This window comes from Erithacus rubecula, assembly GCF_903797595.1.
Source record: "Erithacus rubecula genome assembly, chromosome: 20".
Taxonomy (NCBI): Eukaryota; Metazoa; Chordata; class Aves; order Passeriformes; family Muscicapidae; genus Erithacus; species Erithacus rubecula.
In genome coordinates, this window is record NC_136672.1 from 9304683 (window position 1) to 9547354 (window position 242672).

The 242672-nt window shown below is 49.6% G+C and overlaps 7 protein-coding genes, 1 long non-coding RNA gene and 1 pseudogene across 16 annotated transcripts; 3 read left to right on the forward strand and 6 right to left on the reverse strand.

Moving 5' to 3' along the window:
• Positions 1-33523: 33523 nt before the first annotated feature.
• LOC306810843 lies at positions 33524-40407 on the reverse strand. Its single transcript, XR_013776559.1, has 4 exons — positions 40349-40407; positions 35141-35206; positions 34295-34651; positions 33524-34193 (listed from the first exon to the last, which is right to left on the reverse strand). It is a non-coding gene; the product is annotated as an uncharacterized lncRNA (long non-coding RNA).
• A 5601-nt stretch (positions 40408-46008) lies between these two features.
• On the reverse strand, positions 46009-73904 carry RGS9 (regulator of G protein signaling 9). 3 transcript variants are annotated; one of them, XM_079323492.1, is made up of 17 exons: positions 73727-73904; positions 68191-68287; positions 65619-65669; positions 65364-65470; positions 64846-64897; positions 63777-63835; positions 63306-63382; positions 61835-61916; positions 61447-61509; positions 56000-56029; positions 55332-55393; positions 53223-53336; positions 52281-52396; positions 51649-51736; positions 51000-51138; positions 49829-49914; positions 46009-48518 (listed from the first exon to the last, which is right to left on the reverse strand). In XM_079323492.1, the coding sequence occupies exons 1-17, from the start codon at positions 73787-73789 to the stop codon at positions 48347-48349; spliced, it is 1458 nt and encodes a 485-aa protein (XP_079179618.1). In that variant the 5' UTR covers positions 73790-73904; the 3' UTR covers positions 46009-48346. The 3 variants fall into 3 exon arrangements, with proteins under 3 accessions (XP_079179618.1, XP_079179617.1, XP_079179619.1); XM_079323491.1 differs by having other exon boundaries at positions 48129-48518; positions 61438-61509; XM_079323493.1 differs by lacking the exon at positions 46009-48518 and having other exon boundaries at positions 49829-49917; positions 61438-61509.
• Positions 73905-79725: 5821 nt separating this feature from the next.
• Positions 79726-107981, forward strand: GNA13 (G protein subunit alpha 13). The gene is made up of 4 exons (XM_079323498.1): positions 79726-80112; positions 82267-82493; positions 99182-99232; positions 103409-107981. Exons 1-4 carry the CDS (start codon positions 79830-79832, stop codon positions 103979-103981), a joined length of 1134 nt encoding a protein of 377 aa, XP_079179624.1. The 5' UTR covers positions 79726-79829; the 3' UTR covers positions 103982-107981.
• A 9963-nt stretch (positions 107982-117944) lies between these two features.
• ARSG (arylsulfatase G) lies at positions 117945-157218 on the forward strand. 4 transcript variants are annotated; one of them, XM_079323486.1, is made up of 12 exons: positions 117945-117967; positions 138495-139177; positions 139474-139661; positions 140436-140483; positions 140561-140666; positions 140897-141037; positions 143638-143828; positions 144431-144511; positions 147849-147957; positions 152007-152127; positions 156228-156318; positions 156600-157218. In XM_079323486.1, exons 2-12 carry the CDS (start codon positions 138975-138977, stop codon positions 156917-156919), a joined length of 1599 nt encoding a protein of 532 aa, XP_079179612.1. In that variant the 5' UTR covers positions 117945-117967; positions 138495-138974; the 3' UTR covers positions 156920-157218. The 4 variants fall into 4 exon arrangements, with proteins under 4 accessions (XP_079179612.1, XP_079179613.1, XP_079179611.1 ...); XM_079323487.1 differs by lacking the exon at positions 117945-117967 and adding an exon at positions 135350-135370; XM_079323485.1 differs by lacking the exon at positions 117945-117967 and adding an exon at positions 135764-136079.
• Positions 124244-131949, reverse strand: SLC16A6 (solute carrier family 16 member 6). Of its 2 annotated transcripts, XM_079323489.1 has the most exons (6): positions 131706-131949; positions 129116-129357; positions 128382-128525; positions 127589-127717; positions 125942-126763; positions 124244-125376 (listed from the first exon to the last, which is right to left on the reverse strand). In XM_079323489.1, the coding sequence occupies exons 2-6, from the start codon at positions 129348-129350 to the stop codon at positions 125126-125128; spliced, it is 1581 nt and encodes a 526-aa protein (XP_079179615.1). In that variant the 5' UTR covers positions 129351-129357; positions 131706-131949; the 3' UTR covers positions 124244-125125. The 2 variants fall into 2 exon arrangements, with proteins under 2 accessions (XP_079179615.1, XP_079179616.1); XM_079323490.1 differs by lacking the exons at positions 129116-129357; positions 131706-131949 and having other exon boundaries at positions 127589-127845; positions 128382-128519.
• Positions 157219-157998: 780 nt separating the features above from the next.
• WIPI1 (WD repeat domain, phosphoinositide interacting 1) lies at positions 157999-178318 on the reverse strand. Its single transcript, XM_079323360.1, has 13 exons — positions 178161-178318; positions 176454-176536; positions 175048-175217; positions 171401-171497; positions 168274-168371; positions 167136-167228; positions 166819-166889; positions 166048-166155; positions 165742-165906; positions 165496-165603; positions 164033-164154; positions 163233-163333; positions 157999-158536 (listed from the first exon to the last, which is right to left on the reverse strand). Exons 1-13 carry the CDS (start codon positions 178229-178231, stop codon positions 158489-158491), a joined length of 1335 nt encoding a protein of 444 aa, XP_079179486.1. The 5' UTR covers positions 178232-178318; the 3' UTR covers positions 157999-158488.
• LOC306810606 lies at positions 159556-163190 on the reverse strand (annotated as a pseudogene). The gene has a single exon. The product of its transcript is annotated as an uncharacterized misc_RNA (transcript).
• Positions 178319-187214: 8896 nt separating the features above from the next.
• PRKAR1A (protein kinase cAMP-dependent type I regulatory subunit alpha) lies at positions 187215-203705 on the forward strand. 2 transcript variants are annotated; one of them, XM_079323496.1, is made up of 12 exons: positions 187215-187344; positions 188195-188258; positions 190377-190555; positions 195581-195754; positions 196387-196478; positions 196657-196718; positions 197213-197259; positions 197778-197936; positions 198360-198420; positions 198686-198807; positions 199366-199447; positions 201192-203705. In XM_079323496.1, exons 3-12 carry the CDS (start codon positions 190379-190381, stop codon positions 201362-201364), a joined length of 1149 nt encoding a protein of 382 aa, XP_079179622.1. In that variant the 5' UTR covers positions 187215-187344; positions 188195-188258; positions 190377-190378; the 3' UTR covers positions 201365-203705. The 2 variants fall into 2 exon arrangements, with proteins under 2 accessions (XP_079179622.1, XP_079179623.1); XM_079323497.1 differs by lacking the exon at positions 188195-188258 and having other exon boundaries at positions 187265-187344.
• A 2360-nt stretch (positions 203706-206065) lies between these two features.
• On the reverse strand, positions 206066-219940 carry FAM20A (FAM20A golgi associated secretory pathway pseudokinase). The gene is made up of 11 exons (XM_079323502.1): positions 219519-219940; positions 214457-214629; positions 213287-213337; positions 212751-212829; positions 212422-212514; positions 210988-211103; positions 210285-210465; positions 209895-210004; positions 209464-209545; positions 209337-209396; positions 206066-206671 (listed from the first exon to the last, which is right to left on the reverse strand). Exons 1-11 carry the CDS (start codon positions 219803-219805, stop codon positions 206407-206409), a joined length of 1497 nt encoding a protein of 498 aa, XP_079179628.1. The 5' UTR covers positions 219806-219940; the 3' UTR covers positions 206066-206406.
• Positions 219941-242672: the final 22732 nt, after the last annotated feature.

The following is a 242672-nucleotide window of genomic DNA, read 5'->3' on the forward strand; positions in this document are numbered from 1 at the left end:
CCTCAAAGGGACAGTGAACTAGAACAAAGAACAAAAACATTTACAGAAGTGCTACGCTGAAAAAAAGGGAAAGGGAAAAACTGTACTAACAACAGTAACAAGGTCAGCTATAAAACCAGAATTAAAAGGCACTGCTGGGGAAAAGACGACGACTCAAAAAAGCACCAAGAACTAAGAACACAGCTTGCCAATCAGATCTACACAGATTCCCCTTGATATCTTCCCACTAACAGGCTTTCCTGCAGGACAAGTAAAAAGTTTAAGCGGCCGGCTCTGTGAAGGTGGGCTGGAAGCAGGAAAGCAGATTCAGAGCTTTTAACACAGATTCAGGCTCTCCATCAATGGGATGGCTCAGAGGCTCGGGGGCTTGGCAAGCAGAGCTGTGCAGCGGCCAGGAACGGGAGCAGCCCTCCAGCAAAGCCCATTTAGGGCAGCTGGACAATTTGAATAATTATTAATGAGGGTTGACACCTGAATGGATTGGCTGGTGCTGCCTCTTGCAGCCTGGGGGGGACACTGATGCAAATCAGTGAAAATAAAGGTCCAGCCATGAGCTCCACTAAACTGGAACTAAAATTAGGATGAGTTGAGGTTTTGCAAAAAAAAGCACTTACTGTAGAAATGGGAGTTTTCTACTCCCCAGCAAAATAATTTAATTTCTTTTTTATAATTCAGCCTCTGGTAATAGGAAGGTTTTTGGGATTCAAGGAAAATATCCAGAGGCCTTTCTACACAGAAAGGTCTCTGCACAGCTCCTCTCTCTGCCTCCTGTCCAGATGCACTCATGCCACCTTCTGTGCATCCATCCAAAGGGAGAGCATTTCTCTTCCTCCCACCCTTATCCAAACCACAGAGAATCTCTGGTTCCCTATTGGGCATTCCCAGTTATGCCCCAATGAAAACCAGTGAAAGAAAATCAACTTGAGATTTCAGACCTGAATTTTCCCATTCCCTCACTGCTGAAGGGATCAAAAAAGGTTAGTGGCCAACACAGGCACCAAATTGTGAATATTGTGGGTTCAGATAACAGAGAAACTTTGAGAGCCAGATCAGCTCCTCAGCTTGGACCTGTCCTCTGGGCTCCTAAATGCTGCCTACAGAAACTTCAACAAAACTGAGTCACCCTCCCTCAGAAACAAGATATTTTCAATCTTCCAAGTCCTGAAGTGACCCCATCACATCCTGCCAGCACATCCCAGCTGGGGTGGAGCTGTGCTTGCACAAGGATGAGCAGATGGAGCCCTGACCTTGTCCCACCAGCTGCTCTTGTACCCACCAGCCTGGGCAGATCTCCTGGGTGACCTGAGGAGTCCAGAATGGCACAAAACATCTACACTGAGGTCACTGAACAGCTCAGATGTCACAGAGCTTGAGGGATATTCATCTGCCCAGTCAGGGGAGCTGGTCACCCTGGCTGATCAGTGGGGATGGACAGGTTCCTCTGGAGGAGAACAGAGCAGGAGTTGACCTCCACTGCTCCTAAAGGAGCTGCTGTCTCCCTGGGAAGCTCTGAACACCAGGACTGAACATCAGGCACTCTAATCATATGCCTCCCACCAAGAGCTCTCCAAAATCAGGACGGCTTCTATGGGCTGGGCACTAATATTCCATTTTTAAAGCAGGTCCTGGCTGCTTTTTTCCCAGTCCCTTCCCTGCGAAGCCGTGCTTGTTAGTGAAAGTGAAGAGACTTTTGATTTCTAAAGCCAATGTTAGAATGAGCATTTCCCCGTGAGAGCACCTGGTTCTCGTGTTTAATGAGTAAACACAAGGAAACAGAGGCTTGAAGAATGATTGTTCCCAGCATCATTACTTCTGAACCCGACATTAAAGCAAAGTAAAAGACAACAGCACAGCAGTTCTTTGTTTTTCCACCACTCTCCCTAAAAAATATCTTTAATGAGCCGCATTTGAAGTCTAACACGGGGCCGTTCTCCTAGATTATAATTGATAAATCTTCCAAATTGGTGTGGGGGGGAAAGCATTGTGTAATAATTACTCGTTCCTTTTGAGGAAATAAATAAAATATGAAAAATGCAATTACCAACGCGAGCGAGCGGGTTTCCCGCGGCTCCGCCGACCGCAGAGCGCGGAGCTGGGATTTCAGAAACCTCTCTGCCAGTGCAGCATGACACACGAGGCTGTTGCTGCTGCTCCTGTTTGTTTTCCAAGTGCCAGCTTCTCCAGTTGGAGTCACTGGATTGTTTGAAGTCGTTGCATTTGCTCCCGCGCCGCAATTAATTTCGGTTTAAGAGGGGACAAATTGCCGCTGTGGGTGTGGGATTCTCCTCTCTGCCCAGGAGGGGCAGGGATGGTGTTCCTGGGGTCCCTGGGCATGTGGGGGTGTCAGGGCCCTGCAGTGATTCTCACTGTGCTCAACAGATTTTATCAGCACACCAGCTCCTCCTTCCTCCACTCCCCGCACTCCCATAGCTCGTTATTTCAAATTTTGTATAAAACCACACTAACCTCACCTAAAATCACCTTCAGCACGTCTTATCCTGCTGTGTTTTGGGGGTTTAATTTCTGATCTAGCCTTGGGAGAGATGTGCACACCCACCCTAAGCCCATAACAGCAGCTGGCAGAAAATGGTTTTTCAGGTTTTTGTGCCTCCCCATCAGGCAGCAGAGACCTGCTGGCCTTGGCAGGGTCACCACCTCCCTCGCCTTTCCCTGGAGCATAATTCTTGCTCCAGCTGCTTAGAGAGAGGCACAACTTACAGCAAAGGTGCCCAAAAACTCCCAGACCTGAGAAATTCACTATTTCAAGATTTTCCCTGAACTTTCTGCAAAGTGGTTTCACTGCCCTGTCTGACTCAGCTGTGTCCAGTATCCTCTGGGAATGACCCTCTTCTTCCCTCTGTAGCCTGGGAAGTTCATGCTCTGCTGCAGTCATTAATAATTCAGAAATTCTCAGCCAACCCACAGATAAAAGTTTAGTTCAGCCCTAAATTAGTTCAAGTTCCAGACTTCTGATTCTCAGATAAAGCTGTCAAATATATATTCAAATATCTATATTCATGCCTTCTAGACCTTTTTCTTTTCTTGCTTTTTTAACCATTACTTTGAACAACAACATGAAAATTTAATGGATTTAGAAGATTTCAAGCCAATTCTCCCCTTTCCTAATTTTGTAAAATGTTATCATAAATGTTTTATGGTGTTTTAAAAAAAAATAAATCACTCCTTAAAGTAACAATTTGAATTTTTCATGCACAATGAAGACCTTTATCTTATTCACAGTTGTCATTTTCTGTTTAGCATCACAACACAATATTAATAAAAAAATGCATTTGGATTGCCTTAAGCAGTTTTGCTGGTTTTAATGTATGGTACAGCTTTGTTCATGTTATTCCTTTCTATGGAGCATCCTTAGATCTTTGTTCTCCAAGAACATAATTTATTGGTTTTTAGGGAGGGCAGGTTACCTACAGAGCATGCTTTCCCTACAAAAAAAAAAAGAGGTGACTTTTTGATTCAAATACTGAGTGGTAAAATTCTAGAAAAGACAGCCATCAGCACATTACTGTAGTTTTCTGAATTATAATCATTCAGTTCTGACCCTGCAAACTCCAGCCTGATTAATACCCAAGAGCAATTTTCAGCAAAGTAGGTAAAAAGTAATGCACTAAAAACCCTAAATATTTCACTATAAACCCAAAATATTCCACTAAAACCACAAAATATTCCACTGTTAACATAATGCTGGCCTGGTATGCTGTCAACAAAGCAAACCTGTCTTGGTTGATGTCCCTCCTCATCCATTGCTCAAGAGTGTTTGTCCATGAATAAAAGTGGAAACGCCCTGAAAACTCCTAATTTCAGCCTAAACTGCAGGTGAATTAATCCTGGAGTGACCTGGACAGGGGGCAGGGTGAGCAGCACACCTGGGACCAGCCTCAGCATCCCAAATTCCTGGGACAGAGCCCGTTCCCTGTGGGGCTGGAGAGAAGGAACAGATCTGTTGGGTCTCCCCACTGAATAGATTTGCAGTTTCCCAGCTCTGGCCTCAAAAGTGCAGCTCTTTCAAGTTCCCAGGCAGCAGATTTTTCTCTCCATCTCTTGCTTTTGAGAATTCTAGGAGCATCTTCCATTAAACAGGAAGATGTTTAGCCTTTTAACCCTCTAAATGTGATACCACAGGCTCGAGTGATCTATTGTCAGTTAAATTCACCCTCTACACTCTCTACTCCAGCCTCTCTCTTGTATTTTCCTCCCTGCTGTGTGCACTTATCCCTGCATTGAAAATATGCTTTTAAACTAACACACACTATTAGTTATTTTTAGGTATCAAAGACATTTTTCTCAAGATCTTTCTTCATTAATTCGCTAATTCACTTTTTTTTTTGTCTTGATCCCATTTGCCCCATGTTCTTTATTGTCTCTTAACCCTGATGCTCAAAAGGCATCAGCACAGATTAACAGGGAGCCTGAGAGCTTCTGGAGAGCAGCATTTCATGTTCTCCTGCATCCTTTTAATCAGGTTTAAACTGTTGTGGCCTTCTCTTTAAGTTCAGTTTGAAAACAGCTAGAGAGCCTCAAATGAAAGACCAAATAAAACACATCAGCATCCCTTTTCTTTCTATTTTGACACACATTCCAAATATACAGCAATGTAATAGGAGCCAGGAAAAAAAATATAATGAGAAAGTTTTGCCCTTTCTATTAGATCTGCAAATAATTTTGCTTGAGTTGGTCAGTAAGAGGGAGGCATCATAATGGTATGAGAGAGAAAATCCTCCTGTCTCTCCTCCTGAATGGTAAAATAAATATTGAGGGTAAGAGCCAAGTGCTGCAGAAGATGTGCTGTAGACCTCTGGAGCAGACATCTCTGGGAATCCACGGAAATAGATCCCAAACCTCAAACTCAGATGTTTCTCTGCTCAAATGCTTCTCCACTCTGGGGTTTTCAGTATTCAATCCCAGCAGTGCCTCTGAATTTGCAGCCTGAGTCCATCTCAAATGGCAACCCAGTGCTAAATAATACATTATTGCAAAAACTGTAACTCTATCCCCCACAGACTGCCTGCCCCAGTAATAGCTTCTTATTCCCAATTACTTTTCCCATACCAGAATGAGCAAAGGCTGAGCTGGCAGTTAAAGCAAGGGATTGTGAGCTGGGGGTCTGGGGTCTAATCCCTGCTCAGCTCCTCATATATTTTGGGAAAACACTTTTCTGACCTGAAAAATAAGGTGGCACTTCTTTATGCTGGGACTTAGTTCACCAAACTTTGCAAATGGATTTGAAATCCATAACTGGAAAATACTCTAAAAGGTCAGAGTATAATTAGAAAAGAGCTAATAACCTCTTCTTATTTTCTATTGCTGGGCCTATCATAAGAAAAATAATTTTGACTAAAACCTCAGGGATCTCAGAAGACTCATGAGAAGCCTAAACTGGCACAAATCTTTTCCCTATGGATGTCCCAGTGATTGATTTGGATGGGCCCAGCCCTGATATCGTGACCTCCTTTGAGAGTTCCAGGATGTTTCCCAAGGCAGGGAGAATGAAGAGGCTGAGAGGGATGTGAAATCCCTCTGCCTTTAGGAAAGGGACCAGCAATGGAAGAGCTGTGCAGCCTTGGGAAGGAGAGGAAATTTCAAAGGGAACTTCTGCCATTATTGCTGTTTTGGGCAAGGCCTTGGCAGTGATGGTGACAGATCTGAGCAGAGACACTGAGGCAGAAGGAGGCAGGAGGAACTCAGGTCTGTGACCTGGCTGCCAGTGCACAGAGCCAAGCACACAGCAGAGCTGCAGGGAAAACGTGTCCTCAGACAGCACCAGCAGCTGATCTGAGCAGTGGAGACCAGGAGAGCCTTCACCCTCCAGCTGAGGGCTGAGCACTTTGGGCAGAGCTCTGTGCAGGGGGAGTGAGCACAGACCTGCTGAGCCCTAATCCACCACTCCCAGTGCCCACCTGACACCCTCTGCTCCCAAAACACTGAGGAGAAACTCCCAGATTATGCTAAGCAGCAGATCCTTGTCACCCCAGCTCTGCCAACCAGCAGATAAAAGGAGTCATTATTTGAAGAGCCCTGCAGATGTGTGTGTGTCTCTGGTGATGAGCCCACGGGCAGCGCTGGTTAATTGGAGTGCCACGGTGCCGGCTGCTGGTTGTGCCACACCAATGATTCCTGCTCCAGCAGCTCTGCTTTGGGCAGGCAGACACACATCTGCTCACATCTGGCTCCAGAAAGCCAGGCCAGGCTCTTTTGGGAGGGCAATGTCTTGCAGAAACCTGCTCTGTCTGCTGTGGTAGACGAGGTGTCCTGTTGGCTTTATGGACAGCAGTGCAAGTGGCCACCCAAGCACTGCAGCCCTGCCTGCCACCTGCAGCAATCAGCTCCATCAGCTAATTAATACCAGCCTTTACTACCTGCACTACTAGAACTGCTACAGAGAAGACAGTTTTGTTGCTTTTTAAAGAGCTTTCATGTGGTTACTGGGGTTTGTGGTAAAAAAAAAAAAAAAAATCCTCATTCCTCTCCCCCAACAGCAGTCTGTACAAGTTGCTTTGTGTTTTCCTCCTCCCATACCCCCTTCCATGACTTTGGGGCTTTCAAGTCATGTAATGTTTCAACGTGGCACTGGGAGAACAGCAAAAGAACAGAATCATCACAAAGATGTTTGAAAACCCTACAAAACTCTTCAGCAGCAGGGCAAGGTTAGTTAGCAGCTTTATTTTGTTCAGTTTCATCATGGAATTTATTTACTAGACAAAATTCAGCTCCAAGGTGCCACATCTGGTTTTCCAGTGAGGGTGTTCCAGTATTTTTTTTTTCTTTTCCAAGAAGCAAGGAAAAGCAAAAACCCCAAACCTATGCTTGTCCAGAGGGGGTTTTACACAGCAGCTGGCCCAAGTTACACATCCAGCCAGTGGCTCAATATTAAATCAGAAAAATAAGATATTTCTTCTCCCCATTTCCATCTCTACTTAGTTCTTTCTTCCACCTCAATCCCTGGGCTGTCCCTGTGTCCTGCTGTGCTTGTCACAGCTCCAGGACACCTGGATCCCCTGTGGGACAGGGGCTGGGGGAATTTCTCCTTCACCCATGCACCAGGCCAGGAAAAACAAATGGAAAGTCCCTGCTGCTGGCTCTCTGCATCCCACACACTCTGAGCAGGGGCTCTAAACCCAGCCTGGCCCCCAGGACACTGTGCTGGGATCTCCCTCCAATTGCAGGACCTCAGAGTCTGGGAAAGACACCCCTGTGACAGAGCTGAGATTCTGAACTAGGATATCCTCATTAATTATGACTTTTCAGGGAGGTTGCCAATGGGAAAGAATTTCACAGATGCAAGAGCTGTATCTTACTCCATCCTTTCCTTTTATGCTTCAAAAGATAGGCCAAATGATCTGGTAGCATATGAGGCTTCTAATTATTCCCAAAGCCCTTGGCTCTTCCTGCACTGAGGGCCAGAGTTAAATTCTCCCTGGAAAGGTAACAGAGCATGGAACCCAACATGAAAACAGCCAAGAATGCAGGATATTTGCAGTCTGGGAGAAAGGTCTGAGACCCTGTGTGCCAATATTTAAAAGTCCATCCAAAATCCCCAGTTCTAAACTTAGCTCCAAACATAGCACATCCAGATCTGAATCTGTTTTGTCTCTGGCAAAATACATGTCCTGCAAATGTTATTATTTATTCATCTCATTTGTTTTCTTTGGTTATCCTAGACACAGGATGGGAATTATTTTTCAGACAGGATTCAGGGTAGATGCAATTAGGTTTTTATCATTACAGGAAAAGGGTGTTCTGCAAAAGTGAAGTTTGAAGGGAGGATCTGGAGGCTTCCCAGGAGAGCTGTGGCATTTGACACTGGCTGAGCAGCAGCTGCTCAGGTGAGGGGACAAAGCTCAGAGCCTGCCCAGTGCAGTGAGTATAGGGATTTCTGAGGTGAGACAGGATTTTTTGGAGCTGCTGGAATTGGGTCCTTCCCAACACAGCTGCTGGACAGTCCACACAGAGCACAGTCTACTTCTCTAACCTGTGATTCTCACAGGAATTGCTGCCTCAGCTCTGCTTTGCAGGAGGTTCTGTGGGTCTATCCCATGATTTGATCACTGCCCACTGGACTGATGTCTCCCAGGATGTTTGGGAAGCCTTGTCAAATACCAGCTCAAGACATCACTTCCCTTCCCAGTTATCCTTTGATTTCTTCAGCACCAGAATCAAGCCAGCTTTGACCCCTGAGAGCAAAGAATGAGCTCAAAGCTTCACTAAAGCTTCCCAAAGAGGGGCTGGGCTGCTCCAAGGGCTTGCTGGAGAAGGGGAGAGGACTAACCCTGAGTGTTGGTGGCTGCTTGCCCAGGTGCATCCAGAAGAGCCCTGGGTGGATGCTGGGCTCAGGGGTGTGATGGAATTACAGGAATGGCCACACCAGTCAGAGCACAACCCAAAACAGGCAAGGAAAAATCATCTGGGCTCTGGTGGCAGAGAAAACCAGCAGAGATCCCAGGGCACAGCCCAAATAGCGACACTAAGGGATAAAATGTCAACATATATTTGTGTCAGGAATAAGTTTGCAAACAACATAAAATGGATGAGATTCATTCAACAGCCACACTTTCAGCATGGAAAATGTGGCTCTTTGAGGAGCTGCTGGTTAAAGCAAGTGGCCCATCCCATCAGATTGCAAGGGGAGCTCTCCCAGCCCTTTGGCTCAGGGGGAATGGCCACAGCTGATGGAAGGTTGTTGTGCTAATATTTGTGATTCCTTTGGGAGTCTCAGATCATGAGTACCACTAGAGGAGGGCAAAACATTATATTAGCAAGAGCCAGTTGTTATCCCCCTCTCTTGTGCTCTCTTGCAGGTGGTGGCTGCTCCATGGATGGGCTGTTCAGTATTTTGTTTCCTTTTACTTTTACCCTGACTGAAATCTGGAGGCTGGAAATGCCAAATTCTTGCATTCAGAGGGATCCACTTCCCTGCTCAGCAGAGGAAGCCTCAGTATTCCCCTTATCTCCTCCCTGCTCCCTTATCAGTGAGCTCTACCTACTTTAATACAGGCACAAGAAAAGGAAGAGCTTTGAGCTGGAACATGGGTTCAGTCCAACACTTAAATCCTGAGAATGGAAAACTCACAGTCCCTCAAGAGGAGAGAGGCTGGGTTGTGGTTTCTGGAGGCAGAAATTTAATACAAGCTTGTAGAGTAAATAAACTGCAACCTCATCCCTGTGTCTGGTGTGTGAGAACCTTTGGGCCAGGCAGAGGGAAAGAAATCCTGTCCCTAATGGTGCTGGAGTGAGGAGCAAAGTGAAACCAGATGGGCCAGGGCTGGGATGGGCCCAGGACTGGGCATGGGAGGGCACAGTCCTGCACAGGGACTCAGTGTGCTCTGGTGCCCACTGCTGACCTTGGGATAGGGATGGGATGGGGAATAGGATGGGCAATGGAATAGTGGATGGGATGGGGAATGGGATATTGAATAAAATATTGAATGGGATGGGCAATGGGATAGGGAATGGGATGGGCAATGGAGTACTGAATGGGATGGGCAATGGGATGGGGAATGGGATGGGCAATGGGATGGGCAATGGAATATTGGATGGGATGGGGAATGGGATGGGCAATGGAATATTGGATGGGATGAGCAATGGGATGGGGAATGGGATAGGAAATGGGATAGGGAATGGGGAATGGGATGGGCAATGGAATATTGGATGGGATGGGGAATGGGATGGGCAATGGAATATTGGATGGGATGGGGAATGGGATGGGCAATGGAATATTGGATGGGATGAGCAATGGGATGGGGAATGGGATAGGAAATGGGATAGGGAATGGGGAATGGGATGGGCAATGGAATATTGGATGGGATGGGGAATGGGATATTGAATAAAATATTGAATGGGATGGGCAATGGGATAGGGAATGGGATGGGCAATGGGATGGGGAATGGAATATTGAATGAGATGAGCAATGGGATGGCAATAGAAGGGCAATGGGATGGGGCAATGGGATGGGCAGTGGGATGGGCAATGGATGGGGATGACTCTTCCCTTCCTGTCCCCAGCCAGTGACCTGACCCTGGTGATCACTGTGGGTGGGGCAGGAGGCAATTCTGGGGGGAAGGGACAGGAAATTTCCCAAGCCCTCTTTTATCCACAATGACACTCAAGTGTCACCAAGTGAGAATCAGCCTGCAGAGCATCATTGTTAAAAAACACCACCACAAACTTCCCCAGCTATAAAGCACTGAGCTGAAGCCATCCCAGAAGATCAGAGTTTTAAGTTGGTGGCCAGCTCTGTCAACCACTGGTCCTGGGTTTTAATTTCCTGAAGTGTCTTATTTCTCTCCCTCACCAAAGGAAGCTAGAAAAAAAAATCCTCTTTCTCCCTTTCTTTCTCCCCTCCTCACAGTTGCTCTTTGAGTAAGGCCATACCTAACAATTATTCAGGAAAACATTATGTTGACATTACTGTTTAGAAAATAAAAAAGGGTTTTTAAAGCTAGAGAGTAACATCATGACCATATAGCACTAGTGAATGATTAAAAATTTAGATGACTGCCTTTGAAACAATAAAAAGCTTTCGAAGCTTCTTAATGAGCAGCTATCAGAAATAAAGCATTTAAAACTTCAGAAAGTGCCTCTGTGGAAATTTCATTGTCTTTGATGCTGTAAAATAACTGCAGGGTGGATTCATTTCAAGTTCTTTTTAGCATACTGGTCGTTTAGAAATATTGGGAGATATCTTTCTTAGCAATATGTGGGGAAAACAATGTCTTGGTCGCTTTCATTTATCTGCAATTTGACAGGAGTGCAGTTTATTAACTTGAAAAGAGACAGATACATTATCTGAAACACAGAGAGTATAGTGGGTATTGCCTCCTTTTTATACCAGTGGGAGTCCATGACACTTTGAACTTGCTCACCATTAAACGCCTTCCTGAGTTGTTGAAGAGGCCTTTAAAAAGGGAGCCTGTGCATTTATGATGTAAATTCGTTATTTTGACAGTCTTTGAAATCTGTCATATTCACGTCCAATTTAATGCACCGCAAAAATTCTTTTCTTTTAAAATACTTTTCTTTTAAGATTTCAAAGCCATTTTCATGTAGAAAACTATTGTTATACCTAATATATCCTGAAAGTGTTTTAGCAAAGGAACTTATATGATTCTGTTTTAAGTCATGTCAGGTTTTAAAACATGTCATTTCTTCAAATAAGCTTTGACCACACCATCTTTTTTTTTTTTTATTTCATTAGTTAAAGTGCACTTGATTTCCATGGATACAATTAGTCAGAATATCTGCTATAGGATCATCATTGGATCAAACAGGGTCTTTTCAGGCTGTATTCCACAGAGCAATTGCCCACATATCTGAGATCAATACAGCCCAGCACACGGGTAGGGAGAGGCAGGGAGCTGAGGGCTGCTTGGGAAAGTGGAGGATTGTACTGAAGCACAGCACATTTAACGAGAACCTGGGCCAGTGGGAAAATTAAACAGCTCCTTTTAAAATGATGAGCTCTGAGTATTTACTCTGAAGGTGGAGTGGGGCGAGGAGGAGCAGGACGGGAGGGGGTCGGGAGGCATCTGATGAAATCCAAGTTCAGTTTATTTCTGGTCAAACCCAAGCCTCACACATTTCAACTCCATCTTCAATCCAAACAAACCTCCTTAGGCTTGCTAATCCTCATTACACAGTGGATTTTAGCTGTACCTGCACTTCTTTATCAGTTTGCAAGATATTTTCAGCCGGTACAGAGGTCTTCATGCAGCTCTGCTTCAAAGCCATGTACAGAGGAGGTTCTGTGCAGACTTTCAGAGAGTATTTTCATTTACAGATGCCTTATCACTTGGGGAGAGGGGGCTGGTGGGCAGGGGGAACACATTCCTCCAAAGCAGCCCAGAATCATCCTAATCTAGGGAAACGATCAAATAAGAGTTTCAAAGATCTCCTGCTACAAAGGAAGGCATTAAGCTCACTCCTTGCCTGCCCAGACTCCAGGGCTGTTTTGGAATACATGGAAATATCTCTGTAGCACGAAGGAACCTTCCACTGATGGTTTAAGCACCATTTCACATGTCCCCAGTGGCTGGGTTTAAAATGCAGTGCACCATGAGTGAGATAAACCAGGAGAATCATTACTTCAGTGGCATTTAACCCTATAATTGGGTGGGTTTTTTTGGGCCCTGATTTTATAAGGTCACCCTGTTATTTCCTTTGCTGGCTGGCTTGTGATGGTGCTCTCACATGTTATTACTCTCTTCCATCACAAGGAATGATATTTCGGGACTGAAAGGGCGAAAGATTTGTAAGGACTGTCCTTTCCCACACTGTGATTGTCTGAAAGCTTCAAACAGCCAAAGGCTGAGTGGAAATGTGCTTTAGATGGTGTCTCTGGGGCAGAAATCCCACCTGGTCTAGGGGGTAGAAAAGAACTGTAAGGATCTGATTATTTCATGGTTAGATCCCCTCGTCCCCCTGCAAAGGGAGGATATACTTTCCTGATAGAGCTTGTATCAGATATTAAACCAATACTGCTCTTGATCTCAGCAAAAAGGCCATTAAATCTCACAACTTGAAACAGGCATCTTGCTCCTTGAAGCAGGGAATCCTGCAGTGCCTGCTGCCTGCTAACCCCACGGCCCGGCTGTGCTCGCTGGCAGAATTCACTGTGCTGTCATTCCCCAGTCTCAGCTTTCACTGGCACGGGCAGAACCCTGGGCTGCAGGAGAAAATACTTTGAAATGGTGCCTAATTGACTTGGGCCTGGTTCAGGATATAGTACACCACACAAACCACCATAACATCAATCAGAGGCACTGAGGATGTCCCCATGTTTGGCTTAAACTGCAGGGTATTTCCTTTGCCCAAAGCATTTTAATCACACTTAAGTATAGGTTTGCTGTGGCAAAAAAGACAGACCTATTCCAGTCGTTGATTTTTTCCCACAGAAGGGAACTTCTGTCAGGCATCCCAGGAAACAGCCCTGGGTTCATTGCACCAACTGCACTGACTTCACCAGCCTTATCGTGCCTCTCCTCTCCTCACTCCCACAAAAACTCGTGTTTCTGTGCTCTGCAAGAGGAATATTTCCATCCTAGTCTGGTGGCATTAAGCTTAGCCTCTGGGATCTGCTCTCCCCCATTTTCCTCCTGGGTTTGGTGCCCTTTCCCCTCACTCCCCCTCTCCAATTAGTGCTCTGATAGTGCCTCTCTGGTAGAGGAGAAACAGGAGCCACTTGTTAAGGATATAAAAAATGTTATTTCAAGGAGGCTACTGGAAACAGGCAAAACCTGTGGTTTTCTTGGGCCTGACAGCCCTGTTCAAAAGAGCTGGTTTGCACCCCAAATTATGGCATTTTCATGCCTCACCACTGGCACAGATGAACTAATCACTTACTTAATGACTATCATTCTCAGACAGAACTATTGGGTTTAAATAACTCAATTTTCGGTCATGCAAATGTCCACACTGAACATTTTCACTAAGCTTTGAGTAACCTCTGTGAAAACCAAATCTAAGGAATCAGAAACTGAGTTTGGAATCCAAACTGATGGGCTAGAAACCAACCAAAGGCTTGATCCCCTTTAGTGCAACAGCTCAGGGACAGCACTGCCTGTTTTTGGGCTGGTTCCAGAAGAAGTGAGGCTGTGGACTGTGCTACCAGTGTGCACTGCCAGAGCTGGAATTAGCAAGAAATTAAAGTCATGCCTGGGCATGCCTGGAACAATCACCAATAGTCATTTCAGTCATCATCTCCATTGCTCAGTGCACACAGCAACCTCATTCTTGATCTTTCGCTTCATATAAAATGGGTGATTTGCTTACAAATATCAGCAAGAGACAGAGGAGGAGAAAGGGGAACAAGGCCATGTTAAATACTCTGGTAAATCAGGCATACAGGGGAAGGGATGAGACAGTGGGTGAGAATGAAAGCACCACTCTCTAAAAACAAACCCTCTGAAACTCAGTCATGACAAGTTGTAACTCATTGTCTTGCACTGGTGTGCAGGGAGCAGAACAAACACACAAATGACAATTAACATCCCAGCTGACACCAGCCTCAATGTCTGACCCTCTGAGATGCCACCTCTGGGAATAGTCTGGGAATCAGTATTTTATTAGAAAGAGGGTTCAGGGGTAATTCCAGTTGGACAAAGCTGTGAATCACAGACACATGTCAAAGGAGGGGAAGGGCATTCCCCTGGCAGCTTCAGCCATCATTCCTGCCCTGTTCCTGCTCTGTTCCTATTCTGTCCCTGCTCTATTCCTGCCCTGTTCCTGCTCTATTCCTGCTCTATTCCAGTTCTGTTCCTGCTCTGTTCCTGTTCTGTTCCTGCTCTGTTCCTGTCCTATTCCTGCTCTATTCCTGCTCTATTCCAGTTCTGTTCCTGCTCTGTTCCTGTTCTGTTCCTGCTCTATTCCTGCTCTGTTTCTGCTATATTGCAGTTCTGTTCCTGCCCTATTCCTGCTCTATTCCTGTTCTGTTCCTGCTCTGTTCCTGCCCTGTTCCTGCCCTATTCCTGCTCAATTCCTGCTCTGTTCCTGCCCTATTCCTGCTCTATTCCTGCTCTGTTCCTGCCCTATTCCTGTCCTATTCCTGCTCTATTCCTGCTCTGTTCCTGCCCTATTCCTGCTCTATTCCTGCTCTGTTCCTGCCCTATTCCTGTCCTATTCCTGCTCTATTCCTGCTCTGTTCCTGCCCTATTCCTGCTCTATTCCTGCTCTGTTCCTGCCCTATTCCTGTCCTATTCCTGCTCTATTCCTGCTCTATCCCTGTTCTATCCCTGCTCTATTCCTGCTCTATCCCTGCTCTATTCCTGCTCTATCCCTGTTCTATTCCTGCTCTATCCCTGTTCTATCCCTGCTCTATTCCTGCTCTATCCCTGCTCTGTTCTTGCTCTCTTCCTGTCCTATTCCTCTCTGTTCCTGCCCTGTTGTCACCAGGGGCTGTGCTGACATGTTTGGACTCCCCAGGAGCTGATCCTCCCGTGCCCAGCTCCAAACTGGCTTGGATTGAGGAGCTGAATCCACTGCCCTGAGTGCCACACGAGGCTGCCAGTGCAGAGCCCTGCAGAGTTTTGCAGCCACTGAATCCTGCCCTCCACCCAAATGACCTTCAGGCACAGCCAGTGCCTGTCCTGCAGGGAAAACCAGGGGAAAACACAGGGAACAAACACTCTCCTGTGTCCCTCTGTCCCAGACTCACAGCCATGTGTCCCCAGCCAGGGCTCTGGACTGACAGCAGCACTCCTGGGAATGGCAGAACCCTCATCTGGGAAAGAACAGCTCAGCTGAATGCAAATATTGCCCAATTATGTCAAAGGGCTCAGCTCCTCAGACACATGGCTCCCCCAATATCCCTTCTGTTAAAATTCACTTGATATTTTTGCTGTTTATTTCTCATCTGGGGGTTTGCTAATGTCCCCTGAAACAGTCTGCCAATGCAAATCCTGCTGTTAGGACTGTGGAAAGAAATCAAAATTTAAACCCAAAAAATAATAGTAAAGAAAAATCAGAAGGAAAACATAAAAAAGTAAGAGGCAATGAAATATCTCCCAGACGGAAAGGGAAAGAGTAAAACTGCAACAGTGGGTTGCAAAAGCATAATCCATTGAACTTCAAAATCCTAGCAACACATCCCTTTGTTTATGAACCATCTGAAGCAAGTTCTACCCTGCAAACTCCATGGGGAACCTTGATTTCTCTAGCCAAATTAACTAATTTTCCTAACACACACTAAAATCTGGCCATTTGATCTGTGGCTCAAAGCCTGTCCTCCAAGGAAATGAAAACACCCCGGAGTTTTGGTTCCAGAGCAGCCCAGAGGAGAGTGACAGCATCCCCTGGGATGTGCAGGGTGTGATGCCCACCTCTCATCCAGGAGGGGCACCAGGAGCTCCACTGTGCAGGAAAAAATAATTAAAATGACAGAAATAAACTCGTTTTTATATATAAAATAGGCTTTATCTTTATATAAAATAATTGTCATTTTAAGTCTTGAGTAGATTGAGGGGAAAATAGTGGGATTTCACTTCCTTCACTTTGGAACCCCCATAACATCCAGGTGCTGTTTCTTCCTCTGCCCCCAGGTACTGAACAGCTCCAGCTGGAAAAACCCACACAGATGGCCATGAGCACAGGGATTTACATGGAGCAAAATCTGGCTGTAAATATAATGGAATCACAGACTCCTTTAGGCTGGAAAAGACCTTCCAGGTCATCAAGTCCAACTGCAAACCCAACACTGCCAGGTGAAAGGAGCTTTAGAGGCACAGCAACCCCACAGGTGTCACTGGATAAGATCAACTCCAAGATCTTTTTTTCCCCCCATTTTTCCTGCCCAATGTCTATTTATTAACCTTGGAGAATTTCACTTCTTTGATTCCAGCTAAGTACTGGGAACAATTCCAATTGTGCATCCCTGAGGCAAACTGCCTAAAATAGCCCATGGAATCACACTGGGGCTGTTATGGGAAGGAGAAAACCTCCATCCTCTGCCTCCAGGAGGCAAACCCTCTGCTATTCCTGCTCCACAGATTTGGAATAGTCTTTATCCAGCTCCTTCCTGGAGGTACAGGGGTGTCTTGTATCCCTCACTCATGAGAGATCCAGAATTTCAATTTGATACCCTACTGGGTAGATTCCATCCCATTGCTTCACAAAAAAATTAAGAGAAAAAAAGCTGGAGAAAGAAGAAATGATGCTCTGAGTGGTCCAATGACTTAGTGGCATGAAAATGATGGTCCAGTTTGTGTTTTATGGGATGTGAAATCCAACAGGTTCAGAGCTGCTTTCCCATCTTCACATGAGACTCCCAACAGCTTTGAAGCTTCTGCTGGAGCTGTTTGCTTTCTCCAATAAAGCTTTTGTCCTCCAGGGCCAGATGGAGATCTCAGACCTTATTTGCAGTGAAAATAAAATGCCAATGAAGCAATAACCTAAATGGAAATGCTGATGATGGCTTAGGCTTTAAATATTCACAATACCACTGCTGTCACTTCAGTGTCAAAATCCAGACAGACAGACAGGGAGTACACACAGCTGTAAGAGAACCTGGCACTTTTTCTTTAATAATTTCAAATTGGGTTTATAATTTTCTGATTGTTCATGAATTATTTTTATACCAGTGTTTCCCCATCTCCCAAAGCATAACTACAGAAGAGACCTGATAAAAAGTGGATTGTATTGGAAATTCTTGTGCTGTAGGTAAATGTGGCTGGGCAGTTCAGGCCCACTGTGGCTCAGTCCCTGGTTTGCAGTACCCAGAGCTGGATGTGGTTGTCCATCTTTGGGTGCTCTTTCTGCTATGTTCATTTAATTTTTAAAAAATGCACAAAAAGTTCTGCCTGCAGGATCTGCTGGTCCCATCCCATGCATTTCACCTTGCCCTGGAGCAGGGACAAGCTGAGGTTCTATCAAAGGTGGGTCCCCATTGTTCTCCCCAGCTTTCCTCAGGGACCAGGCACATGATGCTTCTCCTTCCCATGGGCATGGATTTGGGAATTTTGCAGCAGGAATGAAGGTAAACAGAAAAACAAAAAAAAAAAAGTGGATTTCCCTTTGCAGAGTCTCACTCTCATCCCCGTCAGGATCTGCCTGATTCAGCCTCTGAGTTTTTCTTGGGGAAGGCAGGGGGGGAAGAATTTGTTTCCCAGTTCCAGATTTTCTCCTGTGCTTGCATGTTTGTCCATGAAAAAAAAAAAAAAAAAAAAAAAAAAGCCCTCTATTGTAAAACTTGTCAAATGAGACCACCCAAGTGGCCAGAGGGAGGGAATTGGGAAGGAGGAAGAAATGCCTTGAAAACCATTTTCTTTTTGATGGTTTAGAAAGGGAATTGAATGTTATTGTCTCACTTTAAATATGTTCTTTATGAGGAGGTCATGTAGCAGGCACATAATTTTCTAATTACAACCATGCAGATAACATGGAAACTAAATATATGGAGATTTTCCAAAACAGAGGACGCCTTTTCAAACAATATACTGTACAGTTCATCTTCCAAGGCCCAAAATAAAGCAGTGAGCTTTGCTCAGGAGGAACTAGATACAGTTGTAAGCTGCTAATCACTTCCTTTTACCCACTGTTTTATTGTCAGCAGAAAACCTAAACTCAGTCAGCCACTAGATAATAACTGGAAGATGCTGTCTGAGCTTTGATGGAGGTTTCTCAGGATGTGCTGGTGCCATCCCTGAAGAGTTTCCCTTAAACCTATTCATGGCAAAGGAGGAATTCAGCCCCACTGGAACCTCTCCAAGACCCAGAGAGTTTTCCCAACAAAACTTGCTCCCTGCATGAAGGGAATTGCATGATCACATCCTATAACATCAACAGGAATGGGGTTTAAGTGAAAGCTACTGCTCCTTTTCTATCATTTCAGGGAAAGGGGGGACCTGGGGCGAGGTGGATCCAGGTGGAATCACCAGCTCCTGCCCAGTTCCCCCAGTCCAGCTTCAGGACACTCCCAGTTTGGCACTGGCAGAGGCAGGATTCTCCCAGGGCTGCTGAGATTTCTGTCCCTGCCTTGGGACAGCATCTTCCAGCTGAAGCATCCCAGCACCTTCCCAGCTGGAACAAGGCATGGCTGAGGAGGGGTCACTGCAGGGAAATCCTGCACTGCACCTGCCCCACACCTGGGGGATGCAGGGGATGCAGCAGCAGCCACAGGGTTCTGATTTCTCACCAGGGTTCTGATTTCTCACCAGGGTTCTGATTTCCCACCACAGTTCTGATTTCCCACCACGGTTCTGCTGGGATTGATCCCTCCTGTCTCTCTGGTGTTCCAGCTGCCCAGACTGGGGTCACTGGGTCAGAGAGGTGTCCCCCTGCCCTGGGACACCTGCAGGGTCACAGCCACCAGCCTGGCTGGCAGGACCTGCACAGGATACCCTGGGCATGGCCCCATTGCCAATTCCTTCCTGGAGATGGAAAACTCAGGGGAAAAGGTGGGAATGTGTCCCCAGGGTGCCCTTCTTGGTCTTCTCCACCTGCTGAGGATGAAGGAGGGGATGCATTTGGGTGTAAAATGGGCTCTTAAATTATCTCTGGGGTTTTATCCCTTCCCAGAGCTGTCTCCACCAGAAAAAGCACCCTGGGAGTGCAGTGCTGATAATCCTGGTGTGCCAAGCTCCATCTCTGGGGGGAACAGGCAGAGTCAGCTCAGCAGGAGCCCCTGGAAGCCAGGAGGGAGCAGGAGAGCAGCCCAGGAGTGCAGCATCCTCAGGCCATGGCACGGTGACAGTGGGTTTGTCACTCACAGCTCTCCAGCACACATCCTCCCAGCAGACAAAAACCTTCAAGTGCCACTCTGGCTCCATCCAGCTGGATTTGACCATAATGAGTGGTCAGGGTTTTGCACAGAGGGTAATTTCAATGTGTTTACAGTGCCACCAACCCCCTGCTCTGCCTGCCCAAGCTGCTGGGATGAGGGGATGTGTCTCTGCTCTCTCTGGAGCTGCAGTAACACAGTGGCTGATAATTGAGTGGATCACTTCTGGGCTGGACTGTCCTGCTTGCAATCCTGGATTGCAATAAATCAGCAAGGAGTCAATGGTGGCCTGCATTTCCAGCTGCCCACACTGGCAGAAATCTCATTTTGGGAGATGCCTCTCAGTTTCTTTACTCAAATCCCTCTCTGTAAAAAGCAAATCCATCCTTCTCCTTCCCCACATCTGTTCCTGATGCTCAGGACTGCAAATTTAATATACACAACAGTTTAAGCAGCTGGGGACTTCTGACCAAGTACAAATTAACCCTTTATGGCCTGCAGTAACCAACCTACCTGGTGCAACCAAAACACTCACTGCTTCTTGATTCCAGTTACACTCCTGAATGAAATCTTGAATAAAGCAACCTGAGTTTCCTTGTGGCCTTTTCGTTAGAAATTTAGATCAGGAATACGATTTCATTGGTTTGCTCCAGGATGAAACAAACAAACAAATGAATAAACAAACAAATAAAAAAAGGGGAAAAAAAAACCTCCACACTGAATGAAGTAAAAGGAACCCACGTGGAACAAGGAAATAAAAAGAGCAGCAAAGGACAGAGGGGGAAAGGCAGGAGTGACCCCAAAGCAAACCACTCCTTTTGTTTAATTGTTTTCTGTCCCAGCAAGAAATGCTCCTTTTGGGAGGGGGCAGGGCAGGAATTCACACCTGGGAGCTGCTGCTGAGAGGGGACAGGCACAAAGCCCCGAGTCAGCTCGGATCAGGGTCAGTGCAGGGGGACGGGGGGACCTGAGCCCTTCCCTTTCCACTGCACTGCTCCAGAAGAAAGCTCTGTTTGTTCGAGGTGGGCTGGATGGGATTTGGGGGGAGTGGTTTCTTTGTTTTGGGGTTTTGGGTTCTTTTGTGGCTTTTTTATGTTTTGGGGGATTTTGTTTCTGTTGTGGTTTTTGTTTGTTTTTGTTTTGGGTTTTTTTTTTTTTTTTTTTTTTTTTTAAGTATCCACTTTGTATCTATTTCTATCCCCAAAAGGGGGAGGAATTCTGCAAATCCACATGAAAGCTTCTCTGGGAAGCTGAGAGGAGCTGTGCTGTGGAGGGGCTCAGCCCCATGGGGAAGGAGCACAACCCACCACCATGCTCCAGCAAACCATCCCCAAAAATCAGCTTTAATCAGCTGCTGCTGACCCAATCCCTCACAGACACACCAAACCTGCTGGAATATTTCTAACCTGATGCCACAGAAAAGCTGCTGCTTTTTAAGTTTTTAACATTAAGCCCCCTTTGGGTTCAATCCTGGTTCCTATCCTGGCTGGGCACACAGAGAAAATAGAGGATTTTCAGGGATCCACAAACCTGGAACCCCTCAAGGGCAAATTATCAGGTGCACCCCATGCCAGGATGTGTCTCAGGATCCTTTACAGAAAACAAGAACCCCCAAATCCCATTCAGAGGCACTTTGAGTGGAGTCATTCCCTAATCAGCTGCAGGAATTAATGACCCATGGATGCTGGAATCCCAGCCCTTAACTTGGGACCACCTGAAGCCCAGCATCTTCCTCATTCTGCACATTTCCTTCCACCACGAGCAATCCTAATGAGGTCAAAAATTATTTTCCTTCCTTTGCTCTAATCTCCTCGAAGAACAAAAAGAACTATGAAAAGAAAACACAATATTTATTGTAAATCAGTGACTTCTGCATTAAAATGATCAAAGTGTGTTTGCTGCACACTTGAAGTTCAGATGCAAAGGGATTTCCAACTTAAATAAATAAAAGATTGTTTTTCTGTAATGCAAATTGTGAGGCACAGAGTCGTCAGACACGCTCTGCACCAGGCCTGGCCCATCCTGCACCCCACATTTTTTGCATGGATGATGCTCTTCATCTTTTCAAAAGCACCACCACCCCAGCAGGGCATGCTAATGCCAGCCAAGGGGGGAACTGGCCTCTACTTGATGCCTGATTACAATGTGCAGCTTAATAATCTAATTTCCCTGTTCAGATATTGATCCTTGGGAGCGAAGCAGTGCTGGGAATAGAGCAGAGCAGGGGGTGGAGAAATCTCTGCTGCCTGTTTTCTCATCTAACAACTCCCCAAAGAGCCAGAGCCTTACCCATCCCACGTAGGCAGGCATGACAGGAGATCAAAACCCGCTGGGGACACGCTCTGTGCCTTTCAGGTGAGTTACACTATTATTAATGATCATAAAAGAAGCTATCAGGGTATTTTACATTTCTTTCATCTGGCAAGCCTGTGAGCACGTTTATTAATTGAGGAAGGCTCCCTTTCCTGCAAGGTAGACTTTAATATTTCTTTACCAGGAGCAGGAAGCAGCAGCACAGGGGTGGCTGTGATGCCAGGCAGAGCCAGCACAGGGTGACACCAGCCACAGCATCCAGTGGTTTCCACATGGCACTGGCACTCCAGCCCCAAGCTGATGTTTTCCCCATTTGTGTGTTTCCAGGAGTTGTTCTGGTTTAACCCCATGACCAGCACAGTGTGTGTCAGGAGCACTCACTCATCTGGACCTGGAATCACTGGGAAAAATCCCCACTGGAGATTAGGGACATTCACAAATCCATGTCTGAAGGGCAGGAAGGGGATTAGAGCATCAAAGTGACTAATTAGGGCAGTTTCTGGAAGAAGACCAGCTCCAATTCAAAGGGTGTGAAAATGGAAGTTGAACCTGAAATATCTGTGGCAGGCTCCTGGATGCTGTGAAAAGCAGCACATGTGTTTGGCTGTGTGTGAGTGAGCACTCCTGGTAAGTATGGGAAGCAAAACATGTGCTTAAGTGTCTGCAGAATGCAGAACTAAATCTAAAACTGGTGGTTAACAAGGGGATCAAAACCTGAGGGGAGTAAGTTCACTCACCCAGCACAGCTTCAAGTAAACCAATTCCCAAGATCCACCAAGAAAAGGCAAAGTTCAGCCACAAAACAGCTCCAGCTCACTTGAACAAGCCCAAACTTTGTCAGAACTACACCAGGCTGTTAATTCCTTGCCAAAACCAGGAGAAGCCCAGCACAGCTCCAGGCCCTGGCCAAGGAACACTGTGCAGAGCTTGGATCCAGACTGAAACTCCTCCAGATTTCAGGGTTCCTCTGTGGTTCACAGCCCCCAACAGCCTTGCACAGTCTCTGTGTGCTCCCCTCTTAGGTGACCACCTCCAACTGAACATTTCTAGGTCAGCTACAGCATCACCTGCTGTGTTCCAGCTGGCAGGATCAGCATGGGTTCAGCTCAGCAGGATGCTGTTTGTTTAGCTGCAAGTCCAGAAGAATCTTCTACTTATGCATCTGGGTAAATGACTGGATTAAAGTTTAATTTATTTTTTTTTCAAACAGAACAAAAATAGACACTCATATACAAATTAGCCATTGCTTTATGTACATTGTGTACCCCGTAATTAGCAGGTAATATTCACTCTTTAATTTATGAAAAAAAAAAAAATTGTTATGCTAAATAGGAGGATTTTTGCTTAATTACAGGCTAATCCTATTTCCTCAGAACATGTGATATTTTCTTATCTCCCCAAATGGAAAAGGCACATTTGAATGGGAGGTATGCTTGTGTTCCATCCTATGCCATACACATTCCAAGGGGTCTCCATTTTCTGTGGAGCTGGAAAACAGCTCCAAATCCTTACAGCCCCTGGGGATAAAAAGGCACCTTGGTTTGGAGAATTGTGTCCCTCAAAGTCCCCTCTGTCCAGGCACAGCCCAGGCAGCTAAATAGGATTTTATGGACACTTCCAGAACATGTTAAATCTACATTTCAAGACCAGGTGCTGGTTAAATAAGACATCCTACTCAACATCCTTTATTTCTCCAAAGGCACTGGGAATTATAACTAAACCTGACAAAGTGGCTGTGAGTGTTGTGGTGCCAAATAATCGATTAGAGAAAGAAACCAAGGCCCAGAGAAGCAAAGCAGCAAACCCAGAGCAGGAGCAGCAGTGGGGCTGAAAACAGGCTTGGACTCAGTGGCTTTTGTGTTTCTCTTTCCATTATGCATACCCTTCCCTTTTCCCTTAATGATTTAGTGATGTTTGTTCCCTCACACTGCGTGCAGACCTTGCAGATCAAAATAGCCAGTCATCTAAAAAAAATTCTTTATCCTTTGTTCTTCAAAGAAACCAAATAATCTCAATCCTTTGAGAGAACTCAAAGGGTGAAGGCAAAGCATCAGGGCTGATGAGAACAATAGCAGTGCATCCCCCGATGGATGAGCATCTCCAGTGCTGTGTGGTTATTAAAAAAATAAAAAAATATATAAAAATTCCTTGTAGTGAAAATTCTTGGGTCAATTACTTGTTGCCACAGGGAGATTTCCTAGGAATTGTATTGTTCTTCTCACTGTTTGGTGATTATCTGTAGCAAAACAAAGGTGAATTTTGATGTGAGGAGATGCAACGTTTGGTAAATCTTAAACAACAGAAAGTAGAAGGGGGTGGAGTGATGGGAGATCAAAGTCCCTGTGATTCCTGGAAGGTTTTGGAGCCAATGCTGGACATTCACTGCTGTTTTCAGGGGTCTGAAGTGTTATTTCATCACTTTGGAAGGTTAAACAGTGGGAAAAGAGCAATTGGCCATATAACCACAATGTTTTTGTGAGCTCTGACAGTGCCAGGGTCTCACTGTCCATTTCCCACTCCTGGAGGGGGTGAAGGAAAACCCTTCATTCCCCATGGGATACAAAAATCAGAGTTTTCCAAAGCACTCACCAGACTCATTCTGAGAAGGACACAGATCTCTCTGGGCTGAGGATCCCATTTCAAACCATCACTTCCCTCCAGTTTGGCTTCCCCACCACATTTTGGACCCATTCACAGAGAGGTTGTGCCCAGACCCCAGACCTCAGCTCCAGCCCCCAGAAAAACAGGAACAAAAGCAAAATGAAGTGGGAGATGCTCCTACAGATTGATTCCCCCTCAACAGAAAGAATCTTTTGGATCCAAATATAAATCACCCACAATTAATTCCCTTTTCCTACAGGTTTGCACACAGGGAGCAGCTTCCTGCAGGATGTGGCAGGGGCAGAGGCTGATTTGCTTTTTCTTTGTGACCAAAGGCAAAAGGAAATATCAGAGAGGGACAAGGCTGGAGCATTTCCCACACACTGGACTGGTGCCTTCCTTTGACAAAAGTAGAACAGCAATTCCAGCTGTCTTTTTAAAAAGGAATAATAATATAAAATACAGTATTTTCCACCCTCTGGTGTAATTGCTGTGGATTTTCTGGATTGCTGTGAGTTTTCCAACAAGCTGCACAGAAGTGCTCCAGTTCCCACCTGAAACCTGCACAGAGGGCAATGCCTTGACTCAAGGCACTTCCTCAGGCTCTGACAACCCCACTGAAGGATTTGATTCCCAACCCCACTGGTCTGATGGAGACCCATGTGGACACTGCTGAAGGCTCCTGGAGAAACCCAGATTTTTCCATGTTGTTGGCTTTCTCAGCTCCAGTTCAGACCTTTCCCAGGCTGGGGATTTTTCTCAGAGACAAACAAGAGAAGGAAGAATGAATAACACAGATTAACACCTGGTGTTGATCACAGAGCCATGAGTGTCTTGTGATAACTTGCAAAAAGCATGTTTTCAAAAAGATGTTGCCTTCTTGGACCAATGGGTCTTTTCTATTTTGTTTTGCACCATCTATCTTATATAAATGTGATGGTTTTTCAATAAATGTCCTTGTCCTGCTGCTTTGAAGAAGTTGTGTGTGCTGCTGCATTATTCTCCATTCCTACTCAGACAGTCCCAGGCCTGTAGAGCTCCTCAGCTGGGGCAGGAGGCTCCATCACACAGAGATGGGATGGACAATCCTCTTCTCCACGTGGCAGGAGGTTGGGATTTTGCTCTGCTCTTGCTACCACCACACAGAACTAACACTCTTCCCAATAACTCCATCCTAATCTCCCCCCACTCCTGCTCAGAACAGAATTTGCACATCTGAATCACATCCCAGGGGATGCTGAGGTGCCTGCAGTCACTCACAGGAGGAAGGAATGGCTCCCACTGAACTGGAGAGAATTAATGTTCTGGGGAAGGTGCACTGGGAGAGGAGGGCAGGTAGGAAATGCCACCCAGGTATCAAGCTGGAAGCTGAACTGTGCCCACCAGGGCAGGGCTCTTTGATCAGCAGCAGTCACTTGTCATTTGCACATCACAGGAGGATGCTCAGCTCCACGAGCTGCACTCAGCCAAAAAGGAAGGAGGATCAGCTGATCAGTATTTGTGTTTTAAAGATGGGCACTGATTAAATTAATACCAAAAAATAGCCCAGTCAGGCTCCCAAGGGCAGCAGCACCTTACACTCAAACAATTTACAGATTTTACACAACTTTCAGTCCCACTGCTCACCAGAGCTGTTCTCATTCCCCATCCCAGAGCAATCTCAGTTCCTCTTCCAGACCCATCCTGCAGGATCTCCCCTGTGCTATTTACAGCTGTGGAGACACTTTTAGGGTCTAGGGATGGTATTCCCACCATTCAGCCCATATTTCAGCATCACAGACCCAGGGCCCAAACTGGGGGCTGTGGGGGGGAGAAGTTCTCCTGCACCTCCCCAGTGCCAGCACAGCCAGGGAAGGGTGTGAAACACAGATCTGCTTTGCTTACACAACCAGAACTCAGTGCCATGGCAGAGAATTTTAGACTCTGTGGTTAAAACCACCCTCAGAGGAATATAATTTAGGGTTAAATCAAAGAGAAGGTGACTCAGAGGAGGGCAGAGCCTTGGGGCTGCTCTTACACCAGTGCCTGGACCCAGCACCTGCTCTGGGCACAGAACCATGGAATAGGAAGGGAATTTTAAAGGTCATTTAGTCCAGGTGAGCAGGGACACCTCCCACTGTCCCAGACTGCTCCCAGCCCTGTTTTTGGACACTCCCAGGGATCCATGGGCAGCCACAGCTTCCCTGGGCATCCTCTGCAGGGCTGCCACCCTCACAGGGAAGATTTCTCCCCAGAATCCCATCCAGCCCTGCCCTCTGTCATTTTGAATCCATGCCCCTCATCCTGTCACCCCAGGCCCTTGTCCAAAATCCCTCTCCAGCTCTCTCAGAGCCCCTTTAGGGGTGGGAAATGCCCAGTACAAAATCCTGGGCTCTTCTGGATCCTTGCAAGTCCAGAGCTCAGCTGAGCCATCCCCAAAACCTTTTGCTCAAGTTTTCAACCTGGTCCCAATTTTGAGCTGATTTGAACTCCATTTGAGCTGATTTATGGTTCAGCATTAAAACACAACAACAACAACAACAACAACAACAACAACAACAACAACAACAACTCTCCTTTAAAATGGCAACTTTGGCCATAATTTATGTGAGGCCAGATGGAACTTGTTGTTTTCAATTAAGTTTCAGCTGGATTTTGTAATTTTAGGGGTTTTTGTTGTTCAGAGCAGAACATGAAAGAAGGAATGGAAAGCATCAATTAATTCACATCAAACTAAATTTGAGGGTGGTTATATAAATGTCTGGGAGCAGGGCAGTGTCCTTCCAGGTACATCCAGCTGCAAATGAAGCCAACAGTCCCTGGATTTCTTTCCCAACACCAGACCTGACTCTGTGGTCCCTTAGATCAAGTGCACTATACACAATTCTTTTTCCAAGATATTTTGACACCATCTCGTAGCTTCTTTCCTTGAGATCCTGGTATTTTAATAGCCAGGATTAGCTCACAGCAAAAGCTGAACCTTTGACATTTCTTCCTTGCAAGCAACTCACAAATTGCTGCTAATATTTGGCTGTGCTCAGCAGAGACCAAGTCAATACTGACAAAACTCACTCCTCCCTGAGGTTCCAAGGCTGGGTATTTTGTTTTGCTTTTTTTTTTTTTTTCCTAATTTTTTTTTTTTTTTTTTTTTTTTTTTTTTTTTTTTTTTTTTTTTTTTTTACAGGGGGGAATATCTGGAGCCTTTTAATGGATTAAAAATAAGTTGCAGTTGATCATTTGTTTGTGAGACAGAAAAGGCTTCAAAGATGCACAAGCGGATTAAGGGGAGCGCTGGGGATGATTCACAAGCTGATACAGGCCACCAGGCAGGAAGGCTCAAATGGATTCTTCCTTTGTGCCCACTTCAAAGCCCCCCAGAATGACTGGCAGCCCCTCTCTGGGGACACTGAGGTGGCAGCAGTGACAGTGCCAGCAGCCAGGTGTGCCTGGGTTGGGCATTTATGGGGGAATTTGGCTCCCTGCTCACCCCCCTGCCTTGTGCCTGCAGTTTATGGGGAAGCCAAAATGTGTTTTATAACCAGAACCTTCTCCTTGTGTTGTTTTCCTGCCTTGTTTTTCTTTCTTTGTCTTCTCATCCCTTCTTTATATTTTTTTTTTTTTTTTGTGTATGCCATTCTGCAGTCTGACCGAGTGTCCCCTCCTGTCCCTGCCTTGTGCCAAGGCTCCTGAGCCAAGGAATACCATCCCAGAGGGGACAGGGGGTGCCTGCTGCTGAGGGACAGGGCACTTTGGGGTCACCTGAAGGATTTATGGCCCACTAAAAACAATGGGAAGAACAGAACTGGGCTGTGCATGAAGCCTTGGGCTGATCCATGCAGCAAAATCTGAGTAAAGGGCTGGAGGAGACAATTATGAGTTGTAAAATTGTCCCTTTCCTTTCAGGAAAGGCTCCTGCCACCCCAAGGGAACCTCCTGGCTCAGTCCCCTGAGTCTCTGGGAGCTGGCATTTCAAAAACTGAAGGGAGGTCAAACTTCCCATCACTAGAATTTTCCCAAACACATCCCATCCCTGGAAATGCTCAAAGCCAGGCTGGATGGAACTCTGGGCAATCTGTTCTAGTGGAAGATGTCCCTGCCCATGGCATGGGGGGTGGAACAAATGATCTTTAAGGTGCATCCCAAGCCAAACCAGCCTGTAATTCTATGAAACTTTTACTCAAAGGCTGCCAAGGAAAAGTTGGACCACAGGACAAGAGGCAGAGAGCTCAACAGATCCTGGAGGCCAAGGATTAAGCCCATTGATCTTTGCAGAAAGGCTGCAGGAGATGAAGGCTGCCCACATTAATTCCAGGCAGATACACAAGCAGCAGCCACATGCACCATGTGGCAGCAAAACCTTCAGAGTTCGTGGCAAAGGATGGCAAGGATTTAATGGAGTAAACTGTGAAATTAGCTGGGAAAACTCTGCATAAAGGGAGGAGAGATATTGCATATGCACGTGTGGGATCATTATGTTACAGACTTTCAACACCATCTCATAAGGAATGCTGAAAAAGACCTTACAAGAGACTAAAAAAAAAATCCTGCACCTCTTAACATCCTGCACTTTTAACCAAAGGCTTAACTTGCACTGAGAGCATTGCTTTTCATATTTAAATCCCATCACCACATTTGCAGGCCAGGAGGAAATATATCCAGGCTTTGGAGCCCAGCTCTGAAGAGGGAGGTATGAAAATGGGGTCAGCTGGGAAAAGAGGCTGACACATGCCAGGGTGGCCCCAGAACAGGGTCTGGCTGTGAAAGGAAAACCCAGCACAGGACCTGAGCCTGCTCCCCCTGGATCCTGCTCCCAGTGCTCTCTCCTGGGCTTTACCTCTCTTAGATCCTTATCCCAGTGCTCTCCTGTGTTTTGCCCCTTCTTGGATCCTGCTCCAAGTGCTCTCTCCTGTATTTTGGCACTCCAGGATCTTTATCCCAGTGATCTCCTGTGTTTTGCCCCTTCTTGGATGCTTATCCCAGTGCTCTCTCCTGGGTTTTGGCACTCCATCTCTGTTCCCAGTGTTCTCTCTTGTGTTTTGCCCCTCTTAGATCCTTATCTCAGTGCTCTCTCCTGGGTTTTACCCCTATTGGATCCTGCTCCAAGTGCTCTCTCCTGTATTTTGGCACTCCAGGATCTTTATCCCAGTGCTCTCTCCTGTATTTTGGCACTCTAGGATCTTTATCCCAGTGCTCTCTCCTGGGTTTTGCCCCTCTTAGATCCTTATCCCTGTGCTCTCCTGTATTTTTCTCCTTCTTGGATCCCTATCCCAGTGCTCTCTCCTGTGTTTTGGCATTCCATCCCTGCTCCTCTTGGATCCCTGCTCCCACTGCTCTCTCCTGTGTTTTGGCACTCCAGCACACAGGCAGCTTCCAGCTACTGGAGCTGTGGCTGCTTTCATTTGCTGCCAGAGAAAACTCTGAGCCTGCAGCCCTGACCAACCATCAGGCCTGCAGCTCCCAGCCCTCAGAGGTCTTTCAAAGCAGCTCTTTCTTTTGAGGTTGGGGGAAACCACTGGCTTTGGTGAGATCTGCTGCTTCTCTTTGCATCTGGGGTGTTTCTTCACGTGTGCAGACAGACTCATGGGTTTGCAGGGGCTGGGAAAGGGCTGTGCCACCCCCAGCCCTGCTTTGGGACCCTCCTGAGCACCTTTACCTGCGCTCACAGGGAGCAGGATGGATATGGACACAGCTCACAGGGAGCAGGATGGACACAGCTCAGAGGGAGGATGGACAGGATGAAGATGGACACAGCTCAGAGTGAGGATGGAGATGGACATAGCTCAGAGTGAGGATGGAGATGGACACAGCTCACAGGGAGGATGGACAGGCTGGAGATGGACACAGCTCAGAGTGAGGATGGACAGGCTGGAGATAGACACAGTTCACAGGGAGGATGGAGATGGACACAGATCTGGTCACATCCTGCTCAGCTCTCACACACAGACTGGTACTCATCTCCCTCAGCTCCCAGCCAGGAGGGGACCTGTCTCTAACATGTCTCAAAATTTACCTTTCCTAGCAAGGCTAAAAGGATGGCATCTTAATTAGATGGGAAAAGTACATCAAGCTCATTAACTAATTACAAGGGAAAGTCCCTGCAGCAGATGCCTGGATTGCCTAAAGTGCTGCTTACTCTTAACTGCTAACTTTGAAAGGGATTCTGCTATTAAAGCATTATTTTGTTCCAAAAGCACAACAAAGTCATTTATTTTTTATCTTGCCTCTCCAAACTAATCCCTCACAGCTTTTCCAAAGCCTTGTGTGAGAGGCAGAGGCTGGGGGCACTGGAAATCATCCTCAGAGATTGCTGGGACCCTCCCCAGCTGCTTTGGGGGGACAATCCAGTGCCTGACAGCTTCAACTGCCTTCAACTGGTGCCTCTACAGCCCTGTCAGGAGCAAATTATTAAGCAACCTGAGGGATGAAGTGTGGACTTACCAAGCAGCCAAGAATAAGCTCATCAATAACCTCCCCATGACCACAGCAGAGTGCCCTCCTGTCCCTTCTAGTGGGAGCTGGTCAAGCAGCAGGAGGAGATGAATCTTGTGGCTCCTTGCACCAGATAAGGATATTAACTAGAAATGCTGTTTATACCTCTGAGCACCCATCCCTGCTCCTGCACCAGCTGGGGAGGCACAGGCTGCACTGAGATGGGATTTTGGAAGGAATCCTCCCCTGGGAGGGTGGGCAGCCCTGGCACAGGTGCTCAGAGCAGCTGTGGCTGAGCCTGGCAGTGCCCAAGGCCAGCCTGGATGGGGCTTGGGGCAGCCTGGGACAGTGGGAGATGCCCATGGATTTTTAAGATCCCCTCCAACCCAAACCCTTCACCCCAAAAACATTTCCTCTCCACCAATGAGAACCAAAGAAATTTCATAGAACTGCAAAAAGGGACACAAACCTTGCAACAACCCATCCCAAGCTTCCCAAAGCCTGAGGAGCCCCAAATTCTCCCTGAGGAGCACAGCTGGAGTCAGCAGAACCCCTTGGGAAGGGGGCAGTGCTCTCCAGGTGTCTGCTCCCCAAACTGCAGACAGCAAACCCTAAACATCTTCCCTCCTCCTCTCTCACTGAAGGAATTCCTCAAAACATTCCTAATTTTGTAATCTCAGCTGTCATACAACCTCAACAGAAAATGGCCAGATTCAGAGGAATTCTTTGCCTAAACCTACCATTAACTGTTCCCCCCACACCCCCTGACCCATTTACACAAACAAACAAACAAATGAAAGACCCCACAGCCCTGCAGGGGTGTTGTTGCTGTTTTCCTTTCCCTGGAAAGCCTGAGGATTGCCTGGGCAGGGGATCCCAGCTGTCTGGGGTGCCTCAGCCACCCATCCCTGCTCACGGGAGCATTGTCAGCCAGCAGAGCCATAAATCTCCCTCAGGACAGGAACCTGGAGAGCAAAGCCATGTAACCCAAACAGGCTCAAAGCAAAAGAGTCCCTTTAGTGTGAGGGTGGTCTGTGTAAAGTTAGGAGACACCTGCTAGCAGGCCCTGAGACACAAGCATCTGTGTAAACTTGCCCCCTCCCTGCAGCCCTTAGAAGGTGTTGAATGAAGCAGTTTTCATGAAAAAGGCTCTGTTGGGGCAGCTCTGAGGCTCCCATGCAGCTCAGCCAAACAGAGGCAGGGCTGTGCAGCCCTGGGATGGATTACCAGGAGCACAGGGAGCCCCATTAATTGGGGTGTCACGCTGATGTGCAGCTCACTGGAGGCTGGGGTTGGGTGTTGGGGTGATAAGAGCAGGGGCTGGGGGAGCACAGCAAAACCCAGGGGAGCTGGGGGAACCAGAGGGTCAGGGGGGAGCCCCACAAGCAGATCCTGAGGGCTCAGAGCCTGGGGGGATCAGCTCAGCCCCCTGCACACCCTGGGCCAGCAGTGGGTTGGCAGCACAGATTTTGGGCTGGTCCTCCAGGCAGCAGGATTTGAGCACTGATTTCTTTTTAATTGGGAAGCAAAAGCTAAACAGTGAACCCTCTATACACAAGGCCATCACACCTTCTTATGAATTAAACAGTGGAAATGCTTGAGCTCTGGCAAAGCTGAAATCTGGAAATACCAATATTTCACCAAAGAGGTTTTTAATATGCAGAAGTGTCATACACATTGCTCTGAAGTTCCTGGCTGTGGGTGAAATCTTCTCATCATCAACTCTCAATATAATATGTGCTTATCTTAAAGGACATTTACTTTCCTGTGCTTACGGCCTGTATTTGAATTGTCAAATGACACTTTGCTGAAATTATTAAAACCTAGAGGTCACAGGGAGCCTGGCTTGAAAGCAGGAACACACATTCTTTCGTCTGAGCAAAAGTGCATATTTGGAATTTTAAATGCAAATTTTTTTTTTTTTTTTTGGAGGAAGAATCGCTTTTCTGGCAGCCAAGTACAGATGGAACATTTGAAAGAAGGTTCTGCTTTAATTTTTGACAAGTGCTGTGAATAGACATCCTGCTCTGCTGGGAGAGGGGAGGGATGAGGCAGAGCCCCAAGCCTGGTGGGTGAGTGGGGGTCTCACCCTCAGCCCTCCCTGGTGGGTGTTTGAGGCAGCTCAGAGCTCACAGACTGCAGCAGAGCTGGCAGCTTTGGGCAGCTTTGGGCAGCTTTGGGCAGCTTTGGGCAGCTTTGGACAGCACAGGGAGGGCTCTGGGGGTGCTGGTGCTGTCCCCCACCAGCCTCTGGCTCTGGTCCCAGCCCCAGTGGAGAGCAAGGCTCTGGATTTTGGGATATCCAAGTTTTCCTACCTAGATAAAACCTGAGATTTTAGACACCAAGGTGCCTTCTTTCCACTGGATTCCAGAGTAAAACCAGACCCTTCCACATCATCCCTGCACCTTCAGAGGAAACTGCACCTTCTCCAGGAGCACTGCTCCAGCTGAGCCACATCTGCCCCTGCAGGAGGATGCAGCACCATGGAATGGGACTGTGCCACCACCCTGAGTGACTGACTGTGTCAGCTTGGATTCTGACTCTGGCAGGGTTTGGGATTGTTCTGTGTAATACTGCAATTCTATTTTAATTTTCCTAGTGAAGAACTGTTATTCCTAATTCCCATCTCTTTGCCTGAGAGCCCCTTAATTTCAAAATAATAATATTAATTTGGAGAAATGGAGTTTACATTCTCCATTTCCAGGAGAAGCTTCTGCCTCTTTTGGCAGACACCTGTCCTTAAACCAGGACACCCTGTGAATCCAAACCCTTCTCCTCTAGCATGATGTGACCTGACTGTGCCATGCTCCATCCTGGTGCCTGCCCAGACAGGGGGACACTGCCTGCCAGCTCCTCACCCCCCTCTCCATCAGCACAGCTCCTCTGCCCCTTCCCTTCCCTCCTGGAGAGCTCCTCGGTGCTGATCTGAAGTTTGGATGCTGTGTTGTTTTTATATATAAATGACATTATGACAAATGATGAAGGATTAAATTACACTTCAATCAAATCATGCCAAACCAGTAGGGATTGAGGTCCCAGTGGAAAGTATACATGGAGTTCCTCAGCTTCCTGATTTGAATGACTTTGTTCTTCTTCCAGAGAAAAGGGGAGGGGGGGGGGACGAAGGAGAAGAGAGGGAAAAGGGAGAGGAAGGGGGGATTTGGCCTAAAATGAAACATTTTCCTTTTAAGTTGAACATTTGAAAATGGCTGGGAGGAAAGAGCTGAAACACTGTAATGGCTGATACTGAAGAACAGCCTGGGACTTTTGCTTTTTGAGAACAGAAGCCAGGGCGAGAGCTGTGGTGTGAAAAAGGCAGCGCTGTGTGCCTTGAAGGGGAAGGTGTTTGCAGATCCCACCTCCTGCAGGCACTGAGAGCCCCCTGCGAGGCACTAACCCAATTAGCTTTGCTAGAGCTGTGCCTTGCAAAGGCAGAGCACTGACAGTGGTTTTGGTAAAGGCTAAAGAAGCTTCCTTGTGCCTTGCACTCCATCGGAGGCATTTATTATCTTTGTGCTGCCACATCTTGCAGGGGTTGGCTCCAGAGCCTCCAGCTCTGCAGCTCTGGCCAGCCCAGAACCTCTCTGCTCACTCTCAGCCCTGTTGGGAATGAATCCTGCAGAAACAGCCACTCCAGGGGTGAGTTTGCCTGCAGACAGACAGACAGACAGATGGACAGCCAGGCAGACACTGCACTCTAGGATTTGCCTTAAGCACTTTGCCCTGAAAGTTGTATTCAGTACAACCCACCTGGAGCTGATTTGTGAGTGCAGATCTCAGCTGTTGTGTCCAACAGAGCCTGTCAGTGGTCAGGCACTGGTGAGATGCCCAGGGAGGTGGTGGAGTCACCATGTAAGTGTTCAAGAGGCACCTGGATGCACCTGGGTTGTGGTTTAGGTGCTGGGTGATGGTGGCACTGGATGATCCTGAAGGTCTCTTCCCACCCTGGTGGTTCTGTGATCAGTGGAAGCCCAAATAAGTCAAGCAGGAGACACCAGGATCCCATTTGGCTCAAAGGTTGCCACTGAGGAGCAGCTGGGTTGATTTGGGGGTGGCCCAGCCCAGGATGGCATCAACCTGATGAGCTCAGAGCAGCTCAAAGCCTCCCTGGCAGATGAGAACAACATTTCAGTGAGTTCTGAGAGCTGTGGCTCCAGTCTGTGTGTGAACCACAGAGCCAGAGGGGGTTCAAGACCCTTTCCCACCTCCCCATTTGATTATTCCTGTCCTCACACAACAACCACCACCTGCATATGGTATCTGTGATGGACAAACTCCTCTCTGGTCCCATTATTACATTATTGTAATAATCTAATCTTGCCAAAAGGCAAAGAGAGCACTCTAGCAAGTCTAAATCACCAGTCTTAAGGAAGGACAAGGCCAATTCAACTGAGAAAAGAGCCAAGCCTACATAAGCACACATGTGCACATGTCTACAAGTGTGCTCAGGCACATACTCCTGCACCTGAACAGGATAAAATCAGATCATCCCCTTCCCAAAGTCCTTCTACTATGATTTTTCTCCTCATAGTAACAGGCTTTGCAAAGTATGTTAAAGAACAATTCAGCAATAATTCCCAGGAAACCATTTGTTACCTGTGCTTAACGTCCGTTCTGCTCACGTGGCAGCTCAACTTTCTGACACAGAAATCCAGGAGAACTCTTGGAGAAATCAAGACCCAAATTGGTTCAGCCTCTGAGGATAATAACGACTTAGAAATATGTATAAATTTAAGTGATTTTGAATAAGGACAGCATTTCAAAAAGCACTCGAATTGTTACTTTGAAATAAGCCATTATTTTCTGCTTTTTTAAATTCCAGTCTTTAATAGGGGATGAGACCCAGACTGCCAAGAACCAAGGAGAGTTTTTGATGCAAATGAAAAGCAGCATTTAAGAAGTGCAAGTATCCCATAATAGAGCCCACAGCACATTGCCAGCTCCCAGGCACATCCAGGGATCCATCCAGGCTGGGACACCAGGGCAGGGGGTTTAGAGAAACCCTGAGCTCCTGGCTGACCTGGTTTGTGCTGCTGGGACCTCAGGGCTCAGAGCACAGCCCCACATCCCACTGTTCCCAGTCAAAAAACACAGAAATCCCATTATGGGGTCAGATCCAGACACACATGGGGAGATGTGGCCATGCAGGGAAGGGGTGGGTGACAGGAGAGCTCTTGGGACTAGTTTTACTGATCCTGCCCCTGCCCAGTGTCCCAGGAAAAGCTCAGTGGGGTTGATAAGGACACTTGGAGGGAAAAAGCTCTGGCATCCATCACTGGGATGGATCACTGGGAGTGATTCACACATTCACCAAGGAGTTCAGGATCTCCACACTCAAACCCTCCATGGACTCCTGGCAGTGCCAGAGCTCCCAAAACACTGCCTGGTGGGTGAGGGGGAAGAAGCAGCTCATGGAGAAGGCAGCAGCAAGAACCAGGAACTGCCAGTCCTCCCCACACAGAGAGAAAAAGGAGCAGGACATGGAGAAAAAGGAGCAGAACATGGAGGGAAAGGAGCAGGACATGGAGAAAAAGGAGAAGGACATGGAGGGAAAGGAGCAGGACATGAAGGGAAAGGAGCAAAGCATTGAGAGAAAGGAGCAGGACCCAGAGGAAGGAGCAGGACATGGAGGAAAAGGAGCAGGACATGGAGAAAAAGGAGAAGGACATGGAGGGAAAGGAGCAGGACATGAAGGGAAAGGAGCAGGACGCAGAGAAAGGAGCAGGACATGGAGAAAAAGGAGAAGGACATGGAGGGAAAGGAGCAGGACATGAAGAAAAAGGAGCAGGACACAGAGGAAGGAGCAGGACACAAAGAAAGTAGCAGGACACAAGGAGAAAGGAGCAGGACATGAAGAGTAAGGAGAAGAACACAGGAAAAGGAACAGGACATGGAGAGAAAGGAACAGGACACAGGGAGAAAGGAGCATCACACAAGGAGAAAGGAGCAGGACACAGAGGAAGGAGCAGGACACAGAGAAAGGAGCAGGACACAGAGGAAGGAGCAGCACTCAGAGAAGGGAGCAGGACACAGAGAAAGGAGCAGCCCCAGCTCAGCCCCAGCTGTGCCATGGCTCCTTCCAGCTGGCCAGGACAAAGTTCTGCCCAGGAGAGCAGAGCCAGCAATCAGGGACAGGCTGGGGTGGTGGGGAGGAGATGGCAGCAGGGAGTGAACCATGGAATCATTGAGGCTGGGGAAGAGCTTTGGGATCAGCACCCAGAGCCACCACTATCCCAGGTGCCACATCCACAGGGATGCTGAACACTTCCAGGGGTGGTGACCCCACCAGTGACTCTGTGGTGACTCTGCCTCCAGGGGTGGTCACTGTCTACCTTGGGCAGGCTGTTCCTTGCTTTACAACCCTTCCCACGGAAAACTGTTGTTAATATCCAACCAAATCCCACCCTGGTGCATCCCCAGAGGATCCCTCATGCCAGGGGCGAGTGGGAGGAGGGAAGGTGGGAGCCTGGCACAACAGGGGAGTGACAGAACAGGAGCTGGCCCTGGACAAAAGGCCCAATTAAAGTGTCCTCCTGCAAACAAACATCCCCACAGCCCAACTTTTACAAAGGAAAGAAAAGGGCCACGGGATCGGCGGGATCAGCCTAAGTCATGTACATCTATTTAACAAGAAAACTCATTGATAAGCAAACCACCTGATGCTTGCACAGCAGAAAAGAAAACACCTGGTTCTGCCTGTGGGTTGATAAGCCAATATCTTTAATCTTTTTTTTTTCTCTTGATGACTGAAGTACACACTCTGTGCGGCCCTATGCTCCAGCCACATTGGTAATAGTAACAAAGCTTTGATGTCCCCCTCATTCAACAGAATGTTGTTTAGTTCAAAGCAAAGAACAGAGGCAATTCTTTGCTTTTAAATTATTAGCTCCCTAAGTCTTCTGTAATGATATAGTTTGACTGAAGTGTGCAGTTTATTAACTACATAAAGACGATATTATTAGAGCGGAGAAAGGCAGCCGAAAGTTTTGCCTTTCAGCTCAGCAGCAGGGGTTTTTGATACTTTGATCTCAATCAATGCTAAATGTCTTTGTGAGATAGAGGGAGCAGCAGAAATTACCTTTGGCACCATGACTACATCAATTATTTAGTTCTTTTTCTTATAAATTAAAGTGTTCTTCAACTTTTACCCCAATTTTTTCTTCCTCTTCCTCTTCTTTTTTTTTTTTTTTTTTTTTTCCTTTTACTCTTCAGTTATTGGGGGGGGGGGGGAAAGCTGACTGGAAGAAGTCTGGCTGTGAGTATTAATAAAAATTCCACTGACCTTTCCCAGCCCTGGTCTGGGAGGGTCTTCTCTGTGTGAGGAGGTGGATTCATGGGAACAACAACAGCAGAAGGGGGCTTGGGGTAATGTGCTGTTTAATCAAATGACTGTGTAGGCTCTTATTCCAAAATTGTCTGTATAGCCTAATTTATTTATTTTTTTCTGTTTTCCCTTGTTCTTTTCCAGTATTGCTACTATGAAAAATGGGACACCTGACAAGAAAGGTGGAGGGAGACTGTTTAGAAGAGCAAGTAGTAACAGGACAAAGGGGAATGGCTTCCCACTGCCAGAGGGCAGGGTTAGATGGAATATTGGGAAATATCCTTCCCTGGGAGGGTGGGGAGGGCCTGGCACAGGTTTTCCAGAAAAGCTGTGGCTGCCCCATCCCTGGCAGTGTCCAAGGCCAGGCTGGAGCACCCTGGGGTGCTGGAAGGTGTCCCTGTGGGACTGGATGGGCTGTAAGGGTGTTTCCAACCCCAAAGATTTGATGATTGCAGGACTCCTGAGGCTGGAGGCAGAGCCTGCCCCGGGGCTGCAGCAGCTGATGCTGCATGCAGAAACTCTCATTACAGCCACTGGTGTCAGCTGATCCCACCCAGAGCTGTCACCAAACCCTGCCCACACACAGCTCTGCTCCAGCCTGGAGTTCATCCCCTAAAGCCAATAACAAACCATTCCCTGAGCTGATTGATCCCATCCCAGGAGGGGGGACAGCTCCTTCCCTGGGTGAGTGAGGATAACACAGCTCAGGCAAACGAGTGGATATTTCAGTGGGGTTTGTGCTCTTTTGGTGCTTCAGGGGAGAGGCTGGAGCAGAGCCAGGGGAGGATTGTCCCTGCAATCTTGGGGACAGCAGCTGTGGCTGGGCTCAGTGCTGTGGTGCACCAGAGTGTGCCAGAAACCACTGGCAGCAGAACCTTGAACACGAGCAGCAGGACCACAGAGGTGCTGAGGAGGAGCCTTTAAACCAAGATTTAAAACGCTGACCTCTGGCCAGAGAAATTCTCTGTGAGCAAGAAATAAAAGAGGTCTTTGCAGAGGTGTTGAGGCATGAACTATGAGAACTTCAATATATTTATGTGTAGAATGTGTTGGAGAACAACATAATTCCGTTTTCATGCTGATCAAAGTTTTGCAAGAAGGAGGACTTGAGACAGTGTGCTGAGCTGCTATGGCAACATGAATTTTAAAAAGTAAACTGACTTGCAAGAGCTTATCTTTTCCTCTTTAGTGTGGTGCAGAACAGATCAGGGAACCTCTACCTGAAATGGATCCTGTGAGGTGCTCACCTCTGCTTCTGGTGCAAAATGCATTAGGCATATCCCTGGTGGCAAGGGGACAGCAATTCTGTGAGTGGGTTTGTGTTGATCCCCAAAGAGCCAAGTCATGCTCATGCTGTCCCTGGGTGTTTATCTCAGCTCAGGGACTCACATGGCTGCAGCAGGGAGCACCTGGGCAGTGCTGGCACCTGTTCTGGGAGCAGGGGCTGCCAGGCTGGCTCGGGGTCAGTTCCACCCACGGGCAGGTGTGCCCAGGGCACCAGGGCTGGCTTTGCAGCTTGCCTTTCCAGCCAGCAGAGCCAGCAGCCTCCTGCTCCCTGCCAGCTCCTTCAGGAGGGGATGTGAGAGGAGCTGTCACGCTCTGAGTCAGCTGTTCTTCCAGGGCTGGCATTCCAGGCAGGAAGAGGAGCCATCCCAACCCTGCTGCCTGCCAAAACCGCCCTGGGAATCCCATGGGAACCAGCCCTGGCCCGGGCCAGCTGGTCCTTCCTGCTCCCCAGGCCTGATCCTGCTGGATGCTGAGCATTCTTTGTTCCATTTTTAAATTAATGAGCCTTGAGCAATGCACGGGCCCAGAGCAAGGAACAGCCCTCGGTGTTTTGGCCAAGCTGGAGAGGAGAGGGAAATGTCAGGATGTGAATGAAGGGAGAGATGCCTGGAGAATTAATCCCTAACCTGGAGGATTTAAGCAGAGATTTTAACCTTGCTGCCACACACAGCTCTCCTCCCAGCACAGGCTGTGACCCAGCACTGGCAGCCCCATCTCTGCAGAGAAGGATGAGCATCTCCAGCGTGGGACGAGCTCCCATCCTATCCCAACAGTGTCCCCTTGAGGCTGGTGGCTGAGCCAGCCCTCGTGGAGGTGCAGAAGCTGCTCTTGTATTCCAGGCTGCTCCAAAAAACAAATCCTGAGTGGAGGATCCCAGAGGAGCCCACCCCACTGTGAGTGTGGGATCTCCACGCTTGGGAGTGGAGCTGGGGAAGAATCTCCTTCCAAGATCATTGTGAATACCCAAATTGGAGCAGGCAGCACCTGGAGGGTGGGGGCTCCTGGGAGGGTCTGTGCAGCCATGGGAGGTTGGAGATGCAGAGGGCACAGGGCTCCCTCACTGCTGCTGCTGCTGTTGGAATCTCCTTTCTTCTGGCAGCCAAGCAGCAGGGAGTTTGCTGAGAAACTGCCCACAGGGAGAGATCACTTTTTCCAGTCATTAACCTCACACATCCCTCACATTACAGGAATACCTCGGGTGTCTGAGCTGCTGCAGGCAGCTAATTCCTCCAGGTGACTGCAGGCAGATCAGTGGGCTCTACACAGCCAGGGGGTTTGAAGTGCCAGAGCTGAAAGCTCTCTCCAGCAGGGGACACAGCCTCAGATGTCACAGCAGGCTGGCAGGAGGGGCTGGGGGCTGCCACTGCCAACCTGCAGGCAGCAGGCACCCAGGGGAGCCAGGGCAAAGGGAGGAGATGCACTGTGCCAGGGAAAAGGGCTGGAGGGGAAGGGTGTTGGGGAAAAAGTATATGGAGGATACTGGGGAATAAAAACCAGTGCCCTGGAGGGATAAATGTTGGGTAGTGGCAGTGCTGGCCTCTGGGATAGGTGTGTACCTGGCTGGATGTCGCTGCACAGGGTGTCCCAGCCCTGGCAGAGCAGCAGATTTGCATCTGAACTCCTTCCTCTGCTGTGGAAAATGAGCAGGAGGAGTATTCAAAGGCAGGGAGGTGCCCAAGGGGAGCCCAAAACCAATGAGAGAAGTGTTTACAGCAGGATGGCTTTTATCATGTGTACATAATACTAAATAAAATATTATTTTCTCTGAAAGATTACAATGTCCCCTTGTTGTGTTTCCTGGATTATACACCACCAGCATCCTGCCAGGACTGGCTGTAACAATAATATAGTAACAACATTCACACAAAAAAATTGCAGAAGACACCACTTTTGTCTCTCATCAATAACAGATGTCCCTGTCAGGGACAGCAGAGCAGGACCAGGTCCCTCTGACAGAAGCAGCCTTCTTATTTTCCCAAATTTCCCTGTGATGGGAAGTGTCAGTCCAGACCTGGGGGAAACAAGGAGCACTGAGTGTGTGTGAGGAGAGATTTAAATCCCACAGCAGGATTGAGAGTGTGGGACCACATCAGCCACACAGGAAAAACTCCGTTTATAACCAGAAATTACAAAATATCAACATCAGAAGTCACAGGTCATGGCCAAGGTACAGAACAGGGACCCACAGCACACACACATATTGAGGAAATTCCTCCAGGGAATAAAACCACCTTCAACCACTGACACAAGGAAGGCAACAGTCCAACACTCAGTATCAGCTCAGCCTGTGGCAATGCATCAATCCCAGCCTGGAGGGGCCCAAAACACCAGCAGGGGTTTGGCCTGGATCTCCCATGCCCTGGGAAGCTGGAGCTAAAGCAGGAGGGCTCTGCACTCCCTGATGCTCTGGGATCACGTTTGGTTTGGATGAAGGAATGATGCCCACTCAGCACACAGCTGCCCATGAGGGACACTCCACTTTGCCCAGTCTCTTATTCAGCATGCTTTAAAATTAAAATATTGTGATTAATAGGAGGTGGGCACACAAACACGCCCCAGTTTTGGCAGGGGAGCCTGAGCCCTGCTCTGACAGCTCTGCTCCAGCTGTGCTCAGTGTGCTGACACCTCATGGCCAAGGCAGGAACCAGGTAAGAACTGCTTCCCAGGACATCAGCCACCATCCTCCATCTGCCCCTAGGATGCAACCACGCTCCTTGATCCACAGGATTGTCACGAGCAGAGCTGAACACACCAAAGACAGGGAAGAAAACCAGTCCAGAAAGGCTTGGAGCTGTGGGATCAGAGCAGCTGGGCACTGCAGGGCTGTTCTCTGGAGCTGTGGTGGTCTCAGTGCCCCTGTGCTGGCTCTCTCACCCTTCTGCATGTGCTGAGCCATGCACAGCAAGCACTGGGCTCCGTGCGGGGTCACCCCGCTCTGCCCTCCTCCCTGGGGCTGTCCCAGGGGCAGATCAGCTCCTTTGCTGAGTCCTTCTGAGTTTTGGGGTGTCTGGAGCCCCCGGGGCAGGCTGGGCTCTCCAGAGGCGTTTTCACTTGGAAGAAGCTGCGTTGGGAAACAGAAACTCATCACACACTCGGCGCTTTTTGATGTGCTGCGAGGTGCAGAACAAGCTCTGCTTTGAGATCTGCCCCGTTCCAGCCCCAAATCCCAAATCCCAAAAAACCCACGGAGAGGAAGGACGAGGGGAATGTGTGCTGCCACCCCTTTGAAGCTGCAAGGCCGTGTGGCAGAGCTCAGAGCCAGGTGGAGCAGCAGCCCTCAGGTTTGGAATTTTTAATGTGGATTCATCCACTCGGGCAGCAGCAGAGGTGGGTTAAACCAGATCAGGGACATGCTGCTCCTGGGGAGGGACATGGCCAGGGTTTGCTTCCTGCAGGGACAGCCTTTGCAGGCAAAAATTCCCCATCTCTGCCCTGGAACAACAAACACTTAGCCACTCTGTCTCAACATTTCCCCTCCCTTGTCACTTCTGGTTCTCCTCTGATTTGGAATCACTAAAGCAAACCTGAGTCAGCACTCAAGAACAGAGGTTTTCCAAATTCAGGGAATGAAAGTACAACCTGGGGGGTTGTACCCTGAACAGGGGGTGTGAGAATAGCAGAGGCACTGCCAGCATGGGCTCCTGGCCTGTTCCCATGGGAAAACTGCAGGAATGGAGTCAGGGAAAAGGCTTTTCCAGAGCCTGGGGTTGGGGGCAGGTGTGGCAAAGGTGACTGTCAGGGACCTCTCCCTCTGGGTAACGCCAAACTGAAGCTGTGCCCGTGTCCAGGTGCCCATGCACTGCTCACCTGCTGCTGTCCCTGCACTGCTCACCTGCTGTCCCTGCAGTGTCACCAGCTGTGCATTCTGCTGTCCCTGCAGTCTCACCTGCTGCTGTCCCTGCACCTGCTGTCCCTGCAGTGTCACCTGCTGCTGTCCCTGCAGTGTCACCTGCTGTGCATTCTGCTGTCCCTGCAGTGTCACCTGCTGCTGTCTCTGCACTGCTCACCCGCTGTCCCCGCAGTGTCACCCGCTGTCCCCGCAGTCTCACCTGCTGTCCATTCTGCTGTCCCCGCAGTGTCACCCGCAGTGTCACCCGCTGTCCCCGCAGTCTCACCTGCTGTCCATTTTGCTGTCCCCGCAGTCTCACCTGCTGTCCATTCTGCTGTCCCCGCAGTGTCACCCGCAGTGTCCCCGCAGCCTCACCTGCTGTCCATTCCGCTGTCCCCGCAGTGTCACCCGCTGTCCCCGCAGTCTCACCTGCTGTCCATTCTGCTGTCCCCGCAGTGTCACCCGCAGTGTCCCCGCAGTCTCACCTGCTGTCCATTCCGCTGTCCCCGCAGTGTCACCCGCTGTCCCCGTAGTCTCCCCTGCTGTCCATTCCGCTGTCCCCGCAGTGTCACCCGCAGTGTCCCCGCAGTCTCACCTGCTGTCCATTCCGCTGTCCCCGCAGTGTCACCCGCTGTCCCCGCAGTCTCACCTGCTGTCCATTCCGCTGTCCCCGCAGTGTCACCCGCAGTGTCCCCGCAGTCTCACCTGCTGTCCATTCCGCTGTCCCGCCGCCGCTCCCGCCCGCCCAGGGGCTGCACCTTGCCGTGGGGCAGGGCCGGGCAGTGGCGCCCCCGCGCGGCCGAGGCCCAGCAGCGCCTCCGCAGCAGGCGGCCCCAGCATGTCCGCGCCCCGGCGGGGAAGGGGCCGGCGCTGGGAGCCCGCGGGCCGGGCTGCGAGCCCAGGGCTGGGCTGGGGGGCCAGGGGCACGCAGGAGCCCGGGGCACGGCTGCCGGGGTGCTGGGGCCGGGGGAGCAGGAGGCCAGGTGGCCTGGCTGTGGGGAGGAAAAGGAGAGAGGCTCGGTGTAAGAGTCGGTCTGAAGTGTCTCTGATCTGCCTCACGACCATCGGCAGAGACTGAGACCCTGGACCCACCACTGGCTCTGGAGCTGAGCTCTGGCCTGGCCCAGGTGGGTGCTGGCCCAGGGTGTCTGTATCCGTGCCCGGTGCTGCCATGGTGCTGCTCTCAGCAGGGTGCTGGTTATAGCACCCCTGTTCCAGCACCTCTTTCTTGGGGCAATGATCTCCCCACCTTTTGGCCAGAGGCCACTCACTTCGGAAAAGGACTATAAAAAGTGACTTTCCTAAAGAGACTCTGAGATCTCTTTCTCCCCAACAGATTGAAGATGTGTCTGTCAGCGGATGAACACGAGGATGCTCCTGTCTGTTGGTAGCTACATCCCATCCTTCCTCTCTCTCTCTCCCCCTTTCACTTTGTTCCTTTACCTCTCTCTCTCTCTCACAAAACTGAATTGTTACACCCAATAAACTGCATTGCCGCTTTCTGCTGAACAAACCTGAGTCTCTTGCCTTTTGTACCCTGGGGTCGAACGAACCATCACGACTCCCGCTGGGGTTGAGGGGATCGTGACACTCAGTCAGGTCTGGGGTGACACCCAGGGCTCCCCAGGCTTCTTCAGGAGGGCAATCCCTCTCCTTCTTTGGTGCTGCCAGGAGAGAAGGGCTCGGCTGGCTGGCAGCTACTGTGCCAGTGTCCCCTCTCCTGCAGCTCTGTCCCCTTGCCTGCCAGAGCACTGAGGTGTCACAGCTTGCCTGAGGGTCAGTGCTGCCACAGCCCCAGTGGGTGCTGACAGCCCCAGCCCCACACCCACTGGGATGCTGGAGGAGACAGCAGCTTGTCTCATTCCTCACAATGATCAGCTCCAGGCACAGAGGAGGCTGTCATCCCAGGAATGTGATCTTGGTTATGAACAGCACAGCCATGTCACACCCACACGCCAACAGACCCCCAGTCCCTGCCCTGATGGCTCACATCTCCTGCTGGAGCCCCCAGTGTCCCTGGCTGGGGCTGGGGAGGCTCCAGCACAGCTCAGCCAGCCCTCAGGACAAGCCCAAGCACAGACTGGACAGGACAAGGACAGCACATGCTGCATGCCAGGTCCCCTCCCATTTCTCAAGGACTTGCTCCCAGCAGAAATGAAATGCAGCTCGAGTGTCCAAGGAGAGGAGCTGAGAGCACAGGCACACACAGGACATGTACACAAACAGGCAGAGATGGCACAGAGAAGGATGAACACACTGAGACAGAGAAGGATGAACTTGGTTCTTTTTCTGTTTTCTACATTTATTTTTATTAGACAGATGAATGCATGGAAGCCACGGCCAAAAAAATGAAACACATGGAAACAAACAATTTCTCAGCTGGCACAAAGTAAAGTTCAGCTTGTACCAGGCAGCTTTCCTCTTTGGGGACTGAGCAGCAGAGGATGAGGAGCAGAAGGCTGGGCTGTGACAGCTCCATCAGCCTGTGGCAGGGCAAAGACAGCTCCTGCCTGTGTGTGAAGGGTGGATGTTTGTTCCACATGCACTAACTGCTGTTCCACAATAGTGCTTGGTGTTCTACAAGCACTAACTGGTGTTCTACAAGCACTGACTGGTGTTCCACATACAGTAACTGGTATTCCACATGCACTAACTGGTGTTCCACAATAGTGCTTGGTGTTCTACAAGCACTAACTGGTGTTATACAAGCACTAACTGGTGTTCCACACACAATAACTGGTGTTCCACATACAGTAACTGGTGTTCCACATGCACTAACTGGTGCTCCACACACAATAACTGGTGTTCCACATACAGTAACTGGTGTTCCACATGCACTAACTGGTGCTCCACACACATTAACTGGTGCTCCACATGCACAGTGACTCCCAAACGTGCAGCACGAACCCAGGGCAGGAGAGCAGTGATGCCAAGCAGAGATGATAAAAAAATCAGAGAAAGGAATGGATACAGAGAACATAACAAGCAAAGTAGCAGACAAAATAGAAGTAGAATCAGAGGGACTGACGGGAACACACAGATTTGTTATTTATTATTTATACCCTGACTTGATCTTCCACATGTTACTACATACTGGCAATCCCAACATGCTCAGTGCTCCATGTTACACAAACCCTGCAGAGACTGTAGAGCTCATCACAGCCAAAAGCTTTGGGCCAACCCTGCCAGGTTCTGGAGTCTTCCAGTGCTCTGAAGCCAAGGCAGGCTGAGGGTGCTCAAAAGCCTTGGGGTTTTAAGCAGAATTTTTAAAAGGCAGCCTGAGCCTGCTCCCCTGCACAGCAGTGCAGAGTGTGCCTCTGCTTCCAGCAGGAGAACAGACTCAGCACAGACATCAGGGGGAAAATCTGGGGTGACTCAGTTTGAATTCCTCTAAGGAAGTTTATCACCAGTGGGATAAGGAAGGGCAGGACAAATCTCCCTGGCTTGGCCACAAGTGACACCAGACCAGAGTGTCCAGCCCTGCCTCTGATGTCACACAAGGGGAGGGCCAGAGTCACTGCTGGAGCTGTTGGGGACACAGTGGCATCATGACTGTCCCCTGTTCACAGGGAGTTGCCCTGCAAGGGCTCCAGGAGCCTGCAGGCACCCCACTATCCAAGGGCTCCCACTCCCTGCCAGCTTTCTCCAGAAGCTGGAAGTGCCCAAGGCCAGGCTGGATGTGGCTCTGAGCAGCCTGGGACAGTGGAAGGTGTCCCTGCCCTTGGCAGGGGTGGAATTAGATGAGCTTTAAGGTCCTTTCCAATCCAAACCATTCTGAGATTCTATCATCTCCCATTTTCCCTAAAACCCTCAGTATTAAAAAAGGATGAACAACATGTTCTGGAGAAAGACAGCTTCCCTCAGTGCTTCCACCCAGTTCCTCTGCTTCCCCAAAATTTTAACAAACAAGGGAGATTTTCTGCCCCTTCAATTCCCTTTACTCAGTTTTGTAGGAATCTTCACACTTCTGGTAATCACTGGCCTGCTCCAGGCATGCTGAGCTTTCCCAGCAAGGCCTGGAATCTCCCTGAGCTCTTTAGCACTAATGTAGCATTTTAGCTTGCATTATTCTACAGAGCAAATGAAAAAGAAAACACTACTTAAAGTTGAAATCAGCTCTTAACACTTCTACCCTGTTCTCCTTTGCCTCTGGGCTACAAGCCAGTGACAACTGCAGCTACCTCCTGTTGGATTTTTAACAACAGAAAATAGAAGAGGAGGAAAAAGACAAGACAAGAGGTGGAAAGATTGGATAAAATCTCTCCTGGCCTTGTGCAGGCTCTGGCAAGGGGCAGCTCTGCACCTGCACACCCAGCTGATGGCACAGGAGAGCAGAGCAGAGCTCCCTGCTGATCACCTGCAACAGGCCAGGGGTGTGGGAGTGTCACTGAAATCCAGCAGGTCAGGAGGGATGGATGTGGGGCAGCAGGAGGGAGGGATCTGGGGGCAGCAGGAGGGATGTGGGGGCAGAAGGAGGGATGAATTTGGGGGCAGAAGGAGGGAGGGATGTGGGGGCAGCAGGAGGGATGAATTCGGGGACAGCAGGAAGGATCTATTTGGGGGCAGCAGGAAGGATGGATCTGGGGGCAGCAGGGGGGATGGATCTGGGGGCAGCAGGAGGGATGGATCTGGGGGCAGCAGGAAGGATCTATTTGGGGGCAGCAGGAAGGATGGATCTGGGGGCAGCAGGAGGGATGGATCTGGGGGCAGCAGGAAGGATAGATCTGGGGGCAGCAGGAAGGATAGATCTGGGGGCAGCAGGAAGGATCTATTTGGGGGCAGCAGGAAGGATGGATCTGGGGGCAGCAGGAGGGATGGATCTGGGGGCAGCAGGAAGGATCTATTTGGGGGCAGCAGGAAGGATGGATCTGGGGGCAGCAGGGGGGATGGATCTGGGGGCAGCAGGAAGGATAGATCTGGGGGCAGCAGGAAGGATAGATCTGGGGGCAGCAGGGGGGATGGATCTGGGGGCAGCAGGGGGGATGGATCTGGGGGCAGCAGGAAGGATCTATTTGGGGGCAGCAGGGGGGATGGATCTGGGGGCAGCAGGAAGGATGGATCTGGGGGCAGCAGGGGGGATGGATCTGGGGGCAGCAGGAAGGATCTATTTGGGGGCAGCAGGAAGGATGGATCTATCTCCCCTGAGGTGTGCAGGGTGCTGCACCCCAGCCTGGCCCAGCAGCAGCCCGGTGTGCCAGCCCTCCCTGCCCTGCCTGGGCAGCCTCATCTGCTCCGCAGCAGCCACGGCAACCAGCAGGAAGCTGCAGAGGGCAGAGCCGGCCGGGGAAAGCTAAAGCAGCACTGACACCTTCAGGAAGGGAGACGAAGCTCCGCACAGCCTCGCCCTGCCCTTCCCCCGGCCCTACTTGGGAGCAGCTTCCTTCTGCAGCTGGTTCCTGCGGTCCAGCTTGCTCATGACCTGCGTGATGTCCACGGTGGTGGCAGCTTCCCTGGCCTTGGCCTCCTCCTCCTGCTGCCTCAGGACGATGGGGCTGGGGCTGGAGCGCAGGTGGCGGCGGCCGAACAAACCCGTGCTGGGCGGAGAGAGGAGGAGAGGGGGTTAGTGAGGAGAAGCACCAAAACCTCCCCCGTGCAGCAAAGGAGGACAAGCTCGGACACAGAGGGGGCTAAAGGAGAGCAAAGTGCTTTAAACAGCGCTGGGGGGATCAGTGCCACACACAGAACTGCTGGGAGTGTGGGAGTCCTGCTCCCCAGAGCTCACCCAATGGCAGTATTGAGTTTTGATTTTTCTACAGTTAATGCTTTAAAAAAAACCAACTAGCTTCTAAGCCTTTGCCATGCTCTCATTATTGTTCTGTTTGGACATACACTCACTGTGAGTTGAACTAAACAACTCCCACCCGTGGGATTTTCTGCAGTGCCCTCAGGAAGATCAAGGCAAGGACCTGTATGGGTGTTTCTGGTGGCTGAAACAGCAAAGCCACTTCCCCAGCTGTGAGAAGGGGTGCTAACCCACCTCTGGATGAGGAACCAGCTCCAGGTTAATGGGATGCTGAGGTTTGGGGGGTCCAGAACAAGCACTGACAAACACAAAGGCAGGATCACTGGCATCAGCCAGCATCTGCCAGTGTCCTCCTGATGTGTGGCTCAAAAAACTGCCCAAACCTCAGACCAGCAGCAGCAGGGCTTTCTCCCTGACTCCAAACAACACTGTGAAAGTCCACAATTCCCTTTTCTTGCTGCTAGGTTGATGAGTGGAAGAGGAACAGAGAAAGAAACACCACCCAGTCTGGCACTGCACTCTCAGCTTTAGGAGCAGCTAAATGCAGCCCAAATGGCCTGGATTTGCTGTATAACCTTCATCCTGCTGGGAAAAAGCCATTTCCAAGGCCATCCACCTTGTGCCAGCTGTCACTCACAGGGTGCTGTTTGTTCCCTGTCACCTTCCCTCACACCAGGGGTGAGCAGCTTTGTCCAGGAAGAGCTGAGCAGATCCTGAGGATTATCCCAAACCTTGGGTTTGTCTCTGCTCTGGCAGCCAAGGTTTCATGGGCAGCAGTTTTCCCATGCTCAGGACACCAGTGCTCTCTCCTTCCAGGAAAGGAACCATGAATTAATTTAAGAATCCCAGCCCTTCTCAGCAGACCCACCAGAGAAGGCAGCTGAGCAATCAGCAGCTCCATTCTGACTGTTCACAAGCCACTTCCAAAGGGCTCATGAATAAACAGCACCATCAGTCTCAAAGCAAAGCATCTTCTCAGTGCAAAATTTTATTTAATTAAGAGAACATCTAAATCATAGTAATTTTGCTGCAACTTGGGCTTTTTCTACCCTTGCTACAACAAGAAAAACAAACCCCACAATTACAGCCAGTTTCACTTGCCTTTTTTTGACACCCTCTTGTGGCACAACAGCCTTGGCCAGCATTTCCTTGTATATTGGAGACTTTAAATAGCGACCATAGGAGTCCTACTAGGAGAAAAAAGAGAAACTGGTAGTTATGGGCTGCAAACACCCTTATTAAAACTACCACCAAATACAGCTGCTCAGGAGCCAGGGAGGCTGGGAACTGGATAATCTCCCTCAGCAGCCCAAAAGACTTTGCATCTTTCAGGCAAATGTAGCTATTTAAACCAATATCCTTTCATCTTGCTGTAAAATTCCCAGGATTTTCCATCTCACAATAAATCTTCACCGGTAAGACCCAGATCAAAAGATCTGAATGAAGCTTAGCCAGGGCCAGCAGAGTCTCAGAGTCACTGCAAGGTGAGGAGCTTGTATTCCAGGAGCCAAACTTTTATTGGATGGGTGAAAATCAGTCCAGTTCTGCTGCTTCCAGTGCATGAGCTGGAGCCCAAGCTGGAACTTTTTCTTTGACCTTGGATTGGTCTCCATACTTGAGATCCTCACAGGCTTCCCAAAAACCCAGATTCTCTCCTGCATGACAAGCACACAACTGGCAGAGAGTGAGGCTGAGGAAAACACAATCCCATTTATTCACTCCTGGATTTGTTTGCCACAATTTGTTGGCCCCAAACCAATCTCTCCAATTCTTCAGTGACAGAAAGAAGAAAACAGCTTTCCCCTGTTCTCTGCCCACTGACACCTCTGTGAGCTCAGCTTCTCTGGGAGCAGTCATGGAATCATGGAATGTTTTGGGGTGGAAGGGACCTGAAAGTCCATCTCATTTCCAGGGGCAGAGACACCTTCCACTCTCCCAGGATGCTCCAAGCCCCCTCTGACCTGGCCTTGGGCACTTCCAGGGATCCAGAGGCAGCCACAGCTTCTCTGGGCACCCTGTGCCAGTGCCTCCTCACCCTCCCAGGGAAGAATGAATTCCTAAAATCAGCAGCCACCTGACCCCCTCCACCTTGGGGACAGGCTGCCTTGGAGGGGAGAAGCAGCAGCAAAACACAAAAGCCTGAAGCAGCACTTGCTTAACTCAGCAAATTTGAGAGATTTTCAAACAAGGGCCCCTTGAAAGGCACAGCTGATAGCACACAAAGGCACTGAAGGGCTGGAATCCCCCTCGGGCTGTGCAGCAAACAACAAACCTTTTTCATCAGCATGTAAATGTGTGTCTGAGCAGCATCCAGAACGTATCGATGGGGGTGCTGCAGGCCTTTGACTGTGATGCCCATGGTTTTGCCATCGATGTTAATCCAGCGCCGTGCCCCCGGGGCCAGGAACAGCCTGCCAGGAGGAGGGACAGCACTGCCATTAGCAGCTGGAGAATTCACAGATTCCTGCCTATGCATGAAAGGGAAAGTCCTTTCAGCTCCCCCACCCCAGCTGAAATTTGCTGTCCTGATCTTGGGCAATCAATGTTCTCTTCATCAGAGACTGCACTCACTTCCTCTTGCACAAAATACAAGCCAAATTTTAGCTCACTGGAAGCAAAAAGCCTCCCCAACGAGGCTTGTGGTAGCCTCAAAAACTTTGTTATTCCACACTGATATTTAAATTACATCCTAAGACTGAAATGTAACAGAGAACAGAGAGGAAAAGTAAATATATATATATAAACCACTTCTACTTTCACATCCAAAAACTTCTTTCCTATGTGAGGACAAAACACAGCCACATCTGGTAACAGCCCACAGGTCAAAATCTTAGGAATAAATTACTTGGAGAATGAGAACCTGTGGAAGGTGATGGGACTCATGCACAAGGAGTTTAAGAGTGGAAAATTTTCACACTCACTTGTAGATTTCTTCTGCTTTTTCTTTGACCTTGGATTGGTCTCCATACTTGAGATCCTCACAGGCTTCCCAAAAACCCAGATTCTCTCCTGCATGACAAGCACACAACTGGCAGAGAGTGAGGCTGAGGAAAACACAATCCCATTTATTCACTCCTGGATTTGTTTGCCACAATTTGTTGGCCCCAAACCAATCTCTCCAATTCTTCAGTGACTGAAAGAGGAAAACAGCTTTCCCCTGTTCTCTGCCCACTGACACCTCTGTGAGCTCAGCCAGTTCCAGCTTCTCTGGGAGCAGTCATGGAATCATGGAATGTTTTGGGGTGGAAGGGACCTGAAAGTCCATCTCATTTCCAGGGGCAGGGACACCTTCCACTCTCCCAGGATGCTCCAAGCCCCCTCTGACCTGGCCTTGGGCACTTCCAGGGATCCAGAGGCAGCCACAGCTTCTCTGGGCACCCTGTGCCAGTGCCTCCTCACCCTCCCAGGGAAGAATTAATTCCTAAAACGCAATTTAAACCCTCCCAGCCAGTTCCCTGTAGGGCCCTTCCCTGGCTGTAGAGTGTGTCTGTGCCACTAGATGGTACCAGTGCCACCTCAGCTGGGACAGAGGCACGCACACACTGCCACCCACCGCTGAACTCCTTCTTCAGGAAGAGCTGGAAGTTCTGCCTGCCCTTGGGGTCCCGGATCAGCTCGCTGAAGTTGAAGGCCCATCGCTCCACTCTCATCCTGGTGGGCACCTCCACCCTGAGGGCAGAACACCGATTAGCACTCACTGAAACCAAAATGCCAAGGGACTGCTCTGCATTCTCTTGTTTTTCCTGAGTGGTGTAATGAGCTGCTGAAGTCAACCCACTAAGTAAATTGTGATTAAACAGCTCTGGTCCCAGCGGGATGAGGACTGAACTGGGATTTGTGCAGCTCTGACAGTGACAGCCCAGCCTTGCCCCGAGGTTTGACTCGGTCCCATCCTGGAGGAGGCACTGGCTGCTGCCCAGAGCTCTGCCTCTCATGCAGGCATTGAGTGCAGGCATCCCCTGGGGATGTCTAATGGGACACAATCAGTCCATAACAGGATTGCTGCTCTCAGAACCACTGAGATGTTGGATGCTCCAAGAGATGACACTGTGTAATTAGCAAATCCTGTCCAAAGGGGAGATCTCAGAGAAGGGATGGACCACCAGTGTGTGCCTCCAAGCCAAAGGAATCAGCCTGAGGGGTGAGCAAAGCCCCAGGGGAGCAGCTGAAGCCTGCTCTGGTCCCATTCCATTCCTGTGCTGGTTAAGGTGGGCTTCACTCATCCAAGAGCAGGATCAGACACTCAGCAGGGGCTGGGTGCACACTCCCATCATCAGCTCAGGAATTTCTGTGATGTTAAGGAAGGCTCCACTTGAAGAAGGCAGTGCTGAAAGTTCAGCATGGAGAATTCCAAATTTCAACATAAATCTGAAAGGGAGTGCTTCTCTGAGCATCACTGATCAGATACCATGATAATCAGTGGTTCCCTTTCCTGATTTCTATCAGTATAAAGGTCACTGTAAACCACAGGCTGGCAAAAAGCATAAATACATACAACTTTGCATTGAGATCCCAAAAGTCAGGGTCATCTGATATCCAAGGGTTGCTGGGGAGACATCCAGACAGGATAGGATCACTGGAGAGGAACTGCTCACAGTACTTGACAATCCTGCAACAAATCCAAAATCAAAATATGAATTTGGAAGCCAGAATTACAGCCAGCCCCATTACAGCCAAATAACAGACTCCAGATACCCTCAGAGGTGCAGGACTCTCAGCACAGGGATCTGGAACATGGCCCCTGCCTTCTCAGAAAAATCAATTCATTAGCTCAGTTAATCTCTTCCATTTCCCAAGTCTCCTGGTTGTCTTTCAAAGCAGTGAATTTGTCAATACAAATGCAAGGAGATCCAAGACTCTCCTCCATCACCTCCCTTTCCCTTTTCATTTTAAGGAAGTGGGACTAAGCTCCCCCTAAGATCCTGCACTGTTCTAGGAGGGAGTGTCAGGGACAGGAACACAAGGGCTGTGTTCACTCTCTGCAGCCTTCCCACGAGCCATGGAGAACTCAGGGAGCTCTGGGAAAGTCAGGGAATGCTGAGGGCTCATCCCAGCTTCTCCTTTCCTCCATCACCTACCACAGGGCTCACTGCCCTGTGAGTGGCTCTGAGGGCTTGGCACAAGGCAGAACTGTCTCTCTCCCACCAGGAACCAGACAAACACTTCTCCCACCTTCTAAATTGGCCAGACTACTAATTACAACCCATTTCACTAATGTCCTGGAATTTTAGCACCCGCCTCCCTTTTTCATTCTTGAAAAAAAAAAAAAACAAAAAAAAAACCCAGAACAACCCTCTGGTTTCTGCACTTAAAATTCCTCCCAGGCCAAAGTGCTTTCATGTGCTCAGAGCTGGGAGTGCAGTGTCCAGGGCCCTGTTGCTAGCAGGCACCTTGGCACAGATCCTGCACAGAGCAAACCACAGGGCTGGCACATTCCCACTGGGAATGCCAAGGCATCCAGCACCTGCATCAGGCACCCCAGCCCATGTTCTGACCAAGCAAATCTAAACCTGCCAGCTCACAGGGCTGTGTGCTCTTGAAGTGCCTTGCAGCTTGTCCTGAATCACTGCAGTGCTCTGAAGCATGCACACTGCCCAGCTGCTGCTCATGCCCTCATTAATAATAACTTGATTTGGACACAACCCTGCAGCTGACACAGAGTTCCAAAGTTCCTGAGATTTTTCATCTAGTGATAGGCCTTATCCCACCAGAACTATGGAGAGAAAAGCCCCACTGCCAAACAGGTAAGCACCACAAAATTCCTGGAAAGCAGCCAGGTGTCCCCAGCTCACAGTTTGGAGAATTGAGGCAGCAGAGTTGTAAGTGACCTGGGAGTCAGTGACAGACAAAATGAGCAGAGCTGCTGGTGCCCTGCAAGTTGTGGCTCTCAGAAGATTCTCTCTTCCACCCATTTCATTCATCCATTCTCCAAGGAGCACCTTGTTTATCTCAGCTGTGACAGGAATCTCTGGTGGCAGTGAGAGTGCAATGCAGGCAGGTGCTCTGGGCTGCTCCTCAAGGTGCCTGCTCAGCACAGGAGGCTCCAGGCAGGAATGCCTCTGGCAAACACAGCAATGCCTCATGCCTGGGCTGGATGCTTCATCAACAACCTCATCAGGAAACACTCCCACTGGGAAGGGGAATTGCTAATTAATTGCTTGGATGTTCATGAGAGGCTGTTTCCTTTTCCAGTACAGAATAACCTGCATTACACAACCAGAGGTGAGGAGCATCACCACGGGGCAGGGACACTCATGGGGGTGAATCCAGCCCAGGAGGGTCAGTCTGTCCTGCTGAAGGACAGACACACTGCTGGATCCTCCCCCAGCTGCAGGGCTGTGCCCAGGCATCACAGCCTGGCCCAGAGCAGTGTCAGCACCTCCTGGCCTCAGTGGGATTCTCATCCCAAAGCTCCCAGAGAGCCTCTCCATCCTGCTGGGACTGACTCCTCCACAGCCTCCTGCTCCTGCCCAGACAGCACTGGGCCAGCACATGGACTCCCTGGCTGAGTCACCAGCTGCCAGAGCAGACAGCTCCATCAGCTCATCAGGAGATAAGCACTGAAGACTAATTAATGTGTGGACAGAAGGAAATCAGGACTTACCCTCCAAGAGAGACAGAAGATTTCACTCTGGTCTTCAAGATGGCCTGCTGATAGTACATGATCTGAGGGACCAGACATGGCCATGGTTAGGAGCACTGAGGTTTGAAGATAAGGCCTATCTAAACCTCAAACAGGTTCTCTCCCTGGTAGTGGGGCTAATTACAGCAGGGACTGCTTCTTCCCTAATTACTGGATGTCCAAGGAACCAGAGAATCCTTGAATTGTCTCAGTAAAATGTCTGTTTTCACTGAGCTTACTGCAAACATCAGAAGCACACTTTGCAATGTGCAAGTAATTAAAAAGCACTCCCCATGTTCTATAGAAATTGAATAATAGCTACCATCCCCAGCACCTACAAATGCTCTGGATGATTTAGCATGTAATTATCATTGATTCTTGGCTGTCTCTGCGCTGGCGCCACTGTGATTTCCCCACCACTAATTCTGATCTATTGGATTCCAGCCCTGGTGTCTGTCCCTGCCTGAGCCTTCCCGTCACTGGGAGAGCTGCAGTGGGAGGGGATGGCCTGAAATTACATTGAGAAAAGCTCCATGAGGCAGGGATTCTGCTTCTCTAAGAGCCCATCCCTGCACAGAGGGCTGTGAGCCACACTGGTGTAAGCAACTCACACAGCACGAGCACCAAGAAGTGAGGGAAGCACCACTTACCTCTCTCCTATAGAACTCCATAGTATTTTTCTGTAAAACAAACAAATAATCATTAAATTGGGATGGATGCTTCAGTTTTTTTGGGTTTTTTTTAAGACAAGGAAACACCGTTGCAGGGCTGCCGTTGTGCAGTGCTCTCCAATTAATTCTGATGACAATTAAAATCAAACAGCAGCTGAGCTAATCAGGGTATCATCAAAGCTAAAAGCATCCCCACATGGTAAATTGTCCCATTAGCTGTATTTACTGTTTAGCATTACTTCTCCCATCACAGGCTGCCTGTATGCCTTCAATTAAGGGGTTATTCTAATGGAGCTAAAATAGATTCATTTACGAGACACAGATTAGATCATTCAATATTAGCTAAAGGAGACAGGAACCAACACATTGCAAAATATAAACACCACAATTAAAAGCCTCAGAAGCAGTATCTGCTGTGCAAAGGGTGTTCACGTTGTGATTTGAGTAACTCAGACTATGTTACATGTCATCCACAAATGAGCAGGCAATGAAGGCAAGAAATTAACTGCAGGGTGTTTATTCACACAGCTTCCTTTGAAGCACAGTTACTTTGTGTGGAATAAACTGGAGAAGGAAAGACAGGCTGAGTCAGGGATGCTCCCAGCAAGCCTTTAAAGGCTCAGGCAGGGTTTCAGTTCCTCAGCTCCCTTTTCAGTCAAGACCTGCATCCCAAAATTATTCTATCAAACAAAGCCTGTTTGGGGTCTGCAGAGTGCCTTGGTGAAGTGCAGCTTGTGAGGAATGAAGATCCTGGTTCTGAATGTCACAGGCAGCTCTGCTCTCCCCTCACCTCCCCAGAGACCCTGCACCCCAAACTGCCCCTGTTTTGGGAAAGGCAAGATGCTCTCCCAGGGCTGACTTGTGGGGACACTGATCTGCTTTTGCACTTTAGCCATTGTCACCTGCTCAGGAGGGAGAAACTCATCTCCACATGGCAGAAACACACGTGAATTTTGCTGACACCTGGCTCTGAGGAGCCCACTCACCATCTCAGCAGCAGGAACCAGATATGCAGCAGATGAGCCCCATCCTACAGCACCACCACAGAGCCAGCCCTGACCCTGACCAATGAGGCACCAAAATAAAATCCTCACAGTGGTATTGTGAGGGGAGGAAGCTTTTCCTGCTGGGAATCCCATGAGCAGCTCAGCAGGGACAAACAGGGCAGCAAAAACCAGCAGAGATGCTCTGCTGGCTCCTGTGTGAGTGGGGAAAAGGACTGACACATCAAGGGAGAGAAAAAGCTCTGGGACAGCAGATCATTGCTCACAGGGCTGTACAACCTCCCCTGCTGGTTCACAAGCTCCTGGGACACCCTTAGGAATGATGGAGGAACTGAGGAACAGCTTTCCACCCTTCTCTGCTCTTAGCTGCACCCCTGATTCCAGGCCACCACACAGACACCATTTCTTCCCCTCATTTCTACAGTGTCATTGTTTCAGACAGACAGCAGAAACAGAAGGGAAAAATCACCTGCTTGTACAGATAAATTTATTGTATTTACTGCCCCAAAGTGTCCTGTTTAGAGACCTGTGTTTCTGCTCCAGGCCAGCTGCCTCCTGCACAACAGGAGTTCACTGTCTCCTTGGGGAATCTGAGATACAAACCAGATAAACCACATCTGATTTACAAGTACCAGCTGAAAGGTTCCTTTTGATGGGACTAGTGGCTAGAGCATTGATTTCAACACATTAAAAGAATTTTTAAAACCCTATTTTCTTCCACTTTTTTTCTCAACTGGGGCCTCAGACAGGCCTGGTGCAGCGGGGGAGGAGAAGTGGGTGCTGGCACAGTGGCTTGATGGCAGCTCACGTGGCAGGAAAGTGGAGTTATCTTCTAGAGGGGTCTGAGAGGCTGGCAGCACACCACACACACATGAGACAAACAGCTGTGGGAAAGAGAAAGAGAACAGGGAGTTAAATGTTACACAGACAGGGATCCATTAAAATGCCATCACAACAGAAAAAATAATATGTGGGTGAGGAAAAAATCTGTAAACAAGGGAAGATTTTATTTTAAGTGCCCCACACACCAAGGATCCCCTCCTGCCACAGTCTGTGTGGAGGTCAGTGTGGTGGGCAGCTGCTCCTGGGAAAACAAGGGGGTTTTGCTGGGATGCTCCAGGTGGGGAGGCTCCCCCAGAAAAGGTGCTGAGCATCCCCAAGCAGTGGCACAACCTGAACTGCAGCCAGATCCAAGGGGAGCCCACTGCTGAGCCCTGGGAGGCTGCAGGTGCTGGCTGTGCTCAGCCCCTTCCAGTTCTCAAACCAGCACTAACTGGGAGGATCTCAGCTATTCCACCCCAGAGCTGTTACCATTTCATTTCCCTTTCTCCCAATTCAGGGCTGCTGAGCACCCCCTGTGTGCCACTGAGCACTGCCAGCTGTCCCCACCATCCACCCACCCTGACCCCACCAGTGACTGCAGCAGTGCCAAAGTGCCCTGCACCACCCACCCAGCCTGCCTCATTTGCAAGGAAATCATATTTGGAACAAAAGAGTCGTTTCTCATAATGAGATTAATTTTGCAATGCCCTTAACGAGTGACTTATCCCAATTACCAGGGATCAGCTCCCCAGCCCTGAGGGCTTCAAATGGAGATGGCAATTAGTGCAAGGCCTCAGTCTGGCTCAAGAGAGTGCCATGAGCTGCTCCACATCCTCTGACACCCCTGAGTGTCCCGTGGCGCTGGGACATTGCCTGCCCTGGTCACACCCTGCTGCCACCAGCTGGGTGCTGCCCTGGCACTGGGGCTGCAGAGCCCAGCTGGGAGCAGCCAGGACCTGACCCACATGGCTGAGGCCACCAGCTCCTGCAAGAGCTGGGATCTCTGCTAATTCCAGCTACCTGTTGGCTCCTCTGCTCAGTGTGAGACTTCCTGACCACACTGGGAGATGATAGTCACGGTGTTTCTGCCTGCCTGGCCACTGCTCCCTGTTTACAGAGCTCATAAACACCTGGAAACAGCACTGGGTGGATGCCTGGAAGGAGCTGGGAGTGAAGAACAAGCACAAGGTTGTGCAGAGCTTGTTTGGGACCAGGACAGTGCAGATGCCACCCTCACTCTGCCCTGAGTGCTCCATGCACAGAGCTTGGCAGGCTGAGGCTGATCCCTGTGCAGGGACTGGCACTGAGCACAGGGCAGAGCCAGCCCAGCCTCCCTCCAGAACTCTGGGCAAGGAAGATCTGCCTCTCCAACCCTGCAATGTGCACCCCAGCACACACCCAGCTGCCTCTGCACACCCCAACACCCCTGCCCAGTGCACAGCCAGCCTTTCCCTACACTCAGCCTGCAGAGGCAAATCCTGACTCTGGCATTAGATCATCTCAACACTCATCTCCACTGTGCTGGTGCATCCAGCCCTGCAGCTGGAAATCAAATCTGCCACAGGCCATGCACCCAGCTTTGTTCAGATGTTCATTTTTTCCCCTGTCTTGTTTATCTGCCCCTGACCCTGTGCTCTCCAAACCTGTGATGATGCAGCAGAAAACTGACTTATGAAATTAAAGGCCAGCAATGACTCGATCTGTGGCTGATTTGCTGTGCACAACAAACCAGGGCATTTCATTCAGCAGCCCCTGAATCCAGCACAGTGATTTTTGGGGGAGCTAAAGCACCTTTCAGGAAGATTCTGGAGGCAGAGGCTGTGCAGGTACCTGCAGGCACTCTGGTAATTCTGAAGCTGTGAGGTTTGATATGACCCTGAAATCCAGGCAACAAAAGGCTAAAGCATCTCTTAATTAGCTGCTCAATGGTGGCTACTTCTGCCTGACTCCTCCTGCCCATCCACAGCCCCTAACTCATTATAACCACAGGGATGCCCATGGATCAGTAATAAACATCCTTCAAAGGAGTCTGAGCACCTGCTTATCCCCAGAGGACTCTGCCTGTGAGGAAGGGAACAGCCCACCAAAGGGTCTGAGCAAGAGGAGAGATGTTCATGCTAATGTCAGCTTCAAAGAAATCAGAAATTCATTATTTTCTTTCCTTTGTCAACTGCCAATATAAAAATCTCCATAATTTGGCCAAAAAGTGAAGGTGGATTGAACAGGGACACAAATCAGAGCTTGGCCCATTCTTTCTGCTGAGCCAGAGGTGCTGGTGAGAGCAGCCTGCAGAGGACAGAACTAAAGCTGCTCATCCAAAGGTGGCTCCAGGAGGGCTCTTGCCTGTCTCATGTATTCTCTATCACTCTCTCAAAAGCAAAAGAAGGAGCAAGGAGAACCTTCTCTCTACAGCTCAGAGCCCAGCTCAAAGGAGAAGAGCAGGGAGGTGACCCCAAAGCTGGTGTCCTTTGGCTCTGCCCTCCTTGGAGCCTCCCCTGATGGGGGAACTGACCATGGCAGGGGGGAACTGGGCAGAGACCCCTCAGCTCCCTTCCCCTGTGCTACCAGGCAGATGGGTGCAGCTCCTCAGGCTGTCTGCAAACCTAAAATCCTTCCCATGTCACCTGAAAAACACTGGGCAAGAAGTTGGCTTACTTCTCTTTCTATCCCTCTCCCTTTTCCACTACTTTACTCTTAAAAGAAAAACGAAAAAAAGGCTTTCAGCAGCTGTTACTTACAGCAAGAAAAAAATAAAATACATCCCAACCCTACACTTTGCTCCTTTTCAGTTTCTATAGCAACAGAACACAGCTGGCCAAAGCAATTATCCTGCCTCTGGCTGCTGAGATGTTTAAAGGCTGCTACAAAAATGGGAAGTTGTGGGAATACTGTGAGTGTGATGGCAGCAGCATTTGCATTGAATTGCTGAGAGATGCTTGGACTTTGCTTCCAAATGAACACTATTAAGGGCAAAAATACAGGAGAAGGAAAAGCAGCTCCAGCTCCTCATCCAGGGACTGGATCTGTGTGATTTCACACCTGAACCAGTTCACCCAGTCACAGCCCTCCTCAGCTCATTGATTCTGTTTCTTCATGGTCTACAGTAAGCATTTCTGGGCAACATTCTGTCTCCTACCCACCACACCAATTTCTTCATCTTCTTACCACACATTAATTACCCTTTGGGAGGTATTCTGTAATTTTATTTTAAACCTGGATCTTTGCACTGACCCTTTACACCCCACCAAGTTTATTCAGCACTAATACAAAGGCTGCAACGAGCACCTGGAGATAGAGGATTCCTTAATTCAGTTTCCCCAGCAAAGAAAACATGTCCTGCAGCCAAGCACTCACACTAACTGGTATGGCAAGAAAGCTGACAAAGTCTTTTCAAGTCAGAAGAAGCTGCCAAAGCTTATTTTGAGGGATTCACCTCCTGGGTGAAACAGCTTCAACCTCTGGCCTGTTAAGCTGTTAGAGCTGGGCTGACTCACTCAGCCTCCAGTGTCCAAAAAATGACAACCCCAGGGACATTTTCTGGGTCCTCCCAGACAAATTCAGTAGGTGAAAAAAACCCCAACCCTGTCTCACCTGGTTTACCTTACTTTCATTGGGATCTGTGACACGGTCTAATCCATACTCGAGGGCATCCAGCATGCCTGGCTGTGGTGAACAACAAAGCTTTGTAAATAATTTAAAGGCTGTGGATCACACAAATGCAGGAGGAGACCCACAGGCCTCCTCTGCCAGCAGCTGCCAGCCAGCAGTGCCTTGGGAACCCCCAGATTTGGGAATGCCCCTCTCCAAGCATGGGTGCTGCAGCTGGAGCTGTGCCCCTGGCGCCCCTGAGAGCACCAAGGGAAGGTGGTGGGCACCCAGGGCAGCTCTGCCCCTGCCTGGCACACAGCCATGTGCCCTTTCCACATGGGAGCTGGTCCCAGGCTGCAGGGAGGGCACCACTGCAGTCAGCCTGGCAGGATCTACTCACAGGAGTTCTGTTCACAAGCCAGTAGGCTCTCTCCTGGCAGTCCAGGGCATACCTGTCCTCCTTCTTCCGCTCCTTCCCTGCCCTGCAAAGCCAAAAACAGCAGAATTCAGGAATTTTTTCCCACCTAAAACCAGTGGGATGAGAAGCAGGGCACACCCCCTGCCTCCCCTGCCCGTGGGTCCCACCCTGACTGCCCCATGGATGCTCTGATGCTGCCTCCTGACCACATCCTGCCCTGGCTAATTCTGGGCTGCAGATCATGTTCACACGGCCACACATGACTCTGGCTTGTGAGAAATCATCTTCCTGAGCTGAGCTGGCAGCAGGCACATCCCCTTTTGATAGGCACACAGCCCTCTGGTAGCTTTCTGCTGACTTGCCCTCAGTCCTGCTGCTTCATGTTCATCCCTGCCCCATGTCCTCAGGCAGAATCCAAGGACTGCCCCCCCAGAGATACATCCTGGACATGTCTCATCCCTGCCTCTCAGTAAAGCAGGGGCATTTCTCACAGAAACGACTTGGAAATGGTTCTGAGGAGTTTTCCCAGGCACTAAAACCCAAATCACCTCCACAACTAAATAGAAGGGGCATGGTTTGGGCTCGGACCAACTAATTCTTTCCCAGAAAAGTCCTGAGCACAATCTGGGGCTGAGCATGGGGAAGGGAGCATTCCCAGCAGGCTGTTTGCATGTGGCCTCCCTGCTGTGGTTATCAGGGTGGGTGCTCTGCACCAGTCTGCCCCAGCAGCACCATCAAACAGCCTCAGACAAGTTTAATCTACTGGGCCAGACACAGGCTGGGTATCTAACTTTGAAACTGCATTTGGCATCTCTTAGCCCAAGTCTGACCTCAATTTACAAGAACAACAGTCTGGTGTTTAATGAGGCAGTTATCTGATGAGCTGCACTCCCAGCACTTGGCTGCCATCCCAGGGAAGACACAGAGCTGTGAGCAGCACAGGCACTGCCTGCTGTGCCAGCAGGTAAAGCAAGGGAAGAGTCCACAGAAGGAGAAAGATCTATAAAAGAGCAATCCCATGTTATGTTCACTAAGTTTGCTGGGAATATGATGGTTTCAGCTCCTAAAATCAAGCCATTTTAGCTGGGTGCCTAAGTATGCACTTGAGTTTTCTCCACAAGTCCCTGCTGGGAACATTTAGTGTTTCTTGATTCACCCCATTCAGCTGAGAGATGTGCAAGTAACTCCTGACCCAGACCAACAACAAGCCCAAAGTCCAGTGCCTGACCCACAAATACTCATGGAGAGCACTGAGCTAGATGAAGTTAATTCTAGTGAGAGCTTGCATCTGAACAGAACCACATCAAGTGCAAAACCTAAACCTCCCCTCCAAGCCATTTCAGAGCTGCAGTTGGTGTTTTTAATGTGTGATTTAACTGTGCACTAAGACAGCCAAGCTCTGCTCCTCACACCCTCCCCAGTGATGCAAACAAGGGAATGCAAGTCAACTCACTTATACTGCTCCTTGGCCTGCATAATAACAAAATCCCACTTGTAGTTTATTTTTTGATTGAGCATGTTGTAATGTTCCTGGAATAAAAATAAAAAAGCAGTTAGTGTGAAAATTCTGACCAGGGCACTCCCATGCTGGGGTTTTCTTGACTCTCCACAGTTCAACGAGGCCAGGCTGGTGACTGAGCCAAGAAATCTGGATTGTTCTGCACATAATTACAAGAATTGCAACAGTTCAAAAATACCATTGCAAGGAGAGCAATTACCCCTGCTAAAATTATAATTGACTTCACAGTAGTTTTCTGCACTGGTCATTTTTTTACTTGCAAAATGTTGGTTTTTGATATTGCTGGATTAACACCTCATGCAATTGAAGGGGTGATTTTTTGCCTTGCTCCACTCATTAGCAACAAAGGGCTAAAGTTGTAGCAAATTAGGGTCTTGTAATGGAACAAGTGCAGTGTCTCCTCACCTTTTCATATTCTTCCAAAATCCCTTTCCTTTTAATGTTCTTCTTTGCTAGATAAATTGCTGTGGAGGTAGAAGCAAATTAGCAGTCAGTTATACTTAGACCAGCAAGTCCAAGAATAATTATAAATTTACCACATTACAAACACAAGAGCCTTTGTCTGCTACAATATCTTCCCAGGCATGAGCTCCAAGCTCACAAAAGTTCAGTGAACAAAAAAGAACTTGGTGATTTTGGTCTGTCATTTTGGCATGTGCCTTCTGCCAGCAGCCACCCTTCCCTTGGGAACTCAGCCAGGCTTCCATGGCTCAAGGGACACTGGAATAATCCTTTCAGGTGCTGACATTCCTCAAAGTTTGACCTCCAAGTTTTCTGAGCACAGGCTGGTGTTTTTTTGCTCAAGTTCTAATAAAAGCATTCCAGTCTAAAATGGAATTTTATTTCCTTTTTTATTTCCTCGGAAGGCCTAAAGCATAATGAAGATAAAAGTCACAGAGGACAAGGCTGGTATGGACAAATCAGTCTGTGAACTGCACAGCCCATAGGAGGAAATCCAGCTGATCACCAAGATTCATGATCAGATCTACAACAAAAAGCACCTTAAAGGCAACAAGAGGTTCATATGGAAAGGGCCAGCAGGAGATATTGGAAGTCACTGTGCTTTCTATAAAGCAAGAACCATCTCTGAATGCAGGGCTTGATCCAAATCTACAGGAAGACAGCCTTGGGCTCAGATCCAGGAACACACTTAACTACTCAGGGAAATCCAATCTTGTGTTTAAAGTCTTCCCTCCCCAACAAGGTAATTCAGATGTGTTCCTGTGGGATGCACCTTAGTGAAACAGAGGAGCTTAAGCACTTTCTCTCACCAAGGTCACCACAAGATGGTCACACCCTCAATTCACCATTTCTGAGAATTACTCACAAAACAGCATAGAAAAAAAAAAAAAAAAAAAAAAAGCCAGGGCTGGTGCTTGCGAGCAGAGATGCTGCACAAGAACATGAAGAGCAGGTGTGGAACAGTTCTGAGTGACAAACCACAGCCCTGAACACGAGCAGTGCCACCACTCACCATAGTCTGTGTCATCAGCAGCCCAGCTCTGCACTGGCCAGAAATAGGGGGTCTGCAAGGAAAGGAGTCCCCTGTTAGTGTACAAAGGCCCTGAACTCATGGACTCCTCATGCCAAGTAGCAGGAATATCCCAATTTCCCATAGCAGTGGAAATAATCCAAGCAGGAACCTCGTTACCATCCTGTTATTACTGTGCTTTTTGTATATTCATTATTCAGTGCCCCCACATCAGCAATTCCAACTAGCAATTCCATTTGCTACTTTAAGACCTGGAAGGGAACACTCTTTGGAGGAAAGCACAGCTATTCTTAGGCTGAACAAGTACACCAATTTAATTGAAGAAACTATCACAGTTTCCCTGTAAGTTGCAATCTCAGTCTTCTCTGTGCAGATTTCTCTGAGTCTTCTCCTTCCTCCTGCACAGCTACACAGCTCCTGAAAACTGCCCCAGCTTCCTGTTTTTAATAAAAAACTAGTGCTGAACTCCCTCTCAGCAGCTTAGAGGAGCTGCAACTCACTTGAAACCTGTAGAGGCTGCCATCTGCCTTGAGGGTGAGGTTCTTTGGCTCCTGAAGAGGGTAGATATACCCATATTTGACAAACAGGTCTCCCAGGTGGAGTGCCTCTGGAAATGGAGAATGCAGATGTTTTCATTGCACAGAAACACTTCACTGGAATTAAAGAGAGCTCTTATGCAGGGGAGATTCAACTAAGATGTTAAGGTTTTATAAGTGAAAGCTGAGAAAGCCTCAATTTTCCCATTTTTTACCCACCTTCTGCAGTGATCTGCAAGCGCTGGAGAATCCACTGCATTATATCATTACCTGCAAAGCAAGGAAAAGGTCAGGGTCTGAAATCAGGAGAGTGCCCAAATCCATGGGTGGAAAGAAGATCTCTCCAGCCCTCACCCCTCACTGTGCTGTGCATCCCACCAGGGGCACAGCCCCCTTTTCTGTAAATGTGCTTTCCAATGCAAGGGGGCACAGACAAAATGCACTGCTGGGCTCCCTCTGGCCATGCTGGCACCCCCAAAAACATCCAGCCCTGGCAGAGGGAGCCTGAGGCAGGCAGTGACCTTGGGATGGCACAGGCAGAGAGTGCACCAGCTCACATGGCCTGAGCAACATCCAAACCCTCATCAGAGGCTTAGGAAGGGCTTAAGGAGGCAACAGCTCTCACACCCAGGGAAGGGCAGGTTTTGCTCCACCTTGCCTGGAAAGATGCACTGCAAAGAAACTCCAGATTCACAGAGCACAGTCCTGTCTCAGTTTTGTAGAAGACCAGTGACTGATCCTCTGAGAGTCCTTTAATGGGCAGAAGGGATATCCAAATCTCAGATGCAAGCTGCACTGTTAGAGGTTTTATCAAAAGGAAACAAGATTTCTGCATTCACACCCGTTTTATCTCTCCCAGCTCTTTTGCTGGACTGTGAGCAGTTGTACCCATAGGCAGCATAAACCACCAGCAGTTTTATATTCTGGGGGGCAAATTTCATGAAACTCCTTCCATTTAAAGAGGGCAAAAAGGTACTTGTTCCCTGATCAGTTACTGTCCCTCTCCTCCAAACCTCCCCTAGGACTGCAGACTGAGGTGTTGACCTTTCTTGACATTGCAGTGATGACTTAACTTTCTAATAGGGGCTCAGAGCTCTTATCCCACTGCCTGCTTCCTGAAATAGATGAAATTAAAGGATTATCTCATCACTCATTTCTAGACAGCTCCCTCAGTAAGCACTTTCCCCCAAAGGTGCACATTTAACATCGAGGTTTATTTGTGAGCCATTTTCCTGACTTTCACTGAGTTTAACTAGTTAGCTTCCTGCACAGGCAGAGCCAGGCTCTCTCCAATGGATCTGTGTTCCCTGCTCCAGTATCTTCACCACACCCTCATCAAACATGAATCAGTCTCTTTTGCAACACCCAGAGGCCAGTCAATATCCATGCAGCACTAAAAATACCAATTTAGAGAGGGATGACCAGCTCACAGGGGGAATGGAAGTCACTTGCCTGTCAGAGGTGAATTTATGAATTTATGACTTGTGCAAGAGGGAACTTGCAGCAATTCTAGTTAGGAACAGAGTAAAGCAGACAGCACACAATGAAGGTGAGTGCTAACACATCAGACACCAGGGGACTTTTAGGAAGTGGGATTTTACATTGGGCAGACATCAAGAGAAGTTCTCGTTCCCCTGCACTGCATCTGAGTGGGATGGCATCCTCAGCACAGGGAATCTCCCCTTTGTGCTGCCTTAACTATTCCCTGACAGCTCTGGGAAGCTCCTTTGTACAGGCAAAGCCTCCACCCAGCTCAGCTGCAGAATAGCTGTGGGAGCCAGGATGTGGTTTGCACTGCAGTGCATGGAGGGTGCTGCTGACAGCAGCTTCAGATGAGTCCAAGTTCTGCTGACCCTTCCACTGACTGGCTCTTCTCATAGGCAAGTGACTTCAGTGCCTCTGCAGCCTCATTAAAAAAAAAAAAAATGGAGCAAACAACACACTGGGCTCTGCAAACACAGTGGAAAAAAGTCTCTAGACTTGCCTGGAGCAAACAAACTCACTGGTTTCAGTGGGAGTTTTTGTTCTGAAATTCAAAGTGCTGAAGAAAGATGGAAGCAGGGGGAGGAAACTTGGGTATGGAGTATGTGTGAATATTTATAGCAGAGGATTCCTCACAAGAGCTTTTGTGGAGGCTTGGAGAACAGGGAGGCAGAGGTACTGACAGTGCCTGGTGAAAGGAGGAGCAGGGACAAGGAGGCTGTGACAAGAGTGCCTGTAACACCACACATGACACAGCACAGCTCCTGGTGCTGCTCCTCAGCCTCCTCCAGGGAGCAAAGCTGTCATTTACAGGCACAGAAGTGGGTTGAATATTTTGTTCTTTTCCTGCCTACTTAAGAAAAATGATTACTAGTATTAAGCATTAAAAGGGAGACTAATTGTTTACTGCTCATTTCTGAAGTACCATTTTTCAGGCTGCCTCCAGGCTGCTTGTTTTAGTTGGATTTTAATATTTATCTGTAATCCAGCCTCACTGGGAGCATGAGCATGGAGGCTGCAGCACATCCTCACCTCTGTGCTAAGAGAAGACAAGGTCACTTGAGTTAACCCCCATGAGACAGCTGAAAGTGCCTGGGGATCAACCTCTGTGCCTGATTCAAAGAGTAGGAATGAAATGAGACACAGTGAGAACAAGATAAAGGGAGCAGGTACATTTCAAATGATGTGCAGCTGATATTTATTGGGGACAGAGCAGCAGCACACAGCCAGGCACTGGCAGCCCTGGGTGCCACATGCAGATTTTCTGTGCTGAACTCAGCCCAGCCCCTTCCCTCGGGGCAGCTCTTACCTGTCACAGCGTGGGGAATGCTGGCAACCATCACAGTCTGTGTCTGTGTCTTGATTCCTGTGTCTGGGCTCTGCATCTCCATCATGAGTGTTTCAATCTGCAAAGCAGGGGATGGGATGGATTTCAGGATGGGCAGGAGGCAGCATTGCAGAGGGGTGGGCACTGCTGTGTCACAGCCCTCTCTGAAGCTCCCCTTGGCACCAGAGGTGGCACCTCCAGCCATGGCAGCTCACACTGTCACTGGACACACACAGAGCACAGGAGGGACAGGATGGAACCACTCCATGAGAGCTAAGGAAAAAAAAAAAAACTAAATAAAATCTCTGCTACCCATAAGGGTTCCTCTCCGGCTCACTGGGCACTTAAAAAGAAAAATGGGGAGGGAATAAAATCTATTATTAATCTGAATAAAATCTGTGCTTCTGTTAGGAGGTGCAAAGGAGGTGTGTGAGGGGCTCTCTGACCATGCCTGTGCAGGGCTGCACTCACCCACCCACCCTCAGCTAGCAAAGCTCAGCCCTGCAGGGATGGGGCAGGGACATCCTCCTGGCCCCATCTGGCATCTCCTGCCTGGGGTTCCTCAGGGATCCTGGTGACTCATTTTTAACAGAGGATGAGTCTCACACTCGGGGCCAGACAACTTCTATTTCTCATTCCAAATTATCTTGATTTCTTTTTAAAAGAAAATGATTTTCAAAGGTGTTTTCCTTCTCTTTGACTCCCTACCAGCACCATTCCAAAAGCACAAAGCTTCTACTTTCACTTGGGATCTGTGCTCAGATGGATGGAGTTGGGGCACACTCCTCATCTCCTCATTTTTGATTATCTGAGTGCTATGAGAGCTTTGGGGAAGATGCTCTGCTTTCTGCCTTCAGCTTCCAGGGATATTAAATCAAAACTGGTCCAACAGGACCAATTTGGTCTCTCCACACATTTGTTTTGGGTGAGGCTGTAGCTTTTAAACTGAGAGTAGAGGATTTAACGAGAGTGACTTGATGACACGAACACATAATGAGGGTATTGTCTTCACAGGCACCACAGTGACTTTGGTCCCAAGACTTGCCAAGTTCTGTGAGGATTTAAGCTGTAGTGACAGGATACACTCTGGGCTTGTCAGTAAAACTGGATTTTCAACTGCTTTTAAAGGCAGTGACAAATTAATGCTAAAATGGAGAAGCGTGGTAAAGTTTAACATACATATTTGAATAAAATATTTTAAAAGAGCAAAATCTGACCTGAAGTGATAGAATATAAAGACATTTTTAGGTCTTTTAACAGAACCCACAATTTCAGCCTCACAAACTTCAGCTGTGTGGGATGAGGTGAGGCAGGATGGTCCAGCAGGCAGGGTACTCATCCCAGTTTAGGAAACTGGGATTTCAGGCAAACCCAGTACCTTGGGGAGTCCCTCTCTGTGGCTGCACAGTCCCTTCACAGAGAACAGAGATCCTGGAGGCAAACACAGCCCTGCTCACCCCCCTGTCCCAGTGCTGTGAGCAGCCAGCAGATGCCAGCAGGATCCCCCAGGCTCAGGCAGGATTTGTTCCAGGCAGGCAGCACAGCACATCCTGCTCCAGCACACAGCTGCTGCTCTCCAGGTGAGCTCCAGAGACATCTTCAACCAGCTGAGAGCAGAGAACTGGCTGAGAAACCCCCAGAGCCCTGCAGCACAGCACATTCCCTTCCTTTAACCAGCCACTCCTAACTCTGGTCGAGTTCATACTCTGCCACACTCCCTCTTGTCACTGGAGAAATGACAAATATATTAAAAAGCAAGGAGCTGCTCTTGGGGGTGCCCAGCTCTGGCTGCAAACCATCCACCTTGCTGATCAAAACTCAGCTTGTCTGTGCCTCTCCTCCCAAGGGAACAGAGGATTGCAGCCATCAGGAGCTGCTATCAGAGCCAGCCTGCCAGAGGGAGCCCAGCAGGGCTGCTTCACACACAGCAGGAACACTTCCTTGCTTTGCTAAGGGCTCTAGCACATTTTGTCATGCTTTCAGCCAGGAAAGAGCTGTCTGGTTTGAATTTTGCAGAGGCAGAAGCCACTTCCTGACTGGTTGATGGGTGGAGATGCACACAGAGGTAAATGTCAGGACTGCCAAAGGAGCCAGGCTCAGGGTGAGCTCACATCACACACACAGACACACCACAAGGCACCAGCCTCATGGAGATCTCCCTGCAGATCAGCTGGAATCTCTGCCTGGAGGTGAACTCACCCTGAAAGCCACAGAGGAGACAACAGGAAAACTGTCTGTCCCCTCTCTGATTGCACAGTCACAGGGTCCAGTTCACCGAGTGCAAAGCAGAACTCAAAGTGCCACAAAGAAAGAAAAACCATCACTGGATTTTAGGAGCCTTGGGAAGCCCCAGGGAGAGGCAAATGGGCAGCAACTGATGAAGTATCCAAGGTTCTGGAGAAGGAGGATGGAGCAGTGGGGCAGATGACACTGATGGATTGCTTGGTTGGGTTAACCAAGTCCCTGTTTGCCTGAGCTTTACCCTTTGGGGACCCACCAGCTCCCCCAGATGAGGACATCCACAGTGCAGGAAAAACAGACTCCAGGTGCTGAGACTCAGAAATGCAACAGCAAAACACTGCCAAGGTGAGGAGTTCAGCTCTCCTCAGCATCAACCCAGACAGAGGCATCCTTGCTTCAGACATATGAAAGATCAATTTTCCCAGCAGGAACTTCCAGATGCCAGCTGAGAGCACAGTCCTGGTGCTGTAATTAAACATCTGCTGCTTTCTCCATCATATTTGCCTGGTTCCAGCCCCCCTCACTGCCTGCTTGCAATGATCAGCCCTACCTGCTCTGATTTCCAAGGTAACAACACAGCCCCTTATCCCCACTCTGGCCTCTGAAGGCTCATTCAATTGTTTACTAGATCTACAGCTACCAACCTTGATTTGCACACTGATGGATGACCTGAAAAAAAGAAGAAATGAAAAAAATCCATTGTTAACCACCTAAAGCTTCCTGCTTTTTCTTAATTAAAGCTGAGGGGAAGTGGCTTGTTCCCACTGAGTGATGGCTTGGCTAAAGGAAGTAAATCTGAGTGGGGAGGGCAGGGCTGTAGCTGGCTCTTCCTAGTCTGGAGGGGAAAGAAAGGGAAAGAAAGATGCAGCACTGGCATCTCCCAGCCTGGAACAGGGGAAAGGAGGATGAGATGAGGCTGAGCTTGGCCTAAGACTCAGCTTTAGCCATATCCAGGGGTTCATTCATAGAGCAGGAACCTGCTAATTCAGGTGCTTTCTGGAAGATGAGGGCCAGCAGCTGCTGGAAAGTCTAAGCCTGAAAAAGCAAACCCAGGCTGGAAAAACCCCTAGCCATGCTGCAGACCCTGGAACAGTCCCTCCCTGGTTGCTGCACAGCTTGGGAGAAGCCACCAGGGACCAGAGTGAGGAGGAGGCAGAGGAAGAAGGCATCCATCAGCCCTACCCACAAGGTGTGAGTCATGGTGCAGCTCCTGTAGCACAGCAAGGAAAAACACCCAGCCCAGCAGCTCCTGGAGAGCACAGCCCAGCTCTGCCAGCTGATGCCCAGCAGAGCCACATCTGGCAGCAAGAGCCTGGGCTCATTCAAGCCCTCACAGCATCCACATAAAAATGCATTTCACAGGTTTGCTTGCTATCCCGACAGACTTTGGGATCATTCTTCTTCCAGGCAAGAGGGTTTAGAAGGGGGAAAAAACAGAATAAAATAATCTAAGTGCTAGCATGATGAGCAGGTGTTACAGGGCTCTGATCCCCTCTTAACTCAGCCATAAAGACCATGTCCAGCCTGTTCAGAGCAGCCTCACAGCAAGAGCAGGGCACTGCCCACCACCCCTACAGCACCCCCCTGTCCTCTCCCCATGCCCCATGGCAGGGCTGCTGCTCTGGTCACCACTTCATGCTGGAGAGGCAGCACAGGGAGCAGGTGCTGGGAGAGCACAGCCCCCAGGGGCTGAGAGCACTGCAGGAATCCCTCCCTGCAGCTGCAGCAGCCCAGGCACAGCGAGTGTCAGCTGGCAGCAAAGCGTGAGCACAGGCTTAAGCAATTAACAAAGCTTCTTTCTAGGATTTTAGCTCCTCATGGGTCTAAGCCTGTAAGGTGCTCGCTGGGAGCATCCTCAGCTCCTGTAAAGGTGTTTCCAGCAGCTCTGAGGACGTCTGCACACAGACCACACTGCCATGGAACAGCCAAGGCTCCCAGCACAGCTTCTCCAAGGCCAGGAAGAAACAGCAGGAATGAAAGTGGAGACGAGAGCCAAGGGCTTTCACTGACCACCAGGAGATTCCCTTCCTGCTGCTAACAGGACTTGCAAGGCTCTGGCAGTGCTGAGCCCCCCTGGCTGCTCACAGTGTGAGCTGAGCACGCTCTGGAACAGCAATTCACTGTGTTTTGACTGATCTTCCCACCTGAGGAACTCGGAGCGCTTTGCAGAGACTGCTGCACTCCCACGGAGCAGCTGAAGCACAGCTGCAGGCAGTTGTTTTCTCAAAGCACACAGCTTCTCCTCTGCACCCCCGCACACAACTCCACCGAGCATTACTCACTACAGAATCTGGCCTGGACTATTTCCCTTGGCAGGGCTCCCCAGCCAAATTTACCCTGCAAGACACAGCACCAAAGAAAATACCCTCTGTACTTCCTCTGGTGTAGTAAGTACAGTGCTTGTACTGCCAGGCTCATACCTTAGCACTGAATATCCCCAGATTTCCCTCCCTTTATCCCTGAAATCCTCTTTACTTGTGGGTGTTGAGGAAAGCTAACTACAATTCGAACAGCAACTTGCTGCTTGTACTTGTCACTGGAAATTCAGTTCCATTCAACAGGAGAGGTGGGTGGGAGAAAAGCTAGCTTAACACTTTGCTTTTTAAAATCTGCAGATACCAGCTACACTACAACTGGCTACACTTTGAATGAATGCTACAGAAAAAACCCACCTAAAATTACACATTACACCCAAAAGCGTGGGCATACACCATCCTACCTCTTCTACTGCTTCTGGCCACAAACACACTCATGTCTGAAAAACTGGAAGGAGGCAGAGAGCAGGCAGAGTCTGTAATACACCCCCTGATTGTGGACATCAGCTGAAAGCACTGGGAACACACACTGGACTGACTGGACCAGAGCTACAGAGTGGCCTGGCTCTGCAGAGGATGGGTTTGGGAATGGAAGAAGGTTTGAGGGACTCTAAAAAAAAATAATGGAAGAGGGGGAAAACGTGTCAGGGGAGCCATTCAGATGAGATAAGCTACAAAAGACAAACAACATTACAGTCCCATTTTCTCCAGCCAGCCCGTCCCCCGAGCCAGCTGGGATGCACAGCCCCTGCAACAGGTCACGGCCCCAAACTCCCGGGGAGGGGCTGCCACCCTCGGACCCCACAGGTGCCCCGGGGAGCCGCGGCCGAGAAGATGCTGCGAACGCACATCACCCCAAGCACCGGCAGCGCTGCCCTGGGCACCGCATCGCATCGCATCGCCGGAACGCCGCCGGTGCGCCCAGAACGGTGCGGCTGCCCCCGGCGCTGCCGAGCGCTCACCTTTTTCAGGAAGGCCATCCGCGGGCGGTAGCGCTGGCCCTGGTCGAGCCGTGTGACGGTCATGGTGGCGGTGCGGAGCGGGGCACGGCGGAGAGGAGCCGAGAGGAGCAAAGCAGAGCCCGGCGGCGGAGCAGCCCCGGCCCGGCGCACCTGCCTGCGGACACCGACACCCGCCGGGGGCGGCGCCACCGCCGCGCGCCGCAGCCAATCAGCGCCCGCCGTCCCGAGCGCATTTGCATGAAGGGCTGGGGCGGCCGCATGGGGGCGCTCGAGGGAGAGCGCGGAGGGAATGGAATGGAATGGAATGGAATGGAATGGAATGGAATGGAATGGAATGGAATGGAATGGAATGGAATGAAGTGGAATGGAATGGAATGGAATGGAATGGAATGGAATGGAATGGAATGGAATGGAATGGAATGGAATTGAATGGAATGGAATGGAATGGAATGGAATGGAATGGAATGGAATGGAATGGAATGGAATGGAATGGAATGGAATGGAATGGAATGGAATGGAATGGAATGGAATGGAATGGAATGGAATGGGATGGGATGGGATGGGATGGGATGGGATGGAATGGAATGGAATGGAATGGAATGGAATGGAATGGAGAATGGAATAGAATGGAATGGAATGGGATGGAATGGAATGGGATGGAATGGGATGGAATGGAATGGAATGGAATGGAATGGAATGGAATGGAATGGAATGGAATGGAATGGGGAATGGAATGGGATGGGATGGGATGGGATGGGATGGGATGGGATGGGATGGGATGGGATGGGATGGGATGGGATGGGGAATGGAATGGAATGGAATGGAATGGAATGGAATGGAATGGAATGGAATGGAATGGAATGGAATGGAGAATGGAATGGGATGGAATGGAATGGAATGGAATGGGATGGAATGGAATGGAATGGAATGGAATGGAATGGAATGGAATGGAATGGAATGGAATGGAATGGAATGGAATGGGATGGAATGGGATGGAATGGAATGGAATGGAAAATGGAATGGAATGCAGAATGGAATGGAGAATGGAATGGGATGGAATGGAGAATGGAATGGAGAATGGAATGGGATGGAATGGAGAATGAAATGGAGAATGGAATGGAATGGAGAATGGAATGGAATGGAATGGAATGGAATGGAATGGAATGGAATGGAATGGAATGGAATGGAATGGAATGGGATGGAATGGGATGGAATGGGATGGAATGGGATGGAATGGAATGGAATGGAATGGAATGGAATGGAATGGAATGGAATGGAATGGAATGGAACAGCAATGCCCTGAAGGCACAGGCTGCTTTCCCAATTGCTTAGCTGCCCTCGTGGAAGTGTTTTATCTTTAGCTCTGCTCTTTCATAGCACCCAGACAAGCCAGTGCTTTGGAAAGCCTTTCCCCTGTGCCTGCTCAGTCATTCCCATGTGGAATTCCCCTGTAAGTCACAGCAGCTGCTGGATCTGACACTCTGCTCCGTGCAGATGATGAGCAACCTCTGTCATTCCACACTGGTATCCAAGTTATCCTGCCTCATGCTTCAAGGCATCAGCTGATAGCCAAAAGGAGCAGGAGGGGAGTTCCTCGTGTTTGCAGTGTCTCATAATTCAGGGTCTGAGGTGCTGTTTGGTTCTGCCAAACCAAACTTAGATCCTGGTGCTCCTCTGAAAGGCTAAGGGTGACAAATTCCAGTAGCACAGATAGTCCTGGAGGTAAAATTTAGGAGAAAGGGAGTTCAGAGGGGAGTTAGGAAGCAAGAGAAAGGACAGCAAAGGCATGAAGGTTTTTTGATGATGCTAGTGCTCCATCTCTTAGAGAGACAGATACTGGCAGGAGTACATGCAAGGAATTGTTTGGGAACATAATATCAGAGTAAGGAGCACGTAAAAAGATGTAGCTCACTTTCTGGGTATGATAGGCAAAATTGGAAAACTTGTTACAATCTACATTGATTCCTCTGAACAATTTGCAGTTTAAAACCAAACAACCTGGTCTGTTACACAAGTGCTGCTAACAAGACTCAGAAATATGCCAGGTGTGGTGCTAACACTGGCCTAAGTAAAGGATCAACTGCCAGCAACTTCCTGTTCCCCATGTCCTTAAAAGAATAAAAAATAAAATAAAATTCTATCCCCAAATACTAACTTTAACAGTTCTATTGAGGAATATAGGTGTCTTATTCACAAGAAACATTTAAAATCTGGATCTTCGAGTGAGTTCAGAAATAAACTGGCCTTGCAGGAGATCCAGGAGAAATAGGTCTGAGAAGCTCATGCTGAGGTGTGAGCTCTTCAGCCTTGCTGAGCTCCAAAGATTCCGATAATTTTAAATCCTTCCGATCCCCCAGACACCCCCTCACAGGTCAGGTGTGAGGTTTTTTTTCTATTTCTAGTCTTCTCTGACAAGCTATGATAAAGCTTATAGATATTCCTTTGTTATAAAGCTACTTTGAGTAATTTCCACAAGGTGTCCAAGGTAAATTCAGCTTTGTTAACATCTGTGAGTGACCCACAGCACCAAACACACGGTCAGAGACGAGCTGAGATTTCACCTGTGCCCAGGTGAACCACCCCTGCACTTAATGCTCTTTGGCAGATCTGCCACATGAAGCACGAGGCATTTAAATCAGATTATAGAGGCTTGTCTAGGGCAGACACTCCTGGGCCTCTAATCACGAAACCCACACTTGTGGAAAGCAAAGAATTCTCCAGTCCTTGACACAGCCTGGCTGGCTGATGTGTGAATTTGTTGGCCAAGGAAACAAGGGACTTGAAGAGCAGGAAGGCAGCAGCTGTTCTCCCTCCAAATTTTGGACTCCCCATGTTCATCCTGGCTTTTCTGCCCCCCAGATAATGCAGAAAGATGTTCTCTGGGGAGTCCCCTTCCCCTCCTGTTTTGTATGGTAAATGCAGTGGGATTTATGTAGCTGCAAGTTTCCATGTACCACACACAGGAGTTAAATGAAAAACACTCGTGGTCATCAAATCACATCACAGGGCAATGGTGAGTGTCCATGAGCTTCCAGAGCCCAGAGATCCCTGCCAGCCTCTCACAGAGTGTGTCCAGGCTGAGGAAAGGTCTGCTGAAAGCTGGGTTTTATCCCTCTGGTCTCCTTGTGAAGCACCACAAGCTGTGATTGTTCTCAACAGAGCCACTCTCAGTTCCCCAGAGTTTCTCCTGTGGAAAGCACTGCCAAGGGAGTCCCCCCTTTGTTTAAAAGGTCACATTTCCTACGTGGTTGCCCCTTCTTCACACATCAGAAAGTTGAATCATCCAACACAAAAGGCATGTGGTGAGTAAGCTACCTTTCTATGTAAGGAAGCTGGGGACAGCCCTGAGGGGAAGGAAGGGGTAATGTAAGTGAAGCAAGTGGAGGCTCAGTTTCAGCACGTTCCTTCCAGGAAGATTTCAAAGCAGTGTACAAAAAAAAAAAAAAAAAAAAATAGTGCAAACTGCAGCATCGAGAGAGGCATGATTTAAGCTCAGCTCTGCCAGCAAGGCAATGGTTAAAGGAGTATCTGCAGAGTCCATTGTCCTGCCTGGTGGGGCACAAGCACTCCAAATGAGAAGCTTCCTCAGCTGCCTCATGGGAAGAGCTGCGAGCACAAACGGGCAGCATTTGCTTCCCGTCATCCCTGGGCTTTCCAGGAAAGCTAAGGAAAGAAGTGGCAAAGAGGAAGGAAAAAAAGGCAAGCACAGCAAGACCTTACGCACCCTGCCTTAGAGATGAAGCCAGGATGCAGCTGGCTTCACACCTGACCTGGATGATGCTGAGCCCTCTCCAGGGAGCACGGCCACGCAGGGCAGGAACAGCCCCTGCCTGTGCCAGGGCATGGAATGGAGCACCCGGGGATTTGGAGAGCCCCCCACGGCAGGGGAGAGCAGTGGGGAGCTCAAGGACCCCCAGCAGTTAATGCACTCAGGAGTCCTCTGCAGCTAGGGAGGTGAGATGAGAGCTGAGTCAAATATCTTAACACTTAGAGCAGAGCTCAGGAATGACTGGCTTCCACATCTGTACCAAGAGCACCGGGATGTGCTCCTTGTATTAATTTTATACCACATCCTGTTCTCCTACGAAAAATGCTTTTTTTTTTTTTTTTTTTTTCTTTTGGTAAGTCCCTGTGAAATAATTCCCATGCGGTTTATCTCCATGTGGGAACGAATGATACCCATCTCAGATTTTGAAGGTCCTTCCAGTAGGGGCCAAGTGACATTTCCTTGTTCTAAACTCACCTCGTAGTCTCCACATTTATTTCTTTCATTTTCTAAGTTATGATTGATTTTGGAAAAAAAAAAAAACAAACAGAAAAAAAAATGATTGAGAGGAAAACTCAGCAGGTATCAAAGACTAGGAGACACAAGGAGAGACAAATGTTTAATGCAATCTTTGCACTATGATTATTAAACAAATGACTAAAAGAACAGCTGTGCTTAGGGCTGGGTTGAATGAAGTGTGGGATTTTCAGTTTTTGGGATTTTCAGTCCTTGCAGATTCCTCAGCCTATGAATTGCTCTACCCCTCACATGAAGGGTTGCCACTGACAATAATGTCTTTGCTCTTTTTAACTCAGTATCAGAGAGAGTCCCACTCTCTTTTGCTCACTGTACAGCCCCATGAGAGGTCAGACCCAGGGTGTTTGCTCAGCTTGGTGCTGCAGCCCTGCAGTACAGGGAAACTCTTCTCAGTCAGGCAGAGAGGAAGGACGTGCCAATTCTTCAAAGTGTTTTAACAAAATGACTCTTTCTGCACCGAGAACAAAACCTGCTTAGGTGGCATTTATATGCATTAATGAGATCTCCTCTCAATCTTCTCTACTTAAGGGACAGGGACAGGGACAGGAGTGGCAGTGTCAATTCCTGTGTCCAGTCCTGTGCCCCTCAGTTCAGGGAGAAGATTGAAGGGCTGGAGCAGGGAATGGAGCAGCAGGAGCTGAAAGGAAGGTTCAGGGGGAACCTTCTCACTCTATAACCCCGACAGGAGGGTGCAGCCAGGCAGAGATCAGGTTCTGCTCCAGGGAACAAGGGACAGGACAACAGGGAACGACCTCAAGCTGCTCCAGGAGAGGTTTGGATTGGATATTATAGGAAATTCCTTCATAGAAAGGGTAATTAGACATTGGAATGGACTACCCAGAGGTGTGGTACCTGGAGGTGTTTAAGGAAAGACTGGATGTGGCAATTGGTGCCACGGTCCAGTTGACAAGATCAGTCACAGATTGGGCTGCATCATCTCAGAGATCTTTTCCAACCTAATTGATTCTGTGTTTCTATGATTTAGTCTCTTCTGCCATGCCTACAGTGAGAGCATCGGCTGAGATGGCTTCAAGACCAGATATGGGACATTCAGATTAGAGATTAGAAAAAAAAGAAAAAATCACTTAGGGTGGTGTGGCATTGGAAGGAGCTGCCCTGGAAGGTGGTGGAGAAACATCTGGCCCTGGGGCTGGGTGATGTGGTTTTATATTTACAGCGGCAGTTCTGGGTGAAAGGTTGGATTTGATCTTAAAGGTCTCTTCCAAACGTTAATGACTCCAGGAAGTCATTCTCCACCTTATTTCCCATCACAAAGCACGTTAAAATTATGATCATGTGCATCTATAAACCTTTATCTCCATTACACAGCAGCACCCTGCGCCTGAATGTTCTTTCACGGCGTTTCCTCGTGAGCAGCCTGGCACCTGCCAGGAGGTACAGCCTGGATCTCCTCCAGGAACGCTGCTGAAAAATCGCAATTTCAAGCTCAAGTTCAAAGGGCGTCGGGGGATTTCTTGAGGAAAAGGCAGTTTTACAAGTAAACTGTCAGTCTGGTTAAAAGGAGCTCAAGGAGCGCCCGGACAAGGCTCAGAAGCAGCTGGTGGGAAGGCTGGGTGCGCTGTGCGGGGCGGGGGTCGGGCTGGGCGCTCCACAAGGTCCCTGTGGGTGACTCGGCTCCCGCCATTTCCTGTGAGGGGCCGCGGGGCGGGCGGGGCTCGCGCTGTGGGCGGGGCACGCGCCCGTCACGCGCCGGGCGTGGCGGGGCGCGCAGGCGCGGTGCGGGGCGCGCGCGGCGCGGGCGGCGGGCGGGCGCTCCCCTCGCTGGCAGCGCTCGCTAAGATGGCGGATTTCCTGCCGTCCCGCTCCGCGCTGTCCGGCTGCTTCCCCGGCTGCCTCCTCACCAGCGGCGAGGCCGAGCAGCAGCGCAAGTCCAAGGAGATCGACAAGTGCCTCAACCGCGAGAAAACCTACGTGAAGCGCCTCGTCAAGATCCTGCTGCTGGGCGCGGGCGAGAGCGGCAAGTCCACCTTCCTCAAGCAGATGCGGATCATCCACGGGCAGGACTGGGACCGCGCGGCCCGCGAGGAGTTCCGCGCCACCATCTACAGCAACGTGATCAAGGGTGGGTGAGGGCGGCGGGGACGGGCCGCGCTGCGCTGCGGGCGCCGGGCCCGGCCGGGGCGGGGAGGGGAGAGGCGGCTCGGCTCGGGCGGGTCCCGCGGGCCGGGGGAGCCGCGGGGCCGCCGCCGCCTCCTGGTCCCGCGCTGTCCCGGCGCCTCGTCCTTCCCCCGGGGCCCGAGCGCGGCCCCGCCGGGGATGTCAGCGCTCCGCCCGGGTGCGGCCCGCGGGGCGGCTCCGGCGTCTGACCGGGTTTGAGATCGCGGGCTTTGCCTCTTGGTGCTGCGCTGGAGCGAGGCCAGAGAAGGGCAGCAGAGATGGGGAAGGGGCTGGAGCACAAGGGGTGGCTGGGGGGGCTCAGCATGAAGAGCAGGACGCTTAGGGGGGATCTTATCGCTCACTAGAAGCGCTGAAAGGACGCTGTACAGGTGGGGGTCGGGCTCTGCTCCCAGGGAACTAGAGACAGGATGAGGGGACAGTGTTAAGCTGCATCAGGGGAAGAATATGCTTGACATTGGGAAGAGTTTCTTCACTTCAGACACGGGCATGGGCTGCCCAGGGAGCTGGTGGAGTCACTGTCGCTGGAGGTGGCACTTGATGGCAAGTCTGGTTTACAAGGTGGTGTTCGGTCATAGGTTGGACTGAATGATCTCAGCCGACTTTTCCAATCTAATTGATTCCGTGATTCTGTGATTTCCTGGTAATGCGAGTGCAGTAATGAGCGGTAATGGATTGGGGGCAAGATGCACCTGGAAGTGCGTGAGGAGGAGCCCAGCCCTGTGCTCTCAACATTTTGCTGCAGTTGAAGAATTGCTGCCGTTGTGTTGGAAACTCGGCTGACACATCAATTAACAGCAACCCGCAGGCAGAGCCTCTCTGCATAGATGTTTGCCAAAAGCTCCACACATGGCTTAGGGGAGTAGTGGATGCTTGATTTCACTGCTGTCATCCTGACTTCATTGGTCATCCTCGCTCATTTTCTCTCTTATCTAAATCACTCGTTGGATTTTCAGTTTGGACTGTGTAATAGTTGGACCAAATCTTAACGAAGTTTCTCAAAACAGCAAAGTGTTGCCAGACTCAGCCCCTGAAAATCCACAATTCTCAAAGAGAAACCTGCTTACGAATCAAGCCTGGAAAAACTTGATAGCAGGGCAGTAGAAACCATGAGCGTATATGTCAAGCAGGTTAAAGTTTATTGTTAAAGCTGCTTCGTGCTCTGTGACATGCACGTAGGAGCTGCACATCGGTTTTCCTGCAGTCACAGATTTGACAGATACCTGCCTTTGACACAGAGAGGAATCATGGAAAGGGAGTGAACCTTGACAAAACACTGGCACTGAATGAGTCTTTTACTGTACAGTCATTTGTTGCCACATCTTAATTTCCTTATAGCTGTTCCCGTGCCTTCACAGTTGCTTATTCTTTCTGGTAATTTCTTTTTATTTTTTCATCAGTAAGTTTAGTACTAGAAATCATTTCCTTGCATTTACCTTATAAATATGAGCACTGTAGGTTTATATCCTTTAAGAAGAAGTTTAAAGTACTCTCTTTCTTCTAGAGAATATTTACCATAATGATGAAAACTACAGGAGTGCAGGGAAGCCTTTAGGTGATACGACTCCTAATGCACTTAAGCTATAGAAACATATTTTTAGCAAATTTTAGTACATATCTTAGTCTCTCTGAAAATATTAAAGGCAATGACAGAAATACTCTCAGTGATGTTCTTTGTATAATTTGGTATAACTGGATACCAAGTTGATAAGAACACAAAAGCTGGAAAGCAAGACATCAGGTGGTTTAACATATTTTGAAATAAACTTTTAAGCATACTTTGTCTTGTACTCACGCCAAGTGGAAGTGTTTGGTGGCACAGATTGGATAAACTTAGTAATTAAAAGTAACACTTTTTCAAGAGTTAAACTGGCACTGTGGGTATAATCCTGTTGGTCATGGTCACATTCTTAAGATTGCAAACCTGTGGTTTGACAGTACCTGTAAATTGTATGGTTTGAGTCAGTTTTTTGGGCACCCCCTGCTTCCCTGCGGGTGGCTGTTCCTGTTGAGCTGCGGGCGCATTGTTTGCCTCTGCGCAGCTCTGCTGAAGCTGTAGATACTGATAAACTCCTCACAGTGCCCTTCCTTATCATGGCAGGTGTGCGAGTGCTGGTGGACGCCAGAGAGAAGCTCCACATCCCTTGGGGGAACCCTGCCAACCAGAGCAACGGGGACAAGGTGATGGCTTTCGACACGCGCGCGGTCACCGTGGTGCAGGGCATGGTGGAGACGGCGGTTTTCTTGGACTACCTGCCTGCCATCCGAGCCCTGTGGGCAGACAGTGGCATCCAGCACGCCTACGACAGGCGCAGGGAGTTCCAGCTGGTAAGATTTGCCCTTCAGTGTCTTCACTCTGTGATTTTGTTCCTGTGTTGCTTCTCTGTGAGAAGTGACCCATCTCCTTCCTTACGCCTTGTTGTGTTACTCTGTGGTGTTGCACGCAGCTGCATTTAGCTACTTCCTCCCTCTTTTTTTTAAAATAATAATAATAAAAGAGATTCTGATGTAATCGTCCTTATTTCGTATGTGGGAAAGCTGAGGTATTGAGGGCTTTTAAGTTTTGTAACAAAGCTGGTACCTGCACAGTATTTTTAGCATATGATTATTACCACCCTTTTGTTAACTGGTGCATCAACTTAAAAAAACCAAGAAAAAAAAATTGCAATAAAGACAGGCTTAATAGTAATTTGATTTTTTAAGAAAAGATATGCATGGGTTAATGAGAAGAATTTAAAAACCACTCCCTTCTCTATTCCAGTTTGAGCAATCTAGCAAACATTCCCTCTGTATACTTCCTGTTTAATTTTGAATGTCTGTGTTAATACTCATGTAATGAGATTTTTGTTACATTGAAGTTCTCAGCTGAAGATGGAATACACAATTTAATAGTGGGGTAGAGACAAGAGTACACAATTCAGTAGTGGGGTTGGAAAGGAAAATGAAACCTCTTGATTCTTGAGCTGCAGCTCAAACTGTCTGTGACAGCTGAACTCCTTTTTCTCCATTCCCATGCAAATGCTGCAAAAAGAAATGAAAAAATTGAATTAAATTTGATTGTTGGTTCACAGACTTGTGTATGCCTGTGGCACAGGGTATTGCGGGGGTGGGGGTTGAAAACCTTAAAATAGATTAAATCTGTTCTTGTAGGTCTCTCAAACATAAGTGGCTTTATATTTTTATATCTTAAAAATAACCTTTGTGTTAGTGTGAATCCAGACAATAGCCCATGGTGTCTCCTGTTGAGCTATTATGAATGGTTGTGCAATCATAGCCTGACTTAAAGAGGTTGTGTAAATATTCTATAAATATGTATTGCCCTGATCATGGAATGTCTTCTGGAGATTGCAGAATGGGCAGGTGCTGCAGTGCCTATCACCTGCCCAGCCCTGGGCTGAGCTCTGTAAATAAGTTCCTAAGGAGACCTGTTGCTCCTTGAGTTTCACCTTCAGCTGATCATAAAAGAGTAATTGCTCTTCTATAGTCAAGATCCTGGTGCAGATGTGACTTGTAGTGGTGTAATTGCTGTGCTGGAGGGATCTGCTTTAAAGTCTGTTCAATAAAACAGTTTTGTCTTCAATTAAACATGTTTAGTGACTTGAGGCCTGTGTAGCAAAGGGAAAGGAGCAATTACTGTCTGTCATCATGAGGCTCTAGAAAGTGGGTTTTTTCCATAACTGAAACATGTGCAGTTTCACTTTGAGTAGGTTGTGAAGAATTTGTTCTGAGACTTACAGAAAAAAAAGCTGTTGCTTTCTTCTCTAAGTCCCTAAATCTGTATCATTATCTGCAAAAATATATGTTTATCTGCTTTAGGCAGAACTCAGGAATATTATTAAGTGATCTTAATAGTTGACTACCATCCTAACAATTTTTGAAAGCAAGGTAACTGCTTTATTTATACTTATATTACTTTATTTCCTAAATCCTTTCAAAATCTCAGCTGGACATATTTATGCCGTTATAAACATGAAGAAGGGGAGAAAAAAAAAAAAAAGCAGCTGAATGATGTCATTGTGTTGAGTGCAGGCAGTGTGATCTGTGCTGGCCAAGCATGAAGTCTCAGTTTTACCCCAGTAAGCTTCAGTTTAAGTTCTACCAGAGCCCCATGTGGGCAGCAGAACAGAGGGAAGCTCCTGGAGCAGTGTGGATTTTTTTGCTGTACCTGCTCCAGGTTTGCAGGAGAGTGTTCAGAGAGTTCAGATCTGTGCTGTGACAAGAAAGGACACAAATGGTTAAGGAGGGAGTGACAGGCGTGTCCCAGTCAGGAGGTAGAGCAGGGGGAAGTTGGGACAGACACAGACAGTTCAGGCATGTCAAGTACTGACTCTGGAAGTGGAGGCTCCAGACTAAAAATTTTTAACACTGTAGAATGGGGAAAAGGAAAAAAACACTGTTCTGCTTCCAGTTTAGCTACTTGTGGCAAAAAAAAATATGATGAAAGGAGAGATAGCAATCATTAGATGAGTGGAGAAAGGGAAGAGTGGCACAAAAATAATGCAAAATGCTGGGACTGACATGCTAGAGGAGCATTATTGGTCTGTATCTGCTCTAACTCCTTTTTAGACTATTGAGGGAGTTTAACTTTTCACTGGACTGAAGGACATGGCTCATACTAAGAACACAGGCAGAAACACTGAAGTGTTTGCCATGGGAATAGGAGACTTTGGGACAGAGGTGAGCAAATGGGAAATGGAGCAGTGATGGGTAAGGAGTGAAATATGTCAAAATTTACACAAATTCTGGAGGAAAGGCAGCAAGAATGTGGAGTGTAGAAGCCATTTATAGCTTGGACAGGTAGGAAGTACAGAGAAAAAATGGTTTGAAGTTTCTGCAAGAATACAGTTAAAACTTCAACATATATATACATTTGTGAGGGCTTGTTAAGTTGCTCTTGTTATTTTCGTTTTTCTCCAGGATCTTTTACTGATGATGTTGGGAGCCTAAGGAAACAATGTGATCTTTTTATAGCAGACAAAAAAAAAAAAAGAAAAAAAGAAGTCGATTGTATTTTAATGGAATTAGGAATCAGCATTTCCATGTCTAGTTCACTGGAGTGTCCTTCCTCATTTTGTTAACTCAAGTGGTCATGGGATAACCAATATGATTTATTTTCTTTGGTATAAAAATAGAGGCCTTCTGGCCACTAGCAGCAGCATTTATGAAAATTCATTAGGTCATGCTTGTGTAGTGCTTTAAAACTGGAAAGAGCTAATTACAGCTTAGTGCAATATGTGCCACTTCAGTGCTTCCCAGGTGGTTAATGTTATAATCCCTCACATTTTATTCCAAACCAGACTCATTCAGCACAGGTAACTGTAGCTGAGGCAGTTCTGTAACTTCTGGAGGTTCTGGTCATCCTCAGCCTTGTTTCTCCTCTGGCCTCTCAGGTGGCTGAGAGGATGAGTTACAGATTTAGTCAGATCAGCCTAACACCTTCTGACACCTCCTGAACATTTTGTATTTCCTGCTCGCTTTCCGGTCAAAATCTCCTGAAATGACTTGGATAAACACAGGCATTCTGTTAATTCTAACAGCGTGCAAAGTGACTTCCCTGAGCATTTCCAAGCTTTTGTGTTTGTGCTGCTGAGCTGCTCAGTGTGTGGCTGGGAGGGTTTGCTGCTCTCCTGGAGCTTTGCTCCCAGGCACTGGCAGCTGAGCAGTGCTTGGTGCTGTGGCCCTTGTGAGTAAGAGCAGCCTTCTACTCCCCTCTCATGTCAGTCATTTCTTGAACTTGCTGTGAGAGCTGTTAACAGAGAGAAGCATTTTGAAGTATTCTCCTGGAGTCTCCTTGTTCTCTGAGAATGGAAAAGTGTGATGAGAGCTGAGTTGATGAGATGTGATAAGCTTTGAATGTGTTCAGGGTTTGTTCTTGTTCAAGAGAGCTTTTGGGTGGGTTTTGATCTTTGCTGCCAGCACTTGTTGATCCTCAGACAGATACTTTTTGCCCTACTTGCAAGTTATGCTGGATGTTGTTGGGTATTTTTAAGCCAGAAAGCTGCAGAGGAAGAGATGACACCTTGTTTTTGTCCATATTTGCATAGAAGTGCAGACACAGATGATGCAGTAAGGATTATAGGATATGCACTCACCTCTGGATCACAACTTTTTCTGTGACATGTCTGCAAGTGCTTGATCAGATTACAGCAGACAGGAAAGGGCGTGTCCTGCTCGAAGTGACACTGATAGCTTTGCAGCAGCTTCCCTGTAGCATTTTTCTGTTGCAGACAAGTATTTTTGGCAAGTATTGTTCAGTTTACTGGGAGATTGTATTGTATTTTGTCTTATTCTGCTTGGGCTTTTCAGGACTCTGTCTGAATATTAGTGGGGCTGTTGTACACACAAGAATATTAATTAAGCTCTACTGAAAGGATGGGTCCTAAAATTAGGAAAGTTTATTGTTCTTTCAGATGCACAGGCAACATATTTTGTAATGTGCCTGATTACAGAGGTTAGTTGTGTGTTAAGCCAGGCTAAGTTCCCACATGTTGAAGTCTTCCCCTTTTGGGGGTGGATGCCTATTTTTTGGGACAGCTGTGGGGTCAATGCACAAAGTCACTCTGAAGTGGCAAATGACATCAAAGTGTCACTGTGTTTGTGGCAGTGACTGTCAGAAGCCTTTCAGCAGTTTCTGCAGTGGGTTGGGTTTCCTCCCAGTGCTCATCTCTTTAACCTCCCCACGTGCCCATGTTGGGAAATGGAATGACTCTCCTTGGATCTCTTGGATCTGGGATTGGGTATTCAGTTGTCCCACTCTGCTTGAAGGGTGCAGGAGTTGCTTCTGTTGAGACATGACTGAGTGCATAAACTGTTGGGAGAAGGTTTCTGAGGAGAACCTTCAGGCATGAGATCCATTCACCCAGAATTTCTCTAAGCATTGACTGTTTGGGCATTTAATCACATAATTCAGAGTTAGTTTATTGAAATATAGTGCTGTAATTACACTGACTATTGCTTAAATTTCTATGTGGAAACTCAAAAAGCTGCTACTTTATATATGTTGAAATATGAACAGTTTTTTCTCCTTTCCCCAGTCAATACTCTGTCAAACATCAGATTGCAGGATGGCCTGTGTACTGTGAGCATGACTCCTTAAAGCCCTTGGAAAATGCTGCTTGTCATCTTAGTCTTAAAATGAAAAGGATTTATCCAGGATTGTTGCTATAACCATGGAAAGAAAAGTGCTTTGCAAATTTTATACTTTAAAATGGGCCATTAAAATCCTCAAGAGAGACTTGGATCTTTTTAAGATTTGCTGTTTGTCCAGCCCCAATGACAAGATAATGCTGGTTTTGAGTTGGTTTTAATAAGGCTCCTTATAGGGATTAACTCTAGAGTCCAGCAGTAGAGGGTTGAGTGTCCTTACTCAGGTTTGTGGCCAAAAACCCTTCAGTGTGTGCCAGTGTTTTGGTAGTGGGGATTGATGATAATATTTCAGTCAAGCTGTGTGATCTTCAGGTGAATGATCCTAGCTTAACACAAAGTGCCATTTTTTATCATTCTCCAAGCTGGGATTAGATTGCTGTTTCATCCTCTGAGAGCTGAAATGCTGTTTCTGGCTCTGCCTTCTTCCCTTTCCACCACTCTTCCTTTCCTGCCTGCTGTCTTTTCTTATTAGCAGCAAAATATTGAAGTGTTTGAAGAGTGGACATGTCTTGTGTTGCCAGTTGGTGCTGGTCTGGTTTTACTGGAGAGCATCTTTGCCCTATTTTTTACAGAATGTTACTTTATTTCTTTTTTTATGTGTTTGTTTTTTTGTTTGTTTGTTTGTTTTTTGTTGCTATTAAGCACAAACATGGTTCTGAAATGGAGAGGTCTTTCAGCAGGAGCTGTTTTGATGTAGATGTGTTGTGCCACAGCAAAGCAGGGTGAGTTGTCTTCCAACCAGGAATGTCTTTGGAGTGCTGTGCTGCACTTGGCTTGTAAAGCCTTTACTTTCTGCATGCTTTCAGTGCAATCTCTGAGGATGGAATTCCTAATTTAAACTCAATCCAGATACTGAGTAACCTGGTCTAGTGGAAGGAGTCCCTGGGGTGGAACAGGGGGATCTTTAATGTCCATTCCAACCCAAACCATTCTGGGATTCTGTGATCTGTTTATGGGGAACCAATGCTTTTAAAATGCAGACTTGCACAATGCAGTGTGGGAGCACAGAGGGATGTGTTCTTATACATATTCCATCTCCAACAGGCTGGGTTGTGTTGATAGTCATGTGCTTTAGTTTCCTAAACATTTTGTTGCAGAAGACTAGAAGGTGACCTACTTCTTGCAGAAAAAGGGAATTTTATAACCAAGTGGTTAAATAAATATAAAATACAAATTCCCTTCTGAATATGAATATGAGTGTGTGAAGCTCTTCTCAGCAGGTTGTTTTAAATCTCTGCAAATGCATTAGAGGAGCTTTTGCTGCCTCTGCAGTGCAGTGTGACCTGAGCCCTTGGTACAGACATTGATTCCAAGCTCATTTCTGTGCTCCCTGCTCACCTGCAAGGTGTTACACGTTGGTATGTGCAGAGCTGTCTCTTACAACCTTTGGAATTTAACCAGCAGTGGCTGCACCCCTTCAGTGTCCATTCAGAAATGACTTCCTGGACACAGAGCCTGCCCAGGCCCAGCACTTGTAGCTGTCAGCAGATCCCTGTGTGCTAGAAATGCAGTGTCATCCTCCCTGGCTGTGTTCTGTACCTGAGGCAGAGTGCAGAGGGATCTTTTTCAAGTGGAAATGAGGGATCCTTCAGGACTGAGGTGCCAGTGCTGATTGGTGCTGCTGTTCCCTAATCTGAGTTCACTCTAACAAGGTTTCAGCCTCAGAGGCTGCTGAAGTCTGCTCTCACCAAGCACACATTATACCCAGCTGGTTTTATTCTTTATTGTCCCAGAATTCAGTTCATGGTGAATGCTTTGATATCTTCTGGCTTCAGGTTGCACCTCTTACACAGAACTAGCAAAAGGGGTTGGAAAGTTCAGCTTGTGCTGCCTGAGGAAGTTACTTAAGAAAATGTGAGAAAACCCAGGTGCAGCTGATCTCACTGGGTAAGAAAAGCAATAAATAACTAGTTGTGGGGAAACACGATAATCTCCATTGTGTGTGCTGGCACTTTTCTTTGCTAAGGATCTGAATTATCAAAATCAGTTGAGGAGTTTGGAAGTTCTGCCCTTTTACAGAATAACAAGCTGTATACTCACAGGGCTGATGGAGGCCACCTGATACCAAGTGGTATCTTCTGTTATTCTGGAATATGAAGCCTTTATTTGTATCTTAAAGATGAATAAATGAGTCATGGAATATGATATTAGTTAACTTGGCAGCCTCAAACTGTAAAGAAAATGTATTTAATTCAAATAAAAATCTGAATAATAGTAAAAAAAATCTGAATGATAATAATAATAAAATCCTGGAGACTAACATTTATATTTTATCCCAGAGTTCACTGTACTGTGTTGCACACCTCTCCATCACACCCATTCCTGCCTTAAATTTCTTTTCCTTCAGAGTGTCCTCAGTTAATAAGTGAAATATCATGCTCCTCTTCAGAGATTTAACCAAGGAACTGAAAAGACCCCAAATTATTTACATGCTTCGAGTGTACAGGAATGTGTAATACCACATCAGTTTCTGTTTCTTTTTCCTCTGTTTAAAGATACTGGGGAAATTATTTTAAACAAAATGCTGAGATTTCTGCAGCCAGCCTGGGAGTACTTCTCTCTTTGGGCACATGATAATATTTTGTCACCCACTGGTGACCAAATCAAGAGGATGCAGAATTTCCAGGGGTGGAAACAGTGCACTGGTACCATCTGTATTTCAAAATGTCTGCACAAAATTGTGGGGGGAAAAAAGTAATGCAGGATGATTACTAAAATTTCACATGTGGGTGTTATTGGGAACTTTAATTGGTTTCAGTAGCAAAGTTATATAATTGCTCTAGTAATGAATTTATATTTCTTTCTAGTTTTAATTAATTTATAGTATGAAATTCTACAAGTGACATGAAATGTTTTCAGCTTCTTGCTGCTGTTCAGGGAGTCTTGTGTACTTTACTGTTACTTGGAGCTCTGTTAGACTCAACTTTTGGTAATTTTTAGAAACACCAATATTCAGGTCATGATACAGATAGATCTTTCACTAGACCCAGGAACTCATCACAGGATTTTGTCAGCTTGGAACAAGAGCTGGTTTATGAGTGCATCACTGGCTGCAAACAGAAATACCAGAACTTAATTGAAATGGATTCTTCTAATTGAGACAGAGGAAGGAACTAAAAAGCATTTGGTCATCTGGATTTCTCATGAGGCTGAAGTAGGAACCAAATGTACTTAAAAACTGAATCCTAGAGAAGTGCATTGGGATGCAGTTCAGGGCTCTGATTTTGAAATGCTGTGATTTAGTGCAGAGTTTATGCAATAATGGACTTTTCAAGCATCTTCAAGTTCAGTATGGCCAGTTTTAGTGCTGATACATTTCCACATGCCAAATATTTGTCATGTTTTTGGGAGCCTTTGCTGGTCTTGTACAACTTGGAAGCAAGCAAAGCTCTAAATGATGGATGGCAGATTTGCAGACTCACCACTGCTCCAGCATTAGATTAAATGCAGTTGGAGTTGCAAACACATGAAGTCATGGAGCCAGTGGGTCAGTGCTCTGAAAGAAGAGCAAATGTTTACAGTCTGGTTCTGGTCTGTTTTGTGTGCAAAACATCTGAGGTTTATAGAGATGCTGCCCAGAGTGTAAATAGTAACTGGGAGGTGGCAGTTTCTCCTTGGTCAGTGCATTTTTTCATAGGATTTCTAGTTCTGTGTGTTCTGGGGCTTGGTTTGGTTTCATCAATGAAATGTGAAAATCTTCTGCTATGTATTGGTGTCTTTCCTAAAGTAAACTCTGCGGAAGAGGAGTTTGGATTGTAAATACTTAAGGAGGGAGTAAAAAGACCTTTGAAGAAACAAAGTGCACCTGATCCTTGCTTTCATTAATTTCTGTTCAGGTTCTGGCAAGCAGCAGCCTGTTGGTTGGATGCTCTGGGTCTGTGGTGTGTCCCATGTGCCAGTTCATTTGTTCCTCAGCCTGGCTCTGATCTCCAGAAGGGGCTGCAGCACCCTTGAGTTTGCTTCCTGTTTGAAAGCATGGTGATCCTAAGGAAAATCATGGAATCCTGAATGGTTTGGGATGGAGGAACCTTTAAAGCTCATCTTGCTCCAAGCTCTGTCCAGCCTGGCCTTGGACATCCAGGGATGGGCCAGCCACAGCTTCTCTGGGCAACCTGTGCCAGGACCTCACAGGGAAGAATTTCTTCACTCCAGGATTAATGCTCTGGACTCCAAGGGAGTCTCAGCTGTTTCTAGAATATGTCACATCCTGATTTCCAAGCAGTTTTTGAAAATTAGAAATACAATAGCAGAATGCCTGGTGTGGAGAAATTGTAGTTTTCTAGACTTTAGTGGAATGCTGTTTCTTACCTGAAAGCTGTAGTGAATGTGCACATTTTTGAGCAATTAAGAATCTGGCAATTAAATTCCATGAGGAGAGGGGAGGGATACCTAACTAAGAAAACTGAAATGGATTTCTTCCCTCTTAGGAAAGTAATTGAAAACTGGAACAGTTTGCTCTGTGGTATGCAGATTAACTTCTTTTTAGAGTTTAATCATGTTTTAATTAATTTAATTGGAGTGGCATGGTATATATGAAACTGATGGGAGACAATCTGAATGTGAGTTGTGTGAGTCTGGCACTTTGAAGGGAGAGCACTGCTGAACTGGGGGCAAGAAGGAGCAACAGCTGATGCTGGAGCCTTGTTTGGAGTATTTAGTTGCAGGCTGGCTTGGTGACATCCTTCTGTCACTCTCAGGGTATGGCAGATGTCCCCAGCCTGCAGGTGCTGCTGGGATGTCACAGTGCAGGCCCTCAGCTTGGCGTGCTCTGTCTCCCTCCATTTGTTATCCACATTTTGAGAATTATGGATTAATTGGATTACACACTAAATAGGGGATAATAGATTAAAGGGATATTATTGGGTTAAACCCCTGCTTAAACCCCTTCACCTTTCTTTGTTAATACTGTTATGCAAGATAAAAATGTCAGTCATGAAATAACTTGGTGTGACTTTCCCCTTAGTGCTTTTGGAGTTGAGCACCCTCCAGCCAAAGTGATCCAACTGTTGCAAACACAAATTCTGCTCTACCACCAAAAGGCTTTACAAAAGATGGCTCCTATGAGTCAGGACTTGCACCTTTCCTTTTTTAGGACAGATACTCAGTTTGTGTGACCAAACACAAAGTTTCACTTCTACCCCCTGTGACGCAGTTGTGATGGCTGTGAAAAAAGACAAACCCAGCTGGAGCTGCACACAGTGAGCTCTGCAGAGGGGAAATGGCTCTGTGCTCTCAGCTGGGCTGCCTCTGACACATTTGGGATGTGCACTGATGAGGAGCAGCATTATTTTGTACTCCTGTATCAGCAACTGTGTCTGAACTCTCTGTTCTTGCAAAGAAAAAAAAGGAATTAATCCCAACGTGCTGAATTTTATCTCTGGAAATGGGCAGATCAGGTTTAAATGACTATTCAAATGGTTGAGCTGGAGAGAAAGAAGCTGGGAGATGTGAGATGTGTGGTCTTGACACACACACAGCCCTTTTAAAGCTGCTCCATTCATGCTTCCACAGGCAGCAGTGCCATTTTCCAGCAGTTTGCCCTTCAGTTTTGGAGAGTTTGGGATTAGTTTCACATAGAACAGTTGGCTGCTCTGCACATGGCCACAATAATGCTCATGTGGGCATAAATGGGGATTGCTGGGCTTTGGCCATAATTAACACTTAGAGAAAGGAAACCTCTCACACAGAAATGTGTTTTGTGTTAGTGCACACTCAAATGTTTTCACCCCATTTTGTAGTTTGGGAAGTAAATATGCTACTTCTCACCTGGGCCTTTCTCCCTAAATGTCTTCAGTACCATTGTGAAAAATAGTTATTGTATATGTTTATTGTAAACTTCCAGAATGCTGCTAATACTGCTTGAAGAGTGAGTGTTAAATCAAGTATTAGAGCATGGGGCAGCAATTCAGAAATAAATTGTTTCCCCTACCTTAGGAGAGATACCAATCAACCTGCTGGATTGCTGCTATAAAACAGGGAAAGTATATTATTAAAGTTTAGTTCTTTGAATAAACAGGTTATAGGTCTGAATGTGGGGAAATTTTGTCCTAGTCTGTTGACTGGGGCATGTCTGAAAGAGGAATCCTCTTCAAAAAAAGCACTGGGAGGAATGACTGGAAAGAGAAATTATAAAAACCTGAAAGCTGTGAAGGAACCAAGATTGTTTCATTTACCTCCAAGTCTGAGACCAGCAAAAGAGACCAAACCAGTTGAATGTCTTGACATGAGCCTTGGTTAAACCTGCTGGTCTAACAATCAAGACAGATGTGGATTTGAGCTCATTAATGTAATTAGGATATGTATTCATGGTATAAATATATCATCTGGATCATCTCCCTCCTTTGTGTAGTGCTGAGAATATTCCCTGTTAGGGTGGAGTAGGTTGTGCTCTCTAATCTCCCTCTGGGAATCTGCATTGATTGATTTGATTGAAACATTTCTCTATTCATTACCCTTCTGTTTATTATTATCATTTCAGAAGACATCTGCTAAAACTTCAGTGGCAGCACTATTGATTTGTAGTCAATCTTCTTTTAGATCAGCTTAGGGTGGAGTGGCAAGAAAAAAAACCAATCAGTAGAGATTCTTTTCCTTTGCCAAAATCCTGGATTAAGCCCCTAACACACAAACACCCTGAACATAATGAAGTGTGTGCTATAAGCATTACTAGGGTGCTGTAAAATGCAGAATTTTCAGGCTCTGCTTATTTCTCCATCTCATCAGAATCAAGCTGATTCTCCAGTGTTATGGATGGTTTGGTTTGAATATTTAGGCATATACACACCAGCCTAAAAACACTGCAGTTATCTGTTCTTACTCTAAACTAAGCTTGAAAAAAAAAGCTTATTTTTGGTGGTGCTTTTGTTTCTTGTGCTTTTTGTGGGTTTTTAATTAAATAAAATAGGAAATATTTGTTTCTCTTTTTCAAGAAATTCAAGTAAGGTCAGGAAGAGAAAATGTTTGGTGGTTCTTAAAGTTCTAATATAGAACTACTAAGTTATATCTCCTATTTTCTTAAAATATCTTATTTATTATTTCAGATACTTAATAAGCCTTGTCAGTTCAGTATGTTCCACTGAACTTGCAGCCAAACCTAGATGATTTGATAAATTGTTTCTTTCTTTAAACCTTGTGATGACTAAATCTTTATTTGATGCTTTTTCTATCTATTTTTTTCTTTTCTAAGCAATTGCTAGTGGAAAAAATGCAATGTCCCTGATCTCCTTGAAGAGCTAAAAAGCCATTTGGCCATGCTAAGGTTTCAACAAATCATATTTAGATTGCTGACATTGTTTTCATGGAAACCAAATAAATTGGTGCTTCCTGGGTTTAAAAGATGTATTCATCTAGTGTGTATTTCATGTAGGTTTTTTTTTTTTCTTCCCTTCCCAAAAATATTTTTGTGGTTACTTTGCTTTAGGCAGTAACCAGACAGTGCTGTGTTCTGCTTATAAAAGATACCTGCTCTGGCTGACTAATCTGCTGTCTTTGTAAAAAGGATGAATTTAACAAATAGTTAAATGCAAAGTAGGGGAAGCTGTTGTGGCAACATCAGGCACCTTGATAGGAGTGAGGTTTCAATGTTTTCTTGTCCATTTTTGATGAGGTGACTTGCCTCTCTCAGGGAGGATCACAAGGCTCCAGGAGACACAGGCTGGTTTGACTCAAACCTTTCTGAAAATGGAATAGTTGACAGTTATGAATAAAGTTACTTAACAGTCAACTTCCTGTGGTTTACATGCATTTCTGAATCAGGAGGAGGCTGAAGGGCCACAGCTGAGATGTATATATTCCATCTGAACAGAAAAGGGCATCTTTCTCAAGCATTCAAAAGGGACTGCTTAAAAATTCAATATCCTGATATAATTTAATAAAGTTTGAAGCAGCCAAAGCAGCCTCCTGTGACACCAGAAGGTCTTTGAAGCTGATGTGTGGGTTGTTCATTCTGCTCTGTCAGGGTTTGCTTGATTGCAGTACCTCAATTTTCATTTGAGATGTGTGCCCAAGCCTGATTTTGCCCTTGGATTGGCAGAGGGAATTGTGCAGGGCTGAGTTGTGCTCCATGCCATGGTTGGTTCCAGCAGTGGCATTGCTGGCCTTCAGACATCTGCATTTCCAAACTGTTCAACCATACAATTACCTTCAGAGGGTTCATCTGCTCTTAAAAATGAAGGTTCACCTGTGACTGGTTTTGTCTCACAGAACCACAGAATGGTTTGGAGGGACACCTGCCATTATCCCAGTTGTTCCAAGGCATGCAGCATCCACAGCTCTGGGCAACTTGTGCCACAGAATCCTCAAAGGAAAGAATTTCTTCCTAATAACCAAGCTAATCCTACTTTCTGTCAGTGGGAACCCATTCCCCCTTTTCCCCTCACTCCAGACCCTTGTCAATAGTTTTTCCATTTTTCCTGTATGCTCCCTACAGGTACTGAAGGCCACAGTTGGGTGACCCCAAAGCATTCCCAATTCTCTCAGCCTTTCCTCATAGGAGAGGTGCTCCATCTCTGGAATCTGCTTGGTGGCCTCCTCTGGACTCCCTCCAACAGGTCAAGGTCCTTCCTGTGCTGGGGACATCACTGTATTTTTAGCTAATCTTTAAATTTCCGTCCTATGTGCTCACAGAACGTGGGTGTGAGGACAACAGGAGTGTAATGGAGAACTGTGGGGGGTTTTGATGGGGGCAGATCATTCAGTTTCTCATTTCTGTCAAGATTTTGCCCTTGGTGTGGCTCCTTTGTGGTGTGACACCACAGATGGGTTGTGGAGCAGCCACGTGGCAGGGATGGACATGGTGAGCCACACTGGCATTAGTGGGACAGAGTGGGGAAACCCAGTTTCTTTTTCCTAGTCATCTTGGGTAAACCAGAGAGTTTACAGTTTGTCAGAAGGGAAATTGTAGGTGACAGCTGTTGAGTACAGCTATTTAAATATGGTCACTGTCATGGATTTACTGAGTGGGATTTGGTTCTCTGTCTACCAAGAAAAAGCAGCCTAACACAGAAGCTGACTTCAGGGCTGTTGTACTGGGATGGGAATTTTTCCTTTTCAAACTGATTTTTTAAAATAGGTGGAATTAAGGCTTTCCTTGGTTGTTGTGTGCTGGGTTTTTCAGTGTGCTTCTCTTCATTATTGGATAAAATAAAAAACTTAGCCCTTTGGGAAGGGATTGAAGCTTGGCTGCTTTGTAATGCTGCCTCTTTGAAGTTTGTTTAAATGGGTCAAAACTCTCTGGTTCTCCAGTAGTGCATTCTGATAATGATCTGTTCAGCAGGTAGTTTGCTGTTAGGAGTGTCTGTAGTTAGCAGAGCTCAGCCTGCTGATAGCAACATGTCCAGGGCAGACAGAAAATTACCACTGGTCAGAGCCCTAGATTGTGGCTCTGTGTTATGGATGGGTGGCTGGAGAGGGATGGAAGAAGACATGATGAGGTTGAAGCTGTTCTGGGTTTTTAATTAGTATGCAGGTCGGTAAAACACAGTGAATGAAGAACTTTTATCCTTGGTTACAGAGTTGAGTCATGTCCAGAGCACTTGCTGTCTGAAGAGATTTTTATGAGGGGAGAACCCAAGCAGCTGAGCCCGTGGTGTGGAGGAGGGAAGCTGGAATGTCCCTGCTTAATGAGCTGTGTGATGCTGTAACTGCTGGATTTAATAACTCAATCTCTTCAGTTTCAGCATGGCCACCTTGATGTTTGTGTGCCACTGTCTCTGACAGGTGACAGCCCAGAGGTGGAGTTGGCATCTCAGTGTCCCCTGGAAGGGTGTGTGGCTCTGGAGTGTCACTGTCACTGCAGCCCCATGTGTTGTGCAGTTGTGATTTCAGGAAATCCCCTCTTTCTGAAAGATGCTTGCTTGGGGATGTTCTGTGAATTTTCCAGCCTGTGGTTTGCTTGTCTGTTCCAGCTGCTCAGTAGCTGCAAGCCCTGGGACTTAAAGGAGAGGTAGTAACTTCCACATTAACTGCAGACTTAATGCTTCTTTAGGGAGTAGGTATTGCTGTAAGCTGTATAAAAATGCTGTCTAAGATTAAAATGCATGCACATGCACAAATTCAGCCTCTGAGGCCAGGTATTCCAGAATAAATACCTGCACTTACTGAGTCTGAAATCTGCCTGATTGGTATGTAGCCAGCCCTGTGGGGAAGGGAAGGTTGCCAGCTCCTATTGGCACCTAAAAAAGAAATTAAATCTGACCTTAAATTTTATTTTGCCTTAGTATTCAGCTACAGACAGTGGTTTTAGAATTCTGATCCTGTCACTCCTTCTTGGGAAGCTTGGTGAATTCATGCATCAGGGTTGTTTATTTTTTGTGAAATAGGAATGCACTTGCCTGTACACCTTCATTAGAGGACTGAGGCTAGAACAGGTCCTGGAAAAGACAGAGTACTGCTGCCAGTGCAAGCAGTTCCTGCTGTAGTTTGTCACCCCAGAAAAATCAGGACAGCTGAGCCAAACAGGAGGTAAAATAAGATATTAGAGATGTGTTGGGCTCTCTCCCTGCAGGTGTGTTGAGCACGAGGCATGTTCCAACCAGAGCCCCAGTCCTGCCTCATTAAATGTTGATGTTGAAATTGCACACTTAAAGGTGTGGTATCCACTTGTATTATGTAACTTATTTTAGTGCCTGAAAAACTTGCAAAGGTGCCTTGCTGATGTGTTTGCCAGAATCCTTTTTGGCCTGTTACTGACCCTGCTCTGCTCAGGGTAGATGCTAGATGACACAGTTGAATAGTGAGGTTGATATTCTCCCTAGATCAGGTTTGCAGAGTTGACATTGAAGTGAGGGGAAGTCATTATCAGGGTGTAGCTCCTGTCCTAATTCACTTGTCTGCTTTAGGTGTAGCCACTCCTACCTCAGATGCTGCTTGATTTTTTCATTGAGAAAGTTCAGTCAGAACTTTTGCTCTTCCACCTCGGAAAACATAGGTGGTTTCTTTTCTGCACTTACTGTAAAATGAGTAAGTTACAGCTGGTACTTAAGAGCTTCCATAAGGAAGCAGATTTGTGCTTCTGTGAGGATGCTGAGAACATTAAAAAGGTGTTTTCCCCTGCAGTGAATTTCATCAGTACATTCCTATTGCAAGTCAACTCAGGTGCAACAGTATCCATGGAAGAATTCCTCCTTAATCCCAGCACCCTGATGGAGTTCTGCAGGGTTGACTGTAGTTCAGATTGACCATGAAAAAACCTTTAGTTCTGCATTACTGGAGGGATTAAAAACTGCAGCTAGCCTTTGCCAAGACAGGGATGACTTGAATGCAGAAGATAAAGCTGAATAGTGAATGTGATATCATGCACAGCAGCCTGGAGCTGTGCTCATCACTCAGAGTAAGATGTTCTGGTCCAGCTTGGTGTCTGATGGGAAACATGAGTGAAATGCTTTGTCTGCTGTGATTTCTCATCCTGTGTTCTGCTCATCACTCCCTGTGCTCTGGGGAAGTACCTGTGGGAATGAGTCCTGTGGCCCTGCAGTGTAAATGAACCTTCTGTGGTGATTAATGCCTGGAGCTGAATCCTGTGTGTGCACACTCTGCAAAGCCTCAGAGGAATTGAATGTTTCTTTTCATAAGGAAGGTGTGGCTGCTCCATTGATGCTCCCCATGGATAACACTTGGATTTATTTATCAAGTCTAAACTTGGAAAGAATGTGACTATTATAGATGTGCTTTTTATGCTTTTAAGCTTAAATATTAACTGGCCTAAGAATAAATCATCAGTTGTGTTCTTAGGATAGCTGCTTTTAAAAATGGCAGTGATTAAAGCTTACAACACTTAAATGTAGGTTTCAATAAATTATCTGGACTTCAGAATGTAAACTATTGGGATCAAGGACGTCGCTTATTTAAATAACTCTTTGATTTGTTTTTAGGGGGAATCTGTAAAGTATTTCTTGGACAACTTGGATAAACTTGGAGAACAAGTAAGTCTTTTTTTTATTTTTCTTTCCAGTCTTGAGTTTTAAGTAGTCTTTGTGATCTCTGGGTTTTAAATAGATGAAATGTAATTAGTGTCTACTCCAATAACTTTATCTTTAGTTAACTTGCACTGTCGCATTATCTCAGCAGTTCATCACTGACATGTCAGAAACATGGGGCAATGCAAAGGCCAGGAGACTTGCTGGAAATAAACCTTCTGTCAGAATTGAACAAAAAAACAAGTTATAAGTGCTTGACCAGGCAGGAGACTGTTAAAGTAGCTTTTCAACACTAAATGACATCCAGAAATGACTGGGTTTGGTGTTATGTGTCCAGTTAGGAACTCTGAGTTAAATCAGTCACAGGTCAGTGATACCTTCCAGGAATATCTAATTTAACATAAACTCAATAAAGAATAAATTCTGTTTTCTCTGGAGAAAAACCTGAAGTTTCTGTAGAATACTTTTTTAATAGAACTGTTAATTAGCACTTGAATAATGAAGGGATCTGCTGATGCTCATCACTTGTGGATTGCAGGAATGGCATGTGGGAAAACTGCCTTTAAAACAGTTTTAATATGGTGCTTGAACTCTGTGGAGAGGCAGTTTCTCCATGGTCATTCCCAGCTGATGGTAACAAATGAAGGAATCCAAACAATTAACTAAAGCACTGCTTGTCATTGTGCTTCCCACATCTCTGGCTTGAGAACTCCAGCACTTGGTCTCTGAATCTAGATTTGATCTCAAGTTAAAAAACTTGCACTGACTCTAATGAGCTGCTGAACTCTCTGCCAGTGGTGGATTTCTCATGGTCTTTGAATCCAGTGCCTTTAAGCTTCAAAGGGCTTGGATTTTTCCCCAACAATACTGGATAGAGTTTTGCAGCTCCATTTCCAAGTTCTTCACAGAGAAAATTTGGTCCATTCTTTGGTTAAAGTGTGAACCATAGTCAGTAGTTGGGTTTTTCAATATTTTTATGCACAAACTTACTGCAGGTCTGATGTTGCTGTGGGAGTGCTGTGAATTACAGCTTTTCTGGCTTCAGATTGGACCAAATGGTGTTGAGAATCACAGGGACTCATCAGGGTCTGCTGTTGTAAAATATGTGAAATCTTTGAGGAAAAAAGCACCAGCTAAGTTTTGTTAGGGAAAGATTTGATAGTTTCTTCTGGTTTATTCTTATCTAATATGCAAGATTGTCTAATGATTATTTTCCCAAATTGTAAATAAAAGTATTTGTTCTTATCTGATGCAATTGGGCTGACTTGTAACTAAATTGCTTATAAACACATATATCTGCAATTCACGTGCCTCTTGGCAAAAGGGAGCTGATAACAGCACTGAGGGAAAAGAACTTCATGTTCAGATTTAATCAGATCAGCAAAATAGGAGTATCTGACAGGCAGACATGCGTGGGATCTCCTGGATTCCTTGCAACTGTGTGTTGCTATTTCAGCTGCCAGTGCAGACTGTATGTATCCAAAATACCTCACAGAGAGACTTGGCTTTCCATCTTGTGATTGGATCTTAGTCATGCCTTAAATTGTAATTTGAACTAGGCAAACAGTGATGTGATAGCCAAAGGAGCTACTGATAACCAAAGGAACTCCTTTAGAAGAAGGAGACTGCAGTGAATTTGAGGAAAGGAGATAGGAAAATCAGGAAGAAAGCACGTGTTCCCAATCAGGATCAATGTGGGGATGCTTGAGGGGAAAAAAACACATATTGACAATGGCAAAACATTGAAAGAACTTGGAAAATAATACTCAGTGCTATCCAAGGAAAATACCTGATGCTGTTCAGACATGGAGAATGGGATCAGCACTGAGAAAGGGGCAAGCAACTTGTATTCCAAGGATCTGGGCATGAGGGAGAAAACACAATTATCCTTCAGAAAGATAACAAATCCTGGCAGAGTTCCTGAGAGGAATTGTGTTTGGTGTCCAGTAGCTAGATGGTGGCTGGATACCAGCACTGAACTGACAGATCAGAGTAGCCAATATCCAGGGAAAAACATGGAATGGTTTGGCTTGGAAGGGACCCTAGAGACACCCAGCTCCATGGCAGGTCTTCTGTGCAGCTAGAAGTAGGAGGATTGAGAGGATTCTCTTTGTGGCTGCAAGTGTGGAAGGAATTTTCAATGAGTAATAGTACTTGAGAGGGAATTTGCCAGGAATTCTGGGGATAAGATCCTTGTTCTTGAAAGCTTTACTGAATAAACATTACAGGCCAACTCCCAGGAGAGTTTGCTTTGTGCCCTTGTTTCAATATTGAAGGTGCATGTGGCTTTGCCTATTGTATTAGCTGGTTATGTTTATTTACATAATTTAATATTTCAGTCACTCCTGAGTTTTCCTGAAAAACAAAAGAATGTACATTCCTATTTGGAAGTTGGAATGAGTGTTGAACCTGTAACACTTGCCTGCATGTTGACAGTCAGCTTTGTTCAAAATCCCTTCACATGTGCCCAGTGACATTTCATACAGTCCCTGCACAGCTTTTGCTGATTGTTTTCCTCTCTATAATTTCAGGAGAAAACACCCAAGATACATTTAACAAAGGAAAAAGTCTAACCACCCTTTAAAATTCTTCATTAATCAGGCAAGGGGGTGGCAGCACCTCTTTTGGTCAGTTTGAAGGGAACTTGATGTTGCTTTAGCAGTTGTGTCCTGCAGATTTTGGTGCTGTGGGTGTGGATGTGTAACAGTGCTGCAGGGTGGGGAGCCTGTGCTTCAGAGCTGCTGTGTAATTCCTGCCACCATAAAAATCTGTGCCTCAGTCATGGGCAGCTCTGGAAAAGGAACCTGGAGTTCATCTCTCTCTAGTTTCACTTTGGAACTCACAGGGTAAAGCAAAGGGAATTTTGAACTCATTTCATGATTTTTAAATTCAGTTTTTGTGGTTTGAACTTGGGATACAAGGACTGAAATAGCCATGGTGCTGTGTGCCTGTTCCACCACCCAGCTGACTGGTTGAATCAGATTTTCTGCACCATGGTCTTAGTCATCTTTATAAAAGCTCCAAGTGTGGGAACTGGCACTGTCAAAGGAAGATCATAGATAATTCACTTTTTAAGAAGAGACTGAAATTCCAAAACCGAAATTGCCCTGTCTGAAATGGTGAGAAATGCTGGGAAAATGGGAGGAAGAGTTTCCTTCACAAGTGAGCAACAAGGTTTTAAAGTCCAGCACAGGCAGCTGTGTGGTAGAGATGCACTTTGCAGATAACAGAAAGATTTGGACCACAGACAAAAGTGTAATTCTAGGAATGAAGAAATCCCCAATCTGAGTGTTGAATTTCATGCTGACAAAAGCTGACTAATAAGAATTCCTCTTCCTGTATCATTTGCATCCATTGATGATGTTCATGTAACAATAAAAAAAAACCCAGTCTCTTGAATGTCTCTTAAATTCTGGAGGAAGGTGAGCTGGAGAACTTCAGGATGCAGCTGTCTGTGCCCCCCAGGCTGGAAAGGCACTGCTGTCCCCAGCTCTCAGTTTCTTTCCCTGTTCTACTCACTGCACAGTCAATTTTGGGCAAAATGAACTCATTACACAGTCAGTTTTGGGCAAAGTGAGCTCACCAGTGTGCACTGATACAGCAGGATGCAAAGATGCATGGCACAAACACAGGAAGTTGCTTAGGTTTTAGTTTTCAGACATAATTGATTGCTTTAAAGTTATTTAGTGGAGCAGCTGTTTTGGTTTTTTTTTTTTTTTTCTGGAGGCAGTCATGCACTTTGCAGGAGAGCATGGGAGGAATGGAGAGCCCACAGCTGGCATGGGATATCCCATAGTTAGGGGTTTGAGAAAGCTGTTTTAGAGCCCATTTGCTGCACTGTAGTGTTGGCAGGCAAAGAATGAAGGAAGCACAAAGAGGGAAACTGGCATGAGGAATTGCTGGTTCACCCCCCAGGTTGGTTATGGATCTTTATCCTGTGGCAGAGGGAAAGCTGAAGTTCTTTGGGGTTCATGTTCTGATTCATTATTGGATGTGTTTCCTGCTTTGGCTCCAGCTCTTTCCCTAAAGCTCCACTGTTAGCATGGAAATCCACATCCATGTCTGTAGATTGAAAACCTCATCCCATTCCCGTGCAGGCTGCACTCTACACTGCAGCTCAACTGTACCCATACCCACCATCACATCCTTACCAAAAAACTCTGCTGATCTTATTTTTTCTAGGATTACCTCCCCTCCCAACAAGACATCCTGCTGGCACGAAGGCCCACCAAAGGGATTCACGAGTACGACTTTGAAATCAAGAACGTCCCTTTCAAGATGGTGGACGTGGGCGGGCAGAGGTCGGAGCGCAAGCGATGGTTCGAGTGCTTTGACAGTGTCACCTCCATCCTGTTCCTCGTGTCCTCCAGTGAGTTTGACCAAGTGCTGATGGAGGACAGGCAGACCAACCGCCTCACCGAGTCCCTGAACATTTTTGAAACGATAGTCAACAACCGGGTGTTCAGCAACGTCTCCATCATCCTCTTCTTAAACAAGACGGACTTGCTCGAGGAGAAAGTACAGAAAGTCAGCATCAAAGACTATTTCCCAGAGTTTGAAGGGGATCCCCACTGCTTAACAGATGTCCAAAAATTCCTGGTGGATTGTTTTCGCACGAAACGCCGGGACCAGCAGCAGAAGCCCCTGTACCACCACTTCACCACTGCTATTAACACAGAGAACATCCGGCTAGTTTTCCGTGATGTTAAGGATACCATCCTGCACGACAACCTCAAGCAGCTGATGTTACAGTGATGTGCAGAAAGACTGGTTTATTTCAGTAACTCTCGTTGTGTTGGTTTTTTGGTTTTGTTTTTTTTTTTTTTTTTAACTAGAAGTTTACAGCAGGAGTAGAGAAATCCAGATCCTGTCAGACTTCTTGGTATGTGGCTAAAAGCTGCTGCTGAACACATTATTGCCAATTTCTGCAGAAATTCAGGCTTAATCTCTTCCAGTGTAGCTTCAAGTTGACTCAAGTTGTAATTTTATAGCAGACCTATGTCTAAGTTACCTGTAAAGTGGTAAATTTGACCTTTTATGAACACGTGTGTTATCCTAGAAAATCCAGAATTCCAAGTCAAATCTTCAATGAAATTGTTGCAATTATTAGACTGTGGCAGTAATTTAAGGTGAGAGGGGGGGAGAGAAGAAACTTTTCACTTCTAACTTCATTGTAAAGACTGTGATACCATAACTGACTTATGATTTCTCAGGTCTATTTTTGGTTAGAAATCCCATCAAATCCCTTGCTGGAATCATCTCTTTGAAGCGTGGGTTCCTGGGTGTAACCTACTTCCTGTTTCAGTACAAATCATGGCATTGGCTTGGAATAGATGCTTTAAAAATGTGTAAAATCAGGAGTTTCAGGAAGTGCTGAGTCAGTGAGGAGGGATTAGTGGCTGGCACAGTAGCCCTGGAGCCATGGCAAAGCACAGAGCACTCTGATCAATCCTTTGGCATCCTGGTGTGGGAAGGGGGGAACAAACCCAGCTTGTGGTTTTTATCTTCACTGTCCAGATGTCACCTGTGGGTCACCTGCTCTGGACATGCTTAGCACTGCTTTATTTGAGCTCCCTGCCTCCTTCCCAGGTGCCTCCTCTGAGTCAGGAGAGTTTGGTGATGGAGAGAAGGACTTGCAAACCTAAGTGCCTCCTTGTGTCTGTCCTCTGGCATTTTCAGTGGCCTTATGAATTCCCAGCAGAGGCCTTGTGTAGCTGACACCGTGCAGATGAATGTTTATTTCTGAGAAAACTCAAAGACCATGTCCCAGCAGGATGTGCTTCAGCTGATGAGGTTCTTTCTGAGACTTTCCAGTTGGGTCTGAGCAATCCTAAGTGTACTTGAGCCAAATATGTTGCACAGCATCTTCCAGAGTGCTGCCTGTGACTATTTACCCAAAGTCCTTTTGCAGTTTTGTTTCATTTTCTTAGGGGGAGTTGTTAGCATTACCATGTGATTAAATAAAGAAATTATAATAATATTGAAAATAATCCTGATGTACCCTCAGCACAGTGCAAAAAGAGAGAGATTGTGATACAAAAATCAGTGTCCCTACCATGTTTCCCCCAGGCTGTGGTGGGGTTGGGCAGTTCAGCTGCCACTTTGCCCCATGGAATTGGCCAGTTCCTGTGGATCATGCTGGTGGCCAATCCTTGAACACAAGTTTATTGTCATCCCACGAGCTGGGGGTGACATGGTGGTGCCACTGCTGGGGACAGTGGCCCTGCCAGGACATAGGAAAGCTGCCTGTCTCCTGAACTTAGCCTTTACTTACTGTGATTGTAAGTTGTGTTAACATCTCTGTACCTCATTCTCCTGGCAGTAGAAGGGGAATAGTGTATTTTTATTTAGTTAGGTGCTTTGAAAGACCTCTATTTTTTTGTCTCATCCAGTCATAGATTAGTTTGAGATTCTGACCATCAGGCACTGTTGGGGGAGGAAGGAATTCTGAAAAGAGCTTGGGAGAAGTCACAGTGCAGAGTCTAAATATAATCCTAAAGTCTGGATGCAGCACTGATGTCAGGAGGGTTAATAGAATCTTGGATGGGGATAATTAATGGAGATTTTGCCTCTACTGGACATGGATTATTTCTGATTTGGTGTGTTCAGGTTATATATGAGCAATTCAAGGAGGATGAAGCAGAGACCTCAGGAAAGGCTGGGGAGGCTCTTTCAGTGGCTGAATAACACACCTGTGATGGGAACAGAAGTTCTCCTTTGGGCTGTCAATGCTCCATGAGCAGATACAAACCTCTGGTGGCCTCCTAGTCCTGTCTTGGAAAGCAGAAAACAAATCCACACCCTTGGTTGTGAACAGGAGGAGGAGTTGGGTTGTTTTTTCCTTTGCTGACAGCTGTCTGAACAAGTGTCTTTTCAAAACAGAGACTTAGCTCTGATGAAAAGTTGATTTGGAGAGGTCTGCAGTAGGTGCTTTGGAGGGTGTCAGACCAGATGATTGCAGAAAAGACTAGAGACTGGTAGTGGATGATAGGGTGAGTACCAGGGATTTATTTGTCTAAACTAATTTATGTGAAGTGTTGATGAATTTTGTTTTGTCAATGGAAGCTGTTAATTTACTGAAGATCCTCAACACTGATGTCAGTCTGAGGGTGCAGCCAGGATCACCAAGGCACTGGGCACTGCAAAAGTGGGGAAATCCTCAGCAGCTTCTCCCCAGAAGCACCACAAGAATCCCTGGTGTGAATCCTTTCAGATCACTCCTGTGAGCCCCAGGGCCTGTCAGGGGGACCCCAGTGCTGGGTCACTTACAGGTCCTGGAAGATAAAGCACTATATGAATCTCAGGCAGAAATGAATTGTTTGAATGAAATAACTGAGTCAAATCACTTGGGTTTCCCACTCCCAGTGTGTGAGGGGTGAGGCAGCACACCTGGATGTTCCTGTTTACATGGTTCCTGTGTTACCCTACAGCCAAAATCCCCAAATCAACCCCTTGGCCATCTTCAGGCTCACCCTTCATGAGCTCCCTGAATGGAGCACACCTTGCTCCATATAAAAAAAATGTCATTTTTTATAGCAGGACATAAATCTGGTACAAGAGCTGAAGGGTTGGTGCTCTGAATTGCTGAGTTTTGTCCTGAAACAAATTACAGAATTACAGTTTGCTGGTGAGAGTGAAGCTTCCTCCTGGAAACCAGTCTGTGGTACAAGGTTGGGATGTGTTCCAAGTGAAGGTGGGAAAGCAGATAGAGAGTGAAGTGTCCCAGAAAATCAAGTTTCCCAAAATTCCTTAGTTCTCTTTGCTGGAGTGAGCTGTGTCCTAAAGATCACTGACTGTATGGAGATAAACCACTGTCCTGTACAAGCTGTACTTGAAGGTGAAATTGGTGTTTTAGTGACTGTTCCCTGCTGCAGTGTTCAGCTGACATGATTGATACCTAAAAACTGTGGCTGTTCATCAGGGCTTTAAAAATGTTACTCTTTTTTTTTCTATATATTGTACACGGGAGCATAAGCCATCAGTTTGTGTGAAACTTCAGCTTTCTTCTAGAATAACTGCTCTTTAAAAAAAAAAAAAGTCAAGTTGATCTCAAAGGCTGTTTCTGAGTATGGGGCTTGTCTGTGAGTAGCTTTAAATTCAGCATTACCCACAGAGTGATGGGTGGGGGGTCCCTGTTGCAGAACCCCCCTGGCAGAAGGTTCATTTTGCTGTGACACCCTCATGCAGATCCCCCAGTTCACTTTACAGGTCTTGTCTCTGATGGTACCATAGGTTTGAATTACAGCATTGCAATACAGTGCCATTTTTGCAATTTCTTTGCCTTGTACTTGAAAATGAGTTGAATTGCAGACTATTTAAAACTGCTTTCCTGCGCTTCCAGTAGCAGTGAGAGCTTACCTTATGTGAAGCCTTTATGTAAAAATATATTTTATAACAACCTCATAGATCTTTAACAGAACCAAGATTTGTATTAGCTTTGTATAAATGTTTGTGGCTTACAATTTTATATGTTTAACTTTTTATAAACTTTTCAGAGACTACTTTTTATTGTAAATTTTTTTTTTCTCTCCTTGCTTTAGTTTGAGATTGGCAATAAATTATTTCTAAGGGAGGTCTTAGAAGAAAAAGCATCACTTCTTTTTTATAAAATGGTTAAATCAATTCATAGTTTCAGACCTCTTACACTTGCTTGTACATTGCTCTGTACATACTCTATAAAAGTGTTGCCTTTCAGCTATTAATATTTGCCTTGTGTAAAAAAATTACAGACTATGAATAAACATATAGAGCCTCATGGTGGTGTGATGAAATCATCTTTTTCTGTTTATTAACAGCACAGGCAGCCAGCTGACTCTTTTTTTGTTGCTGGTTTGCTCCTGCTAACACATCTTGTGTTTCAAATAAAATATGTAACAGAGTCAAACAAGCTCTGCTCTAAAGGCTCCTCCAGGTTCTGCTGGGCCTGATGACTTTGTCCCCAGCAGGGAGGCACCAGGAAATTGCTGACTTGCACTTGACAGCCAGTTTTGTGCTCAATATTTAAAATATTGATGGCACTCGAGTGTGTTCTGCGACAAACCTCTATGAATTATGGATCTTGATACAGCAGAGTTGGTTTTTTGTTGGTTTTTTTAAAACTTTTTGCCTAAGCCAGCCTCTGCCTTCTGGAGAAGAGGCTCACTGGCTGCAGTATGAAGCAGAATTTTACAGTAAAACATTGATTTCTCATCAGTTTTTGTAGGCCTGCAATGCTTCATTTTCCACAAGAGCCCTTGGGTTTGGCTGGCATGCTGTGGACATGAAATCCCCAGAAATACTCAGCCCAGGTCACCCTTGTTCTTGGAGTTGGACTCAGCATTAGTGCTGGGGCTGCTGACAGAGCTGCAGGAACACTCTGCTGTTCCTCTGACTTGAAATCCTGGGGGGTTTTGAAGCATTTTTAAAGTTGTTGTGGTTTTTTTTTCATCCTTTTTCCTGAGGTGCCACCTGAGAAGTAAAACCAAACCCATCTAGAACTCAAGTTATGTTTGTTGGGTTTTATAATCCAAATATCATAAATGTAATTGCATTGCTTTCACCTGGGCTTCTGGTGAAGCTTTTGGGAACTGAAGCCTTGAGCAAACCTGTCCCTGCCCATGGCAGGGGGTTGGAACTGGATGAGCTTTAAGGTTCCTTCTGGCTCAAACCATTCCATGATTCTGTGATAATTCTATGAAATTATTAGTAACTAATAATTTCTTCTTAGGAATGGGTCAGTGATGTTGGGCCATGCTGGGATCTGATCACCTCAGCACAGTGATGTGCTGAAGTGGTGGGAAGAGCAGAAGTAGAGAAAAGATCCAGGGTTTATTCCAGGAGCAAGTGAAGTTTCTTCACATCTGCAACACTTTTGATTTCCCAGAACACCTCATTGCAGAGCTGAGTGCAGGTTGGGTGTTCCAGCCTCTTCCTTCCTGTTGGAGTGACTGATGATTGCACAATAACTGAGAGGAGGGATTCAGAGCAGTGGGGCTGTGCCCACAGTGAGCAGGTGACCTTGGTCCCATTCCTCCAGGGAGGACAAAGGGCTGGGAGAGGCTGCCAGGACAGAGATCCCATGGGAAATCCAGCTGGGAATGGGGCAGGAATCTGCTCTGGCACTGCCCCTGCTGGGATTGCCCTCAAACAGAGCAGGTGCTGGCAGGGAGGTGCTTCTGCCCCTCCATCTGGTGCCCTGAGCACTGTGCTCACTGCAGCTGAACTGTTCCAGTGTGTCTGAGATGGGAATTGCCTGATGGAATTGGTAAGAAGGACCCAGATGGATCCTGAGGAATCAGAGCCCCACCAGGCTCTGCAGTAGTTTTATTTGTGCCTGACTCCAGCTGCTCTTGGATTGCCTTTTCTGCTTGCTCTCATGCACTTGAGAGGCAAGGCTTTGGTTCCAGCAGGAGTGCAGTCCCACAAACAGCATTTTTTCTGGGGTGCCTGCTCCCTGTCAGTACAGGAGCAGCTCCTGCTGCATGGCAGTGCTCAGTGAGCAGGCAGCAGATGACTGGGGGATGAGGAATCCAAAAATCCCCCACGAGATGTGAGGGGAGAGCAGTCCCAGTCCTCTGCAGGGAGTGAGGCTGTGATTAATTGCTGAGCACTGGATCTGACAAACCTGCACTTGGGGCTGTGCCACGGTGCCTGCAGCTCCACACACAGTTAATATTTAATATTTAAAGGCTGAGCACTCCCAGGCTGTGAGCAGCAGGTCGTGTTTGCTGCTCCTGGGGCAGGGAGGGCTCCCTGCACTGCAGGGGAAGGCAGGAACATGTTTGTCAGCAGATCCAGGGCGTGAATAAATCCCATTTCTCTGCCTGGATGGCTGGAAACGTAGTGACCCACTAAGATGATGCTCATCAGTGAAGACTGGTTTTTATTAATTTAGAACTTGCAGAGCAGGAGGAAGCACGAGATCCTGTGCACCCAACAGTATCCAAAGCCAGTTTTTCCCACTCCCAGTACTCAATAGTGGATCTTGCCTGTATAGAAGATGCTGATGCTCTGCCCATTGACAGGAGACATGTGAGAGCCCAAATCCCTGCCTGATGTCCAAACCTCTGTTCACCCAGGCCAGTCCTGGGTGGCTCTGAGCCAGGCTGAGGGTGCTGTCCTGTCCTCTGTGCTGCTGCCTGCAGCCTGGAACACAACCAACTTCCCTGATGTAGCAAAAAGCCACCTCTTCATCAGATCCAGAGGGGAAGCAGGAGTGGAAAAAAGGAGAAGGGCATCTAATTTAACATCCTCCCTCCCCCAGACAGCCTGTGCACTGCTCAGGGCTGTTTCCAGGCTGACCATGCTCCCTGTCACTGAAGTCTGGGGGTGACAGCACTAATAAGTGTAATAATAATAATAATAAAAAGTGTGAATAACTCACCTGCAGCCCTCCCTGCATCTGCCTGTCCCTGCAGTGCCATCACCACCCCCAGGTGAGGTTCAGCTCCTCTGTGCACCCCCAGCCTGTGCCTGGTTGTTGTTTTCAGCTTTTATTGGAAGAAAAGCCAGCATCTAACAGTGATACAGATCTTTCTGAGGTTGCCTAGGCAGAATATTTCACATTTTTTCTGTATGAGCCGATTCTCTTGTATTGATCCAGAGTCCAAGGGTGGGAGCAGCTCTGAGCTGATGATTGTTTCCTGCTGCAGCCTCCACTTTCCCTGAAGAAAAGGGGAAGCAAACTTCAGTGAAATCAGCATTTTCAATGCATTATTAACATCAGGATTTGCAGGGGGGCAAGTTGAGCAAGGCTTCAGCAGCACCAGCCTTCTTACATCACGTCTGGCACTTGCTGAAAAATTGTCTAAAATTAAGGGGAAAACTTCCTCTTTTGTTCTTGCAGACAGCCCACGCAGACTCTCCTTCCTTCTCTCTCCCATGCCCACTTAGAAAACAAGGAGAAAAGGGGATATTTCTCATTTTATCCTCTGCTGTGCTCCCCAAGCTGCCTGGGGAAGGAACAATCAGACTGTGCAGCTGAAGCCACTCCAGTCCCTCCCTGTTGATTGCATCTTCTCCCACAGCAGGAAACCCTGCTGCTGCTCCTCTCACCTCTGCAATACTCAAGGTGAAATATTATTAAACACTTTTTGGTGGTTTTTTTTTTGCCAGCATGTGGCAAAACCTAAGTCCTCCTCCTGTTTCCAGTGAAAAGTTGGCTTTCACTGCACTGCCATGGAGCAGTATTGGAGTGTCCTTTGGGGATGTCACTGGGAAAAGGAACATTTCTGCATGTGCAAAAGCAGCAGCTCTGTGGCTGTCTCCTTGTTCAGCTGATTGACAACACTGCAAGGACCTAATTGTGGTTTTCCAGACCCTGGAGGGAGCCTGAAAGTTGTAAAAAGATTATTTGCAAGGGTGTGGAGTGACAGGACAAGGGGAATGGCTTCAAAGTGACAGAGAGCAAGTTTAGATGGGATATTGGGGAGAAATCCTTCCCTGTGAGGGTGGGGAGGCCCTGAGGTTGGATCCCAGTGTCCCAGAAGGGCTTGGAGCACCCTGGGACAGTGGGAAGTGTCCCTGCCCACAGCAGGGGTGGGACTGGACAATGTCCCTTCCAACCAAACCATTCCACGTTTTCTCCCTTTAGAAAATCAGCCCCACTTGGCTCAACTGGGAGGTTTGATATATGGAGAGTGTTTAGACATTTATTATTCCAATTAATTGCCAGAGGGAGCTCCTCTCTGAAAGGTAAAGTGCTGTTCTCCCCTCTCCACAGCAGCAGGGATGGAATAGGAAAGCAGCTGGCAGCCACCCAGCCATTCCTCTGGCTTCCCACTCCCCTCCTGTGCTTGCAGCAAGACAAACGCCTGTGATGCTGCCAGGGGAAGGAGAGCAGAGGAGGAGAACACAGCCTGGCACATTCCCTTCCTGCTGGGGCTCTGCAGGCAGGGGCAGGTGGGTGATTCCTGGCTGGGAATCACTGCCCACAGGGAGGGAAATTCCTGGGAGCTGCTTCCAGGGCAGCAGGAGGGAGAGAAAAGCCCCTGCAGAGAGCAATCCTCAGCCTGAAGGGTGTCCCAGGAGGGTGGGGTGAGTCAGTGGAGTGACACCTCAGTGCCCACTCCCTGGTCAGGGCAGGTGTCAGTGTGACAGTGCAGAGTGCTCCAGATCCTTGCAGAAACACCCAGACTTTCTTCTTGCTGGGGGATTTCAGGGCTGGACTCTCCCAGGCTCATTTTTGGCAGGATTTCACCTGTGCCCATCTCCCTGTTCATATTTATAACACTCACAAACCTTTGTATTTAAGCAACTCTTTGTAATTTGTTTGTATTTAAGTAATTCCTCCTCCTTTAAATAGCTCTTGGAAGTGGTGTGGGATGTAACCCCTCATATTTACAGTTCCTGTAAAGCAAAAGAACAACTAAAACATCTGAAACAAAACTAAGAGCTGAACATAATTTCCCATTTCCCAATCTCTCTGGATCTCACATTTCCTTAGCACTGGCTGATTTTTTTCCTCCATCTTCTGGTCAGATGGAATTTTTGTTTATGGGACATGAATGTCACCCCATCCTTATGCTGTTTGAGAAGAGCTCCTAATGCAATGTTTGTGAAAAATACTCCAGAGCTGAATGTATAAGTAGAAGAAACAGATCTTTGCTGATGTGGCAAGATTATTGTCTGCAGCCAGCTCTGTTTCAGCCCTGTGTCAGTTTGAAGCTTCAGACCAAACATTGTGGAGGAGCTGGAGGGGCAGAGGGAGGACCATGATCCATGTTCATGGTGCTGTGCCATGATCTGATGGATTCCAGGAATATCAGAGCACTAAATTTAGCAGCTGTGCTTGCTCAGCAGCTTTGGGTCCAGCAGGCCAAGGGGAGGTGGGAAATTCAGTCTCAATCACCACATTAGCAACACTTCCTGAGAATTCCAGGATCCTTCTTTTTCCTGGTTTATGTCTCTTTGAAATGCTGGAAAAAATAACGAAATTATCAGGGGGAAAATAGAACATTAATATCTGGCTATAGGAACCATGGGCTAAACTCTTCCTCTGTCTTCCAGCAAATTCACCAATGAGTGTTTCTGTAAAAGCTTCTGAACACAAAAAGCATCACACCAGTGTAAATACTGGAGCTTTTATTTGTTTGGATTTAATAAAAACCCCAAAGAGCTGTTGGGTGTGTTGAGGAACTGCTGCTCCTGACACACCTGTACAAAGCAGTAAGCCCAGAGTGCCTCTGGTTATAGAGGAAAATACAGGAAAAATGTTTCCTGGGAAAAATGCATGGAAACAGATAACTCCCTGAAGGGTTTCAGCTCCATGCTGCATTGTCACAATGCTTTTTCCTTCAATTTTGCAAATTCTACCCAAAATCTCCCCCAGAAAGGGCAATGTTCTCATTACCAAGCTCTCAATGTTCTCCTTCCCTTGCTGCTGCTTTCCTAAAGGTCTCTTAAAACTTTTAAACGAGCTGAATTAATAAAATATGCTCCATCTCTCCCGTGCACACATTTTAAATTAATAATGGCAATGCTGCTGGAACAAACCAGTCCAGCACACCCAGTCCTCCTGTCCCCAGCCCGTGTGTCCCTGTCCAGCCTGTCCCCAGCCAGAGTGTCCCCATCCCACCTGTCCTTCCCTGCCTGTCCCTATCCTGTGTGTCCCATCCCTCCTGTCTCATCTGTCTCTGTCCCCTGTGTCCTCACCTCGGCTGTCACTGTCCCGGGTGTTCCTGACCTGTGTGTCTCTGTCCCCTGTGTCCTCATCTTTTCCTGTCCCCGACCCGCCTGTGTCCCCATGTCCCTGCCTGTCCCTGTCCCGTGTATTCCTGTTCCCTGTGTCCCCATGTCCCTGCCTCTGTCCCCTGTGTTCCTGTTCCTGTCCCTGTCCCCGTGTCCCTGCTGTCTCTGTCTCTGTCCCGTGTGTTCCTGTCCCTGTCCCCATGTCCCTCCTGTCCCCATGTCCCTCCTGTCCCTGTCCCCTGTCCCTGTCCCCATGTCCCTCCTGTCCCTGTCCCCTATCCCTGTCCCCTGTCCTGTCCCCTGTCCCTGTCCCCTATCCCTGTCCCCTGTCCTGTCCCCTGTCCCTGTCCCCATGTCCCTGTCCCTGTCCCCATGTCCCTGTCCCCGTGTCCCTGTCGCCTGTCCCTGTCCCCAAGTTCCTCCTGTCCCTGTCCCCTGTCCCTGTCCCCATGTCCCTGTCCCTGTCCCCATGTCCCTGTCCCCGTGTCCCTGTCGCCTGTCCCTGTCCCCAAGTTCCTCCTGTCCCTGTCCCCTATCCCTGTCCCCTGTCCCTGTCCCCTGTCCCTGTCCCTGTTCCCATGTCCCTGTCCCCATGTCCCTGTACCTGTCCCCATGTCCCTGTCCCCCTGTCCCTGTCCCCATGTCCCTGTCCCCATGTCTCTGTCCCTGTCTCTGTCTCTGTCCCTGTCCCCGTCCCCGTCCCGCAGTCCCCTGGGGGACCGGCAGGGGGCGCGCGCGGGCCGCGCAGCCGGGGGCTGCGGCAGCGTGGGGCGGGGGGACACCGAGGGGACACCGGGGGGACACCGGGGGGACACCGAGGGGACACCGGGGGGACACCGAGCGGACACCGAGCGGACACCGGGGGGACACCGGGGGGACACCGAGGGGACACCGGGGGACACCGGGGGACACCGGGGGGACACCGGGGGGACACCGAGAGGACACCGAGCGGACACCGGGGGGACACCGAGCGGACACCGGGGGGACACCGAGGGGACACCGGGGGGACACCGAGGGGACACCGAGCGGACACCGGGGGGACACCGGGGGGACATCGAGGGGACAGGGAAAGGACACGGAAAAGTGACACGGAGAGGGGACACGGACAGGGGACACGGGCACCTTCCCCCGGCCTGCCCCGTGTCGCCGGTCCCCCTGCTCCTGCCGCCCCCGCCCCAGGTGGGAGCGCGCTCGGCTGCGAAGGAGACAGGAACGGACACGGGACCCTAAACCCCGCTCTGGGTCCGTGCCTGGGTCGGGAATGGGGAATGGAGGGACGGGACGGGACGGGATAGAATAGAATAGAATAGAATAGAATAGAATAGAATAGAATAGAATAGAATAGAATAGAATAGAATAGAATAGAATAGAATAGAATAGAATAGAATAGAATAGAATAGAATAGAATAGAATAGAATAGAATAGAATAGAATAAGGAATAGACTAGACTAGATTAGACTAGACTAGACTAGACTAGAATAGAATAGAATAGAATAGAATAGAATAGAATAGAATAGAATAGAATTAAGAATAGCATACAATACAATACAATGCAATACAATACAATTAGAAATAGAATATCCTAAGTGGGAAGGGGACACAAGGATCATTCAAGTCCTGCACAGACCCCCCAGCAATCCCACCCTGGCACTGTCCAAACTCTCCTGTTGCTCTGGCAGCCTCAGGGCTGTGCCCATTCCCTGGGGAGCCTGGCAGTGCCCAGCACCCTCTGGGGGAAGAAACTTTCCTGATATGCAGCCTGACCCTCCCTGACACAGCTTGAGGCTGCCCCTGGCTCCAAGGTGGCAGAAAAGCTGGAACAGGGAGCCTGGGCAGCCCCACAAGCTGCACCCAACCTCTTCCTTCCTGCCTTCTGCAGAGCCCAGCCCTGTGCCATGGTGTGAGGAGCACACCCCAAACCCACAGCCTGGCCATTCCCAAGGCTCCTGAGGTGTCCTGTGGCACAGGCAGGACCAGCAGGATGCTCTGGGCAGGCTCTTGGCCACTCTGCTTCCCTGCAGCCTCCTGCCTGGCTGGCTGTGTGCTTGTCCCAGGCTTGTCCCAGGCTTGTCCCAGGTGCCTGGGAGCCACCCCTCTCACCTGAGCCTGGGTTTCCCCCCAGCAGCCAGCCCTGCTCTGTGCCTGCCTCACAGGATGCATTTCACAACCCCTGCCTGCGTTTGTGTCTCTGTTGCTGTAGATACCACCAGCTTCTGCCTCTGTGTGTGTTTGCTTGTTTTTCTCATCTTTCTACAGCCTTACAGACATTAAAACTGTAGAAACACATAAGTTTAGGGTTTCCAAAGGAAGCTGTGGTCTGAGACATGCAAAGAAATGTCAGAGGTAGAGAGTTACACTTGTGGTTAGTGACTGTTTATTTGTTTTGCTAAGTAGAAGCAGGTGTTACAGAGGGTATTTGGGGAAAGAGGAGAAGGGTTGAAAACCTTCTCACCCGTGGTAACTGTTGTGTTCAGACACAAGAAGCAGAATACAGGCAAGAGGGAGAAGGATTTTGCTTTGGTCTTTCAAAATGAAGATGAAAATCTTTCAGCTTTCTCCTTTCATTTTCATTTTGAAAACCATATTATCAAGGACTGCACAGAGGTGATAGTGAAGCAGAGGCAGGAACCCCAAATGTGTTCAAACCCCTACAAGTGTTCAAAGAGAACCATGAGAAGTTAAAATTAAGACATTAGGAATGTTTAAATGTCTCCAGGTGCTGCTGCAGGATTGAAGTGTAACACATGCAGAAAACTTTGTGTATTTAAAGGGTTACTCCCTGCCATTTACTATGGACTATTTTAAAATTTACTGTCTGACAAGGAACTACCAGTGCACTAAAAATTCTTCTCTGGAAAGCTAATGTTTGTATCTGTTGGCTGATGCTGTTGCTAGCATGATGCTCAGGATTTGGTCTGTGCTGAAGCTGCCTGTACCCAGGAATGTTTGTCTTCATCACTCTTGAACACTCCTAAATCAAGCCTGGAGTGTGCTGTGGGCTCTGCCCTGAACATCCAGGGAGGGCAGACAAGTCTGGCTGCATCCAAGAATTTCATGATGTTCAGGAGAAAATGCCTTGAATTTAATCCAGGTTATTTACATAGTTTCTCTCTCTCTCTTTTTTTTTTCTTTTTTTTTTTTTTTTTCCCAATCAGTTCACTTTTTTAATGGGTGCTTTGTGTGAGAGGTTTAATTTCCTGTGTCAGGATGTTTTTTGCAATTACTGTAACCAGGATTTGGGCAGGTTTCCGTTCTTTACCTCTCCCAGGTAGGAAACTTCCTGCTGTGTGCTGGCAAATTGACTGCCCTGTACCTGGGCCCCAAATCAGGCTGGTGGGGCACATTTCCCACTGTGCACAATTTTCAGGGCTAATTTTTGCTCTCAGATCTGCTTTTGTTCTCCCTTCCTGCCCTCACATACTGTGAGCAATTAACTCCTCCAAAGCATGTGAATTTTGCTTTTAAAAGTCCACACCAGAATGCATCTATATGCATTTTAAAAATTACTCTTCTGAAATGGAACCACTTATGCATTTTAATATTTACTGGTACTGTTTCCTTGGTCTACAAAATAGAATTTGTCATGAATACAAGGTCTATGTCCAGTTCCCACTTTGCACACTGAGCAGTTTGGCCTCTCTGATGTTCAAGGGGTTTTATCCAAGAAGTCCACAGGTGGGTCAGGCTGCAGGGTCAGTGCCTTGTCCTTGAAGACAAACACTGAGGTTGGAATTCTTGGAATCCTTGGTGTTCCTGGAATTCACTCAAAGTTCTGCAAAGGAGGCTGAATAAAAACCTTTGAGATGTGACACTGCCCCTGTAGCTCTGGGGAGGACTGGGGCTGTCTCCATGAAAACATTTCAGGAACTAAACAAAAAATTGAATTTTTGTATAATTTTTTGTGTGATCTGTTTGCAACAGGGATTGCTGTAAGTGCTGATGGGGTGTGGGTTCACCTGCTGGGCTCTTGGTGATGTTGGCCAAAGCTGGAAAGGCTCTGACTGTCAGTGGAGGCAGGAGGAGAAGGGAGAAGAAACAGAGAAATTCCCTTTGTGCCTGCAGGCCCTTTGCAAGGTACAGTTTGTTTACCATGTTTTTCCATCTGGGTGGGGAATTGCCTGAGAAGGGGGAGCTGTGCAGGGCCAGCCAGTGCCTGTGGGTGCAGGTGGGAGGTTTCTGTGTGAGCTGTGAGCCCTGGCTGGGCTGTGAGCTCCTGTCTGGGTGAAGAGTGTTTGTCCCAGCCCAGCAGGGTGTGTGAGCCCTGATAGCCCCAGCACAGGGCAGGGCTGTGCCTGCCCAGGGCTGATAAGGCTGTGGCAGCTGCTCTGGGTGAGGATGGGGCTGACAGTGCTTGGGCTGTGCTGGCTGCAGGGATGGGAGCTGGGGCAGCAGGAGGAGGGGAAGGGAGTGATTTCAGGGCAGCCTGTGGCTCTTCTGGGGCTCCTCTCTGAGCTGTTCCCAGCTCCCCAGTGCTGCAGTGCTTGGCAGAGGATTGCTTGTGCCCCTGCACTGTAGGAGCAGCAGGGATTGATCCATCCTGCATGCACAGGGATTGATCCCATCCTGCACACACAGGGATTGATCCCATCCTGCACACACAGGGATCCATCCCATCCTGCACACACAGGGATTGATCCCATCCTGCACACACAGGGATTGATCCCATCCTGCACACACAGGGATCCATCCCATCCTGCTCACACAGGGATTGATCCCATCTTGCACACACAGGGATCCATCCCATCCTGCACACACAGGGATCCATCCCATCCTGCACACACAGGGATCCATCCCATCCTGCACACACAGGGATTGATCCCATCCTGCACACACAGGGATTGATCCCATCCTGCACACACAGGGATTGATCCCATCCTGCACACACAGGGATCCATCCCATCCTGCACACACAGGGATTGACCCATCCTGCACACACAGGGATCCATCCCATCCTGCACACACAGGGATTGATCCCATCCTGCTCACACAGGGACTGATCCCATCCTGCACACACAGGGATTGATCCCATCCTGCACACACAGGGATTGATCCCATCCTGCTCACACAGGGACTGATCCCATCCTGCACACACAGGGATTGATCCCATCCTGCACACACAGGGATTGATCCCATCCTGCACACACAGGGATTGATCCCATCCTGCACACACAGGGATCCATCCTATCCTGCTCACACAGGGACTGATCCCATCCTGCACACACAGGGATTGATCCCATCCTGCACACACAGGGATCCATCCCATCCTGCTCACACAGGGATTGATCCATCCTGCACACACAGGGATCCATCCCATCCTGCACACACAGGGATTGACCCATCCTGCTCACACAGGGATTGATCCCATCCTGCACACACAGGGATTGATCCCATCCTGCACCCACAGGGATTGATCCCATCCTGCACACACAGGGATTGACCCATCCTGCTCACACAGGGATTGATCCCATCCTGCACACACAGGGATCCATCCCATCCTGCTCACACAGGGATTGATCCCATCCTGCACACACAGAGATCCATCCCATCCTGCTCACACAGGGATTGATCCCATCCTGCTCACACAGGGATTGATCCCATCCTGCACACACAGGGATTGATCCCATCCTGCTCACACAGGGACTGATCCCATCCTGCACACACAGGGCTGTTCCCTCATCCCCAGGACACTGGGAGGGGGCTCAGCAGGATCCAGCAGCAGGAGCATCCCCCTGAGCCTGTGCTTACCCCCCACCTGTCCTCTGCCATCCCCAATACCACCCAGGTACAGCTTCACCAACAGCCCTTGCTCTTCAGGGCAGGGTCTGGGTCTTTGTCTCATTTTGCCACACGTGAAAAATAAAAATACCTATCACATCCCTGCACAAAAGGCAAAAGAGGTGCTTGAAATCCCTAATTGTGATAACTTCCCATATCCCAAGCCCAGACTGGTGGGGGTTGGAGTGAATGAGAGGAGTCAGAGGCAGAGGGGAGGTATCAGCCCTGCTGGGACAGCAGTTTGTAGGGCAGGAGCCCAGGGTGATGCTCAGCACCCCAATTCCCTCACCCCACTCCCTGCTCCTGGCTCTTTGGGGCTGCTTTGGGCTGCTGTGGCCAGCACCCAGCAGTGGCTGAGGCAGGAGCAGCATTCACCACATTAATGAAAGCTCTGACAAAGGGAAGCAAGGGCAGCTATTGTCTCCTTGGCCTTCTCCTCAGAGCTTCTGCGTGTAATGAGACTTTTGGTTATGCTTGTGGCTTCTGTGACAAAGCTGTGATTTAAGGGCTGTCTGTCCCGAGGCAGAGCTGCTCACACGGGCCAAAGTGCTGCTGAGTAATATTGTACCACAAATTGTTGTAACTGGAGCTCAACGACTGCAGCAGGAGGAGGAGGAGGGGGGGATTGTATTTGATTTATTAAACGGCTTAGTGCAATTTGCAGGGTGAGCTTTGTGCTAGTGTGGCCGTGGATTTGCAAATCCAGCAAGTAAAAGTCCATGGGAATGGCAGTGGGGAGGGGAAGACTCTGTCCAGAGGAGGATGTGTGGCCACCAGCCAGGTTTGGGGGCCAGCAGCAGCTGGGGATGGCCAGGAGCCCTCCCTGTGTGCCCAGTGTCCAGGGGAGCCATGGAACCACTGAAAGGAATCAGTAAAAATGTCCAAAACCCAGCCCAGCCTCGGATCAAACAGCAGCTTATCAATTAAACCAGAGTTCTGAGTGCCACGTCCTGCATTCCTCAGGCTCCAAACCTCCCTGGGCAGCCCCTGCCCACTCCTGCCACCTTTTCCATGGCGAAATTCCTCCTGGAGCTCTTCCTGCAGCATCCTGCCCTTCAGCATGGCCATCACATGGAAAACAGCCCCTCCTGACACGCAGCCTTCAAACCCAGCCAGAAACTCAAGGGATGCTTTCCTAAACCCGAGCCTTTCCTAAACCCGAGCCTTTCCTAAACCCGAGCCTTTCCTAAACCCGAGCCTTTCCTAAACCTCAGTCTTTCCTAAACCTGAGCCTATCCTAAACCTGAACCTTTCCTAAACCTGAGCCTTTCCTAAATCTGAACCTCTCCTAAACCTGTCTTTCCTAAACCTGAACCTTTCCTAAACCTGAGCCTTTCCTAAACCCAAGCTTTTCCTAAACCTGAACCTTTCCTAAACCTGAACTTTTCCTAAACCCAAACCTTTCCTAAACCCGAGCCTTTCCTAAGCCCAGCCTTTCCTAAGCCCAGCCCTGAGGCATCTTCAGGCTGGGTTTTGGAGGCAGCAGGAGGGCAGGCTGCTGCCGGGCTTGCATCACTGTGAGAATTCAGGTCATGTTTACTACAGGCAGCTGGAACACGATGATCTCAGATGGTAACAAGTAACATCTGAGGGGACAGCGTTAAGACACTCAAGCTGTTTTGTAAGCACCTACTTTGCTTTCTTTCCAAGCCCAGTTTGGCTGTCTGCAAGAACTCTTGAAACCTGGTGTCATCTTGTTGAAATAAGTGAAAAACAACAAGAGGTTCCCCTTTCTTTTAATTTCAAGTGGAAAAAAAATGGGTTTGTCTTTTTTGTTTGGTTGGGTTTGTGTTGTTGTTTTTGTTGGTTTTTTTTTTTTTTAAGTCCCCAAAACAGCAAAGCCCCACAATGCAGCTGCTTTTCTGCTTCAGCAGGGACAGACACCCATGGTCTGAGGGCTTCTTGCAGGCTGACCTTGTGTAATTTCCTCTATTTACATTTGGCCAGCACTGGCCTCATTGACTACAAGAGTTTATACAACCCCTTTTGAGAGGAATACCAAGGATTGCTGAGGCACGTCCTGCCCCACACTCTCCTGTTTGCTGTGCTGCTAAATAGATGCACAGTGCTACTAAATAAATACGTCCTTATCCTGTTTAGTTCTGCCTTTAATGCCTTTGTAGCAGGATAACAGAGAAGGTCACAGGCAATTAATTTAAATCAGGTGAGAAAAACGACTCTGAAAATCTCTCTGTGCAGGGAGAGATATCTGATAGTGCTGCAGTTAAATGTGCTTTTATTTACGTGAACTGTGTGCAGGCTTTGTCATACCATTTATTTCTGGGGGGTTGTTTTTGAGGAAACTGTTGCAAATAATGTTTGTTCACTGCTGTAAACCAGCCAGAGTGGAATTTGGAGGCAGATTATCTTCGCTGGACTTTGGTGCTGGCGTTTGAGCCCGCTCTGCTCGCATGCAGGGCTCACCTCTGCTCCAGGACTTTTGCAACCAGAATGGAAACAGCTTGTACTTAATACACACATCAGTGTCCTGATGATTCCCTCGGCAAGCAGAGCATTTGCAAACCTAATGCCTGCAGTGGTATTTGGGACGTGGCAGCACTGCTCCTGAGCAGGGAAGGGCACATCAAAAAATTAGGTTTGAGGGAGAAAAAATATTGCTCTTTAGCACGACTAATCTGCTGTTTAGCAGCTTTTGGTTTTGTTGGGTTTATTTTTTTTTTTTAAAGTGGATTTTTCTGACACACGGGTTGGTCAGCCTGGCACAGAGAAAGTATTCAGCAATTCAGTGCTGATAAAATAATTACATGATTGCTTCAGGAAGGCACGAGGGGAAGGCTCTGAGTGCCACAGCACTCAGGACAAGAAAAGGCTCCCTCTAATCAGGGCTCAGGGTTTCCAGCAGCACCCTTGAGCTCAGCACTAATCCACAGCTTGCAGGCAGCTCCTCTAAAGAGCTGGGATTGCCCAACGTGCAGGGAAAGCCACTTGAGGCTGGAGAAATGGCATGTGACAGCTTCCCACAGGATGCAGGAGAGGGAGAGGAGTTTCTTCGCTGTGTTTATTATTTAAAAAAAGAGAAGAAAATGGTTGGAGGGGGTGAAAAAAAGAGAGGAGAAAAAAAAACAAAAAAAAAAAAAAAAAAAAAGAAAAGGTTTATTGCAAATCTCAGTGTTTTAAGAGTATTTCCAGAGTCCACTCAATAAGGTTACAAACAAATCAGTAAATCCTGCTCGTGCTGTGCCCTCACACACACACACTCACCACTCGCTCCCCTGCTCGTCCGCAGACAGGAACAGACACGGACTGTGAGGTCAGTGACAAAGAGTGTTTGATCTGGATTGGAAACTCAAACAAAAAAACCCAAAGTGAATACAGCAGAACCTCTGGAATCTGCAGAACAGGGAGCTTCCACACACACGCAAAACCTGGAGGCCTTTTTCCACTTCCAAGCAGTTGTAATAGCAAAGTGCTGTAGTGAGGTCTCGTATCACACAAAGACTTCAACAACCTTACAAGGATAGGCTACAGAACATTTACCAAAAAACGCTTGAAGTATCATAAATTAACAAATAAATTAAAAGTACATCGTAATGCAAGGTGGTTATTTGTTGGCTGATCACTGATTCACACGACTCTAGTTCTCTGTAAGGGATCTTCCAGTCCTGGTGCAACGCAGCGAGGTTCTGCTGTGCTAAAGTGCTGAGGCAGAGGAAGGACACGAGACCACAGGTCCCGGGCACTGAGGATGAATTGCTCCAGCCACTTGGTTGCAAGAGTGCCTGTTTCTTTTTTTTTTTTTTTTTTTTTTCATCATCTTCTTCTTTTTTTTTTAATTTTTTTTTTTTTGGACATCTAAGACAGAAAAAAAAAACAAATCAAGCACCTTCCCCAAAAAAAAAGAGGTTGTTCTTTTTCTTTTTTTCTTTTGCAGATTGTCCCACATTTCTATGGCTGGTAAAACACAGACAGGTCAGCGTAGCAGTTAATGGATGATGCCACTTCCACTTAAATACACAGAAATGGTGGTTTGGGGTTTATTGCTCCCCCAAACCAGAACAGACTTGTTTGATTTGTCCCCCTGAGTTGCCTAGAGGCGAGAAGATGCATATAGGTGGGGTAAGCAAGCTCGTGCCACTGCAAGCAGGAATCTCTCCTGTTAAGACTGAATGAACAGCTCAAACGTTGTCTTGTATCCTTCCCTCCATGCACAGGCTCCACTTCTCACTGAAGTCAGCAGCACAAAATAAAAAAGCCCCTTGCTGACTTGAGGGGAGAGCTGGGGAGGGGGTGCAGCTCAGCCCCAGCACCCTGTGCTGGCAGGGCTGGGGAGCAGAATGAGAGGGGATGGTCCTGGGGGGGCCACAGGCAGCTGGGGCTGCAGCAGAGATTTCCTCGTGCCCCTGTGAGCCAAGGTTTGGGGCTCAGCAGAGATTTCCTTGTGCTCCTGTGAGCCAAGATTTGGGGTGCATTAAGACATCCTGGGCCGAATCCTCCCTGCGGGGTGGGCTGGGTCTGGCAGCTGTGCCAGGTCTGTGGGTGCCAGCTGAGCCTTTTTCCATGGAAAGAGATGCTGGATCTGGAGTAATTTGTTTTTTTTGTTTGTTTTTAAATAACTGGGTTACTTAAGACTTACCTATTAAAAACAGCTACACTTTATGCTGTAAGAGTAATTTTCCCAACAATTTCACAAGCAATACAAGATAGGCATTGAAGAGATGGATGTAAAGACAGCTTTCCATTATGCAGAAGATCATTTTTCCTCTCCAGTTATTTAAGCTAACCTCCTTTAACAATCTCAGAATAAATTAATAAATACTAGTTAAATTAGAAACAGTACATCAGGTCTGACTATTGACAGAAAACAGTTCTAAGGATCCCAGTCAGGAGAAGAAAAATGATCTTATGAAATTATGTGCAGTAAGAACTGGCCATAAAGACACACGGAGCCTTTGATTTCCCAGCATTTGTGACATTCAAGTTAAGATCATTAGCAATGGTTTCTAATTGTCAGCTACCTAGCCTAGCCTCCTCCTCCTCCAGGCTAAAAGGTGAGTCTGTGTCCCTCCAGAAGATTCACTTGGCTACTGGTGGTGTATGAAATGCTCCAGTTCGTATCATTGGGTCTGTGTGGAATTGGTGGTAGAGGATGGGTGACAGTCAGAGGCTGAGCTGCTTCTGCTGTTGCTGTTGTCAGTATTTATGGGATCAGTTGGAACTTTACCTATGCTTGTTATCAGGAAAGCAAGTGTGCATCACATCTTCATGCTAGACAGAAGTTGTTCTTATGTGACTATCCGTATTTTCTATGGAGCTTTCCATTGTTGGTTAAAAATGTTCTCTCTAATATTTAAAAAAAAAAAAAAATTGTTGGTAGCAACTGTTCACATTTAAAATTTCACATTCCCTTTAGAATGGAGTTTTAAAACGTGGAGCAGAGCTGACATTTCCCCCAGCCTTACACTGAGTACATTAGATGGAGAAGGAACAGGGTTTTTTTTATACCACGCTGTCGGAGCCTTTTCCTGAATTTTCTGCTTTCCCAATATCCATGTCTATAAAGTCCTCTGGCAGTTCTGGTGGTGGCCCTGCCGTGCTCTCCTCCACCTGCTGCTGCTGCTGCTGCTGCTGGTGGCACAGCCCAGTCTTGCATGGCCTCACCAGGGCCAGAAACACAGCCCCCAGCACCATGCCAGCAGCACAGGAGTAGAAGGCTGAGCTGTAGTTCTTTGTCGTATCCACTAAGACACCTAGAAAAAAACATTTACAGCAGTTAGCCACAGCCCACTCCCCCCTCTGCCCTGCCTTCCTGTAGGGTTTTAATCTGCATTTTATCTGCAGATAAAACTCAGTGACAATGGGGATGCCACATTAGGAAATAAACCCATTGTGTTTTGGGGTACACAGGGTTATCTTCTGACAAGTCAGAAGCCCCTGAGCACTGCAGGGATGCTGAGCCCACGATGCAGCAGGCATCTGTTTGTTGTGCCAGACTTCACCTTCCTGCAGTGCGTGGCACAGGCACAGAGGGATTGGCCTCTGCTTGTGCCTGAAGTGCTGCCAGGTTTGGGTTTCTAACAGGAGCAGGGCAGCACTGCAGTGTTTCCCTTCCCTCTGAGGTTCCTCAGTGCCTCATCCGTGGGACTCTGCAGAGCTGCATTGCAGTCTTCTGGCTCTGGGAGACTCCCAGTAGTGTTTGCAGGGATTTTAGGGGAGTGCTGCAAACAGTGCTGCCACAATTCCTTCTAGGCAGAGAGCAGCACCAACAGCTGCCAAACATCTCCACAACAAAACCAAGACCCAAGTTTGTGTTACCTGCAAGGGGTGGTCCAGCCAACCCAGCTAAGCTCTGGATGAAGACATAGACTCCAGCTGCAGAGGACATCCTCTCAATGCCAACCACATCATCTTCAGCCAGGAGGGGAATGTGTGTGCCCGCCACGGTGCCCAGCATGAACCCAAAATAAACGCTACATATCATCAAGCCCCAGAATCCAGAGGCAAAAGGGAAGGCAACCAACGCCAGGGCCAGCAGGACGACGCAGATGAGCTCGATGTAGATCTTACGGATTGGCTTCTTGTTGAGCAGCCAGCCTGCAAAAATCCTGCCAAAGACCTCGGCGATGGCCATGGCCGACAGGATGTAGGCAGAGTGGTCTTTGCTGATGCCCAGGCTGCGGCTCAGGGGGATGATGTAGAGGGAGGGAGCAAAGAAGCCCAGGGTTGCAAACAGGCCAAAGAATGCATAACAGATAAAGCTATAGTCTCTCATCACAGAGAAGTCCAGTAGTTTGGTTTTTGGTTCTGGAGGGGTGCTGTTATTTTCAACAGGATTCTGTCCGTGCTGCTTTGGTTCTTCACTTTTCGGCTCTGCTTTGGTTTTTCCAGGCACATTGCTGGGTGAGGTAGTTATATCGACTCCTGAGTCTATGGACTCTATTGAGGTGCATGTTTGCTCGTTTTCAAGCATGTACTTTGTCTCTGTGGTCTCCTCTGGAGGCTGTGCTTTCGCTTCTTGCTGCTCTCTGATGACGATGGGGCGCAGCAGCGATCCGCAGGCGCTGATGCCGAGCTGCAGCACCCCCACAGAAAGCATGCTGTACCTCCAGCCAATCTGCTCCTTCAGGGCCGTGATTGCTGAGGGGAGAGGCAAAGGGTGACTAGGAAAGCCTGTAGTTACACCAAGGAATTGAATTTACAGCCAGGGAAGGGACTGGAGGTTTGCCACTGGAGGGTTCTAGCAGCTCTCAGAAAGGCTGAGCAGGGGTCCCTTCTACCAAGGGTCTGGCACCCACCTCCCTCCCCTCTGCTGCAGCAGACAGAAGCTAAAAGCTGTGTTTACCACCTGGCTAGCACCCTCTAGGCAGCCTCTTTTGAAGTCTCAGCAAGTTTGGGGACAAAAGGGGGTGCTGTTCTTAGTGAAGGAGAACAAACTCAATGCTTGAGTTTCCTTTCTCAGCTGCCCCCACCCTGAAACCAGCTAGCAGAGGAAGTCTCTTAGTTCTGCTCAAAGGTGCACGTCACTGCTTAATTCCCAACCTTCATTTGCATCCAAAGCAGCTTTGCAGTGGGTGTTAGCCCAGAGCACAGCACACCACACAAACCTCCAAGGGCAGGCAGTGACAGGGCCTGGGGACAGGTCCCCAAAAGGATGAAGCCCTTTGGCAGCCCGTGCTGAGCACAAGCCCAGTAACCTTTAGGAGCAGCTCTGTGCACTGTGTGTGTTTTAAATAGCTGGAGTTTCTCAGGCTTATTTTTAGCCTGCCAGATCTATATAGGGAGCCCGGCGTGCTGCGTATCAGCCAGGCACGTCCTGCGCTGGCACAGGGCACGGGGCAGCTCGGGCAGTGTCACCCCCGTCCCCAGAACTGCTTGGGTGCCACTTGTGGGCACCAGCCTGGCCTCTGGCTGTTTGCCTGGGGAAAGGATGGCAGCAGCTTTGTGCCTTTGTGAGCACTGTACCTGGTGCGAAGGAGAAGACAGCGAAACATTCCCCTGTCGATGCCACCGCTGTGACCAGCGAGCGCCTTTTGTCAAAATACTGTGATAAAATGGTGACAGTCGGGAGGAAGGAGAGGCAGTATCCCAGGCCTGTGAATAAATGCCAAAAATTGCCATAACAACAAGTAAAGGAGGGGGAAACACCGATGCAAGAACACGTTAAGTCGGCTTTCCCGGCGGTCATTACAGAATCATTTCGGCCAACTCAGCAAGTCACCCTGGAAAAAAATCATTGGGGAAACCAGAATGTTATTGTTTTGTAAATTGGAGGGGGGAAAGAAAAAAAAAAAAAAAGGAAAGTAAAAACCCAAACCAAGAGACCCAGCCTCCCAAAACTACTAGATAATGCTTTCTGCTCCCAAACAGCCAGTGGGGTCCACTTTGAGGACCTCATGTGCTTAAAAGATTTGAGCCTGTAGCAACTCTTCCCCTAAGCAAGGCAAGCTCCTGGCCATAGAGATGTACAGGACACCCAGGCCAGGCTGCAGAGGGGGAAAAGTAGCAGGAGAAGAAACGGGAGCCAGAGGGAGTGTCAGAGGATTTGACCCTGGGCGCAGCTTTGGTCTCCCCAGCGATCCCAGTCCATCAGAAGGGCCGAGTCCAGGGGGGTGCCCGGGCTGGGACAGGGCAGAAAGCCAAGCCTGGCTGCAGGATCAGCTCAGGAGGGGCAGCAGCACCGAGCACACCCCGCCTGGGGGGAGCCAAGCCCCTGGCACAGCATGTGGCAGGCAGGGAGCACAGGAGGGGCGCTCACCCGAGACGACGCCGATGGTGACGTACATGTCCCCCACGCTGCGGGCGAAGGACGCGATGACCATGCCAGCGCTGACCAGCAACCCCCCGGCCATCACCACCAGGCGGTGGCCAAAGCGGTTGCTGAGGACTGTCGACAGAGGAGCTGCAGAGAGAGAGAGAGCCATGGTCAGCACCCACCTCAGCAGCTTCAGAGCCACCATCTCTGGGTCCCCGTGAGGTGTCACCTCCCTGCACAGCACAGCGTCACCCTGGAGCCACCCTCGCAGCACCGCACAGCTCACAGCGTTTAGGACATGCCAAAAAATCACCAGAACCGACTGTAAGACTGTGGAAGGCTGGGACAAATCTCCAGCCACATGCTCAGACACCACTGGATTTCAACAAGGCTCAAGTTGTTTCTAATCCTTTTCACTGCAGAGTTTGGTTTGAAAGCTGGTTTTGGTTTGAAAACTCTGGTTTTTTCGTTTGAAAGCTCTGGTTTTTGCCCCTTGCTGGTGAGACCATTAACAACTGGGTCAGGCTCAGTGATACGGACCATGTCCCTGCACCACCCACAGCCAGGCTGAGACACATTTCTTGGCATTTGAGGAGCAGCCTCTGAGCTTTATGGCTGTGATTTAATTTATAATGGAGCCATTAAGAGGCACGAAAGTCACAGATGCCAGGTCCTTGCGTGCTGAGTCAGCAGTAGCACTGCCCCTTGCACCTGCACCGAGCTCCCGCTCCTCTCACCTGTGAAGGTCTGTACAAACACACATATGGATATTATCCAGGATATCCTGCTGTTGGTTTCATCAAAGCTTTCCATCAGGTCGTTAAAGAAGACTCCAAATGATTTTATGATGCCGTATGTCAGGGCTTCCACAACAAAGAACGCAAAAGCGACTGTCCAGCCCCATCCTCCGTCAGGCACTTTAGTATAAACGTTTGCAGAGGTGCACGGCATCTTTACAGCTTTGACCGTCATTTTGGATCTGGGAAAAGAGAGGAGAGGGAGCAAAGAGTTATTTTAAGCGGAATTTTGCTGGAAGAGGCACCTCTGAGCACCGTGAGCCGGAGCCTGTGCTGCTGTGAGGGATTAATGCGAGAGTCGGGCTGATGTTGGTGCCTCTGTCCCTCCTTCCTGAGCCCAGCACAGAAACTCTGGGCTCACAGTGGGGGCAGTGCTGCCAGCAGCCGAGCCCGGAGCTGGGAGCTGTCATCTGTCTGTCGGTGCCCGGGGGCGGATGGATGCAGCTCGGGAAGGATCCGCCGCGGGTTGGAGCCGCAGGAACCGCGGGGCACCGTCCCTCCCTGTCCCCTCCCTCCTGGCTGTCCCCAAAACGGCAGCTCAGGGCTGCCCACACCTCAGCACGGGGGCTGGGGACACCCCCTGCTGCCCTTGGCTCTGCTGCCAGCCCCCAGGGCAGGGGGGCTGGATGGGATCACCCCATCCTCAGCCCTGCCCCGTGTCCCTGGGGCTCTGGGGGTGGCTTTGGTCCCACACGGAGCTCCCCAGCACTGCCATGACCGCACAGAGGGGACAGTGCAGGTGTCACAGTCACGGGGAGGACACTGCTGGGGTCACCACCACACCTGCACAGCGGGGACAATGTCAGGGTAGCAGTGCTGGGCTAACTGCCACACCTGCAGGGGAGTCTGCTGTGCCAGGGCCACTGTCACACCTGTGGTGGGGGACAATGTCACTGTCACACCTGCGTGGGGGGAGCACTGAGCCGAGGCCACTGCACCAGCACAGCTGTGCAAGGGGACAGTGACAGGATCAGCTGTGCTGGGGGATCTGTGCTGGGGTCACTGCCACACCTGCATGAGGGGACAGTGCTGGGGTCACTGCCACACCTGTGCAAGGGGACAGTGCCGGGGTCACTGCCACACCTGCAGAGGGAGACAGTGCTGGGGTCACTGCCACACCTGCATGAGGGGGACAGTGCCGGGGTCACTGCCACACCTGTGCAGGGGGGTACAGTGCCAGGGTCACTGCCACACCTGCATTGGGACAGTGCTGAGATCACTGCCACACCTGTATGAGGGGCACAGTGCCGGAGTCACCGCCACACCTGCATTGGGACAGTGCTGGGGTCACTGCCACACCTGTATGAGGGGCACAGTGCTGGGGTCACCGTCACACCTGCATTGGGACAGTGCTGGGGTCACTGCCACACCTGCGGGGGGGTGGGGAACAGAGCTGGGGTCACTGCCACACCTGTGCAGGGGGACAGTGCTGGGGTCACTGCCACACCTGTGCATGGGGGCACAGTGCTGGGGTCACCGCCACAGCCCGGGGAGGTGGGTGGCAGTGCCAGAGTCACCGCGGCAGGACACAGCGCGGGGTCAGCCCCGGGTGGCTCTGGTCCCCGGGCTGTCACCGAGCCCTGCAGCCGCCCCTTGTCCCGCCCGGACCTGCGGCTCCCCCCGCCCCGCCGCGTCCCCGGCAGCCACCACCAAGGCATTTCCCTCCTCCATTTTAGACTCGGCTCCTCGGCAGCACCGCGCTCCCGGTGCCGGAGCCCGGCCGAGCCCGACCCGCGGAACTTCGCCCGGCGGAGCAGGCGAGTGCGCGCCGGCGGCCCCGAGCCCCGCCGGGCTGCCAACCCATCCCAGGGCCCCCCAACCGGGCAGGGGGGGTCCCCCAGACCCCGCAGCCCCTCCTGCGGTGCCGCATGGCGAGTGCGCGGCTCCCGGGGGATCCTCTCCGGCAGGGATGGAGCGAGGCGTGGGCTCCTGCATCCCTGCGGCGCCGCGGCCGGGCAGGGCGAGGGGCACGGCGGGACCCCCGAAGTTTGTGGGAAGTGCTTGGAGACCCCCCCACCCCCCCGAGAATTCACGGGCTGCCATGAATTCCTGTGTCACTGCACGGGGAATAGCGGGGGAAAGCAGATCAGGAGGAAGCACGCTTAAGGAACAGTAAAAAAAAAATTAATAAGGAAAGGAAAAACAACCCAGCGAAACGGCAAACCTGGGCGTGTGTTTTGTATATTTAAAGGTTAAAAGGAATTATGATGGTGGGGGGAAAAATGGAAAATGAAGGAGCCGGAGCGCAGGGGCCCGGCGTGGCCCCCCCTTCCCTGCATCACTTTCCCAACATTTCAGCCCTGATTCCTGCATCGCCGGGGCCGCGGGCTAAAAATACAGGGATGCAGGCGAGGGGAGGTGGGGAAGGAAAACGCTGGAAAAATGAAAAAATACTGTTAAAAAGCGCCGCAAAAGAGTGAGGAAAAATATATTAAAAAAAAAAAAAAAAAAAAAAAAAAAAGAAAAAGGGGAAACAAAGCCCTCCCCCACCCCGCTCCCCCGGAATCCCCGGTGCGGGAGCCCCACTCACCGGTGCTGCGGCGGGGTCAGGGGCTGCCCATGGCCCGGGAGGGCGAGCGGGCGACCCTCGGCGAGGAGGCGGCCCCGCTGCCCGCCGGCCCCCGGCCGCTGCTGCTCCCGCTGCCCGCGGCGGCGGCTGCTGCCGCTCGGTGCTCGCTCGCAGCCCTTTTATACCGGCTGCAGCCGGTCTCCGCCGGCGGCTCCGCAGCGCCCATGTGCGCGGCGCCGGGCCCGGCTCGCCCAGCGGCGGCACCGCGTGTGCGGGAGGGGCGGTGCAGCCGCCGCGCCGGGGCGGCCCCCGGGGGTCCCGCAGAGCCCCCCCGAGCCGCACCTGCCCCGCTCCGGGCGCTGCGGCAGGTGCCGAGCATCCCCCGGCCGGGCGGGGACCGGAGCATCCCCGGGATGCGGGCGCGGAGCATCCCCGGCTGGGATGCGGGTGGGATGCGGGTGGGATGCGGGTGGGATACAGGCAACCCCCCCCCCCCGTACTGGCACAGTTTGTCCCCTCCGAGCTTTGGGTGCGGCGCATGATGCGGTGTTAGGGGAAATAATGTGCCTTACCTGTATTTTTCAGGACAAAACATCTCCTTTAGTTGCATTTCTAGGGGAAGAGCGGCTCTTGGCTGTATTTTTAGGGGAAGCCACCTCCTTTACTTGTATCTTTAGGGAATTTTGTTGCAAATTTAGGGGAAATAATGCCCCTTGTATTTTTCAGAATAAACCTTCTCCTTTAGTTGCATTTCTAGGGGAAATGACACCCCTTGTATTTTTCAGGACAAAACATCTCCTTCAGTTGCATTTCTAGGGAAAAGCGTGGCTCTTGGTTGTATTTTTAGGGGAAACCATCTCCTTTAGTTGTATCTTTAGGGAAAACCATCTCCTTTTGTTGCCATTTTAGGGGAAAGCACCTCCTTTGGTTGCAGTTTTAGGACAAGCATTTTCCTTGCTTGAATTTTTAGGGGGAGCCATCTCTCTTGATTGTATTTGTAGGGGAAAACAAGTTTCTTGTTCTTCTTCTTTTTTTTTTGTTTCCTTTTTTTTTTATTATTTTAAGGGAAAAACCTATCCCTTTGTTGTATTTTTATGGAAAACATCTCCTTTAGTTGCATTCCTAGTGAAAAACATCTCCCTCAGTTAGATTTTTAGGGGGAACTGTCTCTGTCAGTTGCATTTTTGGGGGGAACATCTCCCTTGGCTGTATTTTTTGGGGAAATTGTCTCCTTTAGCAGGATTTTTAGAGAAAAACGTACCCTTTTGTTGCATTTTTAGGGAAAAACATCTCACTTAGCTGCATTTTTTTAGGGAAAACCATATCCCTTGGTTGAATTCTAAGGGGAAAACATTTCCATTGGTTGCATTTCTAGGGGAGACCAACTCCCTTAGTTGCATTTTTAAGGGAAAACATGTCCTTTATGGAGGAAGCTTAAAAAATAGGGATTTGTGAGTCAAGCAAAGCAGGAGAGACCGACTCACCATCTACAGAAATGGGGAGGGAGGGAGCAGAGGTTCAGTCATCCTAAAATCACAGAGCATCCTGAGCTGGAAGGGAGCATTGAGTCCAACTTTTGGCACTGCACAGACACCCCAAAAACCCCACACTGTCCTTGGGACTCTCCTGGAGCTCTGGCAGCCTCAGCTCACTGCTGATCACACTGATCCTGCTCCTGTTCTCAGTGTGCTGGGCACAGATGGATGCTGCCAGGAGGAGCTGGAATCTTGCATCATTCTCTGTGACTTGTGGGCCAGTGACTTCTGGCTGCAGGGAACAGCAGAGGGGTCAGAGTGGGTGGGTGGCCACACCTCACTGTCCTCCTGGGATCTGCCCCCTGTGCTGGCCCAGGACCCCACAGTGTGCTGGGTTAATGTGGAACCTGCTGCTCCTGGTTCATACCCCTGGGAAAAGCAGCCAGGTTAAAATGTTCCTGCACTGCTGGTTTTGGTTTGGCCAGAGTCCCTTCTGCTGCTTTTCCCTATTTTTGCTCCAATGGGATGCTGGTGGGGCAGCACAGCCAAGGGCAGCAGATAGTTGGGGCAAAATTCTCTAGATTCCCCAAAATGAGGCAAATTGTTGCTTTTGCTCAGGAATTTTGGGAAAGCTGCTGCTGGTTTCTCTTGGCAATGCTGCCCCAACAGCCACTGCTTCCAACAAGTGCTGGTGCTCTCAGGGAGGTTTCAGAAGCTTCTCTCCTCACAGTCCCCTCCTGAATAAGCTGAAATCATCAGAAATCCATCAGAAATCCTTTAGAAATCTGAGTACTCAGCCATGGAGTGTGCCCTGTGTGTCCTTGAGAGCCTCCTATGTCCCTGTCCCCCAGGAAAACCCCTTCCTCTGAGGGCACCTTTGAGGTGGGTGTCCTCTACCCCTGCCCTGCCTTTCAGGGCTGCAGATAAAGGGTGACCCCTCTGGCCTTGCAGAGCCAAAATCCCGTTGTACCAGCTTTTCCTTGGGAGTGGGTCACCCTCCCCGTGCTGAAATTCCTCCTGGTAGTGACACTGCAAGTGATTGTGGGACAACAAAAGAGGTTTGTGCCTCCAGGGCAGAAATAAGAATGCAAATATCTTCGGCATGAAAAACCCAAAGCCATTTGCTCCTTGGTATTTCTTGTCAGGACTTTGCATCTGTCTCTGCCTCACCTTGCCATTTTCCAAGAGCAATAAGGTTTTGGGGAGCCATGGGGGCTGCAGGGGCCCTGTGGGGGGACAGGGATGGTGGCTGCAGTCTCTCCAACCCAGAGCTTCCCACCCTGCTGTAAAACCCTTTTTCCCCATATTGTTTGCCCACTTTGGGGTGATTTCTCTGCTGTTTGGCTTGGCTGTGCCCTGTGGGATCCTTTCCCCAGCACATCCCTTGCACCAGGACGTGCCTGTTCACCATCCCAGGAGCTCCAGCAGCACAGCTGGTGTTTGAGGGCTCTGGAATCCACAGGGGAGCAGAGCAAGAGTCCTGTGTGTGGGCATAAATCAGGCAGGAGCTGGCAAACAGGGAGAGCTGGGCAGAGCAGGGGAGCTGGATGGCTCAGGGATTTCCAGTTCATTTATTCTGCTGGGGTTTGCCCAGCCCTGCATGGGAAATGTTTTCTCTGAAAGAACCAGCAGTGAGATGGGTGAAAAACATTCTCCTGTCCCAGGAGCTGGCAGCAATCCTGGTAAATCTGCAGAAGTATGTTTTTGTCGGGGCTGCTTATTCTGTGAGGAGAACTAGTATAAACTATTCCAGTAGAAAACCTTTTTCCTGGAATGAAGTCCTGACTGTGTTCAGAGCATTGTCAGGATGGTTGTGCTGGGAATGGAGCTTTGCTGGTAAACATGTCAGCACTGGGGGTCCCAAAGGGGCACACACAGAGCTCCTGCCCCTCTGCCCCATGGCCAGACCCCTCACCAGCTACCTGCTGCCCTTCTCTGCTCAAATCAAAATCTCTGTCATCTTAAATTACAAACAAAACACAGATTTATTTTCCTGCCCCTGAAAGCCTGTCTGCTGCCACCCATCCCCTCCAGGCTGTGTCTGGGCATTCCCCAGTGGGGTCAGCACCCAGAGCCTCCCCATGGGGATGTGTCCCCATCCCGTGTCACTCAGCACTGTGGGGCCAGCACAGCCTGAGCCATCACTTCTGCTTGCCTGCCTCAGTTTCCCTGCCCCCAGCTGGCACAAGGAGTGATCCTGGATAACAGCAGGTACCCACTCCAGTTTGAATTTCTCACCCCTTGCTGTGTCCTTTTCTCCCTGCTCCTCCTGGCTGGGAGGGGGATCCTGCTGGGACTTTCAGCAGAGCCCCTGGGTGGGTTTGGGCTGGAGATCAGAGCTGGGACACCCCGGGGGGGTTGTGAGCCCCAGGAGCTGGCTCAGCACTGCTGGGTGTGCTTCAAAGGACAGCAGGTTTTTCTGGGCTCCAGCCACTGCTTTACTCTCCAGGCAGGCATGAAAATGCAAAAGAATGTGAAAAATGTGAAAATGATCATGCTGGCCCCAAGATTTGTAAACTTTCTGGTTAATGTGTAATAAATACATGACAGATAGTGCCAGTGCTGTGAGGGTGACCCCTCTGTGGTGGCACTGCCAGCAGTGACATCTCCCCTGCTCCCCACCGGGGCCAGCTGGGGGTGTCCTGCTTGGAGAGGCTCTGGGGCTTTTCTAAACTGGTTTATCTGGTTTGGACGTCTCCAGCTTCCTGTGAACTGCCTTGCCTGGCTTGCAAAAGGCAGGTTATGTGTTTGTTCAGTCCTCTCCTGGTCCAAGGTGCGTGCTGCTTGGCCCAGGTGTGTATCCAGCTGAGGAGCACTCTGCCAACACCAGTTATCCAGAGCCCTGGGTGCTGGGAGTGATTCCTCCCAGGTAGCTCATCCAGCTGTAGCCACCTGTGCAGCATTTCCTGCTTGGCACAAGGTGAGGTGCAGTGTTCCTGCCATAGGCAGCCTGGGGAACCTCCCCTGAGTCATCTTCATTTTTGCAGAAATAGCTGAAAGTTGCTGGGTTGGCTCTGGGTGGGTCTGGCTGCAGTAAAGCTGGAGGGGAGCAGAGGTGCAGTGGGGAGCAGGGACTGGGATTTATCCTCCCACCTCCTCCAGGGGGATGTGCACAGCACAACCCAGGAATTTGGGCTGAAAAGGGTCAGAGAGGGCTCAGAGTTGATGCCAAGGGATGGCTCACACTCATGGATGTGGTCTGGATGTGAATGTTCCACGGGTCATGTTCCACCTCACCTTCAAACGTCCTCTGAACATCCAGGATCAGGAATTTGTCTGATGTTAATGCATGAATTTCAACCTCAGATGGCTTTCCCTGTAATTTAGGGGAGGAGAGAGTGTCCTTTGAAAATTGTTTGGATTGTTTTTGTTAGCTGTGTCATCCTGGCATCCCTGCCCAGAGCAGATGGGGAGGGACAGGGGTTTGTGGGTTCAGCTGCTTTGAGGTGTGCTGGCCTTTTCTGGGGGGCTGCAGGTGCAGCTGGGGGTCCCTGGGCACGCTGTGGGGTGCAGAGCCAGCCCTCAGGAGCAGCACTGGGTCTGGGATGTGCTGCTGGGAGGTGTTTGGAGAGGCTGGGATTTGGCACAGACACCAGGCTCAGCCTGGGAGGTGCCGGAGGGCAGGATTAGGTGGTGTGTCTTCCCAGAAAGGCTGAACACCAACTGCCTGAGGAGCTCTGGGAGCTTTGTTTTTGCCCAAACCCCAGGTCTAGCACAGGGTGATATCCTGCTCCATCGTGGAGATTCCCAGACAGGGGATTGGGATGGGCTGACCACTGTGAAGCTGGTGGCTCAGTTCTGTGCTGTCCTTGGCCCATCTGGGCTCAGCCCCTGAGCAGGGGGTGTTGGACCCAAGCAGAGCTGCTCCTTTCAAGTCCCCATCCATAAAGAAATCCAAGGAAATTGAAAAGGAATTTTTGTTTTGGAAGTAAAGGCGATTTAGTTGCATCACACATGTCCAGAGACCTAATGTTGATTGTTGGAGCTGGGGGGATGCAGGAGGGTGCAGAACAGGACCTGAGCTCCTGGGCTTTGTTGGGGCAGGGCTGAGCAGCCTCTCCCACAGCTGAGCCCCCTCTGCAGCTCAGCCCCACCACCCAGCACATCCCACCCCCATTGACTGGTGTACCCAGAGCCTCCAGGCTTTATAAATTAACACTCTGGGCTATGAATTATGAATGGAGCCACATCTCTGATCACTGCAATGCTCTGCTGACAGCCCAGGAGCTGCTGATCCAAGTGACAGCCCAAAGCTTTTAAAGATGTGAACAGCAAAACCTGGAAATAATTTACTTTGCAAGCTGCAAACCGCTTGGCCTACAGATGGGGCTCATCCTATTCCCTCTCCTGCCTGCTCCTGCCCTGTTCTTCTCTTTTATTTCCAGTATTACCATCTCTACTCTCCCTCTCTGTGCTAATGGGTGTTGTCCTGCTTGGCTGTGTAGACCATCCCTTGGGAGCTGCATCCCTTGTGCCACATTCCTGCCCAAGGTTGCTGGTACCTGCTGGGCACAGCTGGGTCCTGACCAGCCCCAACCCAGGCTCAGATCCCCACAGCCAGTGCAGAGCTCCTGGTGCAGGACCCAGCAGGATTTTGGCAGATCTCTGCAGCTTCAGCCCCCCTTGGCCATAACTTGGTGTTCAAGACATTTTATTCCACAGCTCCATCTGCTCCGTGGAGCCATTGGTCTTGGAGGGTTTGTCCTTGAACCTTTCCATCTCTGGAGGCCAAATCCTGCCCTGAGCAGCTGGATGTGCTTAATCCTGGGTATTCCTGGGCTTTTTTACCTGCTGGGTTTGTATGGATTCCTGCCTCCTCACCTCTGGGCAGCTCCCTCCAGCAGCCAGGCTGTGCTCCCTGCTCTGACAGAGGGAGCAGAAATAAATTTAAACAACGAGTTTCAGACACTTGTCATTTGTCACAAATGAAGGCAGGACCCTGTATGTCCCCCTCGTGGGGCTGTGCCCCCTGCAGCACTTGGGAGAAAGCCAAGGGCAAGCAGGAGGGAGCAGGGATGGCAGGAGCAGGGATGGCAGGAGCAGGGGGTGGCAGGAGCAGGGGGTGGCAGGAGCAGGGGGTGGAAGGAACAGGGGGTGGCAGGAGAAGGGGGTGGCAGGAGCACAGGAAACCACCCCAGCCTGAGCAGTGGGTGCAGGAAAGAAACCCTTGTTATTCCAAATCCTTTCCAGCCAATCCATTGTGAACCAGGCAGCAGAACAACCTCAAAGTGAAAGTGTCTGCAGAAGATGCTTTGCCCTGTGTCTGGATGTGCTTTGCCCGGGCTGGGTGCAGGAGCACTCCCCATGTCCTGACTGTTTTGTTTCCCTTGCACAGGGGATGCTGTAAGGAGGTGGAGGATGGACTGACAGAGCCCAGCAGTTTCTCCTCCACCCAAGGGGCTCAGCCTGCAGGGGAGGAGCCGTTTTTGGACACAAACATCCCTCTGGCAGCGGCGAGGGGAGAGGAGCTGCTGATCGAACCCGCTCCTGGAGGAGAAAACACCACTTTGGTTTGGTGTCTAATTAGATATTTACCAGGAAGGAAGGAAAGATATAAATAGGGTGACAGTGACTTCAAAGGGTGTTTTTTGACTTCTAAGAATAACACCTTTGCTGGCGCCGATTTCGGGAATATCTGGGTGTGAAAGACGGAGGAGGTGTGGCAGCTGGGTCGGCAGCCAAGGGAGCAAACCCAGACCCCAGCCCCCGTCCAGGAGAGAGGAAGGGACAGAGCCTGTGGAGAGCTCAGCTGCACCCACAGGGACACAGCAGGGGGAGTTTGGTGCTGCAGCAGGGGCAGGAGGAGACGGGGACCATGAGGACCCTGTCCCTGTCCTTGAGGGCAGTGCTGGTGCCCACCCTGGTGCTGGTGGCACTCTGGGCTCCCTGTGTGGTGAGCAAGCAGCCCAACTTCATTGTCATCCTGGCTGATGATGTGGGCTGGGGGGATCTGGGCGCCAACTGGGCAGAGACAAAGGAGACCCCACACTTGGATCAGTTGGCTGCAGAAGGAACAAGGTAATGTTTGTCCCCCTTCCCTGCCCTCACCCTGCATCCCTGGTTACTCTGGCCTGCAGCACAGGGGAATTCAGCCCTGTGGGACTGGAGGTGAAGGGATTTCATTGCTGTGAGTTTGGGTGCATGGGGAGGGCAGCCAGAGCCTGGTACTTTGGGGTGCAGGTCCACCCATCCCTGCTGGAACCTTCATCTCCCACTCCCCACCCTCATCCCCAGAGCAGAAGGGAGAGTTTACAGGGGAGCAGGGAGGGACAGAGCAGGGGTCCTGTGAGCTGAAGGATCCTTTGATCTTGCAGGTTCGTGGATTTCCACTCAGCTGCCTCCACATGCTCTCCGTCCCGCGCCTCGCTGCTCACGGGGCGCCTGGGGCTGCGCAACGGGGTCACCCACAACTTCGCCATCAGCTCGCTCGGGGGGCTGCCCCTCAACGAGACCACCCTGGCTGAGCTCCTGCAGGGGGCTGGCTACAGCACAGGGGCTGTAGGTAATGCCCACAGTGCCAGCTGGGGGGCAAAGATGCCCTGGCAGAGGAGGTGCTTGGGTAAAACGCTGGCGGTGAAAGGGAAATCTAAAGGATCATTCACACATTCCCCCTTGGATTTTGCAATGCCAGGCTTAAAATCTTCCTTCTCAATGGTGCTGCTGGAAGTCCAGAGTTCTCCATTTAATCTCTCATTGTTTTAGCCCACCAGGAGTGTGCTGGGTGTTCCTCAGCCAGCAGGGCCCTGCTCAGCAGCTCTGCCATCCTGCATCCCTCACTACGGATGGTGCCACCGGCTTTGGGCACCCTCCTGTCGCTGTGGGTCCCCCTCAGCCAGCACAAACCCTTTGCACCTGCAGCTCCTGCTGTTGTGCATGTTGTGCTGGCAGCAAACCCCTCTGTTTGTCCATTCCCCCTCAGTTTTTGCAGTTCTCCCTCTTGGATTGCTGTGTTCAGTGGGAACAGGCACGTGCTGGAGGTCAGGGGATGAGGCTGGCTCTTGGGGAGGGGTGAGAAGCCATCTGCTCAGAACACAAACACATGAAAGAGCCTTTTAAGGCTGGAAACAGTCGCTTTGCACAGGCATGAGATACCTTATGCATTTTGTCTGGGTTTTCTGCAAAAATAGATGGCATTCTGGAACTGCAGCCAGCACAAACAAGGAGCCTTTCTTGTAGCTTGATTAAAGCCCCCAGCACTCAGGCACCTCGTGGGTGAGGGCTGCTGGTGGCCAGGGCTGTGTCACCTCTGAAATGATGTTCTGTGGCTTCCATGCAGGCAAGTGGCACCTGGGACACCACGGCCAGCATCACCCCAACTCCCGTGGTAAGGGCTGTGCCAGGGGATGGCCTGAGGGCCCTGTGGCCACCTGGACCCTACTGACCACCTGTTTTTCCTCTCAGGCTTTGACTACTACTTTGGGATCCCCTACAGCCACGACATGGGCTGCACAGACAGCCCTGGCTACAACCTGCCTCCCTGCCCGCCCTGCCCACGGCACAGCACCAGGTACAGGCTGGGTCCCAGGGCTGGTGGGTGTTTGCAGCAGTGTCCCCTGCCCTGAGGGCTGCCCTTGGCTGTGGCCATCACCTCTTCTCACTCTCTGCACTCAGAGACACAGCACCCTGTGCCATGGGGACCTTGGCACTGCTCTTTTATTCTCCCTTCCTTGGCTTTTCTGGAAGCCAGGAGAGCAGCCAGGCTCTGTCTGGTGACCATCATGGGCTGGCTCTTCCCAGCAGGGTGGCGAGGAAGGATTGTTACACAGAGGTTGCTCTGCCTCTCTACCAGAACCTCACCATCGTGCAGCAGCCCGTGGAGCTGGGCAGCCTGGCCAGGCGCTACGCAGAGGAGGCTGCACGCTTCATCCACAGGGCCAGGTGAGGCCACCACTGCCCCCTGTCTGTCCCCTCACCGAGGAGAGCCAGGGGGACACAGCCCAGTGCCACGGGGGCATCCAGCAGCTCCAGGCAGGATGGGCTTGACTCATTTTGCCCCCCAGGACTGCTTTGCATCGCGCTGGTGCGGTGCCATGGGAGATGGGTGTTGGTCAGATTTGGGTTGTCCGTGGCTTGATGAGACATTGAGGCTCTCCTGGTGTCCTCTAAAGGGATCGTGTGTTTGTAAAACCATCGTTTTGAGCGAAGTCAAAGCGTTTCGAGTGGGGCTGTGCCTCCTTCCTGAGGATGTCAAGGCTGGAGGGAGGCAAGCATGGGTCTGTGCATCCCTGCATCCCCTCGGGCGAGGTGGCAATGGGTGTGAAGTGCTGGCAGGGACTGTAAACAGGCGCTGAATGATGCTCAGGGTGGGACTACAACAGCACCCAGAGGTGTTTGAACGTGCCCCGAGAGTGAGATTTGATCCATTTTGAGGACAAAGCCCTCGGAGATCGCCGGGCTTCGGGATCTGCCTCCCCCAGGCTCACAGCACAGGAGGAGGACAAACAGGGTGTGTTTGTCCCCGAGGAGCAAAGTGGCTCCTCCGAATGACGCCCCCGAGCCCTGCTGACGGGTTGTGTAATTTTAATCCCCATTATTGGCGGATTAAGAGCTGTGACTTTGCAAAATGCCTCCCTGCAGAGTGAGGAGAGGAAGCGCTGCCGGGCAGCCCTGTCTGAGCGCATCCCCTCCCGCATCCCGGGATAACGCGGGGAAAGGCGGGTCCTTGGGGTGAGGTTTGTGTAACAGAGGTGAATGAACCTTACCTTGGCCTAAGGCTTGTGTAACAGAGCGCTGGGCAGGGAGCAGCACGTGGGGAAATGGTTCTTTATAAACCTGCGAGCTGTAGTTTATCCCTTTGGGTACCGAGGATTGGCTATGGGGGGGTTTGGGATGCTGAGGGTACCCAGGCTCTGGGCTGTGGGGCAGCAGAAATCCCTTCTCCTGCCAAAACCCCAGCCCTTGGGGCTGCCAGGATGCCCTGTGGCTGTGAAACCAAGTGTGTAAGCTCCGGGTTAATAGGAAAAACCTTTAAGTTCCCAGAAGTGTTTTGGGGTTATCTGCGTTCATGGAGAACAGGATTAAGCAGGTGCCTGCCTTTTCTCCCCTTCCCTTTGATGGCTTATTCCAGTTTTCCCTTGCCTGACTCATTCATTACAGGGCAACAAAAGAACACAGGATTTGCCATCTCGATGTTTTTTTAACCAGTCAAGGTTGAGCAATTTGTGACAGTGAGACGTGGCACTGCTCGAGCAGAAGCGAGCGTGGGAGCAAAAGTCAGGGACTCCTGTCTTCAGTTATTGATTAAACGTTTGCTCGATCTCCAGGACAATCCCGAGGTGTCTGTGTGGCAAAGGAGAGGGATATTCAGCTGAGCATCACAGCCACGAGTCCCTCTGGGTGCCAGAGTGATGCTCCCAGGTGGCAGGAGAGCCAGGGCAAGCAGCTTCCCCTGCTGCAGAGGCTGGGGCATCCCATGGCAAGAGGTCTCACAGCAGCAGTTTGCAAGGGGCACAGGAGCTCTCCTGACCCCCACGTCCTGCAGGGACAGGCAGGGTGCCAGGGAGGGGATGCAGCAGCTCCAGGCAGATTGGGCTTTACTCATTTTGCCCCCCAGGTGGGGACAGGCAGAGGAAGGAAGTGCCAAACTCAGGCTGGAAGGGCTGTGAGAGCTGCAGGAGCCGGCGCGTGGACACAGCCCCGGGATCCGGCCCCTCCCCGCTGCTGGCCATCCCACCCTTCCCCTCCGAGCTCCCTGAGGAAGAGCAGGCCTCATGGAGCAGATAAATATAGCTGTAAACAAGCAAACAGGACGTGTCCTGTGATGATTTAGGAGCGCACGGCGGCGGGGCAGCGCTGGGCTGGGTGGCACTGCCAGGCTGTGCTCAGGCTGTGCCCAGGCTGTGACCAGGCTGTGCTCAGGCTGTGCCCAGGCTGTGCCCAGGCTGTGCTCAGGCTGTCCCCAGGCTGTGCCCAGGCTGTGCCCAGGCTGTGCCTAGGTTGTGCTCAGGCTGTGCTCAGGCTGTGCTCAGGCTGTGCCCAGGCTGTGCCCAGGCTGTGCTCAGGTTGTGCCCAGGCTGTGCCTAGGTTGTGCCCAGGCTGTGCCTAGGTTGTGCTCAGGCTGCTCTGGGTGACCTGGGGTGGCCTGTGGTGCCCTGTGGTGGCCCATCTTCTGCCCACAGCACCAGTGAAGCCAGGCACTTGCTGAGGAGGGGGACAAAGGGCCAAAATGGGCTCCCTGAGAGAAGAGAGGGAGGTGTGTGGGTGCACCAGCGTGGGGTGTTTGGCTGCTGGAGATGGAGGAAGGGGCAAATTGATCCTAAAGGGGATTGACAATGGGGAGAGGTTAAAGCAGGAGCAAAGGAGAAGCTCAGCCAAGCTTCCTCCCTGTCAGGAGGGGGTTTGTACCCCAAGAGCTGTGGCCTTGGGGGAAAAACAGGAGTGGAATGGCCACTGGTTTGTGTCCCCAGGCTCACCACCCCAATGCTCTCCTGCCACTGCCCTCCCCTGGAGGCTGAACACTCTCTCTGTCCCCTGTGCAGTGACAGTGGACGTCCCTTCTTCCTCTACCTGGCCCTGGCCCATATGCACGTCCCACTGATCCCCCCGGTGCCCCCTGCTCCGGGCAGGGGTGTCTATGGAGCCTCCCTGGGCGAGATGGATGCGCTGGTGGGACGGATCAAGGAGGTGGCTGACAGCCTCGGGAAGGGCAGCACGCTGCTGTGGTTCACAGGTACTGCAGGAACACGGGCTGGGGATGGCACTGGGGACAGCACCTGGGGGGGAGGCAGGACAGTGTTTGTCCCCTGCCCTCGATGTGTCCCCTGCCCTCGATGTGTCCCCTGCCCTCGATGCTCCCATTGCTCTGTGGATGGGGAGTGGTCCCAGCCTGGGCACAGGGGTCCCAGGCTGCTGTGGCCACTCAGCTGGGTGCCCAGCCTGCCACCCCCCTCTGGCTACAGGGCTGAAGTGACTAATTAAACCACAAATCCTCATTCGTTAAGAAGTCCAAATCCGCTCTCTGCGCTGAGCAGCCTCCCTAATGAGGACGTCTTGCTCCTGATGACAGGAACCGCTCATTAACACCCAAAGCTGGTGGCACTGTGCCCCCCCTGCCCTGCCCTGGCCCCTCTCCAGCCCCTCACCCTGTGCTCAGCTGCTGCAAACAAACTGCTAAAAACCAAACCCCATCACCCAGCTGCTCTCTCCTGTGGGGACACATCACAGGGGTGGCAAACAGGGATGGAAGAGTCTCCTGTCCTCACCTAGCCCCTGCTGTGGAGGTGTCCCCTGCGTCCCTGGTGTCTCTCATGGGGACATTTCTTTCTCTTGCAGGTGACAATGGCCCCTGGGCACAGAAGTGTGAGCTGGCAGGGCGCCTGGGGCCATTCGTGGGTGCCTGGCAGAGGCAGCGAGGTAACCTGGCAGCGTGGGGGGCTCGGGGGGGGCTGCTCCACAAACCCCTTCACTGCCCACCCGGGGGGCACGGGCAGCATTCCACACCCCCAGCCTTTCCCTGGCTGCTGCCCTGCCCTTGAGCACACCCCAGCGCTGTTCTTCTCTTCCAAGCAATCCAGTTTCCCCCAAAACTGCTGCGAGGGTGGGCTGGGGTCTCCATTACCCGGGAGCTTGGGGTGATTGTGCTGATTTGGAGATGGGATGCTGCTATCTGCCCCATCGGGGGCTCACAGCCCCCAGCCCCATCCTGCCCAGAACAGAGCACCCACCACCCTCCCCGCACCCCAGGACTTCGCTTTTCTTTCTCTCCACCGTTTTTTGTTGGTTTTTTGTTGTTGTTGGGGTTTTTTTTTACGCTCTTTCCTCCTTTTCCGGCCAAGCCATCTGCTCGGTGGGTTTGTTTCGGCCGGGGCAGCCAGAAACATTCATGAGTCAGGCATTTCCACTTCTGCTTGTATTACGCGGTGTTAACGTGCCAGGCTCAGCACGGAGGGGCTTCCTTCTCTTGCTGACCCCCCTGTGACCCTTCCCTGGGCAAACTGCTGCCTCTGCCCCATCCCCAGAGCCCTCCCTGCCCCCGGCTCCGCGTGGAATCGTAACCTTAATTTTCTAGTAAACAAACCCCGCTGACGGCCCCGGGTTGTTGCTCTTGAGCAACCCACGGTCACAAGCCCGAGCAGCTGGTACAGAAACTGCGTTCGGGAACAGGGCGAGCAAAACACAGCCCCTTCCCATTCCCTGGCTGCCCTGCAGAGGAGCTGGGGCTGGCAGAGAGCTGCGAGCTGGCTGTAAACACCGGGCTAATTCGGAAATCCCTCGGCTGCTGGCTGCACGGATGTTTGCAGAGCCGGCCCGGGCTGCTGCCGGCTGGGCTGGCGCTGCCCTGGGATGCTCAGCCCTGCCAGCCCGGGGGGATTGTTCCCTGGCAGGGAAAAAACCCCAAAAGTGGCAGGGCAGGGCAAGACAGGCTGCCCCCGGACCTATTTATTTCCATATGTTTCTATATGTTTCTATATATCCCCATAAGTCTCTATATATTTCTATTTGTTTCTATGTTTCTACATATTCCTATATGTCCCTATAAGTCTCTATATGTTTCTATGTTTCTATATATCCCTATGTCTCTATATGTTTCTACATATTCCTATATGTCCCTATAAGTCTCTATTTGTTTCTATGTTTCTACATGTTCCTATATGTCCCTATAAGTCTCTATATGTTTCTATGTTTCTATATGTTCCTATAAGTCTCTATATATTTCTATTTGTTTCTATGTTCTACATGTTCCTATATGTCCTTATAAGTCTCTATATGTTTCTATTTGTTTCTATGTTTCTACATTTTCCTATATGTCCCTATGTTTCTATATGGTTCTAAATGGTTCTACGTGTTCCTATATGTTTCTACATATTTCTATATATTTCTAACATTTTTCTTTATTTTTCTATATGTTTATACACGTTTCTATATATTTCTAACATTTTTCTTTATCTTTCTATATGTTTATACATGTTTCTATATGTTTCTGTACGTTCTAACATGTTCCTATAGTTTTCTATATGTTTCTATGTTTCTCTATCTTTCTATATGTTTCCTGTAGCGTCATATTTCATTTTAGGGTCCCACCCTAAATTCCAGGAGCGTTCTCCACTGATTTCAGGTGGTCACTGGAGCTGGGGAAGAGCAGCATTATCTGTGTGTGCTGCCCCTTTCTCTGTGCTTCCCACAGCCCCACCCCAAAAACTCATCTCCCACCTCAAGAGTCCATCAAGGGGGGATACTGGGGGAGAGAGGAACATTTTGGGGAAGTGATGCTGAGCATGTTTTGGGGCAGGTTGGGGAAGTTCCAGACCTGGTGTCCCTGTGCTGAGGACCTGCTGTGTGTGTGGTGGGACCAAGGTTTTCATCCCACCACGGGAATGCACAGTTCAGCTTTCCTGGAAAGCCTGGAAAGTCCCCACAGCAGCAGGGCTGCATCATCCCCACTCTGGAGAAAATTCCCTGGTTGGGTTTGGGTGTTTCAGCCCTGTTTACTTCCCAAAGTGTTAATGTGACCTCATCCCCTGACTGCTCTGACCTGACCAGCCAGAGGTGCTGGGGTGGCTTGGTCAGGAAATATCCCTCTGATGTCCTTCCAGAGACCCCTGACCACGCATGGAAAAACCCTGGATGTGCATCCAGGAAGCTGAGCTTTTTAATATACATGCAGAGATGGAGATTGATAATAATTGCTGTGATTTCCTGGGGTGTCTGAGGGGAAACACCAAAATTTTGGGGAGGAATTGGAGAGAATGTGGATGTGCTTGGTTTGTTCCAGGGTCAGAAACCTTTTCCCTGTGGCACCTAGTCCTTGTGGCACCTGTGCCATTTGTGTCCCTGAGGGTGCAGCAGCATTGTTTGGGGCATGGATCAGCCAGTGGCATCAGGCAGTGACTCTGGAGAGGCTGGGGATGGGCTGGGGACAGGCTGGGGACAGGCTGGGGACAGCCAGGGACTCTCTTGGCTGTGCCCCGAGGAAATGGCTCGGGGCGAGTGCCGTTGCCATGTGCACGCTGAAAGGCAGCGCACAAAAGCTGCTCCTGGGAAGTTTGCTCGGTGAATCGAGTTGGGATTTTCTCTTTGCCCCATTCCCAGCCCCTTCCCCCTCCAGCTGCCTGGGGCCCTTTGGGCTGCAGCCAAGGCAGAGGCTCTCCAACACCCTTCCAGCCTTTTTGCTGCCTGGTGTTCCCATTTCGGGGTTCAGCACCCCAATTTTGGTGCCCAGCACCCCAGTCCCAGTGCTCTGCACTCCTTCCCTGTGCATCTCAAATCCAAGGGCAGAGCAGGCAAGCTTTGGGTGCTGACAGGGAAAGGATGGATCAGGTTCATTAGCTGGCAGGAGGGTTATTAGCAGGATGGGATTTTTAATGAGGCAGGTTTCCAGTGGGTGGGGAGGGGGGGGCTGTTGGTGCTGAGCCCTGCAGAGGACAGAAGCCCCTGGAATAAATTCCTACATTTCCTGCCTGCTCCATTCTCTCACCTGGCATCAAAAGTGGATGGAAATGCAATGGCTCTGGCAGCTACTGCATTTCTCATCACTCACTGGAGCAGAGAAACACAAAGCAGTGCCCAGCTGAGACCCCTTTCTTTTCCCTTTCCCTTTGAAAAACTCCTGTAGTTCTCCCTTCCCTGGCCCAGTGAAACCCTCCTCCTTTGGGGTAATTCACACCATCGCTGCCTCTGAACAGGGAAACTCGGGGCTCAGGAGGTTTTCCAGGATCAGCAGGATGCTGAGCACTGCCCTGTTCTCCTGCAGGTGGGAGCTCAGCAAAGCAAACCACCTGGGAAGGAGGGCACAGGGTGCCAGCCCTGGTGTACTGGCCTGGCCGTGTCCCTGCTGGCAGGACGAGCCACGCTCTGCTCAGGTGAGAGCCCCTCGGGGAGGATCCCCATCACCTGGGTTTTGGCAGCAGCAGCTGCCTGCCCTGCTTCTTCCCTGCCTTGTGCCAGACTGTGCTTTTGTCCCCTCCCGAGCCTTCCTGCTTCAGCGGAGAGGAGTGAAAGGGCTTTTTGTGAGCGGGAGGGCTGGCGCCCGCAGCCCCGCTCCGCGTGCTCCCGGCCGCCGCGGCCAAGGGCCTCCCGATAATTACAAGATGACCATGTTCTCTCTCCCCAGCGAGGAGCAGGCTCAGGCTTTGTGGTCTGTGGATGGCTTTATGTGGAGGAGGGTGCGGTTGTGAGGAGGGACAGTGCTGGCAATCCCTGCAGGATGCGGCGGCAGGAGGGCGAGGGCTGCTGCCCCCGTGCCTGTCCTGCTGGGGAGGGCAGCAGGAGGGCTGGGCTGCCCCTCTCCCGCAGTGTTTGCACCCCCTCATCGGCAGCCTGCACCTCTCCTTCCAGCCCTGCTTGGAGGCAGGTGTGGGGCACAGCCCGGGGCAGTGCAGGGGGAATGTCCCCGTTCATCCCTGATGGATCCCCATGATGGGGTTTGGGGGGTCACTGGGCATTGGAATGTCCTGTCCCTGCTCATCCCTGATGGATCCCCACTGATGGGGTTTTGGGGTCACTGGGCATTGGAATGTCCTGTCCCCGCTCATCCCTGATGGATCCCCATGATGGGGTTTGGGGGGTCACTGGGCATTGGAATGTCCTGTCCCTGCTCATCCCTGATGGATGCCCACAGTTCTGGGGGTCAGGCTGGTGGGGTTTGGGGGTTACTGGGGCTGTCCTTTCCCTTTTCATCCCTGAAGCACACAGGGTGGTGGGGCTGGGGGGTTGCTGGGTGTTGGGAAAGAATGTCCCAGCTGCTGGGAGCAGGTCCTGACTGGTGGGCCCTGAGGCAGTGTTGGGTGTTTCCAAGGTCCATGAGATAAGCTGGAGACACTCACTCGTTCCACAGCCCGAGGGCAGCTCTGGGAGCTGGATTTTCTCAGGCAAGGGAAGGTTTGAGCCATGAGCTGAGTCACTGGTGTCTGGTGGAGGGGATGGGGAGCACGTAGCACCCCATGGTTTCACCTCCAAATCCTTGTCCTCCATGGGGCAGAGCTGCAGCAGCTGGGGCAGTGTTAGTGCCCATCCCATTCCCCTGTCCCTTTCTCCAAGCCCAGAAATTCTGATTATCTCCTCAAAGACCTTATCTCCTGCATTTCCCTGCTCCAGTCTGGCAGCTTGGACAGCTGGAAATCCAGCTGGAAGTCCAGCAGAGGCAGGTGCAGCACTCCAGGTGCTTGGAAAGTGGCTCTGTAGGTCCCCAGGAGTCACAGTGCAGCAGAAGTGGCACTGCCAGAGGTGGCACTGCCAGGGGCATGCCCAGCTGTGCAGGGTGATGCTCTGGCAGCAGGAAGGGGCATCCCCTCTTTGTGGGCAGCACAGAACCAGCCTGGGGGCATGAGCAAGGGATCATGCACAGGAAAGTGTCACCACTGAGGTGGGACAGGGGGTGTGGAGGGACACAGAGGGACCCACAGGACAGGTGGCTTTTCTCTGTGCCCCCAAAGACCAGCACATGCAACATTGCAACCCCCCATCTGCTGGGCAAGGAGCTGGGGAGGGAATGAGCTGTGTGTGCAGCACCCTGTGCACTCACATCCACCCTCAGCCCGGTGGGATTCCCGGGAAGAGCTGGGGAATGCCCTATCCCTCTGCAGGGATCTCCTCTTCCCCGGGGGAGGGAAACACCTGGCTGGGCACGGAGGTGCTGGAGCTGCTCACACCCAGGGTGAGTGAGGCTGAGCGTGCCCTGGGGCCAGGGAGCTGCAGCCAGCACAGGAACGCTGATGCCTCAGCACAGACCAGCACCTGCACGCTGGGCTCTGCACAAAACTGCCCTGCCTGCTTTTCTTAATTATGTTTAATTGTCAGAGCCACCCACTGCGCTCCTGCCCTTCCCTGCCCCAACCCGAAGTAGGGCATGGAAGAAGTAGGTCAGGAGGGTGGTGAAGGAGGAGATTGCACCATCCTGGCTGTGCTGGCACTGTGGGGCTGGGCGGGTTGGCTGAGCTGTGGGGTGTGGGGAGAGCTGCTGCAGCTGCCTGCAGCTGGCAGTGCCAGGCAGGGCAGAGCTCTGTGCCACATCCTGCCCAGGGTGCAGGGATGCTCAGTGCCAGGCAGGGCAATGCTCTGTGCCACATCCTGCCCAGGGTGCAGGGATGCTCAGTGCCAGGCAGGGCAATGCTCTGTGCCACATCCTGCCCAGGGTGCAGGGATGCTCAACACCAATTCAGGGCAGAGCTCTGTGCCACATCCATGCCCCAGCACCATGGCAGGGCACTGCTTGTGCCACATCCTGCCCAGGGTGCAGGGATGCTCAGTGCCAGGCAGGGCAATGCTCTGTGCCACATCCTGCAGGGCAGTGCTCCCACCACGTCCTGCTGGGGTTCAGGATGCCCATTGTCCCACAGGCAGGAGCTGCTGTCCCTGGGCACTGCCAGGCTCTTTTCCCTTGGTGCTCAGGCAGCTGCAGGATGCTGGAGTGGCTTTGTGTGCTAAATCTCTCTTGGCCAGCTGGCAGTCTGGCTTTCCCTGAAGTGTGAGTTCCCCATGTGGCTCCCAGGATGTGCCCACTGTTAGGACCTTTGCTTTGATGCCAACTTTGACCAAAATCCTATTTTATGTGCCTTTTTACCATGAGTTACACCTGCCCATGGCTGGGGAAAATCTTCAGCCACCTCTGCCCTCCATCATGCTGTTCTCCCAGCCCAGAGGTCCCATCCCCAGGGTCAGGGAGCATGGACCTGCATTGGGATGGGAGCTGGATCCTGGGCTGCTGGCACCCATGGACAGGGGCAGCTGCCCAGGGGAGCTGCTGTTCTGGGGGGCTGTGCTCTGCCCCCAGCCACGTTCCTGCAGGGATTGCAGTACAGAGCCAGGATTTTTTTGGGTGCCTCCCAGCCAGCCTGGCCGTGGGGCTGTCTCAGTGAGCACTGCTGCTCACAGCAGTGTTTGTTCTTATTTGTTCTCTCTGTCTCTTAGCAGCTGAATTAAAACTCGTTCAGTGGGAGAACTGGGGGCTGTTAAGCCCAGGGCTCTTTCCTCTCTCTGCTCACACAGCTGCCACCAGGCAGGGACAGGACGGTGGTGGTGGCAGAGCTGTGGTGACAAGGTGACAGTGGCAGCACCCTGGTGACCCCAATTCCTGGTGCTTTTGCCTCCTGTACCATTTTCCTTGCCCCAGCCAAGCCCTCTGAGCTGCTGGCACGGGGCTTTTGTGGCCAGAGGGGCGTGGGTTGAGTGCTGCAGCAGTGCCAGCTGTGCCACAGCCTGTCCCCAAGGGCAGTGCTGTGATGTGTCACTTGGCCACGCTGATGTCCTGCTGCCCCCTGGACATCCTGGTGTAGGTGCTTCCCTTTAGAGGTGTGGGATCACCTTGTGGCTGCATCTCTGAGGGAGGGATGCTGTTGGTGGCACGGGGGCACCAGGCACTTGTGTCCCACAGGATGTGGAGGGTGAGGGAGCTGTGAGCAGGATCCCACTGGAGTGAGTCTGGACCCCTCTGGGACACATGGAAGAGGCTGGGAAGGGCTGGGAGTGGGGCTGGGTGATCCCCATTCCATCTCCAGCTCTTCACACCCCAAGGATGTGCAGCTGGGGACAGCCAGGGTCCCAGGCAGCAGCTGGGGGAGCAGGGACTGTCCCTGTCTGCATCCCCAGGGAGCCAGGGGGGGTCACCTGCCCCAGTGCCACACTGCATTTCCTGGGGCACCAGGAGGTGCTGGCACTGGCCTGAAACCCCTGGGCTGGCACTTTCTGCAGAGGGCACTGCCCTGCTGCCTTCCTGGGGTTCAGAGGGGCTGCCCTGCTCCCCCCATGCCCCTGCCCCAGGGAGAGGCAGGTCCTGACTGAGTCTGAGCCCCTCTTGCCAGGGCCAGAGCTGGTTCAGCCTTTGGGATCCTCTTGAGAGGGGTGTGGGGTGCAGGTGAGGATGGGGACACCCTGCAGGGATCCTTGCTGTGACCAGTGTCCCCTCTTTCCCCAGCACCCTGGACATCTTCCCCACGCTGCTGGGCCTGGCTGGGGCAGCTCTGCCCCCAAACAGACACTTTGATGGCTTGGATGTGTCCCCAGTTCTCTTTGGCTGGTCGGACGTGGGGCACAAGGTAAGGCAGAGCCACCCCCTCCTGACAGCAGGAGCTGAAACAGGGGAGTGGGGCTGGAAAAGGGCTCAGATTTGGGATGTGCAGAGCCTGGGGATGTGCAGGATCTGGGGATGTGCAGGATCTGGGGATGTGCAGAGCCTGGGGATGTGCAGGATCTGGGGATGTGCAGGATCTGGGGATGTGCAGAGCCTGGGGAGTCCCAGCCCCCCTGGCCTGGAGGAGGGGGACAGCTGGAGATGGCCAGGTGCTGTGCCAGGCCAGGTTTGGGATATCAGGGTGAAAGGTTTTGGGTTCCTGAAGGTTGTTCTGTGCCTTGATCACAAATGTGGGATTAGGGGTGGAAATGCCTGTGCCCTTCCTGTGTGCCTCAGGGTGTGCCTGTGATCCAGGGACACCAGCCTGGGGTGCTCAGGAGCCCAGCACCTTTCTGATCCCAAAAGGGACATCAGTGTGGGGAAGGGGAGCTCAAACCTGGTTACACCATTTATTTATCACAGCAGAGACATAACCAACCCCTCCTTCCCCCAGCTCCAGGGTGACAAGGTCCCATTGGGGCAGCCCACCCCTTATCCCACAGCTCTGTGCAAGCTGGCAGCTCCTTTCACCCCAAAAAACACAGTTTGCAGGACAAGCAGAGTTTATCCACATTTATCGTGGAGTTGCACGAGATTTTTGCAGAAACAACAACAAAAAACAAACAAAAAAAAAAAAAAAAAAAAAAAAAAAGAGAGAGGGAGAAAGAATTGGCTTTACTAGCAGTCCCATGGATAAATCCTGATTTTGCTTTTAAAGTCCACCCTCCTGCAGGCACCACGAGCCAGCTCCCAGCGGGATCTTGGATTTTCTCTCAGTGTCCATCAGGGGTTTGGTATTTGCTTTGTATTTATGGAACCCTCTGCTGAACTGGGAGACAGAGCAGGGAAATGATGGGATGTGGCCAGCTCTGCTCTGCTCCTCAGATTAACCCTGCTCTGCACAGCTGTGCTGGGAGCAGGGCATGGGGCTGCTGGCAGCCATGGGGTTTTGGGAATGATGGTTTTTTGGGGAATGATGGTTTTTTGGGAATGATGGTTTTATGGGATCAATGTTTTGCTGGGAATTATGGGTTTTTTTGGGATTGATGGTTTGCTGGAAGCAATGGTTTGCTGGGATCAATGGTTTGCTGGGAATGATGGCTTTTTTGGGAATGATGGTTTTTTGGGAATGATGGTTTTCTTGGGAATGATGGTTTTCTGGGATCAATGTTTTGCTGGGAATTATGGATTTTTTTGGGATTGATGGTTTGCAGGCAGCAATGGTTTGCTGGGATCAATGGTTTGCTGGGAATTATGGTTTTTTTGGGAATGGTGGTTTGCTGGGAATGGTGTTTTTTTAGGAATGATGTATTTTTTGGGGTTTTTTTTTTGGTTTTTTTTGGTTTTTTTTTTTTTTTTTGGGATGATGGTTTGCTGGGGGTCAGGGTGCAGCCATTCCTGTGGGTTTCCCCCCAAGGGTGGGATTGCACTGCCATGGGGTGAGGTGACCTTGGAGGGGACCCACAGCCCCTGGGTGATGGGGAGCAGCTGTGTCCCCCCTCCCTCCCCTCCTGGCTCCTGCAGCAGCCTGCAGTGACCCCTGTGCAGGGTTTCCTTTGGCACAAATCCTCCTGAAAGCAGCTCCTTCTCTCACTCCAATGCCCAATTTCCACACTTCCCTAATTGGGGTGGCTGGAGCTCCCAGTGTCCCAGCCTGGGTGACACTGTCCCAGTGTCCCAGCCTGGCACTGGCACACACAGGGACAGGGCTGGGGTGACACCAAGGTCCTGCTCAGAGTGAGGGCTGTTGGCAGCAAAAATAAACCACATCCTCCAAGGAGCACCCAGGGTAGCAGGGGCAGTAAATCCCTCTGTCCATCAGCTGCATGTGAACAGCCCACAGCACCAAGTTCAAGCAGTGAATTTTCAGGGGAGAAAAGGCTTTCCCCGCTCCTCCTTCTCTATTTTTTATTTATTAAAATAATAGCTATGGATTAATGGAAGAGTTCCAGATCTGGGAATGTTTCTTGAATCAAAACAAGCTCCTTAATTATACAGTAAATTATAACAGATTTGCTAAGTGTTGGGTTTTAAGAGGTTTAGGAACATGGCTGTTGGTAGGAAGGGAGGTTTGAGTGCCCTTGGCAGACTCCCAGCTGTTAAAGGTGCAGGCAAAGCTTTAAGGCTGGAGACAGATGAATTGGTTCAGTTTCTGCTCCCTTGGCTTCACAGGGCTTTGAATATTTGCTGATTCCTGCTGTGGAACCCTTTTATCTGCCCAAGGAGAGTCAGCAGAAGGGGACTCTCCAGCAGAGCTTCCTCCCTGCACCAAGCTCACACTGCACCACCTCTTCCACTTCACACCCTTCTTATTTTTCCCCAAAACACAAAGATCCAACCAAATTCCAAAATGTGATTTTTAAACAAATAATTTACCTTACATTGGAAGGCAAAAAGAAAGTGAGAACATTTGGAAATCACCCCCTATCCTGAATCTTGGCATTTCTTGAATGAGGATCCAATTAATCCCTCGAGGTAATGGCTACATCCAGGCCAGGCAGCATGGGATGGACACCTTTGGGTGGCTGGGATCTTTGGGATTCTCTGTGCCAGGAACTGTGGGATGGACATTTTGGGGTGCCCAGGGTGCCGCATTCTGGATAACATGGGATGGACATCTCTGGGTACCTGGAATTCTCTGTGCCAGGCAGTGTGGATGGATATCTAGGGGTGCCCAGGGTGCTCCATTCTGGATAACATGGGATGGACATCTCTGGGTGCCTGGAATTCTCTGTGCCAGGCACTTTGGGATGGACATTTAGGGGTGCCAGGGTGCTGCATTCTGGATAACATGGGATGGACATCTCTGGGTGCCTGGAATTCTCTGTGCCAGGCACTTTGGGTGGACATTTTGGGGTGTCCAGGTGCCTGGGATGCTCCCTGAGGTGCAGGGCACCTGCTCAGGCACTGCTGCTCTCATCAGCTGCGAGTGCTGTTACTAAACTTGGCTCTGCAGCTGCCTACAACTCCAGCAGATGTTTCTAATTTTTAGCACAGTGGAAATTTCTTGAATCACTTTTTAAACTCAAATCCCAGGGAGGAAACCTCAAGTGACTCATGCCTCAGAGAAGGCCTTGGCTCCACGGCAGATGTTATCGGAGCGAGGAGCTCTGCAGTGTCCAGCTCACTTGTCTGCTCACTCCCTGGTGCCAGGGCAGCCCTCCTTTGTGGATCCAGTGTCCTAAATACCAGAAGGGATTGACTGGGCACACCCTCCCCTCCTTGCCTTGCTGCTCAGCCCGTTGTTCCTGGCTGTTGTCAGGGAAGGGAGCCCTCGCCCAGCAGGGTGAGTCAGAGGGATGGAGGGATGTGGGAGTGATGTTCCAGCTCCTCACCTTCCCCTCTGCCTGCATGAGCTCACCCTCAGCTCGTGCTGCCTGCTGCCTCCAGCCTGGCTCCCTTGGATGTCCCCACTGCTGGCTGAGCTGGGAGCACCCAGCACCTGAGACCACCCTGGATCCCAAAAACTACACAGGCATTTATTCATAGGACAAAGTTTAGAGTGAAAAATGGCAGATTTAGATTGGATGTTAGGAAGAAATTCTTAATTTTAAAGGTGGGGAGGCCCTGGCACAGGTTATCCCAAGAATCTGTGGCTGCCCCATCCCTGGAAGTGTCCCAAGCCAGGCTGGATGGAGTTTGGAGCAATCTGGGATAGTGGAAACTATCCCTGCCCATGGCAGGGGTGGGACTGGATGCTCTTTGAGGTCCCTTCCAACCCAAACCATTCTGTGATTTTATGATAATCTGCCCTGCTCTGCTGAAAGCCCCAGAGCCTTTGTGATCCCTTCCTTGCCATAGAACTGGGAGGAAAATTCAGAGTCCTGCAGGACCAGGGGAGTCCAAGGGAGATGTTGGTTTTCCCTGGTTCCCTTTTGCCATCATCCCACCCTGCAGCAACCACAGCTCTGCTGTTTGCTCTGAGTCTGGAGCCTCAATGTGACCATGTTCAGGGGTGGGATGTGGGTTTCATGGAGCAGGCTGTCCCTGCCATGGGCTGACAGGAGTGGTTGTGTCCTGCTGCAGGTGCTGCTGCACCCCAACAGCGGCGCGGGCGGGACGGCGGGCGCGGTGGAGGCGCTGCGGCTGGCTCAGTACAAGGCCTTTTACACCACAGGTACAGAGTCCCTGACACGGGCTGCCAGGCTTAGGAGGAGATTCTGGAGTTCTTAGATCCCTGCAGATGCAGGTGAAAAGCAGCTCTGGTTAATTGAACCAAGAGCAGACCCAAGGATGTGCCAGCCTGTGTCTGCAGGATGGTGCTGCAGCCTGGGGTTGGTGTCAGCAACAGTGAGAGCTGGGATGGGGTGGGAATGGCCCATCCTGGGTGGGTGAGGAACACAGAGGTGATCCCTGGACCTGTGTGGCTGCAGGGCTTTTCTCCCATTTCCTCCCCAGGAGGAGCCATGGCCTGTGATGGCAGCACTGGGCCGGAGGAGCGCCACCAACCTCCCCTCATCTTCAACCTGGACCGTGACATCCAGGAGCAGGAGCCTCTGGATGTGGCATCCAGGGAGTACCAGGCAGTGCTGCCTGCCATCAGCAGGGTTTATGCCCAAGCTCTGCAGGACATTGCAGCAGACAATGTCTCAGTTGCAGATTATTCCCAGGACCCAGCTGCAATTCCCTGCTGCAACCTGCAGCACGTGGGCTGCCGCTGCCACGGGGTCACACAGGATCCCCACGTGGGAAGCAGAACACCAAGGCTTTGTCTTTAAGCAAATAATTGCTCAGGCTGCTCCTTTCCCAGGTGGGGTGTCTGTGAACTCCAGGCTGGAGGGGGCCATGGAGGGATGGAGGCTGTGGTTCCCTTTGCTCTGTGCTGGAGGAGGGAGGTGAGTTGGGTGTGGGTCTGGGGGAGCACACAGAGCTCCCCTTTGGACCCTGGGCATCTGGAAAGCTTTTTGTGGGGCTCTTCATCTGGGAAATAGACAGTTCTTGGATTAAAACTGCCTTCTGTGAGAGCTGGCTTTGGGAGAGGATTCCTCTGGGAAGTTTGCTTGGTTTTTGCTCTAAGAAGAAACCTTACAGGAGCAGCTGGTGGGAGCACAAGGCAGGGGAGGGTGGGCTCACAGCCCATGGCAATCAGCCCCTTGCTGCAGAGACCCTGCAGAAGAGAATTCTTGGCTGGAGTGCTCTGGGAACAGAGCACCTGCCCTGCCAGCTGCCTGCTGAGGGTCATGGCAGGGTCATGGCAGGGTCATGGCAGGACCCAGCTGCCTGTGGAAGGAGGGAAGGGGGTCCTGGGCTGTCCCTGGGGGCTGCCAGCCATGTGGGAAGGATGCTCAGCCTGTCCTGTCATGGTGGGGCTCAGGGACTGTGCTGTGCCATCCAAGGGTTGGGAAAGGCTGTTGCCTGCAGGGAGAGAACTGGGGCTGCTCCCCATCAGCTCTGCAGCAAAGAAAGGTGTAACTGTGGGGTTTTGGGAGGTCAGGAGAGGTCCCTGCTCTGGGGTCTCCCAGCAGAACAGGGCTCCAGGCAGATGCAGGCACAATGGAGTGAAGCAGCTCCTGTGGGGCCATTTCTGGGCAGTGCAGAGGCCTGGGGAGCTGCAAAGGCAGAAATGAAGGTGCAACTGAAACCTGAGAAACCACTGGGATTTCTCAGCAGCTGGGTGAGGGTGTTCTGAAACCATTCTGGATTCTGATTTACACACCCAGATCTTGCTTTGGCCATAAGAGGACATGTGTGGACTCACCCAGGTGTGCTGCCCTCACCCCAGCCCCCCAAACCCCTCTCACTCCCCAAACTTCATCCAGACTGACACCTTTAGGGCCCCAAAAACAACAGCAGGAGCTGCCAGGGACAGACTGTGACTTTATTCTGTCTTTCAACATAGCAAATGGCACCTTCTCTACTATCACTGCAAAAATACTTTGCCTGGGTTAAAATAGTCTGTATATACTGTACAAAGACATAAGTTTAATATCTCTTCCTATAAGTACATTTATACACATAAAACAGCATAAATTAGAAAAGGGACAAATGGGTATATAAAATTCTGGTTACATACAAATCTGATTAAATTAGCATTTACACTGTGGTTCTAACATAGAGTTTGTTAAATAGAGCCATGTGCATACAGTACATTGACACCCCACCCAGACACAAATTACAACAGGAGCTAACAGGGCCAGGTGCTCACTTACACAGAGGAAAAAGCGTGGCCTGCCTTAATTTTTATTTCCTTTCTCATCTTGGGGACTCACAGATGTGTTCTTCAAAACTCCTGGCTGTTTCAAAGCACCTCCCAGCAGCTGTGCTGAGCTTGGATGTTTTGCTTCTCCTCACGACCTCTTGGCCTTGCCCGGCTGAGCTCCCCGGCACAGGATAATCTACCAAAATCAAAACAGAGGGGCCTTACTTTTCCCAGCACCAGGGAGTGTTTCCAGTGGGTTTTAGGCACACAGGAGGAGCAGGGGGAGGGATGTCCTGCAGTGTTTTACTTTCCATTCAAAGGCACGTTGCTCAGAGGTTTATTTATTTGCTCTCCCCCTCCCCAAATTGCCAGTCCTGGGAACAGGAAGCATTTGTGAGTGTGTCTGGGGCTCAGCAGAGGAGGAGTGAAGCTTTGGGGTGAGCTTTGGGGAGTGCAGCTTTGGGGTGAGCTTTGGGGAGTGAAGCTTTGGGGTGAGCTTTGGGGTGAGCTTTGGGGTGAGCTTTGGGGTAAGCTTTGGGGTGAGCTTTGGGGTGAGCTTTGGGGTGAGCTTTGGGGAGTGCAGCTTTGGGGTGAGCTTTGGGGAGTGCAGCTTTGGGGTGAGCTTTGGGGTGAGCTTTGGGGAGTGCAGCTTTGGGGAGTGCAGCTTTGGGGTGAGCTTTGGGGTGAGCTTTGGGGAGTGCAGCTTTGGGGAGTGCAGCTTTGGGGTGAGCTTTGGGGAGTGCAGTTTTGGGGAGTGCAGCTTTGGGGTGAGCTTTGGGGTGAGCTTTGGGGAGTGCAGCTTTGGGGAGTGCAGCTTTGGGGAGTGCAGCTTTGGGGAGTGCAGCTTTGGGGTGAGCTTTGGGGTAAGCTTTGGGGTGAGCTTTGGGGTGAGCTTTGGGGAGTGCAGCTTTGGGGTGAGCTTTGGGGAGTGCAGTTTTGGGGTGAGCTTTGGGGTGAGCTTTGGGGAGTGCAGCTTTGGGGAGTGCAGCTTTGGGGTGAGCTTTGGGGAGTGCAGCTTTGGGGAGTGCAGCTTTGGGGTGAGCTTTGGGGTAAGCTTTGGGGTGAGCTTTGGGGTGAGCTTTGGGGAGTGCAGCTTTGGGGTGAGCTTTGGGGAGTGCAGCTTTGGGGTGAGCTTTGGGGTGAGCTTTGGGGTGAGCTTTGGGGAGTGCAGCTTTGGGGTGAGCTTTGGGGTGAGCTTTGGGGAGTGCAGCTTTGGGGAGTGCAGCTTTGGGGTGAAGGGCCCTGCCCTGAGTGCTCCCAAAGCTCAGCTCTGGCAGGGCTGCAGGGAAAGGTTTGTGCTGGGATCCCTGCGTTGCTCTGGGGTCTGGAGTTAAACTCCAACATGTCAGACAGGATTAGGGAAGGGAAAGCCCAGCCTAAACACCAGCAAAGCCTCTGAGTGAGAGAGCAAAGCAGGAGCAGAGGAGAAGAGGCAGCAGCAGGACCCTGATTCACCTCCCATCAGCTACTCCTGCCACAGGGACCTGGGTAAAATGTGGGTAAATTGTGCCCCTGCTCCTGGATGAGGTGTGGGCAGCCCTGGCACAGATGTGCCCCAGCTCCAGCCTTGCCAGAGCTGACCTGGAGGGGATATGAACCCCACAGCTCCTGCTGCAGAGGGTCTGTGCCAGCTCACTCTCCAGGAGCTGCAGGACCATCACTGGCCAGGTTTCCAGGCACAAGCATTGACACTGGATGGCACAATTCCCAAGGGACCTCAGATAATGTACTGATAAGCTGGGCTTAATCCTGCAAGCCCCAGCTGCCCAGAATGCCAATCTGAGCAACAAGGGCAGGAGCCAGATTCTGCCAAACTCCCTCATCTCCTATGAAACAATTACAAGCAGAGTGTCACTGCAAAGTCTGTGCCCTTTCCTCTGCTACCAGCCAGCTGTTAAAAAATAATCACTTAAAATAATTAAGTGTCCATATCCATGCAACTGAATGAGGAAAACACATCCAGCAAAGAGCCAGGAGGGACCTGGGCCAATACTGGATCCACAGAGCCAGAGATTTATCTGCAGCCTGGTTTCTTGTATCAAGATCTGTGGTGTGGAGCAGCAGAGGGGTGTGTGGACCCCCTGATAGGGCACTGATTTCTGCCCTGTTGTAGATCCCCCTGATTTTTTTCCCTCCTACAAGCAGCAGCCTCCTTTGGCAGCACAGGAAAATGCCCAAAGTGTTTTAGGCAGCCAAAAACCCAATGGGAAAGAGATGGTTTTTAACAGTGATGGAGTATCAGTGAGGGGAAGCTGCCTTTGAAGAGCTGATTGCAGTCTCACTTGACTTAATGAAATGGTTCTCCTGAAAAAACCTTCACCTCTGGGCCCTGCAGCCAAATGCAGGATGGATCACCTATGCCTGGAAAGCACTGACCAATCTGCTGGACAAAATCATCCTTCCTACTGAATCCCAGTTTGGGGAAGATGCCCTGGTTGCACTCCCAGCTGCACACAGGCTGTGCTGCTGCAGAATCCTGCAGGATTCCTTTTGCCAAACCTCACAGCACTACCCCAAAGCTGCAGTGCCCTGCCTGGCCCAAAACACACCCCAGCAGCTCCCAGCACCACTGGAAACCTCATTCCCTGCTACAGCCTGGTGGCTGCTCAGGCAGGTGACCAGAAAACAGCCCAAAATTGCCACAATTTTGCAGCCAGAGCTGGGTTTGCTCTTCCCACCCTGTAACATCTTTGTGATCCTGCAGGGTGAGGGCTCTGCAGCCTCCTCCCTGCACATCCAGCACCCATGGCTTCAGCCCCCTGTCCCCTTCAGGAACACCTGAGTCCTTCCTGCCCCAGATCAGCAGTGATTTGGGAGTGTTTAACCCACCCCATCCATGCAGGAATTGTCACTGAACTGGTTTAACCTCCTTCTGCAATCCTGGCACCAGCAGCAGCAAAATCCACATTCCCTCCTGTGAGGCCACTTTTTATGAGTCCTCCTTGGGCTCCTCATCTCCTCTCTGATCTGTCCCTCCTTCCACTTAATGAACAGGCAGTGTTTGACAGGTTTTATGTCAGGCTGAAGCTGGTTTTCCTCAATCTTTAACAGCTGAGCCTCTGAAGTCTTGCTTGAGGTCAAGGGAAGACAAGAGGTTTCAAAATGGGGAGAAACTGTGGGGTTTGAGCACTGCTGTTTCTCCAGAACCATGTCTGAGTTCAAAGCCAAACCGTGGGCTGTGGGTGAATATTCCATTTTGTCACAAGTTTTGAGGTTTTTAAAAGTCTTTTTGTTGCACACTGGAAAACAAACAAAACCCTTCCCATGTTTCCGCAAAGCTGAACGCTGTCAAAACATTTTTGTTGGATAAGGTCAGGTTTTCTCTCCCTCCTTCTCTGCACAGGAGTGACTGAGGCCTGAAACCCCCTTCACTGAGACTGGAGATCTCAAGTGCTGAGAAAACAGCCAAGCTGAGTGAAATCCAGAGCATCCAAACATCCTGAGTGCTCCCACTGCGAGGGGCAAACCCCAAACCCAGGAGTGGGGCCTTGATCTGGAAGCTCCATTTGCTCATTTTTATCAGGGGAGTGTTTTTGGAAAGCACCTTCCCTTCCCACACCACCTCCTCCCTAACAATACACATGTCACAGCTCTGTCAGGTCCATGACAGGATCTGGAGGGATCAAAGTTCATTTCATCAAGCACCTGCTGTGGTACAGCAGGGCTTTTTGGGGCTGCTTTCATCCAGCACAGTCCCAGCAGGAAGCCCCATTCAGGAGCAGCATGATTCCTGCCTGCTGGCATTTGCTTGTCCCCAAACCATGAGTTCAAGAGCAGGTTTAGCAGAAGGAAACAAAGGATTTCTCTCTGTCCCTGCTGCTCCTGCCATCACCTTCTCTGTGGGTACACAGAGGGAGACATTTTAAATATCCTTTGTGAGTAATGGAGTTGGACAAGTGGGAAATTCCTGCTCCCAGTTTGCAGCAGGGAATGCTGCAGGTAAGGAAGGAAATAATCTGAGGGTTGTGTGTGTTGAGCTGGGTTTAGGTGGTGCTGGCTCAAAGGGAGTCATGAGCCAGCCTCCTTTTATCTCAGTAACACTTTGCCTCAGCTCAGAGGAAGGTGCCTCACAGAGGTCAGCTCAGCACATGGAACAAATCCTGGGATAAGGTTTGTACTTCCTCCTTTTCAGGCAAAACTCCAACAGCAGGATATGTAAAAATGAAGTAAGGAATTCCTAAAGCCTGCCAAGGCTGCAACCTGAAATCCATTACATTATTCTGCTGCATTACTGCTATGAAGACACCACTGATTACAAGCAGATCGTAGCACAGACCAACATTTGTCCAATTAGGGGTTAGGTACTTAATTAATGAGTGTGGAGAAGGAAAAGGAGCCAGAAAGACACTGCCAGACTGAAGTTAGACTGAAAAATCCACTAGCTCCTTCCAATGGTAACTGAGAAAGTGCCACATAAAAATCATAAAATGGTTTAAAACTGTTATTCCTTTCATCTTTGTACTTGGAAAAGGAGTTTCCTTCTCAGTTACCTCGGAAATGAAGAGACTGCTGAGGTTCAGGTATGTTCCAGTTGCATTCCATGAACTAACACAACTGACTGAAAATGCAACAGGGTATTAAGTTTTTATTTCTAAATTGTTCCAATTAAAACTATTCTGGGTAATATTAGAAATCTGCTCAAGGCACAAAGGTTAGGTCTGGATCTGAACACCATTCAGTAAGTTTGTTCAGATTTTTCTCTGCTTAGGTTTGACCATTTTTGCCCCATCCCCAGCTGCTGTTTAGTGGGAGTGTCATTTCCCTGGCACTGTCCCTAGAACCCATTCAGTTATTTTAGGCTTCACAGTGAGCTGGGACAAGGAGGGGGCAATGAAATCTCTTCTGGGAGGGCTGAGGGCTGCACTGCAGCTTTAGGGGTCCCGAATGCTCACAGGAGGGAACTCATTCTCATCATCCAGACAGACTGGTCCAGTTGCAAACTCGTGCTCTGGGATCACCTCCCCTCGCAGGGCTCCACCGTCCTCAGAGTAACCTGGCCAGGGGAAACACAAAACACCAAAGTTACTGCAGGAGGGATGGGAGCAGGCTGCACACAGCAGCAAACACTGTTAGCACCTTTGCAGCACTGAGCTGCTCCTTCTGCCTTCATGGACTGAGGAAGAGGAAGGTGTGTCCGTGGACACCATGGATTATGGATGAACTGCATGGTCAGCTCTTGTAGCAGCAGCTTTCCTCCTCCTGCCAGGAACCTGAGCACCAATTTCAGAGTAAGATCTGCATTTGTATGTGGATCTTACACTTGGGAATATAATGATAAGTCACCCAGTCTTTTCCTGCAGAGTTTAGTGCAAGTGTACCAGCTTCAGAGACTCTGAGGCAATCTCACTACAAAAACAGTGTGCCCTGATGTCTACACCCATGGTTACAACTCCTGGAAACCACCTGGCAGCAGCTGCTGTCTGCCAGAGAATGATTCCAGCTCTGCCTTGGGCCTGTCTGTGCCACAGCTTGGCACAGGGAGCAGAGCTGAAAATTTTCTGCTTGGCACAGCAGAAAATCCATGCCCTGTTTTTGTGGCTGGGCATGAAGCAGGTGAGCTCCAGTCCTGCTGCCCCAGCTTGCAGTGCACATGTGGGGATCCTGGATGAACCCTTGGAATGTGAGACACTTTCCACTTTGCCCCAGGTGGTTTTGTGGCTTCTGCCCAAGGAAGGGCAGATGTGGTGCTTACCTGGCATGGTTGAAGTTGAAGGCACTGTACTTTGTCTGGCTACAGTTGCTGCATAAGATTGAGGTACTGGAGGCTGAAGGTCGTTTTCTTTGTTCTCCTCCATCTTTCCTGAGCCAAGCAGACTAATTGTGCAGATCAAGAGAGGGGAGAAGAGTTAGTTTTGATCCTGGCTGTTCCTCCCCAGCTCCTGCTAAGACAAGCATCCACATCTCCTCGAAGCACATCACCCATCCCCATCACTGCATGCAGCAGCCCCAGCAGTGCTGCGGACAGGGGAGCATTGTGCTCCACAAGGAAAGCAGGGGGTGAAGAAGGAGATAGGGAAAGCACCACTTCAGCTGGAGGACAATGCTGGCATGGGAACAGAAGGGAACAGATTGACCACAAAAGCTTTAGGTTACAAAGACAAACAGTGTTTCTAATCACAGAGGGGGCTCCGAAGGGCTTCCAACAGGAGCAGACTAGATGGGAAAAGCAGCCCTGGCTAGTTTGGGACGGAGTTTGAGCAGAGATATGGTATGATGTAATGTAACTCATGACCCAAGGGCCCTTCTCAGCCCTGTGATGCTCAGAGGAGCCCACATGACACGGCTGGGGCTGCGGGCGGCGCGCTGGACAGCGCAGCTTTGAAGTGCCTTTGTTTTGTGGCTTTTCCAAAAGCTGCTGGCACTTTCCTGGCTGGCAGCCACCTCCCGGCCTGGAGCACATGTTACATCTCACCCCACCCCAAAGGCTTCACATCTGGAGCCAAGCAGCCCAGATGTGTGGGGGGGGTGGAGGGGGGGTTACGTGCTTAATGGGATTTGCATATGGACTGAGCAGCGGCGGGGGAGGCTCTGTTTTCACAGAATCCCAGAATGATTTCGGTTGGAAAAGACCTCTGAGATCATTGAGCACAACATTTGACTGATCACCACCAGACTGTCACCCAGAGCACTGAGGGCCACATCCAGTCATTCCTTGAACAACTCCAAGAATGGTGACCCCACCACCTCCCTGGGCAGCCCTTTCCAATGCTTAACAACCCCTTCCATGAAGGAATTCCTCTGCTTTGGATGGGCTTTTGTTTACAGAAGCTCACAGTGTCACCCCACACCATCCTACCCCCAGCCAGCTCTCCAGCACCCACTCCAGTCTGGAGAAGGTGCTCTGCTCTCCTGCCACCACACTGGTCAGAGCTCTGCTGCTGGGCCATCTGCTAAAGCACAGCTGCCCAGTCTAAGCTGGGATGTCCCACAGCTGCCATGGCATCTGAGATGTCCTTGGTTTCTCCTGCAAGAAGCCCCGTGTCCCTGCCTGCTGCTGCACTTCCCAGCCACATCTGCCACATCATGTAGCTCCAATCACAAACTCACTTCTAACTTTCTTGTTCCTACAGCTCCATTTTGTGCTGCCAGGTGAGATTTCCCATCATTTTTTTAAAGATCAGCCCCTGTATGAGGTGTGAGTGGAGGCAGAGTTACCTGTGATTCTTAATTAAGACACACTCCCCTCCATCCTGCGGGTCCAGGTTGTAGATGTAGAGATGTCCATCCGACGTCGTCACCAACAGCCGAGGCAGCTTCTGAATCCTGCTGGGAAAAGCATCCTGAGGCCAAAACACTCACACACACAGACACTGCAGCACCCACAGCACGTGCTCTGCAGGCAGGAGGGTGAGATAAGGCTGGCCTGGCCCTGGGGCAGAGGTCAGCAGGGTCAGGACGTACGTGGAGAGGGCACAGATGTTCCTCTGGCCGGAGATGTTCAGCCGCACGGTGGCAAAGGCTCGGTCCTGGCTCATCATGCCTGAGACCTGGGCAGGGAGGTAGTTGGTGGCAGCCTGGAACATCTTTCCCATGTAACCACTCCAGGTTGGAGGCTCCTCTGGCCGGCTGAGGGGTGACAGAGCAGTGTCAGTGGGGTTACCATGATCAGCGAGACAAAACATCAGGGACGGACCTGATCCCACGTTGGGTGAAGGGTTTTTGGAGACAGCCCTGGGGCAGGCAGGTTCAGCCAGGATAACCCCTCACCTGTCTGTGAGATGCTCCAGTTTGAAGATGTGCACAGTCTCTGTGTTGCTGGAAGCACAGAGGAACTGGGAATCCATGCTGAACACCAGGGAGCTGATGTTCACATACCTAGAGCCAAACAAGGACAGGACTGGTCACTCCACAGCAATTGTTCAAGGGGAACTGCTGGGTTTGGATCACAGAAGAGTGAATGGGCAGGAAGGAGACCCATCCATGATTAAGGATCACCCTGCACAGCTGCTGCTGAGCCTGTGGGCTCACTGATGAGTAATTCCCTAATCCCTTTGCTCAGCAGGGCTGGGAGTAGCCTCAAGCTACCAGAGAGGTGGAAATGTCCTTGCTTACAGAGCTGCCTGTGGAGGGAACATCTGTGCCAGTCTCATTGCAGCTTCTGGTGCTGCAGAGACCAGGGAGGATATCCAAAGTGCTGAACAGCAGGATACAAACAGCATCTCCTGCACAGGTCCAGCAAGAATGAGGTCTCTGACAATTTTGGGGACTTCACTATTGCAAACAAGAACAAAGAAAGGACAGAGTAAATGGAGTGACTCCATGTCTGTTCCCTGCCATCGCCCTGTTCTGTGACACACTGAAGGGAATCAATGAGCTGGGCACAGCCTGGCACAGTGACATTTTGAGCTGATACGTTTGCTCTTGTTTTCCTTCTGCAAAAGATGCCAAAGCCACCAGGATCTGACGTTGCCCTGGGTCCCTGTGTTTACATTTTGGCTCCAGGAGCCCTCTGTGTCACTGCCAGAAGAATGAACTGACCTTTTCATCCCTCGCCGGAATTCATAGAGTTTTTGCCCCCCAGGAATGGAAAATACACGAATGACTGTGCCCTGCAAAAAATGCAAATGGAAATATCACGTAGGAGCAGGCCAAGGAGCCTGAGCCCTTTGCCTGACACACCCAGGAAACTCAGGATGTGCAAAGGCTCCTCCTGTTTGCCAGCTGGGCTCAATCTGATCCCCATACACTGACCAGTCAGCAGCCCTTCTGTGCTGGCTGTGTTTAAGAAGGGGCAGCTCAGGGGTGCTGCTGCAGCCCTGGGCAGAGGGAAGGTATTTGCAGCCACACTCACTCACTTTTTCAGAAGCACTGGCCAACTTGGAGCCGGTGGAGTTGAAGGCGAGAGCGGCCAGAGGCCCGTCATGGGCAGGAATGGTGCAGGCTGTTTTCTGTAGGGCACAAGGGAATGTGAGTGCAAAGGGACATGCTGCTCTTGGACTGTGGGGACAAAGGGACATGCTGCTCCTTGGACTCTGGGGACAAAGGGACACACTGCTCCTTGGACTGTGTGAGGGCAGGGCGTTGCTGCCTCGCACCCTATCCACACCTGCTGATATGGATTCACAGGATCCTCATGTGCTGATCCCTTCAACATGCTCAGCAGTTTATCTCTGCCCTGCCTTGAGCTCATTCCCCACCTATTAGGGCCACTGAGATTACAGAAAGCTCACCTCAGGGGCAGAGAACCTCAGCTCCTCCCTGTCTCTCCAGGGTTCATGATTGCATCTGGCCCTTCTCTTGTCAGGATGAGAGCTGGCTTCCCTGAAATTCTCTGTGCTGCACAGCAAGTCCTGCTGCAGTGACACCACTCTGGTACCTGCAGGGAGCCCCTTGCAGCAGCAGCATTTTCCCTGTGCTCTGCTCCTCCCCTGCAGCAGATCCTCAACTCTCCTGCACGTACGGAGCCACCAGCCTTATGTAACTCAAAGCCCTGGCATAAACAGCAGATAATCATGACCCTGCATCCAACCAGGGACAGATTTCCTAACGTGACTTTGGACACTTTGCCCCCTCTGTGACTTTGTGTCCAGCATCCCTTCCAGCCCACGGTGTGGCAGAGTGGCTGCTCCAGGTCCTGCACTGTGCCTGGAGCAGCTCCAAGCCCCCTGACCCACTCTGGTCCCATCATTCCCTTGGGATACTCTGCTGACGCTCCCACAGCAACCCCAGTGTCAGCCTGGCAGCGGCCCTGGGGCTGCAGGGCACTGGGTCACGTTTCCCTGAATATCCTGTGCTGGGAGATGCACGTCCTGATCTCAGAGCTGTCTGCTCCAAGCAAGGGGGATACGTCCAGATGTGCCTCCCAGGCAATTTCCTTGCAGTCCAGCTCGGTGGAGTGTGTTTATTCATCCTTCCCAAGGGCCCCGTTGGCTTTGCTGTGGCTCTGTTTGTTTTCAGCCCTGCCGGTATCCAAAGGCTGAGCTTCGCACTTACCAAAGTATTTCCGTCGTAAAGCGCGATCTCTCCGCTGGTCGCGCTGCCGGGATAAGCCAAGTAGGAGTTGGCGTGGTTGATGGAGAGAGCACACAGACCTGGCAGGGGGACAGGGACACGGCTGAGGCTGTGGGTGAAGGGGGGACAGCACGGGGCACTGGCTCATTCCGGGACTGCTCGGCCGAGCGGCGCTGGGAACACCTCGGCCGTGGGGACATCTGCTGGTGCGGGACAGAACGGCGGCTCTGCCCTGCCACCCTGCCGGGCCCCAGCACCAGGAGCCAGCCTGCGCTTTACCCCTCAATTATCTCCCTGGAGAAGGCAGCAATAGGGGCATGGAACAGCAAAGGAAACGTGGGTCTGAGGGCTGACAGCACTCCTGTCCAGCCACATCTGGACACGTGCAGATGTGCAAGGGTGTAGGTGCTGGGTTGGGAGCTCAGAGAAGCAGCTCAGTGTGGGTGCAGCCCGGCTGAAGGCAGTGCCATTTCCTTCTGCTCTGAATGGAAAAGGGAAGCACAGAAAGACAAAGGAAATGCGCCAGCTGTGCAGGGAGTTTCCGGCTGACAAGGAAATGAACATAACGAAATTTTAAGCACAGGGGGAATTCTTCCCCATTAAGAGCCAACATGAGCATAAAGGTTCCAAGCGCTCCTTTCAAAGCAGGCAGGAGTTACAGGATGAGACAGGGATGGATGGATACGTGTGTGGGTGCATCCACCCGCTTGTCCCCCAGGTGACCTCGGAAAAGAGCATCTCTTCCTGCCCCTGCTTCCCGCTGCTGGTGAATCCTGTCACAGACAGAACGTGCCTCGCTCGCTTCCTGCCCCACATCCGTGTGCTCCCAAACCCTGCTCAAGGCTCCAGCACGACCTGAGCTTCCTGACCCGCGGCGGGGGTCCCACGGCAGCCCGGGGGCGGAGGAAGGGCGGCGTTAAAGGCACTGGGGACGCTGAGGGACAGGCACACAGCACGTAGAGCTGGGACGTGCCGTGCGAGCCCCGTGTCAGGACACCGCCCTGGCCCCGGCCCAGCAGCAGCGGGGAAGCATCGGCCGGAGCTCTGGTTTTAGGTCATTGTTTATAACCAAACAAAGAGACCGCGGCGGAGCCAGGAGCTGCAGCAGCAGCCAGAGGCCCCGGGGGTCCGCTCGCCATCCATCCAGAGGCGCGCAGAGTGCCAGGGATGGCGCACCGCGACAGGCACGGGGAGCACGGGGAGCAGCGGCCAAAAGAGGGCAATTAAAAGGCAATTAAAGGACAGGAGGAGGGCAAATAGAGCCCAGAGAGCGCTGCTGTGATGAGCATCCTGCCTTCCCCGATGGTGATCCCCCGGCCCAGGCAGCACGGGGGGATCAGCAGAGCCCTTTCAGAGGGGATCAGGGAAGGCTGGAGCTGAACAAAGCGAGCTCTGAGCCGGGGTGAGTCACCCGCTCCCTCCGCTCCTCTGGCCGGGAGAGGCGGCCGGGAAGCCAGGCCAGGGGAAAACACAGACGTGAGTGTACTGGGCTGACCTCAGGGACACACAGAGGACAGGGATCACAGCCCCACGGGCAGCCTCTGAAGATGCTCCTCTGCCCCCAGCAGCCCCCAGCCACGGGGAGGGCTGGTGCTTGCAGTGGTGGGCGCGGGAGGAGGCAGCCTGGCACTGCTCAGATGGCACCTCTGGGAGTGCCACGTCACAGGTGGCTCCTCAGGCAGCATGGAAAAATGCTGCTGTGTCCAGGAAACCTGGCCTTGCCCTCAGGCCAGCAGGTCCAGGCACATTCAGGACTTGGGGGGAGCCCCACGAGGTGGTTTCCAAAGCTGCAGTCATTCCCAAGATGTGCCCTCACATCACACGTCACCCCAAGCACTGTGACCTCCTTGGTTCAAATCCTGCTCCTGACATGAATCACATCAAAAACAACTGTCTTGGACACCATGGGCATTTTCCTCTCCTACGTGGAGGAGGCTGGATCAGGAGCCAGGTGCTGGCCAGGAACAGCCAGAGATCTCACTATGACTGGCCAGTGTGGCTGCAGCAAGTCCTGGTCCTGCCTATGCTGGTGTCACTGTGCCCAGGGCACACACTTTAGGGGGGTGGCACATTTTCCATGTGCTCCCACATCCCCATACCTAAACGAGCTGCACAAAGAGCAGTGAGGCAGGACTGACCTGACCTACTGGACACACTGTCCTTGGGGTCAAGCTTGGGACCAGATGGCCCAGGGACAACAGGGGCACTGCACTTGTCACTCAGCTCATTTCAGTGACAGCTGCTACAGTAAAAGGGGTTTAAAACACTAAGTCCATATGAAGCCTGTGATCTGCAGCATCCCAGTCCTGCCCTGGCTGATTGCTGCTCTCTTAAACCATGACCTGATCCTGCAGCCCCTCTGCAGCACAGCTCCAGGCCTGGCTATCCCTGCCCATCCTGCTGCCGGGTCTTCTCAGGAAGGTTTTAAACTTTAATTATATTTACAGCATTTAGCATGTTTAATCCACATAGAGAGCCATCTGCTGAGACCTGAAGTAGGTCAGGGGAGCTGCTGGAAGAGCATCCCTTGAAAGCCCCGAGGCCAAGCGTGAGCACATCAGCAATTCCCAAGCACCCAGCCATGAAAGGATGCTGTGCTGAGCAGGACAGCAATGTGGGCACCCAGCCAAGCTTCCCTCTCTGCTGCTAAAAATAGCTCCTCTGCCAGCAGCAGGAAAGCAGGATTCACCCTGTGCCACACACACAGGAGCTGTGCTGCAGCCACCTGCCCTGCCCCTGGGGTTTGCAGCCTGCATGGAATCATATCAGGGAACTCCCTGGCAGGGACTGGTGCTGTGTGCTCTGTCCCCAGTGATCACTTTGGAGCTGACCCCAAGGGGAACTCAGAGCCTTCTGCCCATCCCTGCTCTCCTTTGATGCACCTGCTGTGCACAGAGCAGGGGTTTGCTCCAGACAGGGCAGGACACAGCTGGGTCCCAGCACCAGGCCTGACAGGCTCAAGGAGAGTTTGGACAAGAGTGTGACTGTCTCCACACATTTCTGACTTGCCAGTGCTGGATTAGGATGCACAGGCCACAGGCTGGTTTAAATTCTAACACAATGCTGGGGCTCTACAAGGCTCCCTCTCACACAGTTCTCCCATGCTCACCTGTTGTGTTGGGAGGTGTATCCAGAATAGTCTTCAAAAGCTTCATGTCCTTGATGTTATGGATGTAAATGGACTCTTCCAGGCAGACCACCAGCCTCTGCAAGGACACAGGCACAGAACCTCACCAGCAGTGCCTCTGCCTGCTGCTCCCACATTTCCCAAACCCAAACCTTTGTTGTCTCACAGACTCAACAGGAATTTCTCACACACTGAAATGTAACAGAAAGGTGATCTCATCTGCTTCTCCATCCCTTCTCACATTTGGGTTTGTACAACTCTTGTTTTGAGAGTCTTTGCATCTGATCTTGCTTTAGAGAGAAGACATAATATCATGACTTCTCTGCTCCTCCACATCTTCCACATCCCCAGGAACAGGAGGACCCATCAGGGTTACACCCCACCACAGGCCCTGACTGCCATCTATCCCTACCCCAACTTCTCTTTGCAGTTCAAAACAAATTCCTTTTTGATCAGAAAGCCCTGGCAGCAGAGAGGCTGCAGTCCTGCCTGTCAGTGTGTCCCCAGATTGGAATACAAGCCCTTTGCCCTGACCTCTTCCTGGTTTGGGACACAACAGGGGGGTGCAGGGTCTGCCACTGCACTTAATGCACCTGGCCAGCACATTAATGTTTCTTTTCCCATTTGGTGTCAGCAGGGAAGACTCTGCTTTATGAGCCCTGCAGAACTGCACAAACACAGAGCTAAGCCAGATTTGTTCAGGGACAGCCACCCTTCACCATTTTGGCTGAGGGGCTGGGAATTCCCAAGTTCAGGTGCTTGTACCTCTTCTGGTGGCCCTGCCAGGAGCATCCACCCAGCCACAGGGAGGCAAGGCAGACAGGCAGAGGGAAGCCTGATGCTGTAACCTTAGCCCTGGGCCACCATCTCTGTGGCCACTCAGCTTTGTGTCTCAGAGCCCTTTGTGTCACCACGGAGGTTTTTTTGGGATCAGGCTTTGGGTCTGGCTGAAGGGCTGAGCCTTGGAAGTCCAGCAAGTGCACAGCTTCACCCCCCTTAGTGCCAAGAGTCCAGAAGCACTAAAAACATCCCAATAAAAGGCTAAGCCCAGACCCCATCCATCCTGAAGCTGGAGCACCCAAATCCATGTCCAGGAAGCCTCCACCTCTTCAGAAATGAGGCCACTTATTTAGTATCTAAATGTGGAGCTTAGTCACTAACTTGAAACACCCACATTAAAAATCTCTGCCTTGCTCCACCATTACTCTCAGATCAAACTCTTTCCCACTTCTATTCCTGCTAACCACAGCATCTGGGGCTGTGTCAGAGCCATTTTGCATTTCCAGGAAGACTTTGCCTTTTCTACAGTAAGAGCCATCCACTTGCAAGCAGAGGAATATTTATACAGCTGATTTGGGCAAAGCCACCATGTGCTTTCCCAGAACAGGCTGCTCTTGATGTCCAGGTGAAGGGAGGTCTCCAGATGATGGCAAAGCAACAGCCAGAGATGCTGGCACCCACAGGGACAAAATCCAGGAAAGTTTGGGAGGTGAAGAGGCAGAGGAGATCTGGACAAGCTCAGCTGGAGCTGGAGAGGGCTGGTTCACCCTTCCTGGCCTCCATGCAGCCCTGTGAGGGTCAGGGGGATGGGGTTTGTCCTCACTGTGCACACAGACAGAGCCTCAGAGAAGGGTCTGTGATTGTTACTCAGGGTCAAGGCACTGCTAATTGCCCAAAATGTTACTGCTCACCAGCTCCTTCTGTAGTTTGAGTGGGTCAGGTCAGATAAGTGAGCTGTATTTGGGGGCTGAATGGGATTTGGACACAGCCAGAGAAACACCTCAAAGCTCTCCAAAGAGCTCAGCAGAGTTTCAGCAGTGAATGAAAACCCAGGAGCTTCCAGCAGTCCCAGGGCACAGCCTGGCTCCACTTGGAGACAATCAGGATTTACCTTCACACACTCCAGTTATCATGGAGCTTGGAACTAAGAATTCCCACAACAACAACTGAGGGATTTGCTTGTTTGCACAATGAGGACTTTTTCACAGAGAGATCAGATTGAAACATGCACATTTTGTTTGTGGCCTGTTCCTGGTTAATTTGTCACCATTTTTCTGAGTTAATGCCTTGTCTGGGATTTGTCCTTCTGTGAACTTCCAATGGGGTGCAGCTTTCCTACAGAAGCTCAGGCAAGAATTCAAGTGTCACATGATGGCCACCAGTTTAAATCCTGAATGCAGACTGAAATTTATCTCCAACCTACCCAAATTGGGAAGGTTTAGATGGGACTTGAGGACAAAGCTTTTTGAGGAAAGGGTTATCAAGCACTGAACAGGCTGTTCAGGGCAGTGGTGGGGTCACCATCCCTGCAGGGATTGAAAAAATGTGTGGATGTGGCACTTTGGAGCAGAGTTTAGTGGTGGCTTTGGCAGTGCTGGGGAATGGTTGGACCTGATGCTCTTATTGGTCCTTTCCAATTTAAATTACTTCATGATTCTGTGTTTCTAAACATCTGTAGCATCTTCAAATCTCTCCAGGTGTGCCTGTGGCACAGCCAGAGGATGAACACAGCCCAGGATTTGAACTCCAGTTCATAATGCAGCCAAGAAATGTGAATGCAAGGCTGGGACTGTGAATCACCTTCAGGCAGCTCCAGAGCAGCATGTGGGGAGCAGCCTGAACTTATTTTATTCACACCAATCTCCTACAGCTGCTCAGCAGAACCTCCCAGTTTATTTTTACACACGTACATCTATCTGCAATTCAAAGGAAGTCTCTCTTTTGCCAGTTTCACTGTAAGCTTAAGTGAAAAAAATCAATTTAGGACAGATTTAATTGTAGTACAATTGTCCTGGTCAAAGGCAGCTTTACTGGAAGCTCAGCCCAGAGAGCATCACTGCAGGTCTCACTGTTGCTAACTGAGGAGAAGCTGATTATATACAATTACCCAGACTGCTTATTTCTTCATTGTAAAATGTCCTCTGCTTCTTAGGGCATATACTTGGAAAATAATTATGGACAAAAAGAAAAGAGGACTTAAAATGCTCCAAAAGAGCTCAGGGCTGCATGAGGCTGTGTCACATCAGAGAATAGCACCCTAAAAACCTCATTGTAAGTGGCCTGAGTGGGTTTTGTACCTTTAGAACCAAAATAAGGCTGCTAGCAGTACTTGGAAAGCAGCTTTTTGCCTTATCCACAGAGTTCAAGTTACTCCTGGGTTTTTGTAACCAGCTTTGAAGGTCTCATTTGCAGCCAAGATGGCAAAGGTGGGCCTGAGGTCAGGATGTGGAATCCAAGGGAGGGAGGAAGATGAAAAGGTGTTTTTTTGGCAGAGGTGGGCCTGAAGTCAGGATGTGGAATCCAAGGGAGGGAGGAGCATGAAAAGGTATTTTTTAGGCAGAACTGTGTCCTGAACAGGCAAGAAGGCAGATGGCAAAAAGCCTTTGTGTAACTGCCACCATAACAAGACCTTGGCTTCACTTTCCCAATGGAAACAGTGGTGGCAGGTGATAGCACAGCCCTGCAGCTGCTGTCACAGGCCTCTCACGTGGGGCTGGGAGGAAAGCACAGCCAGCCACCCCTCCAGGGGCACTCACAGCCCCCCTGCACACCTCCCCAGGCTGCTCCCAGCTGCAAAGGCAAAAGCAGCCAAGAGGCAGAGTGGGCTAACTCTGGCTCACCCCTCTCACCTGCCGGTTCAGCCGGATGGACAGGATCTTACTGGAATAGCTGTAGTTGCAGATCTCTGTCCCTTTCTTGAAGTGGTAGACATTCATCTGCTGTGGCTTGGCATGGCTGACCACAACCACAAGGCTGCTGGAGAACAGACGCTCCACGATGTAAACATCTGGGATTTCATCTGGGCACACAAGGAGAGCAAGGCAGAGCCTTCAGCTTGGTCTGACTGCAGCAGCAAGGCTCAGCTCAAGAGGGGATGGGGTTGGGGGGGCTCTGTGTAAGGTGTTCAACATCATTTTTGTGAAAATTTTCTCATGCCTGGCATAAAGCAATTAGGTCAGAGCAGGAAGAGGTAAAAGAAGCCTGCCCTGAAGCAGAAATGAAGGCAGTTGTGTTTGCCAGTGCTGCTGTGCCTCTCTCTCCTGGGCAGGGCCCAGCAGAAGCTGATCCTCAGATCCCCCAGCTTCACTAGCTCCTTGGGAAGGGGGTGCAGAGGGAGGAGCTCCCTCATTTTGGTCAGGGAGTTTCCTGGGGAATGTGAGGGGTTTACTGAGGGAAGGCAGGAGCTGATTGTGGCTTGGTGTTTCTTCTGTGTGGTGTCTGGTTTTTCCCAGTGTCCCTGGGGATGCAAACACTGGCTGCTGTGTCTTGCAGTGCCTGTGTTTGGGATGACTCCTGCTGTGTGGAGAAGGCACCAGTGCAATGTTTTGGTGGCCCTGCACCTAAATCCCCAGGGACTGCAATTTCCAGTGTGCCCAGCCCTGAGTGATGCTCAGTTTGGGCTGGGCTGTGTTGGAGGAACAAAGGCTGCCCCACAACTGCCCCGTGGGGCTGGCTGTGCCTCAGCCCATCACCCTGAGTGTGTCACCAGCAGGGACCTGTTTCCCTCTGCCTGACTCTGGGACAGGAGCCTGGACCCTGCTCCAGATGAGGCAGCTGTGTCTGATTCCTGAGGCTCCTTCTGCAGCCACTGGAGAACACATCCAGCTGGGAAGTGTTATCTTCAGTGCATCTCAGCTGAAGCACTTCTGGCCTGCAGCAGCCTGGAGTCCCTGCTCCATGAGGCCAGCCTTGTTTGGGGCTGCTCAGTGTGTGCTGCATGCTGCTGTGAGCACAGCTAAGAGCTGCAGGCCTGCTGGGAATGACCTTCTTTACATGGAAAACCTGTTAAAAACATCTTGCTTGTAAATACCACACTGGATTAAAAGCCTGGGAGTTATCCAGCAGCTGTGCTGGAAGCCTGTGGGCTGCTGCCCATGTACCTGAAACATTCTAGTTGGAAACTGCCTCTGAATGCTGGGCTGACAGCATCCTGACAGCAGTGGAAGAGAGGCTGGGCTCTAACAAAGGTGAAGAACTCCCACAAATTTAAGATATTGCTGGTGAATATTCCTCCCCAGAGAAACAGGAGACTTACTGCTTTCATGGACCTGGTCCAGTTGCTCCACAGAACTTAAGGAGAAAAGTCTGTATCCAGTTGTGGTTCCAATTGCCAGGGAGCTGCAAAGACAAAGCAAAACCTGCTGGTTCAGAGCTGAAGCCCTCCAGGTGACAGCAGGAGTCCCTGCAGGGATGGTGTACTGGTTTTGATTGGGATGGGGATTTTTTTGCTGTATTAGCTTTATGGGGCTGGGTTTGGGTTTGTGCTGAACACAGGGTTGATAACCTGGGGGTGGTTTTGTTATTGCTGAGCTCTGCTTTCACAGTGGAAGCTTTTTCTGCTCCTCACCCCTCCAGTGAGGAGGCTGGGGGGGCACAGGGAGCTGGGAAGGGACACAGCCAGGACAGCTGACCCCAAGTGACCCCAGGGACATCCCAGCCATCCAGTGCCAGGCTCAGGGGATAAAGAGGGAGGAAGGAGGGGACATTTGGAGTGATGGCCTTTGTCCTCCCTGCTGTGTGTGATGCTGAGCCCCTGCCTGCCATGGAAGGGAGGAATGAATTCCTCGTTCTGCTTTGCTTGCATGTGTGGCTTTTGCTTTAATTATTAAACTGCCTTTATCTCAAGCTCATTTTCTCACTTTTACCCTTTTGGTTCTCTTTCCACCTGACTGAGCGAGTAGTTGGCTGGGGTTAAACCCTGACATAGAGCAAATGAGTAGTTCCTGGCACAGCGGTCTGTGAAGGCAGAACTCCAGTGTCCAACCTAAACAATAAATATACAGTAACAAACTCAGGAATGCAGTTTTCCATCTGTTGCAGCCGACAGAAGGTGAGAATCCCTCTGAGAGAGCAAACTCATCCTCTCCTATGTTCCTGTGGCTGCTGGAGCAGGTCCAGCTCTACCTGGGAGGATGCAGGCAGCACCTGTGGGACACAGAGGGGCTGTTTACTCAGCCAGGGGCTGATCCACCTGTACTGCCACAGTGACTTATCCAGGGTGTGGAAACTTTGCTCTCACTATTAAGGGCAGTGGGCAGTCTTGTCTCTGCCCAGTTCCAGACGCAGCAAGCAGCAAGATCTAGGTCTTAAAGCCAGCCCATAATAGCAACGCACAGGTTTGCACTGGTGGCAGTGAGCAGCAGGTTCACGTCAGCAGCACATCCACATCCCTCAAAGCGCCCTTTGTTCGGGCACACCAATGCAAAGGAAACGGCATTTCCAGCTGTGACCGAGCTGCTATCTCTGATCCTTATCTCGACCCCACGACCCGGGCCCATCCTGGGCTCCGGCTGCCACATCCCAGTGCGGCTCCGCTTCGGGAGGGTTTTGTTGTCCCGCCCGGGAGCGGTTCTTGAACCGGAGCAGGGAAATCAGAGGTCAGCGAGGAGCGCGGCTGTCACCCCAGCCGGGCGGTGCTCTGGCCGCGGGGGGGTTCGGTGGCCCCGGGCAACGCCGCCACCTCCCAGGCGGCCACACGCAGACAAAGCGCTGCGAGCACGGCGCCCGGACCGCGGCCCAACGCTGCCCGAGCTGCGGGGCATCGCTCCGCATTCTGCCGCCGCCGGGCCCCGGTGGGCGCTCACCCACAGCGGGCGGGGCCGCTCCGCTCGGGACGGACACCCCGAGCGCGGCCCGTGCGTGTCAGGGGGCTCCACCGGGGCCATCCCTGTGCGGACCCGCCCCGCTCCGGGCCGCGGGGCCGGACCGACCCCCCCCGCCCCGCGGCGGCCGCCCCGCTTACGTGCAGTCCTGGTTGTAGGAGAAGCAGCTGAGCGCCGCGGGCGCCCCCGGGGCCTCGGCCGCGGCCTCCATGGAGCGGGCGCGGCGCCTCGGCCGCTGCGGCCCCCGCGCCCGCCCCGGCCCCGCTCCGCCGCCGCACGGGCGGTGCCAACGCCCATTGGCTCTGTCACCGCTGATGGACGCGCGCACTGACCTATGGGGTGAGCAGCAGGCGGGGCGGGCCCGCCCCCCGAGCGGCGGAACCGCCTCCCATTGGCTGGCGGCGCGGAACAGCTGCGCGGGGCCACGTGGTGATGTTGTGGTTGCATCAGACGGGCGCGGGCTGGTGTGGGAGCGCGGCCGGGGCTGCGCTGCTGCCGGGACACGGCGACGAGCGGCTGCTGAGGGGCCGGGGTGGCCTGAGGGAAGGGGATGGGGCGGGGAAAGGTGCTGGTGACACCGCTGACCGGAAAACAGGTCAGTCCGCCTCTCCACTTCCTTGGCTTTGTGCTTTGGAGAGTTGTTTTTCCCTCCTTACGGCACTGGCATCCTAGACCTAACGGCGTTTGTGCATCATTCTTGTGCTTAACACCGCTGCTGTCAAATCTACCGGGGAAAACACGAAGGAAAACAAACCTCCGAGCCAGGCACCAAATGACAGCTATTCCAGGAGTCAGTGCAATGACATTAGCAGTGCACAGAAACGCCGGGGCAGAGCCTGCAAACCCCCTAATTAGATGAGTAATCCTCATGTGAGTGCTGAAGTCATTGGCCCCAGATCACTTGATGTGCACCACAGGAGTTTTGGAAAAAGAGCCACATGCAATACCATCTCCGTGAGGCAGATTCCATGTGGACACGTTTATCTGCCTGGATTAATCCCCTTCTGCACACGGGGGCATTGGAGTGTCTGTAATATTCCCCTGTGAGGGAATTTGAAGCCTGCAGCAGTGAAGATGATTGATTTTTGGGGAAGAAGTCGGAAAACACACATCTTCAAAACAAAATTTTGGAGGGAGGTGGATGGTGGATCATCCCTAGGACTCAAAGCATATGAGTGACACTGCATGGGAATAATTTTAAAGATATCGTGTTTGGGGGGAAATCATCTTCTTTTCCAAGGGGCCTAGTGGGAAGTTCTAATAAAAGCCAAATGTGAAATAGCAAAGCTGTTTCTGAATGTCCTGAAACCGTCCCTGTGGATCAGCAGAGTTTGATTTTGAAACAGGGGATGTCAGACAGGAAATGGAGTTGTGGTGCAGGAAAAAATTTAAAAACAAAACAAACTCCTCCAACAAACAAAGCCAGTGCCTTGTGTTTCAAAACAAAAAAAACCAAAAAAAAACAAAACAAAAAAAAAAGCAGTTTCTGAGCAACAGCAACAGCTGGATGTTTGCTGCTTGGGCAATCACAATGGTTTTAAAATGAAGCCTTGATAAAGCACCCGAGACTTGGGTAACACAATTATTTTTGCAGTTTGACTGATGCAACCATGTTGGTCAATCCTCCTTTGAGCTCACTGCCTGCAATGGCTGTTTGATCAGCACAGGTGGGAGAGACAGGGAGTTCTTGTCCTCTGCTGCAGTGTGAGAAACGTGGCTGCAGGAGGAGGTTTGGTACAGCCATGTCACCATGATGGATGTAAGGTCAGGGCAGGCTGTTCCTCAGGCTGGAAAAGCTGGAAAAGTGTTGGAGAAACCCTTGGGAATCTCAGGATCTGTGCTCTGGAAGGCTGGAGCAGTTGGGTGCTGGGTGTGAAATAGAAGCTGGGGTGCTCTATATGGAAACTGTGAGACTTTCTACTAAAGAGATGAGGTGCCTCTGGTGACTCAAAGAAATAGCTGAAGTGATTTTTCAGGAGTACAGCTTTGGAGGGAGGAGGTAATTAGGGTAGTAGTTAAATCCCAAGATATTTCTTGGGATCTCAGTATGTGTCACACCTGAGGAAAAGGGTCTGGCAAGGCCAGCAGAGAGCCCTGCCAGACACCTTGTGCTGATGCATGTGTTTGCTGGGAAGAATATATCAGGAATTGGCCTCCCTTTCCTGACAATCCTGTGACTGCAGTAACTATTGACAGTATCAACCTCAACTCAGTCATTAACTCTAAACCCAGTCCAGAGTGTGACCATTTGATCTTAAATGTTTTCCAGTGCAGAAAACGTGGTGTGAGGGATGTTGGTTTGTGATCTCCACCCTGGGTGTTTGTACTGAAGCCTTAAAGAGGAAACAGAGGTGAAGAAGCTGGGAAACCAATGCTGTGCCCAGAAGAGCCTCTCCCAGCCATGGCATCCTGTGTGCTGCCATTCCACATGGGAAGGGTTTGGTACTTTAGGCTTTTCCCTGGCTCAGAGTTTAAATTTCAGCTAAGTTCTTCCTTTTCAGATAAAGCCTGCTCCCACTGATAGGTCTGGTATTTTAAATCTACTACAGGAAAATAAAAAGGGCTCAGTAGAGCTAAATCTGTTAAATATCTTTATATCCTTCGCTGGAATTCCTGATAACCAGAAGCCTGTTCAGGGACTACAGCCTTGCAGGGGAAAAACAGGCAAAAGGTGAATGTGTAATAAGGAAAGCAAGTGTTTCTAAGAGCAAAGAAACCACTTTTTCTTGTGGAAGGAGTGGGAAGAGGTGGCACAGGCATTGCTTTGCTCTTTTTTCTTACCCTTCCCAAGTGTATCAAACAGGTGGATAAAGAAGGGGCTGCATCATGACTTTTAGGAGCTTTAATACATGAAGTGTTGAGCACTGAAGGGCCAGTGCTGGCTGGTTTGGGATCTCAGACAGACAATAAATGCTGCCATCTGCTGCTCTGAGCAGGCTGCACACAGCTGGGCCAGCATCACATCATCACATCACATCAATCATCACATCAATCATCACATCAATCATCACATCAATCATCACATCAATCATCACATCAATCACACACAGAGGTGCCTCCACACCAGGCTGGGCACATCCTGCTTTTTTGGATTATCCAGTGGGTTCTCTGCACCTCTGCCAGCAGGGAGAATCAGAGAGAATTGAGCAGCCCTGCTAATGGAATGCTAGAGAAGGGAAAGTGCTTTGATGAGTTTACCTGTTGTTTCTGTCAGGGCACACAAGGAGATTTTTCCTCTTTTGCAATGGAAAAGTGAGAAGAAAGCAGAAAACTGGATTGATTGAGAGAGGCTGTTCTGAGTTTGGAAGAATTCTGGTCGCAAAATGCAGGTACCACAGCAGTCATCACTTCAAAGTGTTTTTTTAAATATCATGATTCCTGTCTTAAATATAAAAATGTGGGAAAGTAAAAAACAATGGACAGAACACATTTGTGAGAGTCACCAGCAGACTGGCTTGTCTTGTTTGCACAGGTTTTAACGTGGGGTGGGGAGGGGAAGTGGGACACCGATGTGTGTGCCATGTGCACAGGGAAGTGTCATTGCCCTCTGTTTAAGGATCAGAAATTGGGAAAGATTCATGGAGACTCTGAGAGCTGTGTGCTGGCACTTGCATCAGCCAGGGTGAGGGAAGAGCAGGAGCAGTCATGGCAGGCTCCACAGCCAGTCTGGATGTCACTGAGGCTTTGTGAGCTGTGCTTTTGGAACTTGTTCCTTTTCTGTTTTAGGTGCTGACCCTGCCCCAGAACCTGCCAGGGAGGGAGCTGTGCTCAGGAGCAGCCCTTGCAGACGTGCCTGATGAGGTCAGGGGAGAGCTCACAACTGGATGTTGCATTTCCTTGTAAGGTGGATTAATGCTCCTTATCTTGTCCTCCCTCTGGCAAATGCTCCATTTCCCTAAGTAGCATTAGGACATCACACTTGCCCTGGTCATGGATTATCTCACTGGGGGCTGAGACTGCTCACAGGAGCAACACAGGCCAAGGGTGCCTCATCTTCCTGGCTCTTTGGGGTGCACACTTTGGACTCTTTAAAGTCTTGGAGTATTTTCAGCTGAGACCTGTAACACAGAGAGCAAAGGGGTTAAAACTGGAAGGGGGAGAGAGAAACTTTTGCCTTCCTTTAACTCTTGAATACAGCACTAATTGCAATTCCTCTGTAATTATCTGAAGTTCAAAAAAATGTTGTGACGTGAGAGATCAGAACAAGTTGCATTGTGAGAGGGAGGCTGGGAACACATGGAGGTCCTGACAGCCAGGGGAAGGTCGGGTTCCCACACAGCCTGGTGTGACCAGAGCAGGGAGCAGCTGGGAGGGAGAACTTTGGGACAGGCAGCCTCACTGCCCAAGCTCTTAGCATGGAAGATTTATCACTTTCTCCTCTTCCATGCTAGAGGAGACAAGGAAGGGGTTGGAGGAGAAGTGGCACAAAATGCTGGTGTAATAAATAAAAAAGTTCAAACAGAAAATACAGGGCAGCTTCTACCCAGCCCTCAGCACTGTGGTGCCACAGAGCCAAGGGAGCCTCCATCCATGTGGATGCAATGTCCTGACATCTTTTGCCACACTGGATCAGTTCTCCTCTGTCTGGCTTGAAGCTTGTTCAAGTTCAATTACTGATGCCATTACTGGAGAATGCAAACCTCTCATGAGCTTGGATTCATGCTCAGCCCAGAAAGACCTTTTATCCTCATTGTGCTGGAGATGGAGAGAGGCTAAATGACTTCCACAGGAGAGGCTGGAAATCGGTAGGAGAGCAGGAATCTAGAGCTGTATCTCTTAATCATCTTTGCTGCTTCAGATCTAAGTGTTAGAGCTGGAGAATGAAAAAAGGCTCTATCGTTTTCCTGTGGGTACAGAGCTCGGGCCAAGCAAGCCTGAACTGACATTTCAAAGACCTTTTGTTTTTCAAGTGGGTTCCTTCCATCTGGGAAAATGCTCTATTATCTTGGGGGGAGGGAGGCAGCAACTTGCCTCAGAAAAGGCTGGATTCTGTAGCCAGTTTGTTAGATGTCAGTCCAGACATTGTTTGGATGTCAGTCCAAACCAAGGAGAGTGCATCTGACCAAAGTGTTTACTTTGCCACCTGCTTTCACAGAAAAGCACATAAGCAAATTCAAATGTTTTGAATGCTTTTATGTGTGCATTTATCTTGCAGAACTGTGTCCCAGATGATACTCAGAGAGGGAGCTCTCCCCAGACTGTTAAAAGCACAAGAACTGAGGATTCTTTTCAATGGGGGTATTTACATTCTGTTACAAAAGAAACACTGGGAGTATTTCACAGGCATTCCCGGAAAAGAAGTCAGCAGTAGCCACACACTATCGCAGTGCTCTTTAATTTGGTTTGTGTCAGAGAGATCTCAAAGTCAGGAATCACATTTGCAGATGCTTGGGCAGTTCATGAACTGCTGGGGCTGCCCAGAGGTTGTATAAAGTTAATGATGCAGAACAAAGCCTGTTCACATCCAAACCGCAGGAGGCACAGACCTGCTGCTCCCCCATCTCCTTCCTTCTCTCTGGAGGCATGAGCCTTGCAGGGGCTTTTTTTGCCCCACTTCAGGTGCTGTTTTCTATTTCCCAGGTCTTGTGAGGCAGCCTAACCCTGATGTGGAACTGTTGCCCACTGCATTAATGCCTGTCCTCATCTGGAGCTGAGGAGAGGGAGAGTCCTTGAAGTGCAGAGACACCTGAGTAAGGAGTTCCCAATAAATATTGTCAGGAGGGTGTTAGAGACTTCTTGCCCTGCTGTTGAGGTGGAGGCTAATCCCTGATCTAGGACAGAACTCCCTAGGCTAGCAAAGAGAACCCTGAATTCAAGTTCAACCCAGCTGAGTGGCAGGAAGAGCACCATTATCAATGTCAGAACTTAACCAGGGTATCCTGGCTTTTTCAAAATGCCTGTGGTTCAGCTGACACAGGAGAGCTGTGTGGCACAGCTCTGATAATCACAGCCTCCCTCACGCTGAGCTCATCAGCACTGACTCAGGAGGGAAAATGTTCCCAGTGCTGCCCCTTGGGTGTTGTTCCAGCTGGGAACCACGCTGGGAGTCTGCAGGGCTGTGCTGCAGCAGCACGTCTGGAGATGGAGATGGATTCCCCCACTGGTCTGTCTCTTAGATCTGGGCACTTCAGGGCATTTTTTTTTCTTGGCACTTGCTTTCTCTGTTTTGAGTCTTAGCAGTCGTTTTCTTCTTCAAAGTAACATATGGAAATGGTTTGGGATGTGCCCATAGTGAACTGGTTCTGCTCTGGGCACGCAGAGCTGACGTCAGCCAGACCAAAGCCTGCCCACGCCACCTCTCAGGGTGCACGGGGTTCTGAGCCCATCAGTCATGCTGGGGCTACAGCAGGAAATTCAAGCATTATCATCAAGCATCATCAATATCAATTCCTTGTTCTGTTCCTTTATCACCTTTCATGTGGCAAAATTACAGATTTGACACTGTAAAACTCATCCAGAGGCTCAGACTCCTTGGCAAACACTGCATTGCTGAGTGTCCTTCTCTCCCTGCATGCAGGTACACTGAAGTGACACTCAAGTGTCACACTCAAAGCTGTCAGGATCCAGAGTTTGACCTGGAACCCAGACGTTCTCAAATAATCCATGTTAAAAGAGAATATATTTTTGTGTGTTTAGGTTTCTAGTCTATGGATCTTCCTATGAATCACTGTGTGGTGCTGTGAGCCAAGGTGTGCAGCAGTAAGAGAGGGTTATTTTCTGTGCTAGCTAAAGCTTAAATGGAATAAAGGGAGCCATGCCCAGAGGATACAGTGTGAACTCTGCCTCTGGCACCTCATGGTCCACAGTGAGCTCCCAGGTTTTAATTTCACTGATTTTCTTTTGTAGATTTCAGGGCTGTTTGGGGTAACAGCAGCTTCTGTTTGTAAATGAAACCTTTCTGTACCACTAAAACTTCTTCTTTCCCCTTTCACTGTACCCCAAAACAGCACATGTTGCAGTCACTGTCATCAGGAGTGTTCTAGGTTGTGCTCTACCCCTCTGAAACCCCATTTTTACCTCAAGGATGATGGGCATACATGATTTAACACCTAAACCAGTATGTGTGTGACAAAACAATCGTCTGCTTCAATCTGCCACTCGTTTGATTCATTTGGCTTCAACCCCAGAAGCCCAGAACAGGGTCCTGAGTTGGGTGGTACCTTCAGTGGAAGCCCCTGGCACTCCAGCTCCTGTGCAGCTCTCCACAGGCACTGTTCATTTGGCTGCCACTGTCACGCAGCTCCTGTTCCACGCTCACAGCAGGGGTGGGTGACGTCTGTGCCCTTATTTCCCATTTCCCCCTGAGCTCTCCTCTGCTCTCCAGCAGCCACAGCCCTGGGCAGCAGATTGCTCCATGAGAAACTGATGCATGAAGTTGTTTGAAATGAAAGTTGTGGGAACAGCGCTGACGGTAATGCGAGTTACTTACTCAGGAATGTTTAATGAGATGGTTAAGACCAGGATCTGCCTGTAATTCACACCAGACCAAATGGAACAGGGCTTTGTTTGCTTTTCATTTCCCTTACGTCTTTCGGCGGTGTGAGAATTAACACGTGGGGACGTAGGAGCATCAGCTTATGTTAGTGTGATTTAACTCTGAGGGATCAGCCAGTGCTGATCCACTGAACCTGGGCTGGCTCCACAGGACTCCTCCTGAAAGCTGCTTCTGTTCTTGCTCTCCTGGCTCCAGGAATCCAGCAGGGATTGCACCAACTACAACAGAACACTTGTTTCCCCAAGAAAGAGGACGTTGCAGAACAGGTTTTACACACTTTGTTCCAGATGGGATCTATCCCAAAACAGCACCAGGGCTTGTCCAAACAAGGAGTGAGATGTGACAGTAGCTTGTAAAGAAAAAAAAGGGGAGGTAAAAAGCCCAAAAAGAAATGTGTAGGTGGGAATGCAGATGACTTTTTGTGGTGTTCAGAAACTTGCAGTAGTTTTGAGTTAGAGAAGGAACTGTTCTGTAACCAGGTGAGCAATGCTTGATGCTGTACTCTGACAGTGTTTCACAAATATTAATTACTCTTATTTATATTTTTCATAAAAGTACCAGCTTTGAGCTTAATGTCAGAAAATACTGGACCCTGGTTTGAAATTAGACTGATTAGACACAAGTTATCAAAGATTTGGGGAATGTGAGCTCAGGGGCTGGATTGGGTCTGTCGGAATTGCAGGTCCAAGATCTACACCCAAGTTATTACTCTTTATTTCTTTAATGTAAGGGCTAATAAACAAAAAACCTGCCAGCAGGTAGATCTGGATGGCTCATGTGTCATTGCACAAACACCACTATCTTCTTATATCAAAATATACGTCAAACTGTTGTTATTGAGAGTAATTTTCACTGCACATTACGTGATTCTCCCATACAGGTTAAGCACGAGTGAGTGCTGGCTGAAATGATGTAACATTGGAGTAAAAAACTGAGTTGTTCTGTGTTGCAAGATCAGCAAATGCACAATCCAGGGTTAATATTTAGGGATCGTTTCTCCTTCCCAAGCCCAGAGATGGGTTCTGCTCATGCCAGCACAGCCCGGATATTCCATGATTTCAAACTTTAAATTATTTCTTACAGCTTGGAGTAGACAAAGTGAAGGAATCAAAGGGCTCATCTCAGCTATAAAGACACGTGAAATAACCCCCCACGCGGATTTACACTGATTATAGTAAAATCTTTACCAAACTTTAATATCGTTTATTTCCCTCCACCTTTAACAATCTCTGATCTTTTAACCGGATCCTTTCCATGTCGGGGATCACCAGCACCCGCGTCGGTGTGGAGTTGATATCCTCGCTTCCCTCAGGGCATCCCACGCCTGTCGCCATTCCCGTTCCCCTCACGGTTTCCCACTCCTCTCGCTATTCCCGTTGCCCTCACGGTTTCCCACTCCTTTCGGCCATTCCTGTTCCCCTGAGGGTTTCCATCTCCTCTCGCCATTCCCGCTCTCCTCAGAGCATCCCTCTCCCCTCAGGGTTTCCCCTCCTCTCGCCGTTCCCTCTCCCCTCAGGGTTTCCCCTCCTCCCGCCGTTCCCGCTCCCCTCAGGGGATCTCGCGCCCCTCAGCGGACCCCACACGCTGTTCCCGCCAGCCCCGCGCGCCTTAAAGCCGCAGCTCCTCCCGCGCTGCTCCCCCGCCCGCACCAGCGCCGTGCCCACCGTTGCCCCTTTAAGGTTACCGCGGCGACGGGCCCGGGCCAGAGCGAGGCGCATTGACGTCACGGCGGGCGGGGCCCGTCCGGCCGGTCGGTTTCCGGTGCCGCCGCTGCAGCGAGGCCGCGGCCGGGCCGGGACGGGCGGGGGGTCCCGGCGGAGCCGCCGCAGGTGAGCGAGGCGGGGGCAGCGGCCGGGCGGCCCCGGGCTGGCGGCGGGGCCGGGGGCGATGAGAACCGGGCGGGACGGGCGCGGAGCGGGAGGCTGCGGCCTTGGGGCGGGGCCGGCCCGGCTGAGGGAGCGGGGCCGCGGCTCCGGGGCTGCTGCGGGGGCAGCGGCGCTTTCTCGGGCCGGTGTCCGAATGGGCCCCGCGGGCTGCGGGGCGGCGTTTCCGGCCCTTCGTGCCGGTTGCGTCCCCGCTGCTCCGGCGGTACCGGCTCGGCGCCTCCCGGTGCCCCCGGCTCAGCCCCGCGCTGCGTGAGGGACGGGCAGGGCTGGGAGGGGCGGCCACGCCTCGGGAAAGCTTTGGGAACGCGCAGCAAAAATGGCTCGTAGAGATCCCGGAGGTGTCATTTTATACATTTCCTCGCCCTTCTTGCCCGTGTGTGCTCACGGGGTGTGATTTGCGGCGGTCACGGAGCCGCCGGGGCTCTCCGGGGCCGGTGCATTGACCTTCACCGGGCTGGCGGAACTAAAGCAGCGAGTGCTGAACCTGCCGGCGCTTTCTCAGCCCGTGTTTGTGTTTATGCAACGCAAATCCACGTGTGTTTGTGTGTGTGTCCTTGAGCAGGGATTAGGTGTGACAAGAACGACACCTGGTTGAAGTGTTGGTAATTCCATATTAACTCGAAGCTTTCTGTAATCTCCAGCAGCAGAATTCAGAGGGGCACGTTGTTGTGTTGCCTCTCTGCCCTGGGTTTTCCTGCTGCTGCCCCAGCAGGATAAAACCCATGATGGGACTTCAGTGACTTGTCATTTCTCAAAATTATTTTGACTGAATCCGTTTTTTCCCTTTCAAAAGCTGATCCTGGGATCAACATATCTTACTGCATATTAATAAGCTGTTGCCACACTCCCTGTACCAGGTAACTTTCTTTATATTTCATCCAAAAATGCCCTGAGAAATTCTTTCCTGTTTCTTTAACTCTCACAGTGTTAATTTTCTTATGAAAAAAAAAAATGACATGAAATGTGTGCCTATATACATGTATGCCTAAAAAAATATATATTTTAAAATGGTTTTATAACCTTGTGATGGGCTCAGCCAGGCTAGATGCTAAGCACCCACCAAAACTGCTCCATCACTGCCCTCCTCAACTCAACAACAGAAGGAAAATATAAGGAAAGGCTCCTGGACTGAGATAAAGGAGAGATCATTCTCCACTTGTCATCATGGGCAAAACAGACTCCACTCAGGGAAATCTGTAATAAATTAAACTAATTAAATTTGAGTAGGATAATGAGAAATAAAGCCAAATCTTACAAGCATCTTCCTGGCCCTCTCCCTTCTTTCCAGCCTTAACTTTTCTCCTGATTTTCTCTATTTCCCCTCACCACAGAGGATGGGGGTTGCAGTCAGTTTGTTACATGTTGTTTCTGCTGCTCCATCCTGCTCAGGGGAAGACTCCTCACACCTTCCCCATGGGAAACAGGCCTCCATGGGCTTCACAATATTGTCCTTCTGCAGGCTGCTCTCCAGCCTGGTTCCCCTTCCATGGCCACAACTCCTGCCAGAAAACCACTCCAGTGTGGGATTCTTATGGGTTCATACTCTGTGCATTGCACTGTTCTAGTGTGGGGACCTCCATAGGGTGTGGATGGATCTCTGCTCCCCATGGATCTCCAGGGGCTGTGGGTGGATCTCTGCTCCCCATGGATCTCCAGGAGCTGTGGGTGGATCTCTGCTCCCCATGGATCTCCAGGGGCTGTGGATGGATCTCCAGGGGCTGTGGGTGGATCTCTGCTCCCCATGGATCTCCAGGGGCTGTGGGTGGATCTCTGCTCCCTGTGGATCTCTGCTCCCCATGGATCTTCAGGAGCTGTGGGTGGATCTCTGTTCCCTGTGGATCTCTGCTCCCCATGGATCTTCAGGAGCTGTGGGTGGATCTCTGTTCCCTGTGGATCTCTGCTCCCCATGGATCTTCAGGAGCTGTGGGTGGATCTCTGCTCCCTGTGGATCTCTGCTCCCCATGGATCTCCAGGAGCTGTGGGTGGATCTCTGCTCCCCATGGATCTCCAGGGGCTGTGGGTGGATCTCTGCTCCCCATGGATCTCCAGGGGCTGTGGATTGATCTCTGCTCCTCATGGATCTCCAGGGGCTGTGGGTGGATCTCTGCTCCCTGTGGATCTCTGCTCCCCATGGATCTCCAGGAGCTGTGGGTGGATCTCTGCTCCCCATGGATCTCCCTGGGCTGTATCCCAGGCTGCCAGGGAATCCATACTGCAAGGCCTGGGGCAGACATGAGGGGGGGGAAAAAATCTGCCTAAGAACATTTTTGAAGATGTCATAGCTGAAGTGCTTTGAAAACTTGGCATCATAAAAGACACTTCAAGCTGTACTCTTCATTATTTACAGTTGAAGAGGTATTTTTGGGGTTGCAGTGTATCCATGAAATAAGTGATGAGGAATGAGCAGGTTTAAATTACACAGGAGCTTTTTAGCAGCCATGCCTGTAATCCATAACTTCCGTTAGCAGGAGCTGCCTTGGCATTTTGGCTTTGGCTTCAACCTGAGCATGTTTCACTTCCGAATGCTGCTCCTGCTTGGCCTCTCACATTTCCAGCTCCCACCCACCTCCCTCCTGGCCCTCATCCATCCCCATGACCCCACACAGCTCCTGACAGGAGCCTCCAGTCCTACAAAACCCTGTTCAAGCAGCAGGAACTTCAGGTGGCATCTTCCCTGAATTGGAGCACTCACAGGGCTTGAGTTGTTGAAGCTTCTTCAGCTCAATCAAATGTTTTTCCTTTTCTGCTTGTGGCTGTAGAGCCCCTAGAGTTTTGATTTCTGATTTCGTTCCAGGTGCTAAATAAGTTCACAGCATTTTCTTTAGCTTAATTACTGCTCTGGTAGGTAAAGGTGTTTTTTTTTTTTTTTGCTGTGGTGTCAGTAAGATAATGCAGCATAACTTTGTTTTAGGCAGCAACACCTTTGTTTCCAGTAGTTTTTTTCTGATTTAACCTTCTCCTTCTGTTCCCTTCAGCAATGGCAGCTTCCAGCAGCAGCAGCAGCGAGGAGGAGCGGAGCCTCCGGGAATGTGAACTTTACATCCAAAAACACAACATCCAGCAGCTGCTGAAGGATTGCATTGTACAGTTGTGCACAGTGAGACCTGAAAGACCCATGGGATTCATCAGAGAGTACTTTGAGAGATTGGAGAAGGTGAAAATACTCAATGGGAGGGAAGGAGGGTGGAGCAACTTGTATTTAAATGTATCTTTCTCATTTAGGAGCTGAACTGCAGATTTGACCAGTTGTGTTGATTGTTTGAAGTTGGAAGTGGTGCTTTTGGAAAACAGATCCTGTTTTCCAGTGGTTTGTGCACCTCTGTCATACCAAAGCCTGTAGGACAGAACATAAAGTGACAAGGAGACTTACCCAGCTGGGATACAGGCTGATCCCAGCCCAGTGCTTACTCATGGAAGCTGATACACAGTGTACATGGGTGTGTCCAGGGCTGGAGAACTCTGGGCTTTGACCTTGCTGGATGCTGCTGAGGGCATTTGGATTCTTCTATTGATTTCCAGTGATGTGGGTAGAGCACAGAAGTGGTGCCAATGTTGTGATCCAGGCCTAGCTGAAGAGAAGAGTTTGCATTCCAGGTCTCTGTTTCTGCCTCCTCTTGGGAGTTCAGTGTTGGTGTCCCTCTTGTGTTTGTCCTGAGGTCCCTTTGGTGTTTTTATTGTTGGCAGCATTCTGGGATCTTGGGAATGAAAGCATCCAGAGTTGAAACAATGATTTCACACTCTTCTGACCTGTTAATTTTGTATATTGATATCTAAGCAGGTAGGAAAAGGAGCTGCAGTGGAAATGGGAATATTAAAGGCTTGTGCAGAGGAAAGGTTGGATACAACTGTACTCAGAACATGGAATTAGTAAATAATGTAACTGTGTCCTTGTGCAGCAGCTGTTTGCAGGTGTTTCTCTCAGTACTTGTATAGGGCAGTTAGATATTTATCTTAGTTTTTTTGTTCTAGTGAGTTACTAACTGCTGATACAAAGAAGAAAATTAACACTGAACATCATAAATATGTCTGGTGGAAATTGTGTTTTAATTGAAGTGTTCAGGATAAATACTAGGAAATGACCAAGGGGTGCAGACTACCTGCTACAACTCATAATTTATTTGGGGAACATTTTGCTTATCAAATGAAGATCTCTGACTTCTTTTGGTGTGTGTATCAGCAACAAACTATAATGAGGTTCTAAATAAATAATGAGGTTCTGAATAATGAGATTCTTAAAAATCCCTTGTCCCTGCCTGTTACAATGACTCCTTCCTCTCCTTGGGTTCTGGAGTTTTGAAGTACTGCTAGGCTGGGAATTATAAAACATCACCACAGGTATCTGTAGACAAAATTTTACCAAGAAAACTGCATTACCATGCTTAGAATAAATCCTAAACCAGTCCATATGTGGGGATGTAAAATAGGATTATTTGGGTGCTTTTGTGCAGTGGATTTATGGTCAACATGCAGTATTTAGGAATTTAATTTGTTTTTTAGCAAGATAACAAGTCCAGCTCTGAATGTAATGACATGAATGTTGGAATTGAGTAAGTTGATGATTTTATTCTGGTGCACATTGACTCTCTGTCTACTCTGTCAGCCTACACTGAAGCTGAAAATAAAACTGGTTAGGTAATGTTTTTTGCCCTTCATTTCCTCTCACAATTCTGGTCAGGGTCTTTCTCATGGGTTCCAAGTGCCCTCTAGTGCAGCTGGAGCTACAAGTGAAACTGGAGCATTTTTTTTTCTTGCCTCCTAGGATTTAAAACTTGCTGCAGCTTCCTCTGGGTGGTTTCCCCACTCAGCCTGGGTTGGGCTGAGTTTACCCAGGTGATGATGAGGTACCCAGGTACCTCCACAGCTCTCAGGTGAACATCCTGTGCTGGGCTGGCAACTCCTGACATCCTTCTCTGCAGAGCACAACTGCTCAGTCCTGTTATTAACCAGCTCCAGCTCAGTCCTCAGCTCTGCTACAGCAAAAATGCCTGAAAGTCCCTCTGCTTCACCTCCCCAAATCCTGTCTTTTACATCTGTAATAAAACAGAGCAACTTTTCAATGTGCTTTCAAAATTTTCCTCTCTCTGACTGTGTCTCAACCCCAGGTTTTTTTGGTAAGATGGATTTTTGAAGGAACACTTTTGAAAACTGAAGTGAGGTTGCTATTTTCTCTCTCATTTTCTTGACAAGTCATGTCTTCCACTGCACACAAACAGAGCTGATTCACTGGCATGTTATTAAAATATGTTGAAGAAATTTAAACATGCTTTAGAATTTCTGATCAGAAACATCAAAATTGCTGCCTCTGAGATTTTACAGCTGCTATAGGAATTCAAATGTCCTCCTCTGGGTTGTGAAAGCTGTTAGATGAATCTAATTACTACTCATTGATTGTATAAATGGTTTTATTTTATTTATTTGTGGTGTGCTAAGGCCTCTGTTCTCTTTGCTGTGCAAACATGGCTGGTGATACCAATACCTGCTAAAAGCTGTAACAGCTCTCCAGTGCTGGGCTGGGCTGTGAAATGCAGCTTGAGCTGTGGAAATTTAATGTAGAGATCATTATTGCAGCCTGCATGCTTGAAATGTTGTATGATGCAGTTGTTTTATAGAAAGCTGGAATTATTAAGTGTGATGGACATGCAGTCACTGTCCCTGTTCCCCACCACCTGCCCTGCTCAGATACCTGAATATTTTTCCATTTTATTTAAGTGTTTCTTTTGCAAGACAAGCTAGTTTAGGAGAATATACTGTGCAATTTTGAATTTATGGCAGAGCTTTTTAAAAAATGCTTTTATAGCTTCTTAATATTTGGGGTTTTTAAAATATGATGTAAATGAAATACTGACTGACCAGAGGAAGTTGAGACTGGTGCAATGACAGTTAGCAGGTTTTACAGTGTACACCATAATTCTGGAATTCAAAGGTCTTTAATAGCTGGTAGAATTAAATCTGAGCATGTGAAGTGTTATCACTTCAGTATTACTTGTAATAATTGAAGTGGACTTAATAAAATTTGTTATTTATCAGGAAAAATAAGACTTGCAGTTTGTGACTGGCACTGAAATCTGACAACTGCCTCATCAGCTGAAAGTCCAGAATCAACATTTGGATGTAATAAATAGATTATTCCTAAATGTCTCAAATCCTGGGAATGTTTATACTGATGAGTACAGAGCAAACTGAGTGTCTTTATCCATTTTGTGTTTGATGTGAGGAGTTTCTAGACTTGAACAAACACCTTTTCCTCATAAACACTGGCTAAATCCAAAGGTGTCTGACAGTAGCAACTGCCACTCTTTCTTTAGGCCCTGCTGTAATTTCTCTGTTTAATAAATGGGATTCAGTGTCAGAAATTGTAAAAAGTGTCTGTTAAAAAGATGAAAACTGAGATTATAGGATGTCATGGCACAGGGCTGTCTGGCAGTGTGTAATATGAATATCTGGAGATTTATGGTTTAGTTGACATAGTGATGTTTGGAGTTGATGATCTTGGAGTTCTTTTTTAACCTCATTCTGTGGTTATATTCTGTGATTTGTCCCAGGGAGAATCTTGGTGTGTGTGTGTATGGACTATTTAGAATAACTGGTGTATTTTAAATTTAAATTACATCTCTAACTTGTTTCTGTGTCCATCCCCTACCTTACTATACTGAAAAAAAAAAACAAGAAAAAAAAAGTTAGTAATAAATTTTGGGCCAGACAGAAGTTACCAGTTATATTTTCTTGTGTTAGTGCAGTTTCCTTCTCCCTGGGTGGGGCATTGCCCTGAGGAGTCTCTTGAAGAGTATTTTGATAACAACTCCCTCACTAAATGCTTCTGAAATGCTTCAATCTCTGATCACAATATTTAATATTTTATGTGATACTGGAAAAACCCCAGCAGCTGGTGTTCACTTATTCAAAAAGTGTCTTTTTTAATGGGATAAGTATTTTGTACATGAACAAACATGTTCTGTGGTTGATGGTGAGGCAGTTTACACCAAACACTTATTACTGCTCAGGCTATTTTTAATTTCATCTCTGTTGAGACTCGTTCCTCTAAAATCAGAGGACAGAATAAATGAGTTCTAAATACATTTTGCTCCCAAGGCTGGGAAATATGGCAGTGTGTTATCAATGGGCAGAGAGCAGGAAATGGAATGTGCTCCTTGGCTCTGGGAGAAAGGCAGTGGAAACTCCCAGGAATGGTTTTCCTCAGGCTGCTGCTGTTATCCAGAGCCTCAGTGCCCAGCTGGACCAAGGACACTGGGACAAACCCAGCTTTTACAAGGGCTGCAGCTCTGGGAGAACAAATGAGTCCTTGTTCTTTTACAGAATGTCCCAAACCCCTGATTCCTAATGCTGGGAAAGTCATTTGAGCTGTTATGATGTCAATGTTCTGACTCCAGGCTTGGCTGTTTTGTTTTTAATCTGATTTTAGTTGATTGAGGTGAATCGTTTGAAGAATCAAATTTCTGTGTGTCAAGTTAATTAGAATTTGTGTTGTTGTAAGTATCCTGGTCTTCTATAGTATCACTACAGTAAGATACTGAAGGAAATAAGGAAAACATGTAACTTTGTGCAAGGTTTGCATGTGGTTTGCATTAAAAAATCCCACTTTAGCCTCCAGCATCCTTCCTCCAGCCCTTTTGAAAGCAGCGTTCATGTTTCTTTCTCCTAAAATAAATGTTGGTAAATGAGTATCAAGTTGGTCCATGACTCAACCTCTTTCAAAAGCTTCTCATATAACATGGATTTATGAGGAATTGCTCCTGTGTCTTTCAACTCCCAAAAGGCTTTAACACCTCACAGTGAGGGGAGGAACTCCCTCCTTGCAGCTGGGGAAGTGCCTTCAGCATCTGAGGAATGTCCTCAGCACCTGTTGAATACACTGGCAGAAACCAGAATCAACTTCTCCACACCAGTAGTTTAATAAATGGAGAAGAACTCAATAAATGAACAGCATTGTGATATGGTAGGAATGAAAGGCACATCTACCACATGTTTTGAAAGGCCTTTGATCTCAGATGCTGCAGTCTCCTGTTTGCCTTAATGTGGGAATAATGTACACAGGAAGCTCCCTGGTGTTGGCAGGCTGGGCTGCAACATGATACACTACTCCCTTTTTTTTTTTTTTTTTTTTTTTTTTCCTTTCTCCCTTTGGATTATATGACACAAACATGTCTTCCTTCCTGTTTAGGAGGAAACAAAGCAGTTGTTGAATCAGCTGAAGTCTGGTTCTCGCTCGGACTCCCGGGAGGATGAGATCTCCCCTCCTCCTCCCCTCAACCCCGTGGTTAAATATCGCTCACGACGTGGGGCCATCAGTGCAGAAGTCTACACAGAAGAGGATGCTGCCTCTTATGTTAGAAAGGTGCTCTGACTCTTCAGCCTTGCTCAAAATTACATCCACAATCCAAGAGTTTTATCTGAGCCCACCTTCTATCCAGGGTATTAAATAACACCAAGCTCTTGGAGCCTGTTATGTCATAATTGCTGTAAAAAGCAGACCTGTGTGTGTGGCTGTTTAACTGAAGACAGAATAACCTATCATGCAATTAAACCATATATTCATATATTACTTAGACCTGTTCCCTTTGAGGTCATGTCTATTTAAATGTGCATATATTTAGATATATTATATACAATGTGCTCCCAGTTATTTGGCAGTTGCAGCAACATTTGGCCTAATGGCAGAGCAGGCTTGCTGCTGTTCCCAGGAAAACACAGGTTGAACAGATATTTGTCCTTGTGCAAAAAACCTTACAAACTGGGCATGGAATTATGCTTTTCAGTTGTATAAAATTATACAAAATTATATTTTCCTTGTATTCAAACTGTCTGTAAATGTTGACTATATTTGGGGGTTGTATTTATAGTGCTTGAAGGAAAATGGAAAAACTCAGCCAGTATTTTCTAGCAATTTAAGTTATATATTTACCATGGGAAATGCAGAAATTTTTCCTGAGAAAAATTAACCATTTGCTTTCTCTGATTCTCTCCTAGGTTATTCCAAAAGATTATAAAACCATGGCTGCTTTGGCAAAAGCAATTGAGAAGAATGTGCTGTTTACCCATCTTGATGATAATGAGAGGAGGTAAGAGGAAATCTTGGCGGGGTTAAGGTTTGTGGAAGGGCAGAATTCAGAACTAAATGTGTCACAAATCTGCAGTGGTCAGTGGAAGCACAGAGCTCCAGAGCAGCATTGCTGGGTTGGGGTGCAGTTGTGTGGAGTTGTGCAGGATTTTGGCTGATTTTGGTGTCCTCTCCTGCAGTGACATCTTCGATGCGATGTTCCCCGTCACTTACATCGCAGGAGAGACTGTCATCCAGCAAGGCAAGTGCCAGAGTTTGCTCTGGGCATCCTCTGGGGATGGGGAGCTGCCTCTGCTCTAGTGCTCTCAGTTTGGGTTTGTTTTTTTAATGTAAAAGCAGGGTCACTGCAGCCACACAACTTCTTGTTGTGTTCCCTGAAGCACTTCATACTGAAGTGGGGAGTTGGGAGCCACTCAAGGAGGATGTGGCTTCCTTAAATAGATTGTCTGTTGGGATTATTGTCCTTTGATGACTCTGGAGAATTGTTATGTCAGTTTATGGATTGGGTTTGCCTTTCCAGTAATCCTGGAATTGCTGCTGCTCTCCTGGGTACCAGTAGATGTCCCCTTTCATGGGGCTGAGGAGTCTGAAAGCAGCAAAATGTGTTTCACCCTGCAAACTGTGCAAAAATTTGTCAGCCTTGTTGGAGTCTAAACATCAAAGTTGGCAGAGATGCCAGTTCCTTCTTAGTATATTCAGTTTAGTGTATATTCAATTTTTTCTTCTTCTTCTTAGGTGATGAAGGTGATAACTTCTATGTTGTTGATCAAGGAGAAATGGATGTAAGCATTTCTGGTAGTTTATTAACAATTTGTTCATTCCTAGCAGAAGAATACTCTGATATTTGTAGGCCTCTTCTATAGACCCTGCCTTTAGCTGCTCATCTCACTTAAGTTCTTACTTGCAGAATTTTGTTTTGCTCCTTAACAGCTCAGTCTGACTGCACAGACTGAGTTTCAAAATGAAAGCTTTGGGCACAATACAGATGTTTTAAGCATGCAGGGTGGAGTTGAGGTGTGGGGCAGACTTTTTACTTTCCAGCCCAGCTCATTCATAGCTCTTCATGACACAGACCTTGTTGAGATGTTATTTCTCAGGAGTCTGTGTGTGTAGAGTCTGTGCATGTGATGTAGGAGGGAATCCCTCTGTCAATGACAACACAAATTGTGCTGGTGTTGGGAGCGCTGATAAAACCCTGAAATGATCAACCTTGGTACAGCTGTGGGAATCTCCTTGTACTCCCAAGGGAGCAGGGGGCAGCAGGAAGCTGAGGTGTGTGTGACCATGCTCTGCCTTGCAGGTTTATGTGAACAGTGAGTGGGCCACCAGTGTGGGTGAGGGTGGCAGCTTTGGAGAGCTCGCCCTCATCTACGGCACCCCCCGAGCTGCCACCGTCAAAGCCAAGACCAACGTCAAGTTGTGGGGCATTGACAGGGACAGCTACAGAAGGATCCTGATGGCAAGTATCCCTCAGAACCTGGCTGTGTGCTTGGGGGCTTGTGTATCCTAGGTATCTGTCCTTCTGCCTGTCCTTTGCTGGAGTTATTTATTCCAAATCCTGCTGTCTGTTCAGTAATCAGAAAGCTGATTGCTCAATGTGTATCTCACAGGCACAGGGCAAGGGGGAATCTTGCATTAGTGAGCAAAACAATGCTACTGTTAAACTGAGCTGAGAGTGTAATAAGGCTGCAATAAATGCTGAGTGCTTTAGGAATGTTGCTCAACTGGAATATTACTGAGAGAACTCAATTTCAAAACATTTCATCTTGTGGGTTTGGGGTCTGTGAGACAGAACACTGTGTGTCTGGTTAAATTTGTTTGTGTCTGGAGTTTTGCTTGGAGTGGAAAAGAAAACTTTGTGTCCTTTCCTTTTTTTTTATAGGGAAATACTTTGAGAAAGAGAAATATGTATGAGAAATTCCTTAGTAAAGTATCTATATTGGGTAAGTGAGATGATTTTTGTTCTGGAGTGGAATCAATTGCCACATTGTAATGAAGCTGTTACCCAGCATTATGATGATTACAGGCTATTGTGGTAATTCATCACAACTGCTTCTCTGCATCAATCCAAAATAACTCTAATTCAAATCTTGATCACTGATGCACAAATGCAGCCAGAAATACACTGACCTCTGCATAAACACAGAGCAAAAAGTGTAATTTGTGCCTTGAGAAGACCCTTTCAGTAATGCATTCTTAACTCTGTAGAATCTCTGGACAAGTGGGAGCGTCTCACTGTGGCCGATGCCTTGGAACCGGTACTATTTGAGGATGGCCAGAAGATTGTGGTCCAGGGAGAGCCAGGGGATGAGTTCTTCATTATCTTGGAGGTAAGCAAGCTCAAAAGCTCAAAACTTGACCTTTTTTTTTATGGTATCCCAAAGCAGGCACTTGGAGAAGAACAAAACATAAGCATGTACTTCCAGAGAATCCCTAAAGAAACATCATCTTGCTGGACATGCAGCAACTTGGATTTAGTTTTGCTGTTTCCACAAATGATACTTCCAGGAAAAAAAATAGCAAGTTTCTGACTGAAATGAATGTACCTTTTTGAGATTAGAGACCTCTTCTAGATAGCTGGTAATGCCTTACTAGTGTTGTGATTGTCTTCTGTCTGGTGGTTTGTCTTTTTTTTTTTTCTGGGTTGTTTTGCTAGTCAAACTGTAATACTGCTACTGTCAGGAAAAGCAGGAAGAAGTCACTGCTGTGGGTGTGTAAATGTTCAAGATGTTTAATGCTTAGAGAGGAGAGGAGCAGTTGTTCTTCTACAGCAGTTAGGTGAAGTGGTTTTTTAACAGTTATTTCTGCAAAGCAGCTGATTTTTGGAAATGGAGTGTGTGCAGTGATGCTGGAAATTCCAGTTGTTTGACTGCTGTCATTTATTGAAGGGCACAGCTGCAGTGCTACAGCGCCGGTCAGAAAATGAGGAATTTGTTGAAGTGGGCAGACTGGGACCTTCTGATTACTTTGGTGAGTTATGTTGTGACAGCTGTGGCTGCAGCCACCACTGTCACCATTTTGTCTGTGCTCTGTCAATGGCAGAGATAAGCTGGATTTGTTTAATTACTGTTTTGGACTCCTGTGGTTGCTGTCAGCATTGGGTGAGTATCAGAGTCACTTGGCACTCAGGTGTGCACACAGGATGTGATTGTTCCACACTACTTTACTGTAAAAAATTATTTGGCCTGACCTCCCTGCCCTGAGCAGAGCTGAATTTGAAATGACCTCATTTTCCTCATGGCTGTGTCCAGTTGAGTTTGCTGTGTCTCCAGGGATGGAGATCAGACAGCCTCTCTGGGCAGTTCCTTTCTCTGTCTAACCAGCCTTGTGGAGAGGTTTTCTCCTTCATGCCTGACAAGAATTTCCTGTTCTGCAGCCTGTTGCTTTCTCTCTGTCTTTCCCTATGCAGCCTGGGTTTGTCTTTGTAGTCACTCATTACACAGCTGAAGACAGCAGGAAGGTAAAAAATTCCTTCCTTGGCCTTCTGTTCTCCAGTCAGAAGGGAATGTGGTCAGAACCTGCTGTTTAATGGTTAAATACAGCTCTCTCACACTTTTCACATTTTTTGGGTAGTTCTTCTCCTCTTGATAAAACCTTTTGGTTGTCCAGGTTTTCAGCTCTGTAGATGATGTAAGCAGCAAACCCTCTGTTGCAAGGCTTGAATTGGGATGGACTCAAGTGCATGGGCTCTGCCCAAAGGCCTGCTTGGCTCAAGATCCAGAACTAGATTTCAATCTGTGTCATTTCATGTTTTCTAATATTTCCATTTGTGTTCTCTTGAGTTTCCCACTCTAAATATTATCACACTCATTGTGTTCAGGTGCTGCAGACCTTTCCTTGAGGGCTTTAACTCTCCCTTAGAACCTCCTTACTCTTTAGCAAGCCTCTCTTTTGGAGGCTGCTGAGTTCAGCAGTTTTAATTGGGCACAGAGGAAAAGTTTTCCTCATTTCTTTTGAACACCACTTCTGATAATGCAGGCAGAAGTGTTCTCCAAGGAGCACGGAGTTCTTTCCTCAGTCCTGAACATGGAAAGAACTCAAGTCCAAAACCAAAGTAGCTGCTGTGGTTTCTTTCCATGCTTGTTGTAGGAATGTTAGGGGCTGTTTCTGATAACAGGGGCTTGTTGAAAACTTCATTTCCAAATATGTTGTTCAGCAGTTGAAACAAAGTTTTTGTTTGTGCAAAACTTTAAAAATGGAGGTTCAGTGGGACTTCAAAATGCTCCTTTTCCACAGCCCCATGACAAAGAGTCTTGATTCTGGCCAGCCATGGGTCAAAGGCTTCTATCTGGTGCATTAATGTTTTGTTTGTTTACATCAAAACCATGCTCTTGTTGTCCTGAGTTTCCTAGAAACACCAGAATTGAGCAGTACTATTAGAAAAATAACTCCTTGTTGACTAGGAAAATTACATGGTAAATTGAAACATGACCTTTCCTCAAACAGACACAGTATTGAAAATTTTTGAGGCTTTTTTTTTCAGAGGGACTTGAATGTGGACAGGCTTTTTTAATAACAGAATCATCAAGTAGATTTTTTTTTTTTTTTTTTGAAACTGCCTTCACAGTTGCTTTTAATGTAATTACTAGGTACTTGTTCTGAGCAGTGCTAAAGCCCGAATTCCCTTCTCTGCCATTTGAAGTGGAGAAGGGTCATTTCTGTGCCTCTTTTCCCCATGGGTTGGTGAGTGTGTTTGCTGTTTCTGCTGTCCCAGGTGAGATTGCTCTGCTGATGAACCGTCCTCGTGCTGCCACCGTGGTGGCTCGTGGCCCCTTGAAATGTGTGAAGCTGGACCGGCCCCGCTTCGAGCGTGTGCTGGGCCCCTGCTCTGACATCCTCAAGAGGAACATCCAGCAGTACAACAGTTTTGTATCACTGTCTGTCTGAAACCTTCCTCCCTGTCCAAGCCATGCTTCACAAATGCAGACTGCTTTCTTCCCCTTGTGCAGAGCCACATCACCACTGGCATTTGCAGCTTCCTGTTAAAACAAAAGTCCGGTTAAACAAAAAAAAAAAAAAGAAAAAAAAAACCTGCTTATCATGGCACTGTCATTAATTTAGAGCATATTATTTCTGTGCTCTCTGTCCCATTAAATTAATAGAAAAAGTTGAATGGAGACGTTTGCTTCTCTCTGTGCACCAGTGTCCAACTCAGGCCAGTGCAGCCTTGCTCCAGTGAGGGAGAGACCTCCATACCATTGCCATAGAGTGAGGAGGTGACAGTAAAGGGGGGGGAAAAGTTCTTTTAAAAGTGTTTCTCAAATTATTGGACAGATTTTAAGGCTGTGGTCATCACCTGCTGTATTTCTTTTCACATGAGAGCTACCCTTGTAACTGAGCTGTTTGGGGTTTTCTGGGTTTCGTTTCCATTTTCTGGGTGCTGTAATCCTGGGTTCAATCGTGAGGCATCAGCTGCTAAGAAAGCCACAGTTGGAATTTACCAGTATAATTGTTCCTGTGTTTGCTGGTTTAAGATTGCATAGTTCTGTTCTTGTCAAGTGTAAATCCAAAGCTTTCCAGGTTCATAGTTCTGCTGAACTACTGCAGTTGTTGATCCATTTGCTGACTTGCCGCAACTGATCTTTTTCACTTGTTCTTTCTCCAGCCATTGATTTGCCATTTCAAACTCTTTCTGTTCCAAGTGGCAAGAACTAAATGCTACATGAATTGCCTGACTTTGGTCTCTAGTACATAGATTGGTGTAAGAGTGGTGCAGCTGTCCAGCTGTTAGTACTCTTTGAGTGCTTAGATTGGTGTAGAAGTCAAAAGCAAACATTTGATTTTCCCTGTGAATTGTTTTGTTAATCCTCAGCTGACTTTTAAGAAACCACCATCAGTTCAAGTGACCCTTTGTTGCCAGGGAAAAGAAATTCTGAGTGTTTTGGCCAGTATCACTTGCAGGTGACAAGATTGCTGGTCTGTAAAGCTCCATTATTCTTGGTAGATAATGTGAGGCAGAAAAACTGAGTGTTTGAACTTTCCTGCAACACTCAATTGTTTTAAGTTTTTAGAGCTGTCAGTTCATCATTTTAAAAATTATTCACTATAAATTTAATTCAAAGCCAAAAGGTGAATTCTCTTTTCTTGCTTATGAAATTTCCACCACACTCATTTCATCCTTTTTATTTTTCTCCCCCCCGAAGTTCAATCTGTTGCGGAGTCTTAAATGTATTTCAGTATTTCCAAGCTTTGTGTTCCATTACTCTGTGCTCACCAAGACTTCCCAAAAGTTTTTACTGAATTCCACGGTTCAATAATTGTAGGCAATTTTTAAGGTTTCCTTTAAACTGTAATTTATATCAAGTAGCATAGGTTTGTATTTGGGAGTGACAGCAAGCAGTTTGGCATTTGTTGTGCAACTACTTTAACGATGGAGCCCTTGTTTTATTTCCTTTCTGAGGTGGAGTGGATGCAAATCCAACATTTTCCTGGGTATGGAGAGAATCAGGAAGAATCTGCTAATTCATGCAGAATAATACTGAAGGTACCAAGCCTTTACTAAAGGTTTCAGGGTGTTTCTGAAACTGAAATCCCAAGAATGGGATTGAAATGCTTGTAGTTTGAGTTCTCTATTCAAGAGATGTTGAATAGAGGATTTCTCCCAGAGTCCTTAAGGAATAAGCAAATGCTACCTTTTTTTGGTTCTTTTTTTTTTTTAGTTCCTTTTTTTTTTTTTTTAGGTAAAACTTTTTTTTTCTTAAGTTTTGACTCTGCAAGTTTTTTTCTTCATATGTGTTCTTTGTGTTACATTAAAGCACCAAAAACTCTGTAAACCAGTTAGAGCTCCACAGAAAAAAATGCACATTTTTTTTATATAAGGCTTTCTAATCAAGTTTCACTACTGCATCTTTTTAGCTTGCTGTTTACTCCCTTTTGTAGTTTTACCTACAAGATTTTAAGATAAATCAGCTAAGTCTGAGTTAAATATTAAACACAGTTATAGCTTTACCTTTGTGTGCAATTTCAATATGTTTGAAACCACAATTGGCATAGTTTTGCCTTAGCTAACATTCAGGGCTTTAGAAGTAATTTTTTGCTAGTCTATCTTCAGCAAATTGATGAAGTCTATTGCCCTAGGAAGCTATAGTCAACCAGAGGACCATTTTTGTATTGTTACCTGACTCTATAAGTCTGATTTACTGTATGTGCTAATATATTATATTATATTCCTTTTGTTATAGATTGTCCTAATGGCAGGTAAAGCAATAAAATGATTTAAATTCTTAAATGCAATCAGCCTCTTTTATTTTTACCTCATGTTTTTCCTTTGGCTTTAGAGGATGGTTATGAATGAAGCAGCAGAAAAATAAGCAGCTTAATGGATTAGCTTGTTGTAAACTCCAGGGGTGAGTTCAGGTCCTGGGGAGAGCTTGGTCTCCACGTGCCAGACTGGGAATTCCTCTGCACTTGTGCCTGTGTCCTGTTTGGCTCCTGGCAGCCTGTGCTGCTCTGATCTCTCCCAAGGTGTTAATTCCCAGCCCAACCATGATTTTTGGAGCTCAGGAGTTTTTCTAAGTTGAAAACTTAAGACACTTTGCAGCCCCTTAATGAGCATGTGGTGGGTAATCCTGAGTAAGTTATGGTGGGAAATGGAAAAAAGGGGATTTTCAGCTGGGAATGAAGTAGGAAAAAAAATTGAAGAGTGACCTGAAGCAGCTCAGACTTAGATGTGTTTTACACCCAGCTCCAAGAAAGCTGAACCACTCAGCTTTGAAGGTCCAGTAAAAATGTATCTATAATGTAAAGGAGAATAAAAGTAAGAAGAACCCTGTGTTCCAGCCATTTAAATATCTATGGGTTATTTTCCTTCACCCTGCCCTCCTTTTCCCAATCCCCTCCACTGAAAAAAACAGTCTGAAACCAGAACCTTTGTTACCTAAAGTGAAACTAAACCCTCCACTTCCAGCCTTATAACTAGAAATCCATATTTTATAACTACAACTTTAAGCTTATCTTCTGTTGCCATGTGCTTCCTGTTGAAGCAGCCAACAGTCACCATTCCATGACAAATGATAGAATTAATTCTGGGTTTGTCCTGTGTGGGGAGAACACAAAAAGTCACCAGTAGAGGGAGGTAAAACTTTGGGAGTTCATTGTCCTGGACAGAAATAACCACCAGAGCAAACATGCTGAAAAGGAATCAAATCCTCTTATTTTCATCTGTTCTCTGTCCACAAGAGTGAAAAGGTCTGTAAGTCCCAAGAGTAGAAAGGTCAAGAATGTGCTTGAGACTGTTAAAAAGTTGGAAATGCAAGGACTTGTCTGAACCACAATTTGGGAGAGACTAAAGGAGCCTGGAGTGGGGTTTGTGTGGGGTTTTGGTGGGTTTTTATGGGGTTTTTGCTCACCTTTGTGGCCTCAGAATACTGGAGGAATTTCTTCACTAAGAAACACTCCAAACTTCCTCAAACACAAAAATAGGCACCTGTAGGACACACTCAGAACTGCACCTCTCCTGTGGCTCTGCACTTTGGAGCCAGGTGCTTTGTCAGATTATTGTGGATTTAAATGAAGCACCTGTGAAAAACAGCTGTGGCCAAATGAGCTTGATTCCTTCCTTGCATCATCCAGACACTTGGTGCCACTGAGCTCCTTTAGGTCAGGCAAATTTCCCAAAATGGGAAAATGAGCCAGTGGTGGTGCAGCAGCCTGCTGGGATCCTGTTAAAATTCTGCCTGGCAGCTTTTGTACAGGGATTTGGGGATCCTCTGGAAGGTCTGCAGTGCTGTAGGTGGGTTTTGTTTAACTTAGAGGTTAATTTAGAATGAGTTTCTGGTAGATTGGTTATGGTGGGGGGGGTTTTGTTGGCTTTTATTTTTTCCCTCTTAAGGATGATAAATTACCAACTTACCTTAACTACTTTCCCCAAACTGCCAAAATAATTCTTAATAGTTAAAGGAAAAGCTATTAAAGAGAGCTTCACTAATCTAGTTATTCTTAAACCTTGTTGGGAGGTGAAGGGTGAACTGGGAATTGAAATACCCACAATAACTCCCTCCCTAAGTTTTTTTTGGTCCCCAGTTTCTGTTGCCTCCCCTCAAAAGTGCACTGGCATGGAGAGGGGAGAGAGACTGTGATACCATTTCTATTTTCCAGCTAATTGTGACATCCTAAATAATTTTAAAATACATGAGGAGAAAATTATTTTAAAAGATATGAAGAGATGACCTGAGATAGATTCCTCAACTTTGGCAAGAAGTTTTCCCCAGAAATGGGAGGGTTCTTGAGCTGTAAATAAATTCCTATATTTATTGTATTTATATCTCAGCATGGCTTGATTTTCAGGGTGTTTTTTTTTAGTTTGGGTTTTTTTCCTTGGAGTCCAAGGCAGCACTGACCTGTGTGTGTTTTATATCCCCAGTGGCTCTTCAGGCAGGTGAGAGAAGTGTTTTTCCTGCCCTGTGAGGCTGTGTGTGACATGCACAGGTAGGTGTGGGTGGGGTGGCACTGCTGCAGCACAGCCCTGAGCTCCTGTAGGTGCCTCTGGTCTGGCCAAGCTGGGCTAATTCCTGTGCCAGTGGCAGGTGCTGCCTTGTGAAGCAGCACTGCTCTTCTCTCAAATATCCACTCCTGACCACAGAACAAAGACTTACTCAGAGGAAAACACTCTTGGCATCTCTTTATTCAACCCTCACCCTCGGGTGGAGTTCATGTCCTTCTCCAGCAAGACCAAGCCCTGTGGAGGCTGAGCAGACCAAGGTCAGGCTCCCTCACCCTCCCAAGGGCTGGAGCTCAGAGCTTTTCCACCCCAGAGCTGTTTGGGGTGTGCAGATCTCAGTCACACCAGCACAGTGGCCGAGCACAGGAGCTCTGCTCACACCAGCACAGTGTGATTGTCAAGCTCCAGGCATTTCCCCTCTGATTTCTGAGTGTCTGCAGGTGACAAGGAGCAGAAGCCCTGCAGGGCTGTCCCTGGCTCTGAGCCCTGTTTAGCTGCCCAGCCTGGCTCTGTGCCCTGCAGGGCTCTGGGGCTGCCTGGTGTCATTGGCCACCACCGTGGCTTCTCCCAAGGTGTCAATGCACTTGCCCACCGTGCCCAGGACCAGCTGCAGCCGCCTGTCCAGGGCCAGCAGGTGGGGCTCAGTGAGCACAGGGGCCAGGGGGTCCTGCAGGAGGGATTCCCTCATCATGTCACTGAGCTGGTATTCGGGCTCTGCCAACAGCTGCAGCTTCAGCAGGGTCGTTCTCTTTATTCTGGAAAAAAAGAGAAATCAACAGCTTAGGGTGAGCTTCTTGGCAGCAGGAGGGCACAGATGGGTGAAGAAATTTTAAAGAACTTTGGATGAAAAGTTCTTTAATTTTAATTTTGGAGGGTAATGATTATTTTTTTTTTTTTCCCCAGAAACTCCTTCCTTTGTTTTTTCAGAGTATTTGTACTGCAAGTTTTGGTCAGCAGAGAGAAAAACATGACTGAAATTCTCAGTAGTGAGTGAGTCAGACATGACCCAGTTCCCCAGGTTCCTGCAGGGTGGTGCCATCTCCCCAAGGATGACATTTATGAGATGGGAGCAGAGGGGAAGGTAAATGAAAAGACATGAATGAGAAAATATCTTCTGTCAAAACTCTGAGCAAAAAGAGGGAATATTTCCTGGAAATGATGTAACTGTGACTTTTCACCTTAACGGGTACTGAGATTCAAATGTGATTTGCTTTGACAGAAAATGGGATGAAAAGCTGCAGTCTTAGAATTCTTCTGAGCATGAAATAAAGTATTCTGAAATCATTTGTTTAATCCTCAGCAGAAATGTGTTGACTTCAGCATGTATAATACTGAACTGAATCAGTAGTTGCAGTTATTGCCCTTTAAATCTTGGAAACAAAGGGGCCCATGTTTATGGAACCATTTGGATTTAGCCAAGACAGAGTTTTCAGGTGGAAAAAGGTGTAGTCAGATCCATTTTAGGCAGCTCAAGAATTTGTATTTGTAGCTGTTGTTTACCCAGGGCATCCATTGGGAATGTTGATCTGGATCTGTGCAGTCTGGGGAAGGCACTGGGGACAATCTCTAAGGTTGGAAAACACCTTTAGGATCATCAACCCAACTGCTGTCCCAGCACCATCAAACCAGGACCTCAAGTGCCACATCTGCACATTCCTTGAAGAATTCCAGGGATGGTGACTCCATGATTTCCCTGTGTCCATGTTTTACAGCCCTTCCCAGGAAACAGTTTTGCTAATACCAATTTAAATCAGGAGTGCCCGTGGGGCGAGGTGCAGTGTGCCTGTACACAAGAGAAGGAACATGCTGCTGCCACCTTTCTGCATGAATATTCCTGAAAAAAAACAATAAAATAATCAATTGATCAAGTGTGAGGCTGACAAGGAAAGCCTTAAAGCCCAGCTGTGAGCTGCTGCTGTGCCCAGAGCAGATGTGAACGAGCATCTGCACGCTGTCCTTCGAGGCAGGGCTGGCCAGGAGCTGCTGTGGGTAAACACCAGCTGTGTTTGCTCTGCTCCCAGCAGTGCTTGGAGGTGGAGAATGGGCTGCTGTGACCCGTGGGGAGCAGCTGATTGAGCTGGAACAGCTCCACCCCAAACAGGCAGAGCAGAGAGGCTGGGATGGAAGCGCTGCCGCCGCTCCGGTCCCACGGGGGCTGTGACCCCATGGCTGTGCTCAGCTGCTCAACATTTCACCCCCAGCCTCCCAGGGACCTCTGCAGCCTGCCTGGGGCTGCTTGCAGGCCTGGCTGTGCCTCCAGCAGGGGTTTGGTGCTTGCAGGACCATCTCATGGCACGGCTGTGTTTGTGCCACTCATTGTTCAGACCTGCAGATTCCAAATGTGGGGCAGGGCTGGGATGTGAGGGCAGCTAAAACCAGACTCAGCTCTGCTGGAACCAGACTTGGGAAGGAGGTGGATGTGTTTAGCAGGGAAGGGAGCAGCCTGCTTGTTGTAATCCAGGAGCTCTCCTGCTCCCATGGCTCAGCTTGGAGCAAGGAGGTGACTCGGTGAGCTGAGCCCAGGCTGTGGGCCAGGCCAGGCTGAAATTTGTGGTCTTTATGTGCTTACTCAAGTAAAACCTCTTCCCTTCCTTTCCAAGTGGTTTTAGGTGCTCTCCCACTCCAAATGGATCAGCTCTTGTGGGAAATGAGGGTTTGTGTGTCTCCCTCAGGCAGCACGAGTTGTTTTGATGCTGTTCCTGGTCCTAGCCTGCTTATGACAAGGTGTTCAGATCCTCTTCCCACTGCCTTTTACAAAAATTAAATTAAGAGGAGTTTCTGGGAGGTGGATCTGGAAGAATAGGAATGATGTGACCTGTGGATATTATATGCAGGTATGCAGGTCAAATTAAGGGGCAGAATTAATTTCAAACTGCACAAAATTTCAAGAGAAGGATTCCCTGCGAGCCTGCAATTAGAAATGAAAAGACTTGCTGAGTGCAAATAACAGTTCTTGAAATTAAAGTTGTGTGGGGAGAGTGCAGTTACCACCCTGAGGGGGAGAAGGAGCAGGTAAAGCAAGGAAAAAGGCTCCACATCTGAAGAGAAACCCCAGGAAAGAGCAGCTGCTTCTGCCCCTTAAATTTAACTTTCAGCTGCTGATTTATGTGAATTAATGAAGGGGGATCATAGGGTTACATTTATGAGCTTCTCCTTTGTGCCATGAGAAGAGGAAACTTGACTAAGAGCATCAAAGCTCCACCAGGATTTTGGGTGGAGATTTCTGTGTTTCCTGGTGGCACCTCATGGTAATGGGCTGGGAAAGGCTGCCAGAACTTTCTGGAAGGGTTTGATCCATTGGACAGTGCCTGCTGGTCTATCAGGGGATGTTTTCCCCCTTGTGATTCCCATGCAGCACCCAGCTGGGACTGATCTGCAGGATGGAGACATTCCCAGGAAGGAAGGGGAGCTGGAACTTACACGCAGCACTGGGAGAGAGGAGCCAGGATGGAGATTTCATCGTGGGAGTGCCTCCCAAACCTGGGGGTGAAACAGAATTCAGAGCCTGCCCTCTCCTCCTGGCCCCCTCCCCTCCTCCTGTGCTCACCCTCTGGCATTGTCCAGGTGCAGGAGGAAACCATCATCCCCAAATTTGGTGAACATCTCGTAGTGGTGCCGGTCCATGTTCCCTGCAGAAGGGCAGACAGGGAACTTCCTTGCAGGGAATTCTCTAAATTATCCCAAGCTTTCCTTCAGGGCTGCATGGAATGGTTGCTGCCATGCTGGGAGTGCCCAAGGTGCTGCTTTCCCCTTGCTGGGAGAAAAGGGAAGGGAAGGGAAGGGAAGGGAAGGGAAGGGAAGGGAAGGGAAGGGAAGGGAAGGGAAGGGAAGGGAAGGGAAGGGAAGGGAAGGGAAGGGAAGGGAAGGGAAGGGAAGGGAAGGGAAGGGAAGGGAAGGGAAGGGAAGGGAAGGGAAGGGAAGGGAAGGGAAGGGAAGGGAAGGGAAGGGAAGGGAAGGCCCTCTCCCCTCCACCATTACCTATTAGGAAGTCGAAGATGGCCATGTCCACGATGTTGAGCAGCCGGTTGCTGCTGCTGTAGGGGTAGATCTCCCTCACTGTGTTGCAGTAGTGTGGATTCACTTCCCACCTGCAGGAGATGGACAAGCCCTCAGCTGCTTCTGCCATGTCCCAAAAGCTCCCCCAAACCCACCTTCCCTGTGATCATGCAGAGGAGGAGGAAATAAATCTCCCCTTGTGCATGCAGGAGACTGGAATTCAAACACAGCCAACCAATGCCCAGGCTTTAAGGGTTATTACACTAATTTTTACACTAATGATGACACTAATGATGCACTCCCTGATGCTCTGGCTGGGCTGCTCCTGCAGTCTGTGCCCTGCACTGGGGGCAGCCTCTTTTCCCCACTTACTCCTCCTTGCCATGGAAGGAGTAGGAGCGGATCCAGGGGTTGGGGATGGAGAGGCGTGGGGCCAGGCTGAGGGAGGGCAGGAAGGCAGAGAGGGAGCCCTCCAGCAGGTGGGGGCTGCCACACACGGCGTACTCCGTCTTGCACATGTACGGGCACTTGGCGAAGAAGCAGACGTTGCTGGCTGGGAGGAGAGCAGAGAAAAAGAAAAAACAAAAAATGAAAAGGGGCTGTGATCACCAGGAGGATGCAGGGTGGGCTGGGCTGGGCTCTTCCCCACTGTGAGACAGTGATTATTTCTTGTGGCAGGGGGAACAGATGGGATTGGTCCCAAGGGGCAGATGAGTGCAGAGCAATTTCAATCCCCTGTCTGATGGCTGCTCCATGGAAACACTCTGGGGAATCCAAGGGAAAGCCAGGTCAAACCCAAAGCACCCACAACCTGCCCAATCACAGATCTGGGTCCTGTGCTAAGGGGATGGTTAAGAAAAAAACAACAAATGAGGAGATCTGGTAGAGGATTCCAGCTGGAGGGTGGGAGAGGGAACCTGTGCTGTAACCCCGTGCAGGTTGAACACAAGAATTTCCTTCCTGCACTTACAGCATGAGTCCTGCAGCCCCTGTCCTTCCTCCCACCACAGCTCTGGGTCAGCTGTGAGGGGACCCTAAAGATAACTGGGACCATCATTGCCAAGCCCTGGCCCACCTGGTGACACGAAGAAGACGCTCTGCAGGACCTCGTTCTTGGTGACCTCCAGGATGTCCCTGGTGACATTGACCAGCCTGCCCACGGTGGGTGGCACCCTCCTGAAATCCAGGATCCTGCACACAGGGACAGGGGGTTGCTGCCCAGTGTGGTGGCAGGTGCTGCCCTCACCCCTTCCAGCAGTGAACCAGGAGCCTTTGGGTCACTGCACCCAGCAAAAAGCCACTCTGGGCCAAAATGTGGCTCTGTTTGGGTGTTTTATAGCTGCTGCCTGGAACCATCTGGATTTTTCTCTACCTTTTTCCCTAACATTGCCTTGGTTTCTCCCACCCCTTTGCACACAAATGGGTTATCCAAGGGTTAAAGCAGCCCCTTCATGCCCTTCTGCAATGTTGGTTTGACACGCAGCAAAGATGTTGATCCTGGTGCAGTGTGGCTGAGGCACCCCTTCCTCCAGATGCATTCATGTCCAGCTAATTCCTCAAAAATACTCTTAAAAACCTCAGGGCCTGAGGCAGGAAAGCATTCCTGGCAGTCAGTGGGAAGCTGCTGCTGATTGCTGAGTCAGTAACACGGGGTGACCTGGCTAATGCTCTGCTTGGTCCTTGGGTAATGCCCTCTGCTCCTGGGAATTGGGCACAGAACAGGATGTAGCCTGTTACTTATTGAGCAATGTTTAGAGAGGAAAAAAATATTTGCTTTTATGCAGCATCTTTCAGCTCTAAAAACCACAAAGCACTTCACAAAAGCAGCCTGGCCTCATTTTTGTGGCAGTGGAGCTGCAGGGGTGAAGTGGTGGTGGCTGAGTCAAGCAGAGTCACTGTGAGGGTGTTGGGGCAGAACTGGGAAGGGAATTCAGCTCCCTTTGTTCCCTTTCTCAGAGTCTGAGCTACAGCACTTAATTTAGCCCTGTTTATCCTGTGGAAACTGGAGAGCCCCACCCTCCCTGACCATCAGGGATCACCTTCCCCTGGTGCTCAGTGTTCATCCCACTGAGGAGGGAAAGGCTGCTGCCCTCATCTTCTGAGAAGGGTATTTTTGATTTTACTGAACACACACCCTGCTGGGAAGAGGTGCCAGGTTAATTGCTCATTATCTGAGGGCTGAAAACTGCATTGCTGCAGTTTCTGAACCCGAAGCACACCCTGATTGCTGATTGAGTGTGTGCCTCCCTCCCTCACCAGCAGGGCAGCCAGGCTGTGCCCCGGGCTGGGATGCAGGGCAGGGACAATGTGTGACAGCCAGGTGAGACTGTCCTGTTCCACCTGGACCTCACCTGCTCCCACGCAGTGGCCAGAGACCCAGAGCACTCCTTCCCTGACCAACCCTCAGCTCCTGCAGCAGAGCAGCCCTTCTCCTCTCTGCAGGCTCTGCTGGCTTTCCCCAAAGCTCTGCTGGGCAGAGCAGCAGCAGCAGGGGCTGGGCTGGCCTTACCTGTCCAGGTGGAAGGCGGCGATCTCCGCGTTGTGCCGCTGGAAATCCACGAAGTAGAAAAAATCCTCAGGAGTCTCCTCCTCACGTTTCTGCCTGGGAGGAGCAGGGGGTGAGCCTGAGCAGGCTGCTGGGCAGCCTAACACTGAGGGCAGAGCAGCCAGGGACAGCTGGTGGGCTCGGGGACAGCCCTGGGTGGGGACAAGGTCAGAGCCAAGGGCTCTGTGCTGGGCTGTGCCAGGGAGCAGCACCTGCAGCTGCTGCTGCTGCCAGGAGCATCAGAGCTGACTGGGGGCTTCCAATCTGCTTCAGCAAGGCTCTGCTGCCCTTACCTCATGGGCTTGAACATGGCTTTCCCAAAATCCTGGAACCTGAGGACCAGCTTCAGGTGCACACCGCTGGGCTTCACCACTTGGGGAGGAAAGGAGATGTTAACTCTGGGAAATGGGAGGATAATTTCTGGGAAATGGGTATTAACTCTTGGAAAAGGAGGTGTTAACTCCTGGGAAATGGGATGTTAACTCTTGGGAAAGGAGGTGTTAACTCCTGGGAAATGGGATGATAACTGCCTGGAAACACTGTCCTGATACCCACATCGAACAGGCTGTTCAGGGAAGTGGTGGAATAATCACCCTGGGTGTTAATAAAAGTGTGGATGTGACCCATGGATTGGACTTCATCATTTTAGAGGACTTTTCCAACTGAAGTAATTTCCTGCTCTATGATCCCAGCCTCTGCTGGGGTGGTGGGGTTAATGGGAGGGAGCAGAGCCTGGCTTGGCATTTCCCTGGCTGGGTGAGGATGGAGGAGCTGGGGACTGGGGCCAGCCCAGGCCATGGCAGGTGGGGACCCCAAGTGCCACACTCACCCTGGCTGCAGTCACAGGCTCCCAGCAGCGCCTTCTCATCCTGGCTGTAGTCTGCAAGGGCAGGAGCAGCAGTGAGAGTCTGCCAGGCTCCATCTCCTGCTGCTGACCCCCCTCCCAGGCTGCAGGAAGGGAGGAGCAGAGCCTCACAGCCCCGTGCAGATGCACCCATCCCATTCCCATTCCCATCCCATCCCCATCCCCATCCCATCCCATCCCATCCCATCCCATCCCATCCCATCCCATCCCATCCCATCCCATCCCATCCCATCCCATCCCATCCCATCCCATCCCATCCCATCCCATCCCATCCCATCCCATCCCCATTCCCCATCCCCATTCCCCATCCCCATTTCCCATTCCCCATCCAATCCCCATCCATCCCATCCCCATTCCCCATCCCCATTTCCCAATCCCCATCCCCCATTCCCCATCCCCATTTCCTATTCCCCATCCCCATTTCCCATTTCCCATTCCCCATCCCATTTCCCATTTCCTATTTCCCATTCCCCATCCCCCATTCCCCATCCCCCATCCCATCCCATCCCATCCCATCCCATCCCATCCCATCCCATCCCATCCCATCCCATCCCATCCCATCCCATCCCATCCCATCCCATCCCATCCCATCCCATCCCATCCCATCCCATCCCCATCCCCACCCCATCCCACCCCATTCCCCATCCCCATTTCCCAATCCCCATCCCATCCCCATCCCATCCCATCCCCACCCCATCCCACCCCATTCCCCACCCCATCCCCATCCCCACCCCATATCCCATCCCCATCCCATCCCATCCCATCCCATCCCATCCCATCCCATCCCATCCCATCCCATCCCATCCCATCCCATCCCATCCCATCCCATCCCATCCCATCCCACCCCACCCCATCCCACCCCATTCCCCTCCCCATTCCCCATCCCCATCCCCACCCCATATCCCATCCCATCCCATCCCATCCCCATCCCCATCCCATCCCCACCCCATCCCATCCCACCCCATCCCATCCCATTCCCCATCCCCACCCCATATCCCATCCCCACCCCATCCCACCCCATTCCCCACCCCATTCCCCATCCCCACCCCATATCCCATCCCATCCCATCCCACCCCATTCCCCACCCCATCCCCATCCCCACCCATATCCCCCATTCCCCGCTGCGGCGCTGACCCGCGCTGACGGTGCGCATCTCCCGCAGCTCCCGCAGCAGGCGGGTGACGGCGGCGCTGGAGCGCGGGTAGAGCCCGTGGCGGCTGATGCCCAGCTGGAACTGCAGCCAGCCCGCCTCGGCCCGCAGCGCTGCCGAGCTCCCGCCCGGCTGCTCCCGCTGCAGCCTCTGCCTCCTGCAACACACCGCCGGGTTGGGGAGGGCGAGGGGCTCACGGGTATGGGGGTAACACAAGGATCTTTGGATGTGTGGAAATGGTACATAGAAATATGTATCATGATGATAAATGATTCTTCTTGATGCAGAAGAATTGCTTTTACTGGGTAACTAAGAAAGAAAAGTGAGTCGGAAGGGGATTTCATGACTCTGAGCAAAGGATAGATCCACCTCAAACAAAAGATCCCAGCAAAAGCAAAAAGATTTTCACACACAAACAAAAATGCCGTGTTGCAAGTAGAGAAAAGATCTCAGAATTTTCCACTGTAAGAAAACTAAAAAACAACTTCTAGCTTAAACTGTAACTACTAACTTTTTGTGATTGGAAAATAGTAACATGAATATGGTAATGTGAGCAATGATAGGCTATAGGTGACAGCAAAGGTATTGATTGTTTGTCATGTTTTAAGATGCTCTGTAATGAAAAGTAAATAACGCATTGGAACCAGAACTAGAAGAAGCTTTCAGACAAACCCACAGCTGGGGCTGTCAGGCTGTGGGCTGGGCTGTCTCACCCACGACCCGTGAATTGCTGCATCATTTGGATACAATAAACAGCATTTTAAAGAGCCCGCCTGGAGCTCCACATCCCTCTTTTTGGGCTCTTACAGAGGTGCTGGGGATGAGGGTGAGCCACAGTGTGGGAAATCTCCCTTCTACCAGCCTGGAGTCTGCTGGGAGGGTGCCAGGAGCAGAGCACGGGGTGGATAAGGGGAAAGTGATTCTGACCATCTCTGACCATCTCTCTGAGTTTTTTTCCCTGCAGCTGGAGGGCCCAGAAAGCAGGTAAAAAATCACTAAAGACAACAAATTGCCTCTGTGACCAAATTCACAGTGAGCAGGGATGTTATGGGATCATCTGGCAGCATTCTGCCCATGATCTCTAAAAATCAAGGTTCAACCCCATCCTTTTTTTGGTAGGTGGAGCTGCAGAAGCCTCCCAAGTTCAGTAATAACCCAAAACCACCTCCCCACTCGATCAGCATTTTCCTCCACCTCGAGACCCCCAAGGCTGGGACTGTGGAACTGAAAGCTCACTTATTCCAGCCAGCAGAGGACAGAGCTTTGGTTTCTCATTAACATTGTCCAGCCCACAATGGAGCAGGCAGTCCTGATAAAGGGAAAATAAAGTTCAGTTTACACTGAAAGTGCCAGGATCCATCCATGAAAGCAAACAGGAGCTGGGGGCTGATAAGGAGCAGGGCATTAACTGAGGCTGGGATGGGGTGGCTGGAGAGGGGGAAGTGCCAGACCCCATCCAGAGCCTGAGCAGGAGAGTGCTGGCCATGCACCGAGTCCTTTACCAGCCAGTAATGGCACTGGGGGCTGGAGAGGGCTCTGAGCAGTGATGGTTTTTCTATTTCCCTGCTCAGCCCAGCAGCTGGGCTTTGGTTGGGATTTTTCCATCACCCTTCTCCATCCAAGCAGGCTGTGGTTAATCTGGCTGTGAGCAGGGCATGAACCCTCCCAGAGCTGTTCCAGTGGTACCCTGGAGACATCTAGGAACTGGAGAGACAGGTTGGATGTGGAGCTCACAGGATCCTGTTCCCTTTCCCTCTTTGTTTGTCTTTCCACTGGACTGGCTCAGCCACAGCCTGAAGTCCACGTGTGCACAGTCAGAGGAGCACTTCCCTCCCAGGAGGCAGAAAATTCCCTGTGCACAAGGATGTGGCCCTGGACTGCCCTCAGAAGTGCCTTGACCCCCATCCTGCTGCCCTGCACCAGGTTTGCCATGGATGAGTGAGGCACAACCTTAACCCTGTCACAGCCAGGGACAATAAACCCCAGCTTGATGGGCAGGAATGACTCAGGATTTTTCCCTAGGGAAGCTGCCCAAATATTTTACCATATTTGCTCTCCTGCCTGCCATACACACAGGCTGTTCCCCTGGGGTGGCAGCGAGCAAGGGATTACTGAGGGGGAAAAAAATGCAGTGGTTATGCAAGGGGAGGCAGATCCCAGCCCTGCATCCACATGGTCCCTGCCCAGCCTGAGCCAGTCCCTTCCCAGCCTTTCAACCCAAAATACAGCTCTCTCTGCCTCCCTGCTTCCTTCAGGATTCCTGAAATATTTCCCTGGAAAAAAACCAGATCTCTGCAAAAGGCATAATGATATAAAAACAGGGTTCATTTCCACCCTGCTATAAATAGCTCTGGGGTTGCCCTGGCTTTAAGTTCTGTGCTGGGCTGGGAGGGAGGCACAGCATGGGGTGACTCTGCTCAGGCCACCAGCATCCTGAGTTTGGGGTTTTGAAGCTGCTCCTTCAAGGATAAGAATAAGCCCTGGGGTTTTTAAGGGATTTTTCTTTTTTGGTTTTGAAGAGGTGTGGATGTTTTGGATTTTTTCTGTTTCCTTCCTGCATCCCCATCAGTCTCTCCAGCTGGTTCTGCATCCTGCCATCAAGCTGCTGCTCCTGATTGGAGTGCTGGGAGCAGACAGGGATGGGCAGCAGGCAGTTTGCAGGGAGCAATGTGGAGGAGAACACGCTCTGGCTTGGATGTCCCAACAGGACGTGTCCTGGGGCTGCTCCAGCTGGCACAGTCCTGTCCAGCTGATGCACATCTGGCTGCAGAAGTGAAGGCAGACACGCTGTGCTGGAGGAATGGGGTTAAGCTGCAGCTTGTTCCACTCAAGAGGAGCGTCCTGCTGCTCCCAAAGCTGCTCTGCCAACAGTCACATCCATGGATGGAGAGATGAGCTGTCATCCTGTCATGCTGAGGAGAGGGTGCCCATGGAGCCCTGAGCCTCTGCTGCCTGGCCCTGCATGTGGAGCTGCTGAGCACTTTTTGCTCCTCAGTTTGTTGGATCCATGCAGTGAGAGAGAAATTGGATTGCTGAGTCCTACAAGGACCTGCCCTGGACATATCAGAGAGGACACGGGCCCTGCAGTGCTCCTGGAGAGGCAGAAATTCCTCTGTGCCCACAGCAAATTAGCAATTTTGTATTTTATAAAATCCATCAGCTCTGGCAAGTGCCACCTGGTTATACATTCAATTTGCAGCACTGATGGTTGTTGGCAGGATTTTGCTGGAGCAGTTGTGTCACCTCAGCCTGTGCTCTCTGGAGGTTTCACTCACTTATGAGCATCATATATTTTATTTCAGAGTGACTGAGGAATAATCAATACTCTGCCTTCCTCTCCTTCCTGGAGGTGCAAAGCCAAGTCAGTCAAGGACAAATGGCATCACTGTGTTCCTCCCAGTCACACCACAGCCAAACCTTGGGGCAGAAGGCAAAGTGCAGCCATGGCTTCATCACAAATTCCATGTTTTAACAGTGTGGTAAATAAAATTGGGAAGTGCAGACTTCTCACTCTCCTACAAGTGAGGCTGCAGTAAGTGCTCAGGGCTTCAGATGGTTTAAATCCTCCATTCCCAAGGGGATTTTGCTTGGGAAACATCCACCTTGGTACCCAAATCCTGATGTCTTCAGAAGGCAGAGCTCAGCTCTGAGAAGATCCACCCAAGGCAGGTCTGTGGCACAGCCAGGGATCCTCAAATGCACAATCCATGGATCACAAGTGCTGTGACAAAGGATTTAACATCCACTGTGACAAAGGATTCAACATCCAGAGAGGAGCAAGGGAAGAGCCTCGCAGGGGTGACCCTGGCTGAGCACAGAGGTGGTTCCAGACCCTGGTGCTGCTCCATTCATTCTCTGTTCCATCCATTATTGTTTCCCATCATCTCCACCAGCAAATCTCGCACAGAACCAGCGCTGGGTGAGTCCCACAGACACGGGAGGAGCAGGAGTGGAAGTGGAGAGAGCAGGAGCTTGGGAATGCTGACAGAAGGGGCAGTGAGGTGATGCCATGAGCTCAGCACGCTGGGAGCTCTGTGCTCTGTTCTATCCGAGTTTGTGCATGAATGGAAAAGTTCTTGGGGTGCAGGCAGAAGCTGTGGGGTGCTGTATAATCCCAGCTTGGCCCCAGCCCTCGATAAAGGCAGGGTTAGATCAGGGATTCAAGGTACAGACAATCAGTGGTGCAGAGAGTCCCTTTATCCCCCAGGAGGACACTACTGTCCCATGCCAGGAGCAGGGGATGAGGGAGTTTCCCTTTGCTGGGGCTGGGAGAGGCAGCAGGAAGAGGGGTCTGAGCTGGGGAAGGGGGTGACCATGCAGGGGATGCCCAGCAGATGCCAGAGAAATGTGTCCCCATGCAAGGGATGCCCAGGAAAGGGGTGTCCAGGAGATATCCGGGAAAGGGGTGCCCATGCAGGGGTGCTCAGAAGACACCCGGGAAGAGGGTGGCCAGGAGATGTAGGTGCAGTGGGTGCTCAATAAAGGGGTGCCCAGGAGATGTCCAAGAAGCGAGAGATCATGCAAAGGGTGCCTGGTAGGAGGGTGCCCAGAAGCTGCCCGCACAGTGAAGGGAGTGCCCAGGAGATGTTCAGGAAAAGGGTGCCCAGGAAATAGCCGGGAATGGGATGCCGGGGAAGGGGGTGCTCAGGAAATAGCCGGGAATGGGATGCCGGGGAAAGGGGTGCTCAGGAAATAGCCGGGATGGGGATGCCGGGGAAGGAGGTGCTCAGGAAATAGCCGGGATGGGGATGCCGGGGAAGGAGGTGCTCAGGAAATAGCCGGGATGGGGATGCCGGGGAAGGAGGTGCCCAGGAGATGCCCAGGAAGGAGGTGCCGAAGAAGCAGATAGCCAGGACATGCCCGGGAATGGAGCGCTGAGGAAGGAGGCGCCCAGGAGATACGCGGGAAGGGCGCGCCAGCAGATACTGGTGCACAAGAAAAAGATGCCCAGGAAACAACCAGGAAAGGAATACGGGGAGGAGGGAGGCGCGCAGGAGATGCCCGGAGAGGGCAGTGCGGGGGATGCGCGGGGGCTGCGGGACGCACCTGTTCCAGCGAGCCGCCTTCCGCCGGTAGTAGCGCAGGGCTTCGCGGGCGCCCAGCAGCGGCTCGGCGGGGCCCGGCGGGGCGGCGCGGTACAGCGGGTGGGCGAAGAGGCGGCGCAGCGCGGGGGCGGCGGGCGCGGGGCAGGGGCAGCCCGGGGGGATCCTGCCCGCGGGGATCCTGCCCAGCTCCCGCCGCGCCCGCGGCCACAGGTGGAAGTAGAGGTCGGCGGCCAGCAGAGCCCCGAGCAGCAGCAGCACGGCCGGGCGGTCCCGCCGCGGGCCCGGCATGGCCGGTGCGGGGACGGGGACGGGGACGGGGACAGCGGCGGCCCCCGGGGCAGGGCGCACGGGGGAGCTCGAGCGGCGGAGCCGGGGCGTGCGGGCACCTCGGGGCGGGACCGGGCAGGGCGCTCGGGGCCCGGGGCGGGGAGCGGGGCCGGGGCACGGCAGCGTGCGTGGCACTCCCCGGACAGCGCCCCGGGCCGGGGCCGGTGTGGTGTCGGTGCCGGTGTAGTGTCGGTGTCGGTGCCGGTTAGTGTCGGTGTCGGTGTGATTTCGGTACCGGTGCCGGTTTCGGTGTAGTGTCAGTGTCGGTGCCGGTATTGATGACGGTGTCGCTGTCGGTGTCGGTCTCGGTGTCAGTGCCGGTGCCGTTGTCGGTGTCAGTACCGGTGTCGGTTCCGGTGCCGGTCTCGGTCTCGGTCTCGGTGCTGGTGTCGGTGTCGGTACCGGTGTCGGTACCGGTGTCGGTACCGGTGTCGGTGTCGGTGCCGGTGTCGGTGCCGGTGTCGGTGTCAGTGTCGGTGTCAGTGCCGGTGTCGGTGTCGGTGTCGGTGCCGGTGCCGGTGCCGGTTCCGGGCTCTGCCGCCCTCCTCCCGAGCGCCGCCCGCTCGCCCAGCGCAGCCCCCGCGCAGGTGGCGAGTCCCCCGCCCGCCCTCCTCGCCAGCTCCTGCGGGGGGTCCGTCCCCTCTCCCGAAGGTGGAAAGCTGGCCCGGGAGCTGAGCGGGATCCGGGGGTGCTGGGTGCTGTGGGAGGGGATGGGGAGCCGGGGGGGCTGTGTGGCGATGGGGTGAGGGTGCTCGAACCCCTCTGGGTGCCCCACACCTGGGCTTGCAGCCCCTCCGCGGTGCTCGCCAGCAGATGGTTCAGACGCCGCTTCTGTTTACTTAATTCCTAAAAAAACCACCCTATAGTTGAGGGAACTCCTCCCTGCATTTTCTGGGGCTGGGGCTGGGACCCACCGCGCTCATCCTGGCGGGATGGAGAGCCCGGGGGGCGAGCGGGGCGAGCATCCCAGGGAGGACCAGGTTGGAGAGCACCGGGCAGGGGAGCAGAAACTGGCTGAGCACTGGGAGAGCGTGAGCAGACTGGGCTGGGCTGGCTCCGGCACTGTGCTGAAGGGAGAACAGAAAATAAACTGCAGAAAGAGGGAAAGTCGGTGATGATTTCAGCTGGCCGGAGCAGGGCTCGGCTCCGTGCACGGCGAGGGGAGGGGAGGCTCTGGGATGGGATGGGAGAGTTGCACTGAGCAGAACGGGATCGGCAGGGATTGCTGCCCCAGCATCTGCCCTGAGCTCCGAGATGCTCCTTGGATCCAGAAGAGGAGAGAAAACAATTCCCTGGGCTGGGCTGTGGCTGCAGGGACCTGGGGCACACCTGTCCTCTCGGTCTTCTGATCTTTGGAAGACCCTTACTCTCCTTTGGAAATCCAACTCCAAAATTCAGTCTTTTGATATTTGAAGAGTTTGAACTTCAGGTTTTCGGGTTTTTGCTCTGAACTTTTTTTTTTTTTTTCTGTAATACCAAATTTTATGTGTTTTCCATAGAAGATTTATAAGCACAGCAACTGGAGCTGCTGTGGCCAGCAATGATCAGTGGGAGGAAAGAATGTGCTCCCCACACTGATTGGCTTTTGGGGACAGCAAAATTGGTCAAATGATTGCACTTGGGGACAAAATTGGTAAAATGATTGCACTTGGATCCCTTCAGGCTCTACCTGAGGTACCAAGAAGGGAAGTTTTGGGGTGCTGCATGTACTGGAAAGGCTTGGGGGGCATGGGGCTCTGCTTGGAGGTGCTGGGTTGGGGTCTGCAGGAGAGCTGATCCTTCTCAGGAGGAGAGGAGGAGCTTTCAGGACATGAAGTTTGGTATAAGCAGGGGGAAATGAGTGCCAGCTCGCTGGTCAGGTGGCTTAGGGACAGCAAAGGGGAGTGTGCTGGAGCTGCAAATCTGCCTGGGGACACCTCAACCCCTCCAAGGCCAGGTGACCTGGCAGCTGCCCCAAACAGTGACATCATCAACCCAATGTGAAGCAACAGCCTGGGACTAACAATTGAGGTCTTCTTCTTCTTCTTTTTAAAACTTATTTTTAGAAAGATTGCCCAGCTGAAGTGAAACCCCAGGATTCAGCAAACCCGGATGAGTCCCCAGGAGCAAGCCCTGCTCCGTGGCTGCCAGCAGGACACTCACTCCAAACTCCAAGAGCAGCTTTTGACAAACACTCCCTCAAAAACTGGCTGATATTGCTTGGCTCCTAATCCTCTCTCAGCTGTTTCCCTGTTGCTAATCTCTCCCAGGAACCATTAATAAATCTTTGCTGGTTTGCAATGCTAATTCTGGACAAAGGCACCAGCAGTGCCTGGGCCTGTGTCCCTGTTGTTTGTATGTTCTGCAGGAAGATTGTTTGGCTTTTAATGAAGCTAATTAAAAAGAAACAAAAAACCAATAAATCAATCCCATTAATCTGCAATAAATTGAAGTGCTACAATCCTTCCCAAAGCAGTTGGGACTGCCAGCTCCCAACAGGCTGCAGTGCAAAATCACTGTTATTATTATTTAGAACAACTCAGTGGTGCTCCATAATGGCACAGTGATGCTTCCCTGCTCATCCACGGCTTGGAGTCCCTTGGAGCTTGTCCCACACACATCCCTGGGCATCTCCTCGTGTTCTGCTTTCTTGGGTTGTGGCTCTTCCTGCCCAGCCAGGGTCCCTGGGCTGCAGGTGAGCCTCACTTCCCACCCCAGGGCTCAGCAGAACTCATCCCAGCCTGCTGGAAGGGGTAATGTGTTCCTAAAATTAATCTGCCAACACTATTTTGATAGGCCACTGACAGCTCCAGCAGAACCCAATTACCATTTGGAATTACCATGAGATAATTGGCCTCATTTACTATTTAAAGATGGAGAAAAAAAAAGCTCCTTCTTCCAGACAACTGCAGTGGAGAAATGTTCAGGCTCAGATGATGTCCCAAAACATATCATTAAAGCTTTAAATAAATGTATGATGACATCTCAGAGTAAGAAATACTTCCTTTGTATTTCAGATAGGAGCCAGCCAGGTCGTTTTCAAAGTCATTTTTTAATAAACAAAGGATATTCCTCTTGTTTTTCCAGACACACAACTTACAATATTTGGAGTTGTAAGTATGTAATTTAAATTCTTTCTCACAGTATGGATTTAAAACCCATCTTCCTTAGAGATGCCTTTTACTTGCCAAGAGGTGAATGCCTGTGTCTGCTGCTTTTTGTCTTTTTAACATGAAATGCTGCAGAGCTGCCCCGGTCCCACCCTGCAGATTGTAATGTTTGCAGAAGGGAGGAGATGAGAATTATCCCTTTCTCACTGCTGTTAATTATGAGGATTAAACACCAAGGCAGCGACACAACATTACAAAGGAAAATAAAATATGAGTTGGAGGAGCCAAGTTCTGCACTTGCTGCTTCACTGGCAGGAGCACAGACATGCCAGGAGCACATCCTGCAGCTCTGGTCCTGTGCTGGTGCAGCTGGGACTCAGAGCAGCAGCTGCAGGTTCTGCTTGTGTTGTAATGGTGATGGTGGTGTTGGTGGTGGTTATGGTGATGGTGGTGATGGTGGTGATGATGGTCATGGTGGTCATGGTGGTTATAGTGATGATAATGATATTATGATGGTGAATATAGTGATGATTATGATGGTGGTGATATGGTGATGGTGATGATGGTGGTCATGCTAGAGATAGTGGTGGTTGTGATGATGGTGATGGTGGTGATGTGGTGATGGTGATGCTGATGCTGGTGGTGGTGGTGGTTACTTTGGTTGTCATGTGTTCCCCAAAGAGCATCTCCCACCCTGGGCACAGCCTGATCCCAGGGTTGGTTTCCCAGGAAGGTGGCTCCTCTCTCACAGGGGTTTCCCCTCTGCCTGAACCCCCCAGGGCTGGGCTGTCCCACCCCAGGATGTGTGAGATCCCTTCCCAGGCTCTGCTGCTTTGGTGGGAGAAGCTCTCATGTTGCTCTGGGCTGTCTCATGCTCTGTCTCAGCTTGTAATTAAAACTGAAATATTTGGGCCAAGTGCTTAAATGAAGAACACATTTTTGATAGCTAACAGTGCCAAGGAGAGCCCTGGAGACCCTGGCAGGGCAATTAGTGCCTCTCCACTCGCCTGGGAGAGGAGTCTGGAGACAGCAGTGTGTTCACTCCAGAGGCTTTTTGGTACAAAAATGCAATTATAGCGTATAAAAGGCAATGTTTAAAAACATGCAAAATGGGAATGAGTCAGGAGCCTCCTTCAGTGCAGGACAGTGCAGAAGGGAAGAGCTGCCCCAGGAATGACACCTCTAACCCTTCCCCACCCCTGGCAGCAGCTCCCACCAGTGGTTTCATTTCCCTCATCCCATGCACCTCTCCTGGCTGCTGTTCCAGGCTCATCCCTTGGCCTCAGCGAGCTCCCAGCTGCTCAGGGCTGGGGAATCTGGGCGGCTCCTCTCCCTCTTGGCAGTGAACTTGCACAGCTAAGCACAAACATGAGGAAAGCACCTTCATGGCCCAAGCTCTTGTGTGCTGGGGATTTGCTTCCCCCCCTCCCTCTCTCCCTCTGAGCATCCCTACAGCTGGCTTAGAGCAAAATCCTGGGGAGCTGGGGCAGCTTTCCATGGTCAATGCCAACCCCAAACCATCCTCTTCCAGGAGGGTGGGGTGAGTCATGAACCCTTGTGTGGTGTGTGGGGCTGAGGAGTTTCGCCACGTTCCCAAATCCAACAGAGGGACACCAGCTCTGTGAGCCTGGAGAAGCTCTGTGCAGGCAGAGCTGGTGGAGAAGGGTGTCCTGTGTGTCCCTGAAGAGCTGGGGAGCCGTGGAGCCCAGTGACACAGGGCTGTTTGTCTTGGACACGCTGGGACTGACCCAAAACGGCGCCGACCTCTTGAGCAACACCGGGGGATTTTGGCTGGCTGGGCAGGGCTCAGCCTGAGCTGAGTTTATAGGATCTGATTGCCAAGAGAGCAAAAACAAACCAATCCCTCTGCAATGGGCTGGCTGGAGCACCCTGTCCTGTCTCTGAGGGTCTCTTCAGGAGTGAGACCTCCCCAGAGAGGACATGCAGGTGGTCAGGAGTCTGGTTCTCTTGGAGTCACTGGCAAGAAAGCAGCTTGAGACGACCTTGTGTTGTTTCAGGGCTGTTTATTTATCTTATCTTTAAAAATGTTTCAGCCAGCCCGACACAGGTCTGCTCTGCAGGGTGACCATTGCAGAAGAACCCCTGGGTGGGCTGTGCCAAGGTCTTTATACTCTAAACTAAGTATACAATATTTACAAATTTTCCCCAATGCCATGCAACCTCTTTACAGTGTCCAGTTCTTTCCCCATCCAGTCTGTGGTTCCCAGGGTGCAACTTCAGCATGGATGACATGAAGAAGAAGGAGGAAGAAGCCCACCACACCCAGGATCCTCCATCTTGACCACATGGCCCTTAATATAAACAATCCAAAAACCTACTTATACTGTATTCTAATATTCTAATTTACACTCTACTCATCATTATTTTCTGTGTCTCTTCTCTCAATGTGGGCAGATTCTCCCAAGGAGCCAAATCCAGCCCCTGCAGCTCCTGGACAGCACTTGGAGGTCTCTGAGGGGTCTGCCAGGGGGGTCTTTGCTTCTCCAGAGGAGCCAGGGAAAAACCCTGGACTCCCACACACCCCTGCCATGGGGAGCAGCCCTCTGGTGCCATTAAAGGTTAAATTACAGCAAACCCCTCAATGGCGCACGCGGCGTTTAACGAGTCTTTAGTTTGGGGAATTACTTTTATTAGTGTTTAACTGTGTGGTGCTCTCCGTGGGACATCTGGTGCACTGTTTGAAAGGAGTATTCCTCAACCCTTGCTGAGTGAAATTGTTTTTGTAGACAAGTGGAGGCTTTGGGGACATTAAGAAGATAAAACACAGATTGTTTGCAGAGGGTTTTTATTTTATTTTAATGGCTTTCGAAGAGAGGAGCTTTTATTATTTTATTTGTCTATTGTTAGCAGGCAGAAGGGCTGGGAAGAGGCACAGATGTTCTCTTTGCTGTTGTTTGGGCCAGGCCCCAAACCCAGGGCAGAGGGCTTGAACCTCTCTCTGGATCTGCTGTAACATTTTCCAAATCCTGAAACAGCTTCTCTGCCCACCAGTTTCTCAGTGAAACCATTGAGGGCTGGGGTGGGACTCCCTGTGTAACAATTTAAAAGCTGTACAGTGGATGAGACAAGGGTTGTGTACAAACCAGAGAAAATGAAGGGCTTTGTGCTTCCTTCCAGTGACAGCAAAATCACAGATGGATCCCAAACTTCCAGCTCACAGCCCCAGCACCAGTTCATCCAGACCACAAAATAAAACAGTCAGGGATTTATTTGAAGCAGGAAAATAGTCATGATGGTTTTAATGGGGCTCAGAAGGAGGGGTCTCTTACCAGCAGAAAATTCAGCTGGTTTTTCACCCCTGTCCTTGTTTGACTTCCTTTGCCACCAACAAATGAGACCAGGGGGAATCTGGGCTGCAGGTTCTGGTGTTTAATCCCTGTTCTCCTCTCCTGGCACCTCCAGGAGTGGAAAACATCTCTGACTTTGTTTCTCTCCATATTTTCAAGCCTCTGCCATCCATGGAGAAGGACACAGGTAGATTCTCCCCAAGGTGCTGAATGGAGAAAACCTTGGAGAGAGGTGGTGCCAATTTTAGCACAAGTTCCTGCAGCAGAAACAGAGCTCACATTGAAATCTTAGTAAATTAGATCTCAGGTTAAAGTATTTATCCAATGGGGGAGCTTCAGGCTGGCTGTGTGCCTGATCACAGGAGATGGGCTGGAAATTACAGTCATTTGGAAGGAACATGGATCTGAATCCTGGGGCCTGTGGTGAAAGTCAGTGCACAGTGAATTATTCCACTCCATTCCTCTTCACACATGGGTTCAGCTGGAGCCAAAGCCATTTCCAGAGAATCCCATTTCTGCAGTGCTCTGCCAGGGCTCTTGGGGGGTTTTGGTGCTTGTCCTTGTGTTTTTCATTCCTCTGCCCTTGCTGCTCCTCCAGAGGCAAAAGCCAATGCATTTGTTCATCTGCTGTGTGCAATAACCCCAGACAAGGATTATTTTTTCCTGCTGCCCTTGATGGCTGGGCAGCAAATAGCTGAGGATCCCTGGTCATTTGTGTCCTACCTGGTGGAACTGCTGATGTGTGGGGATGTTTAATATTTATTTATGCAAGAAACTGTCAGGGAAACTCTTTAATTGGCAGTGAGAGGAGGCCCAGCTGTTCCTGCAGGCTGCTGGAATTGTCTCTTGGCTTTCTGCTGCTCCAGATGTTCCCCTGGGTCACCCTGCAGCCACCTCTGGGGGTCACAGAGTGCTGGCAGAGGGACACCACGAGGTCACCTCCAAATCTGCTCAAGAAAGTGGGGTCCTGTCTCTGGCACAGAAATAGGGAATTGTCCAATGGTTTATTCTGCAATAAATGTGGCAAATAAATCACAGCTGGCTCCATCACTTCAAGAGTCAAAAATGAACCCCAGAGGGGAACAAACAAACAGATTTTAAGCACAGAAAGGGTAAAAATTAAAGGTGTAAGAAGAAAACAGCAGCTGTTTAAAAAGGAATAAAGTGAGTTTGACTCCAAATATATATTTTTTAAAAAATGTGTCTTTCACATAAGCTATGACCCAGAATGATGGCTTTCAAACAAGCAATATTAATCCCTGGGAAAAAAAAAACCACAAAAAGCCCCCAAAAAATCCCATCCCCCTCTCTCTCAGGTGCCCTCTGCAAATTGAATTCACAGCCTTGAAAATCCAGAGCTGATGCCAAGCATTTTAATCTTACCAAAAGTAAACAGTGAGCAGCAATTTACATAAAAATCAAGGTGTGAAATAATTTCAGAGTTAACATTGTGGCACTCTGAGTGTGCTGGGTGACTTTGGGGCTCTTTAGGTGGATGCTGCTGCCACAAGAGGTGGTCTCCTTCTGGTTCTTTCCAGAGGTTGGTAGGAAATTTCTTGGGGGGAAAAATTAGAAAAATTTGGAATTTTTTAGGAAAAATTAGGAAATTTTTTGGAAAAAATAGAAAAATTAGGAAAAGCCCCAAAGGAAAATGGAATGGGAAGAATGAGCAGATTCTCCAAGGAGAATTCTGGAATTGTTCCTGATTTGGGATGTCCTTGTGGCTGCTGGAGCTTCCAGGTCCCAGTGAGTGACATTGCTGGCCCTGAGGGTCCCCAGTGTTTGCTCACTGACTTTTCTTCACTCTGCTCTCCCTCAGCTCATCCTCCCAGTGTTGTCTGAGGAATCTCTGAGAAGGGAAATGGGAGTTTGTGAGGGAGGGAATTAAAGAGCAGCCAGTGGGAAAGGGCCCTGGCCTGGCAGTGCCACTCATTGCAAAGCTCTGAATTATCAATTATCAATTATCAAACCTCCAACCCTCTCCAGTTATTGGATGAAATATTTCAACCTGTGGTGGAAAGAAGCTCAGGGAAGATGCTTTAATGGCTGCTTCTGATCTGAAATCCAAATGTTCCCTGAATTGCTGCCCACACTGAGGAAATCATCCCTGAGTTGTGCTGGCATCCACTGCATGAAGATGTGCTGAAGTTTATCCAAGCACAGAGTCTGCATTTTCAGACCTTTGGAGATTACTTTTATCTTCTTTCCACTATTAAATATAGCTTAGCTCTGCTGCATTTTCCCACAAATAAAATTTGCTGGTGATTACTTCTAGGAATCATCCTTGGGGTTTTTTTTTAAGGAGCTGCTCAGCCGTGTGTTTGTGCTAGATGGGATCAGTGTTGTGTAATCCACAGTGTTCCCTCTGCACTGTGATTATTTTTTGGGCTGGTTTATGTGGGAACAAACCTTCCCTTCTTCATCACTTTGCCTGTCCTTTAAAGCTGAAATGGTGGTGGGTTTTTTGGGGAGGAGGTGGAGACTGCAGGGAATCCTCATCAGGAATTGTAGGGACAGGACGAGGGGGAAGGGGTTTAAAATGAAAGAATTCAGGTTTAGATGGGATATTAGGGATAAATCCTCCGTGTGAGGGTGAGGAGGGGCTGGGCTGGAATTCTCAGAGCAGCTGTGGCTGCCCCTGGCAGTGCCCAGAGCCAGGCTGGACAGGGCTGGAGCAGCCTGGGACAGTGGGGGGTGTCCCTGCCATGGCAGGAGTGGCTCTGGGTGATCTTTGAGGTCTCTCCCAACCCAAACCCTTCCATGGCTCTTTGATTCTCTTACCTGGAGCCTTTCCCAGGGCTGGGATCATGGAGGGGATGAGGTCAGAGGTGGGAGAAGGGCTCACCTGGTGATGCCTCAGGCTGGAGGTGCTGATTTGTGTCTGGGGTGAGCTGATGGCTTTGGGATCAGCACCTGGTTCTGTACCAGCACAGAAAGGGCAGGGGGAAGGGGCAGCTCCTCATCCCTGCTCTGGAAGGATGCTCAGCTCCTCCCCTCCCAAGGAAAACCACCAGGGGAGGAGGAATCACACATACCCAGTGCCAAACAGCATATGATGACTCAGGGGGGAAAAAATCACACTTCTTTATTACCCAGATTCATCTCCCTGTGCCTGACAAGCACCACCAGCTGCTCCTCAGTTGCTTTATTGGATTCTGGGACATCCTTGTAATTGCTGTAAGTGGGAGATGATTCCCCAGCATCTGGCATGTGCTCATTCTGATCCTGGGCTCTTGTCAATCCACTTAGGGAGAGCACAGACATGCTCCTGGGCTGTCACAGGCAGCCTGGAAATCCTAAAGTATCACTTGGTGATATTTTTCTTCCTCTGAGTTTTTGCTGAATTTCTGAGGCCTCACCTGCAGGCTGGACAGTTGAAGGTGGGGAGGAATTGTCCAGGTTTCACCCTTATTTCCAAAGATGGGCAGGAAAAGGCAGTCCAGTTCCCCCAGGCTTGCCCCCAAATTGTGTTTTGTATTTACATTTTGTATTTTTGAACGTTATCCCAGCACAAGTTGTCTCTCAACTCATGGAAGTGCATTTAAAAGTTAAAGCCCAAAAGAAAGATTTGAATAGATTAAAATTGCTTCTAATTGTTAGTTTAGGTTCAGAAGGTCTCCTGCTCCCTTTGGGGCTAGTGGCAGATATTGATGAGCAATTCTTGGGCACCATTTAAAGGAAAAGGGAGTCCTGCCTGGTGGGTTTCCCTGATCAGCTCAGAGTGAGGAAAAAGAGAGGAATAAAACCAGTTAAAGCAAATATTTCAAGAATTGCTCCAAAGCTGCCATTTTCATTCCAGGTAGGAATGAAAATATGCTATAAACTAACAAAAATATAGGATTTAGGCAGTTAAATTTTTTTTCCCCTACTTCTTTCCTCCAAGCAGCCTGGCAGGGTTTGGTCCAACAGCAGTTGATGCTGGCATGTGGTCAGCAGTGCTGGCACAGCTTTGGAGCTTTTGGAGGGACACAGTGCTGCAAAAGGGTCTGTCTGAATGAGGGAATGAAATATTTCCCAGCTTCAGGAATGCTGCTGGGTGTGGAACAGCAGGGGAAAGGGATTCTCCAGGCCTGCAGGGCTCCAGCAGTGTCTAGACTTGGTAATGCAGGGGTGCAAAACTTCCCTCCTTGAGCTGCTGCCTCTCAGCTCCTGTGAATGGAACTGGAGAAACTCCCAGTGCCAAAGCCTCAGACACATCAATGAGCCCCCAGCTCCTGTCAGAGTTGGCAACTCAGCCCTGTAAACCAGTGAATTTGCAGCAGGTGGGAGAAAAGCTCATTTCCTAAACCACATCCCTCTGGAAGCAAAAGGCTCAATGTGCTGGGTTGATGTGGCCAGAAATGTGGATTCTGCACCATCTATTGTAGCTGGGTGGGGCAACATATCATTATCTCCTGGCACATATTATCTGCTAATGGGCCATCTTTAAACCAGCTGGGCAATCATCTTTATCTTTCCCATGACCCACCCTTCATCCAGGAGGTATCACCTGTTAATGGGCCATTGTTACAAACTGGGTGTGGCAGTGATTCTTATCCCTGTGGGAGATATCTCCTGTTAATGGGCCATTGTTTTAAACTGGGTGTGGCAGTGACCCTGATCTCCTGGCACACATTATCTGCTAATGGGCCATCTTTAAACCAGCTGGGGCAATCATCTTTATCTTTCCACAGCCCATCCTCCCTCCAGGAGATACCTCCTGTTCATGGCCAGTGAGTCCCAGTGCATGACTGATAAAATTCCATCATCCCACTGGGAGATGCTCCAGCCAGGGGAGGAGCCAAGCCTTTCCTACCCAGATAAAAACTGAGATTTTGGACACCAAGGTACCTTCTTTCCACTGGATCCCAGAGGAAAGCCAGACCTTTCCACATCATCCCTGGAGCTTCAGAGGAAACTGCACCTTGTCCAGGAGCACTGCTCCAGCTGAGCCACATCTGCCCCTGCAGGAGGATGCAGCACCATTGAATGGGACTGTGCCACCACCCTGACTGACTGACGGGTGTTTAATGATCTTTGCATGAGTGCCTAATTCCTTCCTGTTCACAGCCTCTCTTGGACTTGGCTGTGGAAACAACTGCAGGTATAAAGTGGAGCAGTGAACTGTAAACCCTTCAAAGCAGCACCAGAGCAGATTTTCCTGTCCTCCCAGCCACTTGGAATGGGATTTGTTGGACAAAAAGCCTGATCTGTGTTCAGCCATGGCTGCAGTGTGAATGGGTGTTTTAACAGACCCATTCCTGCAGAAGGTTTGTGGTCAGTCACTGGGGCTGGAGCCAAGCTCTTCCCAGCAGGATGGGACTGCAGGGAGCCCTGGCAGTGCTGGCTGGGCTGTGGCTCCCAGAGCTGGGCTCCTGGCTGATCCAGCCTCCAGGACCTGTTTGCCCTGCAAGGACCCTGTCACTGATGCTGCCCAGCCATCCTGGCCCCCTCTCTGCCTCACTCCACAAAATTCTGACAGAACACTTGGAAAATGCTGAAATTTGAGGATATAGATCTGTTTCTCTGGGGATTAAACACACTTGGCTGGGGAGGGGTCTGGGTGGATCTGGCTGTTGTGATGCCAGCAAGAGGCACCTGGAATTGTCTCCCAGCAGTTGGGATGATAAGCTGGCACCTCAAAGCATAAGATCTGCCTGCTCCAACCTCACCATGCAAGGAGCAATAGCAGCACACAGATTTTTGAGTTTTGATCAAGCCCAAAGTCATAGAATCTGACTGTGAGAGGGACAGTGATGTTCACAGGGCTCTGTCTGAGAATTTTGCTACTCTGGGAAGTTGCTCAACTGGCTTTGGGGGAGAGGAGGCTGATGGTGACTGCTCTTTCGTCTTTTATGTCCTAAAAACTTTCTAGATCAAGGCTTTGGGTTTTTTTATTTCACTGTTCAAACATCAGATGGGTTTTGCTATGTGGTTTTTTTTTTTTCCCACCCAAAGGCAACTGAGTGTCTGCACCCCCCACCTGCCCATCCTTCTCATCCTGTGCAACCTGAGCCCAAATGTGATCCCAGAATGTGATCCCAAAATGTGATCCCAGCGTGGCCTCCAAATTTAGGCACAAATTTCCATTCCTGGAGCCACATCTCACTCACACAGCCTCACTTTCACAGCTGTGCATTCCTGGGATGAAAAGAGCAGCTCAGGCCTGGGATGTTTCTCAGCAGAAAATCCAACCTGGGCAATCCATGGAAAGTCTGGCAGCTGCTGGAAAAATCTGGAGTGAGCTCCCTCCTGACACCTGGTTTGGGGAGCTCTGCCCTTTTGGATTTTGGGGTTTTTGCCCCCCAATCTCTGTAGAAACGTGGCTGTTTGAGGACCCCCAGTCCAGCCATGTGAGAATTGGGCTGGCCTGGCTCTTTTGGAAGCATTATTTGCTTTTTAAAGCCCCTGTCTGCAGCCCAAGCTGATGGTTCTGTTGCAGAGCCTGAGCTGTGGATGAAGCAATGAGTTCATCTCTCTGCAGTCTAGCCAGGTACACAATTTTTTACTCCCAGGACTTAATTAAAATGCAGGCATCTCTCCTCACATTTTTATGAAGCTCAATGGCAAGTAACAGTCACCCTCTTGTTATGTCACCATTACTTTGTTTTCTTGTCTGGAGAGGAGAGCTCCAAGGGCAATATCCTTGCTTGCCCTGCATTTGGTCACTCTGGGATGTGCTGTGTCCAACAGCAGCCAGAAACTCAGGGTTTGTATCAGGACCAGGACTCATGTTGATGCCTTGGGTTTCAGCTTTTATATTTTTCAGAATCTCTGCTGCTTAGTGGGTAACTCTGAAACTTTATATTAGGTGTTAGGAAGTTCTCTTCACAGGGTAGTTAGATAAAACAATTCCTTTCTGTCAGTGGGAGAATCAAGGACAACTGGTGCCCAAAAATCAGAAACAATGGCAAGGGAAGGGGGCAAGCCAGGGCTGAGATTTCACAGCCTGGGGCTGTGGTTGGATAATTAACCCAATATATAGATGAACCAAAACTTATAAAAGTGTAAAAACTGCTGACCAGGATCCATCTGGGATTTGGTGCAACCCCAGCCAGGCTCTTGCACTGCCCAAGGTGAATCCTTTCAATAAATTCCTATTTTATCCCTTCTGCTCTGTCTAGTCTCTGTTCCAGCTCAGCCTTTCCAGGCAGCAATATGATCTGGACTGTTCTGGGGACTGAAGGAGGGACTTTTCCAGTGGAAAATATCTGCACCAGCCTTGGATGGCTGATAAATCCTCACCTGGCTGATGCTCTCCCTGTCCTTTTCTGTGGGTTTTGACACTGGACATGGACATCATCCTGTCTGGGCTCTGGAGCCCACTGGGTCTCTCCTGCCTGGATTCCTCCCCAGGGCTCACTGGAGAAAGTAAAAATAAAAATCCAGGCAGATTTGATTGAATAATGAGTTTATTTACTTTACCCAGCCACAAACCAGGGCATATTCACCCAGAAGAAAATGAAACACAGTGAAATGAAACAGAGTGAAATGAAACCTCAGTGGTGCAACAGAATCATCTTCCCTGCAAGGGAAACCACCAGCTCCTTGTGGGAGGGGTGTAAAGCTGTTGATGGAATGGTCATGGCAGTGCTCTGTGATTTTGGCTACTCCAGACTATGATCAGAGCAGTGCTCACCCCAGCCCAGCTGGGACTGGCCCCAGGAGCTGCTGGCTGCTCCCAGGAGTTTAAACAGTCCAGAAATGTCACTGTGCTTTGTTACACCCACCCAGCCTGGCTGCACCCTGCAGGGTTATTGGTTATGGAACAGGTCTGCAGGGGCATTTAAAAATCCATCTCTTTTTAAACAGGGAATTGGTGTCTCCTGCTATGAATATTGCTGTGCCCTGCTTGAAGTGATGCTGCTCCAGCAGCCCAGAGCTCTGCTCTGCTTGTTCCATTTCCCTGTCTGAGCCTGACCAGCCCCATAACATCAAAACCTGCCCTAAAATGCTGTAATTTCTCAGATTACACTTCAATCAGATTTTTATGAGGTGTCTAATTGACTCATCATCCCTACCCCCCCTCCATGCACAAACCTTTGCTCTGCCCTGAAATGTGAGATGAGCAAGGCTGGAGAGAAATGTCTGGGTACAGCAGGGGAGGGTGAGGAGAGAGAAAATTCCTCCCTTGCCAATCTTTGAAACAACATTGTAAAAAATCCTGCATAAAAAATAACAACAACACAAAGAGCTTGTGGTTTCCTAAGGCAGTTTGCATTTCTGGAAGCTGATGACCCCCTGGATTAGTGTTGTTTTTCTAGACATCTTGCAATTTTTTTTATAGGATAGTTTGTCTGCAGTGTGGCTGTGTGTGGGTAGAGAACTGGAGAATATGCAGAGAGAGAAAAAAAAGCTAAAAATGGGCAGGAAAAGAAGGACTGCATATTTTTTTTTCTCCTTGTATACATATAAAAAATTTAAAAGGGCTTGAAGTTGTTAAAGATTTGGTTTTGTAGGGGTGGAGGCCAATCTAATACAGGATTTTTTGTGTCCCTCCTGAACTGCAGGCGAGCTGTGTCTCAGTTTGCAGAACAACCTCTCCAAACTCCTGATTTACATCCCTTGGAAGCTGCAGGGAGCAGAGGGGATGCAGCCAAGCCATGGAGCTGTGGTGGGCCTGCAGCTCTTGTACTGCTGCCACAGGAAATTGGTTTCTTTTTGCTGCCCAGTTTTTGGTGTCACATCCCATTTGGGTGTTTGTGCTGAGAAAACAGCCTGATCCTCCAGAAATATTCCACTGTGCATGTGCTGAGCTGAGCCCTGCTGGTCTCTGTGGGATGTGGCTGCTTTGCAGGAGCTCCAGAAAAAGGGAATTCTGTCCCTGGGTGGGATGTGGGAGCCAAGTTCTGCTCCCTGCCCACTCTGGATTTGCACTGCCTGCCCTGCATGAGGGTCCAGAAGGGGCTGTGGAGGGAAATTGGAGCCAAAATCCAGTTGTTGCATCCTAGTGTGGAGGTGATAAATGGCATTTCCAGCCTGCAGGATGTGAGTGGCTCCTGGGGATGTGGCTCTGTGCTGGCTCAGGCACCAGTGCCCATTAAATTTTCACTCCCAGCTCTTCTCCAAGGAAGCTTTTTTTTTTTGTTTGTTTTATTTTTCCCAGTTACCAAAGCAGAGCCTGCCATTTCCAGCCAGAGTATCCACCTGATTTATTCTGTGCCTGTTGCTTCTTTCCAGCACAAAAAGCTTTTATTTGAAAAGTTCAGCTTTGCCATCTCCCTTTATTTCCCTCAGCTGGAAGCTTCCCTTTAAAACATTAATATCCTTATTATTCTTTCCCCCCTAGCAGGTTAATTAATACTTGATCCATCACCTTGAAAGCTAATGGGTGTTTATGAAGATCCTGTGAATGCCTGCTATAAATAAATACATCACTGTCAGACCATTTTTATTTATTCTCCTTCAGGAAACAACCTCTGCTTGGCTCTAAGGAGTTAATCCCAAACTTCTCCCAGGCTTGGCTTGGGATTGGCCTGGCTCCACATTTTCCTGCTTGAGCTTTGCTTTGCAAACATGGTCTTTTAATGAGGGAAAAGAGCAGCTTTTGTGGAGACAGACCCAGACAGCTCAGCAGGATCCCTCCAGCCAGGGTCAGCAAAAGCCATTGCAGATTGTGGGTGTTTTTATGGGCTGCTCTCTCTGAAATACTGTTTAGTTTTGGCTCTTGGAGAACCTTTTCCAAGTTCTCATCTGCTTCAAATAAATGGTGTTTATCATCTTTGTCTCCAGCTATTGTCATCAGTGACCTTAATCAAGCACATTAAAAATAATGTTGGCTTTGTCACTCATGCAGAATTTAAAAAAACATTATTTACTTCTGCTGTTAACTCACATTTCTCCAGGTTCTGCTCTGCCCCCATGAGAGCTCCTGGCTGCTGCCACCCCAGCAGTGACACCTGTCCTGGGGCAGGATTAGAGGAGCCAAACCAGCTCCTCCCTCCCCTGTGGCTCAGAATTTGGGTTTTCTCCATAAGTGAGGCCATTTCTGGGGCTGCCCCCAGGGAGCTCCTCTGGGCTCCCAGGATTGTGTAACATTCTCAGTTTTTGTACCTTTTCCCACCCCTCATGCAAGTGTCAAGCCCAAAGGAGCAGCCAGACATTTTTCATGATTATTTTAAAATCCCTGCTGCTCTAAATGATGAATTTACTTTTTTTTTTTTTTTTTTTTTTTTTTTTTTTTTTTTTTCTTCCAGGGACATTGGCTCATCAATTTTTAATTCCTGATCTTGGCAGCGCTGGTTGAATTAGAAACAGAACAACTGATTTTAATGAGTGCAAGATTAATGCAGATGAACTTGGCTGGGACAGCTGAGGAGAGGAGATTGTCTCCCCCCAGATCCCTCCTTGGTGGGCTGGGACAGGGAATATTCTAATCTCAGCATCACTAGGCAGGGAATATTCTCATCTCAGCATCACTGGGACAGGGAATATTCTAATCTCAGCATCACTAGGCAGGGAATATTCTCATCTCAGCCTCACTGGGCAGGGAATATTCTAATCTCAGCATCACTGGGACAGAGAATATTCTAATCTCAGCCTCATTGGGCAGGGAATATTCTCATCTCAGCATCACTGGGACAGAGAATATTCTAATCTCAGCCTCATTGGGCAGGGAATATTCTCATCTCAGCATCACTGGGACAGGGAATATTCTCATCTCAGCCTCATTGGAGCAGGGATTATTCTCATCTCAGCCTCATTGGAGCAAGGAATATTCTAATCTCAGCTCTTCCCCTGTAGGAGAGGTGCTCATTAACCAGCCTGGTTCACTCAGGATGTTTTTTTCATTAACCCCTGGCTGCTCTGGGATCTCCCCAGCCCTGCAAGGTGCAAGGGGAGGAAGGTGAGGATGATGTGCATGGACATGGAGGAACCTCCCTGTGCCAGCTGGATGAAAAGGAGATTTTGGCTGTTATGTGAGGCCACACAGCTCCAGGAATGGTTGTGATCCACACCTGTTGCTTGTCCCTCTGTGGAGAGGTTTTGTTTTATTTTTGGGTCACATAAATAGCAGTTAGTGATAAGGCAAAGCCCATGACATCCCTCACTGGGCTGAGCTCTCCCACTGCCCCACCTGAGCTCAAGGGCTTGTTTTCCTACCCACCTGAGATTCCATATTTGTAGAGTGAGTGGTTTTATGACCAAGGAATAAATGGGGGAGGCTGAGCTGAACTAATTCAATTTGATTCTATGGACAACTGGCAGTTTTATATCCCTGCTTTATTTTTTTTTATGTGTTTAGATCAGGTGGTGCTTGCAGCAATCACAGCACTGCAGGTTTCACCTGGATTGGGCAGGAGCTGAGTGGGATAAATAATGAGGATTCTCCCAGGAAAGCAGCAGGGAACTGGGGAGGTCACCCAGGGGTTGTGCCCAGCTTTACCTGCCTGACCTGTGGCACTGTGACCATGGAAAAACCACGAGTGGCATCATGTCCTGCTCAATACCCACCCCCAGAGTGGAAGCAGGAGCTGTGACAGGTGTGCTGGTGTCCCCAAACCTGAGGGTTTTAGGTCCCTCTGCATCCTGTGGGGTTAAAGGATGGGACAAAGCAGTGGGAAGAGGATGCAGATGGAGAGGGTGTTACTGTGAGTCTGTTTAACATCCACAGCTCTTCAAATCCTGGAGTTCCAGTGGGAAAATCTCTGGGGGAAAAGGAGTCAAAGGCACCTGGCTGGGTCTGAGTGCTGGCCCTGAGCAGGAGCAGCAGTGCCAAGATGGGGAGAATCCACCTCAGGGAGCTGTGGTTCCATCTGGGCTTTGGCTGCCCTGATCCCCAAATATCAGCTTCTCTTCTGTGCTCAAGAGGAGCTGGGGGCACCCTTGGGATCAGGCTTGGACCCTGTGCACCCCAAAAATGCCTGGGCAGGGCAGGGGGGCACTGCCAGGTTCTGACTCAATCCCCTTCCAGTGGAGATCCAGGGCTCTGGAACCACCAAACCCAAACTTGTCCTCAGCATCTCCCCAGCTCTGTGCTGCTGACCTGGCCACGTGGAGATGTCAAGAGAAGTGTGGTTTTGTTTTTGGGTTTTTTTTTTTTTTTTTTTTGCTTTTTCCCATTTTCAGCTTGTTACAAGCCATTGTTCCCTTCCCACCTGCCAGCTCAGGACAGGAGCAGTGTTTTAGCTCAGTGTTGTCAAGGAGAGCTTAAATATTGCCATAAAAAAATATTCCAGTCTTGCATCATCTTCTCAGACACAGGAAGAAACCTTTGCAATTAAATCCCCTGTGCTCCAGCAGGAGGGCAGAAGTTCCTCCTTTTTTTTCCCTTTTTCTGTGATGATGATATTCTGGGATTTCAGAGCAGCAGGGGGAAAAAAAAGCCTGTTTGATTTTCCTCATTATGTTAAGCCTGGTTTTACTTTCTGATTGCCAAAGCATGATAAATGGAACACAGATTACCTAGAGATTTTCAAAGATTTGCTTTCAATTTGATTTTTTCCTGAGCCTCATTAAGCCTGCAGGTTTTATCTACACTTTGTTCTTCCAGTGGAGTAACATTACCATATATTAATAGCCATATTTTCTTTTCCATTTGAAATTAAAACCAGATAGAGGCTTCTCATGCTTTGCTTTCAAATCCTATTCTAAAAAATATTGATCATTGTGTGTGTGTGTGTTGTTTTTTTTCCTTTCTCTCTGACCCTGCTGGCTCTGTAAAGGACATTCCCCAGGGAAATGCTTCCAGCTGTGGGTCTCTGGGCATTGCTGGGTGCAGCTTTGTGGATTAAGGGATTCATTTTAGAAGGTATAATATATAGATAATAAAAAAGAAAGTGGTTTCCAACAGAAAGGCAGGCAAGAAAAGGAAGATTTAAAGGCAGGAGCTGCAAAATGAGGAGTAAAGGGAAGCTCAGGCAGGTAACCCCTGATGTGCTCAGGTGCATCTTGCAGGAGTTAATGCCACTGGAAAGGCTCATCCTCCATGATTTTGGGAGAAAATCCTTGGCTTCAGGAGAAATGGCTGAGAGCCCTGGGCTCAGCCTGAGTGCTGCTCTCTGGGAGAGGCTTGGAGGGTGGCAGGGACATGGGGACAACACAGGACACACAAAAGCCACCCTGCCACACCTGGTGTGCTCCTTCTGCTGGAGCCACCAACCCTGACCCACCTTTGGGGTTTCTCTGGGTGGGTTTCTGTCCATCCTCCTCTTCCTGTGCCCAGCCAGAGTCTTGGGGCAGCTTGGAGAGGTGATGAAAGGTCTCAGAGCACCTTGGAGAGATGATGAAAGGTCTCAGAGCACCTTGGAGAGGTGATGGAAAGGTCTCAGAGCACCTTGGAGAGGTGATGAAAGGTCTCAGAGCACCTTGGAGAGGTGATGAAAGGTCACCCTGCTCCTGGTGGGGGAAGCAGCCTCCTCATGTGCATCAGGACAGGGTGGCAGGGCAGTCCTGGGGAGGGTGCTGGGATGAAGCAGCCAAGGCAAGCAGCTCTGTTGATGCCCAGAGCAGAGCAGAGCATCCTTGGGGTGCCCCTGCAGCACCCCAGCCGTGGAGCTGGTGCAGAGGTGACACCCCTTGTTCCCAGAGCTGTCTCCTCTTGGGGTGTTCTCCTCCAGACACCACCCCAGGAGCTGTGCCTGAGCTGCAGACAGCTCTTTTGGAGAGGTTTCCTGTCGTTCCTCCAGCCCCACTCGAGGAACTTTAATTATAACTCGCTGCTTTCTATTTATAATGAGAGCAGAATTGTCCCCAGTGCTCCCAGTCCGTGCTCTCCCCCTCTGCCATGGAGCTCTTCATCCCCACTGCCCCTCCACAGCCTCATCCTGCACTGGAAATGGCATTTCCCACTCCCCTTTCCTTTGGATACACCCACGTGGGGTTTTTTTCCACTTGTTTACAAGAGAATGTTTTCTTTTTAAGAACAGGGATTGTTTTTGCAGCAGCTCCAACCCCGCCTCATAAACCAAACATTTCCCAAGCCCTCCATGGCTCTGGATGATGGGGCTGTTACTGAAATGGCAGTGTGACTATCCAAAATGTGTTTCCTGGTGCAGCCTGGGGGGTTCTGTGCTCTGTGTCCCCAGATGTGACACGCAGCAGCGATGGGTCCTTGTGGCTGAGCCAGGGGAAGTGGCTGGGATTGGGATGGGGAAGGATTTGTGGTTATTTTAAGATGTTGGAGCTTTCCCTGTCAGCAGCAGGGGAGAATCCCCTCCACTTCTGCTGGGTCAGCTCAGGCTGAAGGTGCCTTTGCTGCTTCCAGTGTGACAGGGACTGGACTTTGCTGCTGGTTCTGGTTTTATCCCAGTGTTTTCTTTGCCCCCCTTTCCATCAGCATCAAGTACCTGCACTCTGAGAAAATCCAGAGAGTTTTTCCCCAGGAACATCCTCTCACTATCACCACTCCATGCAGGATGCCAGATTGGATGAAAATGCTCTGATCTGTTCTGAGAAATCCTCTGCTCCTAAGTAGATAACAACCAGGAAATCTCCCTAAAGAAATGCTGGTTTCGGATCTGTGCCCACACTTTGTTATTCTTTCAACACCAATTAACTGCTCCTTCTTGCCCTGAGCTGGGAACATCCTCAGCCCCTGCAAGGGGAAAGGAGACATGGATTTATGGAGCTCTGTGTGGGACTGGGAGGAGAGTTATGACTGCACAAAATTAGAGTGATTTGGCAGCACAGAGGCACGACTGAGCAGGGATTAAAGATTGCAGACAGCCATAATCCCAAACTGCAGCAGGAAGTGCTGGGATCCCTCCCAGATACAGAATCATAGAATGGCTTGGGTTTGGATAAAAATCACCTAAATTACCCCCCTGGCTGTGGGCAGAGCAGTGTTTCATGGAATCTGGCACTGGAGGAGGAACAGGGATATACTGGAATAACACCCGTTTATTTTCCTCTCTCTTCCTTCGGTATCAAGTGGATAAATCTGATATTGAGATGTTCCTCTAGGCAAAGGGAATGCCAGGACCCATCTACTCCCCAAACTCTGGTGCCACTGATGAGGTCAGAGCTTCCCCACGGGCAGGCTGAAGAGGTGGAGATCCCTGCTGGATCCCTGCTGGATCCCTGCTGGATCCCTGCTGCTCTCCCGTGGCCACCAGCCACACCCACAGCACCCGGGGCAGCTCCCCGACCTGCTGCTGCCAGCACCTGGCTCCAGGAATCCTGGTGATGCAGGCTGGGGGTGGCTGCTTTGGGGCAGGGATGAAGGGATACAGGGATGCAGAGATGCAGGAATACAGGGATGAAAGGATACAGGGATGCAGGGAGACAAGGACATAGGAATGAAAGGATGCAGGGATGAAGGGATGCAGGGATGCAGGAATACAGGGATGAAAGGATACAGGGATGCACAGACACAAGGATGAAGGGAGACAAGAACATAGGAATGAAGGGATGCAGAGATGAAGGGATGAAAAGATGCAGGAATGAAGGGACACAAAGATGCAGAGATGCAGGAATACAGGGATGAAAGGATACAGGGATGCAAGGTTGAAATGATGTAGGGATGAAAGGATAGAGGGATACAGAGGATGCAGGGGTGCAGGAATGAAAGAATGCAGGAATGAAGGGATGCAGGGACACAGGGACACAAGGATACTGGAATTAAAGGATGCAGGGATGAAAAGATGCAGGGATTCAATGCTGCAGGAATTCAGGGATGCAGGGACACAAGGACAGGAATTAAAGGGTGCAGGGATGAGAGGATACAGGGATGCAGGGACACAAGGACACAGGAATGAAAGGATGCAGGGATGAAAAGATGCAGGGATTCAATGCTGCAGGGACACAAGGACACAGGAATTAAAGGGTGCAGGGATGCAGAGATGTAGGGATGCAAGGACACAAGGATACAGGAATGAAAGGATGCAGGGATGAGAGGATACAGGGATGCAGTGGTGCAGGGACACAAGGATACAGGAATGAAAGGATGCAGGAATTCAGGATACAGGGATGCAGGAACACAAGGATACAGGAATGAAAGGATGCAGGGATGAGAGGATACAGGGATGCAGGAACACAAGGATACAGGAATGAAAGGATGCAGGGATGAAAATATGCAGGGATGAAGGGAAACAAGGATACAGGAATGAAAGGATGCAGGGATTCAGGGCTGCAGGGACGCACCGCCCGCTGTCACCAGGAGGTGGCACAGCCCGAGCGCGGATGTCGCACGGGTCTCACCCCCCCCATCGCCGCCGGGACCCCCAGGAAAGGAGCGAGGTGATTCACCCCTTCCAGGAAAGCCAAGGGAAAACCTCCCACCATTTTTCTGGCGAAGCCTTTGCGCGGAAATACTTTCGCGTGGCAAACAAAGAAAGAAGGAAAAGGCGCAAACCCTGTTTCGATAGAGAGGAGGGAAGAGCGAGCCCGCAGCTACCGGGGCGGCTCTGTCCGTGTCCCCACGGCCTTTCCCCATGGACAGAGCCCCTGTGTCCCCCCTCCCTGCTCCCACATCCCACATCTCTGCGTTTTCCCCGTGCAATCTGCATCCAC

Coding starts and splice junctions, on each gene's coding strand:
- RGS9 (XM_079323491.1), bottom strand. CDS start 73,789: ATGACCGTCACACGGCTCGACCAGGGCCAGCGCTACCGCCCGCGGATG. Junction 55,394..55,999: donor TGGAGTTCTATAGGAGAGAG/GTAAGTGGTGCT, acceptor CTGGTCCCTCAG/ATCATGTACTATCAGCAGGC. Junction 49,915..50,999: donor TTTACATGCTGATGAAAAAG/GTTTGTTGTTTG, acceptor TTCTCCTAGTAG/GACTCCTATGGTCGCTATTT.
- PRKAR1A (XM_079323496.1), top strand. CDS start 190,379: ATGGCAGCTTCCAGCAGCAGCAGCAGCGAGGAGGAGCGGAGCCTCCGG. Junction 190,556..195,580: donor ACTTTGAGAGATTGGAGAAG/GTGAAAATACTC, acceptor CTTCCTGTTTAG/GAGGAAACAAAGCAGTTGTT. Junction 199,448..201,191: donor GGGACCTTCTGATTACTTTG/GTGAGTTATGTT, acceptor CTGCTGTCCCAG/GTGAGATTGCTCTGCTGATG.
- FAM20A (XM_079323502.1), bottom strand. CDS start 219,805: ATGCCGGGCCCGCGGCGGGACCGCCCGGCCGTGCTGCTGCTGCTCGGG. Junction 214,630..219,518: donor AAGGCGGCTCGCTGGAACAG/GTGCGTCCCGCA, acceptor GGTGTGTTGCAG/GAGGCAGAGGCTGCAGCGGG. Junction 209,546..209,894: donor CATCTTCGACTTCCTAATAG/GTAATGGTGGAG, acceptor GCCCTTCTGCAG/GGAACATGGACCGGCACCAC.
- WIPI1 (XM_079323360.1), bottom strand. CDS start 178,231: ATGGAGGCCGCGGCCGAGGCCCCGGGGGCGCCCGCGGCGCTCAGCTGC. Junction 167,229..168,273: donor TTTACGACGGAAATACTTTG/GTAAGTGCGAAG, acceptor TGTGCCCTACAG/AAAACAGCCTGCACCATTCC. Junction 165,907..166,047: donor CTGGAGCATCTCACAGACAG/GTGAGGGGTTAT, acceptor GTCACCCCTCAG/CCGGCCAGAGGAGCCTCCAA.
- ARSG (XM_079323486.1), top strand. CDS start 138,975: ATGAGGACCCTGTCCCTGTCCTTGAGGGCAGTGCTGGTGCCCACCCTG. Junction 144,512..147,848: donor TGCCTGGCAGAGGCAGCGAG/GTAACCTGGCAG, acceptor GTTCTCCTGCAG/GTGGGAGCTCAGCAAAGCAA. Junction 156,319..156,599: donor CAAGGCCTTTTACACCACAG/GTACAGAGTCCC, acceptor TTTCCTCCCCAG/GAGGAGCCATGGCCTGTGAT.
- GNA13 (XM_079323498.1), top strand. CDS start 79,830: ATGGCGGATTTCCTGCCGTCCCGCTCCGCGCTGTCCGGCTGCTTCCCC. Junction 82,494..99,181: donor GGCGCAGGGAGTTCCAGCTG/GTAAGATTTGCC, acceptor ATTTGTTTTTAG/GGGGAATCTGTAAAGTATTT. Junction 99,233..103,408: donor TGGATAAACTTGGAGAACAA/GTAAGTCTTTTT, acceptor TATTTTTTCTAG/GATTACCTCCCCTCCCAACA.
- SLC16A6 (XM_079323489.1), bottom strand. CDS start 129,350: ATGACGGTCAAAGCTGTAAAGATGCCGTGCACCTCTGCAAACGTTTAT. Junction 127,718..128,381: donor CACCATCGGCGTCGTCTCGG/GTGAGCGCCCCT, acceptor ATTTATTCACAG/GCCTGGGATACTGCCTCTCC. Junction 125,377..125,941: donor GGCTGGACCACCCCTTGCAG/GTAACACAAACT, acceptor GTTTTTTTCTAG/GTGTCTTAGTGGATACGACA.